This window comes from Artemia franciscana, chromosome 3 (assembly GCF_032884065.1).
Source record: "Artemia franciscana chromosome 3, ASM3288406v1, whole genome shotgun sequence".
Taxonomy (NCBI): domain Eukaryota; kingdom Metazoa; phylum Arthropoda; class Branchiopoda; order Anostraca; family Artemiidae; genus Artemia; species Artemia franciscana.
Window position 1 is genome coordinate 30,714,754 of NC_088865.1, and position 240,073 is coordinate 30,954,826.

At 35.4% G+C, this 240,073-nt stretch overlaps 3 protein-coding genes and 1 long non-coding RNA gene across 6 annotated transcripts; 3 read left to right on the forward strand and 1 right to left on the reverse strand.

Annotated features, from left to right (window-relative positions):
* The first annotated feature begins 8,066 nt into the window (after positions 1–8,066).
* On the forward strand, positions 8,067–47,477 carry LOC136025147 (protein TAPT1 homolog). The gene is made up of 8 exons (XM_065700896.1): positions 8,067–8,271; positions 10,843–10,940; positions 18,474–18,648; positions 28,278–28,511; positions 30,397–30,547; positions 36,938–37,107; positions 42,750–43,218; positions 45,697–47,477. The coding sequence occupies exons 1-8, from the start codon at positions 8,119–8,121 to the stop codon at positions 45,888–45,890; spliced, it is 1,644 nt and encodes a 547-aa protein (XP_065556968.1). The 5' UTR covers positions 8,067–8,118; the 3' UTR covers positions 45,891–47,477.
* A 1,923-nt stretch (positions 47,478–49,400) lies between these two features.
* On the forward strand, positions 49,401–50,384 carry LOC136025519 (uncharacterized). Its single transcript, XM_065701550.1, has one exon. It carries the CDS (start codon positions 49,401–49,403, stop codon positions 50,382–50,384), a length of 984 nt encoding a protein of 327 aa, XP_065557622.1.
* A 7,422-nt stretch (positions 50,385–57,806) lies between these two features.
* Positions 57,807–190,343, reverse strand: LOC136025148 (dedicator of cytokinesis protein 1-like). Of its 2 annotated transcripts, XM_065700897.1 has the most exons (32): positions 190,245–190,343; positions 176,384–176,561; positions 175,190–175,277; positions 169,800–169,945; positions 167,603–167,963; positions 159,054–159,292; positions 156,785–156,905; positions 142,194–142,397; positions 140,494–140,651; positions 138,647–138,764; positions 136,492–136,660; positions 128,769–128,956; positions 124,783–124,883; positions 122,176–122,307; positions 119,152–119,331; positions 115,699–115,882; positions 105,189–105,341; positions 103,571–103,770; positions 102,475–102,637; positions 100,889–101,662; positions 97,916–98,116; positions 96,419–96,554; positions 93,605–93,820; positions 90,731–90,945; positions 86,008–86,223; positions 83,565–83,683; positions 80,271–80,398; positions 79,078–79,361; positions 68,983–69,030; positions 66,550–66,685; positions 64,839–64,954; positions 58,210–58,520 (listed from the first exon to the last, which is right to left on the reverse strand). In XM_065700897.1, the coding sequence occupies exons 1-32, from the start codon at positions 190,288–190,290 to the stop codon at positions 58,398–58,400; spliced, it is 5,841 nt and encodes a 1,946-aa protein (XP_065556969.1). In that variant the 5' UTR covers positions 190,291–190,343; the 3' UTR covers positions 58,210–58,397. The 2 variants fall into 2 exon arrangements, with proteins under 2 accessions (XP_065556971.1, XP_065556969.1); XM_065700899.1 differs by lacking the exon at positions 68,983–69,030 and having other exon boundaries at positions 57,807–58,520.
* Positions 190,344–190,566: 223 nt separating this feature from the next.
* On the forward strand, positions 190,567–236,569 carry LOC136025150 (uncharacterized). 2 transcript variants are annotated; one of them, XR_010617019.1, is made up of 6 exons: positions 190,567–190,679; positions 195,440–195,682; positions 200,021–200,117; positions 212,104–212,197; positions 219,339–219,479; positions 235,829–236,569. It is a non-coding gene; the product is annotated as an uncharacterized LOC136025150 (long non-coding RNA). The 2 variants fall into 2 exon arrangements; XR_010617018.1 differs by lacking the exon at positions 200,021–200,117.
* The last annotated feature ends 3,504 nt before the right edge of the window (positions 236,570–240,073 follow it).

Below are 240,073 nucleotides of genomic sequence, written 5' to 3' on the forward strand. Positions count from 1 at the left end.
TCAAATGCCTTACAAAAATGAATGTAAACACAATCAAACTTTTGACCTAAGTCAGTCTGTGTATTACAAAACCTGTTTTCTATAACCATGTTGAGCTATACATCCCAGGTTATTTTTTCAAAATAATTTTTAACCCAATCAACAATTACTTTTTTCATAATCCTAGAAAAAATTGAAGTATTTGTAATATGTCAATAACTACTAAATCTGAACTTAGTCCACCCTTATGAAGAGGTTTTATCACTGCATTTTTCCATGCAATAGGGTATTTACCAGAATCTGAACAAAAGTTAAAAGAGAAGCAAGAAGACTGGCTAAGCAAGAAGCAAATACTTGCACAACAACATTCGAAACACTATTAATATCAGGGGCTTTATCAACAGAAAGATTATGTATAATCTTTGCAACGTGTTCAGGTGCAATGTCAGAATCATCAAACTCCAACTCATTTTGCAGTAAAGGAGGTACCATCATAAAACTAGGTTGCATATGAGCAGCAGGATTTAAAAAAACAATAATGAAAAGGTTTAATTAAAAAGAGCTGCCTTTCTCCTGTTATCATCAATAGATTCACCAGTTACTGGGTCAATGAAGATTGTAGATGATGGTGGTTGATCATTGTTTCCCCTATTTATATACTTCCAGTACTTTTTTGGACGAATTTGCAAGGCATCAAAGATAGACGACTCTACTTACTCAGTATCTGATTACAGAGTGATAGATACTACATTTTTTGCTCTCTTCTACACACACCAAGATTTATCATTCTTAACCAACACATATTGTTTTCAAAGTTTATTTTTATGAATATTGTATCCAGGACAAATTCTGGCAGGTTCTTTTTTTTAACCACCCTCTTGAAAACAGTACCTTGGAATAAACTTTTAATAGCTCTCTACTACTACATAACAGATAAAATCAAATGAAGTTTCCACATCCTAGATACAATGGTGAAATTTACTAACCACATCAATAGAATGTAAAAACTCCGAATTCATCATACCTACCTCTAAAATAGTTATAAAACGATTTTGATTTAGGATTTAACAGAATGTTCATATTAACACATAAAGACAATACTATGTGGTCGGTTTTGCCTATAGATGGTAAAAATTCAATTCTATCTAGGTTGGATAAGTGCTTAGTTACTACAAGGTCTAAAACAGATGGATTTAATCCAATCTGGAACCTAGTAGGCTCATAACATGTTGATAAAGGGAACTATAATCCAGTGTTTGAACTAATCTTTGCGCAAAAATTGTATCAGACCATGTTATACTGTGGGATAACAACCATAATTTTGATGAAACTGAAGAAAGGTTGGTAGATAAGGAAAAGTAGGTTCTCATCTTACAAAGTACTATCAAGAATCTTTGAAGGGCTAAACTTGATAAAAACTTGAATGTCTCCCCTCCAACCCAAACAACTTCATACCCTTAATTTGTAAATTCAAAATTAAATTCTTGAGAACAAATTCTCAGAACATAAATAAGCACTGAAAACTTGGCCATAATTTGTGTTACATATTAAATCACAATCACTTAATTGCTGAAACTGAACCAAGGGATCAATACAGTTTTTTTTTGTAAAACTTCTGTCACAGCTGTTAGATGGGGTTTGTGACTTTTAGCAACTGCAACAAACTCATCCTGTTTCGAAGATAAACAATCTTTATTCTGTATACAGCAGAGTAAGCTGCTCACTCTGACATCTCTGATCTTTTCTAGGGATAAAAATTGATAAATCCAATTCTGATTTGTGCTTACTAAATTCTAGGAGTTTTAGAACAGTCACATCAAAATTTTTATAAAACACTTTTCCCAAATTGTTTAATTGAGCTGTACCCTCAGTAGTGTTTCAGTTCTGCCTATTTTTAGAATAATTCTGTTCTTGTGCACTAATTTTCAATACTTTCCCTTTATTTGCAATATGCAAACTTGGGCAATGGCTTCCCATTTTGGCTTGTTTTGCCACTATATCACCATTTTTAATTCTTAAGTTTTACTCATCAGCAGCAGCTCTTTCTTTAATTTTTTCTATTAGCTCTTTTCTGTGTAGCTGTGCTTCATTTGAAGTATCAGCATAGAAACAAATGCTTTTTAATGGAGACTGCATCCAGTTCCAAAAATTGTAGGGAGGTATCTGGACTAACAAGTCCTTTCACCTCTTTGACTTCTTCTTCAGAAGAAACTAGCCACTGGAAATGCTATTCTCCTCCAGTCAGCAGACAATAAATACATGCAATTATGAACAATAATACACTGTTATTGATTGTGGGAAGTGCGAGTATCTGAGCTACCTGTCCCCAGCAGTTTAAGGCCACTAGGCCAGCCGGTACAATATGGCTATTCCTACTCATTCCCGCTCTCTTCTGCACGATCAAAAACTGTAGATAAATCACATCCATTTAAAAATTGACTTCTTCAAGCTTTAATCATTATTAAACAATATTTCTCTTCTTTAAGATATCAATTGCTGCCTTAAATATCTTGCAATCAATTTCCCTTGGCAGGTTAGAATCCAGGATAGCTGTATAAGTATTTGGAATCTTAGCCAAGGAGCAGAAACGCTTAAGAGCAATAGTCTCCTCACTCTGAGCCTGGCAATCAAATAATACATGCTGGATTGTTTCATTTGCTGAAAAGCAGACTCGGCATAAAGGGGAATGATGTAGCTTCCAATTAAATAACAAGCTATTTAGAAGTAGGGCACCTGATTTCAGCCAGTAATATAGTAATGTATTTAATCTTGTATGAAATGGAGATAAAATTAATTTACTGTGATTAACATTGGATCTTTGCCTGATAATATCTCATGAATTGAGGTCAGAGGAAGGACTAGGAATTAACATGGAAGCCTTTGCTGCTAGAGAATCAGCCATATCTTTATATTTGATGCCTTTATGACTTGGAACATGTTGAAAATAAACCTCATTTCCTTTGATCTTAAGATTAAGAAGCTGTCTTCTAATATTATATAAATCATTTTCATTAGCAATTCTATTAATATTTTGGATCAATAGTAATGCTGATTTAGAGTCAGAGAGATAGATTATATTTTCAGATTCCATGCTATAATTTATTAGTGCATCAAAGGCCAGGCAGAAGGCACATAATTCAGCAGACAAGATAGAAGATCCCAGTGGGAGGGGAGAATAGATGTTCAAATTCAGGGATGGGATACATGCTCCAGCTCCAGCTCTTTCCCTCTGGACACATCCATCTGTATATATTTTTCTATAGTTGGGGTACGCCTTTGAGATCAGTTCAGCCAAAATAGTCTGGATCTCGTAATTAGGAATCAAGTCTTTACTAATAGAGATAAGTTCTACTTGACAACTCATTTCCCATGGAGGGGACTCAGTAAAAGGATATGCATAAAGCAAATGTTGATTCCAATTTGGGACCTCCAGTTGAAATTTATTCCATGATGAATGGGCATTGGGACAGGCTGACTTCCCAGCAAAGGTATGTGCATATACAGTATGCTTGGCTCCATAAGCCTGGATTTGCGAGAAATATTTAATCCTTACTGCATGCTCTTTTACTTAGGGACCCCAATCCTGACAGTATTTTTAACTTTGACAGAGGAGTATGCTTCTGCACACCCGAAGCCATTCGAATAGCAGAATTTTGTGAAGATTCAAGGATTTTGAATGAGGATGGAGGACGAGCTGAAAAAAATTGAATCCCATATTCTATATTTGAACGAATATATAATTTGTGAAAATCCAAAATAATTTTTGGGTGACATCCCCACTTACTTCCAGCAAGTGTCTTTAGAATACAAAGTCTGTAAATAGTCTGAGATTTTAAAGAATTAATATGTTCATGCCACTGCATTTTAGAATCCATTAATAAACCAAGTAACTTCACTGATTTGCAAAATGGGATCTCCCTTGAGAAAATTGTTAGTGGATTAGGAGGATCTGTAGTACCATTAGTAAATATAATCGCTTTAGTTCTACTGATTGAGATTGGGAAGCAAAATGCTAAAGATAATCTATAGACTAAACTTCTATCCTGTTGAATAAGACTTTGAAGAAGGCCAATGTCCCTTCACGACTTCCAAATAATCAAATCTTCTACATCAACTGCATTAAAATGTCAATTTTCATTTTAAATGAACTAACTGAGAACAGTAGCAGGTTTGGTCAATTAGATGAGATGGCAGCACTGGGGTTGGGGTTAGAACTTAGGGACTTTGGTACTTAGTACTTAGGGACTTCTGGAATAGTAGAGTGAGGGGATGATACAACACTACATATGTCTCATTTAGTTGGAGGGAGGGGGGGTCCCATCCATTACTCCAGATTTATTTAGCTTAATCTTCTTCAAACGGGTTTTTACATTAGTTTTGGTAACATTAATGGGCAGAAACCTTTTAAAATCTCGTATTTCGAGAGATCTGGAATTGAAGCATTATCAGAGACAGTAAATACTAAGGCAAACTACTTATTTAATGCATTGCCTATCTCCCTTGGGTCACAGATTTTAGTGCCATTTAGTACAAATTGGGTGACAGAATGCCTACCAGGGTTACCAAATGATGTACACCTCCAAAATTTCATGGGTTTAAATTTTGTTACTGCTGCTACTGATTCCTCATATTTTTTGGTTGTGTTTCTAGCAAGACTTCTCATCTGGTTACGCTCCTGTTCATTTTTCGTTAATAATTACTTGATATGACTTTTTGTGTACAGATTTCAGTATCTCTTTTTTTCTGTTCCTGGCCTTTTAATTTCTTTTGCAATATACGGGAGGGTTTTCGGTTTCAGAAAAGTGATTTTCAACAGTTCCCAATAATATTCTTTTCATAGTTCATCCATACTTTCAATAAATGACCAATCGCATTGGGCCAATTCCTGACAAATTAGACAGTAATCAGTATACACATGTTTTGTAAATTCTAGTCTTTGCAAGTAGAGTCTAAAACTGCAGCTTATGGCAATGTGATTACTTGCCATGTATGGTGGTATTGGTTCAATACTAGATTTTTGGTCCTTTACTAGCAGAAGATCAAGTAGCAAAGGGTTTAGAACTTCCCTATATTTAGTTGAGAAGCTTACTGCCTGATATAGGGAGTGATTAAATAGACATTCTGAGAATGGTTTTCATTGAACTTTTTTCTGAGAAACTGTATACATTGACCCATTGAATATATATGAGATTTAAGTCACCAACAATTGCCTTGATTGCTTCATTTTCTTATCAGCTGTTGTAATAATAGTAAGAAGAGATGAGTCAAGACTGGGGGAACTGGGACTACTATACACACTACCTACGTAAAAGGGTCTACAAAGTAAAAGAACTGAAATCCACACTTGTTTAATATATGGCTCATTGTTTGAATTAATATCTGTGTCTCTTAGCTTAAGGTGGTTCTGGATGTATATGGCTATTCCTCTTCCTCCTTCTTTAGATAAGTTGGTGACCAAAGCGTGTTCAGGAATCTGGATCTGAACATTTCCAAGAGGTGTGTTTGGTCTGCTTAGGTTTTATCTTGCAGTAAGCATAAACATCTGCTTTTTTACTTGAGAGGACATATTTAATCCCGCGGAATTTTGGCGTGAACAATCTGTGTTACTAAAGATAATATTTAGACCATTACTCGTCCAATGCGTGCTTCTTTTGTTGTTGCTATCTATGTCATTATTTGGGCAATTAGTTATTTTAGGCTCAATGCTGTCATTGTTAGAACTATCAGTAATGAAAACAGTCTGTTTGGAAAGAGTACAGTTTACCGATCTCGTATTGTAAAACATTTTGCTTGATTCATCAGTGCTACTTATTTCGGTATTATAAGACGCAAGAATGTCTTTTAGAGTTGTTTAGTTTGTATCCATCACAACTGGCGCTGTGGAGGTTGGAACGTTTTTTGGAACAATTTTGTTATCTCTTGTGACTAAAGTTCCTCTGTCATTGGCACGCCCTGCATAAAATTCTTCACGCGACTTTCAAGTCATCTTTCACACTACTTCATACAACTTTCAAACCATTATCTTGGATTTTCTGTAAGCTTGTTTCAAGCCTTGATTTAAGCTTTCAACAAGGCAGAATTTGAGCAGCTAGCAGGCTTGGACTAAGCCTATTTGAGGCTTTTGCTTGAATTTGGCTTGTATTTGTAAACTTATTTACCTTTCATAGGAATCTTAATCCAAGAATTTTTCTAGTCAGATTCTAATGCATGGATACAGTAATTTGTAATTTGATTCTGTAATTTGTTTTAAACTGCCGTGATAAACCACCCAACTAGCAAATTTCTTTACATCAAGCTTGCCCTGAAATCCAAATAAGCTTGCTGAGAGTAAGCAAAAAGACTCGAACAAGCTCGTTAGTTCCCAACTTCCCCCTTGTTATAAATTTGAATCAATTAAAGACTGTTAAATTGTTCTTAGATTGTTGCCCTTCCCGAAATACTAAATATCTTGTGAAAATGGACACTTTTTTATTATATTTCAGTGTTTGAAAGGGAGTTTTCTATAGTGGGCTACTCTCACAACAGAATTTTGACTGCATCCATTCTCTAAAAAATTATTCTATCTTTTACCAAAACAGTGAGAGAAAAGAAATAGTAATAACTAGGCATGCCTTTTTAGTAAGGTCCGTTTGCACATAACTACACTACGAAAGGTTATTTCAAAAAAGTAAATTTATTTTCAAAAAGCACATAATTTACTCTATTTTCCGACATAGTTGCCCAGTTTTTGAAAACACATCATACGTCTCAACCTATTTTAAACACCCTTCTCATAAAGATTTGTTGCTTGCTCTAAAATTTCACGTTGTCGTCATCGCTGTGCTGAGTTGCCACTGAGCTGTTGTTTGAGGTGGATGAACAGATGGTAATCACTTGAAGCAAGATCAAGACTGTAGGGTGGGGGGTCTAAAACTTCCCAGCCTTACTGAGAAATTACAGGTCTGACCTGGAGTGTGAGGTCTTACATTGTCATGGAGAAGGACAAATCCCTTGCCAGCATGTCGCATCTTTTGTTTTGAATCTTCCCGCGGAGCTTTCTCAGGGTTCGGCAGCATGCTTCAACATTGATACTCGTTTTTTTGCATGAAGTTGACCAAAAAAACAAAAGAATGTATATCCCAAAACACTGACACCATGATTTTGCACTTGCACAGAGTCTGTTTGGCCTTCACCTTTACATTTGAGTTTGTGTGTCTCCATGTTATGCTCTATTGCTTTGATGGAGGCATGATATGTGAAACTCATGTTTCATCTCGAGTTACGACCCGACTCAAGAAGCCATCACCTTCTTCGTGATAAGTCAACAACTTCATCGCACAGTTAAACTATGGGTTTTTGTGGTCCTCTTTTAGCAGTTTCATGACCCAACAGGAGCAAAGTTTCCTAAACTGTGGGTGTTCATAAAGAATTTTTTAAGGCACTGACCTCAACACCTCGGGAAGTTCGTTTGATAGACCTGTTATTGTGAAGCGCCTGTTCACACGAATTCTCGCTTCAACTGAAGCCACCAGACCATCTGTAATCAAATATGGGCGACCAGAGAGGTTCTCATCATGGACGTTGTCACGGCCATCTTTGAATTCTTGTACCCACTTTGTTTTCACTCATAATAGTATTAGTGTACGCTTTGCAAATTTGTTGATGAGTTTCTACAGCAGACATGCTCTTTGCTGAAAAAAAAAACATATCATTAAGCAAAACTCGTAGTCGGTAGGCGAGTTGATAGTCATAAACATTTTATAAGCACAGAACAGAATCATACAGGTTAGCTGTATGATCTCAGTTGTTCCTGAGACATGCTGGTACACAACGCACGCCCTCGTTGCGGTTTGCGCGTGAACTACTATCCTAGCATCTACAATAAAATGGACCTTAATTAAAAAAAAACACGCTTCGTATTAGAATAGCACAAAGTTGCCAAGAGGATGACTCAAAATGTAATGGAAACAGTATGTAAATATTAATCTGCTAGGTACCAATTACTGGAGGAGAGCGATAAGAGTGTATGAACAACAGGTTTGCTATGTAGATGGGATATGTAGTCATTTTTTCTCATTTTAGCTCATCATTACTTTATATTCTAGGAGGAACTAGATTCAAAGTTTGATGGATGCACCTCATTACATTGTTTAAAACAGAATGTCATTTTGGAGATTTTGGAAAGCAGAATTATTTCGAGGATACGTGATGGAAAGAGAAGAAGAGCGATTCAATAGAAGACGAGAGAAAGTCTACAATTTTATGAACATTCCAAAACAAGTTGAAAAATTTATGTGTTTTGGAGTTTTTTTGGTAAGTTGATTAAAAATTGAATTAGGATATTAAATTTATTTTCTCGAATTTTAGATAATTAGAACATGGAAGTCATTTTGGTTAATATTACATTAATCCATTAATCCATCTATGAGCTCCAACAAGTTAAAAAAACAGATTCCCATGTAACTCAACCCTCATTCAACTCAACCCTGTTCAACTTAATCTCTGTTTAACTCAATCTTTATTTCACTCAAACCCTGTTTAACTCCGCCTCCTAATTACACCTTCGAGCTACATGTGGTTGTACTGAAGAGGGGTTGAGTTAAATATTGTTGAGTTGCACAAAGGTGGGCTAAATGAAGGATGAGTTGAAATAAGATTTTTCTAGTTGTCTCAACCTTCCAAAGAAAATTCTTACCTTGATAATGTACATTGTGAGTTTATGGAAGGCTTTAAAGTTTTTAATAGGCTCAAAAGATTTTAATGGGAATTAATTGATCTAAATTTCTTTCTTTTTCTATTAATGAACTTTTTTACCTTTTTTATTGGGAAATTTGTAATTTGATTCAGGCTTTATTTCTTATTTACCCTTTAATTTTTTTAAGTTTTGACCTATGTTCGTTGGTTAAGGCTAGTTTTTTTATTATTTTAGTTACAAGAATTGTCGTAGTATCCACAACTCCAAAGTGCGTTTGCAAAGCACATTAATTTATTTAATTTTTGTTTGCTTCAGTCACTAAAAACATGCCCAGTAAGTTGTACGGTGACTATAAACCAAAATTTTTTAGGTCTACTTTGGGTATCATTGAAACTTTTCTGAAACTTCATATCTGAAACTTTTCTGCTTTCATTAAGGTCCCCTTATCCCTTTCAGCTTCAACCCTGAAGCTCTTAAAACCAAAGCTTCGTATCACAAGACTTCTCTCAGAAAAGCCTACCAAAGGCTGCTATAATACTTCACGTTACCAAGATAAATCTAGTTCACTTAGAATCATATTATAATTGGACACAAAATCTTATGAAATCCAATGCCTTTCTTTTAAGCCTGACAAATTTGAAAGTCCTGGACTGACATATCTATTTCCAAGCTGAGAAGGGCAACAGTTTGCTAATTCACACGGATTACAATTTAACTTTAACCTAGGGATTTTGTATAGGTTAATGACCATTTTCATGGTTTCTTACTATAGTTTTTGTTGAATTATAGTGGTCACTGCATATAGTCTCTCTATAAATAAGTTAATGGCTTTGCTCATGATTATATGCCCTTTCTCTTTTGATCTTACAAGACTCATGATTGAAGCTAAAAAATAAATACTTAGCATCAAGCTACAAGTAACAGACAAGTACAAGGGCAATGTTTGTTTGTACTTTCTCTACTGCCAAAATATCTAAATCTTATGGGTTTTTCAATTTTTCCAGTTTACGATTTCTCCTTTCCGATCCCTGCAGTCAAATTAACCAGCCTAATTTTCAAATTCAGAGGATTATTATTATCTTGACTGTTTGTACTTTCTCTACTGCCAAAATATCTAAATCTTATGGGTTTTTCAATTTTTCAAGTTTACGATTTCTCCTTTCCGATCCCTGCAGTCAAATTAACCAGCCTAATTTTCAAATTCAGAGGATTATTATTATCTTGACTGGGTGTAGCATTGACATTTTAATTATTTCCTGGGTAATGTGAGCCACCTCTTACTTTTAAGCATGCTTTTGATTCAGTACTTTGAACCCTTCTTTACTTTGAACATAGGTCAAGTTACTTATTTTAACAAATGACAGAAATCAACGGTAAACTGGTATTCCTTCTTAACTAATTGGAAGTAGTAGATAGGTTTTTTCTGCCATAGATATACGCTTTGGTCATGTCTGAGTTTTGGACTAAATTGGCTCAAGTTCAACTCTTGAGTTGTAGTTTATATTTTGGGCAATTTGTAAATAATATAATGTCCTAATACTCTATAAATATAATAAATATGGAGATATTGCAAAGGAAGATAATTAAAGAAGCTAAGACACTCTTAAGAATATTTCTTCTATATTTGTTGTTAGTGCTTTCATTAATAATTTCATCATAATTTTTTTTCTTATCCTTCTCACATTTGTTATTCAAGTTGACTCTTTTAAAATTGAGGATTAACATTCAATAGCAATGTCTGTCTAATATTTTTTTCTCTATTCTCCTTCTCTTTCTTTTTCCTATTCTTTTTTAGTCCCCATAAGACACATTTTCTGGGTATCTGTCTTGTATTCTAATTTTGATCTAGTTTTTCATAAATTGATATTTTTTTTAATGAAAATACGAAACCCTCTGTTTGGGAAATTGCTTTATAATGAGTGGGTCGGCATCAGTGGAAGAATGTTCTGAAATATATTTGAACGTTGGGGAGAGGATGCTGAGAGAGAGTACCCCTCTCCCCACCTCATGAAATGAAATTTCAAGAAAATAATTTTAAAATATAAAAAATGTCAGTATATGAGGCTGAAAATGTATATTCTTGGAATATCTGACCACTGAAAAACAGGCTGATCCCCCCTGTAAGCTATTGGCTGTGTGGTCTTGTGACTTTTCTAGCTTCTATTTAACTTTACCTATTTCTGTTTCAGTGTGCTGATTCGTTTTTGTACCTCTTTACATATCTCCCATTACGCTTGCTGTCAGTAATATTATCTCTACTCTCCCGTCCTTTCTCTATGTGTTTTCGGTAAGAATTCTTAATGTTTTTTAGTTTCATATTTTCTGTAAGATATAGTGTTAGTTTTGTTACTTGTTTGGGTACTGCTGGATTTGTATTGAGGAAGCTCATTGGGAAACAGAGTAATAATTGGATAGTAAAGAACAAGTGGAAAATTAGAAAAGCCCTTTTAATTCTTTTCAAGATTGGTGATATACTTGTATAAATCCAAAACCCGGGAGACAGTAGACAGATTCCAAAACCCAAAACAGGTCTGACTATAGCATTATAGGAAACTTGGTAAGGCGCTCATTTGATCCAAAATTGAACGCTCTTGTATCTTTTTCAATGGTAAAAACAACCTGAGGTTGAAAACCATTGTGCACTCTTTTGTCCATCTGTATTCCCTTAACCCTCACGGTATCAAACAAAATTTCGAGATAGCCATGCCTCTTGGGGCACATGACCCACCCAGACTCATTGGCATATTCAAAATATGTATGATTAGAGGAACAGAATATGCCCTTAAACCCTCCATACCCCAGTTTTCAGATTTAGATACAATATTAAATCGATATTGTAAATTTTGAGATCAGCTATTATGCTCAAAATTTCCGTCTAAGGGGACTTGGCCCACACAGCCTCAGGGTCAGGCTGATGACACCTGATACAAGCTTTTAAAACAAATTGATGCAAGGATTGTCAATCTGACTGCAAGAACAAGCCATGTCCTCACTCACTTTCAAAATGAGCTAAGACTAAGCTGACGAATTCTCTGATGCAGTGCAAAAACGGGTTAAGTCGTGAATCAGTGTAAGACAAGCTAGGTCAGAGCTACGGACTGACTCGGTTCAAAAATGATTCAAGTCCTGACTCATTGCTAAAAAAAGTTATAAATCATCGGGGAATATCCGATGACTCGGTGCAAAAGCAACTCAACTCCAGGCTGAGGACAGACTTCTTGTTAAGATGATGCAATCACAAGCTGTCAGATATTAGTGATGTAGAATAGAAACGTGTTGTGTCATGCACAGTGTAAAAGAAGCTTAGTCCTGACTCGGTGCAAAAACAAGTCAAATTCAAGCTGTTGGCTGATTCTATGTAAAAAAACGAGTTAAACTTTAATGTGGTGTAAAGTTAATCGAAGATCAAGCTGCAAAATTTCAATGACAAGGAAAACAGGTTATTTTATCCCATCGCAAAAAAAAAACATTCCTTATTCGTCCTTGTTCGGTGAAAAATTATATAAGCCCGAATTTGATAAGACGAGCTAAGTCCTAACTTGACATAAAAACGACCTAAGACTTAGATATAGATTTCGATGACATTTTGCTGAAACTAAGTCCCAAATTAATGTAAAAAAGAGCCAAGTCAAGCTGAAGACTGATTAGTTGCAAAAACAATTTAAGTCCTGAATCGGGGCAAAGACGAACTAAACTCTGATTTGGTGTAAGAACGAGCCAAGTAGTCTGAAACTGCACTTAGTGTTCCTCTACTGTCAACTTTAGCAAAGAATTTAGATATATTGTTGAAAGAAGTTTGTTTAGATTATAAACTTAGCAAGGATTTTCAATCTGTACTATCAAATACACAAAATGATCCCACGGCACCTCCAGCACCCCCACTCTCACCGCCAATTTTAGCAGAAAAGTATGCATTTATACGTAACGTAAATTTAATCACAGATAGTTTCAATTACTGTTCCATTTAATCGCGTAATTGTCCTATATTCAGCACTTATAATGTATCGAAGAAAGCAGAAGTGTCATGAACACCTTTCATGCACCCTCCGATGATACGCACGGTTTTGTAGGCAATCAAAGGGTTTGATTTCATATCATGCATTTATGTAAATTTAATGGAATCAAAAGGAAAAATTGTGGTAAAAAGTCCGTTTAAAATGATAAGACTCAAATGAAAGTGACAAATATATTTATTCTAAGTATTTTTTCTGTCCTAGTATTTTGATTGTTTTGTTTTGTTTTGTGAGGAATGAGAAACACATAAAATATCCTATTTTCAGAACGAACCATGACCCATGGTAACCGAAGTTTTAGTTGTACGTCTTCTTTAACTGTCTGGTTAAAAATATTTCTCGGTAAACACTGCTTCTTAAATAATGATCATCGTTCAGATTCGACAAAGTGTTAATTTTAAATTATGAAAACAAATTTTTTGGAATTTCGAAATAGAGCCTGAAATACCACAAACAATGTAAAATCGAAAAAGATGTAGAAATCACCATCGTTGAAAACCACTTGGAGGTTTACAACTTTACAGCCCTCTTTCCTCCATATTGAAAAGCCTCAAAACATCCTTGAATGAAACCCTAAGGATATAACCTTCGTTAAAAACTCTTAACGGAAGGTTTGCAGTCTCCCATAATGGTTTTAGCAGTAGCTGCATCCTATTTAAAATGAAATAACGGTCCATACTAACTGAAATCTGTCAAATGGGTTTTCAAAGACATTTTTGGGTTTTCAAAGAATGTGAAAATGGAAAATGCATGATCGAAGCTAACTTGGAAATAGTAACTATTATACGGATTCAGCAGAGCAATGATTTTTAATAATGCAAATTCTTTTGCGAATTTCGAAAATAACCTAAAACTCCTCAAACACGATGTGGCGTCAAATTGAAAGAAAGTGCTCCATCGGAATTGCCATCATTGTAAATTCGTTGATTAAAGGTTTGCTGCACCATACCTTGGAAAACTAAGACAGTATCTGCATGGATAGCATTGATATGCTCTTTTCCCCTCCATTGTTTGCAGGCTACTTAAAAATCGTATAGAGATGGATATGGGCTGTGATGGTTTATCATTGTTCTTTTCTTTTGTTGTTTTCAAGCCGAGATATTTATTTTCTCATATTGTAGTTCGTTAGCGTGTGGTTTGAAAACGGCTAATTACCTGTTTTGCTGGAGAGCCGAGATGCGAGCTATCTTTGTTCTGTATTAGTGTTTCTGTATGAAATTAGCAGACCTTTCCTGAACTTCGCAGAATTTAACATATCTGTTAAAAAATCTTTGGACTTAGTGAATTTAGATAGTGATAAGGGTTCCTGATTGAGACCAATTTTAGAATTTGGGTTCTAATTATTGGTTGCTGTGGTAAAAGTTGCCACATTTGGTGTCTGGTTGTGGGATAAGATCCCTGAATCTACAGAGGCTTTGAAAGGTGGATTTGGAATATTTAAAACGGTTTTCTGTTTAGGCTTTTGTAAATAGTCTAAACCTGAGTAACTCATATTAAGACAATTTTGCTGTTTGTATAGTACTTCAGTTCTCCTTTTAGACTCTTGAGAAAAGCCTATATTTTCCCGTTGAAACCTGGCTATCAAATTTTTATCATAAAACCGGACTATCAAATTTTTTCGTTTTCCTAATTATCGATAAATTTGGGTGATATTTCGCCAGTAATTGAGGTGGTAAAGAAAGGTAGTATTTTCGTAAACCTCAGAGAGATTATGGGGATTTTTTTTTTAGTATAAGGAAGAACCTTTTTGGAACCTAAAGAGGGTGCCCGAGAATTCTATCAAGTCTATGAGACAGACTAGGTCCAGCTCACTGGGTCGAGTACAAGTGAAATTACACGACACTAAATGACAGAGCATCAGCGATTCCTAAGAGGAGGACAAAGAATGCTCTCTTAAATAGTTTAACTCTAAAACGGAAAAGAAATTTCAATCAAATCTAATAGAGGTTGTAGGTCAGGCTTGGAGCTCGGCTGAGGGGATAGGTTGTCCTAACAAGAAGGGAGAACAATAGAGTGTAAAGTTTTTGCCTGAGGCTATTTCTGAAACAGAAGATAGTAAGGCAAGGAAAGAGAAAGCGGCAGGAAAGGTAGGGATCGAGTTATTCCCAGAAGTTTCAGCAAGTATTCAGGTCTTGGGTAATAAAGCAATTATGGTCAAAACTCCATGAAAATTTTGTGCCTCATTTGCATAATTTAGGTCATATTCCACCCTTGCATAGCTGATTATCGCTGCGTTGACAAAGGGGATGCAGAGGCAATCTAACTGCCTCTATGCAATTAGCTCACGCATCCAAAGCGCAAAAGCAGCGGCATTTCGATGGTTTCCCCTGAGAATTATTTGTGCCTTTGAGTGATTAAATAAAAAAGTAGGTTTTTTCAACGGAAAGTAAGGATCAACATAAAAACTTAAGCGAACAGAAATTATTATGATACTTTGAGGGTACCCCCTCCACTACACCTGGCTCTTCACGCTAATATTATTTAGAATTTTCAAAAAGCTCTCTTATTCTAATTTAAGGAACCTTGTGTTTCACCTTTTGTTCGTAAAGGACTGGGATACGAAATCATACTTTAGCGTAAGGACATATGTTGCTATGCTGTAATTGCTATGTGTAAGCAACAGGCAATAGGTTTTTCTTTTTTGGATTAAATGAAAAAACTATTTTTTAACTGAAAGTAAGGAACGATACTAAAACTTAAAATGATCAGAAATTATTCGGTGTAAGAAAGGTACAGTTCCATCCTCAACGCCTCGCTCTATACACTTATGTTTGACTCTTTGTCACAGCTATGTTTTTTAAAACAATAAAACCCCAGCGTAAAGAGTGAGGCGTTGAGGATGGGAAAACCCTTTTCGTATGCGGAAATATTTCTGTTCGCTTTGAGCTCCTTCCTTTCAGTTAAAAAAGAAATAGTTTTTGTATTTAATTTCTAAACTTTTTTCAACTAATGTGGGTTTGAATTTGGCTCACCGTACATAATAAATAACAAGAGCTAAGAGCTCATATGGCACTTGTGACGAGGTCGGAAGAGCCAAGAGCCAAGAGCTCATATGGTATGAGCTCTAGCAAAATTCTAAGAATCAATAGATTGCTTTAAAAGGAAAATCAGAGGCTTAATGCCGGTCGGGATTTAAAATAAGAGCTTTGAGTCACGAGGTCCTTCTAAATATCAAAATTCATTAAGATCTGATCACCCACTCGTAAGTTAAAAATACCTCAAATTTTCTAATTTTTCCTCTCCCTTCAGCCCCCCAGATGGTCGAATCGGGGAAGACGACTTTATCAAGTCAATTTGTCGAGCTTCCTGACACGCCTACCAGTTTTCATCGTCCTAGGACGTCAAGAAGCACCAAACTCGCCAAAGCACTGAACCCCACCTCCTAACTCCCCCAAAGAGAGCGGATCCAGTCCGGTTACGTCAATCACGTATCAACTACATTTATAAGCGTTTTCTAAAATTTCCGGTATCCCCCTCCAGCTCCCCCCAATGTTAACAGATCTGGTCCTTCTAAATATCAAATTTCATTAAGATCCGGTCACCCGTTCTTAAGTTAAAAATACATAAATTTTTCTCATTTTTCCAAATTAACAACCCCAGCTCCCCCAAAGAGAACGGATCCGGACCAATTATGTCAATCTCGTATCTATAACTTTTGCTTATTCTTCCCATCAAGTTTCATCCCGATCTCTCCACTCTCAAGCGTTTTCCAAGATATCCGGTTTCCAAGATTTCTGTTTCCCTCGTCCAACCCTCTATGTCCCCGGATCCGATTGGAATTGAAAATGGAGCATCTGAGACATAAGATCCTTCTGTATATCAAGTTTCATTAAGATCCGATCACCCATTCGTAAGATACCTCGATTTTCACGTTTTCCAAGAATTCCGGTTTCCCCCTCCAACTCCCTTCAATGTCACCGGATCTGGTCGGGATTTAAAATGAGAGTTCTAAAGCACAATATCCTTCTAGATATTAAATTTCATTAAGATCTGATCACCCGTTCGTAAGTTACAAATACCTCATTTTTCTAATTTTTCCGAATTACTCCCCCCCCCAAACTAAACCAAAGAGAGCTGATTCGGTCCGGTTATGTCAGTCACCTATCTTGGACTTGTGCTTATTCTTTCCACCAAGTTTCATCCTGATCGCTTCGCTTTAAGCGTTTTCCAAGATTTCCAGTCCCCTTCCCCCTAATGACACTGGATCCGGTCGGGATTCAAAACAAGAGATCTGAGTTTCGAGGTCCTTCTAAATATGAAATTTCGTTAAGATACGATCTTAATGAAGGCCCAACTAATTTTGATAATCTCGATGCAAAAATCCTTTCTGATTAAACACTATAATAACAAAAGCTCAGACTATATCCTAAAGTTCGCTGATTTCTTCTTGTACTTGGTTTTTTTATTCTTTTCACACTCTAACAAATAGATTTGCTCTTGAAGAAGATTACTGAAGAATTTGAAGGGTAATATTCTTAAACTGTATTGCAGCTAAACAGGATGACAAGTTTCTTGGCTATAAACATTTATAGAGTATCTATGAAAGCTAATTTTTCTTGGTTACCAAATTCCTTTGTTGGTTTCTTACATGCATGAGTTCCGTGTTGTCAGTAAAGTACTTTTTGAAACAAGCTTGAATTGTGGTAACATGTCCAGAGACCTTGTCTGTACATCCTAGCCTATGAACCGCACGAAAAAAAAGCCGTGCTATAGCCCACGAAGAGGCCAGAGGATGTTAACTCTTCTTGAAGTTTGAGGATCGTATCGTTCTTACGTGGATTATTAGTTGCATAAAAAGAAATGCTTTAAGGAGAGAAACAAGGGGGGTATTGACATTGGGGGGAATGAAGGGGGAAACCTAAAATCTTGGAAAACGCTTAGAGTGGAGGGATCGGGATGAAACTTAGTGGGAAAAATAAGCACAAGTCCTAGATACAGGATTGAAATAACTGGAACGGATCTGCTCTCTTTGAGGGAGGGGGGGGGGGTTAGTTCTACAAAATTAGAAAAAATGAGGTATTTTTAACTTACGAAAGAATGATCGTATCTTAATGAAATTTCATATTTAGAAGGATCTCGAAACTTAGATCTCTTATTTTAAATCCCGACCGGATCCAGTGTCATTAGGGGAGGGGCAACTGTTTTTCTTTCTCTCCTTACTGTCCAACGTTATTGACTTGCTTTTTCTAGCATTTCAATTAAATTTGGCCTTCGAAAAGAAGAAACAATAATAAAAAAGATTACCCTAAGGATTAACTCATGCAACTTTGTTAGAGACGCAGCAAAGATTGATCATACAGATAAAACAAGACACCATAGAACAAATTTAAAAACTCGATAATTTTGTGATACAAGACACCATAGAACAAATTTTAAAACTCGATAATTTTGTGATGTGGGAGTTAAGGGCTTGTACAATCTCCACCCCCTGGATACGTACCCGCTGGTATGTTTAGAAAATACTTAGTCTCCGAACTCACCGTGAAGAGAAGTTTTTTTTTAATTAAATATTTGATTTTTTTTGTGCTTGTTTGTGTTAAAAACATAAGATTTAGGCTTTCTTTGCATTCAAAATAATTTTTCCAGTATCAATAAGAAAAGAATGGAAAAATTTGGAAAATCTGATAAACAATATACGAGTCAAAAAAGGAGTAAAGCTTCAGTTGTGTTAAATACTAGCAAGAGAGTTTATATTTTGAGAAACGGGAACAAAAAGTAATAAAAGGAACTGATAAACTGATTTATTCAGTGGCATAGGCTATATACGACATAAATAAAACTGTTTTGATGGAACTTTTTGTTTTCAGAAATCAGAGGAGAAAAAGAAGCCTTTTAGATGTTCATGAAAAAGTAGATATACTTAAAGGGTTGCTCATTATTCTAGTTTCTTGGTTACTTCTAAAAATAGATACGGCTGTGGTTTATCATCTAATTAGAACTCAAAGTATTATCAAGCTTTACATCTTTTATAATATGTTGGAGGTAAGTTCTCTTATTAAATTATTTTGTTGATTTATTGTTTAAATGTTTTGTTTGTTTTTATTTCTAGTCAAATCTGCTGTTAAGGTCACTGTATTCACTTCTCTTGCTAACTCTTTTTACTTCTTCGTACAGACGAGTAACTTCTTTTTCCATTCGCATTTCTTGATTAGCACCCCCCCCCCCCCCTGTCTCCCGCAAAGTTTTCCCACAAAATAGAGACGCGTAACTTCTGGTTTCCATTAAGAAACAGACTTCAGACTTCAAACAGACTGTTTTCCATTCAGGAAGTGTTATTCTACTCACACCAAGTAAATGTGTTACATGTCAGAGAAATGTTGCTGTATGTTACGAAAGAATGTTCCTCCTTGTGTGATAAAATGTAAGCAGTGGCGGTTTTGGTATCTCTCATGCTCGGGGCAAAATCTTGATTAGCCCCCACCCCTGTCTTCAGCAAAGTTTTCCCACAAAATAGAGACGCGTAACTTCTGTTTTCCATTAAAAAACAGACTTCAAACAGACTGTTTTCCATTCAGGAAGTGTTATTCTACTCAGACAAAGTAAATGTGTTATTCAGAGAAATGTTGCTGTATGTTACGAAAGGATGTTTTTTCTTGTGTGTTAAAATGTATGGTTGGTTTAATATGTAATTTCATTCTCAAAATAAATCATGCTAGCAAACAATGCCGAACTTGCAGTCATCGTCAGAAGAATTATTGCAGTGCCAAAATCGTAAAAAATACATTAATCTTAATAAAAATAATATTATTAAAGGTCAATAACACAAAAAGATTCATACGAAAAAATATCAAAATATATAAACCTCACAAATACAGAAGAACAAAGTTGTCAATGAAATATATTAAAAACATATAATAAATCTATAGAAATCGAGAATGTACAACTGTTGTTAAAACATAAAAATAAAACTAGAAGCAAGAGTATTTGGATCTAAAAGGGAGCTAAACAGAATGGAGTTGAACTTCACCTTCAGAAACAAAATGTGGCATAAAAGTCTCAATACCTTTTGCAAAATATTGAAGTGATATAGACGACATATTGGCCTTTTCCCCTGTTAAAGTGATTCCTGATTTGGATGTACAGGAGGCGGAATAGCTCCTTGGGCTTAGAATTGCTCAAAGCCTTTCGACTAAAGCTGATGCCAAGGGCCTCAAGCCTATTGCGTAAAGTGCTTATATATTACCAATGATCTTAAAATCTCTCTTTTGAATTGTTTTGACTCCATGCCTATTTCAATATTGGTAAGGTATCAACGGTAAATCAGCATCAATAGGCTGTAATGCCATAGGTGGCAACCATTTTCTAATATTACTCATTTGTTTTGTCTTGTTATTAAATATTTTTTTCTTTCTTTTTTGTTTTTTGGTACGTTTAATAAAGGTAAAATAAAAGATATGGAAATACGGATAATGAGTTTTACTGGGGATCTAAGCTTTGAAAGAAGCTTAAGTAGAGTAAGGGAAATGTTAGCCTGTTTTGCACTGTTGTCAACGTGGAAATACTATTTAAGATTAGGTGACCAAAAAATTCAGTGTCTGTGAGAAGTATTAAAAAAGAGGGTTTTCTGGAAACCCTCCTATTCGGGAAATTAAAAGCGTTAACTGAGGATTTATCCTCAATAGCTTTCGTGTTAAAATAAGAGCTTCACTTCACTGAAAATTTCAAAGGAATACTAAATACACAGTCTATTATATTTTCTTTGTAAACTTCTACAACCGATATATCGTCCGTGTATTTTCATTTATAGAGAGGAGTTTAAGTAATACTGCTAATAGTAATAAGGAACAGCAAAAGATAAGTTAAAATCAGCCCAAACCAAAACTTAGGCCCAAATAAATTATTATTTCTGTTAATTTGAACAAGAGTGTTCAGGAATTTGGAAAATTTAGGATCTCAGAGGGGGGGGGACCCCGAAGCTCCTTGCTTAAATCCCTGGCCATATTCTGTTTGTTTAATCTTGCTTAAATAAAAAGTCATTCTTTGGATGAAAAAGTTTTTAGACGGCATTGTTTAACCAAATTTATACTATCTACTGACGATCCTCAATTTTTTCTATCCGTGGGTAGATCTGGGAACCTGTAGAGTTACAAGTGCTACTAGATTTTTGTAGCTAAATTTATGCGTGCTTATGTACTGAATCATGTTGAACAAAGAAAGTTTTTCCATGAAAGAAAAAAGAGAATTCCAAACTTAAACAAGTAGAAACTTGCAAATATAAAACATCCTACTTACATTGAGTGGAAATTACTCCCAATGAAAAAATAAAACCTAAACAGGGCCATATCAAGGATTTTTTTTCCCAGAGGGAGGGTGTGTGTGTACAAAAGGATTTTTTTTCGGGGGGGGGGGGGTACAAAAAAACTAAAAGCGCAAAAACTGTATCCGTTTTCGTTACGTTGTTACGAGTCAGAAAAACATTTTGGGGGTTCCAACATCCCTGGATATGGCCTTGAAACTAAAACTAAAAATATGGAAATGAAGAGCGAAGCTGAGCATATAGCGAATAGAAACTACCACAAATAAGAGTGATGCTGTCACCCTTCAAAACAGCCTCAAACCTTTTCTCATCTTTGAATCGATAATGATTTAGAATCGGTCATAAATCCAGTAAAAATATTCAGCACATACTAAACTTAACATTTGAATATATGATTTCCAAGAAACTCGAGAGCAAAAGTAAAAGAAAAAAAACCCGAAAAACTAAGCCCAGAAGTTGTGGTATTTAGCAAGAGAGAATTTAGAGGAATCCAAAACATATTTATTTGTGGAAAAACGAAACTTCAAAAATTCCAGAAACGAAACTTTTGACCATCATTACCAAAATTATCACATATAAATTGTAGTCGCTAATTCGCTCTGTTGATAATAGCGGTTAATTTTAATTAATAGTAGAAATGCGTAGTAGTAATCGAGGTATTTGTAGTTAAAAAAAAAACACACAACATAGAAACACTAGGGAAATTTCTCCAAGACAGTGGAATTCAATTCAGTGAATGTTTTGGCCTTATGTCCTTGGGCTGTCTTCAGCACAACGCCAGAAATAAAATGTATATAAAAATTTACATTAAAATGTGAAAATTAAAACTAAAAGTGTTTTTAAAAAAACTTTTTTAAAACAGCCCTAGCATCCTTACTTCAACAAAGTTCAACCAGTTTTTTCAAGTTCACTGTCTTGGAAAAATTTTCCTATTTCAGGTTGTGTTTGTTTGATATAAAACGGCAGTATGGTCTTCGTTGCTATTTACGATATAGTTTTCATAGGAGCAGTCGGGATAGCAGTAGTTCAGACTGGAATAATCATAGTAGGAGCAGACGTATTGGATAAAGTTAGTGTGGGAGTAATGTGACAAAAGTTGTCATGGCATGAGACTAGTTGGGGCATGAGCAGTCGTAGTGATTTTCACTTTGTTGGCAATCAAACATTCGTAGAAATATGTATATGGTGTTTTTTTTAGGACTTCTATATTCAATAGTTGCCCCAGAGTGGCCAATAATTCAAAACTTTCTTCAAAATCAGCTATGTAGTAAATGAAAGAACATTTTTGAAATATGTAGGCTAATAGCTGTATTACTGTAATAGCTGTAATACTCGTATTGCAATATTAGCCTCAGATGTGCAATCAGTGAACTCAGGAAGTTAGCTTGTTTTGATGTTGAATGTTATTTTCCAATATTAGCTTCATAATAGTAATCAACATGCTTTGAAAATCTTATAAATCCTTGGTAGGAATCTGGCTCCTTTTTATGGCACTTGGTATTGGTTCTCTTTGGGGGAGCGGGGGGTTGTCAATTTAGAAAAATTAGAAAAATCAAGGTATTTTTAACATAAGAACGGGTGACCGGATTTTAACGAAATTTGATATTTAGACGGAACTCATGTCTCAGAGCTCTTATTTTAAATATGGACCAGATCTGTTGATATTAGGGGGAGTTGGAAGGGGAAACGGAAATCTTGTAAAACGCTTAGAGTGGAGAGATCGGGATGAAACTTGGTGGGTAGAATAAGCAAATGTCGCAGATATGTGATTGACGTACCTGGACTGGATCCACTCTCTTTGGGGGAGTTAGGGGGTGGGGCTCAGTGCTTCGGCGAGTTTGGTGCTTCTGGACGTGCTAGGACGATGAAAATCGGTGGGTGTGTCAGGGAGCTGCACAAATTGAATTGATAAAGTCGTTTTCCCCGAATCGACTATCTGGGGGGCTGAAGGGGGAGGAAAAATTAAAAAAATTGAGGTATTTTTGGCTTACGAGCGGGTGATCGGATCTAAACGAATTTGATATTTAGAAGGACTTCATGACTCAGAGCTCTTATTTTAAATCTCGATACCATATGAGAGCTCATACCATATGAGCTCTTGGCTCTTCTGACCTCGTCACAAGTGTTATATGAGCTCTTAGCTTCTGTTGGAAATTTGTCCTCTCTCTATTTTGATTCTTGGCTTCACTGCAATATTTGCATCAACTTTTATTATTTTGTTTGTTACTTTTTGTCCCTTTTACCTTTTTTGCAATGTCAATCTATCTGTCTTTGTAATCTACAAGGTCGGATACCTGTAAATGCAAACTTTGTTTGGGAATAAAACGATCAGGAAGCACAAAAGCCCTTCGTATTGGTGGAAGCAGGTGCTATTTGTGAAATGTACACTTACTATGTTTTTAACTATGGTCTTTGAATATTAACATGTAATCATTTAGTACCAGTCCTTGAATAATCTCTGATTGAGCATGCATCGAAAGAGATGAAACATCTATTTGCATAGAGCAAGAGGGAAGATGTATGAAGGGTACGGGCCCAATGGCTCTACTCGAGGCCCTTCATTGACACAGAGGGAAAATTCTTGCATAGCTGTGATTTCAACTAAATATAAGGTTCTTACCCTTCTACTAAAATTTATACTATATTTTAAACTGGATGTTTGCATATTTTGAGGCCCTTGACCTCTCAGGCAGGGGCCCAAACTTTTGGTCAGAACCAAACACTATTGAAAAATAAAGTACTTACGCACGATTTTATTTTAGGGTTCTATAATACAGTCGGAAACTCAGATTTCGAATAAGCATTTTCAGAAATTTTTTACATACCAACCTCTGTGAAAATTAAGCAATAATTTCTAAATTTGGACGTAATATGTTATGATTTTGGGCTTCCATAGTTCAATATTAGTTTCAGAACTGTTATCGATAATTTAAGAAACCTGAGATGGTCGATACATATATATAATGAAAAAGGAAATCACCAATGCAACAGCACACACATAAAAAAAAGAAAAAAAAAAGACAAGGAGAAAAGGAAAACTGTTTTCCTACATTAGTAATTAATATAGATCAGTCTGGCATTCGGTAGTGAAATCAAAAATGCGCTTCTCAATAACTCCAGCTGGGTTTACCAAATGATGCTTTCTTTGTAGAAAAGACTTACTTGTCCAAGTTGGAAGTTCCATTAAATACTCTGCAAATTTAAAGTAAAGGAGATGAACTTGCTTTCCTTTACCACAATTAAGGAAAGACCAAACAGGAGCAAGGGCAAGTAAGTGAGGAACGGCTAGGCTATTACATAAATGAAAACGGTGCAATCTATTTGGATTCGAAACGTTTGAAGCCAGGGAGGCATACGCAGCCTGGATATTACTGGCATAATTTGTAATTGCCAGGTTTGCGGTTTCTATCAGGTTTGCTCCAATAGGCATACCCAGGTAAGTAAGGCTGCTAGTAAAAGAAACCTCAGAGCCGGATAGACTTATTGAACTTCTATTCCCTTTATAGTTGAATGGTAGAACAATTGTTTTATCAGTATTAAAGCTCCATCCAATGTGTTCGTACTCTTCTTGGAGAAACTCAAAGGTTGAAAAGCATCCTTGAAAAGTGCAGGAAAGATTTAGTAGGTCATCTGCAAACGTAACTAACGAAAGATCAGCTCCTTTGAATATAAAAGTACAGTTCAGCTTAGCCTGAGCACCGGTAACACAATTATTAAACAAAACTGGAGAAGACAGAGCTCCTTGGCGTACACCTTTCAGAATCGGAAATAGTTGACTACCATCTTTAATTCCAGCCTTCAGATTTCTATACATACATCTTAAGCAAGTGATTACCGCAGCATCAGTACCTTTCAAAAGGCCCTCAAGCGAAACCTGTGAAAACATACACGAGTCAAAAGCTATTGCAACATCGAGTGCACATAAAACCAAGAAATCATCTCTTTCTTCAATGTCCTTCAGCACATTTATAAGTAGAAAGAGAGCATGCTCTCTCCCTAAACCTCGCTAGTACCCAAACTGACGAAGAGGGGAGGAACAATTTTCTTCAATATCTCTTATCAAAACTCAAAGAGCTTGAAAGTTGTACATGAGATGGTAATGGGGCGATAAGAACTGCACAGAGAAGCGTCTTTTGTGCCCTTTTTAAGGATTCGAGTTATTTGTCCGATACAAACAAGGATCATCTGAAACAGTAGTGCTCAATATTGCTCGATTAAACAACTTGCAAGTTACAGATGCCTTGCAAAAATAGAATCAACACCAGAGGAAGATTTTTTCTTAAATTTCGGAATCAAGGATTGAACAGCACTTGGCGACACAACCAGGAAAGATTTCGTCTTATTTGAAAGAACAAGGTCAAGCTGTTTTTCAAAAAACTCCTCTATGTTTTTGTTGAGAGCACTGAACTCCATTGCGAAATATTCAACCCACTTTTTTTCAGGCATACGAGCACTCTGGTCTTTGGTAGGCTTGCTGTACTTCCAGAGTTTGGAGGGGTCTTCAGCAATACGGATTACATTTTTCTGGATCAGCATTAACTTATGTAGTTTAAATTTCCGTTTCGTACGGAGCCTCAAGTCATTTACTAAGCCATCTCTCGGGTGACCACAGTCGTTCCAAATAGAAAGCCATAGCTTGGCTGAATTACACGCATTCACTAGATCTCTATTTTTGACCAATCTTCTAGCTGAGACTTTTTACGAACACGTCGAAGAGGAACGGTGCTTCTTTCAGCACATTTCAGCGCGTGATTTATTCGTACCAAGTAGGAAGTAAGCTCAACTGAAATATTCTTTCCACTTTGTGCCAGCACAGCACGGTCGCATAAAAGATTGAAAGGCACTTTCATATTGCTCAGCATCTCGTCACAGACTTTACTGAAGGACTTACTTGACACATTTTTCCAATCTCGGTAGGAAAACCAGTTTGATTCTGTATTTTGAGCCATAGGTGGGGATGAGTAAAAGCAAGTAAAGATAGGAAGGTGATCAGAGTGGAAACCTTCTTTTAAAACTTTGACCTCGTGACTGCCTAACGAAGCAACAACATGGTTTAAGTTAGAAGTTGAGGAAAATGGCCCAATATATGAAAAGTTGTCATTCATAGTCCATACACAATAGTTGGGAGGAGCACAGCCTTAAAAGATTTGTGATCGGGGAGACATTGTGTTTGTTGTACCTAAATTAAAATCTCCGCTGACTATAACAGATTTAGAGGCAAAATTTTAAAAAGAGACCTGTTTTAAGAAACCTGCCTAAAAGCTTGCAGGCAGACGCAAATCTTGATTCTGACTATTCATTGTTATAATTTGTAGGCAGATAAACGTTAGCTACTACATGATTTTCAAGCTTAGTGGCAATAAAGTAATCAGTCTCTACTAATAGCTTGAAAGGGAATCGGAATGGATAGCGAGACCGCCAGATGGTCTGCCTAGTAGTCTCACAACTGCACTACGAAAGAGAAGATAAAAATTAGAAAATATTTTTTTTTAAATGCTAATTAGAAAATTAGCATTTCCTTCCGACAGGAAATGCTCCTGAATTAGAACTGGGTCATGGGACTGAAAGAACTGTGAAAGAATTGGGATGCGATCGGTAACTTTTCCATTAATATTCCACGATAAAGTTCGGCATCTGGATCTTATTTTGAACTAGATTTGCCTTTCAGCAGAGCCTGTGCAATAGGGCATTTGTAACTGTAACATGGGTGGCTGTCTGATTTGTAAAGAGCATATTTTTTCTGTTTCTAGCAGGGGGGCTGTTATATATATATATATATATATATTGACTCCTTGTTGCAATGTAAATCCTCAACTTTAGGATTAGCATCCTCAGAAATCCTCTAAATACTACCTCGGTCAAAACCAAACACTAATTTTGGATTCTGTATCTAGTGCGTTCTGCTTTGTTGGCTTCTGCTTTATTGATGTGACCCTCAGATTTGTAATCAACGAGCACTAAATCCCTTAATTGCTAATTTGGTGGACATCAAACGCTAATAGTGAATTTTGTGTTTAATATCTTTGGATTTCGGACTTTGACATTCTACTATATGCTTCAAATTTATAATCAACAATCTTAGAAATCATTATGTACTAAGTTTGCTAGAAAACGAACACAGCTGATGATATACGTAATTTACTTTGAACTTTTGTCTTGTAGTGCTACTTTTGATATGTGATAGTTACCGATTATGCTTTACCGATATATTAGCTCTGATTTCAACTAAATTTAACGTCTTACTAAAACGTATTTGCGAAGTCTCTGTTTTTAATAGACTGTTTACACATTTTAAGAGGCAAGGGTTCAACTTTGATTAAAATTTAACGTTATCACAAATCTAAATCTGACACTATATGCTAAATGTGCTTTGTTTTTGCTTCCTATAATAATGTATTAGACTCAGATTTACAGTCAACATTAAAAAGTGATATAAACTATAAAAAGCAAACTGTAATTTTTTTGTAAGTAACTCTTACTCTTGATCTGAATAGCGCACTAATTTGCACAAGTTTAGTAGAATTATGTAAACGCCGCAAAGGATATAAATAACAACTAAATATAGAAATTAAAAAAAATAAATGAATTAGATGAAAAACAAAACCAGAATTGAATTTGGATAAAAATTGTGTCTTAAAATTGCTGTATTCTTGGCAAGTTGCGAAGATAATTAGCATGCTTGCTGAAACGTAAAGTCTCATCCAATATACTTCCAGGATACTTAACCAATGTGATTTACGACGTAGAAGAATCACCGAAATTACCGTTTCAAGCCATAATTAGAAGACATTGATAAAATTACCCTTGTAGATTTATTATAAATTAACTTCGAATAATTCCTTCATCCATCTATGGATCCGTAGTAAACTACTTTGAGCTACACCTAAGAATCTATTTTCCGTTGTCGCTTTCAGTGCCATCTAAAAACTGCAATTGTGACTAGTCTTTTTGCTACTATCTTTGAGTTCTGGTGCTTTTATTTTCAAGTTTTTTTGTTTTAAAAAGTAAAGTTGCTGTCAAAAGTGCAAACGTTCAGGACTATTAGTCCATAAAAAACAATGTTGATGAGCAAACTAAACCATTATGGCTCAAATTGCATGTTGTAGCTACCTTTAGACTTTGTATAGACCATGGTAAAATTTTGACCAGGGGAAATATTAGTAATTCTAATGCAATCCCTTGAATAATACTCTAAGTCTTCAATTAATTTCTTTCTAGAAAGACAAGCTATTTGTAAAAAGATTGCCCAACATTATCTTAAATTTCTTTATAATGTACATTAAACAACGTTTCTCAAAAGAAAAATGGAGAATAAATGTACTAACATAAATGAAAAAAGTTGTTGGTGTTTTAGGTTGCTGATAGACTCTGTTCAGTATTTGGGCAAGACATTGTTGATGCTCTATTTTGGACGGCCACGGAACCTCGAGGCAGAAAACGCGAGCACTTGGGAGTGATTCCTCATTTCATTTTGGCCTTTGTATGCATAATCTTTCATACGATGATTATACTCTGTCAGGCTACTACCTTAAGCGTGGCTATGAACTCTCGAAATAAAGCTCTGCTGACCATTATGCTGTCTAACAATGTAAGTAGCTATTTTTTTCAGTTTAATTGATTAATCGGCAGATGTGTGAAAACTGTAAGAGAATTCATTGTCTTAAGGCTGCTCTTGATTTTTAGTAGACAGTACTGGAGGCAGCATTACTTTCCTTCGTTTGAGCATTTTGATTTTCAATTAGCAGAAAAACATACAATTCATCCCCGTTCTTTCTCTATTTTTTTTAGACCTATTCGTAATTTTTGTTGTTGTTTTTTTTTCTTTTTTTATGATATTGAGAGGAAAAAAAAGTAAAGGAAAAATATTGTTTGGTTGGGCTGGGCTCTATCTTACCTAATATTATTATTTTTTTTTAAGTTTAGGATATTTTAGTACAACCAGAAGACTAAATTTCATTTATTTTCGTATGTACTACTCCAATCTTCTCTTGTAATCTTCACTCTTGTGATCAGGTATGAATAGTGATTTTGAATTATTACTTTATTCCTTAATAATTACCCGTAAAGTACAACCACATGACCATAGCTTTGTAATGACTCCATACAAATTGTTAGTTTATTTTGATGTAGTTTACTATATGTGTGTATACATGTATTTTGTAGTGAATACTTTATCTGTCACTTGGTTCCTTGAAAGTTTCTATTTTTCTTTGTATTTCCTAGATTACTTTATTGCTATGCTGATGACCAAACAAACCTATCAATTTTTTAGTCTTAGTTATGTATATGTCCCCTTTTTCATCTGACTCTTCTCACCCTTCTTACAAAGCAACCGAAGTCCACGTTTTGAGCAGATTCATGAATAGTTTCATAAGAAATGGAACTTCGGAAACTACACAAGTGGCTGCATCTTAAACGTAAATATCTGCCTCGTCTTGGATGAAAGTGGAAAACTCTGTCATCGTTTGTATTTGTTCTTACCGTTTTCCTAGGTAAGCCACGTATTTCAGAGACCCCTGGAACTTTCACTGACAAGATCGCAATCTCTTTCAAACTAGAGTTAGCACTCTGATGGCAAAATTAAAATTTCACTTGATTCAATCACGTTAGACCTCATGCCAACTGGCAATTTCGGTCAATATTTCAGCAAGTCCAATTGTCTATTAAGTATTAATATATGTAACAGTTTCAAGGCAGATTGTGAAGTGGATGAGTGATTGAATAGATCGTACAGTCGTTTCTAATTAGAATATTGTCTAGAATTTGGCCTTACCATCACCTCAGTAGGCTCCTACTGAGTCACCTTCTCAGTAGGGGCATTCTCGGGCCATTCAGCGCGTCCCCAGGTAGAGGCTAGGGGAACGCCTTTCAGAAATGTAGGTTACTTTCATTGAGAAGGTGTGGACCTGGGGGGGGGGGAATTCTTTAGGGTCCATAATAGGAAATGGGGCATTCTCGCCTGGGTGTCGTAAATACAAGCGGACGAAGAAGAACGGTCTTCGCATGTACACTCAACAGGCCACAAAGGCATGTGGACACCTTCCGTAAGTTAAAAACCTTCTCCCAACAATGTGTTAAATAGCATGGTGAAGCAGAACACCATTATGGAAGGATCTTCTATAGGAGGACAATTGTGGCAAGAGAGAGGATCAAGATTTATGGACCGCAGCCTCTGCAATATGGTGGAGAGGAATGGTCCAGTAATGTACTGACCCCTAACGCATGAGCTTGCAGGAGGAGTGACCCAAAATATCCAACAAAGATGGCCAGGACCAAAGTAAGTAAGTGTTGCCACAGATAATTCGTAACGGCCCAAAAAGTCCTTATCGTAGTAAACCCTCTCTTAGAGTGTCTAAATTTCGATTGTTTAAATTGTATGTGATTGTTGCTGAATTATAGCTTATATTGTTTCTTATAGCTTATAAATTGGAGAATATTATAGATTATAGCTTAGATTATTATTTCTTTGGTAGTTTGTGGAGCTAAAAGGAAGTGTCTTCAAGAAGTTTGAGAAAAATAATTTGTTCCAACTATCGTGTGCTGATATTCGAGAACGTTTCCACCTTTTTATTTTGCTGTCAATGGTTGTGATTCAAACTATGCGAGAGTATGCTTGGAAAGAAGGTAGAGCTATTTTTTTTTTTTTTTTTTTTTTTCTTTTTTTTTTTTTTTTTTTTTTTTTTTAAATGAGCCAGTCGCAAGCCAAATTGAGTCACAAACTCTACTTCTTTTTTTGTACCAGATCATTTAGCTCTTTTTTATTCTTAAAGGGAATCCCTAATAAAAAATAAATGAGTAACACCCCCGAATTGCACAACATATTCAAGACCATCAAGGTGGTCTAGGAAGCCCTGTTGAAAGAATACGTGTTTACAGGTAGGTTTCACCTTTTATTTCTCTCCCTCTCCGTATTGTGTGCGTCATATCGAAGAGTCTCAAATTCTGAAAGGGAATTTTTCCCCGAACCTCAGTTTTGCCTTTTGCTTAGCACTGATGTAATCTTCTTGACTTTTAAAACCGTGTTTGTGATAAAAAGCCTTTTCTAGTTGGTTGAGTTTAATGGACCATGTAAGGATCCTTGCCACACAGAGGTCAGGGGAGCATGACAGTCCCAAGTCCGCAAATGAGGAGGGTTGGGCTGTGGGCTTGCAACCCACACCCGGGACCTTGAGGGGCAACCCTCAGGGGAAAAACAACTGCAACTGAAACGTCTACAACAGCCTCGGATACATCACCTCCCCAGATAACAACCCCTGCATGCCCCCGGAACCGATTTTTGACTGCGAAACAGAATCTAAAAATGGGTTTTTTGGAACGTGAGAACGATGAACCAGTTATCCAAGACAGAGCAAGTTCTTAAAGAGATGAGGCAATACCTCATCGATATACTCGTTCTCAGTGAAATAAGGTGGACTGGAAATGGATTAGAGAAGTTCACTGATGGATATGTCATGGCATTTAGTGGTCACCCTTCCGTCCACCGCGCTGGTGTAGGACTTCTGATGTCGCCACTTGCACACAAAGCAATGACAAACTGGAACCCAGTTAACGAACGTATAATGACAGCTCGCTTCGTATCAAATCACACAAAAATGACCATCATCGCATGCTACGCTCCAACAAACGAAGCTGATGAAGAGGAGAAAGATGCTTTCTATAACATGCTACACTCGGTCACCAAAGACGTTCCCAGGCATGATGTACTCTGCGTGGTTGGCGATCTAAATGCTAAAGTTGGTGCAGACCGCCAGTACTGCCCTGAAGTTGGGCCCACATGGCATGGGAGAGATAAACGAGAATGGCTCACTGCTAATCGATTATGCACTAAGCAACGATTTGATAATAGGTGGTAGTATGTTCGACCATAAAACGATTCACAAGTACACATGGGTGTCCCCCGACGGCCGAACGACGAATCAAATCGACCATTTCCTCATGTCAAGACGTTGGAGAAGTAGCCTATGTGACGTGAGGGGTTTTCGAGGAGCAGATGTTAATTCAGATCACATCCTGATGATAGCCGAAGTAAGAATCAAACTGAAAGCTCAGAAGTGGAAAACTAACACTGCAACACATAAACAATTTGACACCGATAAGCTGAAAGATCCTGACATCCGCAAAAACTTCTGCATATCTCTACATAACAGATTTGAAGCGTTAAATCTGATCGACGAAACCAATGACTTTGATGTTGAGAATACATGGACCTCAGTCAAGAGTGTGTACCATGACGTTGCGAAGGCCAACCTTGGCTTCAAGAAAAGAAAGAAAGAAGAATGGATATCGGATGACACCTGGAAATACATCAGAAAACGCAAGGAGACCCGAACGCTTATCCTGAATACATCAAGCCCAGAGCAAAAAGCCCAATTACAGCTCCGCTACAAAGAAGAGGATAAAGCAGTGAAAAGAAGTGCCAGAAAAGACAAAAGAATTGCCATTGAGAGAAAAGCAGCCTTTGCAGAAGAAGCTGCAAAGAAAGGAGACTCAAAAATGGTTTATCGACTAACAAACGAGATAGTTGGAAAGAAAACAAATCGTACATCATTTGTAAAAGATGAAAATGGAGACATTATTTCGGATCCACAGAAAGCTGACGAGAGATGGGCCTCACATTTCGAGAAAGTCTTAAATAGGCCCAGACCTGATGATCCAGAAACAGTACCGGATACACCATTTTTACAAATTGACGTAAGTGCTGACCCACCCAGCACGGTAGAAGTTACGACAGCTGTGAAAAAGCTGAAAAATGGACGTGCACCTGGAGTCGATGGGATCACGGCAGAGATGCTGAAAGCGTCCCTTCGAGCCTGCATGTTCGTATGGACTGCTCTTCTAGTGGCCATCTGGAACGACGAAAAAGTCCCAAAAGATTGGACCAGAGGTATACCGGTCAAACTCTTCAAGAAAGGCAATGACCAAATTTGTGACAATAGGAGGGGCATCAATTTGACGTCTGTGCCTAGTAAAATACTAGCCTCAGTAATACTACAACGCCTAAGAGCAGCTCTGGACTCACATCTCAGGGAAGAGCAACATGGGTTCCGAGTTCCGACCTGGTAGGTCTTGCTCTGATCTTATTTTCATTCTTAGACTGATGGTGGAAGAGTCCAGAGAATGGAACAAAAAGCTGTACCTGCTCTTCATTGATTTTGAAAAGGCGTTTGATTCTGTTGACCGAGACACTTTATGGAAGATTTTGGAATATTACGGATTACCTGATAAACTAGTCAAAATGATAATCCCACTATATGAGGATAGTGAATGCTGTGTACGCACAGAAAATGGGGACACGCGTTTCTTCAAGATAATGTCTGGCGTCAAACAAGGGTGTGTCCTATCCGCGTTTCTGTTTGTATTTGTAATGGACTATATTCTACGGCAGTCTTCAGGCATTGGAGCGAAGATTAGCAGCCGACTGATCTCCGATTCGGACTTCGCAGATGACGTTGTTCTTCTTGAAGAAGCGAAACTGCGACTGCAGCTGCTACTCGACGCCATAGACGAAAAGGCCGAGAAAATGGGACTTGCAGTAAATGTCAGTAAAACAAAGAGTATGGCCACATCTGACTCCCCACTCATATTAAAATGCAAAAATAAAACTATAGAGCAGGTCAAGGAATTTAAATATCTTGGGAGTTGGATTGAATACGATAGTGAAATAGCCAACGAAATCAAGAGGAAAATTGGACAAGCGACATCGGCTTTTAGCAAGTTGAAACCAGTCTGGCGCAGTAGTAAATACTCTATGCGCTTGAAGCTCCGCCTCCTGAATAGCAATGTGATGTCCATCCTCCTCTATGCTAGTGAATGCTGGAAACTAAACACCCAGCTAGAGAAACATGTCCTAGCCTTTGAAAACATGTGCCTTAGGAGAATCCTGAACATATCGTGGCAGGAAAAGGTCACCAACATAGAAGTTCGCCGGCGAACCGGTCAGCCATTAGTTACTGACCTTCTGAAACCTAGGAGATGGACATACCTTGGCCACGTCCTCCGTATGCCAGAGGATCGACTCCCAAATACAGTATATGATTGGCGTCCCGAGGGGAGGCGAAAAAGAGGTCGACCAAGACACACCTTACAACGACAGTACGACCGAGATCTGAGAAATGCGGAATTGTCTTTTCAACCACAGTGGGAGGACGTCATGGTTGCAGCTCAGCTCCGAGATGTCTGGCGAGGTTTCGTAGACGCCCTATGAGCCACCCCTGGCTCTGGAGGATCTAAGGTCTAAGGTAAGGTATAGCTAACAATGTTAGAAATAATAGAAACCCAGATATGAACTAAAAACAGATATGATGAAACCTTAGCTGGTGGCAATGATGAAAAGGCCCAAGGAAACTGCTGGTGAAAAGGCCTACGTTTATGTCACCGAAACCCCGGAAAAAAGAAGTTGATAAATTTTGTTGATGAAAGCACATTAAATCTTTCTTTCTATCTTATCTTTCTTCTATCTTTCTAGTGTTTTCCTTCTTCCGTCCCGTTTAATTTTTTTTATTTTACCGGGCATTATGCCCTTCTTGCAAAGTTTCATTCCATGTGGATATACCCGATAAAAGACCTTGGCCTCATAGTCTCAGACTGTTTATAATTATTCTTAATTTTGGAGGGTGCGCATTTACGACAAGCGTTCAAGGGTAGACCAAAAGGAAGCATAATTTTGATTATAAAAATTCATATCGTAAAAGAAAGAAAGTGAAAAATGGTTCTTCACAGTGTTCTCCATTGAAAATAGTCTTCCATAAAAATTTAAAAATGGTATATTTGTTGAAAACTTTCCGTAGTTGGAAGAGTCATGGAACTCCGTAATCTATAAGACGTAAAAGGTCCTTGTCGAAGCAGATACTATCAGGGGCTCACTGAAACTTGCAAAGACCAGTAGAAACTTCTTTATAAGTAGGCAACTGCTAACCCAGGTCAGGACTCGCCTAATGTTCTGTTGTACGTCAGCGTAATTGTGCGCCGTGGAACGCTTTTTTCAAACTTGCAATACAATTCTACATTTTTCTTTGCATCACCAATGCGTTGCAGGGACGGCAAATTAAGGAGAAACAATTACAGGGAGCCTTAGCGGAATAGTATAGCCTTCTCAAAAGCGTTTGTCAATGCTCTTTTCAGGTTGTCATTTTAGGTTTTAATATGATGTTAAAAATCTTTTGAATTACATTCTTTTTTATAGATTGTTCGTATTTAAGATTATGCATAGCCTAAATTCTGTGTATACTATGTCAAGATTAACATTCTTGGCCTAAGAGGGCCCTAGGCACGCAGAACAATGAGCTTCTTTTTTCCGTATTTAAAAAGTAACAACTATATAGTAATGTAAATCGAAGAAGCCTACATCAATATTGACCACTAGTCACTACTAGTGATCACATACGATCATCCAAGGAAAAGAGAAACAGAAAAGAATAAAACAATTCTTAAATGTTTTAGGGATATGACCTCATCTAGACTGAAAGAGTTTGTAAAAAAAAGTTTATTTTAAATATTGCTTTATGGGGTAAATTTGTGTGTCAGAATGGAGATATTCCAAGTAATTTTAGTGCATCACAAAAGTAGTTCTTTTAAGAAATATTGAGAAAAAGTGATTACAAAAGTTTTGAGAAAAAGTTTGGAACTATCGTGAGTTAAGAAGTAGTGAAGAAGAAATAAAATCTTCTTTTTGAAACATGGCTTTCATATTTAGGGTTAAATGAAGCTTTTCTAGATGATTTTTTTAGATAGTTAATGAAAAGTCCGTAAATACATCATCAAGTAATTTTTTTGTTATACTCTTAATAGCGAAATCAATAAATAGTGAAACCTCGGGATCTTTTGCAAGTGAGTCTTATGATATTGTTGAATTATCAATGGCAGTCATGCAGTCAGAAAATATATCATTCAAAGAATACATTCTTCGTCCCAAAATTTAAGTTGATTTGCCACCAAACATTTTTTGTGTGATAAAATATAATTGCAAGTTAAAAATGAATGATAATTCTAAGCATTTGATATATTTTAAGCGCTGAATTGTTTCTGATAAAATAAAAATTGTGGAGTATTCGGAGAGATATTATCATACCCTTCTGTTCAGAAAATTATGGTTGAAATAGATATTTCTTTCGAATTTGATATTTATTTATAGCATTAGCGTTCCACAGAGATCTATTCTGGGTCTTCTGTTGTTTTGAATAATTAACGTTAATTTTTTCAGCTGTTTACATGTAGTCTTGAAACCAGAATGATTGGAAAATATATACGTAATATACCCAAGTATGCTTCTTTGTTTTTTAGCACGTGGAAGTTTTTATTAAATAAAAACTGCAATATTACCGTACTACCTGTGTTGCATGTTGTAGTCGAAACATAATGGAAGCTTTTTTCCATATAGCTCTAATCTGCAATTATGCTCAGGATTAGACCAATAATTGAGTATGTTTGTTCTATTTGTCCCAAAGACTCAAACAGCTGCATTTGAGCGTTAGGTAAATTTGCCACAAGGACCTCAATTTCTATCAACAACACTGTAAAATCCCCCGAAGTCGCTTCAGAAGTGTGGTAGCAAAGTCGATATGCAACAACAACGTGTGTGTCTTCCTTATGAGGAAACTGAACTACCATCTATGCCAGAGTTGAAGTGAAAAGAATAACTGGTAACTGTTGTCACATCGATTGTCTACACCAGGAGAGCTCTTATCGATTAGAAAGCTTAATCTAGGCGTCAGTTGACGAGTTATATCTGCTGCCGCATGGAATATCGGCTGCGGGATAATTGGCAGCCAAAATTATATAAGCAACAAAAACAAAGTAACTGTTGACGTTAATCGGTTCAAATGTATTGAAAAAAGCTCTCGACCACAGCCTGCGTTCGTATTTATCTGCATCACCGCTTCTTTAAGTTTATTTATTTGTGATTTTTTGTCTCTCTGTTTTTCGATTTTTTTTTTTTTTTGTCTTAATCCACGAATTTTGCTGTCGTAAAGTGTGGGTGAAAGATAAATAATAATAATATGTTATGCTGTCTTTTAGATCGTTTCTGGATTCTGGTTCCTGATTGTATTACAGTTTTATTGGCAGAGCTCATAATTGATTGGGTCAAACATGCTTTTATAACTCGGTTCAATGACATACCAATCGATGTATACAAGGATTTTACCACAAGTCTCGCTTATGACTTAGCTGACACAAAGCAGAAGTTTGTAAGTTTTTTTATGTACAGTTTTGTATTAGTTAATTATTTCACTTACTGAACAGCTGTTAGTATATATATATATATATATATATATATATATATATATATATATATATATATATATATATATATATATATATATATATATATATATATATATATATATATATATATATATATATATATATATATATATCTATATATATAAAAATAAGTTGTCTGTGTGTGGATCTGTGGATGGATCAGGTGACGTCATGTTTGTCCGCATATGACGTCTGAATTATTTCACACTAATACAAAAGAAGAAAAAAACTAAAAAAGGTAAAAACTACAAAAAAAAACTAAAAAGAAAAAAAAAATAAAAAAGCTAAAAAACTAAAAAAAACTAAAAAAAGGTAAAAATCTAATAACTAAAAAAAAACTGAAAAAAAATAAAAAAAGGCAAAAACTACAAAAAAATAAAAACTAATAAAAAAACTAAAAAAGCTAAAAAAGCTAAAAAACTAAAAAAACTAAAAAAAACTAAAAAAAGGTAAAAAACTAAAAAAAAACTAAAAACTAAAAAAGAAAAAAACTAAAAAAAAGGAAAAAACTGAAAAATAAAAGAGAAAAAGAAAACTAAAAAAATATGAATAAATATATATAAAAATAAGTTGTTTGTGGGTTATGTCTGTCTGTCTGTCTGTCGAGTGACGTCGTGTTTGTCCGCATATGACGTCTGAATTATTTCACACTAATACAAAAGAAGAAAAAAAACTAAAAAAGGTAAAAACTACAAAAAAAAACTAAAAAGAAAAAAAACTAAAAAAGCTAAAAAACTAAAAAAAGGTAAAAAACTAAAAACTAAAAAAAACTGAAAAAACTAAAAAAAAAGGCAAAAACTAAAAAAAAACTAAAAACTAATAAAAAAACTAAAAAAGCTAAAAAACTAAAAAAACTAAAAAAACTAAAAAAAGGTAAAAAACAAAAAAAAACTAAAAACTAAAAAAGAAAAAACTAAAAAAAAGGAAAAAACTGAAAAATAAGAGAAAAAGAAAACTAAAAAAATATTAATAAATATAAAAAATATAAATATAAATATAATATAAATTAGCAATCAACAAAGCACCGAGACACAAATGACGACCGGGACACAGGGAGTATAAATGACGACCAGGACATAAGTAAAAAAAAAAAACTAAAAAAATGGTAAAAACTACAAAAAAACTAAAAACTAATAAAAAAACTAAAAAATCTAAAAATCTAAATAAACTAAAAAAGAAAAAAAAGAAAAAAGGAAAAAATAAAGGAGAAAAACAAAACTAAAAAACGAATGTATATACAGACCGGGACACCGGGATACAAATGACGACCGGGACACAGGGAATATAAATGACGACCGGGACACAGGGACACAACTACAATGGGGACGCCGGGGGGCACAGGGGGATATAAATGACGACCGGGACACCGGGACACAAGGAATATAAATGACGCCCGGGACACTCAAAGAGAAATCACAGACTGGAACACCGGGACACAAATGACGACCGGGACACAGGGAATATAAATGACGACCGGGACACAGGGACATAACTACAAAGGGGACGCCGGGGTGCACAGGGGGATATATAAATGACGATGGCGACTCAGGGAATGGTCGATTAGCAATCACCATCAACAAAGCTCAAGGGCAATCATTAGAATCATGAGGTATAGATCTGAATACGGATTGTTTTCCCATGGACCATTATATGTTGCATGTTCAAGAGTCGGTAAACCTGACAATCTATTTATATGCACAGACAATGGGACAGCAAAGAATGTTGTATATTCGCAAGTTTTACGTAGTTAAAAACATATATATATATATATATATATATATATATATATATATATATATATATATATATATATATATATATATATATATATATATATATATATATATATATATATATATATATATATATATCTATCTATCTATATTCACAGGTGGGACATAGGGACACAACTACAATGGCGCGTAACTAATATGGTGCGTAACGACTTACGCGCGCGGGGGGGATTGGGGGGGGGCGAAGCGCCCCCACCAACTAGGTGTTGGGGTGGCGCGAAGCGCCACCCCAACAGCTAGTATATATATATTACCCATCAAAAGTTACGAGCCTGAGAAAATTTGCCTTAGTTTAGAAAATAGGGGGAAACACCCCCTAAAAGTCTTACAATCCTTACGAAAATCACATCGTCAGATTCAGCCTATCGGAGGACCCTAATGTAGAAGTTTCAAGCTCCTATCTAAAAATATGTGGAATTTCAATTTTTTTGCCAGAAGACAGATCACGGATTCGTGTATTTGTTTTTTTTGTTTTGTTTTTATTTCTTCCCAGAGGTGATCATATCGACTCAGTGGTCCTAGAATGTTGTGTGAGAGCTCATTCTAATGGAAATTAAAAGCTCTAGTGCCCTTTTTAAGTGACCAAACAATTGGAGGGCACTCACGCTCATTTCCCCCCAAAGTCGCCAGATCAAAATTCTGAGATAGCCATTGTATTCACCATAGTCGAAAAACCTAATATCTGTCTTTGGGGACGACTTACTCCCTCACAGTCCTCGTGGGAGGGGCAGTAAGTTACTAGCTTTGACCAGTGTTTACATATAGTAATGGTTATTGGGAAGTGCACAGACGTTTTCAGGGGAATTTTTTGGTTTGAAGGGGGGGGGGGGAGAAGTTGAGGAGGGGAGGATCTTTCCATGGAGGAATTTGTCATGGGGGAAGAAAATTTCAATGAAGGCGGCGCAGGATTTTCTAGCATTATTTAAAGAAACAATGAAAAAATAAAATATGAAAAGTTTATTCAACTGAAAGTAAGGAGCAGCATTAAAACTTAAAACGAGCAGAAATTATAACGCGTATGAGGGGTTCACCTCCTCGTAATACCTCGCTCTTTGCGCTAAGATGTTCTTAGTAATTTCAACTATTTATTCTACGGCTTTTTTGATTCAGGGGTCACTCTTAAGGAATTGGGACACAATTTAAGCTTAGTGTAAAGAGCGAAGTATTGACGAGGGTGTGAACCCTCTCATATTTCTCTTAAAAACATACAAATATAGAAGTTCGTTATTGAAGTTACGTATATTTTTTTTACTAATGAAAACGTTTGTAAAAAATTAAAAGTTCTAGCCTCCTTTTCAAGTAATCAAATATTGGAGGGCATCTAGGCCTCCTTCCCCCTCCCTTTTTCTCAAAATCTTCCGTTTAAAACTTTGAGAAAGCCATTTAGCCAAAAAAAATTAATATGCAAATATCGTTTTAATTCTTTATGTGCGGAGAGTCAAAATCAAAACATGCATTAATTCAAAAACGTTGAGAAATTAAATACAAGATCTATACAACAGCAAGTTTCTTACTGTTTTAAAAAGTAGAGTTAAGAGAAAGAGTCAAACTTTAACGTAAAAAGCGAGGCGCCGAGGAGGAAAAGCCCCTTTCGTATACGGAGTAATTTCTGTTCGTTTTAAGTTTAATGTCGCCCCTTACTTTCAGTTAAAAAAACTTGTTTTTTTATTTAATTGCTAGATGAAGCTAGTTTTCCCCACAGGAAACCACTGAAGGCAATATGAAGCAGATAAAAGGATGGCAAATGAAAAATTAGTTACATTTCAGCATTAGCACAGCAAGGCAATCTGTGAAAAAAAAACGTATGAAGTCTTCATACGTGACTTTATGATCATGTAAACCATGAATTGCACTATTGAAAACAAGAGGCGATCTGAAAAGGCTAGTACAATCACACAGTTCGTGGCAACGAGCTGTAAGTGAGGAGCGACACAGTTCAATAGTAACAGAAACTCTAAAAAGTGGGATTTTGATATCAGTAAATATATGAAAAGAATTGGCTTATTATGTTGATTCGAAATATATTAGATTCATTAAACTTAGTGCCATCCATAAAAGCCCAAATGTAGAGGTTTCAAACTTCTATCAACAAAATATCGATTTTTTTCAGGGGTGATCTTAACGAATCATTGATCCTAAAACATCGGGAGGAGGCTCATTTGAACGGAAATTAAAAGTTCTTGTGTCCTTTTTAAGTGACCAAAAAGATTGAAGGGCAACACGCTCCCCTCCTACGTGTATTTTTTCCCAAAAATAATCCGATCAAAATTTTGAGATTGCCATTTTTTTCAGCATAGTTAAAAAGTCCTAAAATTGTGTCTTTCGAAAAAGCTTGACCTCCCCCCACTCCTGGGGATAGGTCTTTAAGTTATAAAATTTGACCAATCTTTACGTATAGTATTTGTTATTGGCAAGTATACAGACTTTTTTTCTTTGGGGATGTGTGTGTTATTCTTGGGTGATTTTCCATGGAGATTTTTTTTCTATGTGGAAGGAAATTTCCGAGGGTGAACTTTTCAAGGTAAATTTTGCACTGAAAAGATTTGACAGAATTCCTATACGAAATTCTTTTTATATGTCTTACTTTCTCTTTGTCTCGAAATTTTGCACGTGGAGATGTTCCGGGTGAATTATCTGGATGAAATTTTCAGCGTTTTTGGATTTCTGGGAAATAATTTCCGAGTAAGGAGGGATTTCTCGGAGGATTCTTTTTCAAATGAAAACATGCTAAAGAGAATTTTTCAGGCTGAGTTTTATGGAGGGGAGGGGAGAATTCTCGGTGAGGATGGAATTGTCCGGAAGGAATTTTAGAGGGAAAGGGGTGTATTTTGCGTGAGAAGAACTTTCTATGGAAGATTATCCCGTTAGAGGACGTAATTTTTCATGAAGGATGAGCCAGGTTTACTGGCATTATTTGAAAAACGATCAGAAATTAAATTTTAAAAAAAATGAATGTTTTCTACTGAAAGCAAGGAGCAATATTAAATTTCAAAACGAACAGAAATTATTCCGTATATGGAGGGATTGCCCCTCTCCTCTATACCTTGCTCTTTACGCTAAAGTCTGACTGTTTGTCCCAATTTTTAAAGAACGACTCCTGAAACACAAGGGTTGTTCATTTAAAATAGAAAGCTTTTTTCAAAGTACATAAAACTTTACAGTAAACAGCAAGGAATTGAGGAGGGGACAATCTCTACATATATGGAATAATTTCTGATGTTTGAGTTTAAATGTTGCTCTTTACTTTCAGGTGGAAGAACTTATTCTTTAAATGTTTAATTTTTGATCTAGGTTCTTCTAGTTGCTTCAAGGCTAAAATGCTGATTGGAGCAATAGAGCCGCCAAAGAGCTTAAAAATATTTTATCTAATTAATTGTTTTCCTTTTTGTAGATTGAGATCTAATAGATTTCAAAATAATTTGCCCTAAATCAAAGTAAAAAAAGAAAAAAAAAATTGTGCTAATAGCCCTTCTCTGGAAATCGGAATATTCTAATTTATTAAAATAGCAACGGGTTAAAAAAGAATGTGGTGTATTTTTGTGCTTCGGTACGTATTATATTGTATCGCACTGGATGTTGTTTTTGTTCTTGTATAAGTTTTTAGACTTTTTAGGCAAGCCAGCTGTTTGTTTTTTGGTTGTTTTTTTTTTTGTAAATAAACTTTGTTTTTTTGTTGTTTTTTTTTGCAAATTAATCTACTTGCCTGGATATTGTTTGATCTTGAATTATTACACTAATAGGAATTTTTTTATTGAAGCTGAATTTTATTACAGGCTCATACAGATCACTCGGATATCGTAGCCCGAAGAATGGGTTTTACTCCAATTCCACTCTCTGTGCTCGTAATCAGAATTATACTACGAGCAACCAGATGGACAGAAGTTTCCAATTTGATCGTTTTGTTCTTCCTCTGGCTCACCTTCTTTTCAGTAAAAGTGTTGAGCAGTGTGCTATTTCTTGGAAGTGCATGTGAATTGATAGATGATCATCAAAAAGCCAAAGGCTTCAATAAAAGCAAACAGGAAACTGAGATTCTAATAGATGAAGTTGAAAGAGACGCTTTAATTGGTCTCAAACTGCGGAGTAAAAGTGTGTGCTCGTTGCCTGCAGAAGCTACTTGTGACGTTATTCCGAGGAGTCCAAAAGGTCGAAGTCTTTCTCAGAGTCCAGTGAGGCGACGTAAAGTCACTATCTATGATGAACGTGCTGTTTCAGTTGACGGGAACGGTGACGATTTGCCTGGTAACCTTTTTTTGTATGATTCATTCAAATTTTTTCATACCCTGTTTTTTAAATAGCAATTCAGGCTTACAATTCAATTCAAACTGGAAGTTCGTGTAAATACAATTCTATGTCGAATATTTAACTTGCTGTTATTCAACTTGAGAGATTACAAACGTTAAACATTTTTTGAGTAAATTCTTTAGGCATTTCTGTAATGTCTCTAGTACATTAACTCGTATATTTCTTTTAGATTTTCGGTTGTTTTAATTTTTTCTTTTAATTGCTCAGAATCTCGGTGGAACAGTCTTATCTTTAGTGGAACGCAGCAGTCAGAAAGCAGTAAAATTAAGTATTTAAAAGCAGTCTATTTATATTATATTATGTATTGTTTGGCACTTTTTGGGTATTATTTGTTCTATATATTTTCTTGGGCATATTTTACAAAAGATGTTGTCTTTTCCAAAATCTAGGGAGGAATGAATATTGTCATGTTTTTAAATTTTTGCACTAAAAAAGCCAAAAAAAGGTTTTTTCGATGAAAAATGTCCCGAAATGGTGTTTTTTTTTTAATATTTCTCAGTTCTAGGGGGAAGGGGTCGAGAGAATCTATAGGGACTAGTAAATTTATCGGGAAAATATTTCAAACTGATATTTTCTAATTCTAATTTCTACTATAAGTATTTTAAATTTCATATTAGGTATTGAATTTACTTTTTCATATTTTTTTGAAATATCATCTTATTCTCAAAATGAATAGGGACATGTGTCCCACCCATTAGATTTTGAAAATTACCATTTCTTGGGATGTTTTCATTAAAACACCCTTTTTTCGGTATTCTTATTGAAAAAAAACTGACAAATTCCCCTTTCATTTGGAAAATGAAATTTCCAAATTCTAAATTTCCCTCTCTAAATTTCCGTAAACTGACACCAGTGGACCGTTTTCATCCATTGCACAACTGGCACTAGCAAAACTGGTAGAATTAAAAGAGTCATTGTTATAATTGTACTCTTAGAAAATATTAAAGAATCATCAAAAGAACACAAAGGCTTGAATCAGGCTCGCTCGTAAACCTTTTAAAACATTTTTTTGGGTAGGGGAGGAGAGGGATGTGTGATAAAAATAGAAGTTTTATTTTACTATCTGAATAAAAAGTACCCTGAAATTTGTGTACGTTCCTCACCTGAACTTTGTCTTATGACATCTTTATTATTTTTCTTTTCTGCTCTCTCATGAAAGTTGAGACTGTGCTCTTGTCCGTAGCCAAATTATAATTTGTTTTTCTTAGGAAGGTAAAACCCAAGCTTCGTAATCATGGTCTCTTTTGAGCGCAGAACTAAAAGAGGAAAAAGTGAAAAAACTAATGTAGAAAATAGGGTAAGAGAACCAAAACTAACCATGCTAAAAGAGTGCCGAATTAAAAAGCAAAGAAGAAACTAAAGCTACTAGCCAAGATCGACAGAATATAAAGCTATAATCATGCTTGCATACAGGGTTGACGAATGGACTCCTTAGTCACGTCATGATTGGTCAAGGAGCCCCTCCCTACTGAATATTCAGAGAGATTTGGACTAAAATGCACTTTTTTGGGGTATCAGAGCCTCTTGTTGGGAAGTCGAATGATCTGCTCTAAAGATCTAGATTTAGTAACTCGATTAGACTAAAGCATGATTATTAATATTACATGGGTCTGACCTAGAGGGGGGGTCAGAGAGTTGTTGATGGGGAAGGGTCTAGTAATTCCAAAAATACGAGAATCAGCCCTCTCCCCGATTTCTTATTCTGTAATCAGTTACTAATATTTGAAATAATATATAAGTTAAGTACTGTTAGTAAAGCTCAAAGGCTACTGGTTCAAATGAGTTGTCCAATTCTGTGGGTACATTAACTCACTCCCAAAACCTCATGAATTCATTTCCTGTTGTTCTGGAATTTCTACATAGCAAACCCGCTTTTGCTATTATTTCGGTTTTGCCCTTCTCTCTATTCTCTACTTTCAAATGCCCCAACCGAAAAATAAACTTCTACTACGTAATCTGGGCTAATTGGACCTAATAATTATTTTGATAGTTCCACAGTTTCAGCAATTATACATCAATATAACTTCAACTCAGGTGAAACTAAATTGAAGCATATTTACAACAACAAGACATCTATGATAAAAGTGGAGTATTTGAGATTCTGCTTTCTATCTCAAGACACGAAGTTTTGTGTGTCCTCGATACATGGCTAAGAAGGATCATATTTATTTCTAGGATTTTTTTAATGGCTGATAAATCATGTTTGTGCTTCCTCGATGCGACGGTTAGAAAGGTCGTCTTTAATTCTGGGATTTTTTACTGACTAAGAAATCGGATTTGTGCCACCTTGATACGAGGGTTAGAAGGATCATCTGTATTTCTTGGATTTTTTACTTTGTACCTAAAAGACTAGAATTGAGTCATACTAGGTTGGCACCGCTGCTAAATTCCTCTTATTTCGTTTTTCTTTTGCAGGTCATTTAGATAAAGACACAAGCTCAAAACCGATGTTTTACAACAGCACCGTTGACCTGGGTAGTGTTCAACTCCATAGTTCGATTACAGCAAATTGCACCGATACAAGTGACTTGTCGTCAAATTCGGATGAAATCTCAATGCCTTCTTTTACCGCAGAAATTAGGGCGCAAACTATAGATCATTCACACTAACAAGATTAAAGACATCCATTTGCCTAATTTGAATTAAGCATAAATTTATAAAATTTTAAGGTAGATATATAAAAATATATCATTTAAAATATATAGATCATATATGAGATACTCATATATACCAATTAAATATATATATCAAATAGCGGACATTTCTAACGTATTAAATATAGATATATCAGATATACCAAATTGAAATAACGGCAATAAAAATTTAAACATTTTTTGTAACCTGCCAAACCAAAATAAGAAAAAGTTTTGAAAACCAGTTTTGTGAAGTTATGGGTCTGTAAATAAAAATGAAGTAATTTATGAAGATAGTCTCAAGTCTTTTTAGAGTGCACGTGTGCTTGACATTATATCTCTAAAGCCCGCTCTTTCCGTTCCTTGAAATTGCAAAGCCAAAGGAATAATCGCAAAATTTTCTTGGCTTTTCATAAAAACATTTTTCCTTGGAGATTAGCTGTGACAACTTCAGCTTAAACCATCTAATTGGCTTCATTCCAGTACCGTTATGCACATCAATTCTGTCAGCTCTCCTTTCCCCCACCATTATTAGGAAATGTATTCTGTCTTTTTAATAAGGCAGGTTTTGTATTCATTAGGAGATTCAGGGATAAGCAATAAAATTCATGAAAAATAAAGATTTTAAAAAGTAACTGAGTAATCAGGGCTAGAACAAAATTAGCTGTTTCTTAAAATCGAAAGTAAACTTAGATAAGCTTATCAGGCCTAGGAGAAAAATAAATGCATTACTAAAAATAAAATAATGATGTAAACTGATTATCACGAAAAAGAGATTCGTCGAGGAAAACCAGTCTTGAAAGACATTAAAAACATTTCAAAAAATGTATCGTCAATGACTTAACCAAGGGTGCTTCTTAATATGCAAGCATAGAACAGAAATTGACTATAGTAAAGCAACTGTTGGCATAATTTTTGGTCTTTAGGTTGAATTCTTAGTAGTCTAAGTTTATTCGAATAATATATATTTAGACATTATTCTGGTACAAATTGTATTTATGCTTTTTGTTATTTTGTCCGTTTTTTGGCTGATTTTGCTTAGAAAAATATGCTGTTCTTCTGGCCGTTTAGTAGAAAAGTTTTCTTTGTTGCTCTTTTCAAGTTTGTCTAGTCTAAGAATGGTTTTCAGTTGTAAAAATTGTATTGTAATCAAATTTTGGGGTCGGAAGGGGTGCTTTAATATAGTTTTGTTTGAGAGTGACTGTGATCTCATATTGGTATTTTCCTTAGAAATTGAAGATGATAGTTAAACACAATATTTTTTAGCAGTTAATACTAATAGGTAAGGGTCGAATAACATTTTGTTAAAGCAAGGACCTGTAGTTTGGTTGGCTACCCTCACCCCTAGCCTTAACTCTCTAATCATAAGAGATGTCGGTGCTACGTGTATTTTCTGAACAATATTGTGAAAAAAGTCAGCTCTAATGCTTAATGTTGGGAGTCAACTTAGGATCCTAATTCATTATAATTTTGTGGGTATTTGGAGGAATTAATATATTTGTGTTGCTTCTTTGGATAGGTAAAAGATAAAAGAAAAAGGCTTTTGTATGCGCGTTATCTTAATAATTTTTATTTGAGAGAGTGAACTCTCTCAAATAAAAATGAATAAAACACAAATAAAAAACTGAATAAAATAAATAAAACTGGATAAAAATAAATAAAACTGAATAAAAATAAAACTGAATCAAATAAAAAATGAATAAAACACAAATTTTATTGTGTGAAATTAGGGAGCTAAGATATGCCTGTTTAGGAAGCGAAAATTATCTTTTTGTGAAATTGTTTGTGATTGAATACGACTCTTGTTTTATTCTCAATTAGATCTTGTATGATTTTATATATGCTTGAATATAATATTGGAAAAGAAATATAAGATATTATCTCTTCTTTTATTGATGTTATCATTTCTGAAAAAGTAGGAGGGGGGTAGGGCTCAGTTCATTGTTTTATTGTTAAAATATGCGTCATAGAATAGAAGACGAACGACGCAATTCTAGTAGTTGCTTTGGGTAGTACAGCTTTAGTTGTACAATAGTGAATTTTTTAATTAAAAAAGAAAACTGTAAGAAAAAAATGTTTCATTTCTTAAAATCTGAAACCTCTATTTAGGATTTCTTACTTGAATATCCGATGTATTTTAGAGAGAAAAAATAAGTTTGCACACCGTATTATGTTGTATCTTGCATCTATGGAGAAAGAACAAAACATTCTCAAAGATTATCATTAGCAAACCTTTGATTCTTAGGCTTGAATTCGAAAAACTTGTTCTTTCATTTTGCCCAACAAGCCCGTGAAAATAGAAAATGGAAAAATACAAAAATAAGGAGAAAACTGCACCAAAGCTAAAAGAGATTGTCTTGATCTGCCACTGCTAAGACATATACTGTTAAGTTAAAACAATTTCCCACATGTCGATAGGATTGACCTTCAAAAATAAAAAGTAATAGTGTACAAAATACAATTCTAAAGCCCTAGCTTCTTAAAGCCCCTGCTGATTCCAGGTGGGAGTCATATGTCAAGCTAAGCCTGCATACCTCCATGGCGGTGATGGTAGTTACAGGCAATGAGGCTCGATCTTCCGTCCCTGGGCAGCAGAGGAAATCCGGCAGCGCAGCTCAAAGCGGTGGAAGGGTGTAAACACCACTGAGCTCCACGCCGAGCGATTTGGTGACCAACGTGTTCCGAGCGACCCGCAAGACTGGGGACCTTGGGAACTCTATTCCCAAGAAACATCGATGGATCTGGGACCTAGAAGAAAAGTTGCAATGGCTACGCCGTCCCCGGCAAGCGACGCGGCCCCCGTATTTGCGCGCATATCGAGAAGTAAACTAGCCAACCATACTACGACGTTCCCGGCAGGCGACGCGACTTTGAGTATGGAGGCGAAGTCGAAAAATCCTTTCAACGCCATAAATCTAGAAAACCCTACTATAGTCATTAAACAGGCAAAATCCAGAATAAATGTTGGATGCTTGAATATAAGATCCGTTAAACAAGAAGCCACACAAGCTTTTCTTGCCCATAAGATGGAGAAGTACAACATAGACATACTTTGCATATCCGTATCCGAGACCAGAATCTCCGGCTCTGGCTCTATAGTTATAACGGCTCCTGAAACACTACATCAGTTCCACTTTTGCTATTCCGGAGTAGAAGATAATTCAGGACTCCACGTAGTTGGTTTCATCATGAGCCAAAGAATCAGAAACGCTCTCCTAGAATGGAACACCAGTCTCTTGTAGACTTGCTAGAATCAGACTAAAAGGAAACCCTGCAAATGTGTCAATAATTTCTACCTATGCCCCCACCCGTGACGCTTTTGAAACGACCAAGGATAATTCCTACGGCGAACTGCAGCAGCTGTCTTCTTCTATAGCTGCACGTGATTACTTGATTGTTGCTGGAGACTTCAAATCCTAAATCCTGGGAAAATTTGGACAGGGTAACAGATGCGAGAATGGGCAAAGGCTGGTAAACTACGCCTTGATGAACCACCTTGTTATCACCAATACCATATTTCAGCACAAACCTAGCCACTTCTTAACTTGGCATTCAAATGACGGTGTCACTAAGGCCAAAATTGACTTCATTCTCGTACGCCAGCGCTGGAGAAGCTCCGTGCAGGACTCTCGCTCTTACAACGGCGCGGACACAGGCTCACAGTCTGGGTCTGTCCACCAGCTCGTTGCAGCAAAAATTTTGCTAAGTCTTGCAACTCGAAGAAAACACAAGCCCAAGGCCGGCTTCGATATCGGTAAACTCCAAGACAAAGAAGTGCGACAGGCCCTCAACTTGGAACTGTCTAACCGGTTTGACGCCCTCAGCTCTGATGAAAACCCAACCCCCGATAAAAGATGGGAGATCTTTAAAACCGTGATGACAGAGACTGCCGATGAGATCCTAGGCCGAGCAAAAATCAAACGACAACACTGGATAACCGCTAGGACCCTGTCAATAGTCGGTGAGCGAAGACAAAAGATGGGCGGCCCTAAAGAAGAAGCAAAGGAGTTACGCAGACAGGTAAAACGTTCAAATCGTCTGGACCGCCGCCAAATGTGGGAAGATACTGCCGAGTCGTTAGAGAAAGCAGCACGCTTACATGACACCCTCAAGCTTTACCAGATCCTGAAGGAATCCGTTGGTAAGAAAGCTGCTGTCTCAGAAATAGTCAAAAACAGATCAGGAAAAATCATTAGTTGTCAGAAGGAACGCTCAGCAAGATGGAAGGATCACTTTCAGTTCCTCCTAAACCCATCCCCTTCATCTGCTCATGATGCCTTCCCACCTTCCGTCTCTAAAGAGCCTTACGATATCGAGCTGGATACACCGACCAGAGCCGAAAAACTAAAAGCGATCAAGACCCTAAAAAACCACAAAGCCCCAGGTGAAGACGGCCTCCCCCCGGAACTATACAAACAATGCCCTGAGGTCACTGCTGAACAGCTCCATGGCATTCTCGAAGAAGTGTAGAGGACCAACACTTTTCCAAAAGATTCTCTTTTCCTTTCTATAAGAAAGGAGACTAAACTGAATGCAAAAATTACCGCGGAATAACTCTCATAGACATTGCAGTCAAAATATTCGGGGTAATTCTCTTGAACCGCTTCAAAGGGGCAAGGGAGGAAAGAACTCGAGGAAATCAAGCCGGCTTTCGACTAGGTAGAGGCTGTACTGATAATATCTTCGCCTTTCGTCTCATTATCCAGCAGATTGAAAGGTACAGCCTATCCCTGATCTTGATGTTCCTGGACTTCATTGCCGCCTTCGACTCTGTCACCCACCAGAAACTTTGGAAGATCCTAGAGAATGACGTAATGCCGCTGAAGTTTGTTGAACTGATGAAGGCTTACTATGACGCGTCAGTGAGCCAGTCTATGGCGAAGAAACCGAAGAATTTCTGGTTGAGTTCGGAGTAAAACAAGGGTGTGTCCTCTCTCCGACTCTGTTCAATTATTGCATCGATTGGGTGCTTGAAAATGCTCTATCGTCTTATCCAGGAGCGTAGATTGAACAAAATCTCTCACTGACTGACCTCGATTTATGCGGATGATGTTGGCCTCCTGTCAGACCCTGTAGAAGCCCAAAACATGCTTGACAGCGTTGTGGCCTGGGCAGACCTGATCGGCTTGAAAGTCAGCACAGAGAAAACGAAATTCATGGCTATTAACCACGACAGAGGACCATTCTCACTAACGGTCAACCAAGTTTAGCTGGAAAAAGTCAACCGTTTCACATACCTAGGCTCCCAGCTTTGTATTGACGGATCTTCCGACGCTGATATCCAACAGAGAATACAAAAAGCGCAGACAGTCTTTGCCTCCCTTCGGAAACCCTTATGGAATCGCCGCAAAATCAGTATCCGAACGAAAGTTCGAATTTACATGGCACTAGTCCACACCGTTCTCCTTTATGGATGCGAAACATGGTCGGTAAAACTACAGCATGAGAATACACTTAAGGTGTTTGAGCATACTTGTCTGCGAAGAATTCTCAGAGTACAGCTACGTGAACGTATCTCCAACGCAAATATATGTCGAATGTGCAATATTCAGAGAGATGTTGTGCTCACTATTAAAGAACGCCGTTTGAAATGGTTGGGCCATGCATTACAGAAACCACCAGAGTACCTGCCTCACCAAATACTTCTAGTTGAGCCTATTAGCTACTGGAAGAAATGCCAAGGAGGACAGAGGAAGAACTGGTGGAACCTGGCCAAGTCAGACCTTGAACCTATCTGGGATTTCAGAAAATTTGGTCACAGATGGTCAATACTGTGGCTCGCTTTTGCAGAGCAGCTGGCATAAGATCTAACAACATGGTTCAAGAAGGTCTCTAAGATTATCGATGCCGGGCGAGGTGGAAATGCCTGATTCCCGCCACAAGTACAAGTACAAGAAGTAAGTACAAAATACCAGACTGTGATAAATTCATTTTAAATAATCGCGAATTGGTTAAAAGAAATGCTAAAAAGGGATGTCTACTATTTTATCTTTTGTTATCAATCGATCCAGCAGGATTGGCACGTGGTTTGAACAGCCAACTACAAAACAGAAACGCTTTTAGTCCTTTCATTGACTTTCTTATAGAACTGGTATTTTTTTTTTTTACAAATTTTGCACTAAAATTTTAGGCTATATATTTTCTTGCCTATAAGTTATTCAAAAGAAGGAAAGGTCTTCTTGAAATGAAAATATTGATTGCTTGTAACTGTCAGGGCGTAAGGGCTCCCATGCTCAGCCAAGGGGCAGGAGAAGGGTAATCTCAAAGCTGCAACGTGTATTGACTGCTCTAGAACGTTGGAATTTCAACACAGCTACAAGTGGTATAGACATTGAGACATGAAAATACTCTAACTTAAATTGTATTTAAAGTTCGTAGTTATGTTTGATGGCAAAACATATAGACGCCCTAAAAGTTGAATGCGATTTGTTCAAAACTTGAAATGTGGAGCCTGTAGGTTTTTATCCAATAAACTTTTATTTTTTTAAAAAAAAGTAAAAAATCTTTAGTATTAAACAAGTAAGGTTTTTTTTTCGCTCTTCCCTAGAGAAAATTCTAGAGCCTAGAAAGCCTAAACACAGAGGAAAAATTCCTACAACCATCCTGTCAATTATATAAATGTATGCCGTTGAAGTATTTTACGAGTTTTTATTTAAAAATGAGAAGAACCTCTAAAAACTGTTTATTTAAAAATATTACTTAAAAAATATAATTCTATAAATGGTAACCATTGAACAGTGGATCATTGCAAAATGTCCGTATTTCTCGTTGCAGTTGCTATTCACGTGTCCCCAGCTATTTAATCTTTAAAAAGTGAATACAAAAAATTAATATATAATGTGTGATAAAGATTATATACTTCAGAAAAAGGTGATGAGAAAAATAATATATTTGTGGAAAAACAAAAAAGAAGAGAAAAATGTCTGTGTAAGAAAGTTACATTGATCCATATTCTTTGGTATGCGGGAGGTAAATTCTGACGAAGCAACATTTCTCATTCGGTTAAAGAACCAAAAGAGAGAGGTTCTATACTAAAAAAGAAAACAATCCAAGGGCCTTGTCATGACAAAAATTTAATACATAATAAATAGCTTTATTTCCAACTTCATTGCTATTCTTGTTTGGATGATTATGTTCGGAGAGCATTACTTAAAATTAAATAAATTGGTACACTAGTTCTGTTTTCCAACAGTCGAACTATTACAATTCTAATCTTACTACTACTACAACTATTACACACAACTCGCTGCAGCACCAAGCCACCTGACACCAAAACAAAAAAGCACCATCCTCCTCCACCCCAATCTATTCAAAACGTCCCTCTCTACACCCTCCCAAGAAGTTCCCATTTCTCTTAAACCTTTCCTTATGACATTCCCCAATACAATTTGGGGACGACCTACTTGTCGTTTTTCTCGAGACGATTGCCTGACAAGAATGATATTGGGCAATCTGTCATCTTTCATCCACAGAACTTTTCTTAGCCATCTCAACCTTTCTATCATTATAGCCCTAGAAACCAGGATTGACCTACGTCTTTCGTACAGCTTACTGTTTAAGATACGGTCAGTCAGTCGCTTACCCAAAGAAACCTTTATGCTATATCTCTGGAAATTATCTTGCAAATACTGTTATTACTACTAACAACTCACTGCAGTACCAAATCACCTGAGGCGAACACAGCTACGCACGCTCCTCCTCCATCCCAATCTATTCAAAGCCTCCCTCTTTACACCCTCCCAGGAAGTTCCTATTTCCTTTAAATCTTTTTTTATGAAATCCTCCCAGCCCAACCGCGGACGGCCTATTTTCCGTTAGCCCTATACGGTTGCCCAAAAACGACAATCTGTCATCCTTCTTGCGCAGAACATGCTCTAGCCATCTCAACTTTTCTCTAATTATAGCCCTAGAAAACGGGATTGGTCGCACTTTTCGTACAGCCTACTGTTTTAAATACGGTCAGTCAGCCGGGTACCAAGAACAATCCGTAAGCATTATCTCTGGAAAACATCTAGCAAATCTTCATCCGCTTTCCGGAATGCCCATGCTTCAGAGCTATATTTGACTGCTGTCATCACTGTAGCTTCCAAAATCCTAATCTTAGTTTACATACTTATCTTCCTATTCTTCCAAACTTGTTTTTAACTGCGAAAAACATCCCGAGCCTTGGCTATTGTACTCTTAACAGCTTCACTGCTCCCATCATCTTTACTAAAAATTCTATCAAAATAAATTAAGCTGTCCACCTGATCGATCATTTCCTTAAACAACGCCATCTTTTCATCCTCACTTATTACTGGCCTTAGCGACTTAGTTTTCTTAACATTAATTTTTAAACCTATTCTAGCAACCTGAACTAGCGAAACTTCTTAAAGTTCATTCATTTTGCTCACACTTTCATCTAGGATGGTCAATCATCATCATTATCTAAGTCCAGGAGAATTTTTCCTCCCTATTTGGTTCCGTGGTATCCCATTGCCTTTCCTGTGCTCCTTAAGACGGAGTCTATTAAAATGATCCATATAAAGGCCAATAAAGGGGGATAGAACACAACCCTACTTAACTCCTGATTCAATACGAAAGCAGCTGCTAATCTCATTTCCTACCTTAACCGCAGCTGTGTTATTCTCGTATATAGCACTAATCACTTTAATGTATTTGTTTGGTATACCGTACACAGATGATATCTTCGCTAAGGCTCTTGTATCAACAGAATCGAACGCTTACTCATAATTTGCAAAACTGAGGACCAAAGGTATTTGATAACTCAGGCACTTCTCAGTTATTAATCTAAGAGTAAAAATTTGGTTGACACATCCTCTACCTTTACTAAAGCTGCACTGTCCTTCTCTTATAACTTTTGTCTATAGTATCTCTCAGTCTAAAAAGTAGCCTATTACAAGGTAGTTTCCTACCTAAAAAGACCAGACTAATACCTCGATAATTACCACACTCCCTCTTATCACCTATTTTATGCAGTGGTTTGGTTTAATTAATGTTGTCCTAAAATTGCCAAGTATTCCTTTTTTTTAAAATCATGTTCATAATCTTCAGTAACTTATTTCTAATTTTAGAGTGACCATTTACCACTCTATCAGCACCTGGAGCCTTATTATTTTTTAATCCTTTTGGTACTGTCGCTAATTCTCCCTCACAAAACAGATCTTCCTTCACATCCAAGGTATAAATTTTTTTTCATTTTCCTCTATATCTTTTCCTGCAACTCTATCTTGGTTTATCACATTCTCAAAATGTTCTGACCATCTCTCTTTAACTCTTTCCTTATCAATAATTGTGGCCCCATTCCTATCTTTAACAGGGACAAGTCCGGATTGATCAGTCCCTCTGAATTCATTAACATGCCAGTAAAATATTTTACTTCTATGCCGTCTAACTGCATCTTCCAGATCGTCGGCAATTTTATCCATTGCCTCCATTTCACATCTCCTTAGTTCATATTTTAATGCTTTCTCCAGTTTTTTTTTACATTTCTTTTGTTTTCATATGATTTGTCCCTCGGATAATTTTTCTGCAAGCCGCTTCTCTTGTCTATTAAACATAAAGCTTTTTCACCAATATTCCTAGCTGCGCTCCTAGCTTTCTTCTCTAAGACACCATCAGGAACTTTTCTTAAAATTATTCCATCTATCTTCCACATTGTCAAATATTAAACTCTCGAGTTTTGTTTTCAATTGTTCCTGATAAGTTTCTCTCAAATTCTCATCCTGGAGTCTACCAACATCATAACTTCACGGGAGGTAGTTACTCTTCCAAAAGTTCAGTTTTAAATTAACTCTAGACACTACTAGATGGGAATCCTTTCTACCTAGGACCCTGTCTATTTGTTCCTGTGACTGCAAGTAAAATTGCAACCTCTAAACTTTGAGCGAAAAAACAAAGGCATACATCTCATAAGGAAGACTTGTATTTCAGTAATTGGCACAAAACAAAACAGATAATTTTATGTAGAAATCAATTAAGACATATTAAAAGAAGAAAAGAAACTGTTAAAAAGTGATTTTCAATAATGACTACATACAGAACGGTACATTCTGAGGTAAAATGCGAAAATTTCTATATTATAAAATGCAACCAACACACAACTTCAGTAATCAGCTGTTTGATTTTTGATCAAATTAGGACATTCATATTTGAGCAAAGGGAGGTTTATTGAAGATAAAGGCAAAATCCCGAAGCTCTAACTCCAGCACAGGGCCAAAGTTAAGGTTTTTTTCCTTTATTTTGTTCGTGGCCTTTTGCAAACACTAAAACCAATCACTAACAACTAACAAACACTAACGAAGATAATAAATCTTTATTTACCTCGGGCACGTTTAAAGACCAAAAATATCTACTATTAAAACAGCAACACTGTCTTTGATCTTTTATTAGCAGCGGTTTTAGTAAATTACAAACCATTAGAGGGCAGAAGAAGGGGGGGGGGGTAGGAGCTTGAGTTGGCAGCCAATCGCCCATCCTAAATTTGAAGAACACTTTTTTTGGTCTTCATTTTAAAAAAGAAAATACTCAGCTCTCAAAAATTTTGAGAATTCACCTTTTTGAAATTCTCCATTGGAAAAAAAAATCCCCCCTTCTCACACTTTCGTGAATTAGCGCCACTGAATATATCAAAAATATTAAAAAAACAACAGCACAAGAAGCGATTTACATTTAAGAAAAAAAAAAACGTGGACAAAGATAAGATGGAGACTAGCACAAAGAAAACATAAATTGGAAATGTTCTCGTTATTGAAAAGTGGAAGACATAACGGCAGATTGTAACTACAGTATCAAGCACCTTTTCTTTGGAGCTAAGGAAATGATTAAACACGATTCAGCGAATTACAAACAGTAGAAATAATCGCACACCGACATATTGCAAATTCAAAATATACATCAAATAGTAGAGAAATGTTTCTCATGCCATAACAGCAGTCTGTTTAAAATACACTACATAAGTGGAAAACTTTAATTATTCGATCCGACCATCAGTAGTTTGGCTCGATCTCTTGGTTCTTTTATATAAGTGATGTGCATTGAAACAAAAATCTACACATCGTCGAGCCCCCAAAAATAGGTCATATCACACGCGTTCTAGTGCCTTCTAGAGCACGTTTTCACGAGGATGGCAGTTGAACTCATTTTCAACTCCCATCCTCGCTAAAACAAACATTTGTATAAAAAATGTCAATTTCTGCATTCAACTGGATATTGGTCTCAAAGCAGCCTCAAGACCAATGAGAGATGGATGAGATGAGGATGGAAGCAAAACATGTTTTTCTGAAAAAACGCAGCGCTAAGACCCATTTTCACGAAAATGAATGGTTTCCCCTAAGTTCTCATCCTCGTAAAAATAAACCCTAGCTCAAGGACTGCTGTACGAAATTTTATATATTACGTACCCGAGACGAAGCCGCGCTTTACAGCTAATCACAGTAGAGTTTCTTCAGATTATGCTGATTCGTTCGGGTCAAAACAAAAGAGGCGTGTCTCATATCTATAAGTTTTCAGAAGAGCAAAATTAAGTTTTTAAAGCGTTTTGTGGCAACAGCTTCAAAAAGGCAAGTTTTTTGGTTCTGCCAAGTTATGGAATTGGGTCCTTGGGGGAGGTGAGGTACTGCAGAAAACTTTCTCTCGGCTCCTTCACAGGGTGAAGTAAAACTCAGTTACTCAACTACAAAAAAATTTCGAAATTATAATGAATTTCAATGTTTGATTCTTACGGGAAAGCGGTGGAACTGGTACCTGTACTGATGGCCAAACACCCCGAGCCAAGATTAATTTCCAGTTTTCTACATGGCTTATTTTTGACTTAATGTTACCCCTCATGTCAGTTCAGCAAGTATCGATCCCTTCAATGGGCTTTTATGTATGATTTTATTTTTATTTTTTAGAAGGTAGGGGTTGAAAAAGTGCCTAAATTAGGTGAATTTTGTAGAAAGTTCAGTACATTATACAACGGGTTAATAATAAAAGGGTGGTATGGGTTGATAGTAACCATTACCTCCTCGATAGAAAACCCACTACCACTAGAAATATGCTCAAATCTAAGCGTAATTCTTAGGTATTGAGCGAAGTTAGTAGTTGAGTTTCTCTTTTTAAGTTGTTCCTCATAGAAAAGAGCTTAAACACGAGGTACTAAAGGCTCAGTCGAATTAGCCCCTCTCTTGTTTTGAAATAATTCTCAAAAGATAGTAGGCTATCTTTAGAGTGTGACAACTTCTGAAAATGCAATTCTTGCAATTGCTCAGTTTTTAAAGCCTTAGACAAAAAATGTAAAGAAATAGTTGCTTAATTTAACTATAATAACACAATCAATTATATTTATGAATCAAGCAAATGGTTAATACTAGGAATAAGATGTTCTGATTTGTATTTTTTTTTTAAATGAAACTGGACAATACACAAACAGACAAGGACTAAAGGTAATTCGACAGTAGGATCTGTCTAGAATCTTAAACACATAATCTATCCTCAAGGAATCTAAATTTGAGCCTTCATATTAATACGAAGAGGTGGCTTCTTAGGAGGTGGCGTTGGCGGTGTGTCAGGATCTACTTCTACCATTGTGTTGTCAAGCTCATCTTGTGGTACGGCAGGTAAAACCTAAGAGACAACAGAATTAGACGAAATGAAATCCCCTCTAGGTCTAGTTGTTTTGCAGAGCAACACTAGTATTTTAATTTTTTTTTCTTTAATGTGAACCAGTAGTCAGTGGATAGGTAAGGGTAAAAGATGGATATTTGGAAAAAATTTTCGGGTATGGGGATCTTGAAACAGAAAAGACAAGTTTCCCTAAAATCGGCATACTTCCAAACAATTCACAAAATTATTTTTCTTTAATGTGAACCAGTAGTCAGTGAATAGGTAAGGGTAAAAGATGGATATTTGGAAAAAAAAATTCGGGTATGGGGATCGTGAAACAGAAAAGACAAGTTTCCCTAAAATCGGCATACTTCCAAACAATGCACAAAATTACAATCACTTTTTTTTCTAGTATTCTAAAGAGTATAAATAAGAAGTAAAATAAAAACCACCCTAAATCGGAAGGTAAACCTCCAAGGGATTATTCAACGTTGGATTTGCATAGACCTTATAATCATCTCTTTGGACCCCTATCTTTATTTTCGATTGGTAGGGAATATCTCTGCAAAAGTAATTCCGAAAATCTCATTTCCAATTTTTTTTAATGCAATTTTTTGTTGCCAAAGAACTTCTGAAATTTTTTCACGCATTTGTGGATCAGGTCTAGAAGTAGACTGAAGTAATTCCAGCTAAGGTTCGACCCATGAGTAGGGAAAAAGAAAGGGGGGAGACGTTTGCACGTCTACTAGAAGAGGCTGCCATACTCTAATCTAATTTTATGAAAAAAAAGTCTATAGTCTGTGTTTTGAATTGGACTGTTTGTAAACAATCTGACTTCCGCTAGCAACATGGAGGGGAGGGAGGGGCCAAATTTTGTAATCGGGATATGTGCAATAATAGATTATCGGCTTTCAGACGATCTAGGTAGGAAATACGAAGTAGTGTTTAAGTAATCCCTTGTAGGATTATAATCCTCACTCTACCTCTGTGAGGGAAGGAACAAGACGAAGGGTCCCTAAATTGTTTCGATCACAAGATCAAACAGAAAAGATTGTGCAAATCCCATCAAACCTCATGTCAATTAGTCAGTGTCTCACGTGTATTTCGCAAAATTCATATTTGATCCTAGGTATTTAAAGGGTTCTGAATTTTTTTTTCCATCAGAGCCTTGTAGTCTAATCAAATACTAATTCAAATTTGAAGACAGTAAGAGTTAGTGTAAAAATTTAAGCATTGGGTGTCTGAACGCAGTCCATCCTCTACACGAGGATGAGAAGGGGGTCTTTAAATTTGTACTATTCCAATCTAAAAGATGATCAAATCCCAAACAAAACCTAGTGGCTAATTTACCCTATTTATTTTCTTTTGGAATCCAGTCCTGACACGACCTCTGCTGACCTATGTGGACGAGACTCTTGTCATCACGACATCTACCAGAATTGGTTGCTGGCTCTGAAACAAACTTGGAGGGAGGTACAGCTAATATACTACTTGTACCTTTTGGGGATCTGGACTAGAACCAAATCAAATGATCGGAGGGAAAAGAAGGTCACGAAACTCATGTCATCATAACGATGACTAGAAGAAGTTGTTGTTTCCAAACAACACTTATCCTGAAGTAATATTTGATGGGCTATTTCTGGCATTCTAAATCATGGACAAACTCCTCTTAGGGGAGAGATAGAGCTGCCTTAATATCTAATTGCAGCGCTTTACAAACTGGGAGGCATGCCTCACAAGGGAGGCACGGACTGAACAAAAGCTAGGTTCATCATCTCGATATAAAACTAGTGAGATTTTATAGATGCTGCTGAATAGGCTACTCCATTCAGGGACGACCGTTAGAGATGACCTTTACGATCAATTAGTTTCTCAAATACGCACTACAAAATTCGCCTTACAAGTAGAAGAACTAACTGATGTAGCTAAAGCCGCATATTTAATTGGATATCTTCTATGCGTTGAAGAGAATAATGTAATTGAAGATATATTTTTGCAAAGCCATTTCTGGCAAAGCCATATCAAATTGAATTTTTAATATAATTGGCATTTTAATGAGAACGTCATTTTGAGGAAAAATTGCGCTTGGCCAGACAGTATAAAGTTTGTGTCAGGACACAAAACTGGCGTTCTAGCACTAATTAAATGAAAACACCCGAAGTTCTCTGGACGCACTGCATGCTCCACAGAGCTTTGTGACGATAAGGGAGCTGCTTACAACTCCCTTTTGTAGTATTATGCAGAACACTGGCTATCTAGTGCCGAAGTGATTTAGAGGATACATGAACTAAAAGAGGAAACTGTAATTTTTATCGAAGAAAATCAAAACGAGGACGCAAGTATGTATAGGGATTGTAATTCAATTATAAAACTGACCTCTTTGGTGGATGTTTTGGAAAAATTCAGTTTTTGAATAAATCGATGTAAGTGCCACAAATGTATCTATTGATTCAAAAAGATAATGTAAAGCATCCATAAAAAAGGAGCTAAGGAAGGAAATTGAGCTATTGCGAAAAAAAAAACCTTGATATGTTTCCACTTTTAAATTTATGTAGCCAAGATTACATAGAACAAACATCCATTTGATGAACATTTGAATACACGAAACATAATCTCAATTTTAAAAAATATGCGCAGATATAAAATACATTTATCGACGAAGAAGATGAAGAATTTGAGTGGACAAGTAATGAGAAAAAAAACTTGTCTGAATAAGCTTGTTATACTTCTTCCAGAGTAAATTTTTAGAATATATCCCTAGTTCATTTTTGGATAGACATTAAGAGTGAATATAATATTTTGTCAAAGAATGCTTTTAAAGTATTGAAGCCGTTCGCAGAATTTTATTGACACGAAACAGGCTTTTCTGCATTAGCTGAAATGAAACCGAAATTTCGTGTTCGTTTGTTTTTAGAAAAGGAACTTAGTGCAGTCATTTCACCATTGACACCGAGATCTGACAAACTTTGTACTGATTATAGGCAAGCACATCCATCTTATTAGAAGACAATAACATAAAATTGTTATTGGTTTTCTTTGTTTTTAAGAGTTTGTTTTAAGAAATTTGTAGTACTAAGTAATTTCGTTTCAGTATTATTTTATACAATGGAAGGGAGGAACAGTATGATCAAACATTTTTAAGGAAGCCGTGGTAAGATAAATTTTAGAAACTACTGTCTTATGGTAAAGATCTCAAGTAGTCGGGTCTCAACCAAATTTAGTGGGAAGTACGAGCTTATGTCCTAATTGTGCCTTCGGGGGCCAGAGCCTCTTTTGATATATTCGAGCGGCAGGAAGAGTTGGGCAGTAGACTAGGTTGCAAATAGAGTGGGCAGTAGACGTCAGTTGGGCTTTTTATTTGGAATATGGATCCAACCTTAGTTTGGCAGAGAAGTGTATATCCTTGAAGCCTCGCAAACAGGAGATCTAACCAAATAGCCTGTTGGACAAAGTTTGGTAGAAAATAAGATTTGGTTAAGTTTTCTTTTTTTGCTTTCCGGGGGTTCATGCCTGATCCAATCTTTGTCGGGAAAAAGAATCCCTCTTTCCTTGCAATCAAAACGCATTTCCACATATCAATAAAACTTGACGGGAAGTAAAAATCAGCGTTCTAATGGTAATTTTCAGGTCCAGAGCCAATCTTAGCTCTGTGGCTAATGGAGATGGGGAGATTCATATTCTTATAATCACCCCAACTAACAGAACTGATTTGTTGGATTTCAGAGCAATTTGATGGAGAATAAGAGCTTTTTTCCACGTTTTCTCTTTTAGGGGGTTCAAACACGGCCCGATCTATGTAGCAGGGGGCGTATTTCCAGTTTTTAATCAGGTAGTCTATCATAAGATGGTTTCCAATCTCTTACAAACTTGAGAATTTTTTTCTCATTTTAGTAAGCGTATCTATAAGAATACAGCATATTATCCCAACCAGGATTTATAAGAAGCATAAATAGCTTTCAGTTTTAATTTTCGATGGTTTTTCCTCATCTGAGTCCTTGCAGGTGGGGCGCAAGTCAAAATATTTTCATTAATCTATAGAATTCATCTATAAAACCTTATATATAGCTAAAATTAGGGTCTTCGATGGTCATGCTCAATCAGGCCTCAATCTAGATCCTCTGTATCTAGCATTAAAAAGTTGATTGGGCTTCTAAAACAATAATCTCAATAGCATTTTGTTTGCTTGTTTTTTTGGTACGAGTCCTTACTTGCAAGGGCTCTCCTTATGGGCGTGTGAAGTAAGAAAAAAAAGAGCCTTTGAGAATAGAGAAAAGGATATCAAACGAAGACTTGATTCATACAGCGTAGGGAGACATGACCCATCCGCAAAAGCTAATTTCAAGGGAGGGATAAAATTTATCTACTCCTTTAACGGCAATTTTTAGCCAATGTTTTATTGATGGTGTTTTCCCATGTATTTTTAAACAGTCCCCAAATGCAAGCCACCTAAAGATATTACCGATATGAGGCCGATTTCGAAAACACCAGCTCTCTCAAAAGTATTTGAAAGTTTTATTTTTGATTGTTTATTTGAGGACATAAATGATAATATTGATTCCCAACAATTTGGATTTAGATCCGGGCATAGTACTGTTCATTATTTGGTTGCATTGTTGGATACTATCCTTAAGCACTTAGAAAATAATGGGGCCTATGTTGATGCATATTGCAGACATAGTTAAGGCTTTTGATAGTCTTGATCATAATGTAGTTGTGGAAAAAGCAAAGGCTATGGGTGCCCGTCCATTTGTTGTATGAATGCTCGCTAGTTTTCTTTTTGAAAGGTCTCAGTGTGTCCAACTCCCTGATCATGAGCCATCTGAATTTTTAAATATTTTTTGTGGTTCGCCACAAGGGACTAAATTAGGCCCACTTTCTTTTCTTATTGTTTTTAACCGTATTTTAACAACAATTCGTGAGCGTTTTAAATTTGCTGATGATTTAACTGTTTTATCACTGCGACTAACCCCTCCGACTACTGAACAGTCTGACTCGATCAAAATCTATAGTGATCTAAAAGCTGAATTAGGAAAGGTAAAACTGACGGTCAGTGAAACTAAGAGCTCTTATATGACATTTTCCTTCCTAAATAGTAACAACCACTCTTCTCATAATTCAATACTGCCAACAAAGAAAACTTAAAATACTTGGGATACTTTGGACGATGATTTAAGATGGAATTCGCACGTTGACTATCTGACTAAAAAAGGCGCCTCGCTTTTACATTCATTTTCCAACCTAAAAAGATTTGGTATGGCATTTGAGGTTTTACAGTCTGTGTACTGCAGCCATGTTAGACCTTCTCTTGAGTATGCATAGCCTGCTTGGCATCCGGGATTGACAAAATATCAAACAGTTAGACTTGAGACGACACAAAAAAGAGCTGTAAAAATTATACTTGGACAAAACTACTCAAAATACGAGGATGCACTGAAACAACTCAATTTGGACTCGCTTGATAGTCGTAGACATGGCTTAACATATAGATTTGGACTAAATTGTTTGAATTCCCCAACTCGTTGTCGTCTACTACCCAACCTTGAGAGACCCCCCAACTGAAGGACCCGTTACTAGACTCCGACAAACAAAAAGGAATTGTCCACAGTTACTGACTTGCTCGGCCTATAGTACTGAGAGATATCGTAAATCGTTTGTCCCATATTTTACCCGTCATTTTAATAATATTGACACGACTAATATTTAATGTTTGATTAATATAATGTTTGTCTAAATTTTCCTGTGAGTGTTTTTGAAGGTACAAATTATTGTTGTCATGACATGCTAACACTAGCTCCGGTTATTGTAGTGAATAAATATATTATATTCTATATTCTATTCTAAAATCTAACATAACAGCCAAACGTGAGAATTACGTGAAAACAACATATGATATGAGGAAAACTACAAGATTTTTAGGGAAGTCTCAGCCCGGAGCATCTCTATCTCTCGGCTATGGCTGTCACAAAATAATTTTTAAAGTGGAATACATGGTATTATAATTGTAAATAGTTATCCAGTTAAAGAATTATCCCTAAAGGGTTTCCTCAAAGATGGGGGGAGGGGTAGGCGACTTTGTTGAAATTTGGAAAATGGTATGAAAAGTACGCAGTTCGTAGTGATATGTACGTAGTGATATGAAAGTACGTAGCATTCAGTGGCTTAAAAGAGATATTTTTATAGTTGAAGTTGTCTCTTGTACATTATTTTATTTCTTTTACGGCTCTTGACGAAAACAAATAACATTAACAATGATTTCACTTTAATTCATTTTTTGAATGCAAAGCGAAATGAAACACAAGCGAATATAAGAAGATCAGAGATAAGACAGTAATTACTTACTCTACTCTTTAGTGAAGCAATAGGAGTTGATGATCGCTCAATGATTTTCTCAAAATCCATTGATACCGAGCTACTTGTTTTGGCAGGTAATGGGGGAGGCTGATCCTCGTACGAGTCTGAAAATTACAAAAAATATATTCAAAGCATGAAAATCAAAGATATCTTAGAATGCAAAGAAATGTCAAAAACGCGCATAATTTATAAGACCATTATTTCTTAGACAACCACTAAGACAAAGTAATGATCAAAGAGAACAGGGAGCAAATATTCAATTATGCAATACCCACCTCCTCCCCCCAAGAGAAAGAAATAAAAAGCCATAAAAGGAAAATATATAGGGATGCTTCAATGAATTAATCGTTGCCTGTAACCAAGGAAAAATGCAGGAAAAAAAATGGACCACCCTTCGGAATCAATTAAACATATTATTAGAATTAAAACCCAATTTATTCGGGCTCCTAGGGTACATTAATTAATAAGATGCAACTCCCAACTTAAGGTACCTTTGGGTCCCGAAATTAATAAACTGCTATCCCAATTTTAGATCCCAAAGAGCGATCAAAAACCAGATTTTAGTGAGAACCTTACATGACAAAGTATAGCTGCTAGTTCCAAATCAAATCGACACGACGATCAAACACAAATGCACATCTGAGAAATGTTTTTTTTTTTTTTATCGTTACATCAGATTTGTCATACCTATTGGATTTCAGACTTAAGAAACAATATTTTCTATATAAATGGTGAAAAAATGGTGTCCTAAGAGCTAAATATGCTTAGTGATGTTTTGCAGAGAGCCATAGTTTAACCTACATTATTCATGTGCTTGAACATGCCATCTTTGGAGTTCAGACAAACATGACTCTTGAGGTAGATGACTCGAAGCAGACTGTAGACTTGTCCATTCCAGTTGTGCAGCCGTAATATCATTACCGTATTACCGTAATTACCGTAATATCATTGTGGACTAATAGATGGAGCCTTGAATTCAATCCAACTAAGTGAAAGATCGCCTTTCTTGAAAGCAATAATGTATACACTGTCGTTGTAAAATTTGAATGTTATTGTTAACAGAGATTGTCGATTCCGACAGTGACCTCAAGTTAAATGACCACATAGAAGCTATTGCTTCTAGTCTACCTTGAGTTGTTGGCACAATTAAGAAATTAATAGTATGCACAGAAGTATACGACGCTGTTTGTATAGGCTCTAGTCAAAATAATGCTTGATGTAAAAAAAACTTATTGTAAATAATACAGTTCCGTAAGTTTGTAAACTGGTATACATTGTATTCATTTCTAATAGATTTTAGCTTCGGCAAAGGTATGTTTATGCAAGTGGCTGCGTTAATATCATAAAAATGTAATGAAATGACTTGGTTTTTAATTATTAATATAATGTATAGGTGATAATCACTTGCTGCTAGACAGACTTAAGTTGTTCTCACCATCAAATATATCAGTAAAAAAAAAAAAAAAAAGTCATGTTTTGAGAGAGAATAACGTAGGCATGAGGTACATAAGTTTGGTTAGGCTTTGTCTTTTGGGGCAAAATAACACTGAATAAGATCAGAAATTTTTCACAAATTTTACACTATATTAATGTGGATAATGACCAAATGAGGTGAGACAAAATCTAATAATTATGAATGAAAACTGTTCTTTCTATAAAATTAAAAGTAAAAGAACGTAAAGAATGAGTGAAAACTTACTCAACGACTCCATGCTTCTTTGTTGGATAGGCGTGGTTACAGAGCTTGATGTCTGACTAGCATTGCTTAACCTGCGTATTCCACTATTTCGCCGCTCTCGAATACTTTCAGGTCGCAGAGGTCTTGTACATGTTAACTACAAAATAGCTACTATATGTAAAGTACTTAATTATCCACTTATAGGATTTCTTAGCAATCCTCTTTACATGATTAAGCCATTTTTTCTCTATTAATTTTAGATCAGTTTTGCCACAGTAGTAAGCTTGAAAAGAAGAGCTCCCGAATCATTTCGGGTTATAAAACTACTGTATATATGCTTAAAATAAAGTGTGTAATTATAAAGTGAAAACCGGCTAACTTTATGATATCAAAACTATCGAATTGCAATAATGAAATATAAACAAGATCATTTCTTTACTATTTTATTGCTCTGAAAATACCTTATTCAAACAGAAATTAAGCCTTTAGATCAGCTTTATTTTAAGTTATATATGCAAACCCTTACCATTATTAGCCTTTTTTAATTTTAGGCTACATTTACCTTAGTACTTAAGAGTTTTTTAGATTGTTTTGTTAATTAATACGGTGAAAACATACGACAGAGGGCTGAAAGCATGCTTTCAGACACCTAGACAATACAGCTAACTTAAAAAGACAGATGTCTCACTCAATCCCTTAAGAGTTCCACATCAAAAACGGTTAACAATTAACAAACGAATTACAAAAAGAAATATAATCAAGATGATGCCTGTACTTTTATTGCTTTGAAAATACCTAGTCATGCTTTTAGACCAGCCTTAATTCAATAATACTGTATAGCCTACTCATTTTAGTTTTTCCATTAATTTTACGTTACTTTTAGTTTGGAATTTTTTTTTCTTTTTAATGAACATGGTGAAAACATATGACAATAGGCTATGGATATGCTTTTAGACAGATAGACAAACAGCTTACTTAAATAGACAGATGTCTCACACAGTCCCCCAAAAGTTTCACACCCGTATAGTTTCAAGCAGTATGACAAAGGACATTTTGATTACTAGTTTATTCAGATTTGAGAACTCTGGCAAAGAGACATCCAAAGGTTGTCTCTGTATCCAATACTGACCAAATCAATTCGCACTTTTTCTATAAGAAATGACAACGTAAAAAAAATAGATTCAAAAATTAATCAGTTAAAAAACTAAGCTCTTATCATGCAGAAGAGAAAATAAATATCTAGGATTCAATTGTAAAAATAAAATTTTATTGTATAGATTATTGGGATAAAGAATATGAATCTAGAATTAGATTTTCTCGGCAAATGGCGATAAAAAAAAAACAGAACGGCTTATCAGAAAGATAGGATATGGGTTTCAGTTTAAATAATGACTAATGAATGGATTTCCTCTCTGATACTTTTAATTTCGCCAGTCTTTCTATTTTTTTTTTCTTTTTTATGCTTTTTTGTGTGCCGTGCTTTGGTTTGTTGACCAGGAAATTCGAATACGGCTCTAAGGGGCTTCTGATAGAATATCATGTTCAGAAATTAGGAACATTAACTTATGTAGCCTTAATACTTAAAGATTAGTGTGATTTTAATCGAAGGTTATGCAATCATTAACGTAACCATTTAGTTTTAAACATTATGTATATGCCTAATTTACAGTATAATATGACTGTCAATTTCGAAACACGAGTCTTTCGAGTCACTATATATAAAATCCATTCACACTTGCTTAGAATGCTTCCCAGTCAGGGGCGTAATTTGGTAAGGGAAGGGGGGGGGGGGTAATTTCCTCTCCTAGAACTCGGTTTACCCCCCCCCCCCTCCGAACTCAGTTTGCCCACCCCCTGCTGAAACTTAGTTTCTCCCAAAATCTTATCAAAAGTAAGATAAGCCTGCATAATTCAAGCATTCACAGAAACAGGTCAGTTTTCTTTGTTATATCTTTACCCTTATTGTACTATATGGCTCATTTTTTATTTTTCCGTATTTTTTTCACTAGACTTGTAAAAATAGGCTCCAACTTTGCCACCTTCCCCCCAGGTTTTCGATAAAATTACGCTATTGTTCCCAATAGACCAAGGCTTGATAGATATGTTTATTTATAGCGCAATTATGACTGGAAATGAATAAATCTAGAAAAATTAACAACCTTGCTAGATAATGAGAGTACTGTTTTCGGCTTTGTAAGACCAATTCGGGGTACTTTGCAAAGCCGATTTATAGTAGTAGATAATAATTTTGGAATCAGTTAAGCATAGCACGCAGAGTAAAGATTTTAGTTATATAATGCAAGTAATAGCAATAAAATCACAATCTGATAGTGGCTTTTGCCTAGAGGTACATTTCCATACAGGCATATTAACAAAGACAAACCATATTCACTACTTTATGACACAAAACACCCAGGCAATGACGTTACCATAACTACCGTAGAAAGGACTCACGTTATTATTACTTGGAGTGTATTCTTCAATATATGACACGAATCTGCCCTAAAATGCAAAAGTTAAGGAACGTCATGAATTCAGGAAAAAAAAAAAATCATTAATAACCAATTCCTAAGAATCAAGCAGTGCAACACCTATCCCCAGATTTTTCAATGTCTCCCTGGATTTTCAGAGATAATAATTGAGTTGTCCCAAGTCATCCTAAAAATTAAAGTTCATAAATACACGTAAATTGTCAAGCCTTGATTTCATCAATGTTAATTCGGGGGGGGGATTTTGGAGCACTCAATTATCACTTTTGGAAACCGCCAGAAAACAAGCATATCGGAAGCACGCGGCTGGCCTCAGCCGCGACAAATAAATTCAATTTTGATTTAAGAACAGACCTTTCCCAATTTCGACACTGCCAGTTTCTATTTGCTAAGCTTGCTGAGGTACGACCTAGTATTCAAAGGGATAAAAAAGGATTTCACTAGTTTTCCAGAGCCAAAGTGTAATACAGACTAGAACTGTAGAAGTCATTATTTACGTCCAACAGAAAATGGGCTAGCAAAACAACAACAGAAGAGACTTCGGAGAACACCCATTGGCGAAATGCTGCATAAATATTTATCTGTTCTCCGCTTACAAAAAAGAAAAGAATCACCAACTCAATTTTTCTCGGAAGCTTGAATACGGATACTAGACTATGGCAGAATCTGATCAAATAAAATACTTAACTGAAGGTAAAAAAGTTCCTTCCTACACTAAAGAATTTATCACATGGCTTGAAAAATTTTAGACAGGTGACTACTGATTCTTATGTTAAATTCAGTCAGAGATGGAAATTATACTTCGCTAAAAAGAAAAATCAATAGCTGACATGCAGCTCAGATATTTTGCGACGCATGAATAATTTTGTTCCTAAAAATACCAGCAATCTACACATAAAATAAACAGTCTTATAGATCAACATTTAGAAGCTTATTTGAATATACGAATTACTAACGTTTTGAAGCTTACGTTTAATATTGCATAGCTGTACATTAGCTTGGAGGTCAATTTAGAATATAACAATAAGCAAAAGTTGTCTGGTATCTTAAGACAAAAAAAAAAATATTTTTTTTTAAATAATAGATATAAGTATTATGATGTAAGTAGTTATGGGGTTAAGAGATAACCGATGAGTGAGAATCAATGCATGTTAGGCTAAGGAAGGTTTTATCAGTAATAGTGGAGGAAAGATACGGGAAAAAATGGTCAAACCTCGGGGAAATTGCGACAGAATTTCTTTTACACCAAAATGTTCAGAAAAATCAGTTTAATCACACAAAAAAATCCCCTCGAATCCCCCTTGCATAAGTATCCCAAATTTGCTCTTGAAGGGGAAAAATGAGGGGGAAAATCCCACTTTTGTGTTTTTAAATATTTTTGAGTTTAAATAGTCGTTTCCTATCAAATCAAGTATGCCGACTCCAAATCTGAATTCAAATTTTCCTTTTTTCCGTACCCTAATGCCCATTTTCACCCTTAAAGGGCGGGGGGGTTGAAATTAAGAGGTTGTTGCATTATTTAGCCGTTTCCTTTGGAATCAATGGCGGTGAATTCGAAAATGAAGTTAAAAACTTGATTTTATGTGGTCAAGTACTTCATCTTACCTAAATCGGATGTGAAAGTTGACCTACGTGAACTACTTATTTTAATCATTTGTCGGTTGATTCACCATTTCCTGTCAAGCTAGGAATGGCGCCTTAGAATATGAGTCTCGAACAGTCTAATTTCAAACCAGCATTCCAGACTCCCCCTCCAGTTTGCGGTTTCCATTCCTTTGTGTCATTCTTTAGGTGATGCAATCTACCATAGTACTTTCTAGATGATTGGCGTGTTCAAGGCTATATACAAGGTTTGTGCCGTTTTATTTACTTCCGCAAAGAAAAGACAAAATAACAAACTGGGATCCGCGAGCGTTGATTAGAAGTATTTAGTGAGATAGCGTTAAAGATTATGCTTCTGATTTTGGAAAAGAGCGGATATTCATTTCTGTTTTTCAACTTTATTTTTGCAATGCCGTCTACTGTGTATCATTCAAGCTGAATTTGTTCTTCTAGGTGGAGATGGTTTGAATTCCAAGTGAATTGTGCCTGGATTTACTGAAAAAACAAGTTGTATGAAATAATCAGTCTCATTTTCTTCTAGAACCGTCAATAAAGAGAGCATGGTCTGTCCAATATGCCAAAGCAGCATCAAAGCCGGTGAAAACACTGCCATATCATCTGAGAAAGGAGCCGATGCCGTGAATAACGCAAGCAAAGAAAGAGGTAGTAGCATGGCTCTGACGACTGGAAATGAAGTCCAAACCGCGTGTCGTCGTAACTTTTGTAACAGACATCGGATCGACAGAGAAAAGAACGCTCAAAGGAAACTTGAGCAGAAAGAACCGGTTGCAGCCCCCCGGCCAGATCTTCAGCTCCATGCTTTGATTTTTCAAAGATTCCTATTCTCTGGTCAAGCAGTGAAATTACGCAAGATCACAAGTCGTGAATTCGCTGAAGCTTATGCAGTACGAACTTATAGCTTCGACTACTCGATTAGTGAAATGTGTAAGAGCAGGAACGATCAGTGGACCATGACCGTGCTTGGTCGGATAAATTCGAAGACTTCTGACCTTCATGCAGAGGATGCCGTTTATCATCAAATATGCTCAGTGAACTTCAGGACAGGAAAAGAGATTCCACAAAAGTTCCGTGGTCAAGAAGAAGTGAGTGAGGTGCCTCCATCAAAGAAACGGAAGGGAAGACCGTGCGATAGTGAAAGGAAAACCGCTCTCGAAGAAGCGCTTCGGTGCTATGCCAACAGTGAAGAACCTGTACCTCTGGCGATCATTTTAAGGAAAATGGCTAATATTCTCTCTGAAACAGACTGTGATAGTTTGGCCTACAGCTTCCGTCAAGCCAAGGATTTGCTAGTCAGTGAGTATGGCGAAGAAGTGGTTGTGTCCGATTCAAATGGGAAAGAGACACTCGTAAACATTTAGAGATACGGTCGACAGGATATTACGAGAATTTCCCGAATAGGAAAAAGCAGATAGTGAAAATGGAGAAAGGGATCAGCTCATCAAAGTCGTTGGAAAGATAATAAGAAGTGAAATAAAATGCATTACGACAAGGAAGGATTCCTAAGAATTTCTTAACGAGATATCGTCAGTAGAGAAGGGTTTGAACTTCGTGTGCCCATCTCTTTGTCTACTGCTTTCATCGATAGGGGTCCACACGCCTCGTCTAATATCTTCTATCGGACAGGCTATAATGCAGGCATGCAGACCACGTGGTTTAATGTCTCTTGTACAAATAGGACTGGCTAAGCAGCTGCATCACCATTTCTATGATTTTTAATTGACACACTGCACAATCTTGGCTTCTGCTCTTCGTAATCAGAGGTAAAAAAAACTTGAGAGATGTGCAGCAGAAATCAAACGTTGTTGGAAGAGTCAAAAGAGAAAGCACATTTTTTTCAGTATGTAGAAAACAACGTCGATCATGATATTGCTACTATCGACGGCCTGAAGACCTTTCATGGAATGTGACTTATTGAAGTGTCTACACCTGAGTTGCCGGCAACGGAGCTTTCAGTGCTAAGAAAAGAAGTAAGTGGAGATGTGATGAAGTCAATCGGCACCGTGCCGTTCTACGCCTACCAAAAATCCACCAAGTCGCAACCAAGAACTTTTGTTTGCTTGACTCCGGCACATCTCTGGCCTTTTCAAAAGCTCATATATGAGCTGGTCGGCCTTTATGTTGTCGATACAACAAAAGCTACCTCATCCGGGAAAGTCGAATATTCGTTTTTTGCCAATGATTAACCACAACCCATGCGATATCTCCTGTGTTTATTCTACACTTAGGCGTGCTAACGAGCGCGCTAGTTGAGCTGGAAAAACTCTAGTCATTACCTTTGACCAGCCGCTTTACTGGAAGGCGAAGTGTATCGTCTATGCAAGGCCTGCCACAATTGCTTTAAGAAATGCTATTGTTGTCCTAGGTGGATTTCATACACGCATGAGTTTCCTAGGAGCCATTGGCTTCCTTATGGCTGACTCGGGACTTTTGGAAATCCTAAGTCAAGTATACACGCCTAACACTGTACGTAGTATGTTACAAGGCAAACCTGTCTCTCGTGCTGTGCGAGGCCATGGTCTGTTGGAGGTAGCCCTTTATGCGAACTTTTTATCATCAGAACTGGATAGCAGAGCGTTTGATGGCAATGACATGCTACCAAAACCCCTTGAAAAGGTAAAACAGGCGTACGAGTCGCTCCTTGAAGGAGATAACATCGACGAAGTGCAGGTGTCGGAAGCAGCAGAGCTTATCTATGAAATTGTTCAAAGTGCAAAAGAACGATTATCTGAATCCAGAACTGCCCTTCTTTGGTTTCAGTATCTGGACCTACTTGGAATCCTGAGATAGAACCTGAGAGCTGAACGAGGTGGTAACCTTGAGCTTTATCTACAGTCGTTGTTGGAAATACTTCCTTACTTTGCTGCTTCCAGACACAATCTTTATATGAAGTCTACTTGGATGTTCGTGCAGCCCATGTTTCAGTTGAGAAAAGACAACCTAGAACAGTACAGAATGTTACAGGAGTACCTGTTTATCGGAAGAACTGACAACTACTGGGCGGCTCTTTCTCCTGATTTGGTGATCGAACAGACATTAATGGGAAGTATGAAAATGAGTGGCGGTCTGACGAGAGGTAGAGGCATGACTGAATTGCAGCGGACAATTTGGACGTCTGCTATGCCGACTTTGGTTCTCGTTAAAGAACGCATGCAGAACCTGACTGGCATCGCGGAGTTGACTGCTGAAAATAACGCAGAAGCGTTATCTTTGAGGAGAACTAGAAACCTAGAGGACATCGAAAAGGTAGTTCGATAAATTGAGCCCCTAGAACCCTTTAGGGAGGATTCAGAGCTGTCGAGCGTGGTTACTGGTGTCCGCGCTTCATCATCTGTAAACGCAGACGATGCCAAATCTGTGGGAGAAACCATTCTGAAGGATATGGAAGCGAAAGACATTGACAAATGTTTTCAGGAGGAAGTAGAAAGCTGCAACTATGGCTGAGAGGTCATCCGTGGTGATAGATAGCGATAGTTTAATGGTCGACCCAGCTCTAATCTTCCAACGTCTTGCTGCAGTGGCTAGCACCAGTGGTTCTGACTTGAACGAGGTTCTGTCGTTCGAGCTCTGTAGTTTTCCACCATCGCTCTTTAATTCGTTCGAGGTGATGAGGACAGCCGACAAAGCCTCTCTAACAAATGCACTGATGAAAATTGAGGGGCTCGATGGTCAAGAGACATTGCCAATCTCCCAGAGAATCTTGGACGGTGGCTGGCTAGTCCACAAAATCTCGTGAACTGCCGGATCCACATGCTCTGAGGTGGCAGGATCTTACGAAGATTATGTCACAAGACATTTCGGCCAGGCAGTGGTAGTTTTTGACTCTTACACTGATACACCAACGACGAAAAACTGCACACAACTGAAGAGAACCAAAGGCTTGTCGTGTCCAACGATTCAATTCTCTCCTAACATGATGATTGTCAAAAGTAAGGAAGAATTTCTGAGAAATCACAAAAACAAACAACGCTTCATCAACCTACCTGCTGAGAGGCTGGTGAACTCAGGATGCAAAGTTCTACACGCTCAGGATGTTGATGTCTTAGTTGTACAAACTGCAGTCAGTTACGCTGAAACTTCGTCGACCACTTTGATTGGGAATGATACCGACCTATTAGTCCTTCTGCTGTACCATGCCAAGCTTGATGCATGCGATATCCTTATGCAGACAGACAAACATGGAAATAACCGACGAGTGTACGACATAAAAAGGATCAAGAACAAACTAGGAACTGAAGCAGCAGAAAATCTACTCGTTTGCCACGCAATATCTGGCTGCAATACAACATCTAGACTTCACGGGGGTAGGGAACCAGCAGTGGTTTCCTTGTCACTTAAAGATGGGATTTTTAAAGATGCTTGCAAGACCTTCAAGATACCAGGATCCAACAACCAGGAGATCGCAGAAGCTGGAGAGAAAGCTTTGCTCCGCATCTACAAAGGAAAAAGCAATGAGAAGATCCTGAAGGATGTTCGGGTGCGAGCATTTACAATGCGGGTTACAAGTGCAATTGCTTTCGTTCAGGCAGAGGGGCTTCCGCCGACTTTGGCTGCCGCAAAGTACCACTTTTACAGGTGCTATTTGCAAATAATGAAGTGGCAAGACACGTCCGATTCGCTAAAGCCCGAAGAGTGGGGTTGGCGCCTCTCTTCGTCACGCAGTATGTATCTTCCCATAATGACGGATGCTTCACCAGCACCGGAGAACCTGCTGAAGATGGTGCGGTGCCAGTGCACCAGCGGGTGCGATTCGCTCGGATGCAGCTGCCATCGGAACAGTTTGCCCTGCAGCTTTGCCTATGGGGAGTGTAAAGGGGATGTTATGTGCTAACGCTGCAGCAAGACAGGATGAGGATGATAACGAAGACGAGCAGGAAGAAGAATTAGCTTTAGATTGTGCTTTAAAATCAAAATGTTTTTGTGATTAATTTACCTGAGTTCTAAACGTTCCTTTTTATAACTAATCGATCTGAAGTTTTGATCTCGATTAAAGAAGTGGTTTTTCAAGATGTTATACTTAGCAGCCCCTCATATTACAGGCCCTTTAGAGGTGAAAATGAGGTAAATAGTTAAAAAAACCTGCTTTTTGACCTCATAACTGGCAATAAGGTACTTTATTTGATATACAATGATACTTTAGCCGCAGAAATCCGGCAAATAATGAGCTGCGTACTTTAACCCCCCCCCCCGTTCCGTGAAGGTGAAAATTGATACTGGGGTACGAAACACTTGATTTCTGACGTCGGATTCGGATTCGTCATGCTTGATTTGATAGGAAACGACCACTTAAACCCAAAAATACTTCCAAATAGAAATTTCGATTTTCCCCCCTTCAAGGGGGGGGGGGGTTCGGGTAGTTGTGCAAGGGGGGATTTGGGGGGATTTTTTTGTGTGATTAAGCTGATTTTTCTGAACATTTTGGTGTAAAAAAAATTTTGTTGCAATTTCCCCGAGGTCAAACCGTATTTTTCCTCCACTATAATGCTATCAAATGCAATTTTCTTACATTTGTGTTGTTTGATTTCATTCTACTCAATAAATATTCGCAGCAAAGTCTTTTAGTAGGACTAGTTATGACGGTTTTGTCAAAAAGCACCAAATAATCCGGGTCCTTATAAGAGTGCTGGGTCAGAGAAGAGTCAAAATTCCTTTTTCTATAATATAAAATCATAATTTTATCAATTGAATGTTTGTGCATATAAGCTCCTCTCTAATTACTGATGAATCCTACTAATTTAAAAATGGCAGCACAACTGGGGGATTTTAAAGAAAATGCTGCCTCAAATTGAGCTGGTTTTATCTTTGCCACTGTTGAAGAAATTTTAATCAAACTAGTATTTTTGAAAATTATATTACGTTTAAGTTTGCTTAAGATCTTCAAAATTAGTTCCTCAATCTTACAACGTAACTTAATAAGGATTTCCTTTCCATTCTCAATAGGACTATTGTCAAGCTGAGACTGACGAGCTAAACCTTATCTATTTATCTACTTTTTTCCAATATTAGCCTCAATAAGTTTGACGGGATTACCAAAACCGAACTGGACGTCCTTACGATAGTCCAGTCCATGGACCAAACAATCTTCCAAGCGTATTTATAGTCTTTTCAACCAGACGAACTAGAGCCTCTCTTTTAACATAAAAATGGGGATTTGATGAAAACCTAAATACCTATTATTCTAAATGAGTTCCCTATAAATTGAAAATTTAATGCTGAGACTTTTTCTTTTACTGAAACATCCGGACAAGGAATAAACTTCTAAAGTGAAGTTAAAATCAAGAATATCTAGACGTACCAGAATCCCTTCAGTTAGGTCTTCCTAATATCCTACATAGAAATAAAATCATCTACATAACGACCCAAGAACTTACTGCTTCGAGGAGAGGCACTCAATGCCGAGGTCTTGACGAATTGCGTACGTTCTAGTCAGTGTAGCCTCAGAACTTAAGTTTATCTGCTGTTCCTGCTATATTTTCTGTTTGTTTATGCATTCACTTCATAAAAGGGCAAATTCGTGATTTCAGAGCCTCAAAACAGGTTTTATATTAGAACACCCATTACTCAAGGGTGTATCCAGGATTTCTGTTAGGCCGGGGGGGGGGGGAGAGGTGAAACGACGTTTTCTTAAGCATCAAAAATTTGTTTATACGCTGTTTCGTTGCGTTTTTACGATTCAATTTTTTTTGGGGGGAGGGGGTCAAACCCTGAACGCCCCCCCCCTGAATACAGCCTTGATATTGTTATTACTTATCTAAAAGACATTCGATAAAAAATATCATTATTTGAAATTACTTTACCTTCGATTTTTCATCTTTTTTGCTCAAATATGTTTATAGATGCTCAATTATGATGTTTTGTTGCTTCTCTTTTTAGTTTTTAAAATTACAGTAATTTTAAAGCCCCTGCTGGCAAATATTAGAACAATCATTAAGCACATGCTTGCATCATAATGACCTTTCTTGAATAATTTCTTATCCCAATATTCAAAAATTTACCCTAGCTTAAAAAAATTGACATGTATTCTACATATAAAACAGATCTTTATTTCGAGTCATTTTTTTCTTTTCATTTAATTCCTTTTTGTTTTTCATTGTGTTCTGATTTAGTCAAACGAAGCTTTAAAATAAACTTCAGAAATATTTTTCTACAATAAGCAGGGAACTATCACCCTGCACCACCCTTATTTAAGCTTGGTCTAAACAAAAGGAGATGAGGAATTAATATCCACTCTGTAGGTTAATAGAGAGCTAGACAATTAAAGCATTGAAATACCCTCTTTGAGACATTTAGCTCATCCCTTACACAATGACCCATCACCCCTCCTTCACAATAACTGATGGGCAATTATATATCTCTGAACATGATTTTAAAAAGAATCAAGTAAATCAAATTAGTTAAAAATAAAGCACTAAAATAAATGCCTATTAAGCATTTATCTTGTATGGACTATATGGCTTTAAAAGAACGAATAAGCCACCATACGACATTACTTCCTGTACAAGTGGGAATCTTAACATTTAGCTTTTCGATACTTATTCGATACATTTAATTGTCTTGAGTCAATTGGCAATCTCGGAATTTTCAATCAATAGCAACTGAGTCTTCCTTGGGGCAAAATCATAGTTTAGTGCCACAAAATGGCAGAACACACCACTTTACCGTTGCAGTTTATTGGTCACTTAGAACATTAATCTTACTCGACTAAGACCTCTCCTCATTTTCTAGGACCAGTGGTTTAATGCAATTACCCCTGGAAAAAAAAACAAACACGCACCCGTGATCTTCTTTCTGTAAAAAAACAAAATTTTACATTTTTGTAGATATTAACTTGGAACTTCTATAGTAAGGTTATCTGATATGCTGGATTCGAACGTGCGATTTAAACGAAGATCCGTTAATTCCCCCCCCCCGCTTTTTTTCAAAAATCAAGTAAATTTCCTCGGGCTCGTAGTTTTTGATGGGTAACTTTAAACTTAATAAGTTTTATATAAGTTCTTAGATATTTCCTTAAACATATTTTGATTATTGCATATATTATTGTCCTGAAAAAAGTCATTCTTTCAGATTTACTTTTTTTCACTTATTATGTATATTTTAGGATGCTTCCTCAGAATAAGAAAAGTTAGGGACATATTTTTTTAGTACAAGTAAAGAAAACGGATTTAAAAATGGTAATATTTGAAGGAGTGAGGTGAAAAGAAGTCAATAAAAATATATAACCATAATCAATTAGTGCTACTGTTGTGGTCTGTTAACCGTTCATTGTCCATTTCGAGGAAAAATTCCTCCGAGCATTTTGAAGCCCCCATTTTTTTTACATAGTAAATGAATATAAGATTTTAAAGTCAAATAACATTTAAAAACCTAAAATAGTAGATAAAGTTGTAAAATAGTTGTTGAAAGTCTACAGAAATCTTGAGGTACGAACAAATTTGCTTACCTCTTGACTAAGTTCAATTGGAGGGGTTCCTGGAGTCACAGTAAGACTTTGGCTTGTATCGTTTTCTGACAGAGATGCTTCTGTCAATGTTGAAATGCTCAAATTTGACGAAAAAGATGAGCTAGGAGTCAAGAAGCTTAGTGGATTTGAAGAAGAGCCCATACTTAGTCGTCTGAGACTATCCCTCATTTTCTTTTTCTCAGCCGTAGCTAACACAGACTCTTTCCTCTCCTTTTTCTTTTTGTCCTTGTCCCGTCTCTTTGTGCCAAAATTAGGAGTTGACACTGTTAGATTAAACAGTTAGAATGAGTTAATTAACAAAATTAACATGTTTTATTCTTTCCTAGTCAATAGTACGTTCAAAAAAGTTACAAAAAAGGCGTAAAATTTCTTTTTAAGTGAAATTGACTGGAAAAAATTTCAGAATGGTTTTCAATAGATCACGTTGCCAGAATTATATTTTCCCAATGTATTATAAGAGCTACACAATATACTGAATATGTTTTATAACGGGATAATTTTTACCTTTTCTAGGTAAAACAAATTCTGCATTATCCGAATAACTTCCGGCCAAAGCACTTTTCCAGTTTTCCTTAGAAGGAAGCGTTGGGGGTGGTAAGACAATAGGAAAACAGTTTTAATCAATTTGTAACACCCTATCCTACAAATATTTACCCTCCAAATGCTAAGACAGGCCCTAGGCCCCTGTCCACATACGGCTCTTTTTCTCAAGAGGAAGCGCAGCTAATTGGTCTAAGCATTATAATTGCAAGTCCTGATTGTGAAACTTTACTTAAGCGTATTAGATGTCTCATTCAATGTAACCAAACAATACGTCTACATAGCTTTCCAGTTTTAATATCAACCATTCATATTGTCATAACTACGAAAGCTTTTAATACGAAAAGATACTTTAATTTCAATTCATAAAAAGACTATCACTGATAACTAATAAAAACCTAATTATTGTTTTTTTTTTAATTTATCACAGAAATTTATAAACAGGTCACAAAAAGACATTCAAAGAAAAGAAACACATAGAAAGGGAAAAGGAAAAGACAACATGAAACAGAGAGAGAGAGAGAAAGAGAGAGAGAAAGAGAGAGAGAGAGAGAGAGAGAGAGAGAGAGAGAGAGAGAGAGAGAGAGAGAGAGAGAGAGAGAGAGAGAGAGAGAGAGAAACCAGTGTCTTACGCATGCTTAAAAGTGAAGCTGTAGACGACTGTCTTGAAGCCTTTTCAAGCTTTGGAGTTGAGGTCAAGCTGAGACTAGACATAGATATTTGCGACTTTCCACTTGAAACTGTCAATACACTAGATGTCCTAAAAGATAAAAATAGTGAGGTGGAAATAGACAGCTGTAAGAGTTATACAAACATGCGAAACGTGTTACATGGTTCGATTCCCGAAAAAGGACTAAAATCATTTTTTTTATGACAAAATTCATGGCACAAGATAATCAAACACTTAGGGCCCTGATATGCAACTAGTCAAGCGTTTACCAAGAGGTTTCGTTCCTAGAGTTGTGTCTGGTGAATTTCTTTCTAAACGAATCAACATATTTGTTTCCAGGGATAACCTGTTTTTGTTAAAGATTCTAAATGAAAGTGGAGCGTCCTACAAAACTGTTTTCAATTGTTTAGTAGAGAGTGCCTCCTCTTGCAGGTAATACAATCTTACCAAATTAAGGCGTATGGCTTGTCAAACGTCTGTACAAGTAGGAATAATTCGTCGGAGGTAGGGTAGCTTATGTACTTCCAGAAAACGATCATTGGCGTCAAATCAAATCTCTCCCTGAGATGTTGTAAAGTTAGCCAATGGGCCCTATAAATCATCCCTGGGGCTCTATTTTGAATCCTAGGAAGAGGTATCACTGGGATTTTAAGAGCTCCTCCTAAAAGCAGGGATTTCGATACGACCACAGAGGGATAATCGGGCTGGATGGTTAACAGATTCTAAAGAACGAAGAATCGCACCCAACTTTCTTGCAGAGGAGCATCAAATTCAATGAAGGTGTGTGCAACAAGAGACGTCTGCATGGAAATAAATTACATGCGGATGGAGTTTATTCCATGGACCGTAATATTCTCAGAATATGATACAGGGATAATGAAACTGTCCCCGATTTCATTGACATACACCAGAAAGTGTGGATCCAAGAATACTACCCTGAGGAACCCCAGTCTTTACTAGACATTTGCTGGAAGTAACTGATCAAGAACTACTAGGATATTACAGTATCTGAGAAAGCTCCAAGAGCTTCATGTCGACTACCAATACTTCTATGCGGTTAGATCTTTTTTTTATAGGATCCTCAGCCAGAATCTCTCAAAAACTTTTGCAACATCAAATGACAATACCCTAATATGCATGGGAATTAACCATCCTCGCATCAGACCACTTTTCTATCGCCAGGAGATTTGATAGTAGGGATATGGAGTCTCGCACAGTCTTCTGCTTATATATATATATATATATATATATATATATATATATATATATATATATATATATATATATATATATATATATATATGTATATATGTATAAATATATATATATATATATATATATATATATATATATATATATATATATATATATATATATATATATATATATATATAGCACCCAATATCATACCCTTGGATCAGAAGTTCAGGCCACTCCTGGTGTTGGGCCTTCAGACAGTCAATTGTCGATTGTTTCCAGCAAAATCCAACTGCTTATCGCGAATAAGGTAATTTGACTTCAGCTTTGTCTAAACGGTTATATTAAAAATGCTCTTATAGACATTATCAATGGAAGAGAAAAAGTTCATCGGCTTATATGATTCAACATAGGTAGGGTCACTATCTGGCCGGGGAACACTGATGACGTGGGCCGACTTCCACACCATAGGGAAAGATCCAAAGCGAAAGAATAGCCAGAAGATTGGTGGCAGAGGGCCAGATGGTTCAGCACAACAATACTTGAGGATGAGGTTTGTTCTGCAATCTGAACCAAATGCTTTGGTTAAGTCAAGGCAGTGTAGAGCAGCCTGCACTTTTGGGGCAGAATATTTGACGTGCTCAAGAGCAGCGGCATCTGAGATGAAGAAAATCAGAAACTATCTTATCGTGGTCATCAAGGGCTAAAAACTCGGCAAAGGCCTTAACAAAAACTTGAGTCTTTGCCTGACAATCTTGGACGTAATCTTGTTAGTCTGAAGGAAGGGAGTGGATGTCCCTTTCGGAGATGGCATTGCCTCCTTAAGTATTCTCAAACAACTTTTTTCTTCAGTATTTTGAAGTTTAGTGGTGTAATTCTTTTTGGATTGCAGCCGGGTTTGGCGAATTACATAAAAAGTCATTAAGTGCTTTCTTAAATCGTACTTGATCGTCTTGGCTCTTAGACAGAAACCAGCGTTCGTGTTCCTTCTTCTTTCCTCTGATAGCCTTCTTAAAGTTGACGTCGAACTCAATTCCATAGGATAGAGAAAGATCATATAAGTTACATCCCACCTAATTGGTGATTTTACTATGAAATCATATTTTGTGGTTGAAGTCGGAATCCCCCTGTAGAATGATGACTGATTTGGGCAACTTTTCTCTAATATATCTAGGGAGGCTTCAAGGTGACTGGTTATCCCAAAACTTGGGGGATTGCACATGTTAACAAGAGCAACAGATTTATGCTGGGGACTCACTTTGACATCCAGTGTCTCTTGGACTTTGGGTCTGAGATATTTAAGCAAGTATGGCTCTGTATACAAACAGCCGCACTCCCCTCCACCATAGGTAGCACGTCCTCGACATAAGAATTTTACTTTATTTCTAAGTGGGAATTATCTTTAAAACAAATTACATTTATGCAATCTGCGTTTACTAGCTTAAATATTCAAAATATCATAGACAATATACAATTTTGTGTTTTAAATAAAAGGACCATCCATTGCCTTTTGTCATTGATTACAATACTAGCTTTCAAGTGGGTAAAACCACAATCACTATTAGTTTTTACAAAAAAAGACAGATATGAGTACGTCTACTTCAAACTTCTATTCCTGAAATAAAAGCCCTAAATTAACGTTATAATCGTCACGAGCACACACTACAAAAAAGTACAAAAAATTCGTTGTCTTTTTAAGAGTAATGGGAGGGAGAATTCAGATGGTTCACAAACTATTTTAAATACTTCGATAAAAGACATTTTAAGGTTTCCTGTCCTATGCCTGCATGTATTTGCAATATTTCAGGGCTATTTGGCTGGTTCCAACCAACCAGTACAACTTCTAACGTCACCAGTACCTGGTGACGATCTGTAGTTGCCGAATATAATAAAGGCTTTTTATTGCGATTGAAATTTCACATAATAAGCAAACAAAGTGATGTTCGTAAAGATCTGCATAAGGTAAGCCTAGTTTATCTCCTAATGAGAGTGGCTGTAAAAAAACTATAAGCAAAGGATATTTTTTTTAAGCAAGGAGCACAGAAAAAGCAACACTTACTCCATTGAATGACCACTACTGGAAGAGGTACGGCATTCACTCGTTACGTCATGATTTGTAGTTCGAGCTCCCAGACGGATTAGGACTCCAAGTTGTTTCTCAGTAAAACAATCTAAACTCTACGAGAAACTCTGGATGAATGACGTGAATCAAAATAAAGAAAATAATAGATAGTCTAAAGGAAATTTGTACTCGAATAACAGTGTTTTAGCTTTAAAACGAAAGACGATGTCAAAAATTAAGTAAGAGATATTTTAATGGGTGAAACGGAAAAAATTGGCGAAAAAGTAAATGTTTAAGATACAAAATTTCTCGTTATGTATATCTTTCTCATAAGTCATTACACTAACAATGAGCTTCTTTTTTTGAGTCATTGAATTTTTTTTAAACACCAAGACCCATAACAAAAAACGATATGACAACAAATCATAGAAAATGAGCAAACGAAAACGTTAAAAATTTCTGTAATTTAATTTAAACATGATTTTTGGGTTCCAAAAATTTGTGGGAGAAAACTATCATTAAATGATGTTGCACTCATGAGAGAATTAGATATTCCCCTCCCCTTAGTTTGACTTATTCTCAATGCACTAGTGATTTAATTATACTTATGGGTTCCAGAATTGAATGTAAATAAAGACACATTAGGTGACGTTGTCCTACTGTTTCCGGTAAATAGTGTTTTGAAGAAATAACGTCTGCTCAAATTTTGATATTTTTGGCCATTCTTTAGGATGAATTTTCATTTTCCATCTATTACACAAAAATTATTACATTTATCACAAAAAGAATTTTGTGACAATATATAACAAAAAAAATTGTTACGTTTAGGCAGCTGAGAAATTTAAGTTCAAAATTTATTTGAAAACGTAAGGTCATAATTTAGAATTTTTTTTTTACCAACACGTAAAATGAAACATTTATTACTCATTAAGAGGACAAATTGGGCATAACTAAGATCTATGTTCCCTATGCCAGTTTTTGGTTTGTTATTTTTTTTTTTTATTTTTTTTTGCAAATCTAAGGCTTTGAGATTTCAAAATAAGGATGTAGTTTTGTTATAATTCGATAGCAAAGCCTCAGGTTTATTCAGCTACCAAAGTCCATCTTAGATATTTGCTTTGCCTTCATTTTTTGTCGCCAAATTTATTGAAAACACGTAAAGAAACACAAGAAAATAAGATAATTGCTGTCCATTTTAGAAATTTGCTTCGCATTTATTTTTGATCGACAAATTCGTTGAAAATACGTAAGAAAAATGCTAAAAATAAGGTAATTTCTCAATTTTTTCACAAGAGTAGATCATTCTGTAAGAAAAAGTTTAAGTAATATCATAATTAACTAGTTAAGTAAAATTAACTTGGGAGATGAATAAATCTGAAACCAAAAAATCTGCTCATTTACGTATTTTATCCTGTCAATACAAATTACAGCTATAGGTTTGTCACCAAATCGTATGTTTCACAGAGAAATGAACTTTAATGTCCAGCCTATTATCTAAGATTACTACAGGATTTCCAATCTACATAACGCAACCCCTCATGGATTAAGTCTAGAAAATTGCTCACCCCATCTAATCTGTGGGCTCGAATATAATCGTAATGTCTTTCTGATAGAACATATAATGACAAAAACTTAATTATAAAACAAAATAATTGCGTTACTATCCCCTGTAAGGCTACATGACTTGGCAAAAATCAGGGAAGGGAACGAGTCACGCACATAACTGTGTATTACTATTTTGCTGCATAAAAATGTGTTATTCTTTTAAAACCCGTAAGAGGGTGACATCTACAAGCTGACTCAGAAGGTGTGTTCCAGAAAATGTAACACACAATTAAGAAATTAAAATCAAGTCTAACTGACAGGGAATAATAAGTTCTTTTAGTCTCCGCTATATTTACTAAAAGAAATCATCTTATCATCGTAAAAAAATATATTTTTAAATATGTTATCACATGGATGCTATGATCAATCCACATTGGCACTTAAAAGACTTATGTTAAAGAGCCTTTACGCATTATCTGGTGCATGATTCTTGTCGGTTTTAGCTAGCCGAGCATTAACAAGTTTATGGTAGTTCAACACTGATTTCAACCAGCCCCAGTTTAGCTAACCGTAATGGACAGTATCTTTGAGAAAGAGACGACGTTGACCCCCTGTAGATGGTCCCAATAGCACTTTCAGCTCCAAGCATGCTTAATCAAAGAATCATTATATGATACCAAAATGACGAGTACTTTCAGATGAGTCAAGGGCAATTGAATATTAAAAAGTATTTTTATAACTGAAGCACTTTCAAAATACTGTGCATCTAAAAAAGCATTTTTAAAGCTAAGAATTTCAAAATATTGTGCAAACGTAAGCACCGTAACGTTCGTCTTACAGCATCAAAAGAAATTAAATACAAATATTCTCTGAAAAATTTTGTTCTACGACTTACCATAGATCCATATTTTTCTTCTCTAGCTCTTCTCAATTCCTTGAACTTACTTTCTAGATGATCATGGAAAGATCTCATTTGATCTACCACTCTCATTGAGTGAACCTCCACTCCAGCTTCCAGTAGACAGGTTTGGGCACAGAGAAGCTGCTCTAGTTTTGATATTAATGGCCGTTCTTCAGGATGATTCTTCATGTGTGATTCAGTCAAAAATATCTAAAAATACTATGTTTACCACAAAAGCTTAGGTAGCTGAAAAAAAGTAATGCTAAACACCTTATTGCCAGACGTAAATACCATCAAAAATGCGTTTAAGCTCAATACAAATGCGTGCTAAGCAATACAATAATAGCTAAGCATAGTCATTGTATTAACAATCATAACTTGCTTCCTATTTAATAGAAACGGGAAGGATCAATCTAAAGTGATGTTGTCTAAATATTGATGTCTAGCTAAGCAAATGTGAGAGCGGGGTTTTTATAAAATGTAGCAACGAAACTTGGATGATACTGCTTAAAACAACAACAATAATAATTTATTTCAACCGTCTGTATAAGCATTGAAATGCACTTAGAGGAGTAGAAAAATACAAGAAAATAACATAAAAATGAAAACACTATTAAGAAAAACTCCCGAGAAAAATAACATCAAAGCTACTTAGACAACACAATTAAGCTATACAGTTAAGTGGAAAGTCGATAATATTTTCTCGACACTTACGGATCATGTCGATAAGCTGGTACATTTTTGAAGAAATACCAAAAATGCCATATCTACCCGAAATGTACCGGTTTTAAGTGCAAAGCAGCAACTGCAGAAGATATTTGCAAAAACGGATGAACAGAGATATTACATGAGGAAATTCAAAAAGTGTTATATTTTTTTCCGCACTAAGAATTGTAGCCCATTAAATTAAAACCTATCGTGTTTCATAGATTTTTCCAATTCCTTTTCCTGTGTCTAATTTGGCTCCAAAGAGGTTCGGAATTCCTAGTTTTTAAAGGATAACAAATCTTATTTACTCATTTACAGAAGTAATAGGAAATTAAACCTTCTGATGCAAAAATCGTTTTCGCAACATTTTGGAAGTAAAAAAGAAAAAAATTCTGTACAATTATCTGGTTATCAATAAAAGCGGAAAAAAAGCTGAAGCATATTTTTCAGTTCTCCCACTCTTCTTTATGACTTATATCGTGTAATGTGTCGGCTTATGAACCGAGCAACACCACAGCTATAAGATAGATAACTGAAAACCATGGTAAAATGTATCCTTTCAAGTTAGTTCTCCAGAGAGTATGGAAATACCACCAGAAAAGAAATGATCTTAAAGTATTCATATATTCTAAATCCAAATAAAAATTTCAGATATAAGAACCAACTATTTACAACTAGAAGAACTGTATCAAGAAAATAAATACACGGGATAAATGTCAGTATATTCACCCATAGTAATTCATAACTAGTCTTGTGATCTTGCTTCCTTCCTTGAATATGGATATTTGTTATGTTAAACTCTTCTCGTTATCAGTTATTCTAGTCACATCAGCAATTGCTAGTCATTCTTATGCAACAAATAGCTTCATAGGCTATCAGGCTTAATGTTGGGTCAACAAAAAGGAGTTATAGGATCTTAATAAAGCTTGGTGGGAAGTTAGACACGTCCTAGTTATTTCTTTTGCTTAACCAGGAACCAATTCAATCTCTGCAGAGCAGGGAGAGGGAGATCTTTAGATCCATGTCATCAGAACAACAGCAAGAAAGCTTTGTAGAATCTCAGCAGACCTCAGTGGGGATTAAAAACCTAATTTTGCAGTTTAGAGTCCGGGCCCATTCGGACCACTGTGGAGAGGAAGAAATTGTGACTAAAATTTTCTACTATTATTTTATCTACCAGAAGGGGACGTCAGATCTGAACCGCCTGTGTATAACCCCCAAAACAGCCAGATTATAGAAAATTAGCCTAAACATTGTTAAAGTCATGTCATTTACTGGGGATCCGAGCCCCGGGGCCACCTCTATATGCACATGAGCGTCTATTTTCGATTTCTGCGATTTGAGCAACCTGAGCGTCCATTTTCCAACTTCATGGTGTAAAACGGAGTGAAATTTCATGAGCTTTTCTTCTACCTTTAATCCTGGCATCTAGTGCCCAATTTTTAGCGACAAAACAGATAGACTACTTCAACAAATTGAGAATCACTCAGGGTGAGAAGAAGGAACATTTTCATCATTATGCCCAAAACAAGGAGCATCTTTACAAAATCTGGTTCATGCATAAAATTATAAAACATCAAGCTCAATACTTTTTCGCAAATATTTATTTATATTGATCTGACATATTTCGTAGTCTTTGGATGACTACCTTATTTTAGCTTTATATTTGTGCGCACATGTATGTTATTTAGACTGAGAATGGTAGTGCCTTTTGCAGTTTTTGTTGTTGTATTTTTTATTACCAGAGCCACCCCAACTGAAGCAGTCGCTATGCAGAAAAGTGACTCAATTAGCCTGTGTTTCAAAGCCATTGTTTTAGCGCCATCTTCTTTGGCGTTGCGAAGCACACTACACTTGTAGAAAAGAAGCACAGATGGCGGTTCAACCACTGGTATAAATTGATAGAAAAGGAGGAAACATGGATGCCGAACAGGGAGAAATAAAAGAAGCAGGGACGTGGGATACGCTATTCCAGTAATTATTACAAACCATGCTAACCATCAATCGTCAAAGTTAGTCTCACGTCAAACACTGGTAAAAATTCAGCTGACCAAAGCAGCTGAAATTCTAAAGATAAAGTGATTTGACGAGACCCCCTGAGCGACATCCAAGAAACCGCTCCGTCAATAAAATAAATGGAAAGTCGTCAAAACCTACTATTATAACAGACAATAGAGGACGATTACCGGGGTCTCGTGCTGTAAACGCCTTCTTAACCTCTATATACAGTATATTTCCTCTTGTGACTACCCAGGAAAAAGAGTATTTGCTTGAAGACTGCACTCATGAAGGTTTAATTGAACTCAGTGAGTTAGATGTGTACAAGGAGCAGAGAAAAATAAAAAAAGGAGTCTCACTTTTTCCTGGCAAAATCCCTGCAAAACTTATCCATGAATTTGCTATGTTCCTCGCCCTACCCTTTCTACTCTGATTAATCAGTGCTTTGCGTCCGGAGTGTTTCCCTCACTTTGGAAGATAACACACATACGTGTCATTCAGAAGGTAAACCCACATAAGAGCTGTGATGACTTGAGACCCCTAATCCCGTGCTTTGCAAAAGTGACGGGGTCTTTCATACTTCGCTACCTGCTGGCTCAAGTACTTGATATCATAAGCAAATATTAGTAAAGAGGACTCTCTAAATTTAGAATTTCTGTCTACCTAGGGAGAATGTTCGACCGCATTCTAAAGCCACTAGAGCCCCCGGGTTGTTTTGTTGATCTAGTTGTGATCGATTTTCGCAAAGCTTTTGACCTTCTATCTCATCTAAGTGCATGCCTTAGCTTGAAGCAAATGGGAGCCAAGCGTCAAACTCTAGCAATTGTACTACATTTTCTGTCTGGATGGCAGCAGAAGATATTCGCCCTCCAAGAAGAAGACACTGACTCTGACTGGAGTGATATGGCTTGCGGAACCCCACAAGGCACCAAACTTACAGGCATAACATGTTTCACTACGATTAACTAAATTCTGAGCGGGGAGGGGGTCAATACCTGACCTCCTTTGGAAGAAGAGCGGGGAAAAGACCGTATCCAAGGAGTACGTTTACCAGGTTTGAGTCCTCCCACCCCTCCGAAATTTTTATATGACTGGTAAAAAAGTAACAAAAATGAATGTAAACAAATTTCCGTTGCAGTCCACTATTTCCCTGTGGAGCCTTTATCTTTCTGTTCTAATCGATCAGGAGGTTAAAAAAAAAAAAAAAAAAAAAAAAAAAAAAAAAAAAAAAAAAAAAAAAAAAAAAAAAAAAAAAAAAAAAAAAAAAAAACACGGAAGACAATTGAGTCAAGTACATTGTGCAGGGGTATCAACAAATTATACAAGTATCAATTTCAGGTACAGCATCGTTTAAATGTCTGTTTTTAGATCTACTATTGTCGTTTTTATAATTTTACAATTGTCACATTCATTGTCATTATATGTCAGATTACAACAGTCATTATCAAACTATATGATAATTTACTATTGCCATCATCACCTTTCAGGCAAATGTCGTCTGACTCAAAGTAAATAAGCCACGACGAACAATAGATTAACAACAATAATCATTGCTTTTCTGCTGCAATTTTGCTCATTTTATCTCCCTCTTACCAATTTTCTTAATATTAGTTTAACAGTTCCCGAATACACACAAAAAGTTATTCTATATCTAGAATTTCAGAGCGATCGATTACTTCCCTTCAGCCACAAGGTCAAAAATAAAAAACAATTTATACAAGAAAAAACGAAAAAAAAATGAACAGACCCTCTATTCTTTGTGTATGGTGGAATAGATATCTAACAAAAACCATTAAGGATTTCAATTCATTCAGCTTAAGTATTAATACCTTAAGATACCTGTATTTGACTTAAAAGTATCCAGAGCACTTATTTTTGTGTTTTTATTTCACGTTTATGTTCAATAAAAAGTATAAAAAAAAGAAAACTGACTGAAGCTCAAAAATGGAAAACTAAATTGAAGTTCTCTTAAAATAATGCCGCGAACGAAGTGAAAAGAGATAGGACCTACCTGTTCATATTTAGCGGTACCACCATTAACAGCAGCGTCTATCATACCCTGGAGTTTCATGCTAAGGGGATTGTAATTCAAAAATGGGTCTGTTCTATTGGCAATTATCAATTCTTTCAAATGGCTATTGGCCTGCTCCATGGTTTCGATTGCAGTTTCAAGAGGACTTAATTCAAATACTTCGGTCTGATTTACAGGGAACCAACGTAGAATTCCTGAAAAAGCTCAATTAGTTAATACAAAAAATGAAAATAACCAAAACTCTAGAATAATTAGCGTTAACACAAGTGTTTTAAGGTTACATACAGATTGTCATAACAAACATTCAAAATAGCAAAAGAAGAAACTATTTTGTCTATAAGATAAGTTTTCGATTCTTCCCAGAATTTTGCAAAATTTTGTACATAATAATATTCTTTTGAATTCATGTAGCTACATTTTGGGTAAAAGTCTCTCAAAAGGAAAGTCTGGTACAATTTTTTTTAATGTTAAATTCAAATCTGATCCTCTTTTCTTTATTCAAAATTATTTAGTGCCACTGTAAATGCAACTCGGCCGTGCCTCTATTTTTGCCTAAGGCATGATCTCTTCACTTCCTTATATAAATAGATAAGGCAGTCCTCACCTTATAGAGTCATCTATCAATTGAGAATAAAATAAAAAAATACAATCGACTGCTGAGCTTTTTCCAGCATCTAACCAGAAATTTTATCAGGCAGCACTACGGCTCTTCCAGCTTTCCGTTGAACAAACTAGAATCACATAAATCAGCACAAAACAACCTAATTTCATGACTTTTTTTGCCGGGGGGGCCAATAAAATTTAGATTGGAGTCAAGTCTGGGCCTTACGGTGGTTGCTGCAGCGTCATAATATTTTACTTCTGCATTACCTGTGTCACGATTAACAACGTGCAACTACAGCCTTTTCGCGTAACTCTTCAGCTACCATAAGAACTATTAACAAGTGATCGCAACTAAAGAAAATATTTTAGCACATTTCCACCAATTTGTGTCGATGTCAGAAAGACTGACGTCAAAGTTTTCGCAGCAAACCTTCAACTGTATTTGGCCCAGTTTTTTAAGATCCAAGAGTATTATCGAAAGTCTCCCTGGTAAATTTGTTCGGTTTAACGCAGAACTTGATAGCACAGCACTGCTCAATACTTTCGAGCATTTTCAGTACCTACAGGAATCTCTTAGATCCCTCAGAGACAGATGACCATGTTCATGCACCCAACTTTATCTACCATTTTTATATAAGCCATGCTCCACTCACTCGACTTGACCATAGACAATTCAGTTTCAATGTTTTTGGGTAGACTCTTTACGGTTAAAACCGGTTATTTGTACAAAAACAACTTGTATTCGTGATAAGTAACAACTAATGTTCAAAGGTTACAGTTTTCCGTCTTGCATTCACCAGCGCGTAGACATCGAGGTTGTGTTTGGTAAAAACTTGTCAAAGGTGAAAACTTGCTCAGCCCCAAAGGTGAAATTTTTAAAAATAGAACAACGTCAAACACTTGTACAACTTTAAACTATCTCTTCAATAAAATAAACAAAAATGTGAATCTCTACATTTTGGCAAAAAGAACTTAGCAATCTCGATTTCGGAACACTAAATTTCAAACAGTTTTCTCTGAAAATTTATAACTATGACGGCTATTATGTTTCAGTTGAGTGAACCGTACAGCAAACAGATGTTCATTCATCTATATGCTTATATGAACCTTACACTTAGATATAATTTCCAAAGTTTTCATTCCGTATCAATTTTCTTGTTGGCCTTCATTCTAGATTAACTCTTTTCTAGAAAATTTAGAATTTTTTTTTTTTTTTTCAGCAGAGTTGGCAGAGACAGTTGACAATTTTCTACAAGACAGAATTTTTTTAAGATATTTGCTATTAATAATAATAATAATAATTTATTTATAAACCACAGCACAAAACAATGTGTGGATAGTGGAGCAAAAAGAGAGAAAAAAAAACATCATAAAAGAAAAACGACACAAGAAAAGAAAACAGCACATAAGCAAAACAAAATCAATAGAACAAACGGGTGAGAGGAACAGTACAAAGGTACAGCACGATAAGTACAACAAAATCAGCAAGGAAAAAGGTCAACAGAACAAACGGATGAGCCCGTAATATGGAATAAGCAGTCGATATGTTTGTACCGATAACTTATCATGAAGCTCCTATAGTTTTGCAGTTATATCGGACGCTTTGTATTTTCAGATTATTCTCGATTTCGATACGATAGAGGTAGATAAAGCAGGTATTTACAGTATTTATAGAAACATTTACGCAGTTTCCATAAGTCACTTTTTTTCAATAGAATGAAGGTCCCAGAAAGATAAAGTACAGAGTGATCACAAAAACTGAATACAAAGAAACCAGAGCCTTTCGATTCTACTTAGGTTTGATACAATCTTAGAGTATCCAAATCTGACTTTTACAAGCTTTAGATATTGCAGTCTGGAGGAAGGACAAATTTTTTTTTTTTTAATTGTTAAACCTAACCACCGAAAATTTTCAACAGAGGGAATGGATGTATTTTTAATTTGAAGAGGAGTATTTGGCAAGGTACCGTTAAAACAAATATACTCGCATTTTTCAAGATTCAGATTTAATCCAATATCAAGGAAACCTGTTTCAGCCCTTTGTCACAGTCACTTTAAAACTTCCAATGACCTTGATAGCTGAGGTCTATTGTTTGAGCTCAAGGGACAGTAGATAAAAGAAATACAAATAGCGTGAACACACTGTCCAATCAAGACGCTCAGTAGTTGGAGAGAAAAATGTTAATAAACTAACCAGTCTGGTAATAGAAATTCCTAAATTAGGTGGTGAATATTATTAAATTGACTAACCTGGTAATGGATATGTCGTTGCAAGAACAGTCCTTTCAAGCCACAGTGTAGCAAACTCATTTTCTTTATCCTTTACTCCACGATGGAACGGTCTTGAAAAGGTGAATTTAGAAACATCGTTTGACCGGTAATATCGCAATATGGGTTCTGCAATTGGTTTTCCCGATAATCTTTCTTTTTCTTCCATAACAGGATCGACTTTATTTATCTGAAGGTCTTTAATAGTGAAAGAAAAAGAAACTAGTTATAGAGGTTCAGTTTTCTTTAAAAATACAAAACTTGGCGAATTTAACTTTGAGTCAAAGGCAGACACGTACCCAAAAACTGTTTGAGCTCAGGGCTTCTTGAATTGTCACGATGTTACAAAAGCTCCACTTATTTTCTCGGTCCTTTTTATTTTCTAGTTATCCTTTTAAATTTTTAACAAATTTACTCCCTCCCCTCCCCCCACTAGCAGTTCTGGCCTATATTGCACAGGGGTCGAAATATTTACTGGCACCCTCCCCAGTCTCCCATAAAATTTTCAGGCCAAAAATTAACAGTATTTTCATTTACTAGCAAAATCATTTTCCCTTTATCAATAAAAATATAAATGTATTGTTTAATTATTTTTTAATTTGTTATTTAAATTATTTATTTGGTGTTAATTATTTTAATCAATATTATTTAATTTTTTTTTTGGCTTTATTAATTAATTACTAACTGTATCCTCTACTTTAAAATACAATTTCAAAAATTAAAAAATGATTATAATCGTTAGAATATTTGTTTGAAATTTTGCACCCCTCTAAAATTGCCCCTGCCCCCGTCCCAAAAAAAGAAACAGAGAAGACAAAATTCAATCAACATCGATAGGCTTAAGGGGCTATTGAGTTTATTGCCACAATATAACAAAAGAAAGAACAATTCTCATGGTCTATATTACCAGCTCTGCAGAAATATTATTGAATTGTAAGTTGCGCGGGGGGGGGGGGGATCATAAAATTAACTCTCAGATTATAAAATCTGCATTTTTACGGACAATCAAATACTACTGGCAGGTCACAACACCACCAGGCTGCCTGGGGCCAACGAAGTTACCCACACTTTTCCATTGTCTTAATGTGTTCAGAGCTAAAACCTAGGAAAATTATCACATCTTATCCCCAATATGAAAACCTCAATTTTCCACGAAAGAGTATCAAAACCCAGAGGGAAATGTCCACTAAAATCTCCTACCGTCGCAAAGACAGGCGATATCATTTTTCCTACTCGTCCGGTGAAATATATTTATCTACACATATATCAAAAAGACTCCCGCTTTAGTAAACATTGAAGGTGCCAAAAGGCACCTTTCCAAATCTCAGATATCTTTCATAGGAGGACGTGGAATCTTAACCAAACATGGTGAGAAAAAATACATGGTGTCTTACTTGCGCCTGTTCAGTTCTGAATGCAGCCTCGCCTCTTTTGGGACGAAGAGTAATCCTAAATTTGGATATTCGGAGCATATACTAGAAGGAATCGTCGGATTTTAACAAAAATTGATCAAAAGTAAAAGTTCATTTTTGATCTGTGGCTTTTGGGGTCCAGGCCAAATTCAGCTATTGTAGGGGGGGGAGGAGATTACTACGTTCTTGTCGTCAGGACGTCTACCAGGAAATGTAATTAGTTCTCAACCAAATTTGATGAGTGGTAACAACCAATATCTTAGTTGCACCCTGGACTTATCTTATCTCAGGCGGGTGGGAACCTAAAGTCTTGTCATGAAGGTATCCAGCAAAATGAGTTATTGTGTCACAGGATCAGAATTAATGAATTCCTCCTCATCCTAATTCAATTTTATCCTTAAATATGCCTTTCAGAGTTCAGAGCCAATTTCAAGCCCAATGGAGAAGGAGGAAGGGTGGTCACTAAATTATTATCAAGAACCCATCCACGAAAACTGGACATCAAACTCCAATCATACTTGGCGAGAATTAACAACTGGGCTCATGGTTTTTCCTTCTTAGAATATGTACCTGATCCGAGGAGGGGGGGGGAGGAATTTAGTATTGATAAGACGCTGCCTTTAAACAGTTTCGTTGTAATAAATAAGAAAAGATTATTAAAGGGGAAAATGCAAAGGAGAAAATTAAAAGATAATCACAGAAATAAATAAAGAATTCAGAGGCAAGCGTTAAATATTGAATACTATGAATTAATTATAAAACATCCCCCTTAAAGATCAAAGATAGATCCACTACCAAAGCTTGCTTAAGTTTTCAATAGCTTTTTTGTCATTGCTGCATAAAAATTAAAAAAATTTGTTATAGTCCCAACGAGAAAATATACAGTTGAAACTCAAAGAACGTTAACAGAAGAATTAAGAGTTAAAGGAGAGGTTTAAATGTCAAATAAAAAGGAAAAAATGTAAATCATTAACCTACAAGGTAATTGTAAATTATCAACCTTGAAAATGTTTCTAAAAACTCACATTGTTGTGGCAATTCCTTGATTTCAGCACTTGGAGGCGTCAGCTTTTCGGTGAAGGGTATTTTCTGGGGTGGGGGGTTCCACAGGGAAGTAATTTCCCTAGGGGGTATTTTCCCGGGAGGGTATTTTCCATGGGGGGGGGGGGGGTAAATGCCTAAAACAATTTATGTTATCCTCTTTCCTCTGTTATTTGCCCTTGGGGGCCTTAGCATATATACTCTGTTAAGTTTATTAGCTTCTTGTGCAGAATTAGGAGTTAAAGAAGAAGTTTAAATGTCAAATAAAAAGGAAAAAACGTAAATAATTTACCTTCAAGGTAATTGTAAATTACCAACTCTGAAAATGTTAATAAAAACTCACACTGTTGGGGCGATTCCTTGATTTCAGCACTTGGAGGTGTCAACTTTTGCATAGGTTCAGCATTTGGAAACTGTGTTTGTATTCTCCCGACAAAATCTTGGATTTTTTCATATTCATTTCCACGATATACATACACCTACAAAATAAACATTAATAGAAACTAGAACCATGCACGATAGGATTTAGATTAACATTGCCAAGGCAAAGCGACATAAAATATGAAAGATAACATCACTGAATAGCGATAAATGTATTGACTGGCTTTACTAAAAAGATTAATTAACTAACATTTATTTCATTTATTTTAAAAAAATTTAAGACTTGGTGGACAAACATTGTTGTTGGCTGCATAAATGTCATACAAGTGTCAATCAAAGATCCAAAGACATAGGTTCAAACGTCATAGGCTGAAGTGAAATGCAAAAGAATCGTATTCACAGCATTCTTCAATTTCAGCTTGTAAGATACGTTCTGTCAGAATAACAATTCAAAAAACTGTGTAACGGTTTTGTGACTTTAAACGTAATGATTAGGTGGCCTAAACTTGCAGAGCTTATATAAACAAAAGGTTTGCCATTGCAGACAAACTAAAGATGGGAACGTAAGAAGATAAGATTTTTGAAGAAGAAAAGAGAGACTAGATAATTTCAAACCCTAATTCTTCTTAGTGAAGAACTTGACCAAATAGAGAAAAATCGGGGCATTGCAAAGAGCGTTTTCACTCCAAATATATCACCAGACCAACTGCTCTAGGTTGAAATTGAGACTGCATTTGCAGAATAAAGTCATTCTTGCACAAAGGGAGGGAGGAGGATATTCTGCTTGACGCCCCTTCCCCCCAGAATACTAAAAAGTAGGGTATGTTTGATTACAAATTGTTGAGTTTAAATTTACTAGGAAAAACTCTTGAAAACCAGCCATAGAAATTCTTGGGAAATATTTAAAATAGTACAGGATTTTTTCCTTTAGTAACAAAGGAACTCCCATATGGTTCTTTGCTAGATGGAATATCATTTGTCACTAAAAGAACCTGCATGTTAAAATCCTTTCAAGTTATTACGAGCGACAGCATTACATAAGAAATGAGTTTACTTTGAATAGTCAATTTTAAAGTTTTATATCAGGAGTTGACTCAAATCTCCTGGCTCGATGCCATGTTTTCGAAAAATTACATCACAACCTCGTTTACGATTTTTGTCAAGCCTGAAGGAAAAAATGGGACGACAGGAGATGCTATGGGCTAATATACATATTTATATCATTTTTAAAATTTTCGAATCAGACATTGTTTATAGCAAGAGTCAATGAAGATAGTTCAAAAATCACACTTACTGAATCCGACATTTAATTAAAAATTCCAAAATTAAACATGAATTACAAATAAGCAGACTATTATTCACTTTAGCGAAAGACGGAGGGGCGATCTTTTTCTATATACCAAAAACGTGTCAGCTATCTCAAAATAATGCACTGCTAATAAAATGCATATTTCCCTACCTTATTCTGTTGAAAAGCAGAGAACCCACGGCCATAGAAGGCCACACGAAAATATTCTGCTTCAGGCCTAAGTGTAGAGATAATTTTGTCATAAAAGTCGGCCATTCGACGCAAAAGCTTGCTCAATTTATCGTAATGAAACACTTCTTCTTCATATTCGTGAATAAGCTCCTTGCAAAACTTCAAGGCTCCTTCCCACATCTACAAAAATTAACTTGTTTTTATTTAGGCATATACAAGTTAAAATTTGAATAGCAATAAAGTTGATTTTGCTACATAACAATAAGCTTATAGAAAATTCCCAAAGGCTATATTGTACAGTACCTCAAAATTATCTTGAAAATTGCATGTAAACCTTAACAACTTTTTTTTTCAGAATACTGAAAAAAAAATAGAGAGAAATATAGGAAACCCTATTGTATGCTTTATTATCACTTTTTTAACTACTAGCTTACCCGAAGCCCATTGCTGCTATCTTAAAAGAAAGGAAATCCAAGAAAAAGTGTTCCCCGGAAAATTGTCCACCACTGAAAATTTCTCCTACTATATATAACAATCGTATTAATAACGATTCCATTTTTAAATTTGAAAGTGTTTGAAAATTTGTCCCATGCGGATTCTCTCCACGAAAATCCTCCCTACAAAAGATTCTCGCCCGACAATTCCCCTTTATTGGGGAACCAAGTTCCTAAATTGAAAAACGCAGAAACGCACTGAATAAATAAATATGAACATTAATTTTGAACATGAACATGAACATTAACTTTCCACAATAGAGTTAATCCAAGACTGAATAAAGTTGTCCTTTACATTGATATAATTTAAATAATTAATTCATTTTGATTACATACGCAAAGAGTCGGAAAAAGATATACAAATCAATTCCATTTGAATATGAAAATCTCCCCCCTCCCCCACAGAATATTTACCCCAGGAAATTTTTATTATTGGTGTTCTTTTTCACTTAACCTTTTTCAGGAAAGTTTATGGAGAGGTATATTCTGGCTGATATGGAGCAAAAGCATTACACTGTTATAAAAACAATTAAACAGCTATACTAGCAGTAAGAACAGGGCTGCTATGTCAACAGAAACCAATGCTTTTACCTTATGCTTTAACCTTATGCAAGCTTTGCCTCTCACTCAGACTATCTGTCTTGGCTATTTCTCCAATTAACCATGAATAGATGGCAGCTTGATTTTAATAACGGGATTGCAGCTATCGATGTTACCATGAAAAAGTGATTACTTCATATGCCCGGTTTTTTAGCAAATCAACTGCTAAGATCTTACATCCTTTTTATACAAAATGACTTATAGCAAAAATCTGAGGGTCTGATCTTACTTCCTAGACCGTTTTTTGCAAACATGTTTTAGCAATGAGTTGTAAGACCTTAGCACTTTGATGAAGCAAAAAACGATAATCTGAATAAAAGATCTTAGATATAAGATCTTACCACTTTGATGAGTCAAATAAAGGCTTATGTAGTTGGGTAGTTTTAAAATCCGAAAGTCTAGAACAAAGGTTTTGACATTACACAGACGATGGAATCCTAAATGCCTAGGTAATATTCTAGTCACACTTATGGATAAAATCCGAACTTCGCATATGTAACGTTTGCAATTTCTCAAGTTAAACGAAATTTCTCTTTCAGACTAAAAATTTACGGCTGACCAATCAAAGTAAAGATTTGAGGCATAATTTTTGGAAATTTAAAAAAAATAGAAGCTTGAAACAGCAATTTTCCTGTCTGTAAATTTCCCTGTGTTTGTATGATAGAAAGACATGGGAAAAGTGCGAGATAGTTAGGTTCAAATAAGTAATTACATGAATTTTTCAAAACGAATTCTTATTATTTTATGCATCATTAGCACATGTGTACCATTACAGCCGAGAAAAACATATAAAACCTAAAATAAACATATTCCCCGGTCTTTTATCAACGAGTGTGAGTACGATGCGGCTTGGGCATTAGCTGAAAGGATTACAACGACTGTATATTTGCCACGTAACGATCCTATTGAAAAAACTTTAACAGTTAGTACCATAAAATTTTGATGCGGAATTCATTTGTGAAGACATTTGTTTAATTGAAGAGCAATCAACATAATTGTTTCTCCTTACATTTTATCGAATAACAAGTATATGACAAACCATAACTTTGACTACAAAGGAGTTTATCGGATTAACTAAGAATATCGTTTAAACGATAGAAGCTTACATTTGACTCTGAAAACTTGTAAGCGGACGGATCAGATTTTTCAATGGAAATTTTCAATTGCATGCCTCCTATACTTTTCTAGATGAATTGATCAGATCTTTTTCTGGCTTGATTAAAAAAGGGTAATTAGATAACAAAAAAGGAAACAAAAACATAGAATGGGAAAAAAGTGAAAAAAGGTGATTTGTTTTAAAAATATAAAAATGCGAAAGACTTTTTTGGGGTGCAAGGAAGGGAATAAAATTCGCTTAATGATTTATTTCTTCAATAAGGAAGACAAGAGGAATAGGAACAAGTTGTTCTGAAACAAGGAAAGAAAAAAAAAGGTAAAGGATACGGAATTAGCCTTTACAGTCCCTACCGGCGGCGCTGATATCCGTTTCTTGGCCCTTCAGCTAGGAAGTGCAATGAGGGGTTGGGGGCCAACCATCCTCTGCTTTCGCACACCCTTCCTGTTTACCTTCCCCAGATTCCTCCAGGTGCCCATTTAGAGCTGGATCGACACTGGCTAAGCTTACAGAGTCACGCCACTGACCCCCGTCCCAAATTGCACAATTGAGTACACTGGGATTCGAACCCGCGTCCTCTCAGACAAAGGATCCTGAATCCAACGCACCAATCCACTCGGCCAGGACGGCTGAAACAAGAAAACAAGGAAAATAAAACATTAAATTATCAACCAGGGCACTACTTAAGGCTACTTTATATTGATCATACTATAAAAACCAGGTCATAGAAAAACGACGTCTTACCCGTCCTTTATCAAAAAGTTCGATCATTTCCAGATAAAGTGATTCTTTAAACTCTCTTTGTGTTTTCCAGTTCCCCTTCTTTGCTCCAAGAAGTACGTCAGTCACTGGATCATCACTCCAATCAAGCAACTGAGCATGAAGTTGCAAAGTATATGCGGCCTCCCCAAAATTGTCACATTCAATATGCAATGCATAGAGTTTATACAAATATCTTAAATACATTTCTTGTTTGTTTATCTCACGATAAAAATCGAGAATATTAACTGTGCACGACATTCTATTATCTCGATGCTCATCTGTAATCAAAGTTCTGTATTCGAGAAGACGTTCGATAAGCTTTGTTGCCATTTGCACAAATTGAACACCACATGTTTTCAAAGAGCGATGCTCTTCACATAGACTCGCTAAAATAATGAAAAACAAATCTTTATAATGACTATCTCCTCGTCCACCTTCTATAAGGGTATCAAGCTGTTGAATCATCTGATTTTCAACCATCGGAAAATATTTTTTGGCTCCAAACGTTTCAACAGAAATGGAAACTCCACTATCAGGTCTTTGGCTCTCGAGAGTCATATAGAATTCATGTTGGATCATGTCGAAAAATATGGGAATTGTTTTCTTTCGTAATTCAATTCCTGGTATAAGAGTCATTTCAAGGAATGGTCCAACCATGGATGGAATAAAATGGCTTTTGTTAACACCTAAATTAAACCACATGGCCCGTACTTCAAATGCCATTGTTTGACGCATATCTTTATACCGACTTGTTATCTGAAAGAAAAAAAAAAAAAATAGAGAGAAGAAGAACAACCTTGACGACTTCAAGGCCAGGATAAAAATCTTAAAGACATGCAAGGAATACAAGTATTCAGGCTTAGCTATTAGTGATATTAGCTTATCTTAGCTATTTTCATAAATATAAAAGATCTAACCAAGACAAATCAATAACATTGTGTGCAATATGGGCAGCTTCTTTGTATAAGGAAAATATACAAAACCAATTCCCAAGAATTACCGAAGCCTAATGATAAAAGTATCCATATTAGAAAATAGCGTAATGTTTCTATATTACCTAAAAATGCAAATTTAATATGCATTTTTATTAAATACTTCGATTCTGAACTTACTTTAGGATGGAAAGTATATATTAGGATAGAGTGGAAGTTACATAATTACGTAAATTGAAGTTTTCACTTTTATTTCGATTCTTTTTTATTTTCATTTTTGCTCACTTTTTTATGATTTAGTCTTTATATTGTTTATTTTGTCACTTATATTATATCAAAACAAAACTAAATCACTACGGGTGGAACTCATTTTATTTTCAGAAGAATAAAGATCTACTTCATCAGACACTTACGGATCTGTTGAACCACCTCAGACAATTACACAAGAGAACCCCCTCCAAGGATCTATTAATAGATCCATGACCCCATCCCTGTCTTTAAGCTTTCGATTTTAGGTAACTGTAAAAAATAAATAAAAAAATGTTGAGTTATATTTTTTACAATTTCATCTCAGCTTAGTCTAAACTCAGTTCAAATCCATTTGGTATTGGACCTATACTTATAGAAAGGTCTTACCTTTCGTCGCTTGTTCGTACTGAAGCTCTCAAGTTGAAGAGACTCCTGGGTCATAAATGTGATTCCACATTGGAAAAAATTATTCCAAACTTGTTCCACAAAGGGATTTGCAAAATGATCTCGAATTGTGTGAGAAAAAAGACAGATAGCTTTTAAGAAATAACTAGAATAAAGAAAAAAAAAATAATTAGGCACCAATCTCTATATTCAAACCAGTTTAAGTGAATTTTTATTGAAGATTTGTGCTATTTTGACAGTATAATCGTCAATATTTCCATATAAGTTTGCAAAAAAAAGGTTTCAACCTATAGCAATACTTTAAAAATTTGAATTATCCTTAGACTAACAACAGGAAATAATCCATGACATACTTATCCCCTTACTGTAATTTAATTAAGGAGGATGATACTTCCCCATCGAAATCACTTGAGAGTCATTGACCTGTTCTAGAAGTTAATTATTATTAACAGTCCCTAGGTATGTGTTAATGCACTTCTCCAGAAGCAACAGACAATGACACATTCTAGCCTCTTGTACTTTCTAGTGAACGGTAGATTGGGCTAAAAGTCTAGCGTTACCCCAAATATTGGGACTAAGCTATTAGTAAATCACAAGATGAAATTAAAGTAGAAAAAATATATAAAATCAATTATTAAGACAAACCTTATAAGATGGGAGGTAACTGAAAACGAAATTAAGATAATCAACGCTGAAAAACAAAATGATATAAAATGTTATAGAAAGTGTAGAATAGAGGATAAAACGTCTTGGTTTCGTCTTCGAGACTTCTCTTCAGCACACCGACGGATCTATAGCGAAATCTTGAGAAGGAGGGGATTGTAAATAGTAATGTGACTAGGGCGCCAACATTTGACCGAGTTGATAAGTGTATTTTAAAAACAGGGAACACAATAAAACACGGAAAAATCGCCCACTGCTTGGAGTTCCAACTATAGAAACCACGGAGACCGGTTTAGAGTTAACAAGGTTAAAAAAAAACAAAAAAAACACATAAACACACACAAAAAGCCCTCTTTTTTCCATAACGACTCCTTACTCTAAACTGAAAATCACATATTTTCTTTAAAATTATTACCTGTTAACAAGTAAGATCATTTCACTCCAGTCTCTAGGATAAACCTGAAGGGAGACCAGATCTTTGAACTGACATAAAATTTGCGCAATAAAATCCAACAGGCCGTCTCGAGAGGCAGACACTAAACTGGCTATATATTCATAATACTGTACACCATCCATTGCTCGAAATATGGATGCTAGGATTGCCACAAGCAAACCCTGAAATTAAAACGAGAGGTAATCAATCAAGTACGATACGTTCAGTAAAAAAAAAAAAAAAAAAAAAAAAAAAAAGATTTCACTCCCGTCTCCTCAGATTCGCTCTGATGCTCCGAATATTCATTGACATTCATTTTTAAATATAGTTCTAACGGCATACACACTAACTTTCTAGCCCTCCCCGAACAGATGACGGAGAGTGAAGTCAGCATCTCAGTCCCTGAAAAGGCACTCGATGAAAATATACTGTCCTTTCCTTTACTACCTGGAAAATAGTTTCCTACGTTCAAAACAAGGCAACAAAGCTTAAAAGTTAAATTTGTTGCTAACCAAATTTTTGTATTTGTTAACAAATTGTCAAATAAAAAAAAAAAAAAAACAGAAAAAATCATGCTAATCACGTTTGTAAATAATTATTGATGTCTGATTTATTACCCAACACCATGACGTTACTACTTGGGCATGTTTACGGTGATTATAAATTAGGGTTTAAATGAAAGTTGGAATGGGGGAATACAGCGGGAAGGTATTTTTTAACCTAGAGCGGTATTTATTATTTTTTTTTTTTTTGTCTTCTACTTGTTCAATGAAAATAAAAAAAAGAGAAATTTCAACACAAATATGGAAAGAGGTAATTTTCAAAATCCATGCGGGGTGGGGGGGAGAAAAAATATAGGGGGAAATATGTCTCCAACCAAAGTGACACCCCTCAGAAGAAACTAAAACATTTTAATACCTTTTCATGTTTCGTTTGAATAAAATTTTCCATTTTATCACGTCACAAGCATGTGGGTAAAGCAGAAGTACCCAGAAATATTCATTTCTTTTTTTTACAGTTTTAATTATTTTTGCATTTTGTTTTTGAGTGGCCCCTTTCCTCTAGAATTTTACAGAAATATGATCTTGCCTCAAGGATTTTGGGTGTTCTCTTGTACGTTTGCGCTTAGAAAATATACATTGGTAGATTTTCGTATGAACTCGGCTATGACAAAAAAAAAGAAAAAAAATATTTTCGACAATCAAGGACTTAATTAATTTCTCACTTAATCTTACAATAATCCATATTTTTAAGAAATACCTATATTGACATATAAAGTAAAAAGTTGTTCAAATGATTTGATACTAAACTCTAAGAAAAGTGGACTTGACTGATTTGGTATTTGAAGGGCTAAAAATATCACGAAAGATGCACCAGGGGTGCAGGGTAGTCGGTAGAGGTTCGGTAGGGTAGGGGTTCGGTAAAGTTCAATAAAGCATGCTCTAAAAACGGATGTGAGCAAGAGATCTAGATACGAGCTAGCAAAGAAAACAATTTCAATGGAAAATTCTTTTATTCCGGTTTAAATGTTACGCCGCCAAAAACAGACATACAACACTAGCAATATTAATTACATCATAAGCTATCTTTGGAAATTTACCCTTTGTTCCTTTAGGTTAATCCATATCAAAGTCTTTTGGACAATGGGTAGCATAGTCCTAATAATGGTAGCTGCATCACCACTAGAATCGCCAATGTCGTCCCTGTGCAGTACATCCATTATATTTGCCATTATTTTTGAACAGGTGGCAGGCTGAAATAGAAAAGACAAATACTAATTATAATCTCTAATGATAGAATTCCCACATATTCGTTTTCCTAGCTTCCTAGCACGGTAAATAAACCAATCAAACACAAAGTAGAGGAGTCAGTATAGTAGCTGGGAATAAAGAATATATAGGTACCATAGCTACGACTGAGCAGCTAAAACAAACTGATTCAGCTAGAGAATTCGCGAAGATGGAAAAGTATAAATGTCAAGGTCAATATTTGAGGCAAAAACATTTTTCGGTCGTGTTTTTTTTTGTGTGTGAGACTCCCTTGCGTGGAGCTGAGCTGTCCAGGATAAAGTTGGAAAGGATCATCACATTGGTCAATGAATGACTGTAGACTTGTATTTTGTCGACATAAACTTACTTTTTGTTTTCTGATTACCATTTTCATGATCACAATTTTACGGAAAAGCTTTTAAATTCAAATAAATAACGTATTTTCAATAAAATGGTACAAGTTTTGCTATTTTTCTTCCAAGAAAAGGGGGGTACATTGGGAATTTACTTGCTTTAGGGTACTGGTTATATAGCTACCCCACTGGCCAATACATAAAAGGCGGAGTTTTCATGCTGATAAAAAAAAAAAAAAAGTTTTTTAACGGGAAGTAAGGAGCGACATTAAAACTTAAAACGAACAGAAATTACTTCGTATATGAAAGGGCTGCTTCCTCATCAACACCCCACTCTTTACGCTAAAGTTTGACTCTTTCTCTTAATTCTACTTTTTAAAACAGTAAAAAATTTTAGCGTAAAGAGAGGGGCGTTGATGAGGAAGCAACCCTTTCATATACGAAGTAATTTCTGTTCGTTTTAAGTTTTAATGTCGCTCCTTACTTCCCGTTAAAAAACTTGTTTTTTTTATTTAATTTCTGAGCGTTTTTGAATCAATGCATGTTTTGATTTTGGCTCTCCGCAGATGAATAATTAAAACGAAATTTGCATATTTTTTTTTTTTTTTGGCTGATTGGCTTTCTCGTATTTTTGATCGAGTGACTTTGAGAAAAAAGGAGCGGGGGAGGAGGCCTAATTGCCCTCCGATTTTTTGGTTACTTAAAAAGGCAACTAGAACTTTTAATTTTTTACGAATGTTTATTAGTAAAAGATATACGTAACTTAAAAATTAGCTTACGTAACGAACTACTGTATTCTCATGCTTTTATTACGTATATGAAGGGATTCACCCCCTCGTCAGTACCTCGCTCTTTACACTAAAGCTTAAATATTGTCCCAATTTCTTAAGAATGGTCCCTGAATCACAAAAGCCGTAGAATAAATAGTTGAAATTGCTAAAAATGATTTAGCGTAAAGAGCGAGGTATTAGGAGGAGGTGAGCCCATCATAGACGTAATAATTTCTGTTCGTTTTAAGTTTTAATGCTTCTCCTTACTTTCAGTTGAAAAAGCTTTTTCATATTTATTTTTTCATTGTTTTTTTTTTTAAATAATGCTAGAAAATCCTGCTCTCCCTTCATGAAACTTTTCTTCCCCCATGACAAATTCCTCCAAGGAAAGTTCCCCCAACATATCCCCCTCTTCTTACCATCCCCCCCTCAACCTAAAAATCCCCCAGAAGACGTCTGTACTCTTCCAAATAACCATTACTATATGTAAGCACTGGTCAAAGTTTCTAACTTGTTGCCCCTCCCACGGGGACTGTGGGGAGTAAGTCGTCCCCAAAGACATAGTTATAAGGTTTTTTGACTACGCTGAATAAAATGGCAATCTCGAAATTTTGATCCGGTGACTTTGGGAAAATAATTAGCGTGGGAGGGGGCCTAGGTGCCCTTCAATTTTTTTGGTCACTTAAAAAGGGCACTAGAACTTTTAATTTCCGTTAGAATGAGCCCTCTCGCAAGATTCTCGGACCACTGGGTCGATACGATCACCCCTGGGAAAAAAAAACAAAAAAAAAAAACAAATAAACACGCATCCGTGATCTGCCTTCTGGCAAAAAATACAACATTCAACATTTTTGTAGATAGGAGCTTGAAACTTCTGAAATAGGGTTCTCTGATATGCTGAATCTGATGGTGTGATTTTCGTTAATATTATATGACTTTTAGGGGTTGTTTTCCCCTATTTTCTAAAATAAGGCAAATTTTCTCAGGCTCGTAACTTTTGATGGGTAAGATTAAACTTCCATTTTTTAGAGTTTTGGTTACTATTGAGCTGGGTCGCTCCTTACTACAGTTCATTACCACAAACTGTTTGATTCAAAGAGAGGGAAGGCTTTTAAGTAAAGTAGGTAACAGAATCCTAGTCAAGCCACTGTCCTCAAATTACCCCAAGTTAAATGGCCTCAGCCCAATATTTTCTAAATTGTTGTTCAAAGTAGCAGCTATATAGTGCTGTATAGCTTCCAAGAAAAGTAGGAGCGTGTGGACTCTGGTTATTATGCTAGCGATGCCAAAATCAATACATAAGCCAAAAAAGTAATTCAACGGGAAGTTGCTAAGGAACAAGTTTTAAGAAGGGCTGATCTAAAAACTGTATTTTAGACAATTGACCTGAATATAGTTGAGGGCGTCACCTAAAAATTTGATTTAGGCTTAATAATATTGAATGAAAAAAGGGATTGTACACAGAAGTTGAGCACGGCAGATTGGAAAAAGGACAACAAATGGAACAAAAACATTATTGAAGGCTCACAATTAAACTACTGAAATAAAGAATTAAACTCAACGAACACTTATGGTTACAATTACGAGAAAGCGTAGAATATAAATAATCAATTGTAATTCAAGGACAGAGAAACAAAACAACTTTTGATTAAAGCCACACTTTCTAAAATCAAAAAAAAAATTATTTTCAAGTCACCAAGTGAAAAAACAAGGGTGTTGGGAATTCTGCTACTTTTTAAGTGTTTAAATTTCTTCTATGTCTGATTAATTTCCACAAGACTTTTTCCGCAACACAGGTTTTTTAAAGAAAATTAAAGAGCTCCATTAAGCCCAGAATGAGCAAAAATAAAGTCAAATACTCTTCCAAGCAGAAAACTACCAAAAAATCACTAACAATAAATAAATGAAACTCAAAATGAGCAGAAACTACAATAAATAGCCAAGGTAAACTCAAAACGAGCAGAAATTAACATGAGTAGGGCTCATAACCCCCATGCCTTCTCAAGACCAGAACACAATTTGCGCTTTACTGCGAATAAAACATTAAGGCGATGCCTTAATACCCCTAGGCTTATTAGCAGCAGTAGTAGACCAATAGTTATAGTAGTAGCAGTAGGAGTAGAATTAACAGTAGTAGTCTTAGCTTAGTAACAGCAGTGGTAGTACCAGTAATAATAATAGTAGCAGTAGTAGTAGTTGTAGGAATAAAATTAGTAGTATTATAATGCAAATATTGTCTTTTGATTAGTTCAACATCCCCCATAACAGGCATTGTAAGTTTTTCCCACACGAAACTGTTCCTAAGATATTGCTGGTATGCCCTTTTGACAACCTCCATACGAATGGCAGGTTCACCCGTACAACTGAAATTTTCAGAAATAATCTGTGAAAATTTCGCCTTCATACCCTTAGGTATAGTTGTAATAGTAGTATTACTACTCAACTTAATACAATAAGCCATTATCATGACATTGCCGATTTGCTCTTCCGATAATCTGTATATTCATATACTTGTTGCAATTTTCATCTTAATGCTCATAATCTTACATGTAGTTGCTATAGAAGTAGTAGTTGGAGCAATAGCAACAGTAATAGAACTAGTAAATGTTGCAGTAGCTGTAGTATTAATAATAGGGTGCACATATTTCTTTTTGGTCAATTGATCTTCCTCTTTAAGTATTCTCTGAGAGTTCCTGCTTAATACACAAATCAATGCTTAAGGTTCGCTATTTTGATAATCTAAATGCACATAGTGTCTTTTGTTAGTCCAAACTTGCCATGAATATTCTCTCAAATTTTTCCTCCATGGACGTAGCCTTAATAGTACTATTATCACAATAGTCTCGGTGGTAGTAGAAGTAGTTGCAGTGTTAGTATTGCATTAGTAGCAGTAGTATTAATAGCGGTAGCACCTTGTGCATATTGCCTTAACTGTAATTAAATAAAAAAAACTAATTTTTTTAGCTGAAAGTAAGGAGCGACATTAAAACTTAAAACGAACAGAAATTACTCCGTATATGAAATGATTTGTCCCCTCCGCAATCCCTCGCTCTTTATGCTAAAACTTTTAATTGTTTTAAAAAGTAGAATTGTGGCAATGAGTCAAACTTTAGCGTAAAAAGCGAGGGATTGCGGAGGGGACAAATCATTTCATATACGGAGTAATTTCTGTTCGTTTTAAGTTTTAATGTCGCTCCTTACTTTCAGCTAAAAAAATTAGTTTTTTTTATTTAATTTCTGAACGTTTTTGAATTAATGCATGTTTGGTTTTGGCTCTCCGCACATAAATTAATTAAAATGAAATTTGTATATTAATTCTTTTTTAGGCTAAATGGCTTTCTCTTAGATTTGATCAGACTATTTTGAGAAATAAGGAGTGGAGAAGGAGGCCTAGTTGCCCTCCAATTTTTCGGTTACTTAAAAAGGTAAGTAGAACTTTTAATTTTTAACGAACGTTTTTATTAGTAAGAAATATAGGTAACTTGAGAATTAACTTACGTAACAAACTTTCATAACCTTATTTATTTATTATGTATACGAGTGGGTTTGTACCCTCGTTAATACCTCGCTCTTTACACTAAATCGTAAGTTTTGTCCCAATTCTTTAAGAATGACCCCTGAAACAGAAAGGCCGTAGAATAAATAGTTGAAATTACTAAAAATACTTTAGCATAAAGAGTAAGGTATTTATCTCCTCCTAAATACCTCGCTCTTTATACTAAAGTAGTTTTAGAATCCCTCATATGCGTAATAATCTCTGTTCGTTTTAAGTTTCAATGCTACTTCTTCCTTTCATTTGAAAAAAAAAACGTTTTCATGTTTATTTTTCATTGTTTTCTTATAGTAATGCTAGAGAATCCTGCGCCTTTGTCATTTAATTTTTCGTCCCCCATGACAGATTCCTCCAAGGAAAGATCCTCCAAAATAGCCCCCTCTCCTCAGCCCCACCCCTAACAAAATAAAATCCCCCTGAAAACGTCTGTACACTTCCCAATAACCATTACTATATGTAAACACTGGTCAAAGTTTGTAACTTGTAGCCCCTCCCCCAGCGATTGTGGGGGAGTAAGTCATCCCCAAAGACATAGTTATTAAGGTTTTCGACTATGCTGAACAAAATGGCTATCTCAAAATTTTGATCCGTTGACTTTGGGAAACAAATTAGCGTGGGAGGGGGCCTAGATACCCTCCAATTTTTTTGGTCACTTAAAAAGGGCACTAGAACTTTTCATTTCCGTTAAAATGAGCCCTCTTGCGAGATTCTAGGACCATTTGGTCGATACGATGACCCCTGGGGAAAAAAAAAACAAAAAAAAAAAAACAAACAAATAAACACGCACCCGTGATTTGTCTTCTGGCAAAAAATGCAAAATTCCACATTTTTGTAGATAGGAGCTTGAAACTTCTACAGTAGGGTTCTCTGATACGCTGAATCTGATGGTGTCATTTACGTTAAGATCCTACGACATTTAGGGGGTGTTTCCCCCTATTTTCCTAAATAAGTCAAATTTTCTCAGGCTCGTAACTTTTGATGGGTAAGACTAAACTTGATGAAACTTATATATTTAAAATCAGCATTAAAATGCGATTCTTTTGATGTAGCTTTTGATATCAAAATTCAATTTTTTAGAGTTTTGGTTACTATTGAGCTGGGTCGCTCCTTACTACAGTTCGCTACCACGAACTGTTTGATAGCATCATAGTAGTGGTGGTAATAGTGTATAGCAGTAACAAGGTAGTAGCAGTAATAGTACATTATTATGAGTTGTAACAGGGGTAGCACCATGATTAATAGCAGTAGTAGCAGGTATATTTTGCCTTTTGGTCAACTGAACATCCCACCCATGATGTCCCTAAAGTTTCCTCTTGATACGATAAGTCATTCCAAAAACATTGCTGATACGCCCGTATCAGCAATCTGTGTACACATAGTATGTTTTGATGTAGTTCAACTTCCCCCTCAACGTTCCCTTAAATGTTTTTTTCAATATCCTCAGCCTTAGTAGTACTCGCTACAGAAGTGATAGTTTTAGTGATAGTAGTGGTAGTAGTAATAGTATTTGTTTTAGCAATAGAAGCAGTAGTAGTTGTAGTAGTAGTAGCGCGCAAATATTGCCTTTTTGGTCTATCGGTCAAACATGCATACCTTTTCTCAATAACATAAACCATACATAAACAATGAACAAATTCCGTAACTTAGATCCCTTTTTCTGAAGCGTCGGACGGGGGGGGAAGGGAGGTTGAACACATAATTACTTAACTTTCCAACAGTGCTGAAAAAACTGATGTCTCAAATATTTGTTTGGATGTTTGCTTTGGGAAATTATGGGCATTGAGGGGGGGGGGGGGGTGCTCACAAATCACTTTGACACTTAAAAAGGGCACTATAGCTTCAAATTTAAAATCAAATGAGACCCATCTGAATTTAATATGACAACCCTTTCCATAAAAAAATCTTATTTGCCTCCAAGGTATAATTGCCCCAAGCATTTGCTCCAGGGCTCTGGGGGTTGTTTCAACCCTGGAGGCATTGTTATATATCTTTTTTGGACTATTTTAAACAAAATTGCGATCGCACAATTTCAATCAGATGCGTTTGGTGAAAAGAGAGGTAGTTGGAGTTGGAGGGGGGCAAGTGGACCTCCATCACTTTTGACTCTTAAAAGGGAACTAGAAATTCCGATTTCAACCAAATGAGCCACCTCTAAAATTTATGCAACTATCCTTTCCATAAGAACCTTAAATGCTCCAAGGCCATGACTTACAACCCTCGTCTTCAGGCTCTTCATCCCCAAAAATTGTTTATGATCTTTGCAATATTTTGTATAAAAGGACTACCTCAAATTTTCTACTGGACTCATCTCGGAGAAACACGACGTGTGTGTGTTGGGGGGGGGGCAAAGGGGGTAGCTGCCTTTCGATCACTTTGACTCATAAAAAGGACACTAAAATTTCTAATTACCAATCCGATGAGTCCTCTCCAAAGCATATACGACCACCCTTTCTATAAGAGCCTTATATAACCCCAGGGAAAATAAGCCCCATCTGAAGTTTATACGACCGCCCATTCCATAAAAACCTTATATGCATGGCATAACGTACAACCCTATCCCCAGGGTGTTGAGAAGTTGTATAAACCCTAGAGGCATTATTATATGTGCTTTTAACTATTTGAACAAAATCACTCTCATAATTTCAATCAGATGCGTTTTGTGAAAAGAGGGGTTGTCGTGAAGGAGAAAGGGTTTAACGCCCTCCATCACTTTTGAATCTTAAAACAGAACTAGAACTTCCAATTTCCAACCAAATGAGCCTCTTTTAAAGTTAAACAACCATCCCTTCCATAAAAACCTTAAATGCCCCCGTGGCATAGATTATAACTACAGCCCCCAAGCTCTGGTATGTATCAACCCCAAAAACCTTGGTACATGATCTTTGGACTATTTTGAATAGAATGACTATCTTAAAATTTCTTTTGGATGCATTTCGAGAAAACACGACGTCTGAGGGGGGGGGGAGTAAGCTGCCCTCTGATCACTTTGACTCTTAAAAAGGGCACTAGAAAGTCTAATTATCAATCCATTGATTCCCCTCTAAAATATGTACGACCACCCTTTTTATAAAAAAAACCTTATATGCCCCCAGGGCATAACATAAGAGCCCCTGACCTGAGAGCTGTGGGGGCGGGGGTTTCATCATCAACAAGATAATTTCAGGACCCTTTAACTACAATGAACGAAACTGTTATCTCCAAATTTTGATTGAATGTCTTTAGGAAAATGATGACTGATGGGAGGGGGGGGGGGGGGGGCTGGTTGCTCTCAAATCAATTTTTGCTCTTAAAAAGGGCGCTATATCTTCCAATTTCAAATCAAATGAATCCCATCTGAAGTTTGCACGACCACCCATTTCATCAAAATCTTATATGCTCCCAGGGGATGACTTAAAACCCTATCCCCAGGGCACTGAGGGGTTGTGTCAACCCTAGAGGCATTGTTATATGTTCTTTGGACTATTTTGAGCAAAATCGCCTTCATGATTTCAATCAGATTCGTTTGGTGAAAAGAGGGGCAGTCGAGGGAGGGGGGGTAGATGCCCTCCACCACTTTTGACTGTTAAAGGGAGAACTTCTAATTAGACTAGAACTTCTAATTTTCAATCAAATGAGCTTCCTCTAAGTTCCTTCCATAAGAAATTTAAATATCCCCGGAGCATAGTTTACAACCTTACCCACAGGCTCTGGGATTTCTTTCAACCCAAAAAGCCTTGTTATATGATCTTTGGACTGTTTTAAATAAAATGGTCATCTCAAAATTTCTATTGGATAAATTTTGGGAGAATACTTCGTCTGTGTGTGTGGGGGGGGGAGGTAACTGTCCTCCGATCACTTTGACTCGTAGAAAGGACATTAAGAGCTTCTGATTATCAATCCAACAAGGCCCCTTCGAAGCTTATATGACCACCCTTTCTACAAATCCTTATATGTCCCCAGGGCATAATTTACAACCCAGTCCTGAGGGCTGTGGAGGGGTTATCATCCTCAAAGACATGATTTCCGGACCTTTCAAATAAGTTGAACAAAATCACTACCTAAAAATTTTGATCGGGTGCTCTCCGATCGCTTTCGACTATTAAAAAGGGCACTAATCTTCACAATTTCCAATCGAATGAACTCTTTTTGAAGTTTCTACGACAATACTTTCTACAAGAACCCTTGTCCTGAGGGATTGAGGGGGGGAGGTTGTCATCCTCAAAGAGATAATTTCCGAATCTTGGAACTACGTTGAACAAAATGGCTATATCAAAATTTTGATTAGAAATATTTGGGCAAATGACGGACATGGGCGGGGGGGGATGCCCTCCGATCACTTTCGACTATTAAAGGGGCAATAGTCCTTCCTTTCAATTTCCGATTAAATGAACCCTTTTTGAAGTTTCTACGAAAACGTTTCCTTTAGAACCATTATATGGCCCCAGAGCATAACTTACAACCCTTACCCTGAGGGCTGTGGGGGTGTCATCGTCAAAGACATAGTTTCCAGACCTTTCAACTAAGTTGAACAAAATGGCTACCTCCGGAAATTAATTGGATGTGTTTGGGGAATGTTAGGCGTGGGAGGGGAATTGGTTACCCTCTAATCACTTCTGACTATTAAAAAGGGCATTATCCCTTTCAGTTTCCAACCGAGGAGCCTTTTTCGAAGATTCTACGACAATTCCTTCAATATGAAGTGCCTTGGTCTAAAAAAAAAACAAAAAAACAAAAAACAAAATAATAAAACATTGCGTCAACATCGTTCTTTACTTAGGCAGTGCTATTGCGCGGCCTATAAAAACTTATATGCCCCCAGGGCTTAACTTACAATCCTTGCCCTGAGGGCTGTGGGGAGGGGGTGTCATCCTCTAATACATAATTACCGTACCTTCCAACTACGTGGGAAAAAATGTGTTTGGGGAAATGGTGGGCGTAGGAGGGGGGGTAGTTCCCTCCGAGCAGTTTCGACTATTAAAAAGGGCACTAGCTCCTTAAATTTCCAATCGAATTAGCTCTTTTCGAAGTTTCTACGACAACTCCTTCGATACGAAGTGCCCTGGTCTGAAAACAAAAAAAAAAACATTGTGCACACATCCCTCTTTACTTAGGCAGCGCTATTGCACTGCCTATGATAATCCCAAATATAGTGCGAAGCGTGTACAGGAATTTGTGTGATGGAAGGGGGGATAGAAATAAAACAATCCCAAAAATGGGAATTCTATGGGAAACTCAAGCTAGTTATAGTAACATAGGTACGGGCTATGTATATTGTCTATATTGATCTTTCCACAAAAATAGTAGGTTATCAAAAATTACAAACTACTTTATCGATATTAATTTTAACTTCTTCCTTATGCAATATGTATAATCCCGGAAACGACCATATTTAATGCTTGGACACCAGAGTGTGTCCATTTCTTTCCCCTACAAAATCAGCCATAGCTTGATCTTACAATGGTCGCCCACCTCCTTCAAAGAACAAATCTGTTTCAAATAATTGTCGTTGACCATTGAAAGATTTATAAAACAAGCATTTTCCAGGCACAAAACGAACTTTATTTCCCTAAGGTTTAATCGAATATTTATGGGGGAAACTGCAGGTGATGTGAGCTATCAAAACAAAATACGTTGTTACGTAAAATAGGCTATTATTGTCTGGGTACGGTTACAAACAAAAAATTACCTCTTGTTTGTCCATTCCCTTTTGAAGATAAGACTGAATATTCTGTAAAATGACGGGCAAAAGCAAGGATCTAGCAGAAGGTAAGCGAAATAGAGATCCTTCAGTGATTCTATTGAGCGTATCAAATTTTCCAGTTCCAAATCGCTCACTTGGGATTTTCTCGATGAATTTTACTACCAAGTTACTGAAAATTAAAAAAAAAATTATTGACAGGTATTTTCGCTAAATTTCAACGATATTTTGGATTTTTTTCTGGCGGAGTCATCCCATTTAAATATTTCCGCCTAGGTTGGTTAGCGATGCAGGCCTATGCGTGAGTTTTTAACCGTACCCGGTTCATATTAGCAGTTTAACATTATATTTTAAACAATTAACGGTTTGACATTATATTTAAATTTGTATTTATATATTATACATTAATTATAAATTATACATTACATTTATATTTAAATTTGACATGATAATTAAAATTTGCAACAACTTCCAGGAACTCTACTAGCGGTATAAAATTATATTTTAAACAATTAACGGTTTGACATTATATTTTAAACTATTAGCGGTTTAACATTATATTTTAAATAATTAAAATTGTTTAATTAATCTGGTATTCATGCACAGTGATTTCTGTTCGTTTTATGTTTGATTTATGACATTATTTGATTCCTATTCATTTTAGGTCTTAACATCACTCATTACTTTTCTTTGAAAAACTTTTTGGAAAAACCTTTTGTAAACTAACAAATAAAAGGACGCGTCTCTGTGAGCCCTGTTTGTGAGGTATTGGATCTCATTTTGGGATGGATCTCATTTTGGTTGTACCTATTTTACCTGCTTAGTCATTCCTGTCGTTATTTCTTGGCGACTCAAATTCATGCCTTTTACTGGGTTAGTGGAACTCAAATTATTAGGCGAAATAATCCCTATCAGCAATATTTCTATCTTAAAAGTTTACAAAAAGCAAGATGAAATTAGTGTCTGACGAAAATACATAAACACTGCACTGTAGCATGTCTTTAAAATCCAGTTCTACTAAAGAAAAGGAATTTTTTAAGGAGATAATAATAGCTTTTATTGCTCTAATAGCCCTATGGCCACGGCAGTGCAAATGAAAAATTCCATTCTGGTTAAATCACACAACGTAAACATAAAGATTACACAAATAACAAAAATCTATTTCTATGCTCCATTGCTAGCCTGAGAAATCGTCCTAACCTTTCAATACCCACAAAGTACCTATCCCTCATTATACTTGCCAGCAATCTTTCATCAAAAACACACTCTCCATGTACATCTTTTCGCAACTAAGTCAGTTCTTCACACTTATCCATCATATGACCGACAGTCTCACCCATATCTTCATATATAGGGCAAAAGTAAGGAATATCCTGTCCTTGCCTCCTCCCTCAATATTTGCCCCTTGCCCCAAATATGTAACATCTAAAAAGGAGCTGTAATGGATGATTTAGCTCGCATTTTTAGTTGTTTCCTGCTTCCTTATCCATTTATGAGCTTACTTTCGAAAACTACGGATGGTGGTCTTGAGGCATTGATTTCATGCCTAAACATCATGGAACAGATTGCTGATGGGTGCGAAAAATAGCAGTAAAACTGAATAAAAAAACATGGGAGAAAAGGAGACACAAGAAAAAGATACTTTGGCAAGTTAAACTTTTAGCAAAATGGTGCAGAACACAAGATTTTGAGTTTGCTGATGAACAGTAGAATAGAATGAATGCTAAACCAACTAACAAAAACAGTATATAAAACTCATCAAATGGTACATCCTTTTTTTTCAGCTTATTTTCATTTCATACCCTATGTTCCTTTTTATGAAATCTATCCTTGTGAATAAAAAAATCTATTGAGAATTCGTATTAGTCAAGGAAACTAAGAAGTGAGACAATATAGTACAATGCCCTTAGACGTCCCATTTATCTAGTTGCAACCGTAGAATATATTAAACCCAAGGATGCTATTTCAGTCTCCATAACAGTAGGCCTGAAGCAAAGGAATTTATTACTACCTCCTTGACCGCGAATCAAAACAAAAATTCATTGCAAAAACACTAGGTGTACCACTTCAAATTGGGTGTACCATGTGAGATTTTGACGCTGCAATATCGTTGAAAAGACCAGGAATCCTCTTTACAGTGTCGACCAAACCAGGGAATGGTTAAGACCCCCCCCCCCATCCATTGAGGTTTCGAGGAATACCTTTTTTGATATTTTCATTGAAAAGTGCCTTTTGAGCATTCCCCCTAAATTTGGAAAATATGTCTTGCCCCCCCCCTTCAGCTAATTGATAGCCACTTTTTGACATGTTCTTTCCAAAGCTCAGCGTTGGTTTCCATTCTAGATACACATGCTTTTACTTTAGATGCCTGTACTGAATGCATTAGGATGTCCTCTAATATTACGTTTTTTTTATAATTAATTAGTCAATTCTTTCTTACAGTTACAAAATATACAGTTGAATGAGCATCGTCCTCTTGTTACTTTTAAACCTCATCTCCTTCAGCTTCTCTTTCTAGCTTTTCCAATCCCATACGTCTTAATTGTTTTAGTTTTTTTTTTTCGAGCACCCAATTTTTCAGGCGTCTAAAAAATGCAAAGCTAAAACCATAAAAACATATTCATTTTTTAAGAGACATTAGTAATGATTTCACAACCTGAAACAAAGTTTTCTTCTGACCATTAGTAGAGATGAGCACTGGGGAAGTTGCGATTAGGATAGTTTACAAGCTACAGAATCTCAATGAAGAAAGATGAGCAACAAACTCAATCCATATTAAGTTTTTCATTTGAAGTTCTAAAGACGGCTTAATGCTCTTACACAAGTTTGAAGTGGTTGGAACTGTTTTGCAGTCCACAGGCCTTGTTAGACGACCTGCTTTGGTCATTAGGAGCCGCGAACAGTTCCATTTCTTTTGAGGTTACCTCTATATCCTTCTATCAATGCTTGTACCGGTCCCTTCATTTTCAAAATAGGCAAATCTTTCTAATTCAAAAAAGTCTGAATGGTCCACCTAAAAGGTCTCAACAGAAATTCAAACTTAAGTAACAAAAAGATACAATATTCAATTGCCTCAGTTTACACTAAATCAACCTTTTAATATTTCATAGATGAGACTAGAGCAGCTGATTTCCTAAAAATTCATGGAGAATTGAAAAGTCATAAAAGCAAATGTATTGACTTAATACATTTTACTACCCACATAATATTAAGTTTTCTTTGCTATTTTGAGATTCCGTGAATAAAAAAATTGTCGTGAATCAAAATGGTCGTGAATCACAATTACAGTAACAGCCTCATTCATCAAACAGAAGAATTTACCATGAACGGTTGAAAATTTTAAAAAAAAACCTTCGTTTAATCTTGGAATTCAAAGACATTGCATGTCTTCTAACTAAATATTAGACATACAATAATTTTCCAAAACTCAATAGTTCTTACCTCAATTTTCTTGTATCAACTACATCTAAAATATCTTCTAAACCTTCGGGCAAATATCGAAGCATTGCACATTGTGAAGGAAGCAAATGAACTTCGGTTTCCATGCCAAGCGTAATGAATGACTCAAAAAGCTCCTCTAGTAAATGTTCAAAATCTTCATCATCTGAAGGATCATTCAAGCTGAAAGATAAGCATAAGATACTGTCGTAATCTACGGAAAAATACTTTGTTTAGGAGCATTTAAGATTCCCTAAATACCATAAAAATGTTAACAATAACAATTCACTTCAACCCTTTCTACAAAACGTTAAAATGCTAATAGAGGAGTAAATAAAAAAAGAAAAATACACATGAAGACACAAACAAAAATATAACAATACGAAAAACAGAAAATAATAACGATTTCATAAACATAGCACAAAAAACTTTCCTTAAAAGACCTTAAACACAATGAAACAAAAATATAATATGGAGATAAAAAAAAACACTGAAGAAAAACCAACTCTACTGAAACACAAGCACAATTTAGAGAAACAATCGAACGATATGTTTTTTTTTACGATTTTAGAAACTTATAACTGGTTCATCCATTTTCTGTGTTCCTTCAGATACTCTGTATATCTCAACGATGTATATGCATTCCTGTTCTATAGGGGAAGGCCAAGAAAAAACTTTAAGTATGGTATTTGAAGAATTATGTATGAATTATAAGTCTTCAGTCTTCAAAAAAATAAATAAAAAATGCACAAGAACAATAAACAATAAAATTTTAATACGTAAAAACTACGTTTTTATTGTTGGTATTGCTTTCAATATTTTTTACACCTTTAATACAAGACTGTTACCCAAACTACAAAAAATTCCCCCAGAAACAGCTTAACGTGAAAAACCCCCTCGCATTAAAAGTAAACTACAAATTACTTTTTCTGAATACAGAGATAGTTCTTGAATGAGGTTTCCTACCTTTTGGGTTTCCTGAACAATATTATAAGTTTTCAAAACGAGTGTGCATAGGGCGAGACAAAACCCTTCGAATAGAACAAGAACTTATGAAAAATTGACACAATACATAATATAAATTTGATAAAGAAAACCGAAATGTATTGGTTACGTTTCCTATTCCACAAACCATGTATCCTATCAGAGCCAGTGCCTGCCATAATAGCCTTGCTCTACACTCAAAGTCAGATGCCTTTCAGTTATGAAAACATCATCCGAGGGGCCAGCAAATCCATTTCGGGTGGATGCAGTGGCGCAACCAATCTGTATGGGCAGCCTAAACAGATGCTTCACAAATTAAAAGAAATAATTCCTAATGGCAAATATTAATCCGCTACATCACCCAGCTTGAAGAGCAGCTGAAATGGGTAGCTAGTAAGGAAATACAGAATACAAAGGCATCACACAAGGGGGCTAGGATACGGCGACTAAAATAATATTTGAGAGCTGCCAAAAGACTATAAGATTTCCTTAACTTATCCACAAAAACATAAAAAAAATTCAAGAGGACCCTAGATGCACATAAAATTATCCAATTTGTACACCATGGTTGGCAAAAGGATTCTATTCAATGGAGGATTATCAGCTAAAACTTAATCTCTATTTGAGAATAAAAAAAAATTCTCAGGGGTCTCTCGCTACGTATTAATCCTGAGCCCTTCATTAAAAGCGTATTATGAAATAAAAAAGAGAGGCTGTAGATAGGAGGATCAATCTCAGAGACGCATATAAAAATCTCTTATCATGATGTTTGTGAGTACTTTATCTGCGTCGACGGTCTCCAAATACATGCATATTGTTTTTTTTGCATTTTTTTTTTTTTGTGGATTCCGAAAACCATCAACTATCAACTTAATCTTTTCAATCGTCTAAAAATCCTGAAACCATAATATAACGCCAAATTCGGGAGTAAGTGACCGTCGGTAGAAATACTAGATGGCTTAATATGAAACTTTGCAAATCATCTCACGATCATTACTATCTTCATATCCTTACAAGGATAACTCAATAGATCCAAATCTATGATCTTTAAGACCAAGTTAATGTTCCATCCCTTCTAATCTACTTGTTTGGAAATTTTAATTTACAAGCTTCCAACGTTACAGGTTAAAGTAACAGATAATGATGCAAATGGGAATTTTTTCTCTTTTATCTCGGTCTTTTTGTTTTAGTCTATCTTACTTTTATTTGTTATACTAAAAAATTAAATGGTCCAAATACTCCAGACGCCCAGCTTTTGCATATTATTATATCATTGGGAGACAGAAAATCCAATATACGAAACAGTCTAAAAAAAGGTTCTTAGGTCAATATTACTGACCTTAGTTGATCCACCTAAGCCACTTCGATTAAGGTGCTGTGTTAGGGTTTCAGAGGTTTAGGATCAAACCCTTTTGACTGTATTTTCTCATTGCAATTTTTTAATACTGGGGTGAATTGTTTTTTATCTGTTCCATAAAACATAAATACCTAATTTTCCCTTGTGGCTTCAATAATCGCACAACAAATTACAATCCTTTCCAATAAATTTCCAAGAGATAAACTAAACTGGTTAAATGTTCTGTTATAGCGATTTCTTTTTTTTTGTGGTCGGAACAGAAAGCTATGAGTGCAATTTGAACTATACAAAAGGTTTTATTTAAAAACGTCAAAATCTGAACACAACATTGTCAAGAAAATTCTAATTTCAAGATGAATTCAAGGACACGGTAGAAGTAGGATGAAAATAAACACAATCGTATACCTTCCTATCTAATTGAACTTTGTACTATGTCTGGACATAATAACAAGTTTGTCAAGCAGACTATAAAAGAAACAAGATTTCATAGGAAGTAACGCTATGAATAAATGTCGATGGGGATTAAAACGCAACCAGACCTGTTCCAGAGCATAATGTTTAGTTAAACATATATTCTGCTGAGTAAGAAAAAACTGACTGAGCAGTTCAATTTTTTTTTGTTGGTGACCTTGTTCAGCATCACTGCCGATACGAATATTATACCCGTTTCTAACGTAATTACTTACGCAGCATATAACGTTTTGGATCTGGCAACAAATTTAAACAGGTACGGAAGTGACTTCATAGTATCTAAGCAAGCAGTACATTCCATTTCGCTGATTTTCTCGCTGTATACTTTCATCATTCTTAAAATTTTTCTGAAAAATAGAAAACCGGGTTATAATTTAGAAGTTGCCCAAGTGTTGCACTACACTGCAGCTTTAACCGTAAAAGACGTATCTCAAGAAACTTTCACTTTTAAATTGAGTATTTGGTCGATCAAAGCCGTCTAAGACATGTTTTGTTCGTAATTCTAAAATAGCTTATTAGTGAGGTAAGAGTTTTCTTAAAAAAAAATAAAAAAAATTCGACAGTCCTTTAAGCTTGAAAACATTTCATTGCTAGCTTCTGCGATTTATTTTTCTCCCTTATGATGTTTTTTTCCTTTAGTGCCTTCAATTTTTTCCTTTTTCTTTTTTTTTTGCCCGATTTAACACAAACCGCACCAAAACCAAATTATAGTATGGTTCTAATTTTTCATTGGACCTTGCTAAAAGTTTTTGGCCAAAGCGTAATAAGATTACTTTTAATATTCGATACTTTGCTCTAACTAACAATTTTTTTTACTGGTCGACGACGTTAGATGCATAAGGAGCTTCAAATATCGAAAATAATCCGATCTGAGGAGTTGAAATAACATTTGCGAAACATTCTCACGAAAAGCTAAATAAGTTTTATGGTTAAATCAGTCGATGGAAAATCAGTTAAACCTGAACAGGATTAAATGTTCAAATATCTTTCTCTATACTTATAGTCTTTAGACTATTGAAAGGTCTTTAGACTGGGAAACGGGGGGGGGGGGGTCACATATGTCCCGAAACATGCGCATTTCACATAGAGTGAACGGTTAAGTGGGTACTTTTATTGTGGGATGGGGACAAGGACTAAAGCCTCGAAACTGTATCTGTAACTGTATGTTCTTCATATAAATATGAAGGGAGATCTAATCCCCCACCTCCCCTTAATTTTCAGGAATATGTTTGGACCGAGTGTGCAAAAAGGGTAATAAAGAGGGTTAAGAGCTTTCCTCTTATTAGAAACGGTTGTTCTTAACTTTAGTCTTCAAATATCAAGGATTGAGATGAAAAATTTAAGGTTCGATGGGGCAATATCCTCTCTCATCTATATAAGACACTCGTTTATTACGTTAAGTAAATTAACTCGAGTGAGCCCTTTTTCTTGGAGCGATGTTATACAAAATTTAAATTTTCATATAAATAGCGGAAGTTTGGCGGAGCCAGCCTCCCCCATCCCATTCGTATGTAGGATCATCCTAAATATGGCACTAAAAACAACACAATTCAAATATAAAGAACTAGTTCTAAGCAAATAAAATTTAGGAATGACAGTAAGGCTTAAAACTAACAGAAACAATAGTTTTTACAAACAAAAGTAACAAGCGACATTAAATATAAACTAAATAGAAATAACTGAACAGAGCAAACAGAAATACGAAGGAGGCTATCGCCCCCTCTACCTTACTCTTTACGCTCGTTTGACTTTTTTAAACATTTCAAGAATGAATGCTTTGACCCAATAGTAGTTCCATAAAGGGTTTGATTCTCCTTATTATCAAAAGCCTTAGAAAACGAAAGGTCTCATTTATTAGCATTTGCTTGAATCAATAAAATTTCCAGTTCAAATGTCATGAAAAACAAAAGGATTATCGTAAAGATAACGAAAACTGATATAGATGAATAAATAAATTGTATTACGAGTAAACATCAAAACAAATAATCTAGCCAAAGGAATGAATTGAAATAAGAACAGATCACGAGCCTTTCAATATAATTTATATTTTGAAAAAACAAACAATTTTTTTTCTTTCAATTCTGGCCGGCTTTGGTTAGTAGGATTCGAACCTGTCTGTCCCAAGATCCTTCGGGGAATGGCAATTTACACATTAAATTTAGACAAGAAACTAACACAGCAGAGTGCTACCATACCAACCCCAGGCGTCTTAATACTGTGATGAGCTATATTTTCCTATTTTATTCTGGTGGAAGTGTCAATGGGGTCGAACCGATGCCTTGTCTTCAAACAGGCATAGCACCCCCGGTCAAAGGGATCGGTCATCAGTCAGGAGATCGATACCTACGCTACACGGACCATTGGCCTGCATGAAAAAACAAAATTACAAAAGAAGTTGAAAGCATGTTGACTTCTGAGAGTGAGTCTTGTGAAAATTCGTGAATGTTGATTCTCCAAAATTTCCTTTTCTTCTTCAATTTTTGAATTAGACGAGGCTAAGGCTTACTTTTTATTAAAGTATTAATCTGTTTCGTTTAGTTTTCTTCTTCAATTAAACGCTTTACCGTTATTTACAGATTTTCTCACTTTACTTATACATTACAATTTTACAGATTCAATTTGATACGAGCGTTGCCAGCAGTCTACAAATTCCAAAACCTAAATACCCTGGAAATAGACATAGCTATAAATTTCTTATCCTCTATGACTTTTTAGCTATCGTGAAGAAAAATTTTTAACAGTATTTGTTCGAAAAATTTAGTACTTAAAGTTTGAATCACAGTCACCTCTTTGTACTGTAAACAGAAAATGAATTAACTTACCCATAAGCAAGTGTAGCACTAAAATTTTCCCTAATATAGAGATCCAATATTGGCATAAACTGTTTGTACTTAGGTTCCCTCACAAGACTAACCAAAAATATCTGAAAAACAAAAGTGATTGACCAACAAGGTAAAATGCGATTTAAGTAAAAATAATACCTAAAATATTTGAGAGTGAGTAATTTTTTAATGAAAAGAAAAAAGTAAAAAAGCTCTTCTTTCCCATAGTTGTGCTTCCATCTGTTTTGTAATTACAAGAGCCAGGACTTAACAGAGAATTAGATCGTGAGCTTCGATGGAAGAAGAGGCTCTCATATGTAAAACGACACTACACTTGGCAAGATTTTAAAAATAGTTTTTAGCACGGAAATATTTTCTCAATTCTCGAAAAGGAAATCAGCTGTCTGTTTTCGCCTCCCTTTACTCTTCAGATAAAAGTCATAAATGTCCCATTTGAAGTTCATTTGTATCAGATGTCATCTATTTACCTAGGGTTCTTAGCCTAATAGTTAAATCAAATTGGTGCTCCCACTTGAACGTAAAATAACCACTTTTAATCTTACAAACAAGTAGAAAAAAGTGTCTTTTTAGATAAAAGCGAAGGGTAATGCCAAAAGTAAAAAAAAAAATATTATCCCAAACAGGGGAAAAAATCATAATCCACCTCAATCAGCACTCATAACGTTCAAGCTTTTGACTCTTTCGATTTTAACACCCATCTTTACTTGTTGGCTATTTAAAAAAAAAAATTATAATTTCATTTCTGTTTCTTTTTTTTCAAGTTTTCAAGTCAACATATTTGTTTATCCTATATAAGAAAAAACCTAACTCTGTAAATGCCAGAAAACTCTTTACTTTCAACATTAAATTGTCTTTTGCTTCACTGTCTCTTTGAGGTTAGGTAATTAAACAGGAGTTGCCAGACAATTCAATAGTGGCTCTTTAGCTAGGAAAGAAACACTAGCAAAGTAGGGAATATATTGTCTTAAGTCAAGGGTAGAGGAACTAGAAACCGACTTCCCTGGAACTGTAAACATCAAATAGTTTCCTTATTTAAACTGTCAAACAGAGTCTAGCCATCCTTCTAGTCACGAACATTTCAAACTTAGTATTGATTGAAACCATAGAACTCTTATACTCACCAAATCTGACACATAAATAAGTTAATACACCTAAATCAATCATCTTATAAACAGAAACTGAAAATTGTGCTTTCCAAACTCTTGCTTTGTCACTTAAGAAGATAATAAGACTCCGTTCCACCTGGAAGCGCTATATCTACAATTCTAAATCGAACTATATGCTAACTAACTATAAATCTATCCTAACGGCTTCTGGAAAAATTTTAAACGCTATTTGTACATGAGAATAATTATTTTTCTCGACAAGAATAGTTTTTTCAGTAACTCCCAATTTGGGTTTCGCCAAGGTTATTCTACATAGCATGTTGTTTTGGCAGTAACCCAGTACATGCACATCGCCTTGGATAAGGATGAAATTCCAGCTTCTATATTCATGAATATATGGAAAGCGTTTGTTACTATTAATCGTGCTGCGAGAGCAACACTTTGGTTTTGACGTGTTTTTTTCCTAGCATCCCGATTTCAGCTTATTCCTAGAAAGTGGTAAGGGTCAAACCTCTGCGATTTTTACGGAAAGTGTGGACCTTAGGCCGGATTGATGAATATGACTTTGCATTTTCGGAAGCTTCGTAGAACTCTTGCCTGGGGCCAAAAAGGATGGTTTTTGATTGTGTTTCTACCCATTTCTGTTCGTGATTTCAGCTGAGTTTATCAGTTTTTCGCACTTGGGATTGCGATAGAGAAATGATATCGGAAGTGCCAACTTAAACTTTAAAAGTTCCCTCATTGCTAAAGAAATTAGAGTTTATTCTTTGCTCCTTTCTAAGTGATGACGTTAGAAACTGGCCTACGGCAAAAAAGTAAACTTTTGAACTGAGACAGACAGAATTTTTGATAGCTCTTGATGAGCTGTTCAAAGTATATGTCATCCATTTTTTGGAAGAAAAATTTCTTCATGAGATATACTAGTTTGAAACTTTAAAGGGGTTGACAGCTTCAGTAATAAGATACACAATGAAACCAAAAATAGGCTGATACCAATTGTGAGACATATAGCGGAGTTTTAAGCAACAGTCGGTTGTTAGCTCATAATCATCTTTGGCAATGAGGGGTTTAAAAATTTTACTAGTTGGTATACCTATTATTTCCTATTATTTGTTTCCGGTTTATTTGATAGTAAGACCAATTCGATTCCAGTGGTAAGACATGTAGGGGACTTGTAAGTAATAATCAGCTGTTAGGCTACCATCATCTTCAGCGATGAGGGGTTGGCAACTTTTGCGAGTTGGTGTACCCAGTATTTATTTAAAATCCTTGCAGATTAACTTCAGCATTTAATCAAAGCGAGGAAACAAAACCAGTGTTGCTCTCGCAACACTTCACTCGGCGAAACCGAACAAAGGTTGCCGCAACACATCATGTTGCCCATGCAACATAGATCTAGTTTTAAATGAAAAATTGTCAGATTATAGCATACATCGTCGGGTAAAATCGACAACTTAATTTTAATTTATTGTCACATTTAAGAGATAGAGTTCAGTGTATTGACGAGGGCAATATTATGTCAATGTCTTTGAACCAGTACAATAAAGTTGGAGTACGTCAAGGTTCAATTGTAGGCCCTCTGTTGTTTTTAATCTACGTATATACTATTCTTAATTCAGCCGTGGGCCTCGGGTTGATCGGTCTCTTTGCTGATGATATTGGTTTTGGAATTGATGAAGACTATGTCAAACATAACTTGATCCTTGCACACGATAGACCAGTAGGATGGCATACGGCAAATAGGCTAGCTTTGAATTCTTTAAATACCAAATTTTGGGTCTATATACCTAGGCGTGCAAGTTGATTCAAATTTAAGTTGGAATCCACATATTAATAGTATAAGATTAAACCTTGGAATGAACGTCGGTATTCTGCACCGATTGAAATCCATTTTGACGCTTGACGCTGATGCGTTTTATTTATTTTGCCCCTGTTCATTCTTATCAAGTATTGTCCACTTTTTTACTTGAAAACTATCGGGTCCCGTCTAATTGCGCTCCACAGGCGACAAAACAAGGTGCTTCGTATTTTAAAAAGTTTTCTTCCTTCCTCAGGGTCTTTCCCACGTAATTCTTCGACAAAGAGTTTATATTGCCTATTGAATATTCTTCCTTTTGAACAGGCAGTTACTTTATTTCGTTATTATTCAGCGTTAAGCATAATCTCCAGACAATACCAAGCTATTTCTTTTCTTTTGATTTGTTCCCAGTTGCTGTGCCGCCTTCACATTTAACTCACAATATGCACTAACTACACCAGTGCACTAACTACACCAGTCACTGGTAATTTCAGGGAAGTCCCTTTTTGCTACGAAATAGTGTGGTTACTGCATGGAACTGATATAAATCTGCTTTCGATTTTGATGTATCATTTGGAATTTGAAAAAATAAGATAGAATCATTCCTTTTGGATAGTCATTAATTACTTAATATTTTCGTTTTATTTTTATTATTTTCGTTGTCATTTATTATTTGGATCCGTCTGAGAGGGGAGGGAGCCTCCACTCAGATAGATAGATTTAGCACATATCTGTGCAGTTATTTTTTTATTATTCCTTTTTCAAATAATTACAAAACTTATTAAAAAAACACAACTCTAAAAGAAACTCTGAAACACAGACAGGTATATTTAGGCCGAGTATTTTGGTAAGGGGTGGGGATACATTTGAAAAAAGGCAATATACACGAAAAATCTAGGAAAATAAGTGGTATACAGTCTTGAGATTTAAGGTGGGCGAAAGTTCAAAGAGTCCCTTAGCCCTGTGTATGTACCAGAAGATAATTGTTTTCATTTTTTTTCTTTGGAAATCAAAGAAAGTAATCACAAAAATCCAATTAAATAAAGAAAAACATAACTTACAAGGCACTGAAAGACTAGAGAATCAAAGGAATCCAAATTTGAACATTCCATAAGGATTCCAAACAAGGAATCGAGAGCATCTTGTAAAAATCGGACAACTTCGTTTTTATCAATGGACAGGAAGTTCTCCAAAACCTGTGCAATATTCGTGTCGGGCTCTCTCCATCGAAGCAGTCCCAGAAGCTCGGCTAAAATAGAACGTAAATAATTAATTAGTGTTATTTTGAACTCGTCATGGGGTTCAGACACCTGAGGCCACTGGGTAATCTCGAACCCTCGTACTCTGTCCATTTCAACTTAAAGCTTTGATTTTTCGAACTTTCTACGAGTACCTTTTGATGATCAATCATAACAGAGACACTACGTGCAATATTCTTGGGAATAAGATTATAATAAATTCAATGAAACCTATATAAAATCGACGTTCTACATTAATTTGATCTGGCCTCTCGGTTTTTCTTCCAGGAGGAAGGAGGCACTGCAGTAAGGACCTGGCGTGCTAGGGTCTCCTCTGGGTGTCGCATTACATGGCCAAGCCACTTCAGACGTCTTTTCTTGATTATACCTAACATTGTAAGTTTTTGTCCGCATATTTTCATGAGCTCCTGGTTGCCGATTCGTTGCGACTGTCTGATGTTGCATATAGCTCTAAGATATTTCCGGTCTGGAACGTGTAGTTGCTGTTCTTCCTCTACCTTTAGTGGTCAGCTCTCACGGCCGTATGGGAGTATAGAGCGTCGCATTCCGAGTATATACTGAGTTTTACTTTGTGATCAATATCAGGGTAACTAGACTTACGAGAATCAAATGACTTCAACTTATTAAAAACTGAAATAATTTCTAGGATAGGCATATACGAAACTAAGTCAACAGGAGGCAAGATTGCTAGTGGAGGATGAATTTTGCAAATTCACATTAAAAATCATTAGATTCACTTAAGAGCAGCGGGTTAGTCATCATCATCTCTCACTTCAACTTTGGTCACTTTTTTTTACCGGTATTTTTCTGAACCGCTTCATGAAAGTTCCTTGGGATGGAATTACATATTTTGTCTATTATTTTAGAGCCATACTGCTTATGCAAACATATTATTTTAAACACAATTGATTCTCAATTTTATGAGATCCCGATAATCTTGGGTAATCTATGATTTATCATTAGATTTCGAAGAGTTTTTTTTTTTTTTTTTTTTTTTTTTTTTTTTTTTTTTTTTTTTTTTTTTTGGTGGTGGGAAAAATTTCACAATGTTTTCAAACAGTTGCTTACAGAATAAACTTTTTTAAACGATTTTTGCCAAAATCAGACAATGTGAAAAAATCACTCCAGTCATGGCTTGAGAGCCATATTGCTATAGAGATTTACTAGCTCAGGTGAGTAGGGCAAGGGCGCCGGCAGGAAATTTTCCAGGGGGGCCAGACACCAAAGTAGCAGTTGTGGTTGGGTGACAGAGAATATGTTTCAGGATATTTGTTTCGTAGGAATAAAATTATTTTTAAATACTTTAGGAAAAAACTCTCAAATGAAAAGAGCAATTAAATTGCATGCAAAATGAAATATAATATCGTAAATTTTAAATGAAAAGGATTTCTGGCAAAGAGATCAATTGATTTAGGTCAATTGAATTGATCTGGCAGAGAGATTAATTTTGCAAATTCACGTTAAAAATCATTAGATTCACTTAAGAGCAGCGGGTTTGTCATCATCATCTCTCACTTCAACTTTGGTCACTTTTTTACCAGTATTTTTCTGAACCGCTTCATGAAACTTCCTTGGGACTTGCCTTTATACAATATCTTACACCTTAAAATAGGTTACAGAAAGAGTAGAGATACTCAATAATCATCCTACCTGCATAGATACCACGTTTTGATTTATCCCGGCCATGTACAATGTACCTCTTTCATAGCAGGACAATTCTTTCCCTCAGGACTTATATCCATTATATATTCAGGCATTAAAAAAAAATAGAATATAAAAAGAAAAACAAAAATTAAACTTACTATCCAGCTGTCAAATTGACCCCCATTCTTTTTTTGTCATATTCAACTAAATAAAATGAACAGGTTAAAAAACATTCTCGTCACAAAAGAATCTTATCAAATAGTTAGTGACAAAAACTGGAAGTGGAAGGTGAATTGGACCAATATTCACCAAAACTAAAAATGGAATTATCATGACAATTGCTACACGGGCAGTATTGGCTTTTTATGCTGATTCTAGATATATAAAATTCTTTCAGTTTACTGCTACCTTTCCAAAACCAAGAATCTGAGAAAATTCGCCTGATTTTTGAAAAGAGGGGAAACACCCCCCAAAAATCGATAGATCTTATTGAACATACCTTTACTAGATACATCATATCAGAGAACTCTGCCTTAGAGGTTTCAAGCTAAAATCTTTAAAATGTGGAATTTCGCTTTTTTTTCAGAAGAAACATCGTCGATGCATGTTTATTTGTGTTGCTTTTTTCCCCGGGTGGTTGTATCAAACCGAAAGTTCTAGATAATTGAGAGGGAGCTAATTAAAACTTAAATTTAACCTCTTTTTTAAGTGATCATACAGATTCGGTCAGGGAAAGTCTTGTTTTCTGCCCTATTAGGGCACTAAACTACGACTTTACCCGAAGAGGACGAATTTGCAATCAATTTAAAATTATGAGAAGCTAATATATTTAAAAGTATCAATAACTATATTTTCGGCTTCCCAAGTGCAAAAAAAGTAATGCCACACGGTGGATCCAACCAAGTTTATTCGCTGTATTTGTAATGAAATTAGGCTAAGTTTGGTGATCTGTAATTGCGTATCAGCTACAATGAGAGGGGGTTGAGTCACTGTTTAGGTGGGGGTAAGGTAAATTCCTAAAAAAGTACATTTCAATGGACAAACTTCTTACCCTTCATGAGACTTCAGATAAATGTTGAAGTGTTCAGCATAGTTGAAAGGCTCGATAACTATGTCCGTGGAGATAAAATGACCCCCTACAGCCCCTGGGGAAAGGTTTTAAATTATAAAACTAGCCCATTGCTTAGGTGTTGCATTTTTTATTGGGAAGTATGCATACATTTTTCGGGTGGGGAGGACGGCGGGAAGGATTTGCAGGGGGAGAATTTTCCATGGAGAAGGAACTTTCCAGGGGATGGAATTTTCAGGGAAAATCTTGCGCTGGGTGAATTTGCCAGAATTCCTTTACGAAATTCTTTATATGTCTTTCTTTCTCTTTACCAATTCAATTTTACGTGTAGAGATGTTAAGGGTAATTGTCAGGGGTAAATTTTCACCAGGATTGAATTGTTCAGGGGATATTTTTGGTGGAGAGGGGAATTTTTACGTAGAGGTGGAGCCTGGTGTCCTGGTCATATTTAAAAACAATCAGAAACTAAATTAAAAAAATACCAAGTTCATATCAACTGACAGTAAGAATCAACATTAAAACTTAAAACGAACATAAATTATTATGTACATGAGGGGGGTTGTACCCTCCTCAACATCTCACTCTTTACACTAAAATTTAAATTTTATCCCAATTCTTTAAAAACGACTCCTGAAACAAAATGGTCGTTTAATTAGAACAATAGGCAACTTTTTTAAAGTGCCGAAAAACTGTAGGGTGAAGAGCGAGGTGTTGAAGAGGGGGCAACCCCTTCACATACGTAATTTAAGTTCGTTTTAAGTTTTAATGTTGATTCTTACTTTCAGTTGAAAAAACTTTATTCTAATTTAATGAAGCTTAGAGATAAAATTTTTTCTAAAAGCAATAAAAAAAGTATGTCAATTAAACTAAAAGTATATAAAAATGAAAAAAGTAAGTAATTACAAAAAAATACACAAAACAATAGCCTACTTACAAAAACTAAGATAGAAACTCCTAGCATTTAGTTCTGTTGAGCAATACCGAAGCGTTGGACGGATATTTTTTTAAGAGTATCGACAGTTTTGAACTTGGTTATCAAACACCAAAATATTTGATGCCTTTAGACTCAGTGTTTATAAAAAGTAACGCATTATCTAAGTACTTTGTCCAAAGTAAAACATTAAAACTAAGATTAAAAAATCAAATACAAATTTTTAATTCAATAGTTTTAATTCCATTTTGATTACCAAAAACCCACCTTTATACTTCATAACTGTAAAACAATAGATATTTTTCACACTGACATCTAGATAAATACAATCACTCCTGGAAAAACAAATGATAATAATACACAAAAATCATATCCGCTCAGGGGGAAAATACAGAAATTCCGAGCATTCCGTTTAGGGAAAACATTTTTGATTATAGTAGCTTTATATATCAGCTCATGGGTACTCTTGTAATGAAAACAAATGTTGAAGGCATATTTTTACCGAGATTACCTCTCATTAAGTTGTTTTCTTTGTATTTTCAACAACTATACGAATTTTTTTCTGTACTAACAACTGTACTAATTATTAATAAACAAATACATATTTAAGACCACCATAAAAAGCTGATTCTTTGATTGAATGTTATCAATAGTTAGGCTGTTATACTTTCGTTATTGACAAGGATCGTTATTTACTTACTATTCATTACTATGAAAAACTTGATTTTTTTTGTTACTCTAACCAAATCATATAGAAAAATGTTCGTGGAAAACTAAAAATGGGTAACTCAGTCACAAATTAGAACTCATATTTTCCTTAATATAGATCGAAATCTATTGGCAGGGAGCCAACAAGGGGGCAACACACATTTTTTCCATGGTTTTTCCTATTTCTGCTCTCTTTCCTTTCGTTTCCTTATAATTACTTTATGATCAAAAATTTCGGAGGGGGCAATGGCCCCCGACTTCCTCCACTGCCCGCGCTCATAGTGTATGTCCTATATATCACACTTTCTTTGTCTATTTGTAAAAAAATGATTAGGTACCCAAGCAACGCAGAGGTGGTCACTCATACCTAAAGGAGGTATTGTAACTGGGGTATTGTAAAAATCAGAATAGTTACTAAAAATGCGATCCAAAATACGGTTGCCTCTTAATAGCACATTGACAACCTGCTTGAGTGACAGAGAATTGCTAAGCCATTTGGGATCCAAATCATTAAAATCGACGTACATTATGATACCAGCACTAGGATAAAAATATCGTGCATTGCCAGCAAAATGCTGGAAGTCACATCGTGTCGACGATAAGGGCCACAGGGTGGATGATAAACAACACATATCACCAGTGATGCCACTTCCTTAGGTGGCATCTTAGGCCTGCAATACAACCATAAGACTTTAAAACTGTGTTTGTTTTGTACATTGTTGAAATTGAGGACTCTGCTGATTTTTCACAGATGATCGACAAATGATACCGACATCACCACCAGGTGTTATTGCAATGTCATCGGGTGTAATTCTCGGTTTAAAATTGTATCAAATACATCAATTGAAACATAGTCTTCAGTCACAGACCAATTCACAGATACAAGCAATATCAACAAGTTCATTTTTCAAGCATAGTTCGACCTCTTCCATTCTGCTCTTAAGTGACCGGGCATTTGACACTAGTGTTTTCAAAAATGAAAAACACTCTGAATCGGTTCCTACTTGAATAATTCAAAACCCATTGGTTGTTTGGACCAGACTGGGCCGGGGTATAGAGTCAAATACGGTAATATAGTCGAGAAATATGCGACTATATGCGACGGTAATATAGTCATAGGCAACATAATCAACACTCCAAAATTTACAAAGTTGGTCTGTCAGGGCTAGCACAAGCGCTGGGCTTGCTTTATAAATTTCAGCAAGCAGGATGTCCTCGCCTGGGAATTTGTATTTTTTGAAGGATTTTAGTGCATTTCTGACTTATTCTGTTGATGACGGTGACGTATCACATGGGTACTGATGTGCCGGTGGCAGTGGCATTGATGAGGGCTTTGGGTCGAAGTTTGGGGTTTAGTCTGTCCTGTTCAATTTAACAGGTCTTAGAAACGGTTAAGTTTATGTTTAAAATAAAGTACGAGACATTTATGTCAAGCAAATAAGTAAAGATTACCGTTATTTCTCATTCTTTTATGGTAGTAATTATTTTGCTTTTTATTACTTTATAATACCCCAGTAATTTTTGAAAATTAGAGACTTAACTACTATAGAAGGGCCCACAAAACAGAAAATACGCTGTTTTCTTTTCACCTTCTTCTTTTTTGAATGATTATGGGGTCGCTTCCACATAACCTTAACAAAGGAATCGAATTCCGACTCCTGTGTCGAGTTTTTGCTGCTGAGATCGAGTTTTAGATCCGTATTACGTTGTTTTCTTATGGTTTAAAACTCCAGTTTTTGTGTCACCAAAAAAAGCCATTATCACGGTTGTAACCGCAGCTGCCAATTAATAAACAGCGAAACACGGCCCATTGCAATCAATATTAAAAAAAAACAGGTTTTTAAAGAAACTATAAAGTGACAAATACTTCCAACGCAACATTATAAAAAAAAAACAATTTTTAGTCAAATTCAACTAGCCAGTAATTCCTAATTACGATACTATTTTTTGAGAATTCAAGTAAGAGCATGAAGCCCCTTAAAAATGATATTCAGCTGAAATAAAATGTAAGCCATTGAAATCACCAATGTTGAAAATCTTTCACCGGGGGTTTTCAATGACCAATTACTATTCGTATTAACCATTCGTAACCACCGATTAGACCTCTGTAAAGAAGGAGGGAGAGTCCCTAAGTCTTGTCATTAGAGACACCAGAAAGGGAAACCGGTTCCAACGTAATTGGACCTTTCTAGCTTCTGTGCTTGACTCTGAGGCTTTCTATTTTGTTTCGAGAAGTGGGGGGTGGGGGCAAGGTAGGGTTTCCAAAATCACCTGTCCAATTCCAAATCACCTAAATTCCATTTTAACGGCAAGTTATATGAAATGGATGAAAATCATTAATACCTTCTTTTACAACGTTAGGAAGCATAAAATGATCATTTATTTCATAAAACTCTTCACAAGTCACACATCAACCAAACAGCTTTGTCAAAATGTATAAAAAATAGATTTAGATAAAAAAATTATTTGAGCAAGAATAAAGACACATGAAGCAGAAAAAACGAAAAACAAAAATATGAATTCAGTATAAACCAAAGTCAAGCAAGTTAAAATAACAAATGCTGGAAAAAAAAAAACTATCCCTCGACAAAATTACTAACAAATCGGTATGGGTTAACATAGCATTTCTTTCCTTTGTAACGCAACATATTTTAGAAAGAGCTTTTTTTCCTTCCTCGCATATAGTCCAATATTCGAAAAACAATTCTAAAAGAGTTTCACATTTTTGAAAATAAAAGGCTATAATACACCAAAAGTCAGATATTTTGGGAAAAAGTAGAATATCTCGAAGTAATACATATATTGTTGAATTGCGCGTCAGGTTATTTTTCAGTTTTGTACTATTTACATTTTCTGCCACAGGAGGCACATTATGAGTGTCAAATATGACATTATTCCTTTACGCCTGTTTAAGTGTACGTAGACCTATTAACTTTAAATCTGTGGCTATGCCATTTTGTCAACTTGCTAAACAATACTTTGTTCCAAAAATAAACTTAACTAAAGGGTAAATGAAAGTTTTCTTTTATTAAAACAATATCGTTTTATAAAGCTCTATAATATCTCAAATTACAATATTTTCATGTGTACCCCACACCTCTTATTTTACGAAGATAATACTTTTTCTTCGGTCAGTTAAAAAGAAGAAAGAGGAAAAAAAAAATACTTTTTACCATTCTGTGTGAGTTTGGTTGAGCATAGACACGATGAAACTGTAAATGAATCCTTAGGGCTATAAGAAAGTGTGCTTATCTGTTTTGAAACAGATTCCGTTGCTTCACACCGCTTTGATGGTAGCGACAGATAAGATACATCTCCCTCTTTGTAATTTTTTACATCAACCTGTGAAAATGGTTAAAAATAATGAAGATAATTGTTAAGATCCAAAAACACAAATTTATGACAAAAATGAGAAAAAAGGAAATGAACAGTTTTATTAGTAGTAGAAAAGTCTGAGAAAGGACAGAATTTGCACCTATTCTGACTGAACTCTATTGTTCATCAATATCGAATTTTAACATAATCTGATACAACGACATACAAAATTTATATGGTATCCATATCGTATTTAATAGCAAAACAGCCCGATGTAAACACACGGAGCTTATAAAAACGTCCATAGCAGTACAAGGAGAGGATTACTAAAAGCCATGAATTTGGCTGGAAGCTTGGAATCTTCTGACTCGTCAATGAGTGCCCATACCTAATTTTTTTGGGGGGGTGGGGGCATTTGTCCTTGGGGCCCAGTCTTGGTTCTCGATGGCCCTACGTTGATGTATTCGTAATACTCAAATAATATATATTCCTAATTTGCTATTCCTTATTCATTACATGAGCTTGAATGAGGATGTAATATTGAATGATTGTCAAGCATAAAGGAAAACAATTAAGAAAAGAGTCACATAGCGTTCAAAAAGTAACCAAGGGCCAAGGAAAAGCCAAGGGCCTACCAGAAAAACGGCCGAAAACCAAGATTTACAAAATCATTTTAGCACTGATCAAACAGGAAAAATTACAAAGAACAATTCTTGCATCTTCAGAAAAACAACGAATTCAAGTTGAGACGAAAACAAATTTACTGTGATTTTTCAAATGTTCAATAGACTGACTTTTTGCGTGCTTCTCGGGAACTTCACTGATGACCATAATCTTGGTTTCAATTTTAGCACGTTTTTTTCGGGGGGGGGGGGGGTTGCAAATGAACAAAGTTTTCAGTTACACCTTCCAAGTTTCTCGGTAAAGTTTCCAAGCTTTACCGAGTGGAAAATCTTTCAGATTAATCTTGAGCAGATTCCCTTTTTCTCGTCCTCTATGTGCAGGTGTGTATTCCATCGTCGCTACTGCGCGGTTCATTCAGATGCATTCGTAATAGATTTCGCATTTTCAGCCATAATTTGCATAAATTTTATTGGAAAATTTGACAAAAAGCCTAGGATCGAGCCCCGAAAGGGAACGTTTTTACCCAGTGCATACCACAAAGTTTGTCCCACTTACGCAAGGACTTCGTCTTTTTGACTTTACAGCAATTTTAGTACATAGGTTACAAGGGTAATGGTTAAACATAGCTGACTTTCAAAAAAAGGTTAAATGAAGCTGAAGTTCTTTTCCAGTTTACTAAAGAAAACAAAGTCATCTGGAGAAAACAGCTTATAAATTTTTAGAACAACTTTATTAACTTTATTGAGGCAAAGTAGGAGCCCAACATATGTTTAGAGAAGACGTTTGTTGAAAGTTTATCAGTATTAATACTAGTTTATCAGTATATCATAGTATCAGTATTATTGTTTACCAATTTAAGAGATAGATGGTAATAATCTATTTCCCATGCTTATTGTTTTTTCACTGAGAATGTCAATCTTTATCAACTAGAATTTCATGGATATTGCAGTAATTTTTTGCAAGAGATTAAAGAAAACGAGGTGCAAGCTACTTAGGTTATAACCCAAGGTTATGATAATAGCTAGGATCAGGACAAATCAAAGATAAAAATGACTTCAAGGTTAAATCAAGGTCCATACTTCACATCTCATCTTCGCTATATCTATAGCAGCTGATGAAATAAATCAAAACATCCCTTTAAATGTAATTAATAAAAGTTTAATTCTGGGTGTTGCAAAAATGGGAGAAAAGTCTCCAAAAAGTTCCAGCTACCAAGATTCCATCTTAATTAAACCTGAACGTAATTCTTTAGTTTAGACAGCCCATTTTTTTTACCTATCTTGATAGCATAGTATTCGATATCTATGAAGTATCATAAGATAACTTATGGCATGAAGAGTCGGACAAAATAAAATATGAGTAGAGCATAAAAAATAATAAGATTCTCACCCTGTAGACCATCAATTCATGAACGCCATCTTTCAAAGTGGTTCCGTCTTTCTGAATAAGTCGTGCATATGAAAGAGCAAAAGGTTTGTCTTGCTTGTCCTTGTTCTCGTTTGAAGCTCTGTAAAAAAAAAACAAAAAAAACATGACAATGCTTTTTTCTTCAACGGAGAAAATGATCAATTGAAAAAAAATAATAAAAGAATAAGAGGCCTGGCTAGAAACCATTTAAATATCCTGTGCTAGCCTTATATGCATCTCTTGTAAATTTCACGGAAATAAATCTGAGGAAAAGGATACCAAAATCCCATATTTTGATTTTAATTTCTTTTAATAAAATGTTCAATTTTGAAAGTTTCCAAAAATCTGTACTCATTCTTATCTTGGGCCAAGAACTCAACCAAAACAAGTCTGGGTACGATCCAATTTACATGTCAGAGAAATGAGTTTTTTTTTTTGTTTTTTTTTTACAGAATATTATTACCAACACATCTAACACATGCAATTGCTGGCTCTTAACAAAAATTGCTTGGACGAGAGAACTAGTGTCCTGGTTTAACTTTTGGCAATCAGGGTACAGCCTTTGTGAAGGGAGGGGTAGGAGGTTGGTCTCTAAATTCTTGGCATCAGAACATCTACAGGAAGAGGACATTAGGTCTCAATCAAACTTGGTGTGAGTTACAGTAAATACCCCGGCCGTGTCTTCTGAATATTCGAAAGAAATCCAACTTCTAAGGGGACTGAATCTCAATCAAACTTGGTAACTAGTAGAGGCTGGTGTCTTAGACAGATTCTGTAGCCAGGCTACTGTCTTAGGCTAAGCAGGAGCTAATTCCCATACTTTGCCTTCCTGGGATTTGGACCAAATTCGACCGATATATTGGAAGAAAGCCCAAAACTCTTAGCATCAGGACACTTTTCAGAAGAGGTTGTTGAATGTGAACAGACTTGATAACAGGTAAGAGCTAGTGTCCTCTTTTGGGTCTTTCGGAGTCAAGGATCAATCAAACCTATGCAAGTAAGAGGAGATCCTTAGCTCAAGTTATTGCTCAATCTACCAAAAGAGACAGTCAAATCTCAAATAGAATCAGCAAGAGTTTATATTCTAGTTACGTCTTTTCAAAGATCTGTGCTGACTAGGAGATCTGTGAAGGAGGAAGGGAGTCCATAAGTCTTGTCATCAAAGACATCAGAAAGGGGTACTGGATCCAACATAATTAATCTAGTTACTGTCCCTAACTCTGCACCTTTTTTTTCAAGAAATGGTGGGGGCGGGATAGGGTTTCCAAAATCATCGGTCATCAGCCAAAATACCATAAAAGCTGGCAGGACGGTGTAAAACAACCCGTTCAACCGGTTAGAGCAATAGTTTTGAATATCTACTCCTAATCCGACGTCTGTCATTGTTTTTATTCACTTCCATTAAAATGGTAGATATCAGCCCCCATGGCTTTAGCATAACATACAAGTTCTTGTCCAGGAAGGAATGAAATAGCCGAAAAATAGCGTTGCACCACAAACATGGCCCTTAGGTCGGTTTTATTGCAACACTTCATGTGGCCTTCGCAACAAAGGTTCAATTATTGATCGTTTTAAGTTTTGAATTTGCGAATCAGTTTTCACTGATAAATATCCAAATTTGACATTAAACTTTAATTCAACCTTATTTTGAGTAGAATGAGTGCATCGATAAAAAGGTTATTTTTTATTATTTATTAATAAATCAAATATTATTTCTTCATTCATTGAAAACAATTTTAAAATAACGATTATCATTTTTAACAATAACCTTTATTGCATTAATTTCTATTTTCAAGTATCTTAGTTCTACGTAATTTAGTTCTCCTTACCTGTGACGGAATGTAAATCTTAAATGACTATTATAAAATTCTTCAGTTGGCATAACCACTTTGACAATTTCAATCCACTTCGGCTTATCATCGTGATAATAGACAACACTTTTATACAACGACTTCGGTTCCTGCTCACATCCAACGTGAAGCACATTCTAAAATTAAACTCTAGGTAACTAATTCATCAATTACAACTTATAAGAGGCGGAAAGCAGTCCTATCAATTTTTCACTGTAAATATGATAAAATAGGATGCCTCAAAATCGATGATCCCCAAGTGAAATGCTGTAAACAAACACTTTTATTAGCTTCGTCTGATTATTAGAGCTAAAAACCTTGTAATCCATATTTCAATCGCATTCAGTGGCCTGATTAAGCAAAAATATTGCATACTAATTGATATCCAATAACAAAATATGATACTGGGACCCTAGAACACATACCTTCGAAACCCCCATAACCGATTTCAGTAGAAAGGTAGGGATATGCATTTATTTGATCTCTCCCCTCTCTCTCTCTCTCTCTTTCTCTCTCTCTCTCTCTCTCTCTCTCTCTTCTCTCTCTCCTCTCTCTCTCTCTCTCTCTCTCTCTCTCTCTCTCTCTCTCTCTCTCTCTCTCTCTCTCTCTCTCTATCTCTATCTATCTATCTATCTCTCTCTCTCTCCTCTCCTCTCTCTCTCTTCTCTCTCTCTCTCTCTCACTCTCTCTCTCTCTCTCTCTCTCTCTCTCTCTCTCTCCTCTCTCTCTCTCTCCTCTCTCTCTCTCTCTCTCTCTCTCTCTCTCTCTTTCTGTCTAAGAGAGTGAGACAGAGAGAGAAGGAGTAAATATGAAGGAGCAACTGTAAATATGATAAAATAGGATGCCTCAAAATCGAGGATACCCAAGTGACATTCTGTAAACAAATTTGTAAACACTTTTATTAGCTTCGTCTGATTATTAGAGCTAAAAACCTTGTAATCCATATTTCAATCGAATTCAGTGGCCTGATTAAGCTAAAATATTGCATACTAATTGATATCCAATAACAAAATATGACACTGGGACCCTAGAACACACACCCTCAAAACCACCATAACCGATTTCGGTAGAAAGGTAGGGATATGCATTTATTTGATCTCTCTCTCTCTCTCTCTTTCTTTCTCTCTCTCACTCTCTCTCTCTCTCTCTCTCTTTCTGTCTGAGATAGTGAGACAGAGAGAGAAGGAGAGAGAGAGAGGGAGAGAGAGAGAGGTGATTAAATATTTAACGATGAGGTGAACCAAAAACTTATAAAGGGTCATACAATTTTTAAGATTGAAAACAATCACCAAACAGAATATTACGGCCCGGTAAAGTATAAACAGACACTTTATTATACTTCATACTTCTATAACGTAAAAAGTATAACCAAAGCATTCACAAACACAGACTTCCTTAAACATCAACTAGATAAACTATCTAAATCATTCTGTGTTAATACAGCCTCTAATCATGTTAAACAAATCCATATGTTTGAACATCAGCAGCCATGACTTTGGTAAACATAATCAAATTCCTTTCAAGAAGAGATGGGTGTTATCATCCAAAAACGTGCATTTCCATGTTCAAATAGTCAGCTGTTGGATATTTTTAAGTCTTGCCAAAAATAAATTCTAAAAGGCATGTCTAAGTGCTTTTAATGGAAATAGTAAAAAAATGTTGCATTTTGAATAGCTTACCTCAAGAATTTTGCCATTTTCGTCAACTACTTTGATTGTAACTTCTATGCTTCGCTCATTTCCCAATCCCCGACTGAAATCGGCTGACACCAAATTGATGTAAAGATCATTTCGAATGTCACCAGGTACAATCGTTTCTGGAAACCCAATTTTTCGAGCAACTAAGTAATTACCTATCACTTGACTTGGGTGTTCTTCTGATATCTAGAATTTTCAAAACAAGATATATTTTTTTATCAAAACAAATATTTCTTACCCTTGAATAGTAGATTGTGTAGGATACACAATCCACAGTGCCTGTGCGCCAAAACTGGAAGAAAAAATTTCTCAGAGACAGGAGGGCATGAGTGATAAGCCTATCTTTACGACTATGTAATATGACGACTAAATAAAATCCTGCTGTTAACAATCTTGCTGCCGATCCAGCAAAAATCTTGTTGCCGATTCTGGGGGGGGACTATTACCATAAAATTATGCTGCATAATTTGAGTGATTGCGAGCTTAGGAGGTGAATATTACCTGTATGTTAAGTTACAATTAGAATGAAATAATATTTAATTAGAAAACAACAGCCAACAGAGCCTGAAACCTGGCAATTCCTATCATTTCTATTTTTGCCCCAACAACTCAAATTTACGAAAATTTGGTTTTGAATAGCCTGTCATAATCTCCTGGTGATGTCTGTGGGAGTAACTTGATTACAACAGTCGATAAATCACAGGCAGCACAATAGCCTTGCCTAAGTAAAGAGCGATGTAGGCACAATCATTTTTTTAAGACCAGGGCACTTCGTATCGAAGGAGTTGTCGTAGAAACTTCGAAAAGGGCTTATTTGATTGAAAATTGAAAGGGATAGCACCCTTTTTAACAGTAAAAAGTGATCCTCCCACGCCCATCATTTCCAAAACACATCCAATCAAAATTTTGAAATAGTCATTTTGTTCAGGATAGTTAAAAGGTCTAGAAATCATGTCTTTGAGTCAAAGTAATCGGGGGTAGCCACTCACCCACGTCGTATTCTCCCCAGATGCATCCGATATAAATTTTGAGAAATCCATTTTTTCAAAAATATTCCAAAGATCGTATAACAAGAACTTCGAGATTGACAGAATCCCGCAGAGTCTGGGGGTACGACTGTGGGGCACCTTATATGCCCCAGGGGCATATAAGGTTTTTATGGAAGGGGTGGTGGTGTGAACTTTAGAAGAGGCTTATTTGATTGAAAAAGTATTTTTCTAGTTCTCTTCTAAGAGCAAAACATAGTCAAACAGCAGCTAGCCCCCTCCCCCTTGAGATCCTCTTTTCCCAAAACACATTCGTTGGAATTGTTAGGTAGCCATTTTATTACTAATAGTCCAAATCATATAACAATGTCTTTACGGTGGATACAATTACCCAGAGCCCATGGACAAGGGTTGTAAGTTATGCTCTGGGAAAAATAAGGTTTTTATGGAACGGATGGTCGTAGAGTCGGATGGAGCTCATTTGATTGGAAGTTGATAGTTTGAGTACTCTTTTTAAGAGTAAAAAGTGAATGGAGGGCATTCAACCACCCCCCCCCCCCAAGCCTATCATTTCCCAAAACACATCTGATCGAAATTTTGAGAGCTATTTTGTTCAGCATCGTTGAAAGATCTGGTAATTACATTTTTGGGGATGTCAACCTCCCCCAGGTCCTCAAAACAAGATCTGTAAGTTAGGCAATTTGTTCATCGTTTACAAATAGTATGCCTATTGAGAAAGGTTATTGAGAAAGGTATGCATGTTAGAACTATACTTTCCAAGAAGACAAGGGCATTCAGGGAGCCTTTCAGAGAATGTTGAGGGGAGTGTAGAACTATATCAAACGCGTTGTGTGCATACGGATTATCAAAGGGTATAACACAGGGATAACTGATTACATTAATTTGGAAAATTCAGGAAATGATAAGGGAGATGATCAAAAAGGCAATATTTGCATGGTACCAATACCGCTACAACTACGACTACTACTACTACCACACTGCTCCATTCAAAGTATTAAGGGGAAATTCGAACTAAATCAAAAGACACTATGCACATGCACATTGTCAAAATAACGTATCTCACGAATTAATTTCGGTATTAAGTTGGAACTTTCAGAGAATGCTTAACGGAGAAGATATTCTCACCAAAAGGCAATATGAACACGTTGCTGCTAATGCTACTGTTACTGCTATATTTACTACTACTACTTCTATTGCAACTACTTGTAAGCAGTGGCGTCGTTTGGGGGGGGGGGGGGCAAAAAGGTATAGTTGCCTCCAATAATTTGGAGAAAAATTATTATGGAGCTCATGCCCCTTGACTCTCCAAATGTAGACCCCTCCCCCCCAATAGAAATGCTGGAACTATGTCTTTGCTTCTAAGGCTAAGATCATTGAGATAAAGATGTCATGTAGCAAATGAACATACATGTTATCAAAAGGACAAATCAGCAATGTCACAGCAATGGCTAATTGTATTAAGTTGAAGCTTCGAGGACTTGATGAGAAGGATGTTCTACTGACGAAAAGGCAATATCATAATACTACTGCTGCTAGTAGTACTACCGCTATTCAATACTGTTACTAGTAATATCAAGACAACTACCACGACTACTGTTACAATTATGCCTAAGGATATGAAGTTGAAATTTTCAAGGAATTTTGAGGGGGGAAGTTAAACTGAATCAAAACGAAGGCTGTATTCGGAGAGGGTCAGGGAGGGTATCCATGTTCAAAAAAATGAATTTTGATGCATTTTTAGTCTTTCTTGTAAACATCCCCCCCCAAAAAAATTCTTTTGTAAACCCCCCACCCCTAAAAAAACAAGAATAAGACCCTTATTACAACACAACATTTGTATGCAGGTTGTCAAAAGTGTGTAACAGCAATATCTTAGGAATAGTTTGGTGTGTGTGAAGTTGAAACTAGTAGGGCTAGTTGTGAGGGATGTTGAACTAACCAAAAGAAAATATTTGCATCCTTATTCTACTGCTTCTACCCATATTACTACTACTACTGGTACTATTATTACTACTTCTGTTACTACTACTGCCACTAGACCTTAGGCTACTACTATTAATTCTACTGCTACTACTGCTATTGAAACTAAGGCTACTATGGCAAAAAATTGGGATATATAGAAACTGCATGGAACTAATTCAAAACACAATATACCCACACAAGTTGTCAAGCGGACGCATCACAAGTACTTCAGGAACGATTGATGGTATTAAGCTGCAACTTTCAGCGTGTGTTCAAGGGGATGTTGGAAAAAACGTATTGCTATTGCACAAGCTAAAGATATTAAGATAAGCTTTTAAGGAATATTTAGGCAGGTGTTGAACTAAATCAAAACACACTATGAGAATGTGGACTTTCAAAAAGGTTATAAAGCAATATCTGAAGAACAACTTATATTATTAAGTTTGACCTTTAATGGTAAGTTGTGGGGGCTTTTGAACTAGCCAAAAGACATATGTGAATACTTTTAATACTACCACTACAGTTACTGTAACAAATGACGCTAAGAGTATTAAGGTGAAGCTTTTAGGGAGCGTTTAGGCGGAGTTTAAATTAAGCAAGAAAAACTGTACATATGGAGGTTTACAAAAGGGGATATAAGCAATATCATAGGTAGCATCAATCTGTAATGGCTAGACATATTACATAGACTTTTAAAGAACCTAATTCGATTCAAAACTAAAAGTTCTGATGCCCTTTTAAAAGTAAAAAGAGATTGGAGGGCAAACAGACCTTCTCTCAAGCCCTTTTTACTGTTTTAAAAAGTAGAGTTGAGAGAAAGAGTCAAACTTTAGTGCAAAGAGCAAGGCGTTGAAGAGGGAGCAGCCCCTTTCATATACGGGGTAATTTCTGTTCGTTTTAAGTTTTAATGTCGCTCCTTACTTTCAGTAAAAAAACTTGTTTTTTTTTATCAACATTTTGAGACAGCCATTTAGTTCAGCATATTATAACGGTCCAGTAATTATGTCTTTAGAGATATTGAGTATATCAACCCCCGCAACTATACAATGGAACCATTATGCTGTAACACTAAATGTTGCTTTAAAATAAACCAAAAGGTATTGTGTTTACGGTTGCCAATAAGACACCTCAGCAATATATTAAGAACGACTGGGGGTATTAAGTTGAAACTTTTGGGGATACTACTATTACTACTTCTACTCTTACAATTTAAATAAATAATAAGAATGTTGATTCTTATTAAGAATTACCAAGAATGATAATTCTTATTATCAAGAATGTTGAAAGAATCCAGGTTGTCAAAGAGCATAGATACAATCTTTTGGGAATGATCTTACGTTTATTTTCCAGGTAAACTTCAGCAGTTATAATATTAAATAAAAAAAATATTGTTTTTGAAGGATTAAAATTTGTTGAAAAAATTTCTCCAACATATAAATATCAACCCAAACTATAGATTCTTATAGAAAAAAGACCGAAAAGATGTAAGATATTATTTTTTCCTTATGATAAAGACTACGTCAATAAAAAACAAATAGAAATTAATCTAAAAAAAAAATCTGCAAAACAAGTTTTTCAAAGAAAAGTAAAGAGCTCCATTAACCCAAAAATCAGCCTAAATAAAGTCAAATAATCTTCCAAGCGTAAAACTACCAAAAATCACTATCAATAAATAAATGAAACTCAAAATGAACAGAAATTAAAATAAATAGCCGATATAAACTTAAAACGAACAAACATTAACATGAGTAGGGCTGATAATCCCCATGCCTTCTCAACACCAGAACATAATTTGCGTTTTACTGAAAACCAAATACGGTTCAAATGTTTTCAGTTTTTTTTATTTTTGTAAATAAAAATGATCAAAACGTTCAGGAAAAAAAAATCAGTATATTTGAATTAAACTGACAAACCAGGGTCATTTGTTTTTTGTCTTTTTTTCAGTAAAGCGTTTGGTGTAAAGTTTTTTAATTAATAAATTTTTTTTTCTACTGAAAGTAAGGAGTAACATTAATCCTTAAAACAAAAAGAAATTATAACATATATGAGGGGGGTCACCCCTCGTTAATACCTCGCTCTTCACGCTAAAGTTCGAATTTCGCCCCAATTCTTTAAGAATGACTCCTGAATCACAAAGGCCATTTAAATAGAACAAAAAGCTCTTTTTAAAATACTAAAAATAACTTTAGCGTAAAGAGCGAGGTATTAACTAATTTCTGTTTGTTTTAAGTTTTAATGTTAATCCTTACTTTCAGCTAAAAAATATGTTTTTTATAAAATTTCGGATCGTTTTTTAAATAATACTGCAAAATCCGGCTCCCCTTTCATAGAAAATTCCCTTCCCCCGTGGAAAATTCCTCAATGAAAAGATATTCCCACGTACCCCCCCCCCCCCCCCAGAAAAATCTCTCCTGAAAACGTCTATATACTTCCTAATAACCAATAGTATATGCAAACAATAGAAAAGTTCATAACTTGCAGCCCTTCACCCAGAGACATTGGGGAGGAGGTGGGTTAAGTCATCCTCAAAAATTTTGATCGGGTGACTTTGGGGGAAATGATCATCCATGGAAAAAAAACAAAAAACAATCAAACAAATAAGCAAGCATCCATCATCTTTCTTCTGGTAAAAAAAAAAAATATACAAAATTCAACATTTTTGTACATAGGAGTAAACCTCTATAGGAAGGTTCTCTGATATGATGAATCTAATGGTGTGATTAAATAAAAAGACAAGTTTTTTTTAATGAAAGTAAGGAGCAACATTAAAACTTAAAACAAACAGAAATTACTCCGTATATGAAAGGGGCTTTTCCTCCTCAACGCCTCGCTCTTTACGCTAAAAGCTTGACTCTTTCTCTTAACTCTACTTTTTAAAACAGTAAGAAACTTTAACGTAAAGAGTGGGGCGTTGAGGAGGAAAAGCCCCTTTCATATACGGAGTAATTTCTGTTTGTTTTACGTTTTAATGTTGCTCCTTACTTTCATTTAAAAAAAACTTGTTTTTTTATTTAATTTCTGGACGTTTTTGAATTAATGCATGTTTTGATCTTGCTTCTCCTCACATAAATAATTAAAACGAAATTTACAAATTAATTAATTGCAATTAATCAGAAGATTTTGAGAAAAAAGGAGTGAGGGAAGAGGCCTAGTTGCCCTCCAATTTTTGTTTACTTAAAAAGGCAACTAGAACTGTTAATTTTTTACAAATATTTAATTGGTAAAAAATATATGTGACTTATGAATTAAACTTGCGTAACGAACTTCTATATTCGTATGTTTTTGTTGCGTATATGAGGGGGTATAACCGTCGTCAATACCTCGCTCTTTACACTAAAGCTTAAATTTATTCCCAATTCCTTAAGAATAACTTCTGAATCACAAAGACCGTAGAATAATTAGTCGAAATTACTAAAAATGCTTTAGCATACAGAGTGAGGTATAACGAGGAGGTAAACCCCTAATGTGCGTAATAATTTTTGTTCGTTTTAAGTTTTAATGCTGCCCCTTACTTTCAGCAGAAAAAACTTTTTATACTTATTTTTTCATTGTTTTTTCAAATAATGCTAGAAAATCCTGCACCCCCTTCATTGAAATTCTCTTCCCCTATGAGAAGTTCCTCCATGGAAATATCCTCCCACGTAACCCCTCCCCCATAAACCAAAAAATCCCCCTGAAAACGTCTGTACACTTCCCAGTAACCATTACTATATGTAAACACAGGTCAAAGTTTGTAACTTGCAGCCCCTCCCAAGGGGACTGCGGGGGAGTAAGTCGTCCCTAAGGACACAGTTATTAGGTTTTTCGACTATGGTGAATATATGGCTATCTCAGAATTTTGATCCGGTGACTTTTTGGAAAAAATGAGCGTGGGAGGGGGCCTAGGTGCCCTCCAATTTTTTCGGCCACTTAAAAAGGGCACTAGAGCATTTAGTTTCCGTTAGAATGAGCCCTCTCGTAACATTCTAGGACCACTTAGTTGATACGATCACCCCTGGGAAAAAAACAAACAAACAAAAAAACAAAAACAAAAAAACAAATAAACACGCATCCGTGATCTGTCTTCTGGCAAAAAATGCAAAATTCAGCATTTTTGTAGATAGGAGCTTAAAACTTCTAAAATAAGGTTCTCTGATGCGCTGAATCTGATGGTGGGATTTTCGTTAAGATTGTATGACTTTTAGGGGGTATTTCCCCCTATTTTCTAAAATGAGGAAATTTTCTCAGGCTCGTAACTTTTGATGGGTATAACTGGTCTTGATGAAACTTATACATTTAAAATCGGTATTAAAATGTGATTCTTTTGATGCGATCAATATCTATTGTCATCGAGACTCTGTCTCTTAGAATTTCGATTAATATTGAGCGGTATCGCTCCTTACTTACAGTTCGTTACCATGAACTGTGCGACAAAATGCTGTTATATAGTTTGTTGCTGTCTATCTGAGACAAGTGCCTCACCTTGGATTTTAGAGCAATGGCTTCTCCATGGCCCAAATCCCCCCCCCCAAAAAAAGACTTCTCAAAGGTGTTTTATTCTAAAAATCATAGGGCTTGACCCCTGACCATCCCTCCATGGACCAACACCCCCACCCCAAGAAAAAAAATTACTAACAATATTTTATTCAAAAATATGCCGTCGTTGCCAAGTGGACTGATGCCCTGGATACAGGATCCTTTGCCTGAGAGGGCGAGGGTTCGAATCCTAGTGTACCAATTATTTAGTTTGGAACGGGAGTGTGACTCTATAAGCTTAGCCAGAGTCGACCTAGCTCTAAATGGGTACCTGGAAAAATCTGGGGAAGGTAAACAGGTAGGGCGTGCGAAAGAACGGGATGGTAGGCTCCCCAACCCCCCATTTAACTTCCTGGCTGAAGGGACAAGGAACGGATATCAGCACCGCCGGTAGAGACTGTAAAGTCTAATGCCGTATTCTTTACGTATTTACTTTATTCAAAAATCATGAGAACTAGCCACTGGCCATCACCCCACCCATGACTCCCCTACAGAAAAAATGTATTAACAACATTATATAGCAAATATTATGCGAAATGGCCCCCAGCCCTACCTCCGTGCTCCCCTGAAAAATTATTTAACGATATTTTATTCAAAACATCATGGGAGTTGACCCAGGGCCCTCCTTCCATGGTCCGACCCCCTCCCCCCCCAAAAAATAATAACTTATTAGCGATATTTTTTTCCAAAAACATGGGAATTCAGTTTAATTTTATTAGATCTTTCCAAGATTGTTCAAGACACCTACACTTTTCACTACAAACAAGAGTTTGGGTACTGCCCGTTTTCCTAACGGTAAAAGCATAAAGTCTACTGCGTATTAGACGCTCCCATGATTTTGTAATTAAATACCGTTAATGAGTTCTTTTCTTTTGTAGTTTTTTGAAGGGGGATCAGGCCATGGAGGGAGGGCCAGGGGTTAGCTCCCGTGATTTTTAGAATAAAATATCGCTGATAAGTTGTTTTTTTGGAGGTGGGTCAGGCCATGGAGGCCATGATTGTCAGGGGTCAATCATGATTTTTGGAATAAAATATTTTTCATGAGTCGTTAGTAAGAAATTAAATAAGGGAACTAGAACTTTCAATTTCCAATCGAATGAGCCTCCTCCGAAGTTTATACGATCACCCTTCCATAAAAACCTTATATCCTTCCGGGGCATAATTTACAACACTTGCTCCCGGGTTCTGGGGGCTGTGTAAACCTCGGAGTTGTTTTTTTTTTTATATGATCTTTGGTCTATTTGAACAAAATAACTTTCTCAAAAATTCAATCGGGCCTATTTGGGGAAAACACGGTGGTGGTGGTTGGGGACTCGTTGCCATTTGCCACTTTTAATTTATAATCATATGAGTCCCCTCCATAGCTTATACGACCACATCTTCTGTAAAAGCCTTATATATCCCAAGAGCATAACTTACAACCCTTCCGCGGACTCTGGGAGGTTGTGTTAACCCCTGATTTATCAGGGTACCTGATTTATGATCTATTTTTAATAAAATGGATCTTTCAAAATGTTGATAGGATGCGTTTGGGTGAGAAGGGCGTAGGGGGGGGGGTAGTTGCCCTCCGATCTCTTTTGACTTTTAAAATGTGAACTCTAACTTTCAATTTCCAATTAATTGAGCCCCCTCTGAAGTTTATACGAGCATCCCTTCCATGTGAATAATGCAACCCCCATGGCATAACTTACAGCGCCTGCCCCCGGGCTCTGGGGAATTGTGTCGACCACAGAGTGTTTGATACCTGATCGTTGAGCTATTTTATTTTTATGGGGGAAAAAGGGCATGGGAGGCTAGTTACCCTCCAATCACTTTTACTCTTAAAAAGGGCACTAAAACTTTAAATTTCCAATCGAATGAGGCCCCAAAATTCCTAAGTCCAGCCCTTCCCGATGAAGTGCCACTAGAGAAAACAAAATAATAAAAAATTGGAGCCTTATGGCCCCTACTATAGGCAACGCTATAGGCTGACTTTGAAAATTATTTCCTTGATTGTTATGGGGCCACTAAGACTATGTGATTCATCATTTTTTTAAAAAACAATCTATTTTCACTAACCATAGTAGAAACGGAATATACCGGTACCACGCCCGAAAGCCATTATCATGAAGAATAAAGGTATTAGAAAGTAAATAAACTAACATAATAAAAACAAAAAATAAAAGGAAAAAGGAAAACAAAAACTCTTTACAGGACTATAAATGGAAATAGAAATGCACCAGATCTACACAAAACCAAAAGAAAACAAAAAAAGAAGAACTTACACCTTAAAGCTTCTAGTATTTATTTAATTCATACTTCAATTTTAAATTTTGCATCTGGTTTTGTTTTTAATTAATAAATAATGGACGTTCTAAGGATGTAAGCTTTTTTTCTTTGTTACAAATCTTTTCTCCTTTTCTTTATAAGTTTTGTTTGTGTTCCGCTACTTTAAAACAGGCGGTCAGTACCTTTTTTTTTGTTCCTAATTAGACTTTTTCAAAATCATTGGCCAGGAAAGTTACTCTCTGTTTGCTCATACAACAGAGAGTCAGTCTTAAATTATTTTACATAGTATTTAACAAATAAAAGTGAAATAAAAAATGATAAACTTTTTTTTTAAGTTTATTTTCACCCTTTTCAGGCATAAAAACACCGAAGAAGTGGAGACATAAACTCTTTTGTTTGGTTTTCAGAAAACTGTAAATTTACGTTTATTAATGGTATATATGTAGTTTAAACATACAAGAAGGTCATTTTAAAATTTCTTGCAGTTTAGCATAAGCTGAAGAATTACATCGTAATAGATAAGATGTTCAAGAAAACCCTACATCCCATCCTTACCATAACTACTACTACTCCTACTGCTAACAATTCACTACAGCGCCATGCTGGTTGAGACCAACACAGCTACGCATGCCCCTCTTAAATCGCAATTTATTCAAAGCATCCATTTTCACACCCTCTCAAGAAGTTCCCATTTCCCTTAAATCTTTCCATACGACATCCTCCCACCCCATTTTTTGGACGACCGCTTTCTGTTTGGCCTTAAACGGTTGGCCGACAAGAACAATCTTTGGCAATCATCCTTTGTCCGCACATCGTGTCCCAGTCATCTAATCCTATTCTCTCACTATAGCCCTAAAAAGCGGGATTGAACCACATTTTTTTGAACAGCTCACTATTTGAGATATGGTCAGTCAGTCGCGTGCCCAGAACAATCCGTAAGCAAGTTTTATAGAAAATATCTTGCAACCATAGCGTAGCACTGAAATAACATCATTCAGGGAATATCTGCCAAACTTCAGACCCACAAAATTCTAAGGTATCGATCTTATACTAGATTTTGTCGCCAAAGACAATACTGTAGTATGTCTATGGAAAAAATAGACATTAGGAAAATTAAGACATTCGAAAAATTGGCTATTGGTAGAATAAGAAGCTGCTTCCTTACGGAACGCGGGACTAAACTTATGTACATGCAATAGTTGTATCCAATACACTGTCGTAAGGTGTCTTTGATTCTTGTAATAATCCATCTAGTTGCTTTTGATAATACTGGCTGATATCTAGCAACTTCTTAGTGTGGCCGAAAACAGAATTGAGGTTTATTTACATCAATAGACGATTCGAAACATGAAAAGGTAATATTCTAAGATGACAGAAGAATCAGATGGCAAAAAAAGAAAGGACGAATTTCCTAACTAACTAACTAATGAGATAGCTAAAAAATAGACATATGTTTAGAAACAGAATTTCATCCTGAATCCAAATATAGCATTCATTTGCATTGAAAATGAATTCGCCCCCCCCCCCTACTTTGCAAATACATACCCAAGGTTGTATATCACTGACTTCCGGGTTGATGTACCGAAGACGCACTGAAATCTTCATATGTCACCTTTTTTTCAAATTGATTTATCAGTTTGTCAAAATCATAGAAAATTCATTGCATATATACAATTAAGGGTATATATTTGCATTTGCACGGTGGGGATGTAGGGGTAGGGGGAATAAAGTTCATTTCTGACGCAAATGATATATTTGAATTCAGGATAAAGTTCTGATTCTAAAGGTATGTCTATTTCTTAGCCACCTTATTGGTGAGTTAATCGGAAAATTCACCAAAGAAAGGTGCAGTTCTAGTTCCATTCAGTGAGCCTACCATCGCAATTTTGTCCCAAAATCACTATGATTCCCCAGTTCCTGAATGTTTCTCAAGGCAACACAAAAAATTGCTGATTTTTTTCACCAATTTGTATTATAAACCAGAGCTAATGAGAAATAAGAGCCAAAGGTGATAAAAAGCTTATACATGATAAGAAGCAAACTTACATTACTTGAAAAGCATACACATGATAAGAAGCAAACTTACATTACTTGAAAAGCATACACATGATGAGAAGCAAACTTACATTACTTGAAAAGCATACACATGATAAGAAGCAAACTTACATTACTTGAAAAGCATACACATGATAAGAAGCAAACTTACATTACTTGAAAAGCATACACATGATGAGAAGCAAACTTACATTACTTGAAAAGCATACACATGATGAGAAGCAAAAATGAGCAGCCTTACAAAATTTTCTGATTTTGTCAGCTCTTATTTTTATTTTGTAAATTGATAGCATGAGCAAATTATTTCATAAATTGATGCAAATATATAAAACAAAAGAATTTTTCTAAGAAGCCTAGGACTATATTCGGACCGAGGCAGAAGTGAGCTTGCTGTGAGAAAATTGTCATGGTAGCAGCTATCAGAATAGAATAAATAAGGTTGCACTTATATACTGACCAAGCAAATATATACAAAAGCAAGAGATTTGGGGCAGGGAACGGCATCTTCTGCGTCGTCAGGGACTTTCCCAGGAGGGGGAGGCAAGTGTTATCAAAAGCTTGTTGTTATCGACCTTTAATTGAAAATATAGGTTTTTTTCAAACTTTTCGTGGTTTAGTGGATGTTCTCTCCTTAGCCCCCTACCGAGCTATCGAGAAGCAATAAGGGTCATAGAAAAACAAAGGATCAAGAAGTGTATCATAATCATTAGATTAAAGCAAAAAGTTTTAGGTTAGTAGAGTAAAGAGGAAAGATACCACAACAAAAATACACAAATAGTCGCAAGTAGAATAGTGAGCAAATACTTTATTGATGAAAGCTACCAAGAAAAAGTTAAGAGATCTGCGAGGCTGCATCAAATAACTAATAGAGATAAAGTTTCTAAATTTTTGTCCTACCGGGGCTTAAAGTACTATGATTTAAAAATATTAGAATTGGCAGTCTTTAAAACCTTCCCTCTGACCCATGCGAGTGCAAGCTTGAGGCTTATTTGCCTCTTCCACAAAACTCCCAGAAACGTTCCATCTTGACTCAAATCATTCCCAGGATTAGTTTTTAATTTAGAAGTGAGACGAACCCATACACTCTGGACCCTCAAAATCTCCTGTCAGTGTCTACTCCTTGCTGAACATCCTTCTGCCAGATATCTTCTTGTTTTAACAGCCATTTTAAATTTTTGATAAAATAGGGAATCAGCCCTCCCAATACTGGCAGGTCTTTTCCAAAATTTTCAATTCCTGTTATGCCTTCAGTCACCACTTTCCAGTAGCTCTGTGGAATAGGAATGAAATGTGCTGGTCCATAGCTTATCGGTTATGCTCCAGCCTTGGCTGCTTTATCTGCTCTTTCACTGCCTTCAATACCCAAGTGTCCAGGGATTCACATCAGGATAATTCTATTTCCTTCGGATGCTAGACTATTAAATGCTTCACAACATTCCAACTCTTTTCTTGGCCAGCTCTTTATATTCTGAGGAGCCTTAAGGCATGCTTGGTCAGCAGCTAGAATACATATATTTCTATCTGTACTTTCTTTCTGCATTAGTATTCTATCTACCTGTTGTATTCTAAAATATTTCAGCCTGGTAAACCGTAGAAAATCTTCCCATATGATAACTAATAATTTCCTACTCCAAATCGGGTCTTTTCTGGCATATTACTATTTGAGTTCCCGATTTCCCATCAAATCACGAGCCATTTGTGACACAAAATATCGCATTAAACTCGAGGAGCCTCTCTACCTCCAACTCCATTTCTTTCCTATCCTTTATCGATCTGGAACTACCTTTCAGGTTCTCCCGTAGCAAAGTCGGTCTGATTACTGTCTGGTAAAGGTATATCGTCTTACTAGAAGCTAAGCCCCAGTTCTTTCCTTCCAGTTGTTGAAACTGGATTAGGGAAGATGCGGCTTTCCTTACTTTTTCTGTGCGGTGAGTTTCCTGCTTAGCTGTTATCAAAAATGGCTCTAAGATGCTTCACCTGTTTTTTTTCTAGAGGTCTGATGTTAATATATTCTTAGAGAAAAAAGAGTTTGCCATTTCCTCTGTTCGTGAAAACTTCTATGTCACTCTTATCGGGAGCTAATCGCAATTTATATCTTTGCGGCCATGTTTGATCGCAAAGACTATTCTTAACAAAACACCACACGTACGAGGAGCCTAAACCACCCTCCCCGAGGGCATCTCTTATGAAAAGATTTTGATTTTTTAACTCCTTTCATCTCCACGACAGCCTTTCGATTTCTGAGCACGTGAGAGTTTTAATTTCTAAATGGATTTATCTATTTGTCTTCAAGAATGGCATCATTGAATGTATCTTCTATGACTAGGAAAACGCCAAGCGCATATTCTTTATTCTCAAAAGCATGAGGCTTTGTCCAATTTTTTAAAAAGGCCCTGAAATCGCTTGAAAATGGCGTTATGACATTACGGGTAAATTAATGAAGATTATGAATACGATAGTTGAAAAGGGGGAAGTACCTAGTAACTCTAGAAAACTTTAATTAAACCCCCCTATAAAAGTGGTGATAAGAGTGTGTATGAGAATTATAGAGGTATTTCGTTGGTTTCTATAGGAAGCAAATTAATCAATATGATGATACTTCTTATGTTTTTTTTAAAGATGCTGTAGATAAAGTTTTAAGAGAAAGACAGAGTGGTTTTAGGAAGGGGAGAAGATGCACCGACCAAGTTTTGAGAAGTGTCCGAGTTATCAAATAATACAGAGATACAAATTTAGCATTATGCGTGATATAGAACAAGAGCTTACTTCATTCATGTTCCCTTGTAAAAGTCCAAAAGAGCACCAAAGACCTTGGCCCTTGTGGTCCTTGTCTCGCATTTGAAGCATTCGCTTTAAACAGGCATCTAAACTCTCCTTTTCATTGCACCTGTTGATAGTCAAACAAGTCAAAATTGGTAACGCCAGCATAATACCATAAATTCAAGTAACAGGGGGGGACTCCATATCATCATTTTTCGTGTTTTATTATTTTCTTTTTTAGAATAAGAGTAAACAGTTGTTTTTATAGAAAGATAGTTCATAGCACTTTTTGTAAAATGCAAAATTTAGAAAGCATGATTTACAAGTCCTCAACAACCTTAAACACATTTGTTTTGTTGTTTTTTTTTGTTTTTTTTTTCAGGCAAATATAGAGTTTATGAACTGATCTCTACCATTATATTAGGTACTGGGCTAATTCCCAATGTTTTAAATTATTTGTATAGCTATGAAGCACATTTTCCTTTAATTATTTTAAACCACAGAAAATTAAAAGAAAACAAACTCAGATAAAAAAGACAACAAAGGAAAAATATTAGACAAGGAAGAGTAATATAAAAATAAAAGTGATCTCACGTAGTGGTCATAAAGGCTCGTGATCTCGATGAACAATTTTAAGATACAATATGGAAAATTTGTTTACACACTTATCAATTAACTTTTGTTTCCAGCTAAAGAAAAGTTAATGCATGAAACTAAAAAAAGGGGGCTTCATTTTTTATACCAAAGGCACAACTCCTCGAAATGGAACTAAGCTAATAACTTTCCTTCAAGCACATAATACTGGTGGAACTCAAAAGGTTAAACCACATATTATAGGAAAATCTATAAAACCAAGCTGAATCAAAGTAATAAAACTGATATCCACAGCTCATTAGTCAAAATCCTGGATAGCGATCTAACACTTTATTAAACTGTTGACCTTAATTAGCACTGACAGGAAAAAAAAGGAAAACACAACATATTACTTTTGTAATATTTTCAAATTTATAATAGCCAGCCACCATTAGACCATGTAAAACTGATTATGAAAATGATTCGATGGCTCAAATTCCAGGTTAGCATTTTGAAAATTGTTTATGTTTAGCTTTCATTTTTTTTTCTTAATTTGTATGAAACTTGAGTACTTGAGTATAATGCTTGAGTATACACGAGAACAGACTCGGTATTTGTATCCTTCTCTTGAAAAGCCAAATGTATAACTAAGATGTAATCTTGCGATATTCACCAAACAATATGACAATTATGGATAAAAAAGATTTTTTTTCAGCCTTTCACACCTCTCTTAAAAAGCTGTAAACTTTATTGTTACCCGTGGTTTATATTGCCTTTTGCTTAAAGAAGAAAGTACAGGATACATTGATCTATTTCAAATTATATGATTTTATAGTGTCTGTATTTCGTATAGAACACCCGCATATAAACTTAAAACCATAAACTATGTTATTAATAGACATAAAATATATCTATTAGGAATAATAAAACGTCAAACAAATATTTTGTCAATATGTATGTTCACACCCAAGAGTAAGCATGAATGCTGTCAGAGCGCTCTTAAAAGTTCCCCCCTTTGTTCTTGTCACTTAAAAGTTCCTGGATGACGCGATGTGGTAAGTTAGCTGCATAGCCTACAATTTAGCGGGAAACAATTCATACGCTGAACTTGGTGTTAATTCATCGTTTTTAAATAGCAGAGATCAGAAGTAAAAACTGCATGTTCTGTTTTATCTCATCAAATTTTTTAAACTGATTGTTTTATAATTATAGAGTGAATTTATCAGTAAAAAAAAATATAGGGAAGCTTCTTTTCTTTCAAAATACTAGAAATTGGAGCAGAATTGAGTAAGCCTTGATACGTTATTGAGAAACTGAACAGAAGCAATCCAAGAGTTGGCTTTAGAATGAGTTTTTTGATTATGTGGATTTAGATTTTATCAGAGGGGATATAATTCAGCTTTGTTAGAGTCTAAGACCGTATACCCTCGTTTTTTAATTTTACCCATCTGAAGCCAAAACAGCACATGGTCACCTTTAATTTCACCATCACTGATGCAGTCAGATATCGACGGGGAATCAAATCAGTATGTAGCAGCAGCTTAACAACCCTAAAGGAGATTCTAGAAGTCCTCTAGCCTTATCTCGTAAGAGTGTTTTGTATGATAATTGTTTTGCCTTGGCTAGCTTTTCAGCAATGATCTTATAAGGATCCATCCTAGGGAAATAAAAAGAATCATAATCAATCAAAGAATTAACTTACGAAATAAAGGGAATAAAACAATGTTTATCCTCGTCCCATGATTTGCTTCCTTTCATGATCTGAGTGATATCATACATTGCAACACCAAAAGGTCGCCTCATTTGAGACTCTGGAGACACTTTTCTCGAGATATGATATGACTTCCTGTTGTCATTTTCTCTGGCTTCCATACCACCCAATCGGACGACGTTACAGACTAGTAAAAGACGCTCTCGACGAAGATCGGTACTGCCAAAGTCCTGGAAAATAAAACAATAATTTCAATGTTTCAATTTTTTTCCTATTTTCAGAGGCAGCCTAAGTAAAGGGCCATATACATCAATGTATTATTTTTTCCCAAGCAATTCGTATAGAAAGGACGGCCGTAAAAATTCCGGAGTAACTTCATTCGCCAGGAAGTTGAAACTTGTAATACCCTTTTCAAGAGCGGAGGGCAGCCAGCCCCTCCCCCTCCCAAGCCGTTTTTTGCTACCCAACCCCTCGCGCGACTCCCTGAGATGTTCGACGAAAATGTGGGGATAGCCAATAGCTCAAAATAACCGAAAGGTCCAATAAATATAAATTTGGTGATAGTATGAACTCCACAGTCCCTGGAACAAGGGCTGTCAATTAAGCAAATAGCCAATTGAAAACCCACATATTTTATAGTGAAAAAGGGGACGGCTCCTTATTGTTGGATATGCAATTGTCACGAAACTTTCAGGAATCATTCTCCGGTCAAAAAAAATCAAACGTGTGTGGTGGAGGGAGGGGTAGGGGCCCAAAAATAGCCCAAAAGATTTTTGTCCCTGATAAGTTTAAAACTCACAACCTTAAGTCTTTGGACCAAGAGGAATCTCTTGGTCCGATCGGTTTGAAACTTACACAGTAAGTTCTTGGACTAAGGATGTCTCATTTAGAAAGAAAAATAGAAAGAAGATATTGACCTTCCCAAAAACGGCCAAGCAAAGGGTCAAAAACTCTACTTCCTCGGGTACTTCGTATGAAAGAGCCGGTCGTAAAAACATGGGAGAGGGCTTATTCGAATAAAAATGTAAAGTTCTAGTGCCCATTTTAAGAAACAAGAAGGGAAAACAGCCTACTTCCATGTCCTTTTCTGCTACCCCCCCCCCCAGGGAGCTTTATGACATTGGATCAGAAATGTTGATTACAAGTCATTGGGACCTTTCAACGTTACATGTACTCCCTGGGGAGCCCTCCATCTTCCCGAGAAAACAGTAGGAACAAAAAGATGACTCATTTGGAGGTTACTACTTACACAGAGGATCATTATATACAAGTCTACCAAATGCCGAGTGACAGGGACCGGCTTCTAAATCGGCGACATTGTTGTTTCTTTTCTTAACTGGAATATTAATATTTCTAGTCACTAAAACGGTCTAAAATTTTCTAGTCACCCCAACACCTAGTTGGTGGGGGCGCTTCGCACCCCCCAAGCCCCCGCGCGCGCGTAAGTCACGCGCCATATTATTTACGCGCCATTGTAGTTGTGTCCCTGTGTCCCACCAGTGAATATATATATATATATATATATATATATATATATATATATATATATATATATATATATATATATATATATATATATATATATATATATATATATGTTTTTAACTACGTAAAACTTGCGAATATACAACATTCTTCGCTGTCCCATTGTCTGTCCATATAAACAGATTGTCAGGTTTATCGACTCTTGAACATGCAATATATAATTGTCCATGGGAAAAACAATCCGTATTCAGATCTATACCTCATTATTCTAATGATTGCCCTTGAGCTTTGTTGACGGTGATTGCTTTGCTAATCGAACATTCCCTGTGTCCCTGTCGTCATTTATATATCCCCCTGTGCCCCCGGCGTCCCCGTTGTAGTTGTGTCCCTGTGTCCCGGTATTGCCCTTGAGCTTTATTGATGATGATTGCTAATCGAACATTCCCTGTATTGCCCTTGGGCTTTGTTGATGGTAATTGCTAATCGAGCATTCCAAACATGACGTCAGTCGACAAACAACTTCATGACGACATACAGCTCAATCCTTATAACGTCAGTCGACAAACATGACGTCAGTCGACAGACAAACAACTTATTTATATATATATATATATATATATATATATATATATATATATATATATATATATATATATATATATATATATATATATATATATATATGTATATATATATACATATATATATACATATATATATATATATATATATATATATATATATATATATATATATATATATATATATATATGTATGTATATATATCTATGTATATAAAAATAAGTTGTCTGTGTGTGTGTCTGTCGAGTGACGTCATGTTTGTGTGTCGACTGACGTCATGTTTTCGACTGACGAAATTACAGACCGGGACATCGGGACACAAATGACGACCGGGACACCGGCACATAGGGAATATAAATGACGACCGGGACACCGGCACATAGGGAATATAAATGACGACCGGGACACTCAAAGAGAAAGCGACCAGAACACAAGGAATGTTCGATTAGCAATCACCATCAATAAAGCAACGGGACACAAATGACGACTGGGACACAGGGAGTATAAATGACGACCAGGACATAAGTAAAAAAAAACTTAAAAAACTAAAAAAAAGGTAAAAACTACAAAAAAACTAAAAAGAAAAAAAACTAAAAACTAATAAAAAAACTAAAAAAACTAAAAAAGGAAAAAAATAAAAAAAGGAAAAAAAATGAAAAATAAAGGAGAAAAACAAAACTAAAAATACAGACCGGGACACCGGGACACAAATGACGACCGGGACACCGGGACACAAGGAATATAAATGACGCCCGGGACACTCAAAGAGAAATCACAGACTGGGACACCGGGACACAAATGACAACCGGGACACAGGGAATATAAATTACGACCGGGAACCTCAAAGAGAAATTACTGACTGGGACACCCGGATACAAATCACGACCGGGACACAGGGAATATAAATGACGACCGGGACATAGGGACACAACTACAACAGGGACGCCGGGGGCACAGGCGGGATATATAAATGACGACCGGGACACAGAGATTGTTCGAATAGAAATTACAGACCGGGACACAAATGACGACCGGGACACCGGGACACAGGGAATATAAATGACGACTGGGACACTCAAAGAGAAATTACAAACTGGGATACCGGGACACAAATGACGACCGGGACACAAAGAATATAAATGACGACCGGGACACAGGGACACATCATTAGAATAATGAGGTATAGATCTGAATACGGATTGTTTTTCCCATGGACAATTATATGTTGCATGTTCAAGAGTCAGTAAACCTGACAATCTATTTATATGCACAGACAATGGGACAGCGAGAATGTTGTATATTCGCATGTTTACGTAGCTAAAAACATATATATATATATATATATATATATATATATATATATATATATATATATATATATATATATATATATATATCTATCTATCTCTATTCACAGGTGGGACACAGGGACACAACTACAATGGCGCGTAACTAATATAGCGCGTAACAACTTACGCACGCGGGGGGGCTTGGGGGGGGGGGCGCGAAGCGCCCCACCAACTAGGTGTTGGGGTGGCGCGAGTATCTTATATATATATAAATATAGCTAGTATCTTTTATATATAGAAATAAGTTGTTTGTCTGTGTACTGACGTCATGTTTGTGTGTCGACTGACGTCACGTATGTCGACTGACGAAATTACAGACCGGGATACCGGGATACAAATGACGACCGGTACACTCAAAGAGAAATTACAGACTGGGACACCGGGACACAAATAACGACAGGGGCACAGGGAATATAAATAACGACCGGGACACAGGGACACAACTACAACGGGGATGCTGGGGGCACAGGGGGGATACATCGGGACACAAATGACGACCAAGACATCTATATATATAAAAATAAGTTGTTTGTCTGTGTACTGACGTCATGTTTGTGTGTCGACTGACGAAATTACAGACCGGGACACCGGGACACAAATGACGACCGGGGACACTCAAAGAGAAATTACAGACTGGGATACCAGGACACAAATAACGACCGGGACACAGGGAATATAAATGACGACCGGGACACAGGGACACAACTACAACAGGGGCACAGGGGGGATACACCGGGACACAAATGACGACCGGGACACAGGGAATATAAATGACGACCGGGACACAGGGACACAACTACAACGGGGGGCACAGGGGGATATATAAATGACGACGGGGACACAGGGAATGTTCGATTAGCAATCACCATCAACAAAGCTCAAGGGCAATCATTAGAATAATGGGGTATAGATCTGAATACGGATTGTTTTTCCCATGGATAATTATGTATTGCATGTTCAAGAGTCGGTAAACCCGACAATCTATTTATATGCACAGGCAATGGGACAGCGAAGAATGTTGTATATTCGCAAGTTTTACTTAGTTAAAAACATATATATATATATATATATATATATATATATATATATATATATATATATATATATATATATATATATATATATATATATATATATATATATCTATATATATAAAAATAAGTTGTCTGTGTGTGGATCTGTGGATGGATCAGGTGACGTCACCTGAAAAAACTGGATCAGGTGACGTCAAAACTGAAAAAACTAAAAAAAGGCAAAAATTACAAAAAAAAACTAAAAACTAATAAAAAAAATAAAAAAGCTAAAAAACTAAAAAAAACTAAAAAAAGGCAAAAACTACAAAAAAAACTAAAAACTAATAAAAAAGCTAAGAAACTAAAAAAACTAAAAAAAGGCAAAAACTACAAAAAAAACAAAACTAATAAAAAAAATAAAAAAGCTAAAAAACTAAAAAAACTAAAAAAAGGTAAAAAACTAAAAAAACTAAAAACTAAAAAAACTAAAAAAAAGGAAAAAACTGAAAAATAAGCTAAAATAAAGGTAAAAAGAAATAAAAAACTAAAAAAAAAACTGAAAAAACTAAAAAAAGGAAAAACTACAAAAAAACTAAAAACTAATAAAAAAAAGTAAAAAAGCTAAAAAACTAAAAAAAAACTAAAAAAACTAAAAAAAGGTAAAAAACTAAAAAAAATAAAAAATAAAAAAAAACTAAAAAAAGGAAAAAACTGAAAAATAAGCTAAAATAAAGGTAAAAACCAATAAAAAACTAAAAAGAAAAAAAGGAAAAAACTAAAAAAAATTTTCATCTAAAAAACTAAAAAAAACTAAAAAAGGTAAAAACTAAAAGAACTAAGAAAGAAAAAAATAAATGACGACACTCAAAGAGAAAGCGACCAGGACAAAAACAGGGACACAACTACAACGGGGACACCGGGGGAAACAGGGGGATATAAATGACGACCGGGACAAAAAAACTAAAAAGAAAAAAAAACTAAAAACTAATAAAAAACTAAAAAATCTAAAAATCTAAATAAACTAAAAAAGAAAAAAAAAGGAAAAAAATAAAGGAGAAAAACAAAACTAAAAAACGAATGTATATACAGACCGGGACACCGGGATACAAATGACGACCGGGACACAGGGAATATAAATGACGACCGGGACACAGGGACACAACTACAACGGGGACACCGGGGGAAACAGGGGGATATAAATGACGACCGGGACACCGGGACAGGGAATGGTCGATTAGCAATCACCATCAACAAAGCTCAAGGGCAATCATTAGAATCATGAGGTATAGATCTGAAAACAGATTGTTTTCCCATGGACCATTATATGTTGCATGTTCAAGAGTCGGTAAACCTGACAATCTATTTATATGCAAAGACAATGGGACAGCAAAGAATGTTGTATATTCGCAAGTTTTACGTAGTTAAAACCATATATATATATATATATATATATATATATATATATATATATATATATATATATATATATATATATATATATATATATATATATATCTATATTCACAGGTGGGACATAGGGACACAACTACAATGGCGCGTAACTATTATGGCGCGTAACTATTATGGCGCGTAACGACTTACGCGCGCGGGGGGGCTTGGGGGGGGGGGGGGCGCGAAGCGCCCCCACCAACTAGGTGTTGGGGTGGCGCGAAGCGCCACCTCAACAGCTAGTATATATATATATATATATATTCACAGGTGGGACACAGGGACACAACTACAATGGCAATCATTAGAATAATGAGGTATAGATCTGAATACGGATTGTTTTTCCCGTGGATAATTATATATTGCATGTTCAAGAGTCGGTAAACCCGACAATCTATTTATATGCACAGGCAATGGGACAGCGAAGAATGTTGTATATTCGCAAGTTTTACGTAGTTAAAAACATATATACATAAATATATATATATATATATATATATATATATATATATATATATATATATATATATATATATATATATATATATATTCACAGGTGGGACACAGGGACACAACTACAATGGCGCGTAACGACTTACGCGCGCGGAGGGGCTTAGGGGGCGCGAACCGCCCCCACCAACTAGGTGTTGGGGTGGTGCGAAGCGCCACCCCAAAAGCTAGTATATATATATATATATATATATATATATATATATATATATATATATATATATATATATATATATATATATATATATATAATGCCCCGGAACGCGGCAGACTTCTATATATCGATTCTTATTGTCGCTTGTCATCTAACCGTAGACGTAAGCTTTTTCTTGATGTCATGACGTCCTCACAGGTTCGTTGCAAACACCCTGGGAAAATACGAATTCTTCCTTGAAGTCCTGAACTATTTAGATGGCTTTTGTGGCCAGTCATCGCTGTTCCTTGTTTTCCAACCATATTCAAATATTGTTTCAATTACCAGTTTTTTGCTCTTTAAGCAATTTTATGCAGACTTCTGCATGAAAATCTTCAATTTTTCCACATAAGCGTGACAAGTGACAACATCATGGCAATACTGATGTATACAAATATGACGCCACTGACATGAATATTTTTTTCAAAATTAAGGCTCTTAACGAATTTTCTCAAACTCCTTACCATTCTAAATCGCTTTTTTAGGCCGGAATATCTCAAGATACAAATTTTCCTTAAAAAATCTGGAGCCGTTTTCAAGAAAAAAATAATACAATAAATAAATACACAATTATTGCTCGTCTGTCTGTCCAGTGAACTTGTTGCTAAAATATTCAAGATAGAAACGTTAAATTTTTCAGAATGGCTCATAGAAAAAGCCCTAGCCTTTCAGATCGCTCTTTTGCTCGTGAAATATAAAAGAGCTGTTCAAAGTATATTTCGTTTTCATCAAAGCGTGTGACATCCTAGTCTTCAGGGAGTGTGAATATAACACTAATTCGTGGCAGTTTCTGCTCGTTGTAAGACTGACTTCTTTTATGAAAAAAACCTCATCGTTTTAATTTCAATTTTACATTTCATTTTAAAACTCCCTTTTAATTTAATATGATTTAGGAACTCATAAATTTAAATTTCAAAAAATTATGATTTAAATCTTCTTAACCGTGTTTAGTTTTAGTATGATTTAATATGAAGTATAAAAGTATTTAGAAGATTTAATTTAAGTATTTAGAAGATTATGAAGTATTTAGTAGATTTAATATGAAGTATAAAATAAGAAACCCACGAAGAGTAGACTATGGTGTAGGGTGCTTTAACTCAGAGACTTATGGCACCGACACAATGCACCGCGTTTTTACTTTCAGACACAAGTGGTGTCGGGACGAAGGCACGATTCCATGACTGGCAAGGGTCAAAATCTTGAAGTACTGACTGTAGTGTAGTGATTGAGGCAAGCGGAGAGGGGACATCAGGCTATATTTGCGAGATATTAAGCCCGAGCATTTCCAAGATCGTAAAAAACACAATTATCTCGTAATTCATCCACGTTAAGTTGACCACGTTTAATTCTCGTAATTCATCCCCGTAAGTCTCGTAATTCATCCACGTTTAATTTGAGATGCAAATTAAATTTAAAAATGTGGAAACACGGCAGCTTCAGCTTTTTGAAACAGAATCAAATAATTAACGGAACAGGAGACTACTTTCATGTTCATCTTAAACTTATCATTTCTGATGGCTATGTTTTGTAAGCGAACGAAGGGTAATATCAACTCCTGCTGAAACAACTTGTGCATAAAGACGGCAATTTTCTTAAATGTACAGATCTAATTAGAAATGATATTTGCGTCAAAAAGAAGGAGAAAGCAATCTCTTTAACGTACTTATCAGGCATACCTTACCATGATAGGACCTTTAGTAAAAACTCCACAGGACAGTCGGTACCTAGATATGGTTTATTGGTAATTGACGAGAAAAAAATAATAATATAAGAGTAGGGAAATAGTAGCCGACCGGCAACAGTATATTACCTTATATTTTTTTTTACAAAATATAAGAGTGAGCTCGATCATTTTCAAACCTAATTCATTTTATTACATATGACAGAAAAGCTCATAACATATAAACACACATTTTGAATTTGACTTGTTATCTTTAAGCTCAATTAAGTAACCCTTACCGTGAAAAAGGCTTTCATATTTCCAAGCATTTCCAAGTCCGTTGCCAATCCTTTTTTGTCCCAAGTGACATAATAAGACTCCGTAATCGGCTGAAGTAGCAAGCCATCGTAAACACTGATTATTAGCTCTGCATCTTCGCCAACTTTACAGACAAAGTTTCGGATTGCTACAAAAAGGGTATAATTGCTCTTTTCTAAGGCATTTGGAGCGTTAAGCAAGTCAGGACTAAGCTTTCTGTCTTTGGTAGCTATTCTTTGACTTGCTTTTTCGTGTTGACGAAAGACTTCAATTACGGACGCTGTTTGTACGTCTAACGGATTCCCGAAATTGTCACGTACTACAAGGTCCAATTCTAATATCCTGGAAAAATAGATGACCTTATAATGTAATTAACTGGCTTAGGTATAATCCAGCCTAAAATAGCTTAAATTTAAATCACCATCGTCAAAAACTCTTCGCTGAGCTTTCCTTTCCCAACCTTGAAAAACGAAGACAGTCACACTTTGCATGGATAACACCATGAGTTCCTTTTTTTTACCATTGCTAACAGGCTTTAAAAAATTGTAGAGATGACCAAAGGTTGAGTGAAAAGTTAATTTGAAAGCGTATACTGCCTGAGTATCGAACGACTTTAACTAATATAATTTTGTTTGCAACTAATAGCTAAGAGATTAACTCAGTTGAGTATATATTTGCAAAAAAACCGAAAAATTATTTCTTTCGACATAAGACCAATGAAGGTAGTATTCTACCTTCATTGATTAGTATTCATCCCATTGTCATTAGTATTCATCACCCCAGAAGTTAATTTGAAAGCGTATACTGCCTGAGTATCGAACGACTTTAACTAATATAATTTTGTTTGCAACTAATAGCTAAGAGATTAACTCAGTTGAGTATATATTTGCAAAAAAACGCGAAAAATTATTTCTTTCGACATAAGACCAATGAAGGTAGTATTCTAATTTTGTTTTGCAACTTCTCAGAGTGGCTTCACTGATAACGGCAGCCCTCCCCCAGATTCCTGTGCACTAACCCTACATAATGTTTATCCAGTGGCCAATCCAGCATATATTTATGAAAAAGATGGAAAGAAGTAAAAAGTAAAGCTGACTCTCAATGCTACATTTTTTTTTTAAAAAGCTCAAGTTGAACTTTCTGTTTTTATTTCATTGCCAAAGAAAATGTTGTCAAGTTTATTGAGCATCTTCCAAAAAAAGACGAGTAGAAATTAGCTTTGCTGATGAAAGTAAAGAGCATAACAGAAAAGAAAATTATTACTTCCCAGACTATGCAAAATATATTTACCAAAGTAGTCCAGACAAATCAGGTGATGATGATATTTCTCTATACTTGTAGAATCATGCAAAACTACCGATTTACTGAACATACAAAAAAAGTACGATATTTGCACAGTAAAAAGTAAAGCGCTTTGGGATATTTTATTGCATAAAATAAAGCATTTTAAGAGGTTGGTCTATGGTATGAATTCTCTTAATTTGGTACTACTTTTACAAAGCAGGACTTCTACTTTTCCGACAAGTTCGAAGTTAAGCCGTTTTGGTAAATTTAGAACTATAGACATAGCTTCAGAATGAACAATATGTCCTGAAATTACCCGTTCTACGAACAGAAGTAACTGGATTTCTGGACTTTATGCTATGGTTTATTCGTTCTTTAATACCAAGGAAGGTTTGTACAGTTTAAATTGTACCTTACGAACCATTGCTATTATAGCTTGTGAGACCAATGGCTCGTGTTATAAATCAGTTTTTATTTTATTTGCTGTTTAATGCCTTTCCACTGAAAGAAAAATTTTTCTTTATTTGCCGGAGTTTTTAAGAGAATCTAAATTATTTAACTAAAATCTATCAATACAGGCTCAAAAGATGGATGTCAAGGCTATAGAGAGCCTTATGAATTAGTCTTGTTATTTTCTCCAGGCTACACAATGACTTTTCAGCTCTTACACATTCTTGTTTTTTTATATGTGGATTTTGTGTTTTCAGTAAAGAGCTAGTTTTGTATAATCCTATAAGAATAGGGAGATAGAGCAGAGATCTGCCAAAATATTAGCTTGCTTCTTAAATTATTCAGTCACTAGCTAAAAATTATTCCCCTTTTTAGCATAACTGTTGTATTTCAAGCGTATTTGTTGCAGTATAATACTTGAATAGATCCGTTTAAAATACTTACGCATTTCCATGATCTATTGTGTCTGAAACTTTTAATCGAATATCTTTAATGTCTTCTGAGGCAAGATTGCTAAGAACCAAACAGCTTCTGAAGGTCAATAAATCAAACATCGACTTTCTAACTTGGAAAAACTTGGGACTACATTGCTAAAGAAAAAGACAGATTTAGAACTCAGAATTAGGAGGCATTTATTTAAGAATTGTAAATGCTACATTTCTGACACTATTCCTGTCAAAGTGACCTTTTGGAATATTTGTTGAGTTTAAAACGCAGCTCAACTGTTGAGTTTAGCTAAGAAAAAAAAATTATCTTCAAATTTTTCAAATAGGGTACTAGCAATAAAAACTAGATAGTTAAATACACAGGAGACCAAAAATAAACTCTATGGGTTACCCAAGTCAGGGTAACCCCTACCCCCTTCTAAAAACAAAACAATCCCCAATGAAATTGTGTAATATTTCCTTTGCTCAGTCATTTATTACCATTATACCAAAGAATCTGGAGAAGAAGTGCCTATGAACTAAACAATACTTCAATTGAAACTCTAGTGCAAAATATTGTAGCCTACATTAAGGCAAAAAGTACCACAGCTGCTGAAAAGGCTCACTAAAAAAAAATTAAGAATAATTTTTTGCTTCGGGCTGAATGTGCCCAGCCACTGCCAAGAGCATAGTTCAGAAAGTACAGAACAGTTTCAAAAATATGGGAAGTGGGAAATCTCAATAAATCCAGTAGAACACTCCAAGTCAATTAGGCTACCCTAGGAACTATACATCTCTATTGCTCGAGAAGATAAAGAGATTAAATCCATGGGTACCCAAGACATTCTTTCCACAAGCGGAGTCAGTCCCTCGGTATACCCTACCGAGACCTGCAGGGAGCTGCTGTTAATGGATGCTTATAATAAGTTTCAAGTTCTAGCCAGATGAGGCAAGCTCCCAGATGTCACAGTTGTTCCAAGATAGGCTGATATGGACCTTTGGAGGCTGACTGATCAATCTTAATGTTTTTGAATTGTTGCAATCCCTATACTTATTTGGGAGAACATAAAATATCCCAAACCTTGTCTGAGGGTCTTTATCAAAGACAGAGGTTCCAGAGGGAGTATAAGGAACATTGTTAGGCCCAATGATTCCATTATGGAGGAAATCAGAGGGATTCCTTAGCACCCCCGAGAATCAATAGGCGGGTGTGAACATGGAGCGTCCGAAAGAAGACGGCATGGCATAATAAAGCCTGTAAATAATGAAGTAGCACGAATAGATGCAATACCAGTAGAAACTTGTATGGCAATTCTGAAGTTGCTGGTTCAAGCAACAAAAATACTATTCCTTATGATTTGATAGAAACAGGCACTCCAAAATAACTTAAAATATCAGTCATCGTATCCCTGACAGTGGCGTAGCTAGGAGGGAAGGGGAGTGTGGTATCTGTCATCAGGCGCAGCCTCAGAGAGGCCACCAAACTGAGTTTTTTTCTTTTTGTTTCCCTTAAATGAACTTAGGCAACAATTCCCAAATATAGTATAAACTAGCTCACCCTTCATTCACTGATTCATGATTCTGTTGCGCTCTTTGGATGGCCGAGCGTGGGTTGAGTGGGCGATTGTGTATGGCTATGCTGTTTGACCTATGTGATTGTATGGATGGGTAGGGTTAAGGCCTCATTCAAGTGCTGGTCTATATTAATCACTAATTTAGGAAAACAGTCTTCCTTTTCTCCTTCTGTCTCTTTTTTTTGTGTTTGTGCTGTTGCATTGGTGATTTCTCTTTTCATGATATATATATATATATATATATATATATATAATTTTTCTATCCTTTATTATTAAATTATAGTTGTAATGCTATCGTTTTTGTTTTGATTAGATTAGGTTGCATTCTCTACAGTCTAAAAACAAACAGTACTTTGTTCACTTGTATTGTGGTAATGATGGTGGAGGTGGCGCAAAAACTGGCATTGTTCCAGGGCGCTGAAAACCTTAGCTACGCCTCTGACCCCAACACAGGGGGACAAAATAGAACACAAGAACTACGAAGGAACATATATTATTTTTGATTCTGCCAGAATATATACCATGAATCTCCTGGACTATTTCAGTGTTGTCAGATTCGTGACCACATGCTCAAATCAGACGAGTTTTCGACTAGGAATGGGCTGTATTGACCAACTTTTTACATTACGCAAGATCAATGAGCATCCCATGAAACATAGCCAGAGGTTATTGTTACAACAGGCATTGCAGCTATCTTCTTTGATTTTAAAGCAGCCTCCGATTCGTCTATTAGAGAAAGTTTAAGAGCTGTAACGCAAGAAGACAAAGAAACTACTAAGTATCATCATGGTAATCTACTGTCGCGTACGCTCCACCGCAAAGATATTGCAGAGTCTCCCTCTTCAACATTGATTTTGGGGCAAGATAGAGATGTTCTTTATCCTTCATTCTATTCAATCTAATAGTTGGTTGGACCGTGAAGCATGCCATGCATACTGCTAGAGATGTCCATGTTACATCTTGATTCTCTATCAGCGTTATTGACTGTACAGACAACACTGTTATGTTGGCGAACATTTAGATGATGTTCAAACCAGGTAGCAATGATGGTAGGATTGCAACTGAAGATCAATGAGGACAGAACCAAACTCCTGATGAAATTTAGAAATGAGCTGCACAACAACATTTCTCGTGACAAATTTTTTTAGTTCATCGGTCAATTTAAATATCTTAGATCTAACATCAACCTATCAAGCAGCTTCAAAAATGAAGTTGAAACCAGAATATCATCTGTATCCCCAGTATATGCTCTGCTGAGGAAGAGTCTGTGGCATAGACCTTTGCCCTTTTAAATATACAAAATGAAGTGATCTTCCACTCGGTAAATCTGTACCGGTATGAGATGTGGCCTCCTGACAGCTAATTTTGTCCATCTCTCAAGATGAGCTCCTGACTCGGTGTACCAACAGGTTATGCCCTTAATCAGTGCAAAAATGAGCTGCTAAGTCCTAACTCAGCAAAAGCGAGGCAAGTCCTGAATCGTTGTAAAAATGCGTTAAGTTGAAGCCCGCAATAATGGATACCCGCGTAATGGAAGTAGAAATGGCACCAGCTCCATAGAAAGCAAAAAATCATGAAACATTTTTAATCCGTATGGTTTAAAGTCCTCCTTACCATCCACTCCCTTATTCTTAATAAAATAATGAACAAAGTGCTGCAGAAGCTTCGGCTGATAAAAAATTTCGACTGAATATTCAAATTGTGTTTAAAATTTAAATTACAATCCAGCACTTTAGTTATTAAGTATAAAATACATAAAAATTTACAACAAGTCCAGCAATTAACACAAATGGTATATCAACTGAAAAAGGAGAGAATTCAATAAAGAAAGCATTTTCAAAAAAGAATTGTCTTTCAAAGAAAAGTGAAGAGCGGTATTAAAACCTACAAAGAGCAGAAATAAAGTCACATAATATCATATAATGATTCAAATTTAAAACAGACACACATTACTATGAATGAATAATTGAAACGTAAAACACAGAGTAAATGAAGATGAATAATCAAGTCAACCTTGAAACAAACAGATATAACTAAGGATAAATGAATGCTAAAATCAACAGAAACTAAAATGAACAATCAGATCAAATTTAAAAAGAACCTAACAAATAAAAGCGGGGTTGCCATTCCCCTCGATTATCTAAAGACTAAAGTATGAAGCCTGATGATATTTGTGCTTTGCTGAAAACGATATAAATTTTAATTATTAATTTATATTTTAATTATTGTATTATATATTAAATATTTTAATTACAGATTATATATTTATATATTATACATTTTAATTATAAATATATTTTAAACTCTGCGTTTCTGATTGTCAAAACATAGGGGCAAAAAATAAGAATCGAGTTTGCATGAAACAAACCGACAACTACTTTGAGTAAATACATTTATCATTTAATTGAAAATGAATTTACCTCTTTTCTTTGAGACTATTTTTCCTTTTGATCAAAGTTCATTCAGGGGTATAGGACCTTGATACCTAATAAGCTTGTGAAGCGTTATTTTGTTGTAAATTTAGTTTGTTAGACGAACTATATATGATAACCAGTCTTGTTCACATTCATTAATTCGTTTATTACAGAATGGGGATATGTCTTCAACTTCAACTTTTGCTTTATTCAACGTAAAAAATACAAAAATAGTATTAAGTCCCAACAGAGAGCATAGCTCGTAAGGCTGGGACAGAGAAAAAAAATATAGAAAAAAACATCAACATCTCATCGTAATAATGATTCCAAAATTTAACACGGCAAAAGACAAACAAAATAGAAAAAACTTATAAAAGAGAAGTAACAAGGATAAGTAAATAAATAAATATCGGGCAGGAGGGGCATGAGAAGCCATCCCAGACACAGGGACAGAAAAACAAAACATAAAAATAAGAAGATCAAATAATTTAATTTTCCATCATCAATGGTGAATAATCAAAAATTTTGCAAACAATCTTTAATATTTGCTTTTTTAAATTTAGTTGAGATTTTTGGGATGGATCAAACGGAATTTTATCATTTAGCTTATAATTGTTAGCAATGAAGGGTATTTGGTACCTAATCGAAAACCTTGACCTTTCAGAACTTACAAAAGGAATTCGGTACATCCCAGATCTCCGACAATCCGAACAAGGAAGTAAAATTAACAGAGATTTGTCATAGAAATAATTTTTAGAATTTTGGATTTTTGTCTATGTTTGTCTTTTCCGTTAAAAGGTGAAATGTTTTATACAATAGTAATTCAGGTTGTAAGACAATTTTTATTACATATGTCTGCCCTCCTCATATATTCGCAATTTGAATACTGCAGAAAGGGAGCATGTTTATTCACATTTAATTAAGTTTGTTTCCATCACCTGATGGTAATTCGAAAAATTATTTTTGATTATTCTGGAAAGTCTTGGGTGGATAGTACTTGATACGTGACTTGTTTTGTCATTTTAATTATCCACAGAAAACAGAATTTTGCTTTTCATGCAATTATTGGTTTTCTGTACCTTTTCTTCGCCTTGATTTAGTAATGAGTGTAAGGCACTATGACAGTAGATGTAAAACTATTGGTTGGCCATAGCTGGTTTATTTGATCAAGAAACAGAAAACTGATCGTTGGGATAGTGACATACGTTGCAGGTATATTTGATAGTTAATGATGATTATTAGCCGTTCTACTATTGTTTCCTGGTAGGTCTGAAGAATGGTAGGCTAAACCTTAAGGTAAAGACAATCAGTCAGTTTTATTTTATTCTTCTTTTTTTGCCTTATCAATATTTTCTTACTAGATTTCCGTGGAGAAATTAAAAGATAACCAGATTAGATTAGTAGAGGTTTGAGATACTTACTACAAATTTATTCTTCCAATGAATAAGCCACTCTCTTAACGTATCATTGATTTCCTGTATTATCAGATCAGCTGAACTGCCTGAATCTCTGAAAGTTAATAAATATAGCGAACTAGAAATTAAACTGACGATTTTTTTTGCTATATGACAACTCACCCAAGAAAAAGCCTTGAAAAAAAAAAAAAAAACCAGGTCCTTTTTTCCATACAGTAAAACTGTTTGGCCAATACATTACAATGCAATACAATACATAACTGAACATCAAAATACACACATAGCCCTACCAAAAACTAAAAACTGATGAACAAGATTTTGATGGTACTGCTGAACACTAATTTTGTTAATATTGTAGCCAAGCATAGAATCAATAGCGTTATATTTTTCACAACAGACTGGCTTGATTTTCCAATGTTACTGAGTTTTTACATTTTATGTCTTGGATTGAAATATAGACTGTCTTTGTTCAGTGGTGTCAATTGAAGGGACCATGCTCCCTTAGATTTTTTTTTACCCCTCTCCCTTGTTTTTGAAAAACACCTTTTTGGGTGGTATTTTTATTGAAAAATGCCTTTTTATTTATTGACAAAATTGGAGAAAAACACAAATTACCTCCCCTCTAGATAATAGAAAAAAATTAACCGCCCCTTAAATTTTTGTGAATTAGTAGGCTACCATGGTCTTTTTTGCAATATTTGTCTTCTTTATTTAACTCAATGTCTTCACAGGCTTTATTAGGATTGGCGATCTTTTTTTTCTCTGTCTCTAAACTACATATCCTCCCAGCCTTGTTTGCATTGAAAGCAGATGAGCTTATCCTCAACCAGATGATGAGCTTTTTTTTCATTTATTCAAGCAACATCTTCTAATTTATAGTTGTATGATCAGTTCCTTTTGTTGTTGTTATTACTTTTTTTTATCTGTAGGAAAAATTTGTCCTAGAATAATACTTGGGAGGACTGGAACAAGGTATAGGGGAGGGGGTATCAATTTCTTAACCTTAGTATATCGTTACTATTAGTGAATAATTATATAATTAGACCCTCTTTTCCATTTTTTTTTAATTTCTTTCTATTTCGCATACTTTTACAGAGTTGAAGATGATCTCTTTTATCATAGATTATTCTTACCTCCTTTTACTACCTTAACGAAACTTATTTCTGAAATGAATTAAAGGAAAATAATCAAACAGAATACCTTTTACAAGCTTCATTCTTTAGAACCTTCACATATGTTTTGGGGAATATTCCTCTTACAGCTCTATTCCTTACAAGACAACCAAAATACCAATCTGGCTGTTCTTCTACAACTTTTACAACATCTCCAAGTCTTAGGCTTAATTTCTCAGGAGAATCAGTTTGGTAATTCACTATAGCTACAAAATAATATTATTAATTAGTTAAAAATAAAGGCTGTTCAAGAACAAGTCTAGTTTAAAAACACTACAGGTTCTGTTAAACATAATTCAGCAAGCTGACAGTGTCAAAGTACAAGTTTATACCACCCATGGAAACCCTTCTTGCAGCACTAAAGGAATCCTATTTCCTTTTTTCATGCATCAAAAGAGATCCCACCTCAATAAACTGTTGTTTTGTATCCTTTTGCACTAAACAGAGTAATATGTCCTCAGACAGGAATTATAAGATAGCCCTTCAGCTTTAAGTACAAAATTATCCTTTATGAATCAATTAGTTCTTAAGGATGCACTCCTACTTGGTAATGTTTTTTTTTCTCTGCCATATTATTTTGGAGCTTATAATTTATTTACAAGAAATTATATATATAAATTAAATAAAAGAATTTTCCCCACAGATGTAAGGAGCAACATTAAAATTAAAACAAATATATATTACCATAGATATTCTAGATATCATAGATTATTCTTACTTTCTTTTACTACCTTAACAAAAATTATTTCAGGAATGAATAAAAGGCAAATAATCAAACACAGTACCTTTTACAAGCTTCATTCTTTAGAATCTTCACATATATTTTAGGAAAAGCATTTGAAAAGCATGCCAGACTAATGTTCTTGGTCCTCTATCTGGTAAAACAGAGAAGATCTACTGTCCATACCTACTTATCTGGATTGGTGAAAAAGAAAGAGACATTTTTGAAATCTTAGAAATTGAAGATGAAAATAAGAATAAAATTGACCCATATCCGCTGAAGCTTTGGCAACACGCAGCTCCAAAGAAGAACAATGTATTTGCTTGCTATATTTTTCAAAGCCTGAAGGAGAAACACTTGAGAAATATATTACTGAGTTGAAGTTGCTAATAAAGCCTTGTGAATACCATGATCCTAAGGAGATGACTAGAGATAAAATTGATTGTGGTATTAGAAATCCAATATGTCAGAAACTACAGTAAAACAGTTCAAAATAGGGATGATACCTTTTTATTGATAGTGAATAGATATAAAAAGTTTTTAACTGGATATTCGAACACATATACAGTGTTCATCATCAGCAGTTTTACTGCTGATGATGAACACTGTATATGTGTTCGAAATATCCAGTTAAAATTTTTTTTTATCTATTCACTGTCAATAAAAAGGTATCATCCCTATTTTGAATTGTTTTACTTTCGTCATGGAAAGGCAGTGTGGTCTTCGAAATTATCTACGTCAGAAACTACTAGCAGAAGGAATAGCCTAACACTAGAAACAGCAGTAGAACTTTATAGAATGTATGAGCCAAGCCTGGCTCAAATCATTTAAAATGAATATCATTCCTCTCCTATCATATAAGAAGTTGATACAAGCTACAGAAGACAGCAAAAACCAGAATACTCAAGATTGAAGCAAAAAGGTATTGAATGTTACTTTCGTGGTGGTACCTATGGGCCTGGCAATACCTGCCCTGCAAAATGGAAAGTATGCTCAAAGTATAAAAAAGTTAATCACTTTGCAAAAGTCTGTCAAATAAAAACAACAAATGCCAATGGGAACACTGAATTGAGTAAAATTTCAGAGGAATTTCAAGAAGAGAAGATACTGCTTTATACTGTCTAACAAGATGGAAATAAAGGTGGGGCTTTTGTTCCATTGAGGATTAACAATCAGAGTTCAACCAGCTTTAAGATTGACACTGGAGCTCAAGCAAAGACCATTCTACAAGATTACTTTAGTTTAATTTTAACTAAATTAAACAAATTTAATTAATAACTATGGGAGTCTGTAATTTCACGAACCTTGTAAAGTTGATATTTTACCTGTTTTACTGGTATTTTGCATATTTTATTGGTATCTTACACATTTTACTGCCATATTTTAAGAGGGCTTGCAATTTTCACAGAACAAAAGCACAAAGAGGCTGGCAGTAACAAGTTTCGATATGATTTTATTTTATGTATAGCTGTATTACCTAGTTTAAAAGACCATCTGTCTGACTTCAGTCTCTTATTATCAGAACAATAAAGAATATTATAGTAAAGGTAATTATAAATTTTGAAATGGTGAAATAGTAGATGAAATAAAATTGTAAAATAGTAGATGAAATTAAATTATAAAATAGTAGATGAAATAAAATTATATTAGTTCTGTGAGCTGTTAAAGACAAAAAGGACTACAAGCAGGATTGACAAATGACAAACAAGAAGATTAACTTAGCTTGTCTACTGATTTAATTTTTGTTAAAAGAGTGGTCAGATGATCTGAATTTAAACTGAAGAAAAAACATTACTTCAATCCTTTCGTTTTAAGTTATTGTAAATTGGGTTTATAGGAATATCTCCAGTATCTTTATTTAAAGCAAGTTTTTTTTATGGATTCTTCTAATTTCATTTGCGTTCCTAAAAGAATGTGGGAAGCCATTTGCTTCAGATATTAAAGCTGCCTCATCAGAAAGAACTAAATGATGCGGATTCTCAACAATGTAGAGGGCCAAAGCAGAATCAACATCCTCAATTTTATTTTCACATCCCAGAGAAATCTTGCATTTATGCCATTGTTCCCAGGAGCCGACAATTACCTTCCCCTCCAGTAAATACCCCCGTGGAAATTCCCCCATCTTCTGCAGAAATTTCTACTCTCCTGTTTAAGTCAGAGGCAGTTGTTTAGCAAGCCTATAATAAAGGCTCTAAAATATTAATATTTGTTTTTTTATTTTTCCTCAGAAGCTTTTCATGCGGAAGGGGTGGTTGAATAAATTTTGGAGGATGCTCAGTCAACCAGAAATTAAAAGTTCCAGTGTACTTTTTAAAGATTTGGCCTGATTTTGAACCAATAGCTATGAAATGTATTGCTACTGACTACAGTTTCTTTAAGAAATTCTTATTCTAGTTGAATGTTTATTCTAATTTGAAACAGTCTTCAGATAAATACAGAACTAATTCTAAGGGAAAGACGAGGGGAGGGGGCTTCAGAACAGGTACGGTCATCTGAATCAGAACCTGAGTCTGAAGGAGAGGAGCTAGATTTGCCAGTAGATCTTGTTGAAGACAGTCTTAATGACTGAAAATGTCTAAATGTTCTCCTATTATGATCCATGGCTTAGTTAATCAAAGTCATTAAAGTGTTATAAACCCCTTTTTTAACTGTATTTGGTGCTTTTATAGATAAATGAGAAATAGTACGTATATGATATGAATAAAAGTGGCTGTATGCTGCTATCAAAACGTGCAAGGCTGTTAGGGTAACATTTCTTAAGTTTAAATATAGAAAAAAAGCTAGTGTGATTTTAATCCCAAATAATTTTTTTTTTTTTTTTACAAAATGGATGTCCAAAATAAGATGCTCTCCAAGTGCTGAGATATTACCCTAGGCACAAGGTTACCAAAGGGATAAATCAGACTGTTAATTTAATTGATGAAACTCTAGATGAAGGGGTATTTCCTTTTTTAAGCCCAGGAAAATCAGAACCATCAAAAAACTTCACTAAAACGTGAAAGTAAATGCTTAAAAAGAAATGCTCAACTGGTCTTGTAGCAATTCTAAAACACCAATTCTACCCTTTATTTCCTATGGAGTACTGCTGGATTCGGGATCCTTTGTCTGAGAGGCCACGGGTTCGAATCCCAGTGTACCCAATTCTTCAGTTTGGGACGGGGTCAGTGGCGTGACTCTGTAAGCTTTGCCAGAGTCGACCCAGCTCTAAATGGGTACCTGTAGAAATCTGGGGAAGGTAAACAGGAAGGGTGTGCGAAAGCACAGGATGGCTGGCCCCCAACCCCCCGTTGCACTTCCTGGCTGAAGGGCCAAGAAACGGAGATCAGCACCGCCGGTAGGGACTGTAAAGTCTAATGCCGTATCGTTTACCTTTTACCCTATTTTACCAATTTTATTTAATGAGTTCTTACTTTACGGTAATTTTACTGCACTAATGGACACACAGAACCAAAAGACGAGTTTTTCATAGTTGGAGATAATTCTATTCATATTCTTGGATTCAAATCAAGCAAAGAACTAAACTTAGTAAAACTTGTTCTTAATGTAGGTATAAGATATGAAAAGAATTAATCACCAAACTTGAAAAGTGTTCTTGCACCATATGAACAATTGTTCTCTGGTATTGGGAAAATAGAGGGAGAGTGTTGGATTATCTCAAAGAAGGATCCACTTCAATAGCATATCCTGCAAGAAAAGTTCTTATTGCAATGCAAGGAAGACTGAGAAAAGAACTTGACAGGCTAGAAAATATCAGAATAATAGAAAAAGTAGAAAAACCTACAAAGTGGGTGAGTGCAATGGTGCTAGTAGAAAAAGAAGATGGGGGTGTGAGACTCTCCATTGATCCAGCTGATCTTAACAAAGCTATCAACCATCCTTATTACCCCATTCCAACCTTCAAGATGCAATTATGGACCTAGGTGGTGGTAAGTATTTCTGAAAGTTAGATGCAACCTCAGGCTACTGGTCACTGACCTCTTTCTGAAAAATCTTAAGGTCTCACCACAATCTATACTCATGAACTTAACTTTCTTTCACAGTTCCAGCCAGGCTCTCAAGCTGGAAGTTGATGCCTCAAGACATGGACTTGGAGCCCAAATATCTAAAAGAGGGAAAGTTTTTGCATATGCGTCAGGATCACTGAGTAAGTCCAAGCAGAATTATTCTCAACTGGGAAAAGAACTGTTTGATATTTTCTATGGGTGCCACCATTTTTAATCATTATGTCTATGAAAGAAGAGAACAAGTCATGACAGACCATCAACCCCTTGAAACAATACTCATAAAACCTTTTCCTAAAGCTTCACCAAGAATTCAATACCTTATGATGTATATCCAGCTGTACAACCTTACTTTTAAATATAGGGCTGGGACAGTGATTCCAGTTGCAGATGCACTATCAAAACTTCATTTGCCAAATGTGGATGAAAATAAATATCTGTATGAAGAAATCCAAATATTTGTACACTCATCTGTTAAAGCTCTACCTGCTAAAGACAGCAGACTAGAACAAATCAGGCAAAAGATTGCCATAGATCAGGAACTGAAAGTACTGAGAAAGATTGTTTAAGAAGGTTGGCCAGGTAACAGAAAATCATGCTCAAACACAATAGTGCAATGCTGGAATATTGTCAGGGCCTTTCAATGCAAAATAATTTAATCTTTAAAAGCTCCAGAATTGTCATTCTTACCATTTTACAAGAGAGTATTTTAAAGAATTTGCACTCCTCACACTTGGGTGCCGACAAAACAAAGCAGAGAGCTTGAATGATAGTCTAAAAAGCCCAGCATAAGAAATACATTGAGATGTTTATCCAAAAGAGTAATATCAGCATCCATAGAAAAGCCAACAACCAAAAATAAGCAGTTATTTGCACATCACTTCCATCCCTACCCTGGTAGCATCTGGGGTGTGACCTGTTTGAGTGGAATGACAAACACTATATCATAACTGTTGACCATTATAGTAGATACTTTGAGGTAGATAATTTAACTTCTACTACCACTACCCAGCTGGTCACTAAGCTGAAAAGGCAATTTGCACACCATGGTATACCAGCAATCTTCACTTCAGATAATGGACCCCAATTCATTTCTAAGGAATTTCAGTTATTCAAAAAAGATTAGGGTATCAAACACAGCACTTATAGCTCCTACCTCCCCACATCAAATGAAACTGCTGAAAGAGCATGCAGACCTGCAAAAAAAAATACTCAATAAATCTATGCTAAGTGGACAAGATCCATACAATGGCCTTCTTGAATATCATAACATATCCATGGATGAAATAACAGCAACAGCCCTGCTGCTGATGAGGCACCAGTTGCAATCAGTATTTCCAGTCACAGAGCAACACCTAGAAAAGCAACTGTGCCTGAAAATAAGTTTCTGGCATAGAGAAAACATAGCAGAGCACACCAAAAAGAATATTATAATAGGACTACAAAAATACCACTAGAAATAACAGTACAACCAAAATTACATGTCCAGAAAACACCAAACAGTCCATGGAAAAGATAAACAGTAATTGAAACTTGCCCTCAACCATAATCACGCAAGGTTCTTACTAATGACAGATCACTGATCTGATGCAATAGAGTTAGAATATCTCATAGAAAGGAAAAAAGTAGAGAAGTATCTCAATGAAGATATGAAAGTGAGCTAGATGGAACTTCTCTGCATGATACAACTATAATCAAAACTAACACTTTCCATGGCCCAGCTTCCACCAAATTAACAGTCCCAGCTGATTGCATGCAATTTAATCCAACATTACACATTGAAAAAACTTCCTCTCTCCATGCTAGCGGAGGAGCACAGCACCACCAAATAAAGTGGAACCCATCAAATCTGGGATATAACTCAAGAGGTTGAATCTCTGAAGATTAAGAGTATTATTTCTTCAGAAGAAGGGAGACATAGTATCCCACTATGATATGCATGCCTTAGTGAATTAGTTATTGCTCTGCTTAATTTTTTTTTGTTTGCATTGCTTGCTCATTTGTTGATTATATTATGTTTAAAGACCCTTGGGTCATATTAAACAATTAAACTTGCTGGACTTCTACAATTACCATCTTAGTCCTGGAAGCAGCATTTGTATCCTGACTGAGATGCAGATGAACAACAAAAATGGAAAAAAGGTAAAGAGCACACAAGACAGGACCTATCCATGTTAAATGGGTAGAAGCAGTTGAATATCACAACATACATAAAAATTGGAAAAAATAGAGCTATGAGGGGGAAAAAGAGCATAGAAAAAACATTTTAGAGATAAATATGACTACAACCATGACAGGTTCAAGAATGCCAGAATACATGAAGAGGCAATTGCAGCTGACTCAAAAGTGAGCCCAAAGAAGTTCTGGTACCATTTCTATGTAGAAATGATGATAACAAAAAACCTTGGATGCAGATGAAAAAGCAGACCTGCTGAACTTCAAGGTTTGATACAATTTTCTCAATTAAACCCATAGCCAAAATTGGTTGCTACCTGTACAACCAATCCATGACCCAACTGTCATCCCAGTGTTGTGTAAAGAGAAAATTATAAAGAGAACATATTGCTCAACCAATCTTGATCATGTCTGAGATGGCTCTCACTTCTAGAGTCCTCCAAAATGATTAGAAGCTGGCCAGTATTAAGCCAATACACAAAAAAAAGGAGAATGCCATGCTAGTAATTATTGACCCACAAGTCTTGCATATATCATATGTAAAGTCCTCAAGAGCATTGTAAATAAGAAACTGGTGAATATAAATAGTACTTTATTATCAAGCAAACTCTCACAACATATAAAACTGCCAAACTTGTTGCCTTCAGTCAGCTAGCCTAGATCATATAAAAAAAAAGAACAAGTACAGAAGTGCAATATTAAAACACTGCCTACAACAATGAACCATACTAGTCTGTAAAATAAAATGAGTACAATGAATAAAAATGAGTACTTATGCACACAAACATAAGTACATAAGTAAAATAAGTAAAAGTAAGTAATGAAAATAGAATGAATAAAAATGAGGGCATAAGTACATTATAAAAACATACAGTGATGAATCCAACTGGCCTGTCAAATAAAAATGAAACAAAAAATAAGACTTTAACAATAAACATGAGAGATTTTAATTTCAATTTTACTGGTCTTGCAACTTGAAAAAAACTCAGCTCCTTATCAAAATCTAACAAGTGCCTACATTTTAGACAGCAGCCAACCCATCAAAATAGAATAGATTAATTATGCCAAAGCCTTTCTTTCTGGAGACATGCCTCTGCTAATAACCCAAATCATCATACTATTCCTGACCTTGTTGACCACAGTGCACTACACTCATCTCCAATAGATAAGGCTGATCTTCTAAATGCACAATTTGCTTCTGCCTTTACCCAAAACTCAAGTCCCTCCTCACCAGATCCTCTATCATATGAAGTGCTTTTTCCCATGTCTAATCTGTCAGTCAGTGAAGTAATGGTTTTCAATAGCCTTGAAAAGCTTGACGTAAATAAGTCAAAGGGACCAGACAGTGTTCATCTATGTCTTCTTAGGGAGTGTTAAAAAGCTCTCAGTAATCCCTGTGCATGCTGCTTTAGTTATGTCTTCAAAATGGGGAACTACCACATGATTGGAAAACATCTTATATAACCCCAATCCATAAAAAGGGACAAAGAGACTCTGCAGAAAATTACCATCCTATAAGCATCACTTCTGCAGTTGTTAAGGTGCTTGAGAGATTTGTTAACAAAGCTCTAACTGAACATTTTGAGGTCAATAACATCCTCCCCACTTCACAACATGGATTCAGATCTGGTAGATCTGTGGACACTAACTTCATCCAAACATATGAATTAGTGACTACACTGCTTGATAAGAGTCTTCCTGTCAACATGATTCTTCTTGATCTGTCCAAAGCATTTAACAAGGTTTGTCATGGATTCCTTATAATCAATTTGAAGGCTACAATTGTCAATTAAGAAGTTGTACAGTGGATTATGGGCTTCCTCTCTGAAAGATCACAGAGTGTCAGTTTTTGATTCACAAGGAACTCTTTGTTTCTCTTCTCCCACAACTGTATTAAGTGGCATGCCCCAGGGCACTATTGTTGGACCAACACTTTTCAACTTCTATGTCAACAATCTACCCACCCTTCTTTCAAATCTTATTACCCTTTAAGCTGATGAATCAAAACTAGTTGGAAAAGTGGCTACTCTCTCTTACAAGCAATCAATTCAAACAGATCTTGACAGTCTAGGAAGATAGGCTAACATGTGGTTCCTTACTTTTAATAATATGAAAAAAACTTCGTTTTCTTAAAGAGTTAAAGAGGCTGCGTCCCAAAGTCGAACCTTAAAACGTACAGGAATTAGGAGAGGCAGTTGGGGGGCTGCCGCCCCCCAAACCCCCGCTTTTAAAGACTCTTTTGTACAGGTTTTTTGTTGTGGGGGGGGACTTCATTGTTACTAATTACTAGTTTAAGCGCAATGGTTCTCCTGTCCTCTTGTGTTTAACATCTTTCGAAGTTATTCCATTATTCATTCATTTCAATTTTTTGTTAATTAAAAGAGGGCGTTTCCGAAGCCAAGAGCGGGGGGTTAGGGGGGCGGCAGCCCCCCAAAACAAAAAACCTGTACAAAAGTCTTTAAAAGCGGGGGGTTTTGGGGGCGGCAGCCCCCCAACTGCCTCTCCTAATTCCTGTACGTTTTAAGGTTCGATTTTGGGACGCAGCCTCTTTAACTCTTTAAGAAAACGAAGTTTTTTTCATATTATTTCTGTACGTTTTTCTACAATCCATGGTGGATGTAATTTAATAATTCCTGTGCTCCTCGTACAGGAATTAGGAGAGGAAGTTGGGTGGCTGCCGCCCCCCAACCCCCCCCCCCCCCGCTTTTAAATCATTATATAAAATAGAAAGAAAAATAGATAGAATGACCGAAATGTTTCTTTTTTTCTGGAATGGAGCTGGATTCTTATGATGCTTGCAGTCATTCCCGCCGTGCCGAGCTGATTATTTTGATGTACTTGAATGTTGATATTGGTAACTTTTAAGAATTTCAAAAATTAACATGGGCTCTTATGGGGAAATGGGTTTTTCTAAGCTAGAAAATCAGGGGGTTAAGATTTCCCAAAGAAACTTTCCAGGAAAATTACTCGGAGGATTCCGCGTCGAATGAGTCTTCGTACACCCTTCGTACATTCCTGTACGTTTTAAGGGTTGACTTTGGGATACAGCCTCTTTAACTCTTTAAGAAATCGAAGTTTTTTTTCATATTTTGTGAAAGAAAACCGCCCGATAGGGGACTTGAACCCTTGACCCGAGGATTAAAAGTCCCACGCTCTACCGGCTGAGCTAACCACCTGCATGTGTGTAAATATAACTTTTAAATAACTTTTAAAAATTTCAAATTAACATGGGCTCTTATGGAGAAATGGGTTAATTAAGTGGCTAATGCATGGTTTCTGGAAAACAGGGAAGGAGTTATCGGATCAAGCTGAAATTTCGCGGATAAGCTCCTGGGCCGTAGGGGACCTTAACTTGTGAATTTCAGCCCAATCGGACAACGTTAAAGGGGGGGGGGGTTGGGGGGTCGAAACTTTCGGGGGGGTTAAGATTTTCCTACGAAACTTTCAAGGAAACTTACTCGGAGAATTCCGCATCGAATGAGTCTTTGTACACCCAGATCCGATGTCGGCTGTGACCTGTAGGCGTGGCAGAAAAAAAAGAATATGAAAATTAAGTGGCTATGCGTGGTTTCTGGAAAACAGGGAAGGAGTTATCAGATCGAGCTGAAATTTCGCGGATAAGCTCCTGGGCCCTAGGGGACCTTAACTTGTGAATTTCAGCCCGATCGGACAACGTTAAAGGGGGGCTGGGGTTGGTGGGTCGAAACTTTCAGCCAGATTTTCCCCATGAAGGAAAAGTCGGAGGGGGATGAAATTTGGCAGGTTTCTTAGTTGGAGCTCGGGCTACGAAATGCATCCCTCTCCATCCCTCTGCGACTACTGGAACCGAAGATCGCTTAACATTGTTGTGGTTCGCCTCTTTATAGAGGCACGAGTGTGCCTCCTTGATGTTGACATATGCCATGTCATCCATTTTGGCAAACACAACAAGCATCATAAGTATTTCCTTCAAGACAACTTCCTTTCTGCTGTTTCTGATGAAAGAGATCTTGAGGTTATTGTTGATCACCAATTAAAGTTTAGCAGCCATGCTAAGTCTGTTTCATCTTCTGCAAATAAATCCCTTGGTATCATAAAAAGAAGCATATCCAGCCAACACCCAAGAGTTTTTATGAAGTTATGTAAGGTACTTGTATGACCATGAGTTTGCAATGTAATTGGCAGCCCCTTTTTTCAAAAAAATAAGAAGTTGCTTGAGGATGTCCAGTGTCATGTCACTAAGATGGTTAGCAGCATGAATAAATTTCAATACAAAGAAAGACTATATCATTTGAAGCTGCCAACACTGACATACTGAAGGAAAAGGGGTGATATGATTTTAACCCAAAAAAAAAACTTTCTAAAGACACCCTTCCTAGTCTCTTTGCATAGCCCTTGCATTCTGGTACTAGAGGACATTCAATAAAGCTCCCTATGCAGTGTTCCATGAGTAGACATAGAAGTCATTTCTTCAGCCAAAGAGTCATCAATCTGCAGAATCAACAGTCTGAGGAAACAGTTTCTGCAAGTTCAACTGACATGTTAAAGTCCCACCTTGATAGGGAATGGCTCTGCCAGGGGTTTCATTACAATTGGGAAGCTGTAGAGTCCTCCAAAAGAATCTAGATCAACTACCACAATCTACACCAAAAAAATTTTTGTTTCATCATTGGAGCATCACAAGGATGGAAAATCCTTATATCACTCCAAGCTGTGATTTAAGGTAAGGTAAAAATTTACAGGCATTTAGAATGCATGAAGGTGTAGTAGCTTCTTGGGTAGAAGTCTTTCCAACTGGTAGGACTCAGAGAGTGCTGGTCTACAACCACAAGGGTAATGCTGTTTATCTTCAATTGTTATCTGTCATTAGGTGATTGCTACAGCTGAGGGCACCATCCTGGGGCCAGCATCATCCAGCATGTATATCAATTACTGTGAAACTAAAGTAACAAATGCTCGGATACTATATGTTGGTGACTGCAAATTTCTTGGACAGGCCTTAAACACCAAAAATTAGTCAATCATGCTGGAAGACTTGGACAAGCTACCTAGGTAGCCATCAGATTGGTGTCTACAGTTCAACACCTCAAAAATCAGTGTCCTGTATATTTGATAGAACAATATAAAATATCTTCATTAAATATGTATAGTCAAGGTAGATGAAGTTAGTGGTCAGGAGAAGGACTTGGTGGTCATTATTGATAATAAGTTCAAGTTTCATAGCTGTAAACAAGCTCAAGCTGCAACCCTTCCCTTCAGACTCTTATACTTATAAAATGAACATTAAATTGATACACCACCAGTAAAATTCCCTATAGAAGGCTTAACAAAACTTTATCTGGGTGGAAATATGATTTAAGATAATTTAAGGAAATATTGATTACTTCTCAAGTACCCATAGACTAGATAATTACAATTTTAAATAAAGAAAGCTTTAAAAAAAATCAGCAGCCTAACTCTTTTAGCTTTTACAGCTAAGGGCTTCATTTGATATTGTTTTAGTAATCTTACTCTCTATGAGAAAACACTATAAAATTTAGGACATTGCTTTAAACATTCTAATATTCTTACTTATATCATTTCTAAATGCAGAAGATTAAGCTTTAGAACTCCTTTATGGACAATCTATAGCCTACTCCATGAACTTTCAATAGTATAACTTGTTTCTTCCTGTTGCTTGTTTACTGTTTGCCATTTAATTAAAATGAATAAAATCTGTACTATTGAAAATTTATTGATTAGCCTATAGGTTATATAACTTGGGATATATATTTGTTCTTTGGGGGGGATGTTTAGTGGGCTAATCTGCATTTAGGAATGATATAACTAAGTAGGCTATATTTTAGAATTTTTTGAGTGAGTTTAAAGAATTTTTTGGTGCTTCTTGTGGAGAGTAGGATTACTGTACTAGCCTAATATCCTGTATTTGGCCTCATTGGGGGGAGAGATACCTGCAACACCAGCCAACTTTATTGATACTATACTGATCATAAAATAAGCTTAGGGAAGAATTTTGAATCAAAAATCAATCAAATTAAAATTCTAATTTAAGATCTTCCCACTATCTTGAAAAGTAGGCCAGTTGAGTTAGGCTATGAGAATTACACATTCAAGAAGGATATAGCCTATGGCCAACAGTATAACCTGAGAAGGCATTTCTATATTCCTACTAATTTTTAACCAATACCGAAAATTTTCCAAATCATATCATTCGTTCCTTTTGGAGTTTTTGTTGTTAGCCTATTGATAAGACTTGGTCCTTGCTTAGGCCTTCTGTTCATAAGCACTTCAATAATAAAGATGAAGCATCTGATATTTCATCAGTAAAATTCTAGTTAATTGACTTCTTCCTATCTCAGAAAGGGTTTAGGTTAGGAAAATGATTCTTTCAGAGATGGGTCTATAGGCTAAAGAAGTCCTGGGAAGGTATTATAAAGTACCCATCTCCACTCCTTCTCCTTCTAAAGGGCCCTAAAATTTGCCTATATGACAGGTCTATACCTATTGCAATTTTGACAAAACAACATTTTACCTTAATTTTCAGTTACTAGTTGCTTTTTCTCTGCCTTTAGTTCTGAAAATACAATTCCTGTTATTTGAGTAGAATTTTGAGCCAAATCAATGTTTTTTTTTTTCAAAATTTAGGAAATGTATTTGCATATCTTTCAAACCTTATAAAATGGAATTGAGCAAAGTTATGAAGCTGAAAACAATTTTGTTGTACTCCAATTAAGCAGAAGATCTATTTTGCAAGGTTTCACTTTTATAACACACAAATTTTTAAAGGTCATCAAAGGTCAGGGCCCTCTAGAGGGAGAAGGAGTGGAGGTAGTTGCTTCAAAATACTTTCCCGGGACACACTTTAGTCTCTAGATTCATCCCAGAAAGTTTCATTTTTCTAACCTAGACCCTTTCTGTAATATCAAGAAGTCAATTAACTAGAATTTTACCATTTCATCATATAACTAAGAGCTGGGCAGTTTGGAAAAAAAAATACAGGCGCAGAATCTCACCAACAACAACCGTATTGCCAGGGACTTTAACCCAATCTGTTCCCATCTTTTGAACATTTATAATTACTGCCGCGCCCTAGGGTATCGCGAAACAAATATCTAATCCCTATTTAGAGTGCGTTTGATTTAGCATTAAAAGTAAACAGACAAACGAAAAAATCGACATTTACATCAGTCAGTTCATGGTCGAATGGAAACCAAAGGATTGTCTTTTAATTGGTAAAATAAGCTGCCTATGCTTTTTACAGCTTATACATCGGACGGGGGCGATTTACGCGTCTGTCAAAATACAAAAAAGTTCAATGCTCTTATTTACAGCGGAAAATTCAAAAGTTTAGATCATGCGAAATTTTGTATTGGACTCACAAAATCTAATTACTCTTTTGTTAGCTAAAGTGTTACTGTGGGGTGTTTCAAACAGGCCAAATTGGCTATGTAAGTCTACTTCCGTATTACTAGCATTGTTTCTAATAAGTGTTCTTTTTAATTTAAGTTTTGTTTAAACAAGTTACTTGTTTAAAAACCATTAAAGTTTTGCATTTGCTTTGCTAGGAAATTGTCTTAAAAAGTACCAAGTTTAGAAAGTTATGTTAATATTCTTCTTGCTGATCAGTATAATTATTTTAAAAATTCCTTCTGTTTAAAGCATTTTAGAGAGATCCAACCATGGGCACATTTCTCTCACAAATGATTTTGCTCAAATGAGTGTGTGGAAAACAAACAGAACTATAATATCACAAAACTAAGCATTCATATTTCTGATTGTTTCTCCTAAGTAAATACAATCCCTGATGGAGTTTTGTTGATACATGTCTTAAAATTAATTTGTCTAAATAAAATATGTATTGTTTATGGGACAGTAGGCCTAGTGAACATGACAGCAACTATGACTTGATTTGTTTGGTTTTTTTCAATATTTTTTCATATAATTGTTGTTCTCTGGTCACATTTGTTCCTTCTTTAGTTGCTGGCACTCTAGGTTGAGATTCCTTTGTTTAAGGGACACAGGTTTAAATCCTGGCATTATGAGTTTATTTGGTTTGGGACAAGGGTCAGTGATGTGACTCTGTAAGCTCAGCCAGAATCAGCCCAACTTTAAAAGATTACCTAGAGAAAGCTCAGGACAGTAAGCAGGAAGGGCATGCAAAAGCATAGGATGGCTGGTCCTTAGTTTCCTATTGCACCTCCTGGCTAAAGGACCACCTGGTCCTTTACTGGCCTACTGACTTGGCCATAAAAGCTTTCTTTTAAAGCCATTAAATATAAGTACAAATGAAAAAATGCCAGTAAGGTGGTCCTTTCTTTTCCATGAATTGTTGATGTGTAGACAAGGGTGTGGGTCATGACAGATGGCTAGTAAAAGTAATAGAGTGAATTTGTTGCAAGGTTTAAAAATTTAGGGCTGTTGCTATGGTTGGCTAATGAGCACAAAAGTAAAATTTTGTGAATGGTTTTTCATTGTGACTGTTATACTTATTTAGTGTCAAGTATTTTAAAGTTAATCATTATTGTTTTGTTTTAATTGCCATAGACATAGGACTTTAGTAAAATAACCTACTTATGTCCATCCATTTTCTTTAAACAGACAGGGGTTCTATTTTTCCCAGCTGCAACAAATTTATATGCAATTCTGAGACCAGGGGTTGCAAAGTAAGTCAAATCTTGCAAATAGAACTGTGGTATGACTAATTAATTTGTAAGAAATGTATATCAATTTAAAGATTAAAAAACAATCATGTAGAAAACAAACAAGACAAATAAATCAAAATATCCCTTTACAACCATTTAATGAAGGGTCACAAATGTTGGTCACCCCTTAAGATTGAAATGAGCAAAGCTTCAAATATGAATCTGTTTTCTTTAAACAGACTGAAGGGGCAAACCTCCAAGCTTTGACAAATTCAATCTCACTTATGGGCTCTTTCCTTTTTAATGGAACTTCATTCCAAACAACTGTTTATGTTTCAATGACACACAACAAAAGGTAAGATTTGTTATTTGCCATACATAGACATACACAAAGTTTATATAAATTGAATGTATCAAACTTCTTTCAGTTATCAAATAGGTGTTTAAAAATTAAAAAACTGTCTAAATTTCCTTACAAGACCTGTGGATTAGTCCTGTGGTAAGCATGGCCATGTCCTTTTTTCATCCTCCTTGTGATCTCCTTTAATTTGACCCCATCTCATCTATTAAGTCTTGCACAAGGATTTGAGCTTACTCCTTTGTTTTAGGCCCTAGGTTGTGTGGTATTCCTTGAAATCAAGGTAAATTTATTAGAGCTTTGACTAATTTACTAGCTAAAAGACAAGTATATCACTCAATGAGCCTTTTAATGTTTTTCTGAGTACATACATCACTACACTTAAAAATGGATTCTAGCCGCCCCTCCCCCCTAATGGGCTGGAGAAGTTGTAGGCAGCATATAGAAGTTTGCTTGTGTTTTTTTCTTAAACTGATTTGGACAATTTGATATTATCCCATGAATCTATAATTAATAAAACTTTCAGCAAACTTTTTTAGCCTACATATCCAAAGGTTATATGCTATCAAGGCTCATCATGAGAGAGGGGCTGGCATGCATTTGAGACAACAAAGATTAGCCTAGAAAATTTAAAAAAATAGAAGATACATAAATTGGTATTTTGTAATCAAAGCATCAACATATTTACCAAGAATACCATTCAAGCCAAATCTGCATAAGCCAGTGTGATTCAAGCTTCACCCCATTGTGATTCAAGCTTCAACTCAGTTTAATGAGTCTACCCATAGTAGAGACTAACCTAATACTATAAGGATAATTGGTTACTAGAATAAGATACACAGCAGTTGGACAACTGATCACCACTTTAACTGTTGTATCACAGTAAAATGTATTATGGGGTAATGTCCCAATACTCAGACAGAGCATAATCTTGGCCAAATATTTTAGTTACAGTAAACTAGGTAGTAAACTCCTGATCTGGAATATGAAGTATATAGTTAGAAGTGGGCTAGCTTAGTAGGCAATAGCTTCCTACTACCCAGAAACACATTGTTTTCATTTTTTTTATTAAAAAACGTACCCTTACATTTTATCCTATTTGAATACAATTAAACTGCTTCACAACCTTTGCCATAAATTGAATGTACCTGTGATTGGCTCTATCTATCATTTACTTACTTGCTCTGTTTTTGCAATTCCATGTCTAGGATCAGGCATTACTTTTAAATTCTTGCTCAAGCTTAAAATTTGCGTCCATGATTAAGGTCTATTTTTGACTATCAGTGCAATTGAAACTATTAGCATTTTAGCCTATATTGTTAAATAGTAAAGTTAGTGTATTTTTGCCACCCCCTAGGACAAGTTTTTTACTTCTTGAGGAGGCTGTCAATGCTGATGTTGTTTTTTGGGTCTGATAAATATCTCTCTCTTATAAAATTCTAGACAAGACACTTTTTGCTATCTTGGAAAGCAGTTAGGTTATGAACATAATACATTCAGGGACAGATCTATAGAATAAAGTATGTCCCAGGAATGTATGTTAAAGAACTTACTTAACTCTTTCTTTCTCTAGAGGATATTGACCTTTGACAACCTTAAAATCTGCATTTTATAAAAGCAAAATCATGCAAAATAGTTTTTCTGCTTAAATGAAATATTCAGCTTCACAATTTTGCTCAAACCCAATTTAAAAGGTATGAAAAACCTGTAAATATATTTTTTAAAAAATTAGAAAAAAATTGTTTATCCACATTAAAATTGTACTCAAATAATAGGAATTGCATTTTCAAAGCTAAAACCAGAGAAAAAGAAACCAAAAATTGAGGTAGGCTATAGTGTTATTTTGTCAAAATTCATACCTACTCCAATATCTAAATGACCAATCTATAAAGAGATCACCTAGGTTTAGGAATGGGTCATCAGTCTCTGGAGTAATGGTCTATCAAAGAGTTGTCCCCCAAAAAGACCTGTGGACCCTATTGGTAGATACCAGCCCATAGATATAACATTCATTTTCTGTAACTTAACTAAGACTGCTGTTTCATTCTAATATATCTCCTGATTTTAAAACAATGACATTCAAAATTCAGTAAATGTAGTAAATTCCTTTTTTCTAATTTCAATTAAAAAAGCTGTCACACTTATCAGATAGAAAATCAGCAGAAAGTAAGTAGTTAAGTAAATGTGGTGCTAGATAAATAGTTTTGGGACTACTTTTGCGCTAGTGACATTTTTTTCTTACAAAAATATACATCCGTTTGGAAAGTATTTTATTTTATGTCATAAATTTTCAAATATGTTCCTTCTATGTCCTAAATTTCTAATATATGTCCCTTATTGGCCCTATTATTTATTGTATCACCACACATGAGAATATGTCCTTTGGAAATAACATATCTGCAGTTGGTAATCCTTTTCAGAGCCAGATCGACTAGGTGTGGAGCCCCACAGGAATGTTTTGCGGGGTCCCCTTTATATATTGCATTTTTAAGCAAAATCCAAGTCCAGCATATAAATGAATATATATATATATATATATATATATATTCATGTAACCTTTAGCATAGCTGTTTGTGTTTCACAATATTTCTTCCTAGTGTTATTTTTTTATAATTATTGGGTTACGACCGATCTAATAATTCAGAAGATGTGAAAGCTGTTCTTTAACATCTGGGTCTAGTCGATGTAGATGCGTTAACCCGTGGTAATACGTCGTTGATTCGAGATTTTGTGTCGAACAATCAGTTTGATATTATTTCCCCTAGCTCTTAATTTTTCAATTTTCTAAGCAACAGAGCTCATGACCTGTTGTTTTTGTACATGGAGTATTGCCGAAGTAAGAGAGACTATTGGATCAGGTGCAGTGGTAAGTACCTTTAAAAAAAGGAATTGGACAAAGCGAGTTGTAACCTTTTGTTAACGTTAATATTGGGAGGCACTGCGGTATTTCAAATATTTCAGCATTTATTTTCCTAACTAAATGTAAATCACTAGTTCTTGCCTGTCTGAGTATATTGGTAGTGTCAGTGTCTGTTTTAGATTCATATCCAATGTCTAAGCCCTTCAAAATCTTATAGGACTTTGAAGTCATTAATATTGACTGTATGTAGTTTGCACAGTTTAAAAGGTTGTTGCTAGTGCTCACCAATGTTCCATCTATTACAAGCTTATTTGTCTAAACAAATTGAGTAATATACAATTTTCATAGGATAACCCCTCGGCAGCAAGTGGTTTTTCATCGTTAGATTTTTTGACTATCACCTGCAAATTTATAAATGTGGAAGCACATATGAAATAATCTTCACTGGAATAAATTTGGAAATGACCATTTCCAGATAGCGGTTATTGCGGATGGAATTTTTATAGTAACCATATTTTACACACACATCAGCAATTTCTACCTAGAAAGGATTCAATGGTGAGGTGACTGAGGGATGGGACTCTTTTTGTGGTAAGTGTGCCATTGCTGTCTAGGCAAAGAAATTCTTTTTTGATCTAACAATTTTTCCTCTTGATTTCTTTTTCTTCTTTGACAAGAGCGATGTCTTTCGCTTCTGACCTGAGTAGAGACTGATGAGTGATGAGGTTTGAGTAACCTTTTTCGCTTTGTCGTGATTTCCATCGTTTGCCTGTGCAATAGACCTCAGATTTTGTGAAACAACTTCTTTAAAATCCTTCCAAGAGCCCTAATCGTGTATCGTAGAAGACACAAAATCCACAGCAACTGGAGCAATAAAAAAACAACTAAGCATACCAATTGCCAAGACTGTAGCCGGACATTGACGAAAAACCCTTGTAATAGCTAATTTCATGACCCAATTGTCGCGATCCAAAAGTAGCAACATAGCAATCCAAATCAGGAAAAACCAATGAATTTTTCTATTAGCTATCTCGTTGTTGAATGGGCCGAAAATTACATGAAATCACAGCCGAACCTTTTGTTATTACTAAATGATCACTTAATTCAATTCTTAATTTTAACTGACAGAGTTCCAAATATGAATTTTTTACAGGAATATCTTGAAGGTGCTTCATATTGTAATGGTGAAAGTGTTCGTGAGTGGTTTTACCTTCAAGAACGCGTAGGAAGGGGACACTGTTATTACCGTATCTCGATGTGTAAAAAATGATGCTTAATAAAATATAAAATTTTCCAATGAGAAGTCGGGTGAATAGTCTGCAAAAATAGCACGTTCCAACCCACTGATGGTCCCAGTAATTTTACCATTGATTATATTCAGTTTAAAAACAAGAACATCTCAGATTATCGTTGAGATCCATCATTAATTCCGAAAAAAGGAGCTAATGCAAATCCTACCATGTTCCATTGAATGTTTAAAGTGGGATGCACCATTCTTACCAATAGAGATTCGTTTATTGATTGCATGACATAGATCGTTCGTGCTGCAAAACTCTTTGTATTTTAGGGTGAGATGTGGGTATAAATCAGAGTTAAGGGATTTCATCCATTCCACTTCCTCACAATACACTGGCAAGTCGTTTGGTCTAACTTTCATGTCATATGTACGATCTTTTCTAAGGATATCATATGTATTTTTGAGAATTCAATCAACAAGAGCAACTTTATACTTTCCATCAAATTTGATGCTGGGGAAGATTTTTGCCCTAAAATCACAGTTTTATTCACATTATAATAGAGGGAATCAGAGAACGTTGACACGTCACACAGTAATCATTGAGCATTGTGAACGGCTTCAGTGGCAATCCAAGAATCAAAGTCAGGTTTGTATTATAGCCAAAGAATAAGAATATAATTTAAATAAAAGAACAAAGAATATAAATATAACAAAGAATAATTTTCAATCTGATACATTCCATTTTTTTTATTTTTTGAACTCATAGTCATGAAAACCATGCGGAATCTTTTATCTTTCATATCAATAGATGATATGTTATAGGTTTAGTGTCTAAGACTTTTTGACACTGTGAAAAGTTCAGTGAACGATAAGTAATTCCCTTTTTCAAAAATATCACTAATTCAATTAATTCGAACTATATCACCAACATTGGAATATTGCTCAAATATTCGAGAAATATTCCAATGAACGTTGGCTATAAATAAACATGATTTAATCTAAATCATCAATAAAATCAGAAATATTTTTTAAGTACAGTATCTCAAGATTAAAAATCGAATAGTTCTTATCAATGCTTCCACGAATGACGCCTTTATTGGACAATGGCTATGATAGAGCATTGTATTATATTTACTATCTTTCAATAAAACCTATTTTACACGTGGATTAACAAATTCACTACCTCAATCTGTTTAAATTTTTGTATAGCCATCTTGTTGAAAGATGGATTCAAGAGCTTTAGCAGCTTCATCACCTCTCTTTGACCTCAATGGTTTGGCATATTGATGGCGAATAAAAACACTGATTGCAAGTAAAATAAAGTTGTGTGGACTATTTTAACGTCTTTGAACCTCATTTAGAGTCAAAAGATCTGCTTGTAGCATATGCAATGGAAAAGTGATTTTGCTTTTTAATAGTGACTACCGTGAACTCTATGATTTCGGTGAAGAGTGTAACCTAGTTCACTCTGTAAATACTCTGTCGCTAGCTTCTTTTCAAGTCCAGTGACTCAAGCAAGTGTGGTGGGGGAGCTTAAACTTTCTGCTTCACCAATATTCTCATAAACACGTTTCAAAATTTCAGCCATTTTGAACGGAAACACGTAGTGTAGTGTCAGCTACCCTTTTGCATATTAACAGGTGATGCACCGATATTAGGACACCAATAAATTTATTGGTAATAAGATTTTGTGGTAAGTTTGATGAGTTCAAACATTTATATAAATGACTGTCAAATGCTCCATGTATTTTACGCTTTACAATCAATTCTGATATCAAATAGAATAGATTCTAGGTCTTGCCATGGACTAAAACCTCATTCTTTTTTCCATCAGTTTGTACATGCTTACTTTCAGCAAGATAGGCCAAGAGTCTTTTACATTGCTCACGATACCATTGAGGTAATATGTCTAAAACACTTGCTAAAACTTTAGCCAATTCTTCTTGTTTTGGTAGTGGTGGTGATTTTTTAGGTGGAATATGTTAAATGGCATTTACTTTGAGTGTTCTTTCACGATAGGGTTTATGCCTATCCACTTGTCGTGAAGCAAAAGTTATTTTTAATCGTCGGCAATTGTCTCATTGTTAGTAAATTTACTTGTATACTCGGGTTTGAAGTACTGATTGAAGTGTATACTCGGGTTCGAAGTATATCCGAAATCTCATCTTGTTGCATAAAAACACGGGATTTTGGGTCACGGATGTGCAACTCCGGGGTCATTTGAATTGGTCTATTCAGTGATTACATTTACCATTTCCATGCAATTACCGCAGACCTTACGTTAGATCCGCCTGTGCCATCAGAGGCAATCAGGACATCCACGAGACTTTGCCAATCTTTTCTGAATTGGGCAGATGCATATATATACACATATATATATATATATATATATATATATATATATATATATATATATATATATATATATATATATATATATATATATATATTCTGGATTGGGTAGCTGCGTATATATATTCGCAATCGGTTTGAAGAGGAACGTGGATACTGTGAAGATCAGACTGGCATGAGTGATCCAAGGTCTTTCCTGTCGTCGACATCCGTTTGGGTGCCAATGTTAAATAGCTTTCGGAATCTGAGTGTCCTGAATTCGGAGAACATGGCCCAAGTATCTCCACCTCTGAGCTCTAATGATATCAGTCATCAGTGGCTGGTTGGCAAGTTTGCGGAATTTTCCATTTGTGGTTCTGTCTGATCAATGAATATCTAAAATTCTTCGAAGACAATTGTTCTCGAATGCAAGCATTCTCTTAAAGCAATTACAATTCGATTAAGAAGATAATTCATTAATGAATGCATAATTAATGGTGATAAAAAAACATACCTACACTCCAAAATGTATAAAGATCAGTTTGTTAGATTGGAAGTAAATCCTGTATAGATCAATAAAACTTCATCGTAAAGAGGGTGAAATTGAGGTGGTTGGCAGCCTTCCAGTCCACAATATTTAGTGTAATTGTTTTCAAAATGATCTTTTAGTGAAAAGTCTAGTTCTATTGTTGTCAGCTTGTAAGGTTCAGCCATTTTACTAGAGACTACTGTTTACAAGTCCTGTAATTATTGGCGGTAACAATAACAAGAATCTACCGCCCGCTTGAAGAAGCCGTTTTTTACTTATTTTTGGATGCTACTTCTGGCAATTTAACATTGCCTTCTTTTAAATTTAAACAATGCTTTGATAGGATATTAATACATTCTTTGTCAACACCATTTTTAAGCATAACATTTTTAAGCATAAGTCGTGGATTTTAATTACTTAGGACTGAAAAAAGTCTTTTTTCATGTAGTTTCTCCAGTGTCCTAATGGCAATTAATGACCTTTTTTGCAGTTTACTGGTAGACGTACTGTATTTTCATTGTCAAAAATATCAGTGACTACACGTCAATCCTGGGGTGTGTTCTAACTGAGATCTAGTAGAATATAACCCAAGATTAGGAATTTCGGTTCACCGGAATATATTTGTTTATTAAAGTTATGAAGGAACTTGAATCAGGAACAACCCTGTAGGCAATATAGGAAGTAGAATTCAAAGCAACTGTTCTCATACATTTTCTTTGATGAAAGAGATTGTGGAGAACGACATTTACGAAAAATTTTGCATGATGAGATCGGACCGGGAATAATTGTAGAATTCAAAGCAACTGTTCTCATACATTTTCTTTGATGAAAGAGATTGTGGAGAACGACGTTTACGAAAAATTTTGCATGATGAGATCGGACCGGGAATAATTGTAACATCTCCTAAGACCATTCTTCAACGGATTCAGGTAAATCATCAATTATCAAGTACGAGTTTGGTTCAATAATAAGAAAGACGTCATACCCTTGTAGTAATTTTTGTATGGTGCAATAGTCTTCATTTTATCATGTAAGGATAAAATGAATGCAATTTATATAATTTTTAGTCTATTTTACATGATTTTAATATCAATTATTGCATTTTTTTTCCTCCCTACATTCAAAATGAAAACAGGTCCTTGGAAATCAAATTTGGTCTCATTTTTGTACTTTTTCACAATGTAAATATGGGTTCTAGACCCCACATTGATCACCCCATCAATTTAGCCCATTTTCTATTGCATTCGCAACAATTTAAATGAAAATCTTCAACATTTTGCAGTTTTTCATCCTGATCTTCAAGATCAAAACAGGTCTTGTGAAATAAGAGTTTAATGATATTCATTCTTTTCTATACTACTTACAAAATGTAATAATTTAATATTTAGTGGATAGTTCGATATCAATATCTAAATAATTTATTTCGTCTTTATTTTTTTCTTTCAATGACCTTTAAAATCATACTTTCATCTAATTTTTTAAATTACTTTTTAAGATCAGCTGCTTTAGCATCAAAAAGCTTATGTCAAAATAGATCAACCATTTCACCTTTAAAATCAATATTAACAATGAGTTTATTTCCATATTTAGTTGTAACACATTTCATTCCTGTAATCGTGTATTCCATTCCAATATCTAAATCTCCTTTCCTCATAGTTTGATTATATTTATATTTTATTTTTCATTTCACTAAAAAGTTTCTCCATTTATTTTAATTCTTTTATTAAATACATTTTTTCTGAATCGAAAATAATTTTTATTATCTTATTGTTTTCCTTTAATTAACTCCGGCTTTCTTCCCAAGAGAATCCGCTATTCGGAGACAAGTGTTTGTCATGTGCATTATGATTGCGCCAATAAAAAAGCTTGTTTTCACCAAGTCGCACATAGATACTTGATAAGGAGAGATCAGACATTGCATCAAAATTTTAATGTAAGTAATTACAATTTTTGTTAATTTTTGTCTCAAAATGGTTTTACGGTATGAGTATGAATCTAAACAGATTCAAAAGGTACGAAATTTAACAAAAAACCTCCCCGCTGGTGACGCTCTGCTTCAGATGATCTGCCATCGCCCGTCACAGCACAGAAGTATCAAATGGAAATGCTTTATGAAGGCCCACTTGATGATGAAGCTGCTACGGCTGTTAAGGTAAGCATACGAGAATGGTGGTTCAAAGAATAATGTAAATAATAACAATATAAAACTAGTAATCTAGCAACGCAACCAGCATGGAGGGTATATTACCAACGCCATCTAACATACGTTTCTTGGCAGTTTTTTTTTCTTTGCAAAATTTGTATAATAATTAGTTGCTGATATCATTGAGTTTAAAATCATGCCAAGAACCACGCAACGCTAGATGACATTGCTGATTCTTTAAGTGAACATGGCAAAGGCTATAGGAAAGTTTGGAGTCAAATAGGAAGGTGAAGCTATCCAAAACTTAGAATATGCAGGTGATTTAAGTAATCCAAATGAAATATCGGGGTCGTGAATTTGGACCCTTAGGGTCTGGTCTCGTCATACTTACAAATGAGTAGCTAGTTGCTCCCAAAAAGAGTGGAAAGAGATAATAAGGGTGACTTCAATAAAATTGAAACTTCTTGGGAAGGGGTAAAGAATGAAGAATTAAATAGATTGGGATGTCGGAGGAACGTGTGAGGCTGTGTTGACCTCAGTTGACTAGAGGTTGCATTGAATTTTAATTAATGCTAATATAATGACTGGAAATGTGTGGCATCTCATGTCGTGGGTAAATACACGCTTATTTTTTGTGTGTTTTGGATTCTGTAATTTGCAGCCAATGATAGTAGAAGATATTGAAAGTTTATAGAGTGGTTCATCCAAGGAGGCATTTATCCCTCCTTGCTGCCTTGGTGCAAACCACACACAGTTCAATCCTGACTCTAGAGTAGGTAATTGTTACATGTTTGCTAGATAATTCTATATTTCTAATAATTTATAATTTAATTCCGTAATTTATAATTCTATAACTTATAGTTTAATTTATAAGTTAATTCTATAATTTAATTCTACAATACAATATAATTCTATAATTTCTATATTTATGTAATTCTAATGTGCTAGATGACATTCTATATTTCCTAGTTGCTCAGTAGACTCGCAGCTCATTCAGAATGTTACAATTTACATTCTGTTGAATAGGGGTATATCTATGACTCCCTGATCCCAAATAAATTAGATAAAGCATAAAATAATGGCCTCCTTCAGGTTTACCCATGAGACCTCTTACAAAACCTATAAATTGTAAGTATGACTCTATTTATCAGAACCCAGGCGTGAAATGAAATGCGTAGCTCAATTAATTGATAAATTTCGATGTCACGACTTTAGTTCTTTATAATATTAGTTTGCTAATAATGGATGTTAAAAAAAAAAAGTTGGTTCACTTTGCTGTTTTTTTTGTTTTTTTTTGCGTGTGGAAACGTAAATATTGACGCTGGTAAGTTTATTGGCCAAATTTCGCTGAAATATATGCTTGCATTAACTATTAGTTGTAGGATATATGATTATTTAAGAACGTATGTGAATACTTAGCATATGTATCGAAATACAAGCTGACGGGGAACTTGCTTTATCAAATGGAAAACTGTTTCTTCTTTTTGTTTTGTACTGATTTCGGTAACCAAACTGTTGATTTCTAATTGTTTTATATTTCTTTTTTTCGTTTGAAATCTAAGACAGTTCCTTTCTTTGTCTCTGGTGTATTAATCTTTTTCCTTTTGACTTCCACAGTTTAAAACATATAGTAGTTGTTCTATAATTTTGTTTATATGCACTAACTTAGTTTATATTCATTAATGATTAAATTCGTAACTATTAAATATACTTCATTGTTTTGCTTATACTTTTCAAAACCATAGAAGATTTGAGAACTAAACCCGATGGAAGCTAATCTGTTCCATCTCAATCCCGATTCTTACATAGGGAATTTTTATATTTAAAATGTAAATATATGTAATATATAAGGGTGAATATTATATAATTTAGCTTTATTTATTTCTTGGCTGTCTTGCGTAGCTCGTTCCGTATTCTATGATTTGTACTTTTTAGAACATATATACTTATGTGCATATTTACATTTACTTTTGTACATTTTTAGAACATAAATGTACTTCTATACATATAGTTTAGAAAATATATGTCCTTCTGGTCAATCCCAAAAAGTGTTGTTTTTTTTCAAGCTTGCTCGTGAAAGACTCGATGAGGCGGTCTTAATATTCTAATAGTTTCATCCCTACAATGGAATGTTCAATTGCCCTATTTACTTTTTATTTGAATTAATTCGCTATATATTATTTCGCTATTTTCTGTTTGTGCGCAGCGAAACAAGTTCATAAATTAAAATTGCCGATCTTGCATAAAGGAATAAAGGAATTATTGCCTCTGAATTATTTGTCTATATTATTTTTTCTATTGTTTGGTAAATGACGACTTATACTTATTGGCGAGATGACTGCCTGTCCATGGATTATTCTTTATGGTTGATTGTGTATGGCTATGCTGTTTGACCTATGTGATTGTATGGATGAGTAGGGTTAAGGCCTCATTCAAGTGCTGGTCCATTTTTTTTTTTTTTTTTTTTTTTTTTTTTTTTTTTTTTTTTTTTTTTTTTTTTGTGTTTGTGTTTGTGCTGTTGCATTGGTGATTTCTCTTTTCATGATACATTTTTTGTCGCTAAACCAGTGCCATAAAATAACCATATAAAGTGTTTCCAGTATAATTCACTCATCTAAAAATTCAAGAGATCGATTTTATTTATTTTTTCAAAAGTATTTTACTTTTATAGATTCATATCTGTAATGACATGACTTATTCTATTAAATAATTTTGTATCCCTAATATAATATCTACAGAAATTAATGGGTTTTTTTCATTAAGATTAACAATAATATCATAAAAATTAAGGATCTCAATAAATACATGAGCAGGATCTTGGATTTGGAAAATCAGAACAACATACCTTTTGAAGGTTTGGAGCAAAATAGTTGAATCAACTGATGAAAATAATGAAGTTTGTAGCCCCAAGAACCCAATGGATACAAAAGACGACATCAGAAAGACAGTAACAGACAGTTTATAGCAGAAATTGAAGCTAATTTACAGTTTGGAAAAAGCTATGGATGTATTCAGCTTGACATAGAAGTTAAACAAATATTAGCAGAGAAAATACAAGAATGCGATTTGGATAAAGCTGCTGATAAAAATGAAGAAATTAAGTGTACATTTATACAATTAACCGTACTAATGAAGGCTAAAAGGAGAAGTTTATGCACACATGCTGAATTTTTTCCCTGGTGATCATCAAAATAAGGAAAAGTGCTACTTTGATTATATGTTTCGTTAGTTTAGTGAAGTCAAATCAACCGTTAAGAATATATAAGTTTATATTACTTAGTACATGATTTTCCTGGACTAGCATTCTGCGGGAATCGTTGAAAAAGATACATTTATACAAAAAGCTTTAGAAAAGGATAATGAGCTATACATGTTAGCTGTGGAGCCCAGTGAAATTGTTATTTCAAATAATGTTTTGGATGATTTGAAGGGATGAATATTTAATTCTTGTATAATATAAAATCAGAGCATAATAAAAGACTTCTTTTTGATCAAGTACTCAGGAAACCAGTTTCGCAATGAGCACATATGACGCAGGTCTTATTTATCTGTTAAAATCTGCAGACTTTACGCAATATTTATAACCATTTAAGTTTTCTTGTTTCATATATTTGCTCACGAGGAAAAAACTGTGATGTTTTCCGTAATTCATTTTCTCGGTTAATTATTTCTTCATGATCCAATTCACCGGATTTATACACAGTATGCAATTCTAAATTGAACGAATAAGCAGTTTTAAACTCGGGCTTTCTTTCTGCTATTCTTATATATTTTTCAAATATTTCAATCTGAACTGTCCAAGACTTAAGGAGAGGTAAACATATAATAAGAGGTAAACATAGCAAAAGCAGATAAACCTGATGCATTAAGTAGAAATTTTGACAGTAGGAAAGCATTATTAAATATCCACAATATTTAAAACTTCTGCGATAAACAACAAAAATCTCTTTTCTAATTCTTCTTCCATTTATATGTGAAAATAAACTTAAAACAAGATAATTAAGATCCATTCCCTTATATCTTCTTTTCATATAATCAACACAGATAGATACTTAATAGATAGTTAATAATTACTATACTTAATTAATTAGATACTTAATTAATACTTAGATAGAATGATAGATACGTTTCTTATTTGAAGTCCTTATGTAGTTGACCATTTAGTTCCCAGGTAGAATTCCAAAAGAATCATAGAATTCTACAAAATGAGAACTTGGAATCGTTGAAATGACAAGTCCAATTCGTCCCAGGCGATCCCATACAGTGATAATTGATTACACCACATTGTTTTTTCTTTATTTTCTTTAGTAAGGTATCTCAAGAAAAACACCTTGAAAATAAGGAATATATCAATATTTGTCAACGGTATCATGTGATTTTTGATGCTATCTGACGTTTCCCGCTCTTTGGAAGTGAGCATTCTCTGAATTGTGAGATCTAAGCTTCAACGAATTTTCTGGGTCTTCCACGTTGTTGAAGTACCATGTTTTCTTTATTTTTCAAAACCTTTCTTTTAATGTCATTAGGGTCTAGAGGTTTACATTTTGTTTTTCTAAGAACATTCTAAGCTTGTTTGATTTTAAAGTATACTGAGTTTCAGATAAGAATTCGTTTTTTCCGAGTGATACATCTTTATAATTCTCTAATGATTTTTTCTTTAACGATCTTCCTTTTGATACCTTTCAATTTTTTCTCTGCTTTGGTTTCATCGTCATCCTCTTTTAAATAAGCATATACTTTTGATCTTAAACCTAGAAACTCGGACAACATTTTTCCAGACATTTCATCCTTCATTATACTTATAATTTTTTGATGGCACTTGGTATTAACCAAGTGACATATAGCAATTGCAAATTCTCTCGGTCTGTCTATCGGTCTGTTGGTCCCGGTTTTGCTACTTTAGGCACTTCCAGGTAAGCTAGGGCGATGAAATTTGGCAGGCGTATCAGGGACCGGACCAGATTAAATTAGAAATAGTCTTTTTCCCGATTTGACCATCTGAAGGGGAGTGGGGAGCCCATTAATTTGGAAAAATAGAAAAAATGAAGCATTTTTAACTTACGAACGGTTCAGCAGATCTTAATGAAAGTTGATGTTTGGAAGGATATCGTGTCTCAGAGCTGTTAAAATCCCGACCGGATCTGGTGACATTGGGGGAGTTGGGAGGGGGAAACCTAAAATCTTGGAACAGACTTAGAGTGGAGGGATCGGGATGAAACTTGGTGGGAAAAATAAGCACTAGACTTAGATACATGATTGGCATAACCAGAACGCATCCGCTCTCTTTGGGGTAGTTGGGGGTGGGCTAATTCTGAAAAATAAACAAAATGAGGTATTTTTAACTTACGAACGGGTGATCAGATCTCAATGAAATTTGATATTTAGAAGGATATCGTATCTCAAAGCTCTTATCTTAAATCCCAACCGGATCTGGTGACATTGGGGGGAGTTTGGGGGGAACCTAAAATCTTGGAAAAAGCTTAGATTGGAGGGATTGAGATGAAACTGGGAAAATTAAGCAGAAGTCTTAGATACGTGATTGACATAATTGGAACGGATCCGCTCTATTGTGGGAGGGGAGGTTAATTCTGAAAAGTTAGAAAAAAATGACGTATTTTTAACTTATGAAGGAGTGATCGGTTTTTCATGAAACTTCATATTTTGAAGGATCTTGTAACTCAGATCTCTTACTTTAAAGCTCAACCGGATCCAGTGTCATTGGGAGGGGTAGTTGGGGGGGGGGCCGGAAATCTTAGAAAATACTTAAAGCGGAGAGATCAGGATGAAACTGGATGGGAAGAATAAAAACCTGTCTAAGATACGTGACTGACATAACCGGACCAGATCTGCCCTCTTTGGTGGGGTGGGGGAGGGGGTAATTCGGAAAAATGAGGCATTTGTAACTTACGAACAGGTGACCAGATCTTTAGAATTTGATATTTAGAAGGATATTGTGCTTTAAAGCTCTAATTTTAAATTCCAACCAGATCCTGTGACATTGGGGGAGTTGGAGGGGGAAACCAGAATTCTTGGAAAACGTAAAAATTGGGGTATTTTATCTTACGAATAGGTGATCGGATCTTGATGAAACTTGATAAAAATATAAAGGGGTTTTATGTCTCAGATGCTCCATTTTCGACTCGAATTGGATCAAGGGGCATAGGGGGTTGGATGAGGGAAACAGAAATCTTGGAAAACGCTTAGAGTGGAGAGATCGGGATGAAACTTGATGGGAAGCATAAGCACAAGTTTTAGATACGTGTTAGACATAATTGGAACGGATCCGTCCTCTTTGGAGGAGCTGGGGGGTGTTAATTTGGAGAAATTAGAAAAATTAAGGTATTTTTAACTTAAGAACGGGTGACTGGATCTTAATGAAATTTTTAATTAGAGAGAATTCATGTCTCAGAGCTCCTATTTCAAATCCCGACCAGATCTGTTGACATTGCGGGGAGTTGGAGGGGGAAATCTTGGAAAACACTTGGAGTCGAGGAATCAGGATGAAGCTTGATGGATAGAATAAACAAATGTCCTTGATACGTGATTGACGTAACCGTACTGGATTCGCTCTCATTGGATTAGTTGGGGGGAGGGATTTAGTCATTTGGCAAGTTTGGTGCTTCTGGACGTGCTAGGACGATGATAATTGGTAGGTGTGTCAGGGAGCTGCACAAATTGACTTGATAAAGTCGTTTTCCCAGATTCGACCATCTGGGGGGCTAAAGGGAGAGGAAAAATCAGAAAAAATGAGGTATTTATAACTTACGAGTGGGTAATTGGATCTTAATGAATTTTGATATTTAAAAGGACATCGTGACTCAGAGCTCTTATTTTAAATCCTAACCTGCATTAAGCCACTGATTTTCCTTTTTAATCAATCTATTGATTCTTCGAATTTTGTTAGAGCTCATACCATATGGGCTCTTGGCTCTTAACTCTTCGTGCCTCGTCACAAGTGTCATATGAGCTCTTAGCTCTTATTTATTAAATGCTGGGAAGTTATAAGGGCTATCTTTCTTACAATCTGAAGTATCGAATTTGTCTTGAAGCTCAACTTTAATGTTTTCATAAGAAATCTTCACTTCGAATACCAGAAATAAAGCTATCCGTATCTATATAACATAAGTCAATGTTTTCACCATATTTTGGTTTCATTAATGAAATTCATACATCTGTAACTTAGATAACTCTGAAGCAGCAAATCTAATATAAATACGTTTATCTAGATTTATTTTTGACTTGGCCATTCTGGCTACCGAGAAGTTCTCGCTAAAGATTATTTCCGATCTAAAGTTATTTTTTTCTAACTATTTTTTGTCTTTGTTCATCACTAGTGATTATTTCAATACTTGTTCTTTTTCTAGCATTTTCCACGGTTTTCCCAAAACAAGCAGTGTTCATGAGTTAAAATAAATTCTCGAAATCAATCATTCCCTTTTGTCGTAATTTTGTATTATGATTAATATATTCTTTTAAACAGGGTTACTCAGTAAATACTAGTATTCTATGTGCTTTTTCATTACTAAGCCATGTTTTAAATAATATTGTAAATTCTTATAATGCAAAACATAATTTATTTTATTATTAAAAGTTGTATTTAATTAATATTGAAAATGTTAAGAGCTAGTGGTAAATCCTTCTGTAAATTGTGTAGCTCTATTGGTTATTCTAAATCAAATACCTAAATAGCTCCTACATTAACCTTATTCATTTCTCACTGAACGTAACCTTTTAATTGTTGGTGAAAGTCTGAGGTGTTGTTTTCTTTTAGATGGATGTGATATTAATTAAGGTAAAGCCTTTTTCAGGTAAATTTTGTGACATTGTCTGACCATATAAATTATTAGCATTTAAGTACATTAAAAAATTTGAAGGTTTTGTTTGATTAAAGTTTTTCATATATTTATTTTTTGCTTTAGCATGTCTTTTCATACACTGAGTTACTCCTCCTCTTACTCCCTTTTCTATAAAGATATACATATCTTCGTTAGAAAATAATGCAATTTCAGCTTTAGAGTGTTTGAGAAAAGCTTCCCATGTTAGTCCTGGTGCTGAGAAGAAGTGCAGTGGATCTAGTTTGTAATTAAATAAAAAAACAAGTTTTTTAAATGAAAGTAAGGAGCGACATTAAAACTTAAAACGAACAGAAATTACTCCGTATATGAAAGGGGCTTTTCCTTCTCAACGCCCCGCTCTTTACGCTAAAGTTTTACTCTTTCTCTTAACTCTACATTTTAAAACAGTAAAAAACTTTACCGTAAAGAGCGGGGCGTTGTGAAGGAAAAGCCCCTTTCATATACGGAGTAATTTCTGTTCGTTTTAAGTTTTAATGTCGCTCCTTACTTTCATTTAAAAAACTTGTTTTTTTATTTAATTTCTGAACGTTTTTGAATCAATGCTTGTTTTGATTTTGGCTCTCCGCAGAGGAATAATTAAAACGAAATTTGTATATATTTTTTTTTTTTTTTGGCTAAATGGCTTTCTCATAATTTTGATCGAATGGTTTTGAGAAAAAAAGAGCGGGGGAGGAAGCCTAGCTGCCCTCCGATTTTCGGTTAATTAAAAAGGCAACTAGAGCTTTTACTTTTTTACGAATCTTTTTATAAGTAAAAGATATACGTAACTTATAAATTAGCTTACTTGAAGAACTTTTGTATTCTTATGTTTTTATTGCATATATGAGGGGGTTCGCCCCCTCGTCAGTACCTCGCTCTTTACACTAAAGCTTAAATTTTGTCCCAATTCATTAAGAATGACTCTTGAATCACAAAAGCCGCAGAATAAATAGTTGAAATTACTAAAAATACTTTGGCGTAAAGAGCGAGGTATTAGGAGGAGGTGAGCCCCTCATATGGGTAATAATTTCTGTTCGTTTTAAGTTTTAATGCTGCTGCTTACTTCCAGCTGAAAAAAAACTTTTTCATTGTTTTTTTAAGTAATGCTAGTAAATCCTGCGCTCCCTTCATGGAAATTTTCTCCCCCATGACAAGTTCCTCTATGGAAAGTTCCCCCCGCATATTCCCCTCTTCTCAACCCCTGCCTCCCACCAAAAAAATCCTCCTGAAAACGCCTGTACACTTCCCAATAACCATTACTATATGTAAGCACTGGTCAAAGTTTTGAACTCGTAACCCCTCCCACGGGGACTGTGGGGGAGTAAGTCATCCCCAAAGACATAGTTATAAGGTTTTTCGACTACGCTGAATAAAATGGCAATCTCAGAATTTTGATCCGTTGACTTTGGGAAAATAATTAGCGTGGGAGGGAGCCTAGGTGCCCTCCAATTTTTTGTCACTTAAAAAGGGCACTAGAACTTTTCATTTTCGTTAGAATGAGCCCTCTTGCAACATTCTAGGACAACTTGGTCGATACGATCACCCCTGGGGAAAAAAAAAACAAACAAATAAATACGCATCCGTGGAATTTAAAATATAAAATTCCACATTTTTGTAGATAGGAGCTTGAAACTTCTACAGTAAGGTTCTCTGATACGCTGAATCTGATGGTGTGATTTTCGTTAACATTCTATGACTTCTACGGGGTGTTTCCCCCTATTTTCTACAATAAAGCAAATTTTCTCAGGCTCGTAACTTTTGATGGGTAAGACTAAACTTGATGAAACTTATATATTTAAAATCAGCATTAAAATGCGATTCTTTTGATGTAGCTATTTGTACCAAAATTTCATTTTTTAGACTTTTGGTTACTATTGAGCCGGGTCGCTCCTTACTACAGTTTGTTACCACGAACTGTTTGAAAGCTTAAATATACGTTTCTGAAATTTTCAGCTACATCTGATAAAATTAAAACATCACTTTATAGGTATAATTTAGTAAATCTAATAGTGTCTTACATTTAAATAATTTCCAAATAGAATTCGCTCTTCTTCAGAAATATTTTCCCTATTAGTCTAGAATTAAACTTGATTATTGAAAGTAATTTTGTATAATTTATTTTTCCATATATACCAACATATTCATAGGGATATATCGCTTTCTTTATCATTTCTTTTAATTTTTCAGTATTTTGAAATACAACAGAAATATACTTGAAATTATTTCTTACGCAATTGCAATTTATTTTACATTCATATTTAGCTAAATTTTTAGAAGGCCGATCTAACGATGAAGCCATAAAACGGAGTGAATCCATGAAACCCATTTCGTAATGGGTTTCATTAACAGCTATTGTCTTATAAAATGATATAAAACTCTACGCTGAATCAAAAACACTGTTATCAGGTACTAATTCTCTAAGAAATAAATGAGAATCATATTCTGAGAGATTAAGCATGAAAATAATAATATGTTTAGGAATTCCAAAGCTTTTATTAAATTCTGCATGAGAAAATCTACATATATTACCAGTCATATGGTCGTGATCTAAATGGAAATTATTATCTAGTATTTCCTTTTCAGAAATATGACAGCTTTAATAGTCGTATTAATTTCCATTTTTCTCTTACTTGTTCTAGTGTATAACCATGATCTCTCTGTCTATTTTTATATTAATTGGCTATTTCTGCACACACTTCTGTTATGGTAGTTACAAAATACCAACTTTCATCTTTACCAAAGTATTTGTAATGTTTATTTTGTGTTTATCAAAAGAACAACATACTTGGAATCCATAAGCAAATGAACTTTGCTCTGCTAGTTTAATTTTCTTTTTACCTTTCTTTTGATTAAATTATTCATTATACAATTCAAAATCAACTACAATACAGTAAGGTACTTTTATTTGTGTAGCTATATTTTTAAATTTAATTTTAGATCCTGTTTTTGGCATAATGATGCAGAGATTTTCACAGTTATCCTTTTTAGAATGTTTTTCAAGCTTTTTCTCCCATTTGAAATGTTTTCCACGGTAAGTGCAAAGATTAATTTTCGAATTTTGTTTAGTAATTTTGTTTAGTCATTTGTTTAGTAGTTTAGTAATTGAGTGCTCAATGATCTACTTAAATATTTGACTAAAACATAATGATTATCAAAATAGAGTAAATTAATTACATGTGTAGCAGTTTTTCCATTGATCTTAGTTTTAGTAATATGAGATCTTATCACTTTATTTTCACCTATTTCAAGTAAACAGATTTTAATATTATATTTGTTTTCAAATTTACAAGTATCTTGAATAGCCATTAGAAAATTAGTAATCCCTTAAGTTGAATTCATTTTCATGTTTTGATAGTTTGATAGTCTTCTACATGATATATAGCTGGATGAAGATAATTGAATATTGACCCGAGAAAGCTTTTATTATCATTATTTTTTATATTAATGCAATCTTTTTTTATTTATTACAAGTTCAGGCAATTTTTTATAAGTACCTTTAACATAATTTGGTAATCTTTTCATTCCATAATCAATCCCCTCGATTCTTTCAAATTGTAAGCCTGATCTGGGTATATTTTCCAGGATTAATGTGTGTATATTCCTGTGGTTACTTTTTAGATGGCTTTGATCGATTTCACTATTTTTGTTAAAAATCCAGGAGTATCTATGATAGTGAATAGGTTCGAGTTCTTCATTATCCTTCTGACAATAAATATTAAACGTGTTGTAAATTGAACTCTTTAACTGTCTCTATTGTCCATTCTATTTTTTAAATCTGTAAAAATAGAGTTAAAAAGTGCTAAATCAGTTCCATTTGAATTCATTGAAATATTAAATGTAAAGCAATTTTCTCTACTCTATTGAATACCTTTATGATAACCGCATTCTTCTTCTTTAAACATATACTCTGGGATATATGGAACTTCTCTTAATTTTTATTTTTTTAAATTAATTCGATATGTCAATATTCCGTTCTGTTTTTACAATCTCTCTACCAGCTACATCTCGAATGAATTGTTGATTTTGATCAACATCCTTTTTATTGATTAAACAAAATTTTTTTTTTTTAATGAAAGTAAGGAGCGACATTAAAACTTAAAACGAACAGAAATTACTCCGTATATGAAAGGGACTTTTCGTCCTCAACGCCTCGCTCTTTAAGCTAAAGTTTGACTCTTTCTCTTAACTCGACTTCTTAAAAATTTATAAAACTTTAGCGTAAAGAGCGAGGCGTTGAGGACGAAAAGCCCCATTCATATACGGAGTAATTTCTGTTCGTTTTAAGTTTTAATGTCGCTCCTTACTTTCATTTAAATTTTTTTTTTTTTTTGTTTAATTTCTAGACGTTTTTAAATTAATGCATTTTTTTATCTTGGCTCTCCGAGCATAAATAATTAAAACGAAATTTGCATATTAATTTTTTTTGGGCTAAATGGGTTTATCATAGTTATAATTGGAAGATTTTGAGAAAAAAGGAGCGAGAGAGGAGGCCTAGTTGCCCTCCAATTTTTTGATTACATAAAAAGGCAACTATAACTTTTAATTTTTTACTAACGTTTTCATAAGTAAAAAATATACGTAACTTACGAATTAACTCACGCAGTGAACTTCTATATTCGTATGTTTTATTGCGTATATGAGGGGGCTCATCCCTCGTCGATACCTCGCTCTTTACACTAAAGCTTAAATTTTGTCCCAATTCCTTAAGAATGACCCCTGAATCACAAAGGCCGTAGAATAAATAGTTGAAATTACTAAAAATAATTTAGCGTAAAGAGTGAGGTATTACGAGGAGGTAAACCCTTCATATGCATAATAATTTCTATTCGTTTTAAGTATTAATGCTGCTCCTCACTTTCAGTTGAAAAAACTTTTCATATTTGTTTTTTCATTGCTTTTTTAAATAATGCTAGAAAATCCTGCGCCCCCTCCATTGAAAGTCTCTTCCCCCATGAGAAGTTCCTCCATGGAAAGATCCTCCCACATAACCCCCCTCTCAACTCTCCCCCCAAACCAAACAAAAATCCCCCTGAAAAAGTCTGTACACTTCCCAATAACCATTACTATATGTAAACACAGGTCAAAGTTTGTAACTTGCAGCCCCTCCCACGGGGACTGGGGGGAGTAAGTCGTCCCCAAAGACATAGTTATTAGGTTTTTTCGACTATGGTGAATAAAATGGCTATCTCAGAATTTTGTCCGGTGACTTTGGGGAAAAAATGATCGTGGGAGGGGGCCTAGGTGCCCTCCAATTTTTTGGTCACTTAAAAAGGGCACTAGAACTTTTAATTTCCGTTAGAATGATCCATTTCGCGACATTCTAGGACCACTGAGTCGACACGATCACCCCTGGGGAAAAGAAAAAAAAACTTAAAAAAAATAAAAAATAAACACGCATCCGTGATTTGTCTTCTGGCAAAAAATGCGAAATTCCACATTTTTGTCGATAAGGGCTTGAAACTTCTACAATAAGGTTCTCTGTTACGCTGAATCTGATGGTGTGATTTTCGTTAAGATCATATGACTTTTAGGGGGTATTTCCCCCTATTTTCTAAAATGAGGCAAATTTTCTCAGGCTCGTAACTTTTGACGGGTAAGACTAATCTTGATGAAATTTATATATTTAAAATCAGTATTAAAACGCTATTCTTTTGATGTAACTATTGGCATCAAAATGCCGATAGTTACTGCCAAAATGCCAAAAAAAACTATTGGCATCCATTTTTTAGAGTTTTGGTTACTATTGAGCCGGGTCGCTCTTACTACAGTTCGTTACCACGAACTGTTTGAATTCTATTTCATTATTGAAATAACTTTTTACTTTATACTTCACTTCTTTATAATTTACAGCACCTGAAATCGGTTTAGATTTAAAAAGTTTCAAGTTCAGTAACATCTTTATTTCGTAGCATATTTAATTGAAGTTATAAATCTGAAATAATTTGATTCTTTTCGCTGATTTAACTTCTAATTCAGGTTCAACGTTGTAGTGATGCTACTTTTTGTCTTTTTCTCTTTTTGCACTTCGTGACCAATGAATACAGTGATCGCACATTGATATTTTATTATTAAGATGATGATTGCTGATATTGAATATTTTAAGTTTTTTGCCAATAATCTTTAAAATCATGGTTTTTGGCAAACGACCGCAATTCATTAATTGTATAATTAGGCAACTAGTTTTCTATCTTGACGAATTCGGATTTTCGCTGTAAACAACTTTAATCATTTTTACCATTTATTATGAGCTGATTTTATTAATCTAAAAATAATCTAATAATCTAATTTTATAAACTAAAAAATGGTCAAGCCTCAGGAATTTTATTTGCTTGCAATTTACTACTCTTGAGAATCTCTTGAGAACGCATGTGTTTATTAATATGTTCAATAATTTAAATATGCTTAACAATTGAATTCTGTAATAAACCGAGATTTATTGTATGCGAAGTAAAAAGATTACTGCAACCGAGTCTTTAACTCAGACAATTTCAAAAAGAAATGAAGTGCCAATGATTAAAGGTATTTTTACATTTTGTGGTTGCAAGAAAAATCATTTTAAAAGTAAGAAAGCAACGAGCAAAACCCTTGATAAACGGAGTTGGTATTTGTACTGGCAAAAGTAGCAATGAAAACAAACTTTTAGGGTTCTATTATTCAAACTTTTCTGGGATTGATGATTTATATAGAAATTTAAAAGAAGATGGTTTTACTGTATCAGAAACTCAAATTAAAAAAAAGTTTTGCAAAATCAAAATAGTTATTCTGTATACCATCCAGCTTACCATACATTTAAAAGAAGGAGCGTTACTTTCATACTATTGAAGTCCAGTGGCAAGCATATTTGGTTGATATGCAGTAGCATAAAAATGAAAATGATAATTTTAATTAGATTCTTACAGTCATCGATTGTTTTAGTAAATATGCTCGGTGTTTTCCCTTAAAGGATAAAACGGGTAAGGAAATTGTTACTGCTTTTACGGGTTTAATTAAAAATAGAAAACCTAAAAAATTACAAACAGATAAAGGTTAATAATTTGTTATCGAAAACATTCAAGTTTTCTTTAAAAGTCGTGAAATTCCTTGGTTCTCATTTGAAAGTGAATTGAATGCTCAAATTGTTAATCAGTTTAATTGAATAATCATAGAGAAATTATGGAAATATTTTACTCATAACAACACAAAACGTTGAATAGATTTATCACCCTTTTTTGTTGACAATTCTAACAATTCTAACAATTCTTATCATCGATCCATCAAAATGAAATCAATAGAAGCGAGTAAAAAAGGGAATAATAACGAGGTCTACACTATTTTATTTTCTGGTGGCGAAGTTTATAAACCATCCATAAACAAATTTAATGTTGGTAATTTGGTTAGAATTAATAAAAGTTAGGGTGTTTTATAAAGGTTACCTACCAAATAATACAACTGAAGTATTTCAAATAGCTGCGGTGAAACATACAACCCCTATAACGTATGAACGGTCGATAAAATTGGATAACTCATTATTGGTGGTTCTTACGAAAAAGAACTCTCGAAAGTTATTCAATAAAATCTTTTCATTCTATAAATGGATCCTATAAAGTTGAATAAATTATTAGCGAGTAGTGTGAAAAGTAGATAAATGAAAAGAAATACACTACAAGAATGTTCCTTAGAGCAAGCTGGATTTTTCAACTATGCTTAAAAGTTGGGTGCTTAAATCGTTGAAGCAGAAGATAAAAATACAAATATGATAAATGATTAAATACAAGAAAATGACACAAATTTAAGAAGACGATTACAACGATTGGATCATTATTTAAAAATGCAGCAAGCAATCAAGCTCACTCAAGTTAAGCTACTTTACCCCCAAATAAGCCAAATTTCATTGCTAATGTAGATTCTGGGATAGATGATGAGCTTTTGAGAGAAACCAATAAGGACTATGACTCTAAGGGATCCTATTTTGATCCTATATATTTGAAAAACTATGCCTAGTTTTTATTTAGACAATTATCATTATTTAATCGAGGCAATATATGAATCAGAAACACTTAATCAAAGATACGGAGGAAAGATGAAAGGTCTAAAAAAATGAAATATCCAGTGAATTAGAAATAAAGTCTCAGTTTGTAAAAATCTACAGAAGAAGGTTGAAAGCTATTAAAGATCACTTTGATGTTATACAACCTTAGCAAGGGACTGGGATTGACATGAATGCAAATGATATGATTGAAAAATTTTATAGTTTGCAAGGTAGAAGAGCTGCTGAAAATACATCTGGTGAAGTGAGAAATGAAGATATTGACCTGCTCGATTCACTATTCAAAAATAAAATTATCAAGAAAAACGACTGTAATATTATTTACAACAACCATCTCAGAATTTGGATTTTATGAAGAAAAATACTTTTCTAATCAATGGTTTTGATTAATATTGGTGGTAACAAAAGTGAAATCGAACAGCCTTATACAAGTAATCCGATAACGTTAGATCGAAACACAGATTATTAAATAGCTTTAACTCAATATACATTATGGTTCTCGTGGTACAATATTTGGGACTAATTTAAAAACAATACGTTTAAATACAGGAAAAAAATAAGGATGAATGGGTTAACGTTGTTATTTTCAGTGGGTTGTATGATGAAGAGGGATTAAATTATTTCTTAATTAGTCATTTCGAATCATCCATAGATTGATGCCCAATCCGTATACCATCCAATCTAGCAACAATTAAATTTGTTATTATTTCGAAAGAGAATTATAAATTTCGGTTTAATAGTGATATATGTTTTTTATTAGGATTTGAAAATGAAGCTGAATTAAGTAGTAAATATAATGAAGGTACTGAAGCTCCAAACATTACAAGAAATTTTAATAAAATACAAATTCACTGTTCATTAGTGGATAGTTCAATTGTGAATGGGAATACAATCTCTGATGTGACCTGAAGTTGTACTCCAAAAACAGAACCTGGAACGCTACTCTCTCATTTTGGCGAATTTAGAGAATTTGAAAGTAATTTAGGAGGACGGGAAGTTATGGTAAATGGAAGATTTTAGATTGAATGAAAAGGGTTTTTGTTGAACTTTTGAAATTTTGTTTCGCTGTTTAATGGGTGCCCTATGTTGCAAGGCCAAAGGCTAACCTGCAAAACAGGTTGGCCCTAAAGCGAGTTGCGCACTTCTTCTTTTATACAACTGAGTAACCTTCCTTTGTCTATATTAAGCCTAATTGGTAATATCTACAATTTAATTTTTTTATACATGTTGATTTATTTTACCGACTTTTATAGTTCGGAGAATTTTTTTTCAAGGACAATAATTGTAAGTAAACTTAGCCAAAGATCGTCAACTCCAATATTATTCAACCTAGCAGTTAGTTATATCGAATATTAAATAAAAAACAAGTTTTTTCAACTGGAAGTAGGGAGCAACATTAAAACTTAAAATAGAATCTTGATATCATTAGATACAGCAAAAGAATTTAATTTTTATGCTTGTTCAAAATATGTAAAATTCATCAAGTTCAATATTATCGATCAAAAGTTACGAGACCGAAAAAATTTTGTCCTTTTTTGGAAGAAAAAACATCCCAAAAACATCAAGTGATCCTAAATAAAATTACACCGTCAGTTTCAGCGTATGAGAAAATCCTATGTAGAGGTTTCTAGCTCATATATAAAAATCTGTGGATTTTTTTACAAAAAGAAATATCGCGGATGCGTGTTTATTTGTTGTTGTTGTTTCGTTGTTTCTTTCTTTCATTGTTCTTCCTAGGGGTAAACGTATCGAACCAGTGATCCTAATAAATCGGGAGACCACACATTTGATTGGAAATCAAAAGTTCTATTGCCATTTTTAAACCATCAAAAACATTGGAGGACAGCTAGCCCCCTCCCACTCTTCTTTTTTCCCAAAGTCGTCCGATCCAAATTTTAAGGTAGCCAGTTTGTTCCACATAGTCAAAAGATCTAATAACTAAGTCTTTGAGGATGACTTAATCCCCACAGCCCCTGAGGAAAGGGCTGCAAGCTTTGAACTTTGCTCATTGTTTACACATAGTATTGATAATTGGGAATTACACAGATGTTTTTCTGGAGAGATTTCCTGGCGGGGGGGCAACTGTTTTGATGCAATTATATTGTTAAAATTTCATTTTTTTTTTTTTTTTTTTTTTTTTTTTTAGTTTCGGTTGCATTTAGGCCAAGTCACTCCATACTTGCTGTTCGTTATAACGAACTGTTTGATTTTAGTCCGAAGAATTTTGGCGTTCAATCAGCAGGGCTTCCTTTCAGTAGACCCTGGAATATTTTTATTTACTTTACAGGTAAGTACAGTCAGTGACGTCGTTTAGGGTAGGGCAAGGGAGGACGGTTGCCCTCCAAATAATTTGGAAAAAACGATAATTTATTTAGTAGCTTTATAATTGTTCCTCGTTTTAAGTGCAAAATTTGCAGTTTATTTTGAGGCGATAATGTTTTTTTAATTAATCCATGCTCTTTTATAACATAAGGAAAAAGAGAAAAATAGCGATCCATTGTACTTTATAATATGTTCCACATTAAAACTTTCCAAATATACTACCTTTGAAACCTTACCGTCAAGTAAAAATCTGAGCCTAGTTAATGGTGAAATTGAAAAATATTTTATACTTCCTGTTTAATCATATTTACTCAGGTCAATTTTTCCACTGGTATTTAAGGTAATTACTTTCTAAAATCTATCATTTCAAGATTAGACTCTCTTGTTTTAAAACTTTCAAAAGTGGAAATGAATACAACCTCTACATCTGAAAATAGGACAGAAATGGGATCACTCATCAATTAGAAGGTACGTACAGTGAATATAATTTCCTGAATGGAAAAGAAATCATTGAAAAAGAAAATAAGATTTAGTGTTTTTTATAATGACATTCGCACTTAGATAAGTAAAATCGGTTGTAGTTTGGTCATGGAAATTTGTAGAGGAGGATCTGCTCCAGGAATCACTTAGTTGTTTTAATTTTTATTTCCGGTGTTTAATTGAAACTCTGGTTCTCTTATTTGTCATTGAAATGCCTAGTAAGCAGTGATAACATCCTACATCCTATTGCTTTCGTTTTAGATTCACATGCTAACCCATAAAAATTAAACTGCTGCTATGTACAATATCAAATAAAAAAAACAAGTTTTTTTTTAACTGAAATTAAGGAGCAACATTAAATCTTAAAACGAACAGAAATTACTTTGTATATGAAGTGGGTTGCTCCCTCCTCAACGCCCCACTCTTTACGCTAAAGTTTGACTCTTTCTCTCAATTCTACTTTTTTTAAAACAGAAAAAAACTTTAGCGTATAGAGCGGGGTGTTAAGATTTTGTGACTTTTAGGGGGTGTTCTCACCTATTTTCTAAAATAAGGCAAATTTTCTCAGGCTCTTAACTTTTGATGGGTAAGACTAAACGTGATAAAACTTATATATTTGAAATCAGCATTAAAATGCAATTCTTTTGATGTTGCTATTGGTATCAAAATTTCTTTTTTTAAAGTTTTGGTTACTATTGAGCCGGGTCGCTCCTTACTACAGTTCGTTAACATGAATTGTTTGATCATGCTGACTTCTCGCTTTTTTCGTTTTTCGTATTTCTTTAAACTAGTTCCAAGAAAACTGACAAGAATATTCTAAGAATTGTGACTGAAATCAATCGCATTTCACACAATGTCAGGCTACTTGTGGGATATGGGATATTTATCTCTCTACCAGCATGCTGTAAGAAATGTCTGCTGAGAATAGAATAAAGTGAACTTAAATAAAATATGTATATTTTTCTTACAATTTAGAAATTTTGTGTGCACGTATAAGTGGTACCAACCCATCCTCTTTTTCTATTGTTATGAGTTTTCCATGCAGCATTAAGACTTGTCCCAGTTAAAGACAGGAACGGAGGCCGCAATTGAGTCATAAGGAAAGAGTTGAAGAGAGACGGGCAGAACGTTTTGAGAATATGCTAAACCGAGGTAGAGTTGCAGGGTAAGATATAAAGGAAAATGAAAAAGTTTGTGGTACCTTGGATGTAAAGGAAGATTTGTTTTGCGAGGAAGAATTAGCGACAGTGCTAAAAGGATTAAAAAATAATAATGCTTAAAGTGCTGATAGTGTGGTTAATGAGTTTCTTAAATATGACGGTTCTGAGGATACAAATAATTTAGTGAAGATTGTGAATGTAATTTTTGAAAAAGGGGAAGTACCTAGCGATTTTAGGAAAACCTTAATTGAACCACTGTATAATAAAGGTGATAAGAATGAGTGTGGTAATTATCGAGACATTAGTCTGGTCTCTGTAGGTAGTAAATTACTTATTAATATAATACTTTTCAGATTGAGAAATGCTAAAGACAAAGTTTTAAGAGAAGAACAGTGCGATTTTAGAAAAGGTAGAGGATGCGTCGACCAGATTTTCACTCTTAGGTTTATAATTGAGCAGTGCCAGAGTTATCACACATCTTTGGTCCCCAGTTTTATAGATTAAGAGCAGGCGTTCGATTTTGTTGATTTAAGAGCTTTAGCAAAGTTTTTATCCTTGGTATACCAGACCAATACATTAAAGTGATTAGTGCTATGTATGAGAATAACACTGCACCGGTCAAGGTAGGAAATGAGGTTAGCAGCTGGTTTCATATTAAATTAGGAGTTAAGCAGGGTTGTCTTCTATCCCCCTTTATGTGGATCATTTGATGGATTTTGTCTTAAGAAGCAGAGGAAAGGCAATGGGAGACTACGCTATCAAATTGGAAGGAAAGAATCTCCTGGACTTAGATTATGCTGATGATTTAATCATCCTAGATGAAAGTGTGAGCAAAATAAATGAATTTCTAGAGGTTTTGTGAGTTCAGGGTTCTAGAATAGGTTTAAAATAAATGCTAAGAAGACTAAGTCACTAAGGCTAGGAATAAGTGAAGATGAAAGGGTGACGTTGGGTAACGAAAAGATTGGTCAGGTGGATAGCTTCACTTACCTTGGTAGCATTATTAGTAAAGACGGCGGGAGCAGTGAAGATGTTAAAAGTAGAATAGCCAAGGCTCTGGGTGTTTTTCCATAGTTAGAAAAAAGTTTGGAAGAGTAGGAAGAAAAGTCTGCAAACCAAGATTGTGGTTTTCCATTATTACAGTGATGACGGTGGTCAAATATCGCTCTGAAGCAAGGGCGCTCCGAAAAGCGAATGAAGATTCGTTAGATATTTTCCAGAGAAATAGGCTACAGATTGTTCTGGGCACCCGGCTAACTGACCGCATTCCAAACGGTAGGCTGTACAAAAAGTGTGATCGATCCCACTTTCTAGGGCTATAATGAGAGAAAGGTTGAGATGGCTAGGGCACGTTTTGCGGAGGAAGGATGACAAATTACCAAAGATTGTCATTTTCGACCGACCCCCTAGGGCTAAACGGAAAGCAGGTCGTCCGCAGCTGAAGGAAATGGAAATGAGATTTAAAGGAAATGGGAACTTCCTGGGAGGGTGTAGAGGGGGGCTTTGAATAGATAGGGATGGAGGAGAACCCTGTGTAGCTGTGTTGGCCTCAGGTGGCTTAATGATGCAGTGAGTTGTCAGTAGTAGTGGTATTAGGAGACCGTGCTTTGCTTATGAAGAGAACTATAGACATAAAATCGATATTCAGCGTAACCCCCTCTGGAAGTTTATATCTCTCATACCCTGATTTACACAAGAAAAAACTTTTGTGGAATTTTATAGAATTTGTTTTTTTCTTACGAAGATCCATGGGGGAAGGTAATTTTCAAACTCTAGGAGTCAATTTTCCCTTCCAATTGGCAATTTTTAATAAATCTTAGGTTTCTATCGCAATGATGCCAAGAATTTTTCAGATTTTCTGGATATTCTTTGTTAAACAATGCCCAACAGATAAGTAAATAATTCTAAATTTATTTTTTTGAATACTTTTCAAACAGTTCGTGGTAACGAACTGGTAGCGACCCGGCTCAATAGTAACCAAAACTCTAAAAAATGGAATTTTGATACCAACACCTACATCAAAAGAATCGCATTTTAATGCTGATTTTAAATATATAAGTTTCATCAAGTTTAGTCTTACCCATCAAAAGTTACGAGCCTGAGAAAATTTGCGTTATTTTAGAAAATAGGGGGAAACGCCCCATAGAAGTCATATGATCTTAAGGAAAATCACACCATCAGATTCAGCGTATCAGAGAACCCTACTGTAGAAGTTTCAAGCTCCTATCTACAAAAATGTGGAATTTTGTATTTTTTGCCAGAAGGCAGATCACGGATGCGTGTTTATTTGTTTTTTTGTTTTGTTTTTTTTTTTTCTTTTTCCCAGGGGTGATCGTATCGACCCAGTTGTCCTAGAATGTTGCAAGAGGGCTCATTCTAACGGAAATGAAAAGTTCTAGTGCCCTTTTTAAGTGACCAAAAAATTGGAGGGCACCTAGGCCCCCTCCCACGCTAATTATTTTACCAAAGTCAATGGATCAAAATTCTGAGATAGCCATTTTATTCAGCGTAGTCGAAAAACCTTATAACTATGTCTTTAGGGACGACTTACTCCCCCACAGTCCCCATGGGAGGGGCAACAAGTTACAAACTTTGACCAATGCTTACATATAGTAATGGTTATTGGGAAGTGTACAGGCGTTTTCAGGAGGATTTTTTTGGTTGGGGGAGGGGTTGAGAAGAGGGGGATATGCTGGGGGAACTTTCCATCGATAATTTGTCATGGGGGATGAAAATCTCCGTGAAGGGAGCGCAGGATTTACTAGCATTATTTAAAAACACAATGAAATAATAAATATGAAAAAGTACTTTCAGCTGGAAGTAAGGAACAGCATTAAAACTTAAAACAAACAGAAATTATTACCCATTTGAGGGGCTCACCTCCTCCTAATACCTCGCTCTTTACGTTAAAGTATTTTTAGTAATTTCAGCTATTTATTCTACGGCTTTTGTGATTCTGGGGTTATTCTTAATGAATTGGGACAAAATTTAAGCTTTAGTGTAAAGAGCGAGGATCTGACAAGGGGGCGAACCCCCTCATATATGTAATAAAAATATGAGAATACAAAAGTTCTTTACGTAAGCTAATTTATAAGTTACGTAAATCTCTTACTAATAAAAATATTCGTAAAAAATTAAAAGTTCTAGTTGCCTTTTTAATTAACCAAAAAATCGGAGGGCAACTAGGCTTCCTCCCCCGCTCTTTTTTTCTCAAAATCATTCGATCAAAATTATGAGAAAGCCATTTAGCCAAAAAAAAAAAATGCAAATTTCGTTTTAGTTATTCATCTGCGGAGAGCCAAATCAAAACATGCATTAATTCAAAAACGTTCAGAAATTAAATAAAAAAAAACAAGTTTTTTTAACTGAAAGTAAGGAGCGACATTAAAATTTAAAACGAACAGAAATTACTTCGTATATGAAAGAGGCTGCTTCCTCATCAACGCCCCGCTCTTTACGCTAAAGTTTTTTACTCTTTTAAAAAGAAGAATTGATAGACAGAGTCAAACTTTAGCGTAAAGAGCGGGGCGTTGATGAGGAAGCAGCCTCTTTGACGACTTATACTTATTGACGACATGACTGCCTGTCCATGGATTATTCTTTATGGTTGATTGTGTGTGGCTATGCTGTTTGACCTATGTGATTGTATGGATGAGTAGGGTTAAGGCCTCATTCAAGTGCTGGTCTATATTAATCACTAATTTAGGAAAACAGTCTTCCTTTTCTCCTTCTGTCTCTTTTCTTTTTTTTTTTTTTTTTTCTTTTTTTTTTTTTTTTTTTTCTTTTTTTTTTTTTTTGTGTTTGTGCTGTAGCATTGGTGATTTCTCTTTTCATGATATACGAAGTAATTTCTGTTCGTTTTAAGTTTTAATGTCGCTCCTTACTTTCAGTTAAAAAAACTTGTTTTTTTTATTATTAAATAGCTTTAAGATACGGTCGCTAATTAAATGTGGGGAATGTGTCACAATATAAGGTTTCACAATCTGTGATAATACCGTGACTAATCCTGTATCTTTACCCAGACAGCGCTGTTGCACTGCCTATGATTTTTGTTTCGGCTTTGACATGTTGATATCAATGCTATTATTAATATAAATCGACAAACAGACATACAAATTATTTTTTTAATTATAAATAATATTTCAATCAATCACGTATATTATAAGTTTAGTATAACAAATTAAATCTTACAGAGTCAAAATCTATTTAAAATTATGAGGGAATGAATGGTGCGATACCCGGGGCTGTTAGTGTACAGCTTGGTTCAACTATGAGATTGAGCATCCTTTGCTGGATGTTGGGGCTGGGGGATATGGAGGGTGGATATATACTGCAGAATTAGGGGTGAGTGTGGCCGAGAAAAACCGATTGCATACAACATTCATATTCGCCCACCCGAAAGCTTGTTTATACTATATTACTGTCGTCTGCATCAGCCCATTGCTGACAATTTTAGAAAAAGCCGAGCACCATCACTTGCATTTATGGTTGTTTAATGTGTGATTATTGTTTATAATGCATTGTGTAATGGTTTTTTTTTTTTCAAATTCACCAACCACCAAGTTTGTTAAATAATTACTTTTCTTCACTACCGCTTGAATAGGACCTACTTGAATAGCACTAGAACCCTCTCTTGTCCCCAATAAAAATAATCTAGCTACTCTCCTGAATACAGTGCATAACTTTATACTGCCTTTACTTTTTTTAGGCATGCAAAATGAGAAATTAGTGTTTTGGGATACTGTCCAATAGTTTGTCTGAATTAACAGATCTGGAACTCCAAATTTAGATCATTGCGAGTCTCCGACACAAAAATATTTCTTCGCTCTTACCTGTCGTTCAAGGATATTTGTTGGATGCTTTAAAATAGTTAAGAAGTAATTTCTATCTTAGCGGGTTTATTTCTTGTTATTGTAGGTGAAAACCAGTGTTGTAATCCTTATAATATTTGCCCTTCAAGTGCTACTTGGTACAAAGTTAAAGTGCTAAAAACAAATGTTGAAATACAACATTACTGAAACAACCTATACTTTGTGCTGAAGTAAAAGCTAAGTCTTTGAACATCTCCACCAATTCATTTTAAGTATTTTCCTAAGACTCTTGCCTTGACTCTGTCCCTCCATAATAGTCAGGTATGCTTGCGAAATAGAATTATGTTTATGCTTTTTACTGTAAACGTATAGAAACACTTAACTTAAGGGGATTAAATTACGCCTTTAGGCATCTCAAATCACCTACAGTCATCAGGACAAGGGTAGTAATTTGGACAATTCGTTCATCGTTTACATATGTCATTGAGAAAGGCGGGCATGTTTGATGTTTAATTTCCACAAAGACTAAGGGCATTCAAGTGAGCCTTTCAGAGAATGTTGAGGGAGTGTTGAAATAAATCAACTAACGTTATGTGCATATGGGTTGTGAAAAGGGCGTAGCTCAGGAATTAGTAAATATATTTATTTGGTACTTTCAGGAAATGATAAGCGAGATGATCAATTGACCAAAAAGGCAAAAGTAAAACAGTTCAAAACAGGATAAAACCTTTTAATTGACAGTGAAAAGATATAAAATCATTTAACTGGATATTTCGAACACATATTCATTGTTCATCATCAGCAGTAAAACTCCACTTTCGTCATGGAAAGGCAGTGTTGTCTTCGAAGTTATCTATTACCAAAAAGGCAACTGCTACTGCTTCTGACGCAACTACAACTACTACTTCACCAACTACCACTAAAAACACTGCTTCTGTAGTGATTGCTACCAAGGCTGAAAATTTTGAAATAAACATCTGAGGACCTGTTGAGGAGAAAAATGAACTAAATCAAAACATACTGCGTACATATAAATGGCTGTTACGGGCATATCAGCAATATTTTTGGAACGGCTACAATATCTAGAGGAAACTTCTGGGGTGTCATTAATGGGATGCTCAACTGACCGAAAGGCAACATGTACCTGCTACTACTGCTATTAATAGTGCTTCAACTGCTGTTACTACAACAACTAATACAACATTATTACTTCTACTGCTGTTCCTGCTACTACTACCGCTACTACTATGATGCTAGAACAATTAAGGCCACGTGTATGAAGATGAAAATTTGGCAGAGTATTGAGGAATTAAAAACACACTATGTGCACACGTATTGTCAAAAGGGCGTATCTCAAGAATGGATTTAGATGTTAAGTTGGAACTTTCAGAGAATTCTTAAAGGGAAAGATCAATTGACAAAAAGGTAATATGTCCTGCCATCACTAACATTACTATCACTGTTACTTTTACTAATACTACTACTACTAATACATCAACTACTATTTTAATTGGAAAAATTTGCAAGACTTAGAGTATTAAGATAAAAACAGCTTCAAAAGGGGGTAAAAAGGGCACATAAGCAGTATTTTTAGAATGGCGTACCGTATCAAGGTGAAACTTCCGCGGTATCATAAGGGGAATGTTCAACGGACCAAAAGGCAACATGTACATGCTGCTGCTGTTTGTTAATATTGCTGCTACTACTGTTACTACTACTACTACTACTAACACAACACTTATACTGCTACTACTGTTCCTACTGCTACCACAATTAAGGCTAAGTCTACGAAGGTGAAAATTTGAGAGGACATTGTGGACAGATTTGAACTAAATCGAAAGACACTAAGTACATTCAGATTGTCAAAAGGGTGTAACTCAAGAATTGGTTTGTGTATTAAGTTGGAAGATTCAGAGAATGCTTAAAGGGGAAGATCAATTGACCAAAAGGCAATATATGCACACTACTACTAAAACTACTACAACTATTACACTTACTAGGTCTACTACTACTATTAATATTATCCAACTACTATTTCTATTGTAACTACTTGTAAGACTATGAGCATTAAGGTGAAATTTTCAAGAAGTATAAGAATATTCAGGTTATAAAAAGGAAATTTCGGCAATGTCAAAAAGCAACAGCCGATTATATTAAGTTGAAACTTCTAGAAATTGATGAGAGGGATGTATAACTGACCAAAAGGTAATATTTTGCTACTGCTGCTGCTGCTAGTGCTATTACTGTTAACACTATTACTGTTAACACTATTACTAGTACTGCTAACACTTATACTACTACTTTGACTGCTATTACGACTATGCCTAAGGGCATGAAGGTGAAATTTGTAGTGAAATTTGTAGGGAATTTTTAAGGGCGGGGGAGGTGAACTGAATCACAACACACCGTCTGTTTCCAGATTGTCAAAAGGGCATATCTATAATAACTTAGGAACAGTTTTGTGTGTGAAGTTGAAACTTACAGGGCTTGTCGTAGGGGATTTTGAACTAACCGAAGTACTACTACTACTGCTATTACTATTACTACCGGTACTACTGCTACTGGTACTAAAGCTAAGGTGGACATGTAGTCAAAATGGTGACAAAGCAATATCTCAATAACGGCTTAGATTATTAAGTTAGACCTTTCAGGGTAAGTTGTGGTGGATTTTGAGCTAGCCAGAAGACACTCTGTGTATAGCCTACTTAAATACTAATTCTGTGGTTACTGTAATGACAGTAAGGGTATTAAGATGAAACTTTTAGAGAACGTTTCGGGGGAGTTTCAATTAAACGAGAAAACTACATGCATGCATATTTTCAAAAGGGCACATAAGCAATATCATAGGCAACGCTGCTCTTTCATAGCTAGTAATGAAACAAGAGAGTGTAAGTGTATCCAGGTTGTCAAAGACTATAGATGGGATTTTTGGGAATGTATTGAGCTTTATTTTTCAGGTTAACTTGATGAGGTATAAAATTAAATATAAAGTACTATTTGTCTCAGGATTAAAAATTTACAAATAACAACCCAAACTATGAATTCTTATATAAAAAAAAAAAAGATATGAAATGTTCTTTCTTTTCCATGAAAAAGACTATGTCAATAAAAACGAGCAGAAATTTAATTTTTTTTAAGTTGGTCCACTAAAACAAGTTTTTCAAATAAAAGTAGAGTTCCGTTAATCCAAAAATGAGCAGAAATAAAGTCAAATAATTTTCAAAGATAAAATTACCACAAACGAAATAAACGAAACCCGATCAGAAATTAAACTAAACGACCAGAAATTACACTAAATAACCGAGTCAAACTCAAAACAAGCAGAAATCAACATGAATAGGGTTGACAGCCCCCATGCCTTCTCAAGACCGTATTTGTACTCTACTAAAAAAAAAATAGAAATGAATATGCATTGATAGTTTAATATACACATACTGATATTGTTCTCTCAATAGGAATTTTTCTCCACACAAGGGATACCTCCGCTCTGAAACTTAGAGATGCTCATTTTAAGCTGTTCATAAAAAACAAAGTATTGCAACTTTACCACCCCAATCCTGGGGGACCTGTACCGCCAACGTTTTTGTCAGGTTGGGGTCCTCGTGTTCCAGGGATTTGCTTATAGAGGTTCCAAACTGATCAGAAAAAATCTTTTAATGTTGTATGAATTCCTTGCGAAGCCTTCCATTTTCGCGAGGAAAGAGTAGAAAACAAAAGTGACTCATTTGGAGGTTGCTGCTTATTAAATAAAAAAAAACAAGTTTTTTCAACTGAAAGTATGGAGCGACATTAAAACTCAAAACGGACAGAAATTACTTTGTATATGAAAGGGGCTGCTTCCTCATCAACGCCCCGCTCTTTACGCTATAGTTTGACTCTTTCTCTCAACTCTTCTTTTTAAAACAGTAAAAAGCTTTAGCGTAAAGAGCGGGGCGTTGATGAGGAAGCAGCCCCTTTCATATACGAAGTAATTTCTGTTCGTTTTGAGTTTTAATGTCGCTCCTTACTTTCAGTTGAAAAAACTTGTTTTTTTTTATTTAATTTCTGAACGGTTTTGAATCAATGCATGTTTTGATTTTGGCTCTCCGCAGAGGAATAATTAAAACGAAATTTGCACATTTATTTTCTTTTAGCTAAATGGCTTTCTCATAATTTTGATCGAATGATTTCGAGAAAAAAAGAGCGGGGGAGGAAGCCTAGTTGCCCTCCAATTTTTAGGCTAATTAAAAATTCAACTAGAACTTTTAATTTTTTACGAATCTTTTTATTAGTAAAAGATACACGTAACTTATAAATTAGCTTACATAAAGAACTTTTTATTCTCATGTTTTTATTACACATATGAGAGGGTTCGCCCCCTCATCAGTACCTCTCTCTTTACACTAAATTTTAAATTTTGTCCCAATTCATTAAGAATGACCCCTGAATCACAAAATCCGCAGAATAAATAGTTGACATTACTATAAATACTTTAGCGTGAAGAGCGAGGTATTTGGAGGGGGTGAGCCCCTCATATGGGTAATAATTTCTGTTCGTTTTAAGTTTTAATGCTGCTCCTTACTTCCAGCTGAAAAAAACTTTTTCATATTTATTTTTTTCACTGTTTTATTTTTTTAAATAATGCTAGTAAATCCTGCGGTCCTTTCATGGAAATTTTCTTCCCCCATGACAAATTCCTCGATGAAAAGCTCCCCCAGCATATCCCCCTCTTCTCAACCCCTCCCTCCAACCAAAAACTCCCCCTGAAAACGTCTGTACACTTCCCAATAACCATTACTATATGTAAGTACTGGTCAAAGTTTGTAATTTGTAGCCCCTCCCACGGGGACTGTGGAGGAGTAAGTCGTCCCCAAAGACATAGTTATAAGGTTTTTCGACTACGCTGAATAAAATGGCTATCTCAGAATTTTGTCCATTGACTTTGGGAAAATAATTAGCGTGGGAGGGGGCCTAGTTACCCTCCAATTTTTATGGTCACTTAAAAAGGGCACTAGAACTTTTCATTTTCGTTAGAATGAGCCCTCTCGCAACATTCTAGGACAACTGGGTCAATACGATCACCCCTGGGGAAAAGAAAAAAAAACAAATAAACACGAATCCGTGATCTGTCTTGTGAAAAAAATACAAAATTTCACATTTTTCTAGATAGAAGCTTGAAATTCTACTATAGGAATCTCTGATACGCTGAATCTGATGGTGTAATTTTCGTCAAGATTCTATGACTTTTAAGGGGTGTTTCCCCCTATTTTCTAAAATAACGCAAATTTTCTCAGGCTCCTAACTTTTGATGCGTAAAACTAAACGTGATGAAACTTATATATTTATAATCAGCATTAAAATGCAATTCTTTTGATGTAGCTATTGGTATCAAAATTCCATTTTTTAGAGTTTTGGTTTCTATTGAGCCGGGTCGCTCCTTACTACAGTTCGTTGCCACGAACTGTTTGATTAATAGAATCAATATATACAAGCCTGTCGCATTACAAGACATACAGTAAGGAGGACTTATTTGTGAATAATGAAAAAAGACATAATTCAGAGCCCATGTCCCTGAGGATTTATGTGTCAAGACATGCGCGGAGACACATTTCTTAAAATTCTATTCTGAGCAAAATGGCTATTTTAAATTTTGATTCGGCCTCATGTTTGGGTCCGGGGACAAAGATAATAAAACAGGGGTCCAGTTTTCTTCTATCACTTTGGTTTTAAAAAATAAGCACAAGAAATTTCCATATCAGGTCAAACAGACCCCCTCCCAAACTTTCTTGGCCATACCCACAGTATAAAGTAACCACTGAAAAAATAGAAAATAAATAACACATGGAAGCTTTATTGATCTTTACTAAGTCAACATTGCCGCGTTGAATGCAATAAATAATGAACATTGGAATCTCATGGGTTTTGTCATACACAGTGGAACTCAATATTTCATCACAGAGCCTTACAGCCTACCTAAAATCTTTGTCATCTTCTTATTTATTTTTTAGAGAAATTACATAAAAAAAATAAGTTTTTTGAAATGATAGTAAGGAGCGACATTAAAACTTAAAACGAACAGAAATTACTTCGTCTATGAAAGGGGCTGTTTCCTCATCAACGCGCCGCTCTGTACGCTAAAGTTTTTTACTGTTTTAAAAAGCAGAGTTGAGAGAAAGAGTCAAACTTTAACATAAAGAGCGGGGCGTTGATGAGGAAGCAGCCCCTTTCATATACGAAGTAATTTCTGTTCGTTTAAAGTTTTAATGTCGCTCCTTACTTTCACTTTGATTTTATTTAATTTCTGAAAGTTTTTGAGTCAATGCATGTTTTATTTTGGCTCTCCGCGCATGAATAATAAATTGATGAATCAATGCATGTTTTGATTTTGGCTCTCCGCAGAGGAATAATTAACACGAAATTTGCAAGTTCTTTTTTTTTTTTTTTTTTTTTTTTGCTAAATGGCTTACTGATAGTTTTGATCGAATGATTTTGAGAAAAAAAGGATCGCTGGAGGAAGCCTAGTTGCCCTGCGATTTTTTGGTTACTTAAAAAGGCAACTAGAACTTTTTCTAGAATGTTTATATTAGTAAAAGATAAATGTAACTTATAAATTAGCTTACATAGCGAACTTTTGTAATCTCATGTTTTTATTACATATATGAGGGGTTCACCCCCTCGTCAGTACCTAACTCTTTACACTAAAGATTAAATTTTGTCCCAATTCATTAAGAATGACCCCTGAATCACAAAAGCCGTAGAATAAATAGTTAAAATCATTAAAAATACTTTACCGTAAAGAGCGAGGTATTAGGAGGAGGTGAGCCCCTCATATGCGTAATAATTTCTATTCGTTTTAAGTTTTAATGCTGCTCCTTACTTCTAGTTGAAAAAATTTTCATATTTATTTTTTCTTTTTTTTTAATAATGCTAGAAAATCCTGCGCTCCCTGCATGAAAATTTTCTTTCCCCATGACAAATTCCTCGATGGAAAGTTCCCCCAACATATCCTATCTTGTCAACCCCTCCCCCCAACCAAACAATCCCCCCTGAAAACGTCTCTACACTTCCCAATAAGCATTACTATATGTAAGCACTGGTCAAAGTTTGTAACTTGTAGCTCTTCCCACGAGGACTGTGGGGGAGTAAGGTGTCCCCAAAGACATAGTTATAAGGTTTTTCGACTACGCTGAATAAAATGGCTATCTCAGAATTTTGATCCGTTGACTTTGGGAAAACAATTAGCGTCGGAGGGGGCGTAGGTGCCCTCCAATTTTTTGGTCACTTAAAGAGGGCACTAGAACTTTTCATTTCCGTTAGAATGAGCCCTATCGCAAGATTGTAGGACCACTGGGTCGATACAATCACCCCTGGGGAAAAAAATAAACACGCATCCGTGATCTGCCTTCTGGCGAAAAGTACAAAATTCCACATTTTTGTAGATAGGAGCTTGAAACTTCTACAATAGGGTTCTCTGATACGTTGAATCTGATGGTGTGATTTTCGTTAAGATTCTATGACTTTTAGAGAGTGTTTCTCCCTATTTTCTAAAATAACGCAAATTGTCTGAGGCTCGTAACTTTTGATGGGTAAGACTAAACTTGATGAAACTTATATATTTAAAATCAGCATTAAAATGCGATTCTTTTGATGTAGCTATTGGTATCAAAATTCCATTTTTTAGAGTTTTGGTTACTATTGACCCGGGTCGCTTCTTACCACAGTTCGCTGCCACGAACTGTCTGATGCACGGTGCATCCTTTTGTTTTATTAAATGAATAAAAACAAGTTTTTTTAACTGAAAGTAAGGAGTGACATTTGAACTTCAAACGAAGAGAAGTTATTCCGTAAATGAAAGGGGCTGTCCCCTCTTCAACGCCTCACTCTTTACCCTAAAGTTTGACTCTTTGTCATAGCTCTACTTTTTAAAACAATTAATACTTTAGCGTAAAGAGCGAGGCGTTGAGGAGGGGACAGCCCCTTTCATATACGGAATAATTTATGTCACGTTTTAAATTTTAACGTAGCTCCTCACTTTCAGTAAAAAAAAAAAAAAAAAAAAAAAAAAAAAAAAAAAAAAAAAAAAAAACTTGACCGCACATGAAAAATTAAAACAGAATTTGCATATTAATTTTGGCAGATTTATTCCGGATTTGAAGGGTTGCCCCTCGTCAATACCTTGCTCTCGATGCTAAAGCTGTTAGCACTTTGAAAAAAGCTTCTTATTCTAACTAAATGGCCCCACTGTTTTAATTTTAGTAAACAGTCGAACTTTACCGCAAAGAGTAAGGTATTGAGGAGGGGGCAACCCTTCGTATATGGCTTAATTTCTGTTCGTTTTTCAAATAATGCCAATAAATCCGGCTCATTCTCTACGAATTATGCCCCTACTCCTCATAGAAAGCTCCTTTGTGGAAATTTCATGAAGTGTTAAGTGTACTCCCCCCTCAAATACCCTCCAGACGGTTCCATCCTCGCTGGGAATCCTCTTCCCTGTAAAATAATTTGTAAGCGATTCACTTTGTAAGATTCTCCTTAGCATTCTTTCATTTGAATAAGAATTTAATTTTTAAGCAGTTTCTCGATCACTCCAGAAATGCCCCTTTTGCGGAAATTATTTCTCAGGAAACAAAACACGCGGAAAAAGGCCCCTGGATAATTCCTCCGGAACATCTCCAAATAAGAAATTTGGCAAGTAGAATGTAAGACAATTGGAAAGAATTTGTATTGTAATTCGGTCACCCCCCCTCCCAAAAAAAAAGAACATTTTCCCTGGAATAATCATTACTCAGAAATTTTCCTACCCAAGGAAGATTCTCCCCATAGAAATCCACCTGAAGCACAACACCCCCCCCCCCCCACAAAAATGGCTGTATATTTCCCAATAAGAAATACTATACGTAAACCAAGGGCAAAGTTCACAACTTTCGGCCTTTCCCACGGGAACTGTGGGTGGGGCCTTTTTACACCTAAAGACATAGTTATTAAATTTTTCGACTATGGTGAAAAAAATTTTGATCGGGTGACTTCGGAAAAAAGAGTATAAGCGGTGGTCCAGTTGCCCTCCAATTTTTTTGGTCACTTAAAAAGATCACTAGAACTTTTAATTTCCGTTCGAATGAACCCTCTCGTGATATTCTAGGACCATTGGATCGATACGATCCAATTCGACATTTTTGCGAATAGGAGCTTGAAACCTCTACAGTAGGGTTCTCTGATATGCTGGATCAGATAGTGTGATTTTAGGGGGTGTTTCCCCCTTTTTTCAAAAAGAAAGCAAATATTCTCATTATCGTAACTTTTGATGGGTGAGACTAAACTTGATGAAACCTATATATTCGAAATAAGCATAAAAATCCGCTCCTTTTAATATATCTATTGGTATCAAAATTCCGTTTTAAGAATTTCGGTTACTATTGAGCCTGGTTGCTCCTTACTTACAGTTCGTTACCACGAACTGTTTTATAGAATTTGTAGTATCAATAGTGGTACCTATTAAGTATTATAATTGCTGGATGCCAAAATAGAAACATGCTAATATTTTCAAGAAAAGACCCATGAAGATACATTTTATTTCCATAGACGAAGTGACCAATCGTAGTAATAATAAAAGTCCGGTTGCGATCGATGTTACAGCGATGGTGTTACAGTAGTCACAGGTCAAATAAACTTTCCAAAATAAATCTATGGCCGAAGCTAGATCAAGGTAAGAAATTTTCAACTTATTTCGCGCAATCCTTCCAGGAGAGTATTATGAGCTTAAAATTACCATGTTGTCAAAACTTTCAGGCAAACTTTAAAGATGGATTACAACATGAATTAGGGTCTAGGAAATTTTGTCACCGGAACTTTGTAGGTCCTTACATTTGACCTTGTTTCCTTTCTAGGTATGTACATTCTTGTTAGTGGAGAACCCGGATTTGCACTAAGCTGTCTGTATGGAGTAAATGAGCAGCAAGTATCCCGTCTCAAAGATAAGTTACAGCTACAGCTTATAATAGACCCTCCAAAGAAGATTAGTGATGGCTTGAGATATCAACTTATGATCACACCGTTAAAACTTTTATCCTTTCTTAATAGTGAATATGGAGCTGAAATTGTGTCTAGTGCCTGTGGGGAAAAAGAAATCAAATGGACTTTGAAAGTTAACGATATATAAAGGATCGCATGAACAATGTTTTCGTTCTATATTTCAATAAACTCGGCAACTTTTCGCCAATAGAAAGTGACTATCATCTTCGAGAAATAAGTTGTCTTTTATCATTCTAGTAAAGAGCGTAAAATCTCCTAATATAAAATATAAATTAATTTATTTTGGTTTACATTAACATCGAAAAATAAGTCTTTTGTAGAATAAAAAAATAAGATAGATATCAACCCAACAAGTCTAGATAACACATCAATTTTCTTTTATTTTGAAGGTTGCTTAAGGACTCCTAGTTTTTTGTTGTCAGTAAATCTCCAATTTTCCAAAATTCTAAGAAAAGAGAGAATAATCATGAGTCAGTTTATTTAAGCTAGTTTTATCAAGTATGTGCTACATAGGCTATGAAGCAATAGTTTATGCTTTTTCTAAGTTTCAATGCCACTTTTACTTTCATTAGAAAAATATATACTTTTAAAGTTAATTTTTACTCTTTTTTTTGTATACCGAATTAACCTGACAAAATGTTTTGTAAAATTTAGGCTGTAACACGAAAAGATCACTGTCACTTTACATTAAAATAGGGCACTAAATATTGGTTCCAGGTCCTTCCTTTCTGAAACTCTCCCAAGAAATATATTTGACGTTGTCATATGGATAAGAACCCAAGGACATATATCCCGTTGCCCTTGAGAAAACACAGATAGAAGATTAATAATTTATGAACGATTCTTCTGTAATTTAATGGATAATTATGCAACATAGCGTTCACCTACTCAGCGTATTGGATCCAAAAATCTTGCACAAAACGCACCACTTACAACAAAACAGGCATGCTCTATAAGAATGGCAAAAAAGAAAAATAATCGGAGGCCCTTGTGCCTACAGAATCTGAACGTTGTTTAAACCATAGCTTTTCAAACAAACTTGCTTCTATGTTTTAGCGAAAGTAATAAAGCCAGATGAACGAGCTTTCTGGAATTAGCTCAATTGTCCAATCCTGAGAATCTTTGATAGTTTGAACGAACAAAAATTATCACAAATAGTAATTCAATTCAATTTGTTTATACCACATCTTTTACTAAAAGAGGGCGAAACGCCCTTAAGATGGAGTAATAAAAAAAAAGCTATAAATAAATACAAATCAACGCCAACAGACAATCAAATAAATAATGCTGACCATGGATGAAATACTATCGACACAGAAGAACAAAAATCATGTAGCCTTTTATCAATAACGCACATAGGCGAAACTAGGTGGAACTTATTCATTAAGTATCTATTTCTAGTCCAAGGAGGGAAACTGAGAAGGAATTTAGAACAACAAAAACATAATCTACGAACAGGTAGTTTCCAAGGTTCACTAAAAAACTGCCAAACCCGACAAAGACAAAGGAGATTAGGTACAAGATTTGATTCATCATGTTTTTAATATTAGATACAACTGAAGCATAAGCAATTCTCAGTTTTTCGTCAAATTTTTAAGGGATTATTTCACAATTTATTCCAAGGTAAACTAATTTTTGAGGAAGGGGGACCTGAGCATTAGCTAAAGATAGTATCTTTATGTACAATATAAAGCAGATGAAATGTCTTTTCACATCCACTAAAAGTACGGCTTAAATTCAAACATCATCTGCAAAAGTCATTAATGACAAAATAAATCCACGGTAAAAATAACTAAAATTAAAAGAATTTTGGGCCTGTAAAACAAAGCTGTTAAACAAAAACGGTGAGATAAGGACACCTTGACGGACTTCTTTCAAAATATCAAAAACGGAAGTTTACCCCTTTAACTTAAGGTGATGGTACATAAACAGAAAGCATTTTACTATGCACAAATTTACCCCTCTTTTATACGCTTCAAGTAAAACTTTGGAAAAAGTGCAAGAGTCGAAAGCTCTAGCAACAGCTAAAGCTCAAAATAATAATATTGGAACTACTTCTTTCTGCATCAGCAGGAACATTAATTAAAGCAAAAAGGGTATTTCCCAGGCTAATACTTTTTTGGTAACCCTTGACTCATGTTTGTCACAGCTACAAAAACCTCTGAAACCAATTCAGTGCAACATTGATTGTCTCAGTGATTAGTTTGAGCAAATTAAAATTTCAAATCAGCTGATCCTATTTGGTTTCAAAGAAGACTCAAATTCAGATGCTTGTGAAAGCAAATTCCTTGGATTTTGCAGTATGATATAGTTTCTGTTAGAAGGATTGAAAAACTAGGGTCAGGTTTGAAATCTCACCCACTTGCTGTGGAACTTTTAGTCTTAGAATGAACAGCTCCTTTCTAGAGAAAAGAAAAGTTTGCAAGGTCGTGGTGTCTTCATTTCCGAGTCTCTCACAAAGCCTAGACTTCGGCTACTTAATTATAAGAAATCAAAGCTTGGGAAGCGGTCTGCATGGTCTAGCGGAAAGAAAATACTCACCAAGCTTTCTGATGGTAAAGTGATTACTGTTAAAGAGGTATCTCAAGTTGGTGCTCTCCACCAATCAACAATAAAACATCCAAGCCCCTCCCAAGCCTGTTTTGTTTCTTTATTGTGTGGTTTAATGGTTTTTTCCCATATTAGCATTTTTGTTGCTTTACACTACTTATTTAAGAGGATTGCATAAGCCATTGATGCCCCTTTCTTCCAGTTGCTTCATTTTGTTTCGCCTTTTTCTTCATTTTTTCCCCTTGTAATTGCTTGTTATTATTTTTCTGAACTTGGTAGTTTGTTATGTTTTTCTTCTTGGTCTCGTTTTCTATTTGTTTTTTCCTTTGTTGCCTGTATGTTTTGCCTATGTAGTTTCAATCCATCCTCTGCCACTTCAGCCTGCTTGCACGGATATTGTGTTCATTTGTAAAGATAATGTACGCATTCGTTATTTGTGATAAATATGGGTGATGTCTCTTTCTTTTTGTATTTTTCTAATTTTTATTCAGTTACCTTTGATCAACCAAGCAGTGCTGGTAAACAAGAGGCACACACATTTAACCCTCTCCTTGAATCTATGGTTAATTCTAGTTGTAATTATTATACTACTATTGGTTATTGTGATACAATTATACCTTCACTCTCTTTAAATAGTAGTTTATATGTATTTTGCCTGAATGTGCGTGGGATAAGAGAAAAGTGGGATAGTCTGAAATCGTATTTGTTGTCTGATAATTATTGCCCTTTTAATGGGATTAAACAAAAAAACAAGTTTTTTTTAACTGAAAGTAAGGAGAAACATTAAAACTAACAAAAGCTAAGAGCTTATATGGCATGAGCTCTAGCAAAATTCTAACAATCAATAGATTGATCTAAAAGGAAAATCAGAGGCTTAATGCCGGTTGGGAGTTAAAATAAATGCTCTGCGTCACGAGGTCCTTCTAAATATCAAAATTAATTAAGATCCGATCACCCACTCGTAAGTTAAAAATACCTCATTTTTTCTAATTTTTCCTCTCCCATCAGCCCCCCAGATGGTCGAATCGGGGAAAAAGACTATCAAGTCAATTTGTGCAGCTCCCTGACACGCCTACCAATTTTCATCGCCCTAGCACGTCCAGAAGCACCAAACTCGCCAAAGCACTGAACCCCACCCCTAACTCCCCTAAAGAGAGCGAATCCAGTCCGGTTACGTCAATCATGTATCTACGACATTTGCTTATTCTACCCACCAAGTTTCATCCCGATTTATCTACTCTAGGTGTTTTCCAAGATTTCCGGTTTTCCCCTCCAACCCCCCCCCCGTGTCCACAGATCTGGTTGGTATTTTATATAAAATCTCTGAGACATTAATTCCTTCCAAATATAAAATTTCATTAAGATCCGGTCACCCGTTCTTAAATTAAAAATACCTCAATTTTTCTAACTTCCAAATTAACCCCCCCCCCCTCACCTCTTCCAAAGAGAACGGATCCATTCCAATTATGTCAGTCACGTATCTATGACTTGTTCTTATTCTTCCCATCAAGTTTCACCCCGATCTCTCCACTCTAAGCGTTTTCTAAGAT

Bases quoted from the DNA above. Each gene is read 5' to 3' on its own strand.
- LOC136025148 (XM_065700897.1), bottom strand. From the start codon at position 190,290: ATGGGAACAGATTGGGTTAAAGTCCCTGGCAATACGGTTGTTGTTG. The intron at 169,946-175,189 runs GTAAGTATCTCA...CTTTTTCTTTAG, and splicing joins ATTGGAAGAATAAATTTGTA to CAATGTAGTCCCAAGTTTTT. The intron at 101,663-102,474 runs GTAAGACCTTTC...TTTTTCTTTCAG, and splicing joins GTACGAACAAGCGACGAAAG to ATAACAAGTCGGTATAAAGA.
- LOC136025147 (XM_065700896.1), top strand. From the start codon at position 8,119: ATGTCATTTTGGAGATTTTGGAAAGCAGAATTATTTCGAGGATACGTG. The intron at 10,941-18,473 runs GTAAGAATTCTT...TTTTGTTTTCAG, and splicing joins CCTTTCTCTATGTGTTTTCG to AAATCAGAGGAGAAAAAGAA. The intron at 18,649-28,277 runs GTAAGTTCTCTT...TTGGTGTTTTAG, and splicing joins TCTTTTATAATATGTTGGAG to GTTGCTGATAGACTCTGTTC.
- LOC136025519 (XM_065701550.1), top strand. From the start codon at position 49,401: ATGAACCACCTTGTTATCACCAATACCATATTTCAGCACAAACCTAGC.